This window comes from Schistocerca piceifrons, chromosome 1 (genome assembly GCF_021461385.2).
Source record: "Schistocerca piceifrons isolate TAMUIC-IGC-003096 chromosome 1, iqSchPice1.1, whole genome shotgun sequence".
In the NCBI taxonomy this organism is placed as follows: Eukaryota; Metazoa; Arthropoda; class Insecta; order Orthoptera; family Acrididae; genus Schistocerca; species Schistocerca piceifrons.
Genome location: NC_060138.1, coordinates 193,025,792 through 193,314,149, shown reverse-complemented (window position 1 = coordinate 193,314,149; position 288,358 = coordinate 193,025,792). Strand labels below are relative to the sequence as shown.

Here is a 288,358-nt window from a genome sequence, read left to right as displayed (position 1 = left end):
TTGTGATGATATTAAGGTAAATACATTGTTTGCTCTCTATTAATATCTTTCATTTGCTAACTACCCCTATCAGTAGTTAGTGCCTTCAGTAGTTTGAATCTTTTATTTAGCTGGCAGTAGTGGCGCTCGCTGTATTGCAGTAGCTTGAGCAGCGAAGATTTTTGTGAGGTAAGTGATTTGTGAAAGGTATAGTTTAATGTTTGTCAGGGCCATTCTTTAGTAGGGAATTTTGAAAGTCAGATTGCGTTGCGCTAAAAACATTGTGTGTCAGGTTAAGCACAGTCGTGTATAATTGTTCTAAGGGGAAGTCCTGTATAATTGTTCAAAGGGGACGTTTAATATGTCGACCCTTAGCCTAGGATACCTCACTGGAATCTTCTGATTTTTTCTTGTAGTTTGTGTATTTAGTGTAGTGTAGCTTTTGTTTATTGCTAGCGCGTAATTGTAGAGAGAATTTCCTTTGTAGTTGCAGTCTTTCATTGTTGTATAGTAAAACAGTTGTGGCATGCATGTAGATTTGCACCAAGTATTTCGCAGCTGCGCTTGCAATTAACTAGATATTATTTTAGTGCTATGTTAATGTGTTCTCTTATTTTTGATCTTCAAATTGTGTTTTTCTGTGTTGTCGTGTGAAATACTGTGACAATAATGGCGTGTGAAAAACGTAACACTAGGCTCCAAACTAAACTGAGAAATAATAGTGATGACGAGCGTAGCTTATCAGCGCCGCCGAGTAATGAATTTACTAATGTTCAAAGTAGTAATTTGGTAACTGTGCACAGGGAAATGGAGCGGGCGTCAAACAATGGCGTGGACAGTGAAACAATTAGTGAAGAGGGAAGCATTATCGATCGACCGGTCGGCAATAGCTCGCCTCAGGAAGCCGAAATGACACGACACGATCTCGCAAATACTGTAGATTCAGGTTTTGGATCCTCACCGTTTTCTCAAATAAGTCAAGACACATTTTCAGCTTGTCAAAATGTGAATGTTGCCGGTGCAAATGCACTGCCGAAAAGAGTAGAGGAACAGATTCCAGACACTAATGCATTGTTATTACAATTAATACAACAAATGGGACAGACACAGCAAAAGCTTCAAAAGTTAGACACAGTGGAACAAAATCTTAAAAAGTTAGACACAATGGAACAACACCAGAGACAAACACAGCAACAGTTAGACACAGTGGAACAAAATCTCAAAAAGTTAGACTCATTGGAACAAACTCTCGAACAAACACGTGAGGATTTAACTGCTGAGTTACATAACATTGAATCGAAATGTCAAAAAGTGTGTAATGACGTAAAAACTCAAATTTGTGAGCATTTTCAACCTATTTTTTCGCGTCATGAAAATGCATTACAGAATCACGAAGCAGCCATAAAAGAACTGCAAACTATTGTTCATGAAAATCACAACACCTTGCAAGCTAAAATTGACGCAGTTGCATCTACCGATTCGGTTACGCAACTTGCAAAAAGTCAAGAAAACTTAAAAGACACAGTAGATACGATTTCAACACAAATGGACACTCTGAAACTTGGTTCAGAAAAACACACTGAGGAAATAAGTACACTATCGGATAAAGTAGCCGAACTTTCAGATCAGTTCACTAACTTATCTACAAAGGTAGATGATGATCTGAATGACACAACACCTGTAGCCTTCACTGACACAGAAGAGTATGAACAAATTAGGAAATTCAAACAAAATCAGAATCGAATTAATACACAACACCAAAGAGAAATCCGGGAAGTACAAGATCAGCTGACACAGGTAATACAAGAATTACGTATTTCAGAGAACACTCGCGCTCCAACACGGGAAGAGGGACTTAGAAACACGGAAAAGCTGCAAAATAATAACACAGGGCATTTCGGAAGTAATGAAAGAAATTGGGAATGTGCACCGAATTTTGAGATGGAACGGCCGACACGACCTAACAATGACCGGTATGCGACTCGCCGACATGATGATTTTGACTATAAGCTGTTCATTACTACACGTAAATTCAAAACATTTAAGAATTCTGGCAACGACATTCATCCACAAGCATGGCTCCATCAATTCTCTCATTGTTTTCCTCCCAACTGGTCGTTAGAACACAGATTAGAATTTATGTGTGGCTACTTAGAGAATGAACCAGCTGTAAGAATGCGATCGGTAATTCACGATTGCCACAGTGAAGGAGAGTTTTACCATGCCTTCCTCTCAGCATATTGGTCTCAAGCTACACAAGACCGTGTAAAACATAGTATCATGATGATGAAACACTTTGAACAATCTGAATTTTCCAGTCTTGTCAAATATTTTGAAGACATGTTGCATAAGAATCAATATCTTTCAAACCCATACAGCCCCTCAGAACTCATCCGCATTTGCTTACTCAAATTGCCTGAACATTTACGACATATTATTTTAGCAGGACGTTGCAAAGATGACATTGAAGCATTTCAGGGTCTGTTACAAGAATTGGAAATTGACACTGACAATCGGGGAACGCGGAAACAGGAGCACAACAATTACAGGTCACATCTGTCACAATTCCACGATGAAAGAAATAATAACTGGACACGACAAGGCTATTCTCACAACACATATCGTGACCAAAACAGACACCACCCGTATGACAACCGTTGGCAGAGTAGTAATAATTACAGGGAAAGATCACCTCTCCGTGGTAATGACTATCAGAGAGACAATCAGAGAAACAGACAATATGGGAACCAAAACAATTATTATCAAGGGAGACAGAATAACTTTAGACGCAACGGTCCAGCGCGCAGTTACGATTCAGAGAGAAATTCTCCACCACTTAACCGACAAGAAAGAAACCACAGGAGCTATCGACATGACGACAGACGATGTGATCGTAACGACATACCTGAATTGCATCAGAACTGGCGGGATTTAAACAGGGCAGGGCCCTCTCGAGGAGGTGAATTTGTAGAAGTTAGGTCTCCAAATCCCTATAACGACGCGCGCCAACAAAGAGACAATAGGCAATGACTCACACCGCTGGCAGCCACAAAACATACTTATGAAACTGACGACGCAGCTGCCGTAGCTAGTAATTACGTAAAAATGGAAGACATTAGGGACATCTTACTCCAGGAACACGACATAAAACATAACAACATTGCATATCCTGTGATTCACATTACAGTAAATGACATAAAATTTACGGCAGTACTTGACTCTGGCAGTCCCATTTCAGTAATCAGTGAAACAGCCTTTAGCAAATGCAACAAATCGAACGATTGCCCCACACTTCCGTTACGTAAGATTAAATTACAAGGTGCAATCTTTGGAAAAAGTGTAGATGTACGCCAACAAACCAACTTAGAATTCTTTTGTCAAAGCCACAGCTTCTCTATGAACTTTCTTATTGTTCCATTATTGTCGACGGAAATTATACTGGGAGTAGACTTTTTGAATGAATACAAAGCAATCTTAAACTTTCACGATGCTGAAATAAGTTTAGAAAAAGAAGGTAAGTCAGTAGCTTTGAAATTTGAAGATTGGCTCTCAAACCATGACGAGGAAATTAATCGGCTTTACCTTCTGTTAGACAACAGTTCGGAATTTTCGACGGAACTTGACACTAACAATCACTCTGCAAGTACTGACAGGGATGACATCGACGGCATATTTGAAATTAATGAGTTAATTCAGAATAAAATTCAAGCAATTGAGAATTGTAATGACACTAATAGGCAGGACCTTTTTGAGATTTTACAAGAACATCCCACAGTTTTTACTCATAAAACAGGAACAATCAAGGGATTTCAATACCAATTTCGTGTTCGTGAGCATACTAAATTTTGTGTTAGACCATACGTAATTCCGGCGCATTATAGGGACCGTGTTAGAACAGAAATACAATCTATGCTTGACGAGGGCATTATTGAGCCTGCAGTAAGTTCATACAACAATCCGTTACATGTTGTTGAGAAGAAAAATGGATCGATCAGGCTTGTCTTAGATTCGAGACAAATCAATACTATCATTATTCCTGAAACAGACAGGCCGCAGACGATGGAAGAACTTCTTCAAAATTTTAATGGTGTAAAAGTGTTGTCTTCCATTGATCTCAGATCCAGCTTTTATCAGATCGAACTTCATCCAGAATGCAGAAAATACACAGCTTTCCTTTGTTTCGGCGTTTGTTATCAGTTTCGGAAACTTCCCTTTGGTTTGAACATTTCTTCGGCAGCATTCATTCGTGGGTTAAATTCCATATTACCTGAGTTCTTAAAACGTCACATCACCTTATATGTGGACGATATTCTGATAGCAGAAGCTTCATGGGAACAACATAATCGCATTCTCAACAGTTTGTTACATATTTTTGCAGAATCTGGAATTACAGTTAACTTGGAAAAGTCTGAATTCGGTAGGACAAAAGTGAAGTTTTTGGGACATATTATTTCTTCTGAAGGCATTCAGCCGGATCCTGAAAAGTTAGAAGCAATCAGAGCCATTCCAGTTCCATCTACAAAAAGACAAGTCCGCAGTTTTCTATGTCTCGTAAATTTTTACCGTCGTTTTCTGAATATGCAAATTCTTGTTACACCAAAACTTTGTTCTCTCACTGGAAAAAATACTATTTGGAACTGGGACGAACAAGCACAATTGGAATTCAATTCTTTGAAAGAAGCGTTACTTCACGCGCCAATCTTAGCTCATCCAGATCTGTCACAAGATTTCTGCCTTAGCACGGATTCTTCTAAAGTCGGTCTTGGTGCCCATTTATTTCAAGAAGCCACAGAAAATGACACTACTGTTCAGAAAACCATTGCTTTTGCTAGCCGAGTGCTAACAAAATCTGAAAAAAATTATTCCGTTACTGAATTAGAAGCTTTAGCTATCGTTTGGGCATTTAACAAATTCCGTTTCTTTCTTTCTGGTAAGCACGTAAAAGTATACAGTGATCATCGTGCATTACAATTTCTTATGTCTTCAAAATTAAATCATGACAGGTTAAAACGTTGGGCATTGTTTCTGCAAGAATTCCGCTTCACAATAGTTTACATTCCCGGCAAGGAGAACATTGTTGCGGACGCACTGTCACGCACACCGGCTGGGCTTGAGAAAAGTACCACAGAAGGCAACCTCGAGAAAAATTTCAGTATTCTTTACATTCAGAAAGTCGCCTTTGAAAACTTCATCACCACATCTTTAAAGGACATTGCTCATGAACAAGATAAAGATCCGATTTGGAAAGACATCAAGAGCAAATGGCATGAAAAGACACACACTCAGATTCGGCATTATTACCTGGTTAGAAACAACATACTCTTCAAACGCTGCACTGTTGATGACAAGCTATGGGTACTTTGCATTCCAGACGATTTTGTTAATAAGCTCATTTGGTACATTCATTTCAGCTACGCACATTTTGGCCCACGAAAATGTTATCATATTCTTCGAACGACTTGTTATTTTAACAATATGGAAAAAAGAATTCGAAGAGTCTTATCAATTGGAAACTTTGTCAAAAGGCGAAACCATCTACTGTCTCACATCGTGCTCCGTTGTTTCCTATTATTCCTTCTAAATTAAAAGAATTTGCGGCTGTTGATCTCTTGGGACCGCTTGTCAGAACATCTAATGGATTTTCGTACGTTCTAGTCGCTGTTGAACTTACTTCAAAATTTGTTTCTTTCACACCGTTACGTAAAGCCACTGGACGGTCTGTATCCAACGCCTTTGTTAAAAATTTCTTACGTGAAGTTGGACACGTTAGCAAAGTCATTTCAGATAACGGACCGCAATTTAGATCTGCTGTTTGGTCACGCATGCTTCGCAACCATAAAATCAAACCTGTTTTTATTTCATTGTACTCACCACATTGTAACCCCTCCGAACGGATTATGAAAGAAATCAATAAGCTTTGCAGGCTTTATTGTCACACAAAGCATCAGCATTGGGACAGATATTTACACTTATTTCAAAACGTGCTGAATGAAATGCCTCATGATTCCACTGCTTTACCACCTACTCTTGTACTGAAGAATGAAGAACCACCGAACAGAATCAGAGAGCTTGTACCTTTCCCGAATACACGTAAACTTCGACACAAAGACATAATTGATTTGGCTCTTAAAAATATAAAATCTGCAACAGACAAAAGGAGAAAACTACACGGTAAAGCAAATGCAAAGAAATTGTATATTGGTCAGAAAGTTCTCATTAAAGCTCATTCATTGTCACATAAGAAGAAACACTTGAGTCACAAATTCTTTCTAGTTTACAATGGACCATACAGAATCCGACGTATACCACATGATAATTGCGTTGAAGTTGAAACTCTGCGTATTAGGAAGAGTAAAGGTTTACACCACATTTCACATGTAAAACCATTTATTGAAAGATAATCTGCTTTTTAACTTTGTCTTTGTCATATAACTTTTCACTTCACATTTTTAGTATGCTTTGTCAGACTTAAGAAACTGTTAACATGCAACAATGTTTGAAGTTAAATATCCAGTCTAGAACCTAGGGAACATTTTTAAAACAGAAATTACGAATGCATTGTTATAGTGAACAGACGACACAGTGTTGTATTTGTACATTCTTGCTTGTTAGTTGCACGATTACGTAACGACTATCAGGGTTACATACTTAGGACACATACTGGTACTGCTAATGAGATTTTAATGCAACATTTTGGTTTACTTGAAAATACATTCTGGGTTTAAAGTACTTTCTGTGAGATACCAGACGACACAGTGGTTAGTTTATGTGATAGCTACACGATTTTTATCACGACGCTACTAATGAGTGACAATGTACAATGTTGATTTTGCGGTGTTTCTGTTTTATATCTGCACAGTTTTTCTGTATTATTCTGGAAAGTAAAACATGTTTTAGTAGTAACTTTTATGGTATAGCTACAAGGAGACAGCCTTTTCTGTAGCACAACAATACGTTACAGCACAGTACTTTCTTCATCACGGCAATAAGCGTAATAAGTATGATATCTATACGCAAAGCATTTCACTTTTGTTTATCATGAGGTAAGTACATTGGCTTCTGCAGAACTTAGCTTTCGGAGGACGATAACTACGACACTTCCACACAGATTATGTTGCAACAAGACGCACATTTAGCGCTATAGGACACGCATTTCAGTGATTAATTTTGTACTTAAAACATTTATTTTTAAAGATTTTTGAATTACAAAGAAAGTTTTCCGTGATATATTTCATTCCATTGGTGTAATCTGTAACACCTGAGGGTATAATTACATTAATCCCAGGGGGGTACACGCCTACTTTGTGTACCATGTGTTTGGCAAGCACAAGGAACCCTAGCTAATATGGTATTTGCTTATACAACTTTACACATCGGTACCATATTTCTCTAACACACAAATTACACAGCTATCTGATCATTTAACTGAGAGAGACAAACATTTATTTTACTATATCAGTGACAGATGTTTACGTAATTACACAGTTGGATAACTTCACACTTATGAAACTGTATTTTGTCTGTACTGTGTGAACCGTTCATATTTTTTTTGGAACCATTGTGATACTATGAGAGCTTTGAATGATGTATTTGGTATGGATTCATGATTTTTAAAGTACGTTTGAGGCAGATGACACTTTTGACATGAGCAGAGAATTTTTTTAATTATTGGAGGAAGCTACGACGATTTTGAGATTTGACTGAGGTGTTATGATGTTATTTTTACGACGACGATGTGTATTATGCTGCTGAGGTATGTTTACGATTAATAGGCTGAGGCTACTATATGAGTTATTTGATTATGCTTCATATTTATAATGACGAAATATTGACGAGTGTCGATGGATACGTATATGTGTAATAAGGTAAGGAGTAATGAATAGTGGGTAGGGACTCTTGACTTGTGAAAAAGGATGTTGGAAACCAAGAATCGTACTTTAAGAGTTATGACATGTGTGAATCATGTGTGAATGTATCACAATGCCACTGAACATTTTTTGGACACTGTTATATTCATAGGAATTTGTTTCTACAGATTTGCAACGCTAATTCTTGACCTGTGAAGTATTTTTATGTGAGACTGTCACTTTAGCGAAAATTGCTGTCGTAAATATTTCCGTACGAAAGTTAAGTGACCACCTGCACGTAATGCGTCGCGGGCACCCAGCTGTGTCAGACGCCTGGAGAAAAAGCCATTAGCGCGTGCCTTTCAGAGCACAGGAAAAAAAAGGGAGGCCATTATCCTGGCCATTGTCATTCCTTTAGAGAAAGCATCGCAAATCCGACACGCTGATTACTTGGAAACATATCGTACTTTCTGATATTTACTGAAATGCCTAATGAAATGACAAGAAATAGTTTGTCTACACACCTGACTATGACTACTGTCTTTCTAGATGAGAGATTTTTTTTACTACTTATGAAATGCCACATGACTATTGAACGATGTTCTTATGCTTTGCTTTGTACATAGTTGCTTATTTCATTTGATATCTAGTTTCTAGCTGCACTGCAGCATTGGTTAAAATAAAATTTTATAGATGTACTAATATAAATATTTTCTGTCTACAGATCGAGTAAATAATAATTTTTTTTAAAAAATGAGGGAGCACAAAATGACATTTACCTTCACAGGAACTTCATTCATAATTTTCTTTTCAAGTAATTGGTAACTTTTTGGTAGAATAACTTCTTGTGGTGCACCACTTTAATTACTTAGACATTAAGATGTGATTATACATTTCCCTTATCTGCATTGTTATCTTTAGTGTACTATTTTTTCTGCTTGAGCTATGTCATGTTTAGATATAAGCTGCTGTTTGCCAGGCATAGTGCTACTGAACTTTAATTTGTGTTACTCTGCTAAGCCAGATTTATTTTTTGTTGCTGCACATTGGCTCATATTAGTTGTAATGTTGCATTGCTTGGTAATTTAGATTTACTGTAGCTTGCTTTGCAATTTTCCAATTTTTTGGTCATTGCTGTTTGTGTTACTTATTTTGTGCTGCTGCATTGCCTCGTCCCTTAGTTTAGCATCTGAGCTCAGTAGATTTAAGTTAGCTTAAGAGGGGGTAGCCTCTAAGAGAATGAGTTGCGATGAATTGGAAGAAATGCATTGAGAAAACAGGTTTAGGTAGGATTTTCTTGGAAATAAATGATGAGGTAAGATAATGGAAAATAAAAATGAGGTACGAAATGTGTGAACATATAAACACAGAAAGCATGCTTAGTTAGAATTTTTTTTGTGGAAACAAAGGATGAAATAAGAGGAAAGATATATGAAGTTTTGGGTTGGACTGCAGTACCAAATGTTACACTGAAAACGAACCCTGTCCTTTCCTATTGGTGTTATCCCACTATGTGTTTGTGTACCCTTGAGTATTTGTTTTCTTCCTGTCTCTGTGTACTGTTTCATAGAACTTTTTTCTCTTTTAATATTAAGCTACATTCACTATGATGAGGAATACTGTTATCCTCGAATATAATTGGCATTAATAATATGTTATTTACTTTGTAAAGATGTTTAGACATTATTTCTTCTGTTTTGTGTTAATGCTCATGTGTGAAGTTGGTGTTTCGAAAGTTATTCTGATCTTTTATGTATGTACTCATGTCATAATTCCTGGAACACTGACGTATATGTTATTTCGATTCTTTTGTAAAGCCTGTACTACAAACGTTATCTGTATTATTATGTTTTTAATGATGTGTTTTGTACCTTTGTTATTGTGTTCTTATGTTATAAAACTGTAATTGTCACCAGTTCATGATATTATTAACTTGTTAGTTACATTTCACTGCACACGTTTCTGTTGGTCATAGCATATGGACAATATGTAAGAAGTAGGGACTGATAGCGTTTGCACGTGTGTTAATGATTCAGCAAGGGACTGGATAACAGCATTGCTGGTTCTAAGGACAATTTCAAAAACTTTGTGAGTGCACAAGTGGTGGTTTATGGACTTGCTATATTGTCCGCAAGACTCTTCAGTGGTGATTGTGCACCTGCACAGTCACAACAGATGGCTGCTGGCCATCTCTTCAAGGACTACAGTGGGTCTACATCTTTGATGATCCTACAGTAGCATTATTTCTACAAGGACTGCAGTGAGTCTGCACCTCTGGTGGCCCACCAATACCACAATCTCTACCAGGACTACAGTGGGTCCGCTCTGTGATGACTTACCTACCAATACTCTTCAAAACTTCGAATGACCCTGCTGTGGGTTTGCTCCATTGTGGCCCATTACCTGTCAGCATGTCAAGAGCCAGCACTGTCTTTCCGTTGGAAGGACAACACTACTTCTTCAAGACTGCATGGAAATCCACTACTTCTGTGTGCAATTTCTTTTACTAATGAGACTTTGTGAAAAAAAAACCTGTGATTACCGTAATGAATGATCAGGACTGTCTTTATAAACTGTGAGAAAATTTTAGTTTTTGACCAACATTGTATCAATAAGTGTGTGCATTTGATTTCTTTGTTATTGTAATTATGAAAAATTTTATCAAATCATTATTGGCCACTGCCCAAAAAAAATTTTGTAAAATTTTTTGTGAGGAGCATGGGGGCTATGTAAGTAGGCTGTTTATGTTTTCTTATTGGCAACGTTACGTAGCGCTCAATATGAAAATCACTGGCTGTGCTGTGTGCAGTCTGTAGCTAGTTTGCATTGTTGTCTGCCATTGTAGTGTTGGGCAGCGGCAGCTGGCTGTGAACAGCGCGTAGCGTTGAGCAGTTGGAGGTGAGCCGCCAGCAGTGGTGGATGTGGGGAGAGAGATGGCGGAGTTTAGAAATTTGTCATGAACTGATATATATATTATGACTTGTGATGATATTAAGGTAAATACATTGTTTGCTCTCTATTAATATCTTTCATTTGCTAACTACCCCTATCAGTAGTTAGTGCCTTCAGTAGTTTGAATCTTTTATTTAGCTGGCAGTAGTGGCGCTCGCTGTATTGCAGTAGCTTGAGCAGCGAAGATTTTTGTGAGGTAAGTGATTTGTGAAAGGTATAGTTTAATGTTTGTCAGGGCCATTCTTTAGTAGGGAATTTTGAAAGTCAGATTGCGTTGCGCTAAAAACATTGTGTGTCAGGTTAAGCACAGTCGTGTATAATTGTTCTAAGGGGAAGTCCTGTATAATTGTTCAAAGGGGACGTTTAAAGCTCTTGTAGAATGTGAACAAAGCTGACGGTTCAATATGGTCCACAGCGATATCTTGTCCTGCGCCAGCATCTTCGTCTCAGGGTAGCACTTGCACCCAGTGTCTTCGATTATTTGTTCAATGTGTTTCAATCTCTGTCTTTCCCTACAGCTTCTGCCCCATGTGGTTTCTTCAACTATCATGAAAACTATTCTTTGATGTCTTAATACATGTCCTTTCACCCTGTCCTTTAGAAACAAATTTAAAAACTTATATCACACAAAGACGCATATTAAAACTACTATGATCCAAAGCACGTCCACAAGCAGTGATAGGGAGGAGTAACAGGACTTATGACACAGGTTATAATTCATAATAACTTGCACAGCTCATTGGTCAACACTACTACGTAGTAGGCACAACAGGTAAGAACAATGCCGGCCGAAGTGGCCGTGCGGTTCTAGGCGCTACAGTCTGGAGCCGCGTGACCGCTACGGCCGCAGGTTCTAATCCTGCCTCGGGCATGGATGTGCGTGATGTCCTTAGGTTGTTAGGTTTAAGTAGTTCTAAACTCTATGGGACTGATGACCATAGCAGTTAAGTCCCATAGTGCTCAGAGCCAGATAAGAACATTACTATGCAAATGAAGTCAGTAACAGTAGATATCTCGCCTGAACAAAGAAATGTCACATAGAAGATTAACACTCACCATAGACTGTTCTGAAAACTTAAAAGACGAGATATATATGGTAACATAACGTGTTAATTACCATGTGTAACCGAATGAAACTGCGAGAGTATGTTACCGGAGGTCTCCTAGCCGTGCACAGTAATCTGGACGTCATATGGCGTGAGATCAACGCGACTGTCTACATCTACATCTACATCCATACTCCGCAAGCCACCTGACGGTGCGTGGTGGAGGGTAGCTTGAGTGGAAAGAAGGATTGTCGGTATGCTTCTATGTGGACTCTAATCTCTCTGATTTTATCCTCATGGTTTCGAGAGATATACGTAGGAGGGAGCAATATACTGCTTGACCGTTCGGTGAACGTATGTTCTCGAAACTTCAACAAAAGCCCGTACCGAGCGACTGAGCGTCTCTCCTGCAGAGTCTATCTATCATCTCCGTAACGCTTTCGCGATTACTAAATGATCCTGTAACGTAGCGCGCTGCTCTCCGTTGGATCTTCTCTATCTCTTCTATCAACCCTATCTGGTACGGATCCCACTGCTGAGCAGTATTCAAGCAGTGGGCGAACAAGCGTACTGTAACCTACCTCCTTTGTTTTCGGATTGCATTTCCTTAGGATTCTTCCAATGAATCTCAGTCTGGCATCTGCTTAACCGACGATCATTCCATTTTAAATCACTCCTAATGCGTACTCCCAGATAATTTATGGAATTAACTGCTTCCAGTTGCTGATCTGCTATATTGTAGCTAAATGATGAGGGATCTTTCTTTCTATGTATTCGCAGCACATTACACTTGTCTACATTGAGATTCAATTGTCATTCCCTGCACCATGCGTCATTTCGCTGTAGATCCTCCCGCATTTCAGTACAATTTTCGATTGTTACAACCTCTCGATATACCACAGCATCATCCGCAAAAAGCCTCAGTGAACTTCCGATGTCATCCACAAGGTCATTTATGTATATCGTGAATAGCAACGGTCCTACGACGCTCCCCTGCGGCACACCTGAAATCACTCTTTCTTAGGAAGACTTCTCTCCATTGAGAATGGCATGCTGCATTCGGTTATCTAGGAACTCTTCAATCCAATCAGACAATTGATCTGATAGTCCAGATGCTCTTACTTTGTTCATTAAACGACTGTGGGGGACTGTATCGAACGCCTTGCGGAAGTCAAGAAACACGGCGTCTACCTGTGAACCCGTGTCTATGGCCCTATGAGTCTCGTGGACGAATAGCGCGAGCTGGGTTTCACACGACCGTCTTTTTCGAAACCCATGCTGATTCCTACAGAGTAGATTTCTAGTCTCCAGAAAAGTCATTATACTCGAACATAATACGTGTTCCAAAATTCTACAACTGATCGACGTTATAGTTATAGGTCTATAGTTTGCACATCTGTTCGACGTTCCTTCTTGAAAACGGGTATGATATGTGCCCTTTTCCAATCCTTTGGAACGCTACGCTCTTCTAGAGACCTACACTACACAGCTGCGAGAAGGGGGCCAAGTTCCTTAGCGTACTCTGTGTAAAATCGAACTGGTATCCCATCAGGTCCAGCGGCCTTTCCTCTTTTGAGCGATTTTCTCTATCCCTCTGTCGTCTATTTCGATATCAACCATTTTGTCATCTGTGCGACAATCTAGAGAAGGAACTACAGTGGAGTCTTCCTCTGTGAAACAGCTTTGGATGAAGACATTTAGTATTTCAGCCTTTAGTCTGTCATCCTCTGTTTCAGTACCATTTTGGTTACAGAGTGTCTGGACATTTTGTTTTGATCCACCTACGGCTTTGACATAAGACCAAAATTTCTTAGTATTTTCTAACAAGTCAGTACACAGAACTTTACTTTCGAATTCATTGAACTCCTCTCGCATAGCCCTCCTCACACTACATTTCGCTTCGCTCAATTCTTGTTCGTCTGCAAGGCTTTGGCTATGTTTATGTTTGCTGTGAAGTTCCCTTTGCTTCCGCAGCAGTTTTCTAACTCGGTTGTTGTACCACGGTGGGTCTTTTCCATCTCTTACGATCTTGCTTGGCACATACTCATCTAACGCATATTGTACAATGGTTTTGAACTTTATCCACTGATCCTCAACACTATCTGTACTTGAGACAAAACTTTTGTGTTGAGCCGTCAGGTACTCTGAAATCTGCTTTTCGTCCCTTTTGATAAACAGAAAAATCTTCCTACCTTTTTTAATATTTCTATTTACGGCTGAAATCATCTATGTAGTAACCGCTTTATGATCGCTGATTCCCTGTTCCGCGTTATCTGTTTGAAATAGTTCGGGTCTGTTTGTCACTAGAAGGTCTAATATGTTATCGCCACGAGTCGGTTGTCTGTTTAACTGCTCAAGGTAGTTTTCAGATAAAGCACTTAAAAAAATTTCACTGGATTCTTTGTCCCTGTAGCGCCAGATGCGGCTGGCTCCACACGAGGCAGCTGAAGGAACGGGAAAAGACAGCTTGTACCGATCAGCGAGTAGTTACAGTGCGCTCTGGTGGTTTTATTCATTAGAAAATTGTCCGGGTACAACATCTGGATGGAGAAGTTGGACAGTGTAGCCCAAGAGTTACGTGTTGTTCAAAGTGCTGTTTCAAGTACACGAGGAGCGTTCTGAACCACAGGCACTCCCGCACGAAAGAGAAGATGTGGTCTACCACACTCACCTACAGCAGAAGATGACAGCTACATTGTGCAACAGAAGTGACCCACGTCAAACAGCGTGCGTAATTGCAGCCACATGTAACAAGACTGTAAGGCGCTTAACCTCACGCTCCATAGGACCACGGCGACTGCACGGTGATGGTCTCTTTGCCCGACGACCAGTAGACCAGTACGTTGTTTTTCGTTGACACCCGCATGTCGGCAGCTCTGCTTGTGATGGTACCAAACGCACAGAGTCTGGACCAACGAGAAGTGGTGTTGTATGCTCTTCTCAAATGAAAGCAGATATAGTCCGAGTGGTGATTCTAAGCGTACCCTGATACGGCAAGAGGTGGGAACACGTACTGAGCCCAGGATCACTGTCGAAGATGATCGTTTTGGGGGTCCAAATGCCATGGTGTGGGGACGCATAATTTTGCATGCGCGAACTGACCTCTAAACCTTTGAACACGGCGCGCTCACCAGTCAACGTTACAGTGACACAGCATTCCTTCCCCACGTGCATCTTTTCAGGGATGCTCTCGGTCCTGACTTCATTTCTAAGGATAACAAAGCGTGATCACGTCGAACAGACACAGGAGAAGGGGCTCTTCGAAAGATAATGTATTTGACAAATGGATTGGTCTGTCCGCTCCTCAGACTTAAATCCCATCAACCGAGTATACGGTGGCGAGACGTATTCCAGCTCTTCCGCGTGCACCATCGACCATCCAGTAGTTGTCAACCACGCTGGGGGAGGATTGGAAAGACCTAAAGCAAGAACTTACCAACCTTATGGTTAGCAAGGAAACGCGTTGCAGTCCTGACTATCAAACACCCTATTCAGAACTATGCCCTGCCTTTTAAATGTCCAGGGCACCACCACAAATTGATGTGACTTCAGCGCACCCTACCCCTCTCAATGAGTCCAGGAAAGGGGATAATATGCAGGTAGGCCGTTAGATTTATTTGTCCTCGCACTTATAGGGGTTCTGTCTAGGCCATTTTCGATTTTCTCAACCATATAACCCCCGTCCAGAAATCCACTTCCCATTACTAACAGCTGTTCCTACCTCCAATCTTGCTTAGTGAATCCGCTGACTTCCACATGTATATTTATCTCGCCTTCTCCCTCCTTTACCATTCCAATAGCCATGAATCACATATACACCCCTGCGTAAAAAAAAGTAGGAGTAAGTCTTTGTACATTTTTGTAGGGAAGTACACGCCAAAAACCAATCAACAATATGAATAAGGTCTGTGTATTACACTTTCTTTATGCCTGTATCATGTATAATACGTCTTAGCGAATTATACATCCGAAAGTACACATCAATCAAATACCAGACAACAGTTCGAAGCCGGTCGAAGTGGCCGTACGGTTAAAGGCGCTGCAGTCTGGAACCGCAGGACCACTACGGTCGCAGGTTCGAATCCTGCCTCGGGCATGGATGTTTGTGATGTCCTTAGGTTAGTTAGGTTTAACTAGTTCTAAGTTCTAGGGGACTAATGACCTCAGCATTTGAGTCCCATAGTGCTCAGAGCCATTTGAACCATTTTTGAACAGTTCGAAAAAATAGGTAAAGATAAACATAACGTCATATATCCATCGAGTTAATGAACAGGTTAACTCAGGAACGGGAAGTTGAATATAGGCACCCAGTACGAGACATAATGCTAAAAGTTGTTGTGGACAAACCCACCTTCCCAGCCTTGTGTTAAGCGGTTATGTTTATCTAGCCTTACTTTTGGATTCTGTTATCTGCTACACGATTAGATCTGATGTTTGCTTTTGGATCTACACTTGGCTAAGACATAGTGTACGTAGCAAAGGTACAAAGGCGGCTTGATATATAGGCATTATTCATATTTTTGATTGGTTTTTGACTAAGTGTACTTCACTACAAAATGAATAAGGAAATTGGAAGTTTGTGCTAAGGTCTTATGGAACCAAACTGCAGAGGTCATCGGTCCCTGAGCTTACGCATTAATTAAGTTAAACTAACTTACGCTAAGGACAAGACACACACCCATGCCCGAGGGAGGACTTGAACCTCCGACGGGGGCAGCCGTGCGGGCCGGGACAAGGCGCCTAAGACCGCGTGGCTACACCGCGCGGCAATGAAGACGAACTTACGGCAGTTTTTTCATTCAGGTGTCTGTATGTAACTATTTTATGGCTTTAGATGGAAGTCTTGTTCTATTTATTACGCCGCTGACGCTTTTGAATGTAACATCTGTGTTACTTCAGTGTGTCTGGACCTCTGATATTGTCGTTGCCTGTGTACATGGAAAAAAAAAGAAATAATCTCTATGTATCTAAAATTCTTGTTTTCATCACAATTTTTCACTGTTTCATACTTCTTAAGTTACAACATTCCGATGCATCTTACTCCGTACGCGTATTGCTTTGGTTGTATGACAATTTGCTTTACTTTGTGACCTCTTCAATCGTACTTGTAGGGTGGACTGCTGGTATTTCACTTGTAAACTGGCCCATTGCTTTAGTATTGAACACCTGCGTAAAAAGTTTCTTGGATTTTTTCAGTAGACCATTTTAAGCAAATATATCTAAGAAATGACTGCAATGTGCTGTTGCCACAGTAAAATGTTTTTTTTTTTTTAGTATTTGAAGTTTTCGATCGGGTTTTTCTTTAGATATTGCATTTCGTTTTGATGTTCATGGTTTTCTCGTTTGGTGCGTTCGTTTGCGCAACACTATGAAGATGGTCCACTACCGAAACCTACTGTGAATAACCAGTTGACAAGACAGCGTTTTTTCAAGTAAATAGGTGCTGTTAATAGTTGCCTCAAAAATGTTCGAAAAACAACATTAATACTATTGTGTCTGTCGAGTAACGAGATGGACGAACACTCTAGAATACATCAGACACCATAGACTAACTAAGACGTACAAGTATTTATTTAAAACATTCAGTAAGAAAACACACATAACTTCGTATCTAGTAGTCTCTCTCCAGGTTCTCTCTCTCTCTTCTTTCTATTCCAATAGTACTGGTTATCATGATTCTTTAATGTCGCGCTACGCAAAGTCTGACTGCCTTCGTGCTACGTTGGTACTATCTCACTTCACTGTCGTCCGTACGCTCGACGTCATCTGAGAGTACTTGGAACATTATCTGAAGTTATTCTAAGGAGGCACGTATCACAATTGCAGGCGGTGGACGGACGCAAATTCGGCGTCATCTGGTGACATCTGTAGGGCGACATGTCGATATCTGGTTAGCCCTCTCTAGTAGCAGCTCGTGAGGGCTATTTTTTGCCACAGTGAATTCCGAAGCCCGCATCTCGTGGTCGTGCAGTAGCGTTCTCGCTTCCCACGCCCGGGTTCCCGGGTTCGATTCCCGGCGGGGTCAGGGATTTTCTCTGCCTCGTGATGGCTGGGTGTTGTGTGCTGTCCTTAGGTTAGTTAGGTTTAAGTAGTTCTAAGTTCTAGGGGACTGATGACCATAGATGTTAAGTCCCATAGTGCTCAGAGCCATTTGAGCCATTTTTTGAATTCCGAAGAAGATAAATTTATGCAGCCTGCACTATTTAAGGGCTTTGAGAAATGAGGAGGGCCTGATAGGAAAGGAATGTTATTTAATTTTAAAAAAGCGAAAGGTGTGTAAACAGACATGGAAACACGGTCAGTAAATGAATAAGAACGATAATAGTTAGAAAAATAAAATATATTCGAATCTCCAACAGAGTCAAATAATAAGATATCTGTAACTTTCAGGCAGCTCGCAATGTTTTGTCTCAATAGAACTAAAGGTGTACGGTAATGGAGAAATCACGTAGTGTGTATCTGATGCAACACAATATTTACTACGGATATTAGGATTAAACAAATTTTAAAAAAATAATGATGGCTTATCAAAGTTTTATGTACGCTTAGAGGAGTCCACAGAATACGGAAAGGAAGCAAAGAGGGGCGTCCCTTATCACGAACAAAGAGGGCGACGGTCGAATCTGTTGCTCCGGGATCAGGCAGCGGTCTGGAAGTAACGGTTATCGAAAACGGATAGCCCGTCCAACGTAAGCTCCGGATAGCAGCTACACTTGCCACGACTTCTCTTCCTCTGCAACTTCGGTCCCCTTCCAAAAGTAACTGAGGCGCGGCGACCCAGTGTGGTACGAAAATAATCCACTATAAAAACAGGTGGATTTTGAAACTCGTTGGTATTATGCAAGGAATTGACGTTTATAATTAGGTTCGGCTTAAATAACGCTCATTTTAAATAAAGGATGACACAGCAATCACCAAGTGTTCGCAAAGAATTATAAAACACACTTATTAGAGAAATGTTTCAGATTTTTGATATTCAGGTAATTCCATACAGACATACACACATACATTTCATACACAAACGCGTACAGACTCCTGCATTTCAATGTTATTTTATCTGTGTTGGATCTTGTGAGCGCCGGCCGCGGTGGCCATGCGAATCTAGGCGCTGTAGTCCGGAACCGCGCGAGTGCTACGGTCGCAGGTTCGAATCCTGCCTCGGGCATGGATGTGTGTGATGTCCTTAGGTTAGTTAGGTTTAAGTAGTTCTAAGTTCTAGGGGACTGATGACCTCAGATGTTATGTCCCATAGTGGTCAGAGCCATTTGAACCATTTGATCTTGTGATCTCCATGGCCGTTGGTGGATGACGCAACCGGCCACAAGCACATCATAAATATTTTATTTTAGTGCCATAACCGGATTCGAGTTACGATGTCCGTCTTCAGGTGGCTAATGTTTTCGTTACAGAGATGTTCTGATAAACAGCATGTCCTCTGCTTCACACTGCACAAGAATATTTGAGTATTTAGTGACACGTTACGAGTCGTTTCATTAATAAAGATACTCTAACGTTCTTTGTTTTATTTATATGTTGTTGTCGTGGTCTTCAGTCCAGAGACTGGTTTGATGTAGCTCTCCATGCTACTCTATCCTGTGCAAGCCCGTTCATCTCCCAGTACCTACTGCAACCTACGTCCTTCTGAATCTGTTTAGTGTATTCATCTCTTGGTCTCCCTCTACGATTTTTACTCTCCACGCTGCCCTCCAATGCCAAATTGATGATCCATTGATGCCTCAGAATATGCCCTACAAACTGATCACTTCTTCTAGTCAAGTTGTGCCACAAATTTCTCTTCCCTCCAATTCTATTCAGTACCTCCCTATTGTTATGTGATATACGCAACTAATCTTCAGCATTCTTTTGTAGCACCACATTTCGGAAGCTTCTATTCTCTTCTTGTCTAAACTACACAGCTGGAAATTGAAATAAGAACACCGTGAATTCGTTGTCCCAGGAAGGGGAAACTTTATTGACACATTCCTGGGGTCAGATACATCACATGATCACACTGACAGAACCATAGGCACATAGACACAGGCAACAGAGCATGCACAATGTCGGCACTAGTACAGTGTATATCCACCTTTCGCAGCAATGCAGGCTGCTATTCTCCCATGGAGACGATCGTAGAGATGCTGGATGTAGTCCTGTGGAACGGCTTGCCATGCCATTTCCACCTGGCGCCTCAGTTGGACCAGCGTTCGTGCTGGACGTGCAGACCGCGTGAGACGACGCTTCATCCAGTCCCAAACATGCTCAATGGGGGACAGATCCGGAGATCTTGCTGGCCAGGGTAGTTGACTCACACCTTCTAGAGCACGTTGGGTGGCACGGGATACATGCGGACGTGAATTGTCCTGTTGGAACAGCAAGTTCCCTTGCCGGTCTAGGAATGGTAGAACGATGGGTTCGATGACGGTTTGGATGTACCGTGCACTATTCAGTGTCCCCTCGACGATCACCAGTGGTGTACGGCCAGTGTAGGAGATCGCTCCCCACACCATGATGCCGGGTGTTGGCCCTGTGTGCCTCGGTCGTATGCAGTCCTGATTGTGGCGCTCACCTGCACGGCGCCAAACACGCATACGACCATCATTGGCACCAAGGCAGAAGCGACTCTCATCGCTGAAGACGACACGTCTCCATTCGTCCCTCCATTCACGCCTGTCGCGACACCACTGGAGGCGGGCTGCACGATGTTGGGGCGTGAGCGGAAGACGGCCTAACGGTGTGCGGGACCGTAGCCCAGCTTCATGGAGACGGTTGCGAATGGTCCTCGCCGATACCCCAGGAGCAACAGTGTCCCTAATTTGCTGGGAAGTGGCGGTGCGGTCCCCTACGGCACTGCGTAGGATCCTACGGTCTTGGCGTGCATCCGTGCGTCGCTGCGGTCCGGTCCGAGGTCGACGGGCACGTGCACCTTCCGCCAACCACTGGCGACAACATCGATGTACTGTGGAGACCTCACGCCCCATGTGTTGAGCAATTCGGCGGTACGTCCACCCGGCCTCCCGCATGCCCACTATACGCCCTCGCTCAAAGTCCGTCAACTGCACATACGGTTCACGTCCACGCTGTCGCGGCATGCTACCAGTGTTAAAGACTGCGATGGAGCTCCGTATGCCACGGCAAACTGGCTGACACTGACGGCGGCGGTGCACAAATGCTACGCAGCTAACGCCATTCGACGGCCAACACCGCGGTTCCTGGTGTGTCCGCTGTGCCGTGCGTCTGATCATTGCTTGTACAGCCCTCTCGCAGTGTCCGGAGCAAGTATGGTGGGTCTGACACACCGGTGTCAATGTGTTCTTTTTTCCATTTCCAGGAGTGTATTTATTGTCCACGTTTCACTTCCACACATGGCTACACTCCATACAAATACTTTCAGAAACGACTTCCTGACACTTAAATCTATACTGGATGTTAACAAATTTCTCTTCTTCAGAAACGCTTCCCTTGCCATTGCCAGTCTACATTTTATATCCTCTCTACTTCGAACATGATCATTAATTTGGTCCCCAAATACCAAAACTAATATGTATAAGATGCAAAATGGTTGCGTGCACGTTACATTCATGACGATTTCTTTTGTTGTGGTCACGTGGCTGGCTAGATCTATGTGCATGTTCTTGAATTCCACCACAACACACATATTGTAAATAAGTTACTGTGACACAATTCATAATATGCTTAAAATTCGTGTTGAGCAGCGCCATGTGTTGTATACTTAATGTTTTTCTTTACAATGCAAAGTCTATCATTAAACAAAGATAAAAAATATCAGTCATTAAATATTGACCAGGGATGTAAACAGAGCCAAGATGATGTGTGGGATGTGTAAAATATGACATGTAATAACGGGAAAATGTTTGCACCTTAAGGGTAAACCTATTATTGAAATAATGTTGGATAAACTGTTTTCAGTAGCATTTTTCTATCTATACGTACAGATAACTGCACATGTACGTCTGCTTTATAATATGCAGTCGGTTGGCTTTGAAATATTTCGTCAGTAATTTCCACTGACTTAAAAAAAGTCCTACAGAAATAATCTATCCTATTGTCTTGTTAATAGTCATTGAGTTTCTTTTGGCGGAAAACCAGAGCGTCGCAGATACTCACAGACCCTTATTGAATGTCTACGGAGACCAGGAAGGGATCAAAAGCACGGTGAGTCGTTGGGCGAGGCGTATGCCTTCGTTGCAACAAAGCCGCCATAACCTGTCCTATCTCCCCTCGTGTCGACCGGCCGCACGTCTGTGACTCCAGCAATGTTGGAACGTGCGGACACTCTCGTTAGAGGTGATCCGCGGATCACAGTCAAACAAACCGAAGCTCAATTGGACGTCTCTGTTGGTCGTGCAGACACACTCTTCCACCAGTTGGAGTATACTAAGATCTGTGGCTGCTGTGTTCCTCGCCGCCAAACAGAAGACCATAAAGAGCAACAAGGGACTGTCTGAGCGTTAAAATGCTGATAGTGGCAATTTTTTGACGATCATCATGAGAGACGATGAAACATGGGTTCATCAGATAGAACCGGAAGAAAACGTCAAACCATGGGGTGGTGTCTGACCATCCCTCCTCCAGAGAAACAGTTCAAAGTCGCACCCTCAGCTGGTAAAGTCATGTCGACGGTCTTCTGGGACCGTAAAGGAGTCGTTACGTCTGATGTCCTCCATCATGGTGCACCGACCAACTCAGAAATGTATTTTTATACTCTCTACATGACTACACAGGTATTCATACAGGACGACGCACCAGAGAGAAGCTCACAATACTATATTGGACAGCTCTTCCCCATCCACCCTACAACCCGGATCTCGCACCTTCCACCTGTTTGGCCCTATGAAAAATCCATTACGCGGGAAGCAGTACGTGGATAATCTGGAGCTTATTGACGCAGCAAGACGCTGGGTCGGACATCGACTAGTAGGGAGGTACCCAGCGGACGTAGAGGCCCTTCCAGTAAGGTGGCATAAGGCAGACTCACTGAACGGAGTTATATCGAAAAATAGGAGCTTGTATCAAAACAAGTGGGGATTAATAAAACCAACTTCCTTCGAGAAAAAAGCTGTTACATTACGTATTGAACGCCCCTCGTTGGTTCTTATCAGTCGCGTGCTGAGCAACAAATCTCACTTTCCAACTACAATTCCTCCGCTTTCACTATGAGTACATGGAACTATGCATCAATAAAAATGTCCTGAATAGCTATGAAGAACACCAAATGATTTGTACCGCTGTCCGACTGTGATTTAAAAGAATAGGATCAAACGGAAGGATTGTTACAGCTTACTTTAAGATACGGCAAAGATAATGAGCACAAATGAATTCTGTTAACATATTCACTTGTAACACTTCCAGACACTTATTCCAAGAATGTGTTCACAACTCAACCTGTAGGTGAGTTATATGTTATGAGCATGCGTAGCTCCGCCTTGTAGCCTAATGTTTTCTACTTAGTAATTTCAAAGCTAAGAATTCACAATCGTCACGTTGTACATAATATGATGTACATCGAGCTCTCTCGGATTCTATGCATGGTGACTTACTATGTGACCTCTGGCACGCAAATAAATGACAGCATTGTTTTGCTGACTGAAATTTTGAGAAATTTGTATACTGGCTGTAATAGTGGCTCGGTGTGACTAGTATTCCTGCTGAAGGTAGAAAAGGCATAAGAACGGTCTGTCCTGTAGTTAGAGGCGAGTTTCATCCTGCACGCAATTGCACGAAATGAATGAAATTCTTAATTGCGAATTTATCACTAACATGGAATTATAAGTAAACTTTCTAAGTTTTGATTCAGTTGATAACAGTTTCATCTAAAACATAATCATTGCTACAATAATGCCTACACTCATCAGTATGTGAAACAAATGTCATAATGAATAACCACAAAAGAAATAATTTGACAACAGAATTTCAAACGTACTGGAAAATTCAGGGAATACGAGTATTCTACTAGACTAGAGTGTGATGAACAAACCTATTATTTGGATGTACTAATGGAACTCCGATTCTGTACTATCCATCTCGAGAACTAACCACCCCACAGAACGACGAATGTTCAGTCTGAACAAAGGCAAATGCACATAATGATCTGCAAATGTTGCAGATATAATTATGTCAACCAGCGCGATGCCAGCCGGAGTCTCACTATATTTTTTTAACGCTTAATCTGAGAATGGTCAGCAGAATGCAGCTTTATGCATTATTCTTCCATAGTAGAGTCGCAGAAACGGAAAAATGCCGTCAGGTTGACTCAGACTAGTCTAGACTGCTTTCTCGCCGTCGAAAGGTCCTGCATACAATGAAACATGCGGTAGCCCCTCTCATTGGTTAGCCCTGCCACGCGCAAACTGTTTCACTTCAGATACCACTCCTAAGCTCGTCAGATACTGTGATACCTTCAGTAATCGAGTCCTCGGTACAGAAGCATTTTTGCAGTACCTTTCTGTCTTAGAATACATGGAAGAAAGAATAGTTCTGAAAGTTGTCATTGGCTAAGACACTTTCAACTCTTTTAAAACTGCCAGTTTTGGTCAAGTAACAGAGGTATCAAAGCATGACATCGCCTTGCGCCTTTCCCTGCCAACAAAGTGCCTACTGTATAAATTGGTTATTTTATTCCATTGTATAATCTGGGTGCAGTTAGCGTATAATGTTGCACTACATACAAATAAACATGACTGGACTCATGGCCTCTAATTGCGAGTTTTTGTTACATGTGGATGGTCTGTTCATTGGGCGAAACTGTTAGTTCTAATAAAGGAACATACAGTTGTTGTGACAAATCGATTTTTCAAAAAATTGTTGATGTCCTTTATCCAAGGCATAGTTGATTTCATTTTGCAAAGGTATTAAAAATGTTTGTTCATCGGTCGTCACTCATTCTATTGTGATTTCTGAATACGTTCAACCTCCGGTATTCCCATTTTATTCTACAATTCCTTTATAATTGTATACATTTCGTTTCTGTTTCTGATTTTTAATTTGCTTTGAAAGTAATCTTTATTGACTGACAACCTATAACATATAATAAGACAGGCAGTTAATGTCACTGCACAAACGTTTTCGATGTCCTATAAAAGCCCTCAGCTGTTACTAGGGAAAGATGTCAGTGACTAGGGAAAGATGTCGCTGGCGAGTGCTAATGATAATCCATAGGGCAGTAAAAAATGTCAAAACTAATTTTCGATGTGTTACTGGGAACAGATCATCCAAGCATAAGGAAAATATTTCATGACAAATAGTGCTTGTAAGAGTTTGTGACCTTCAAGTAACATGTCCTAAAGAAACAATGAAGTGCTCCTTAGGACCCAGCCACCAAACATAAAGCAGAGGTTCGTTGTCTGCCGCATTGTCAAGGCACCCGCAACTCGATTGCAACTCATCCTGCCTGAAATCGCCACTACGGTATCTGGGGAATTGTTGTTTCCGTCACTACATGGGCCAGGGAGCGACTCGCCTGTCAGTCCGCGAGTACGCGAGTTCTGATTCCAGTTTGCGAGTTACACATGAACGTTCACAACGTGCCCTTTGCCAGAGTGTGACACATGCCAGTCGGAGCCAAAACAGTGATAGTTCAGCAGATACGGACTTTGCCTAATGCAGTGTTTCCTTACTTCGACAGACTGTGTGCTCTACTTTACTTTCAAGAACTGTTGTTGAACAATCCGGTTTCTTATCAGATCAGGACGATCTTTCAGCTGCATTCACTTCTATTACTATTCACAACCTAACATTGGGGTGTATTCTCTATGTCAGCAATAAAGTTCTGTTGTTCCTGGTTACCTAGGCACTCCTCTCTTCGTGTTGTGTTCCTTACCCACATTATGGGATACAAAAGCGGCCGTGAGTTAAATAAATAAATAAATAAATAAATAAAACAGAAGCACATCTTTTGTACAAAATTAAGTACCTTTGCTCTTTTCTTCATGGTGTCTTCAAGGATGTGCTCCACATTCAGACCTTCGGTGCTGTTTCACGTTCAAGCCGCCTCCAGTCATTGTTGGCAGTTCACATTTTGTTTCTTTAATGCTTTTCAGATCTTTGTTTCTGCAATTTTCTGTGTATTGTACTACTTACTGTGTCTGATGGGCCCTGTCAGTACCAGCTCATTGGTCTGATTTGTTCCTTTTTCTTGGCGACTTCCTCACCAGAACTATAGCCCTGGAAACTGTCCACTTATAGCATCAGCAGCTCAACCAGCTCACCCAGTGCATCGCCCACTTGATTCAGCATTGTATGGCGACACGGCCACCACATTAAATCGACAGGACAGCGCAGCTCATGCCCAACACATGCTGTGCACCACTGAGCTACTTAGATTGTGCCTTACCAGTTCCAACACTCTCCCAACCCAGGAGATTTTTCTCCTGACTACAGCTGACCCAGTGGTCTCTGGTCCCTTTGTCTGTAGCACACTCACTTCCAGTGATGCCTCATCTGAGCCCTGCTGGGACCTACCAGTTCTGGTACCACCTGCTCTGGCAACTCCTACTTAACCAGCCCCTGCTTCAGCACATCCTCCTTTGGAACCTCCTGCTCCAAAACCTCCTGCTCCAGCACCTCCTGCTCTAGAACCTACCAGTCTAATGCCTCCCAGTCTGGATCAAACAAATCCAGCACTTCCTGATCCAATACCTCCAAAGTCTCCTCACCTCATATGGCAACTGTCGATCTGGAGCTTCCCACCGCACTGCCTTCAGCTGCGATGCCTCCCAATGTGATGCCACCATCTCCTGCACCACCTACTCCTACACTACTACCATCCCAAGAATCTCTTCATGTTCCGCTGCTGTTGGTGCCCTAACCATAGTCAGGCACCTCCTTTGATTCTAATATTGCCAGCGCTCTTGCAGCACTCTCAGAGCTATGCTGCCCTAATTTCCTCTATCATTTGCAAAGAATTGTCTTCATGGTCTGCCTAACTTTACTGCTCTGGACCACTTCCTTCACGTTTCTGCATCCCCTGCTGCCACTGGCCTCAATGCTGCCACAGCCCTCACTTCTGTCCCTGGTTCCTCTAACAGTTCCAGCACAACTGGCGTCTCCACTGCTGGTTCAGGTACTATCACTATCAGGACACTCCTCACCACTATTCTGCATGCATACCACTGGTCTCCACACTGCCAAACCTTTCACTGCTGACCAACTTGACTCTCTCCTTCGTAGGCCACACCCTTGTGCTTCACGTCCTTACTTTTTCAATCTGAGGAAGACGTCACAAAGTCCTGTGGTCACCACTGACAATACCTTGTTTCCTTCCAGACACATTCCTCTTTCTCTGTCATCATTTCTGTCTGTTCTCAATGTTTGGGCCCCATCTTGGAGTCCCATTGGAGTACAGGTCGTGGTAATTTCATGCATTTTGTTTCTCCTCCATCAGGCACCTTCGTAGTGTGTGACACACCAACTCTGGACCTCTGTGTCTCTCCCTGTGGTCGTTGGCCTGGGACATTTCTGGTTGTGTGCATCTGCTGCATTTTCCATGGCCCTCTAGTCTTGCATCTTCTCCTAAGGACACTCTCTGTGACTCTTCAGTTGGGCTACATCCCATCACTCCAGTCCACTGGGCTTGGAATTTCATTGCATACCTAGCCTCCCCTGGTCATGCCACTTTCGGTAGCCTAGCCATCCCTCTAAAAACGACGACTCTCCTCTGCATGTTTCTTATTTTCCAGGTCTCTCGTCCACTGTTATCCATTGGATATGTCTCTCTCTTTGTAGACGCCTTCGTGCCACTATCCTTGGGTCCTACTTGCAGTTCAGAACTCTGCTACGGCACGTACCTTTTCCTGAATCTGCTGTTTCATGTTGGTACATCTTCTTGTTCCAGGAAGTGCTCTTCTTCACTATGGTTTCACCATCTCTTCCTTGGGGAAGCAAGGACGCTACATCCATAGCTGTCATCTACGTCACAGCCGCCGACTCCAGCGAGATGGCTCCGCCATCTTCTCTATTGGGAAAGCGAAGCTGCATCTTCGGTTGTATGTCACAATGAAATAGCTTCACTGTTTCGTCCACAAGAATGAGGGATGTCGTAGCCACGGCTGACACCTTACGAACCAGCCACCAGCCACACAGCAGACCGCTCAAGGTTGCCCCACTTGAAGGCACCTGCAACTGAACTGCACCTCATTCTGTGCGCGGTAGCTTGCTGCAGTAGCTGGGGGCACCATAGTGCAAATTTTGTCAGTTCTAGCTCTCTTCTGCTGTTCACGTGATACATGTTCGACTGTCTGGCTAGACAGCTTTATGAATGGTGAGCGTGCGAGTTCCAACTCTAGCTCGCGAGGTTCGGCACTGACGTTCACTGAATGCCCTTCGTCAGAGCATGCAAGTCAGAACAAAGACATTGATAGCCTAGCAGATATAGACCTCGCCTATTTCAGTATTTCCTTACAGTGACAGACGGTAGTCAACTGTACCTTCAAGTTCTGTTATCATCTATTCTTGAAAAATAAACGGCAAACAGCTGTTGTAGGATTTTTTAATAGTACTACCGGTTTCACAAAGTTAGAGCTACAGCTCCAGTTACATCCAAGAAGAACAGCAAATAATGAGTCTAGAAATTCCAAATATTTTTATAGATAGTAAGAATCTGAAATGTAACGTGATATATGATACATACCGTACAAAACTAAATTAAAATAAATCAGTCAACGTACTTACACTCCTGGAAATTGAAATAAGAACACCGTGAATTCATTGTCCCAGGAAGGGGAAACTTTATTGACACATTCCTGGGGTCAGATACATCACATGATCACACCGACAGAACCACAGGCACATAGACACAGGCAACAGAGCATGCACAATGTCGGCACTAGTACAGTGTATATCCACCTTTCGCAGCAATGCAGGCTGCTATTCTCCCATGGAGACGATCGTAGAGATGCTGGATGTAGTCCTGTGGAACGGCTTGCCATGCCATTTCCACCTGGCGCCTCAGTTGGACCAGCGTTCGTGCTGGACGTGCAGACCGCGTGAGACGACGCTTCATCCAGTCCCAAACATGCTCAATGGGGGACAGATCCGGAGATCTTGCTGGCCAGGGTAGTTGACTTACACCTTCTAGAGCACGTTGGGTGGCACGGGATACATGCGGACGTGCATTGTCCTGTTGGAACAGCAAGTTCCCTTGCCGGTCTAGGAATGGTAGAACGATGGGTTTGATGACGGTTTGGATGTACCGTGCACTATTCAGTGTCCCCTCGACGATCACCAGTGGCGTACGGCCAGTGTAGGAGATCGCTCCCCACACCATGATGCCGGGTGTTGGCCCTGTGTGCCTCGGTCGTATGCAGTCCTGATTGTGGCGCTCACCTGCACGGCGCCAAACACGCATACGACCATCATTGGCACCAAGGCAGAAGCGACTCTCATCGCTGAAGACGACACGTCTCCATTCGTCCCTCCATTCACGCCTGTCGCGACACCACTGGAGGCGGGCTGCACGATGTTGGGGCGTGAGCGGAAGACGGCCTAACGGTGTGCGGGACCGTAGCCCAGCTTCATGGAGACGGTTGCGAATGGTCCTCGCCGATACCCCAGGAGCAACAGTGTCCCTAATTTGCTGGGAAGTGGCGGTGTGGTGCCCTACGGCACTGCGTAGGATCCTACGGTCTTGGCGTGCATCCGTGCGTCGCTGCGGTCCGGTCCCAGGTCGACGGGCACGTGCAACTTCCGCCGACCACTGGCGACAACATCGATGTACTGTGGAGACCTCATGCCCCACGTGTTGAGCAATTCGGCGGTACGTCCACCCGGCCTCCCGCATGCCCACTATACGCCCTCGCTCAAAGTCCGTCAACTGCACATACGGTTCACGTCCACGCTGTCGCGGCATGCTACCAGTGTTAAAGACTGCGATGGAGCTCCGTATGCCACGGCAAACTGGCTGACACTGACGGCGGCGGTGCACAAATGCTGCGCAGCTAGCGCCATTCGACGGCCAACACCGCGGCTCCTGGTGTGTCCGCTGTGCCGTGCGTGTGATCATTGCTTGTACAGCCCTCTCGCAGTGTCCGGAGCAAGTATGGTGGGTCTGACACACCGGTGTCAATGTGTTCTTTTTTCCATTTCCAGGAGTGTATTTTCAGTTCATTTACTGAAGAAGTTCAGTGGATTGGATGTCCCGTCTTTCCAGTCAGTTTCATCGAAGCAGTGGCGAAAGTGAAAATTTAAAACTGTTGGATTCAAGACGAGGGCCATTTAAGCAGGTCAGCTCTGAAAGGATAATAAAGTTGTAAAACCAGGAAAAGAAAGAGAACAGCGATATTAAAGAGCAATTGCGGTCAAAAGACAAGACATAGTGAAAAGCGGCAAAGAAGACGGGCCACAGAACAAAATTAGAATGGATAAAAGAACGGAAAAGGGACGGAAAACAAATTGAACAAGTGTTATTGGATCGCTAATAACCGTGTCGGGCAGCTGCCAGCAGAACACTGAATAAGTGCTTCAGTGGCAACTAAAAGGTTGGCGCGGCCTTGTCCGGAAGAGACAGATGGTGCGAAAAATTGAAAATAGTCTAAATATGTGTTTTAGGAGACGACCTTGCAATAAATACATAATGCTAAAGAATACAGTAGTGATATATAATAAGGTTGTAATAGTTACGCTTTAGACATTCAGAATTGGAGAACATGTTGTAATGCTTCAACTCCGTTTGGCTACCGACTATACATTCTGTGTGATAGTTTCTACACTCCTGGAAATTGAAATAAGAACACCGTGAATTCATTGTCCCAGGAAGGGGAAACTTTATTGACACATTCCTGGGGTCAGATACATCACATGATCACACTGACAGAACCACAGGCACATAGACACAGGCAACAGAGCATGCACAATGTCAGCACTTGTACAGTGTATATCACCCTTTCGCAGCAATCCAGGTTGCTATTCTCCCATGGAGACGATCGTAGAGATGCTGGATGTAGTCCTGTGGAACGGCTTGCCATGCCATTTCCACCTGGCGCCTCAGTTGGACCAGCGTTCGTGCTGGACGTGCAGACCGCGTGAGACGACGCTTCATCCAGTCCCAAACATGGTCAATGGGGGACAGATCCGGAGATCTTGCTGGCCAGGGTAGTTGACTTACACCTTCTAGAGCACGTTGGGTGGCACGGGATACATGCGGATGTGCATTGTCCTGTTGGAACAGCAAGTTCCCTTGCCGGTCTAGGAATAGTAGAACGATGGGTTCGATGACGGTTTGGATGTACCGTGCACTATTCAGTGTCTCCTCGACGATCACCAGTGGTGTACGGCCAGTGTAGGAGATCGCTCCCCACACCATGATGCCGGGTGTTGGCCCTGTGTGCCTCGGTCGTATGCAGTCCTGATTGTGGCGCTCACCTGCACGGCGCCAAACACGCATACGACCATCATTGGCACCAAGACAGAAGCGACTCTCATCGCTGAAGACGACACGTCTCCATTCGTCCCTCCATTCACGCCTGTCGCGACACCACTGGAGGCGGGCTGCACAATGTTGGGGCGTGAGCGGAAGACGGCCTAACGGTGTGCGGGACCGTAGCCCAGCTTCATGGAGACGGTTGCGAATGGTCCTCGCCGATACCCCAGGAGCAACAGTGTCCCTAATTTGCTGGGAAGTGGCGGTGCGGTCCCCTACGGCACTGCGTAGGATCCTACGGTCTTGGCGTGCATCCGTGCGTCGCTGCGGTCCGGTCCCAGGTCGACGGGCACGTGCACCTTCCGCCGACCACTGGCGACAACATCGATGTACTGTGGAGACCTCACGCCCCACGTGTTGAGCAATTCGGCGGTACGTCCACCCGGCCTCCCGCATGCCCACTATACGCCCTCGCTCAAAGTCCGTCAACTGCACATACGGTTCACGTCCACGCTGTCGCGGCATGCTACCAGTGATAAAGACTGCGATGGAGCTCCGTATGCCACGGCAAACTGGCTGACACTGACGGCGGCGGTGCACAAATGCTGCGCAGCTAGCGCCATTCGACGGCCAATACCGCGGTTCCTGGTGTGTCCGCTGTGCCGTGCGTGTGATCATTGCTTGTACAGCCCTCTCGCAGTGTCCGGAGCAAGTATGGTGGGTCTGACACACCGGTGTCAATGTGTTCTTTTTTCCATTTCCAGGAGTGTATGTCGAAAAATCTCAGTCCCATCCAAATACCCAATTACTAGAACAAAATCATACCCTCACTAATTTGTCAAATAATTTTAAAGCCTTAGAGAGCCAGATTAAACCCCACTCTTTAAATGTACTGGAAGGTACTGTCATTAACAAAGAATTCTGAAAAGATCATGAGGAAGAAATTTCTCACCAAACTGAAGTACTGTTTAAGCTGAAATCTCAGTAGCGGAAAATGTGCAAGATCTTTGGCAGTAGAATTATCCGCAATCTAGTGACAAAATATTAAAGGGTTATACTGCGGAAAGGCAACTAACTTTGTGGCAGACAGCCTTAAAGATGAAAAGCGGACAGTGACATGCAATAAGAAGAGCCAAAAAAACGTGGCATGCCTAATATCGTGCAGGGCTCCAGCGAGAACGCAGAAGTGCCGCAACACGACGTGACATGCACTCAATTAGTGTCTGAAATAGTGCTGGAGGGAAGTGACCCCATGAATCCTGCAGGGATTTCCATAACTCCGTAAGAGAACGAGGGGGTGGAGATCCATTCTGAACAGCAACTTGTAAGGCATCACAGATAAGCTCAATAATATTCATGTATGGGGAGTTTTGTGACCAACGGAAGAGTTTAAACTCAGAAGAGTGTTACTGGAGCCCCTCTGTAGCAATTCTGGAGGTGTGGAGTGTTGCATTGTCCTGCCGAAATTGTCCGAGTCCGTCGGAATGCATAGTAGACATGAATCAATGCATGTGATCAGACAAGATTGCTTACGTATGTGGCCGGCCGGAGTAGCCGTGCGGTTCTGGGCGCTACAGTCTGAAACCGAGCGACCGCTACGGTCGCAGGTTCGAATCCTGCCTCGGGCATGGATGTGTGTGATGTCCTTAGGTTAGTTAGGTTTAATTAGTTCTAAGTTCTAGGGGACTGATGACCTCAGAAGTTATCTCGCATAGTGCTCAGAGCCATTTGAACCATTTTTTGAGCTTACGTATGTGTCACCTGTCAGAGTCGTATCTAGTCGTATCAGGGGTCCCATACCACTCCAACTGCACATGCCCCGCACCATTACAGAGCCTTCACCAGCTTGAACAGTCTCCTGCTGACATGCAGGGTCCTTGGATTCATGAGGTTGTACACGTCCATCCCCTCGATACAATTTGAAACGAGACTCGTCCTACCAGGTATCATGTTTCCAGGTGTCAGTGTCGGTGGTGACGGGCCCAAGTGAGCCGTAAAGATTTGTGTCGTGCAGTCATCAAGGGTACATGAGTGGGCCTTCGGCTCCGAAAGCCCATAATGATGTTTCTTTGAATGGTTCGCACGCTGACACTGTTGATGCCCCAGCATTGAAATCTCCAGCAAGGAGCGGAAGGGTTGCCCTTCTGTCACGTTGAACGATTGTCTTCAGTCGTCGTCGGACACTTTCTTGCAGGGTCTTTTTTCGGTCACAGCGATGTCAGAGATTTGATGTTTTACCAGATTGCTGATATTCACGGTACACTTCTGAAACGGTCGTACGGGAATATCCCTATTTCATCGATACGTCGGAGATACTGTGTCCCATTGCTACTGCGTCGAGTATAACACCACGTTCAGACTCACTTAAATCTTGAGAACCCGTCATTGTAGCAGCAGTAACAGATCTAACAATTGCGCCAGACACTTGTCTTAGATAGGCTTTGCCGACTGCAGCTCCATATTCTGCCTTTTACATATATCTGTATTTGATTACGCATGTCTATACGAGTTTCTTTGGTGATTCAGTGTCTTGTGCAGTAGACTTAATGTTAACCTGCAGTTTTTGCTAAAATGACATATTGTTTATGTAAGTCAGAGGTGATACGACTTAACGGCTATAAAGTGGTGATTATCTCTGGAGCACTGAACGTACAACAAGTTTTTGCGAAGAAGTTTAAATGCTATAAGAATGTCGTGCTGCCGTTATATAGTAATCGAGATGAGTACACACGTTTGAAATGTCGTATGATAGTAAGTTGTAGCGGGTGTATAACAGAAAACGACAATTTAATTACCTTCTAAAGACTGCCGAATGAATATCATTGCTTCTCAGAGACAGCAACTGTCAACGAAGGATCAGGCTATAACATCTCTGGAGAAGTGAAATTACGCTGGTTGGTAAGCTTGTCAGTTACATGATTGTAATGGACACGAATCATTTAATTTCGGCAAAGCTATGAACGAAACAGACTATTTAAAAATATTTACTATACAAATTAAACGTGGACTGGTGACATATTAAAAGAGTTGAGTAGAGATTGCTGATGGGTGGCATTGCAACACGAAGCTACTTACAACAATGAATACTGGAGCCGGCCGGGGTGGCCGAGCGGTTCTAGGCGCTTCAGTCTGGAACCGCGCGACCGCTACGGTCGCAGGTTCGATTCCTGCTTCGGGCATGGACGTGTGTGATGTCCTTAGGTTAGTTAGGTTTAAGTAGTTCTAAGTTCTAGGGGACTGATGACCTCAGAATTTAAGTCCCATAGTGCTCAGAGCTATCTGAACCATTTGTGATAGCTTTTAAGATGTAAGAGTTATCTGTCCTGAAATTGAATTTGTTTCAGATCTGAACAGGCAGACCACAATCTGCTAATATATAAAAAATTTTCGGATACACCACGAGAACGACATCACGTAAATGTAACTTACAAACAACACTAAAAACAAGCATGACAGATGAGCTACGAGCTACCAACAAGCTAACGCGATTACGCTACGTGATGTAAGGTGTCCAAGCGATGGTTTTCGGCCCACAAGGATGCCACACCACTCTGCACAGGATACAGACACAAACGCTACTTCTTTGCACAATCTTTTCACTCGCATTGTTCGTCACGCATTACCAGACTGACAACGAGGTGATTGTCATTGTGGAACGTTTAGTAAACATTCAAAATACAGATTTCTACCTCCAAGTATAACATCCATGATATATATATTCTTTTGGTTATAATGTGACGAGTGGAATATGAACGTTTGAAAAATTACGTAACTCAATAATATTCATTCAATTATGTAATTATTTCTTAAAAATATGATAATTATGTAAAACAGAGACAATATTTGTCCTGCGCAGCTGGTCCCAGCTGAGGTTCGAGTCCTTCCTCGGGCATGGGTGTATGTGTTTGTCCTTAGGATAATTTAGGTTAAGTAGTGTGTAAGCTTAGGGACTGATGACCTTAGCAGTTAAGTCCCATAAGATTTCACACACATTTTTTTTGAACAATATTTGTCTCACATTCTTTGTTAATCTATATCATTCTTTTCTTTTGTTTTGTACCCTTTTCTCCTCTTCTTCTGATGTGCGTCGCCCACGCAGGACGCGAATCGATTTGAGGTCTGTTGAATAAAAAACATTTAACGTAAAATTATTGTAGTTTTATGTTCATTTGCTGATAGAAAACAAATAGAGCCAAATGCGTTAAAACTTTTTATGATTAATTATTGAAAAATCACTTCCTCTATTAATTTTAAATTTGTATTAATTGTTTTATCATAACTGCAAGAAGCCCAGCCAATGTTAGTTGAGATTATGTATCAACTTCGTCTGTACTTCTGGTCGAAATATCAAGGGTTTGTGTTAAACTAATTTGCAAAACAGTAGTAATATTTTTTTTGGTGGCATCAATTTAAATGATTAATTATTTATTGAGCAAAGGATAATCTTAATTAGAAAAGGAAATCCTCTACCTTTTGTTGGCCGCCATCTTAACTTTTATCTCAGCGGCAAATTTAAATTACTTGAAACTGCAAACAATATTCCGATGTGTAAGAAATAAATGTGCACCGGTGGTACTGAACTCTATTTATAAAAAAAATTAATCGAATCAGACTGCATCTTCTAAGAGCAGTGCTGATGGTATTTATTGCAGAACAAGATTTCATTGTTAATGTATGAGGCCAAAATTAAACTACGCACGAATCACGGAGGAAAATATTTCTGGTAGCATACGTCAGTGTTGTGTGCGGGTGGTATTCTGTGGTTCCTTTTCATGATCAATTTGTTAAGAATAATTAAATCCATTGAAGACAAAAATTATAAAAGCTCTGATGTACGATCTGTAATTTTAGTGATATGAACACAACTTACAGTCAACATTATTACACTAAGTCAAGTGGAATTCTTGTGCAATTTGAACAAAATAATGATCCGGGAGTAGTTGTAGTATGAATATTGCATTATACGTGTGTATAATATTGTCAGTTATCATTTACAAAATCAAATCAATGCAAGTGCTAAATATCAGAGTCAATTCAAACCGCAGAATACCATAGAGTATCATATCATCCATATTCACTGCATTTGTCCATGTTGATGATACGCAAAACCGCCACACAAGGTCTGTCAGGTCATCCGTCATTGGAACAAATGTGTTGCACTGAGTATGTTCTTGGTGAAGGCACCATTTTTTCAACGTGATAATGTAAAAATTTTGCTCACTCTTGTACGTGGAGTAATCGCATCTGGAAACAGTATACTGTCTTGGCGAGTGCGTGAGGGAGCATGCAGGTAACCTTGAGCTGAAGGCTGGCACGCTGCGGGTTGCAGGCAGCAGACACACGCGACGGCGCAGGTCAAATGGGGCGGGGTGGAGCCGGAACGGGGCCGGCGCGCCGGAAGCTCCGCCATTGTTCATCTCCCGCGCCGGAAGCGACGAGAGCGCCCGCGCACGGCCGCTGGCAGCGCCCCACAGTGCACCGTGCAGCGCCCGACATTTTCGCTGTCGGCTTTTTGACCGCCGACCCATTGAGCTTCGACTGCGCGTCGAAGCCTGCCTGCAGTTTCCCTCTTCGCTTAATTAAGCTTATGACGCTCTCTAAAACCGACCAGCAGCCCTCATATACACACTCCGTAAATGAACGCAGCACAGTGGGATCCGAAAGTTCCGCAGACAGGGTCTTTCAAATTTTGCTGTGGGGTCTTCTACTTCATTTATTTTCGCATGTGGGCACTTTTTAGTGGCTTATAAACAACTTGTAAAGAAATATATCTAATTTTAAAATGTTATTTGTGTCTACATCTGTACTCTACAAAGCCATAGTACAGAGTCTGGTGGCTAGTACATAGCACACCAGTACTGTTTTCACACTGAGCTATTGGATTTGAGTCCGCAGCTCGTGGTCGTGCGGTAGCGTCCTCGCTTCCCGCGCCCGGGTTCCCGGGTTCGATTCCCGGCGGGGTCAGGGATTTTCTCTGCCTCGTAATGACTGGGGGTTGTGTGCCGTCCTTAGGTTAGTTAGGTTTAATTAGTTCTAAGTTCTAGGGGACTGATGACCATAGCTGTTAAGTCCCATAGTGCTGAGAGCCATTTGAACCAAGCCATATTGGATTTGAATTGTGTCATTATGTGAGATGTAAGTTGGAGGAAATATAAATCTTATATTAAATGTTTTCTGCCATTTTGTAACGTTAGTTCTCTACGAAAATCCGAGCTTCTAGCACTAATAACCGTTGCCTTCAAAAAAAAAGACAACTGACTGTAGAAGAAGTTACGGAACCACACAGATGGAACAGATGTAGACTAGCAGTGCTCACTGTCCTCACAATAGGAATATCTATGGAGTGAGCTTACAAGAGGACCGTACGAACTGGTTCCTTACCGATTTTATTCCTTTAATAGGGTGTGTATATCAAGGATAAAGCTTCAATACAATTAAAAAAAAAGGGGGTGGGAGGGCGCATGTCTCAACCGTTTTTGAGAGAATCTACTTCGAAAGTTTCAGGCATGCATATATACTTATGTGTGACCGCTGGTGACCAACGAGTTCATAGCCGACCTAGTACGCGGTTGATTTCAGAAGATGGAGGACGCTGGGTAGAATCTCGCTCCTGCTACTTTTCTTTCCTTCGTTCCCACGTAATTATATTAACAGATTTTTTGTGACTGTGTAAATTATTAGTATCTAATGATTTATTTGTTCTTATCATAATCTTCACCTTGAATAATCGAGTTTTTATCTAACATTTTGTAAGTAGTTTATCATTACAAACCTATTCCAGCAGCCCAATATGAGCCCTTTTTCCCGGTATAGTTACAGGCAGGATACGAGTCACTATATGAACCTATTTCCCCCGGTAATCCTGCAGTTAGTATTGACCCACAGTTGCATGTGGGCAAACAATTTTATGTTGGTGGGTGGAGAAAGGAAACTGCGTTTACAAACGTGCAGAATACTTCGTTCATATGTCAGCCTCCGACATAGTTACATGTCAACGCTCCAAGATATATGATTTTAGGAGTAAACGTGTTGCTATGCCTGGTACTTCTACAGCAAGAGAACGTAAACCTCACTGTAAAGTCGAATCGCTTTAAAAGAAGTTTCTAGAGTATGATTAAAAACAGCATTTGTGTACAGTGAACAGCACCTTTCCAAACCAACCTGATCGCTTCGAAAACTTCTGCATTAGTAATATAAGAACACATGCAATTTGGAGAAGAAATATTTCGCAGAATTTTCGAAATACTAGCGAAGAAAACCATTCGCTGTACAAGACGAATTAATTGCCCACCAGGACATCGATGGAGAGGGTGTGTTGAGGAAACTGAAGAAGTCGTTTCATATTCATGACACGATTATGAGTCTGAAGAGAAGCACTCCAAAACGGACAGCGAATACTTTCCGCAGCATTACAAGATTAGGGTCGGCATTCTAGCGAGAGTGCATCTAGGGTACAGTTTGCATGCTTTTCGTAGAACAGGAGCTTCACGCCTTAAAGGCATGAAAAGGTTTGAAAAGATGGGAAGAACTTATAAAACAAGGTGAAACAAAGCATGAGCAACTTAAAAAACTAATTTTTGGACCTATGATCATTCCATAGAAGCTCGAGAATGTAGCCAGCAGGTTACGATAAGAAACCTTTAGCAATGGGCTCCTGCTGTTGCTAGCCAATCCCCTGATCGAAATTTTCAAGCTTCTGACCCGTGGGTCGTGCCCTTCAAACGAAGACGTCGGACTCGTCAAAGAAAAATCTCAAGACTTGTATCCGAAAGAGAGTGGAAGTCGTTGATGCAGCAGCAAATTTCTCAATGCAGTTTCGAGTCCTCATACCAAAACGTGCAACGAAAGGATATGCACAAGATGACATATTCATACATTGCAAAATATGGTATCACCTTCCAGAACGAGATTTTTCACTCTGCAGCGGAGTGTGCGCTGATATGAAACTTCCTGGCAGATTAAAACTGTGTGCCCGACCGAGACTCAAACTCGGGACCTTTGCCTTTCGCGGGCAAGCGCTCTGCCATCTGAGCTACCGAACGACGACTCACGCCCGGTCTCACAGCTTTACTTCTGCCAGTACCTCGTCTCCTACCTTCCAAACTTTACAGCTCTCCTGCGAACCTTGCAGAACTAGCACTCGTGAAAGAAAGGATACTGCGGAGACATGGCTTAGCCACAGCCTGGGGGATGTTTCCAGAATGAGATTTTCACTCTGCAGCGGAGTGTGCGCTGATATGAAACTTCCTGGCCGATTAAAACTGTGTGCCCGACCGAGACTCGAACTCGGGACCTTTGCCTTTCGCGGGCAAGTGCTCTACCGTCTGAGCTACCGAAACACGACTCACGCCCGGTCTCACAGCTTTACTTCTGCCAGTACCTCGTCTCCTACCTTCCAAACTTTACAGCTCTCCTGCGAACCTTGCAGAACTAGCACTCGTGAAAGAAAGGATACTGCGGAGACATGGCTTAGCCACAGCCTGGGGGATGTTTCCAGAATGAGATTTTCACTCTGCAGCGGAGTGTGCGCTGATATGAAACTTCCTGGCCGATTAAAACTGTGTGCCCGACCGAGACTCGAACTCGGGACCTTTGCCTTTCGCGGGCAAGTGCTCTACCGTCTGAGCTACCGAAACACGACTCACGCCCGGTCTCACAGCTTTACTTCTGCCAGTACCTCGTCTCCTACCTTCCAAACTTTACAGCTCTCCTGCGAACCTTGCAGAACTAGCACTCGTGAAAGAAAGGATACTGCGGAGACATGGCTTAGCCACAGCCTGGGGGATGTTTCCAGAATGAGATTTTCACTCTGCAGCGGAGTGTGCGCTGATATGAAACTTCCTGGCCGATTAAAACTGTGTGCCCGACCGAGACTCGAACTCGGGACCTTTGCCTTTCGCGGGCAAGTGCTCTACCGTCTGAGCTACCGAAACACAACTCACGCCCGGTCTCACAGCTTTACTTCTGCCAGTACCTCGTCTCCTACCTTCCAAACTTTACAGCTCTCCTGCGAACCTTGCAGAACTAGCACTCGTGAAAGAAAGGATACTGCGGAGACATGGCTTAGCCACAGCCTGGGGGATGATTCCAGAATGAGATTTTCACTCTGCAGCGGAGTGTGCGCTGATATGAAACTTCCTGGCCGATTAAAACTGTGTGCCCGACCGAGACTCGAACTCGGGACCTTTGCCTTTCGCGGGCTAGTGCTCTACCGTCTGAGCTACCGAAACACGACTCACGCCCGGTCTCACAGCTTTACTTCTGCCAGTACCTCGTCTCCTACCTTCCAAACTTTACAGCTCTCCTGCGAACCTTGCAGAACTAGCACTCGTGAAAGAAAGGATACTGCGGAGACATGGCTTAGCCACAGCCTGGGGGATGATTCCAGAATGAGATTTTCACTCTGCAGCGGAGTGTGCGCTGATATGAAACTTCCTGACAGATTAAAACTGTGTGCTAGTTCTGCAAGGTTCGCAGGAGAGCTTCTGTAAAGTTTGGAAGGTAGGAGACGAGATACTGGCAGAGGTAAAGCTGTGAGTACCGGGCGTGAGTCGTGCTTCGGTAGCTCAGATGGTAGAGCACTTGCCCGCGAAAGGCAAAGTTCTCGAGTTCGAGTCTCGGTCGGGCACACAGTTTTAATCTGCCAGGAAGTTTCATATCAGCACACACTCCGCTGCAGAGTGAAAATCTCATTCTGGAAACATCCCCCAGGCTGTGGCTAAGGCATGTCTCCGCAGTATCCTTTCTTTCAGGAGTGCTAGTTCTGCAAGGTTCGCAGGAGAGCTTCTGTAAAGTTTGGAAGGTAAGAGACGAGATACTGGCAGAGGTAAAGCTGTGAGTACCGGGCGTGAGTCGTGCTTCGGTAGCTCAGATGGTAGAGCAATTGCCCGCGAAAGGCAAAGTTCCCGAGTTCGAGTCTCGGTCGGGCACACAGTTTGAAAGGTGGCTACACTGTGCCACTGCGCCAGAGATAGCGCCAAAGAGTACTATTAAGCCGCCTCCACAGTGCGTGTTAAGAGCTCATGGCAGTCAGTGCTTGTTATGAGATTGTAGAAGTCAGTGGTTGTTGAGAGTTCGTGGCAGTCAGTGCTAGTAGAGAGCACAGTGTGTGTTAAGAGCTCGTAATTGTCGTGAAGTCGGAGTGAGATGTGGTAGTAAAGAGTGTTGCTCCTTGTTTTATGCAGTTATTTGATGGGAGAGATAGCAGATGTTATTGTAATGAGTGCATTTCGTCAATATATATGAAGGTAAAATTTATAATGTTTTTTTTTTATTAATTGTCTATCTGAAATAATGTGTCACTACAGGTTCAGTCAACAAAGCATCTGGCTTGTGTTCTTGGATTAGAGTGGAATTCTGGTTTTCTTGCGTAATTATAGTTTTCTAATTTTCTTTTGTCACGTCTGTATAGTTGGTATTTAAAAATTCTTGTCTTGTTGGAAAAGAACCGTGCCAGATGCATACGTTGAGTCACACTCCCACATACAGAACAGTTACATTTGTGCTTGGATTTTGTAGGTTTTTTAGTTGCTGGGGACTTAATTAATTAACTGTGTTTACGAAAATTTTCTTACATTGTTTGTTGCAGTCAGATAGCGTAATAATACTAGTCAGGGCCAGCCGATTACGAGACTTACGTAATCGGACATACAGCTACTAAAAATATTTTCAATCAATTAAATTTAATTAAGCCCCCATGCACGTGGCGACCGCTGCTTCGGATCGTCCCTTGGATTCTTCTGATTGTGAAAATTGTAGACCGTAGTATTGTTGTAGTAATTTGTAGTTTATTAATTGTAGTCTATTTTGCATGTGTAGATTTGGTAATTGGCATTCTTCTAATGGTATTTTTCAAAATTTAATTTTTATTGCCTTGTATACGCGTTTGACAAATTAGTGCAATTATTTCAATTGTTCGATTGATCGTGTCTGAGGGAGACATTTCATGTGAATAGTATTGTTGGAGATAAAGAGTCATTGTGTGTAATTTTCGTACAGTGACGAATCTTTCGTATATTTTGTAAATGATTACGCGATCAATGAAAAAGGCGAAAATGATGAATAGTGAGAATAACGAAATTGTTGACATGGCGAACTCGCCAACAGAGGAAAACAGTATGGTGGATAATGGAGTTGAAAACAATGTAATAAGTCGGGAAAATAGTCCGGAACCATTTCAAAATTTTTCTCAATCAGAAAATTCACAGAATACGAGATTAACGATGGAAGATTGTGGAATAGTATCGAACACAGATAGCTTTACAGCTATGACGAAGGAAACTGGTTTTGCGGGAAATGTTAGGGGCGAAAAGAATTTGGAACAAGTTAGTACGGAGCAGTTGATGAGTGCAATATTAAATTTGGGATCACGGTTAGACTCACAAATAGGAACAATTAAAACTGAGATGGGAACAATTAAAACTGAGATGGGAACAATTAAAACTGAGATGGGAACAATTAAAACACAGATGGGAACAATGGAAACACGGATGGGAACAATGGAAACTCGGTTAGGATCTGAATTTAAAACAGAGATGGGAACTTTGGAAACACGGATAGATTCACGAATAGGGACATGTTTCAAAAATATGAAAGATGAATTAAAGAAAGAAATCAGGGAAGAAGTACAACCGATTCTGAATTCTCACAATAATAGATTAATTGCAGTAGAAATCAGACAAAGGGAACAGGATAGAGAACAGGAAGAAAGAGATCGCGTGATAGTACAAAAATTTTCAGAGTTAAATTTACAACGTGCAAACGATAAGGAAGAAATATTTGAGAGAATCGAAGGATCCGTACCAAATGACAGATTAAATAACCTAACACAACAATATGAACAGCTAGCTACCAAATGTGACAACACTGAAACCCGAGTCGCGACACTTACGGAAGACGTAAATAAACAGAAAGAACAATTTGGTGACTTATCGGAAAGAGTGGAGGAAATTTCAGATAAACTGACAAATCTTAGTTTACATGGGGACAGAGATTCGGATGATACAGCTCCATTACCATTTGCAGAAACCGAAGAGTATCAGAACATAAATAAGCATGTTGAGAATCAGGGAAAATTTAATGAACGCGTGAAAAGGGAATTTGAGGCATTACGAAAGCAAGTCAAGCAGATCGAAGGGGAAATTGTAGGAAAAGATAGCAGAAGAAATTTGGAATCACAGGTAGCAGAGGGGTTTGAAGAAAATAATTTGTTTCATTTACGGGATGCAACAAGAGAGCGCCAGGCGCGCGAACTTTACAATAATCGACATTCGGACCGGGACAGACGCGGTAGGTCTTTGTCGCCACGAGGCGAAAACTTTGATTATAAACACTTTTTGACTGTCCGGAAATTTAAGATCTTCCGCAATTCTAAGAATGACATACATCCATGTGCATGGTTAGATCAATTTATGTACGCACTTCCACCAAATTGGCCACTAAGTCACAAACTGGAATTTATGTGTGGATATTTAGAAAACGAACCAGCGACGCGGATGCGCGCACTCATTAGAGATTGTAATAATCTAAATGATTTTTATCATGCATTTCTATCGGCATATTGGTCCGAAAACACGCAAGACAGAGTCAAACACAGTCTTATTATGCAGCGTAATTTCAAACAGTCTGAGTTCCGCACGCCGGCAGAGTACTTTGAAGATATGATTCGAAAGAATCAGTTCCTGTCCAACCCTTATAGCCCGACTGAATTAATTCGCATTTGCTTAACTAAGTTGCCGCAATCCATAAGACAAATTGCTTTAGCTGGAAGATGTAAAGACGACATTGAGACATTTAAGACTTTGTTGCAAGAACTTGAGTATGACAACGATGACGGGACCTCTTGTAACTTTTTCAGTAACAGTAATTACAATAGATTTTCAGAGAAAAGTGATAGTGGTCGGAACGGACGTTATAGCGGTAATTTTGAGAATGACAGACGTAACAGACAGGACAACAGATACCAGCCTTATGACAATAACAGACGTTCTAACAGAAATTACACAGACAACTATAACAACGGTAATTCGTACCGGAATGATCAATCATACGGAAACAGTAATCGGTATTATCAAGACAGAAATTATTCAAACAGTAATAGAAATTCTTACTACAGAAATAACCAGGGTAGTAGGTACAACAATAATTTCAGAAGTGACAGTCGAAATTATACAAGAAGTAGTTATGCAGACAGACAGGAAAATAGAAATTTTAATAACAGACACAACCCAGAATTTGCATCTAACAGACAGGAGGGACCTAATTGGCATCCTCCACGTGACAGAACTTCTGAGAGACAAGTGCAAATCGTTGAAATTGATCCGCGAAATGACGCGAATAATCAAAGACGTGACGCAAACAATCGACAATGACTTGTAGCTTCGGCTTCTGGCAGCAATATAGACGGTTTAGAAAGTAATGACACTACGGCTTTACACTACGTACGCCTGGAAGACATGAGAGACATTTTGTTAGATGAAAAGGAAAATAATGTAGACGCATTTTTACATCCTGTTATTGAAGTATGTGTGGGTAGGAATAAGTTCACTGCAGTTTTAGATTCTGGGAGCCCATTGAATGTCATTAGTGAATCAGTTTTTCGTATATGTGAAAGAACTATTGCCTGTCCTGTGTTACCTATTTCTAAAACTACAATTCGAGGTGCGATTTCTGGAAAAAGTGTGGAGGTCAAACAACAGACCAATTTAAATTTCATTTGTCAAGGATACGAATTTTCTGCTAATTTTATTATTGTTCCATTACTCAGTACACAAATTATATTAGGTATGGAGTTTCTTAACGCACATAAGGCAATTTTGAACTTTAAAGAAGGAAGTGTAAATTTGACTGTTGCTGGAATGCCGAAATGTTTAAAATTTTTCGAGTGTTTAACAAGATCTGAGTCAGATACAAAATGTTTAAGGTTTCTTACTTCTGATGTTTTCGTTGAGCATTATGACGACAATGTGTTTATTCATGACAATGACAATAGATACAGGGACGCGATGGATGATATAATTAATAGCGAAGAATTAATTAATGAAAAGATTAAGAAAGCTGTAGTGCCAGATGACGTTGCAAGAGAAGAGCTGCACCACATTTTAACTTCACATGCTACAGTGTTTAGTCACCACACAGGAACTATACAAGGCTTACAATATTTATTTAAAGTGAAAGAACACACACCATTTCGCGGGAAAACGTACGCTATTCCTTGGGCTTACAGAGACAAGGTTAAGAATGAACTTCAGTACATGTTAGATCAGGGCATTATTGAGCCTGCAGTCAGTCCTTATACTAGCCCATTACACGTTGTTCTTAAAAAGGATGGATCAATTCGTCTGGTTCTGGATTCCAGACAGATAAATAACATCATCATTCCTGAAACTGACCGCCCACAAAATTTAGATGAACTTCTTCAACATTTCCATGGAATTAAAGTTTTATCCACGATTGATATGCGCGCAAGTTTTTGGCAAATAGAACTCCACCCCGACTGTAGAAAATACACCGCCTTTTTAGCCTTTGGTAACTGTTACCAATTTCGGAAATTACCGTTTGGACTTACTGTATCTTCAGCAGCATTCATTCGTAGTTTAAATGAAATTTTACCTGTTTATCTTCGTGACAACATTACTTCTTATGTTGACGACATTCTTATTGCTAAACGTTCTTGGAGTGAGCACAACAAAATTTTGGACTCATTATTACGTATCTTTGCAAAAGTTGGCATGACAGTGAACTTGGAAAAATCTGAATTTGGTCGTTCACAGGTGAAATTTCTCGGTCACATTATTTCTACAGAAGGTATTCTCCCTGATCCAGAGAAATTAGATGCTATTCGTAATTATGCTGTTCCTACTACAAAACGTGATGTTCGTAGTTTCCTTGGTGTCTGTAATTTTCTTAGACGCTTTGTTAAATTGGACGATTTGGCCACACCACGTTTATGTGAACTATCTGGAAAGAAATCTAATTGGTGTTGGGATGAGGAAGCTCAGTCAGAATTTGAACAACTTCGTGATGCTTTAGTTGCTGCTCCACTTCTTTCACATCCAGATTTATCTAAAGAATTTTGTTTGGCGACGGACTCATCATACAAGGGCCTAGGGGCACACTTATTTCAAGAGATAGAAGAAAACGGCGTTGTAGTACAGAAGACTATTGCATTTGGAAGTCGTGTTCTCTCTAAATCAGAAAAGAATTATTCGATTACGGAATTTGAAGCTTTGGCTGTTGTATGGGCTTTCACAAAATTTCGCACATTTTTGTTTGGCAGACATACTAAGGTTTACACCGATCATCGAGCTCTGGAATTTCTTATGTCAACAAAATTAACTCACGGCAGATTGTCACGATGGGCGTTGTACCTACAGGAGTTTGATTTCAGTATTGTTTACATACAGGGTTCTTCAAATATTGTTGCTGATGCTTTATCACGTGCACCTATGGGTTTGAAACAAAGTGCTGAAGAGGACTGCAAGGAAAACAATTATTGTTTGATGTATATTCAAGGTGTTGCGTTTGAGAACTTTATTTCGTCTTCGCTCCAGGATATCGCTAAGGAGCAAAATAAGGATCCAATCTGGAAGGACATTAAGGAGAAGTGGAGGAGAAAGGAAAGCGTAGCGATTAGACAGCATTATCTAGTTCGCAATGACATTCTTTTTAAACGAAAATCGGTCGACAACTCCGTTTGGTTACTTTGTATTCCTGATGAGTGGGTCAATAAATTGATTTGGTATACGCATCTCAGTTATGCACACTTTGGTCCCCGAAAATGCTTTCATAAATTACGAGAAAATTGTTACTTCAGTAATATGGAAAAACGTATTCGATCTGTTCTTGCCAAATGCAAATTATGTCAAATGGCTAAGCCTCCAACGATTTCTCACAGAGCACCGTTGTTTCCCGTCATTCCAGCGAAATTAAAGGAGATGGCTGCAGTCGATTTGTTTGGTCCAGTGGTTCGTTCTACTAATGGTTTTGTGTACATTTTCGTAGCAGTGGAGTTGACATCAAAATATGTATGTTTTACACCTTTACGCAAAGCAACAGCTCGTTCAGTATCTAACGCTTTCATCAAACATTTTCTTAAAGAAGTTGGTCATGTTGATAAGGTTATATCAGATAATGGATCACAGTTTCGCTCTAAAATTTGGGTTCGTACTCTACAGCGTCGTAAAATTAAACCAATCTTCATCTCACTTTTTCACCCTCAATCTAATGCTTCAGAGAGATGGATGAAGGAAATCAATAAATTGTGTCGTCTTTATTGTCATCAGAATCACAGAACGTGGGATCAGTATCTTCATATTTTTCAAAACATACTGAATGAACTTCCTAATGATTCAACTTCTTTACCGCCTCTATTGATATTAAAAAACAAAGCACCGACAAATCGCATATCTGAAATCGTTCCTTTTCCGCCTTCACGGAAACTACGGCATTCTGAAGTTGTGAACATGGCTCTACGAAATATTGCATCTGCGGCTGCTAGAAGAAAGAAATCGGCGAAGCGTCCTGGTCGTTTAAAAAATTTGTCGGTTGGTCAGAAGGTATTAATTAAGTCCCATCGTTTGTCTCACAAAGGAAAAGGCTTGTGTCGCAAATTTTTTCTGCTTTATAACGGTCCATATAGAATTCGCAAAATTATACATGATAACACTGTCGAAGTAGAAACTCTTAAATCACGACGCTCTAAGGGAATACATCACATATCGAACGTTAAAATTTTTGTGGAATGACATACTTGTAAAAAACTAGCAGCTAGATGTAAACACGCAGAGAGTACAAGGATACCGCGCTGTGTTTTGGCGGCGGCACATACTCAAAGCAACAGTCAAGTCTGCGCGCCGCACAAGGCAGTCGTTGACCGCAAACAATTGCTTCCTACGTCACGCGTCCACAGCTGATCGAGCGCTCAGTGCGAATGCACTGACAGCCGTAAACAAGCACACAGTTTAATTTCTCCGACTAAATTCAGTATAAAGCTATAGTGACTTGATGAATTCTGTTATTAACATTCAGTATTTTGCAGGATACGGTTCTATAAAATATTTAAGAACTTCAGGTAAACTCTGTGTGTCTCCGACGTTAAGACGACCTGCTATCGAGAAATTTTCAGGAAGAATGTAATTTCCAAGAAGAAACTAATTAACTAAAAAAGGGTAACTATTAATTGAGTTTATTTTTCAGGTAACATATTTCCACATAGGTACGTATTTTAGACGTAATTTGCTGCTCGCGATTACGTGATTCATACTTTGTGCTAATTTCAGGTTCTATGAATTTACTTGTGAAGCGACGTGCTTGCGTACGTTAACTGATTTTGACAATGATTATTAATGAACTGGGTTGTAACTTGTGTATATTATGCATCGCTTGGCTGCGCTGCTTTTTCACTGATGTCCTATCTTTTTAATTATGTGCCTGCTGTGCTTAGTTATTTAAATTATAATTGTCACCTGATTTATTGTGCTGATATGTATGTAAGTTATACTTTGTGATTTATCTGCTTGCGCCTTCATGTTTACTTATTAAGATGACATATGAACATTTATTTGCTTATGCTGATATGATGCTAATGACATGTTTGCTGCTTTTTGTATGGATTGCATATTTACACATTTCTGTTTTGTTGCCATAACTGCTCTTTAATTTGGTGTATAGAAATGCTGATATACTGTGTACAAACTTAGAGTTTAGGTCACACTACTGTATTAATTATAGATTGTTCGCTTGGCAGAGCCTCGTTGTAGGAATTGTGCTGCATCCACTTGTTGACATTCTGTTCTTTACTGGTCTATTTACTCGCTATTGCTTGTTTTGCTTACGCTCAGTGCCTTATATTTTTAAGATAAGAAAATTCACTGCTATAATTCGACGAACGACATTAGTACAAGAAAGTCATTGAAGTCACATGAGCTGAGGTTTTATGGAAGCTGTATAAATTTATGCAAATAGGAAGGAGGCTAACGACATGACAGACCGAAACTAGGTTTAGACCATTAACAATTATTAGACTGCATTTTCGTAAGCAATTGTAATAGGAAGTGACACTTGACACAAAAAATACTCCACATGTTTGCTTCTGCTATGATTCTTGAAGTGGTGTACACACTGTGAAATATTATGATTATTCACACTCCGTAATCGTACTTAATTACTGAGAGTTATTCGAACTAAGTCTGTTAGAGGTCAGGTATGCATTTCTTTTATTTAATAATGGACAAGGAACCAAAATGTATCTTATAATTTATAATGAGTAGAAAATTTGGGTCAGATGGATTACACAGAGGTTGTGTGTTGGCAATGTGTCTTCGGATTGTATGGGATGCTGAATTGAAGTTGCATTAGGATTTTATCTGTACTTGTTCGAGGAGACTGACGAGAGGAAAGAGTTGTTATGGAAGTGAAATGATATTGGTGCTGAGGTTTATATTTATCGATGTATTATTATAGGTATTGAGAGTATATGAAGTTGTTTGTGGACAAGAGGTAAGGTGATATTGGTGCTGAGGTTTACATTTATCGACGTATTATTGAGATTATGTGATGCTGATAATTATTGGAGTTTGGGTGGATAAGAGGTAAAGTAAGTGAGGAGCATATTTTTTTTTGTTGGTCTTATGGAACAAGAGGATGAAGAGAGCAGACTAAAACACTAAAATAGAAGGAAGATAGTCTATACACACACTTTGTTAAATCACTAAGCAATATATACTTTTTTTTTTTGGAGAAAGGAAGTAATTGCATATCTTGGCTCACTGACAGTTGTTCAACAACAGTACATTTTGATCTGGCTTGGCAAACATTGGTCTTGACATGATGACTATGACGTTGACTTAACTATTATTGACTGTTATACATTGCTGCCAGTACTACTTGATACACATGATGAACATCAGATTTTGACAGAATTACATTTACACAATTAACACTATTTAATTACACAGTAGTATTTAATGTGAATGAAAGATGAGTGAGTGTGTTTTGTGTGTTTTCCTTTACTAATCCTAACCACCTATCTCAAAATATTATTTTATTTGTTTGTAGTGGCTTGCACTGACACCCATAAATATTATAGGTTTACTGGTATTTGTGTATTGTAATAGTTAATAGGACAATTATCTGATATCATTTGTGTGTTTGTTATGATTTGTATGTTACTGTAAAAGCATTTGTATGTGCATTCAAACTATTGTTCATGCCTGAACTGTCTGATTAGGGAAGATAAATATTCTGAACTGTTACCTGCACTTTTCAACATGATGTGTGACATTTGGTCGTGTTTAATTTCTACTGATAAACAGTGTGATCAGTGCTAGTGAATTTTTTGGAACTGCTTCGGCTGAGAGATGTGACTTTTTGCTGTTTGCACCTGCTCTCAACATTGCTGGGTGCAACTGATGGACTGCTTCTACTGAAATGGTGTCACTTGTTGGTGTCTGCACCTACTCAACATTGCTGGGTGCCTCTGATGGACTGCTTCTACTGAAATGATGTCACTTGTTGGTGTCTGCACCTGCTTAACATTGCTGGGTGCGTCTAATGAACTGTTTCCACTGAAATGAAGTCACTTGTTGCTGTCTGCACCTACTCAACATTGCTGGGTACCTCTGATGGATTGCCTCTACTGAACTAATGTGACTTGTGCTGGGTGTACCTGCTAAACCTTACTGAGTGCAACTGATGGACTGCTTCTACTGAAATGATGGTCACTTGTTGGTGTCTGCACCTGCTCAACATTGCTGGGTGCCTCTGATGAACTGCTTCTACTGAACTAATGTGACTTGTTGCTGTGTGTACCTCTTGAACTTTACTGGGTGCCACAGATGGAACTGCTTCTACTGAAATAATGTCACTTGTTGCTGGGTGTACCTGCTAAACATTGCTGGGTGCAACTGATGAACTGTTTTTACTGAAATGAAGTCACTTGTTGCTGTCTGCACCTGCTCAATATTGCTGGGTGCCACTGATGGACTGCTTCTACTGAAAAGATGTCACCTGTTAGTATCTTTTTTTTGTATAAACTAATCATTGAAAGCATTTTATGTGAACATTTGTATAAACTGATTTTTTGTATATTGTGTAAACTATTATGTAAAGCCACATGCATGAAAAGAAGTTGTATTGCTTACTATATTTCATATGTTAGGTTAGTAAAAGGTCAGTGCAAAGCCAAAATTTTAACTAATTATGTGATATTTAGGTATTAATATTATCTTTTATTTTTGTCTCTATTTTTTTTTTTTTTTGGACGAATTTGGTGGTATTTTCACCACCAATGCTGGCAAAAATACCATCAAATTCTGGCCTGTGGAGGAGGGGCATATGAAAGGTGGCTACACTGTGCCACTGCGCCAGAGATAGCGCCAAAGAGTACTATTAAGCCGCCTCCACAGTGCGTGTTAAGAGCTCATGGCAGTCAGTGCTTGTTATGAGATTGTAGAAGTCAGTGGTTGTTGAGAGTTCGTGGCAGTCAGTGCTAGTAGAGAGCACAGTGTGTGTTAAGAGCTCGTGATTGTCGTGAAGTCGGAGTGAGATGTGGTAGTAAAGAGTGTTGCTCCTTGTTTTATGCAGTTATTTGATGGGAGAGATAGCAGATGTTATTGTAATGAGTGCATTTCGTCAATATATATGAAGGTAAAATTTATAATGTTTTTTTTATTAATTGTCTATCTGAAATAATGTGTCACTACAGGTTCAGTCAACAAAGCATCTGGCTTGTGTTCTTGGATTAGAGTGGAATTCTGGTTTTCTTGCGTAATTATAGTTTTCTAATTTTCTTTTGTCACGTCTGTATAGTTGGTATTTAAAAATTCTTGTCTTGTTGGAAAAGAACCGTGCCAGATGCATACGTTGAGTCACACTCCCACATACAGAACAGTTACATTTGTGCTTGGATTTTGTAGGTTTTTTAGTTGCTGGGGACTTAATTAATTAACTGTGTTTACGAAAATTTTCTTACATTGTTTGTTGCAGTCAGATAGCGTAATAATACTAGTCAGGGCCAGCCGATTACGAGACTTACGTAATCGGACATACAGCTACTAAAAATATTTTCAATCAATTAAATTTAATTAAGCCCCCATGCAAGTTTTAATCTGCCAGGAAGTTTCATGGTATCACCTTATCTGGAAAATTGCTATCAACGGTCTCTTGAAAGTAAACGAAGAGCTTTGGTAGTAATTTTCCAGATAAGGTGATACCATATTTTGCAGTGTGTGAATATGTCATGTTGTACAAAAAGCAGCTGGTTAGTACGCACACATGTACAAAAACGTTATGATAACATCTTTAAGTTTCGGCAGAGGGGAGTGATCCACAGCATTATAAAGTTCACGCGGGATGGAATAGTGAAATTCGTAAGTTCTCCGAAAGCCCCGCGCTTTGGCAGCACAACAGAGTGTCAAAGCTGCCTGAGCGATTCTGCCAGCTGCGTCCACCAGTTAAGGAAGGAACAGTACATCACAGTGGACCGGAGAGCACGCTCCCACACGGCTCGCATCACGTCATTGAGAGAGGGATCAGCTAGGTGAGCAACGTTTAACAGCCACGGAGTACAAAATAATGTGACCGGTTGCCGTATAAGATTGAGAGGTGCAGTCAAAACGCAGTGATCCGTAAAGGAAGCAGGGGTACTTCAGCATGAAGAATACTACCGCGCAGGCAGTCTGATACGTAAAACCTATCTAATCTGCTACTATAAGTTGCGATAAAGTGTGTAAATTTGACTAACGTCGCGTATTTATATACCCAGACGTCTTTCAGGACTAACGAGCGGTTTAGTTCATGTAATTCACAACAGAAAATTTGGAGATTGATCTGCAAGACGCAATAAACATTTAAAATTACCACCCAGCAGAATACCCAAAGGACTCTTACGCAACAGATAAATAATTTCCTCTACAAAAACGAGAACGATCCACTGTGCGACAAGTGCCAGAGGGTTGCATATAAAAGAACGACGGTAAGATTAAAAAGTTTACAACGAATGCCCCTGCCAGAATCCAATATTTCCATCTCAGCAATAGAAAAAACCTTCGCGAGAAAATAAGGCGGTCCCCGTAGAATATTCGGGTACTATAATAAATGCCATACAAGAACCAGACAAGGAGAAATGCCTAAATAAAACCTTTAAGAATTCTATGTCCGCACATGAATCATAAATTAACTGCCACAACGAAGCCAATCGCAGTTCTGATTCCACACGATTAACATTTAAGGAAAGGAACGTGTAGGCTTGGGTCATTAACACAGTTATACAGGGATGTACGGAACGTACCGAGCAGAATTATGTAGACATCTGAGTGCCGAGGTGTACTGCGGAGTACACAGATGAATCAGATGTTGAAGCCCCGTTTCGGGATCCTTTCTCTAAGTAAGATTTTTGTCGTACGATCTCACGGTCATTTTCTATACACTGTTTCTGTCGGCTACGTGGCATGGTGGCCTCTGGAGCTGGAGGTGTAGAAGGGCTTATGGACACAGCTTCCTGCCTCTCCGAAAAAGGGACTTATAATGTAGGTCCAGTCAGTAAGGTGAAAGCATTTTATGGAACCACCGATGCAACAGGTGATACTTTGTCGCTATTTTGTTCTCTTCTGGAATAACTGTATGCGGCAAATTCTGGAAACCGTCGGCAGCTGAAGATGAAGGAGGGAGAGGACATTGCAACGTCTCAGACTGTAACGGGGTACAGAAAGACGAAGAGAGGTATCCTCATCCCTTTCCAGAAGAAGGCAGCTCGGAAGGAGTCACTTCGCGAGCAGGTTGGGTCCGGAAGGTAACTTCTTCGCCACTCACCGTACCACAGACGGGAGGTATCGTATCAAAGAGAGGAGCAGTGAACAAAATCGATGAGGAGGTGGTTAGGGCAGAAAATAGAACAGCTGAGTTCTCGCGAGTGCGCCGTCCCTAGCTTTCGCTGTTGCAGGAACTATCCTGGGGGCAATAGGATTCTGATCCTGCCGCGGAGGTAAAGGCGGAAATTCGTTTACACGATTATCATAAATCTCTTTTCGGTCATTATGATCCGAAGCAGTAGTAGGTCCTCTGTGGCCGAGCGGTTCTAGGCGCTTCAGTCCGGGACCGCGCTGCTGCTACGGTCGCAGGTTCGAATTCTGCCACGGGCATGGATGTGTGTGATGTTCTTAGGTTAGTTAGGTTTAAGTAGTTCTATGTCTATGGGACTGATGACCTCAGACGTTAAGTCTCATAGTGCTTAGCACCATTTGTAGGTTTGACATCGGGAGTGGAAAGAACAATTACGATGCTCGACTAACGACAGCTATCATACAAACACCCTCTGCGTGCTGTTAGGTAGAACATGTCCACTTCCATTACATAGGAAGCAGGTTCCCTCTTGACCAGAATACATGACAAGATCGCGGTAACCAAACATTTGTAAATGTGATGGAATACTGGGTTTGATGTGCGTTTCCACAGAATGAATTCTACTATAACACTGCATATAACTTGTGCTGATTAGACCAACGTTTACCAAGAACGTTTTTCACTCAACCAAGAGGAGTCAATATGTCCTTTAGAAAGTTTCATCTACCTCCGGCGTGCGATTGAGCACTCGAACATTTGTATAGTCAATTTCATCATCTACGAGTGGCACCATAGAATCGGAATTACTGCGATGCTTGAACTGGATTTGAGAACTATCTTTCAACGAGGAGGGGGATCAGAAATTTCATGCAAAACAGTATTCGTCTACGTAAAAATAAGCGGTGTGGAACTAATCAGAGTTCACATGAATTTTAGCGACAAGCCAGTCGTGGATCTCCAGAGACCCGGGCTGCACGTGTCGCGTAGTATTATCGAGAGCAAAGCTCACAGCACGTTTTCGTGAAATACACGTGGAAATCATGGTAGCCATAGTGGAGCGGCCGACGCCGCTGCAAGTAGACGAACAAAAACAAACTGTAAGGCGCAGTGGAGGGACTACGATTCACTCGCAGACAGAACAACACTAACGAACAAAACTCCATACAAGCACCACTGTGGCAAGTGAGATAAACAAGAACCTTCCTGCTCGGCGCTCGAAGCGGAACTGTTTCCCTTGGCTACATACTCCTTGTCTGTTAACAACCACATAATAGTATACAGGGTGGTCCATTGATCGTGACAGGGCCAAATATCTCAAAAAATAAGCGTCAAACGAAAAAACTACAAAGAATGAAACTTGTCTAGCTTGAAGGGGGAAACCAGATGGCGCTATGGTTGGCCCGCTAGATGGCGCTGCCATAGGTCAAACGGATATCAACTTCGTTTTTTAAAATAGGAACACCCATTTCTTATTTCATATTCGTGTAGAAATGTGAATGTTTTAGTTAACCCACTTTTTTCGCTTTGTGATAGATGGTGCTGTAACAGTCACAAACATTCGGCTCACAATTTCAGACGAACGGTTGGTAACATGTAGGTTTTTTAAATTAAAATACAGAACGTAGGTACGTTTGATCATTTTATTTCGGTTGTTCGAATGTGATACATGTACCTTTGCGAACTTTAATGCAATAAATGCGCAAAATGATGTACGTCACCCTCAATGCATTTAGCAATACGTGTAACGACATTCCTATCAACAGCAAGTAGTTCGCCTTCCTTAATGTTCGCGCATGCATTGACAATGCGCTGACGCATGTTGTCAGGCGTTGTCGGTGGATCACGATAGCAAATATCCTTCAACTTTCCCCACAGAAAGAAATCCGGGTACGTCAGATCCAGTGAACGTGCGGGCCATGGTATGGTGCTTCGACGTCCAATCCACCTGTCATGAAATACGCTATTCAGTACCGCATCAACCGCACGCAAGCTATGTGCCGGACATCCATTATGTTGGAAGTACATGGCCATTCTGTCATGCAGTGAAACATCTTGTAGTAATATCGGTAGAACATTACGTAGAAAATCAGCATATTTTGCACCATTTAGATTGCCATCGATAAAATGGGGGCCAATTATCCTTCCTCCCGTAATGCTGCACCATACACTAGCCCGCCAAGGTCACTGATGTTCCACTTGTCGCAGCCATCGTGGGTTTCCCGTTGCCCAATAGTGCATATTATGCCGGTTTACGATACCGCTGTTGGTGAATGACGCTTCGTCGCTAAATAGAATGCGTGCAAAAAATCTGTCATCGTCCCGTAATTTCCCTTGTTCCCAGTGGCAGAACTGTACACGGCGTTCAAAGTCGTCGCCATGCAATTCCTGGTGCATAGAAATATGCTACGGGTGCAATCGATGTTGATGTAGCATTCTCAACACCGACGTTTTTGAGATTCCCGATTCCCGCGCAATTTGTCTGCTACTGGTGTGCGAATTAGCCGCAACAGCAGCTAAAACACCTACTTGGGCATCATCATTTGTTGTAGGTCGTGGTTGACGTTTCACATGTGGCTGAACACTTCCTGTTTCCTTAAATAACGTAACTATCCGGCGAACGGTCCGGCACTTGGATGATGTCGTCCAAGTTACCGATCAGCATACATAGCACACGCCCGTTGGGCATTTTGATCACAATAGCCATACATCAACACGATATCGACCTTTTCCGCAATTGATAAACGGTCCATTTTAACACGGGTAATGTATCACGAAGCAAATACCGTCTGCACGGCGGAATGTTACGTGATACCTCGTACTTATACGTTTGTGACTATTTCAGCGCCATCTATCACAAAGCAAAAAAGTGGTACAACTAAAAATTCATATTTCTTGACGCACTACACGAATATGTAATAAAAAATGGGGGTTCCTATTTTTAAAAAAAACGCAGTTGATATCCGTTTGACCTATGGCAGCGCCAACTAGCGGGCCAACCACAGCGCCATTTGGTTCCCCCCTTCAAGCTAGACGAGTTTCGTTGTTTTCTAGTTCTTTCGTTTGATGCATATTTCGTGAGATGTTTGGCCCTGTCACTATCAATGGACCACCCTGTAAATTCGCATGCATAAAACTTTCAAATTTGAAATTCTCGAACACGGTTCTGAGCTGTGCCTTCTTCTTTCATTAAGCTAAAGTCCTTGCAATGCTCTACACGCACTCTCAACGTGAATCAAATCTGTTCCCCTTCTTCACGTACTGTTCACGTAACTAAAATCAGACGCTTAATTTCATGGGACTCTTGGTAACATACCGTTGTTTACATTCTTAACAGAAGAGCGAATCTTTAATGTTACACATACTTGTACAGTTGATACACATTGATACATTAATAACTTCAATAGTCATTCATTGTTCCTGTTGCAGATGTGAACTGAAGCTCATGAAAGGAGTAACAGTTACTTTTCATACGTAAGTGCCAAAAAGTCATATAATTACCTTCATTAAAAGAATTCTGTTGTGCGTATCAAAATGTAGTGCTTCCGTAGAGTTTTCACCCATTCCTGTTCGACTCGCGGGAAGGAAGAGTGTCTGTTTGCCTGTGTATGAGCCTCTAATAATATACCCAGAGATGGCAGTGGATCCGTCATTATATATAGTATGGGACTTACCGCGACTGCAAAATCTGAAAAGATCCAAAAAAAGTAAGACGTCAAATAGATGAATCATGGATTAATTGAAAGAATCATAGGTTGTTGCGAGATGCAGAGAAAGCACTAAGCAACGATCGGCTGACACAGGGAAAAGAAATGCGAGATAAGAAGAATGGGCAGGTTTGAGAGGTGAAATAGAGAAGACAGCAGAGGATCAACTACGTAAAAAAACAGGATACATTAGAAAATTTCGAATAACGTTGGATGTGTGGAATTTAATTGACAAAAGGACTATTATATAAATGCAACAAGGGAACAGAGAAAAACTGAACGCAGATGTCTATAAAATGAGATCGACAGGAAGTGGAAAATGGACCGCAGAAACGGGCAGAAAAAATGGTTCAAATGGCTCTGAGCAATATGGGACTTAACTTGTGAGGTCATCAGTCCCCTAGAACTTAGAACTACTTAAACCTAACTAATCTAAGGACATCACACACATCCATGCCCGAGGCAGGATTCGAACCTGCGACCGTAGGGGTCACGCGGTTCCAGACTGTAGCGCCTAGAACTGCTCGGCCACTCCGGCCGGCAAACGGGCAGACGAGAATGCAAAGCTCTAGAAGCATACATTGCTATCGGATGCATCACGATGCCTATATGGAAAATAAAGCGACCATCTGCATCTATATCTACGTCTGTCTGCATGATTACTCTGCTTGGCAGTAGGTTAATCGAACCACCTTCAAGCTATTTTTCTCTTCCAACGGCGAGCGGGAAGAACGAGTCCTTACATCTATCTGTGGGAGCTCAGATTTCTCTTATTTTATAATGACGATCGTTTGTCCCTATGTAGGTTGGCGACAACAGAATATTTTCGCAATCGGAGATGGTGATTGAGGTTTCACGAGATCATGCCGCAGCGAGAAACAACTTTGTTTTAAGAGTTGTCACTCCAATTCACGTATCATTTTAATGGCAGTCTTCCCCCTACTTCGCAATAGTACAAAACGACCTGCCATTCTTTGAACGTTTTCGATGTCCTCTGCCAGTTCCATTAGATGCGGAGCCCACATCACACAGCATCATTCCAGAAGACAGCGGACAAGCGTGGTGCTCGCAGTCTCTTCAGTAAACCTGTTGCCTTTTCAAGTGTGCTGCCAATAAATCAATGTCTTTGGTTTGCCTTGCTCATAGCCTTATGTATGTATTCCAGTTTAAGTTATTCGTCATAGTAATCACTAAGTACTTAGTTAATTACATCCTTCAGATTTGTGTGATTTATAGCGTAACGGAAATTCAGTCGGTGTCTTTTACTGCTCATGCGGATGACTTCCATTATTTGGAGTCAGTTGCCACTTTTCGCACCATACAGATAGCTTGTCTAAGTCATTTTGCAATTGGTTTTGATCATCTGACGACTTTAAAAGACGGTAAATGGTAACATCGTCTCTGCAAATAATCCTAGGGAGGTGCTGATGTAATGTGCTGGTTCATATAGATCAGGGACAGCTGAAGACCCATTATACTTTCCTCGGAAAAGTCAGATTTTACTTCTGTTTTACTCAATGACTTTCTGTTAATTACTACCAACTGTGACATTTCTGACACGAAATCACAAATCCACTCGCACAGCACAGCAATTTGATTAGAAGTCGCTCATGAGCAACAGTGTCAAAAGCCTTCTGAAAATCTGGAAATATGGAATCACTTTGATGTCCAATGTCGAGAACAGTCATTACTTTGTGAGAGTGATGACCTAGTTGCGTTTCACAAGAACGATATTTTCTGGCCGGCCGAAGTGGCCGAGCGGGTCTAGGCGTTACATCCTAGAACCGGGCGACCGCTACGGTCGCAGGTTCGAATCCTGCCTCGGGCATGGATGTGTGTGATGTCCTTAGGTTACTTAGGTTTAAGTATTTCTAAGTTCTAGGGGACTGATGACCTTAGCAGTTAAGTCCCATAGTGCTCAGAGCCATTTGATATTTTCTGAATGCGTGATGGCTATTTGTCAACAAATGATTTTCTTCGAGGTGATTCATAGTGTTCGAACACAATAAATTTTCCAAAATCCTACTTCAAATCGACATTAGTGATACGGGTATGTTATTCAGCGGATCACGCCTATCTTCATTCTTGAGCATTGATGTAACATGTGCAACTTTCCAGTCTTTTGAGAAAACAGAAGCAGCTGTTCGAATTTTAAGAGCTCAGATGGGAGACCAGTTTTGAAGCAAAGAAGGAAACCCTGAAAGGTGACAGTGAGTATGTAAATGATGCATACGAGCGAAAAGAACTCCAACGCAATATTATAGGAAGGGAAAAGGAAGAAGAGGATGGTAGGATGGTGTATATGATACTAGAGAAAAGTCTGACAGATTTTAAATGCATAAGTCGAAACAAGGCCCGTGGGATACTCGATAGCCCCAAAGGATTATTCAGAGTCTTGGCACAGCCAGCCATCACAAAACTGTTCTGTCAGGTATGCAATATCTGTTAGCGAGAGGAAAATTTCCCAGACTTCAAGAAGAATGCGAAAACAGAATCTCCAAAGAAGATGCATACGAATATGACAGAATTACGAGGGTGTGCTGGAAAGAAATTACTCAAAAATTTTTGTTAGAAAACTCTTAAGCCTTTTTACATAAAACAAACTTTATTAACATTCGTAACATTCTACCTCTTTATTCTTCATGTCTGTATATTTGTTTCTTAATGTAGTCAACCTGGCAATGAAAACGTTTCTCCTGAGGGGTGACAAGTTTGTTGGTATCGTCACTGTAGAATGCTTGACTTCGTTGGCGAAGCCACAATCTTACCTCTTGTTAGCACCGCTCCATCACTATCAAAGGGAAGTTCTAGAAGATGTTGTTTAAGTTTTATAAACAGATAAAAATCGGACGAGATCAAGTCAGGACCGTATGGAGGACGATCGACGACAGTGATCTCAAGGCTTCGGTTTGTTGCAGATGTCGCTGCCCTCGTGTGTCGCCCCATCTGTTGCTGAGTGTAGCCCGGCCGTATGACACGCCCCGCAGTCCAGGAGAGCTGCCACACTTGAATCCCCTGTGTTGGCCTTAGAGGGTCGAACCAGTGACCCTCCGTGAACTGGGACGCTGGTGCCCCATCTGCTGCCGTGTGTCAGCGGTAGTGTGACACGCCCCGCCGTCCAGGAGAGCTGCCGCACTTTAATTAATCTCGTTAGAAAACCATCTTTTTATGCTCGGCTGCGCGTCTCTGTTTCGCTAACGCATCGCTCCGAGTCATGTATGCCCCACACCCCGGTTGCAGCAGTGGGCTCCTTCTTCCTGTTACTTGGGACATGCAAACCGCTGCGTTTACGCTTTTCAGTGGTTCAATGGCCCCTGTGGCCTCCATTCCACTTCGCAACGGCTGATCACCGTAACTTACTGCAATCTTCCCTGTCTTAAACTGTGGTGCCGCTACACCACCTTGTTTACACCACCTTTCTTGAAGACGACAGTCAAGAAACGTCTGATGAGGTTCTTGTAACCCACAAACTAAGTAAAGCAGTCCTATAGAACTTATGCAGTACTCCGTTTTCCATTTCAATTCTGTTGTTCTAACACGAAGCGACGGAAAAATCAGGAAATGTGATAAACTACATACCTACCTTTTTATGTATTTAACTCTGCGACTACAGTTTGTGTGCTATGTACTTGTTATTTTATTATGTTTAATGACTTTAAGAAATTTTGGTCTTATGGCAAAGCGGTAGGTGAATCAAAACAAAATGTCCAGAGACTCTGTTACCAAAATGGTACTGAAACAGAGGATGACAGACTAAGTGCCGAAATACTAAATGTCTTTTTCCAAGGATGTTTCACAGAGGAAGACTGCACTGTGGTTCCTTCTCTAGATTGTCGCACAGATGACAAAATAGTAGACATCGAAACAGACGACAGAGGGATAGAGAAACAATTAAAATCGCTCAAAAGAGGAAAGGCCGCTGGACCTGATAGAATACCAGTTCGATTTTACACAGAGTACGCGAAGGAACTTGCCCCCTCCCCCTCCCCCCCCCCTTCTTGCAGCGGTGTACCGTAGGTCTCTAGAAGAGCGTAGCGTTCCAAAGGATTGGAAAAGGGCACAGGTCATCCCCATTTTCAAGAAGGGACGTCGAACAGATGTGCAGAACTATAGACTTCTCTAACGTCCATCAGTTGTAGAATTTTGGAACACGTATTATGTTCGAGTATAATGACTTTTCTGGAGACTAGAAATCTACTCTGTAGGAATCAGCATGGGTTTCGAAAAAGACGGTCGTGTGAAACCCAGTTCGCGCTATTCATCCACGAGACTCAGAGGGCCATAGACACGGGTTCCCAGGTAGATGCCATGTCTCTTGACTTCCGCAAGGCGTTCGATACAGTTCCCCACAGTCGTTTAATGAACAAAGTAAGAGCATATGGACTATCAGACCAATTGTATGATTGGATTGATGAGTTCCTAGAAAACAGAACGCAGCATATCATTCTCAATAGAGAGAAGTCTTCCGAAGTAAGAGTGATTTCAGGTGTGCCGCAGGGGAGTGTCGTAGGACCGTTGCTATTCACAATATACATAAACGACCCTGTGGATGACATCGGAAGTTCACTGAGGCCTATTGCGGATGATGCTGTGGTATATCGAGCGGTTGTAACAATGGAAAATTGTACTGACACGCAGGAGGATCTGCAGCGAATTGACACATGGTGCAGGGAGTGGCAATTGAATCGCAATGTAGACAAGTGTAATGTGCTGCGAATACATAGAAAGAAAGATCCTTTATCATTTAGCTACAAAATAGCATGTCAGCAACTGGAAGCAGTTAATTACACAAATTATCTGGGAGTACGCATTAGGAGTGATTTAAAATGGAATGATCATATAAAGTTGATCGTCGGTAAAGCAGATGCCAGACTGAGATTCATTGGAAGAATCCTAAGGAAGTGCAATCCGAAAACAAAGGAAGCAGGTTACAGTGCGCTTGTTCGCCCACTGCTTGAATACTATTCAGCCGTGTGGGATCCGTACCAGATAGGGTTGATAGAAGAGATAGAGAAGATCCAATGGAGAGCAACGCGCTTCATTACAGGATCATTTAGTAATCGCGAAAGAGTTACGGAGATGAGAGATAAACTCCAGTGGAAGACTCTGCAGGAGAGACGCTCAGTAGCTCGGTACGAGCTTTTGTTGAAGTTTCGAGAACATACCTTCACCGAGGAGTCAAGCAGTATATTGCTCCCTCCTACGTACATCTCGCGAAGAGACCATGAGGAGAAAATCAGAGAGATTAGAGCCCACACAGAGGCATACCGACAGTCCTCCTTTCCACGAACAATACGAGACTAGAATGGAAGGGAGAACCGATAGAGGTACTCAAGGTACCCTCCGCCACCCACCGTCAGGTGGCTTGCGGAGTATGGATGTAGATGTAGATGTAGCGTTAAGATACATGTAATTCTTTGTATATTCACTCTTTGTTGACACTGTACAGCAACATGAGAAGAAACATAGCAAACTGAGGGTGCAACGACACTGTTAAGTTTTTGTATCCCAGAGAAATCAGGTGATTTTAGATGCAAGGAAAAAATTGCGACTTGGGAAAACAGTTCTGAGATATCACAACAAATCTATCTTGACGCAGTTTAAGTTTGTCAGCTGGCCTATCCACCATACGTTCTTAAAACTGTTATACTGAATTGATAGATCAGCCTGTGTGGCAAGAAAGGATACAAGTTCCATTAAAAAAAATAAAGAAAAATATTCTAGGTGTGAGAGGGAATAGTTACGTGCCCTTCCTTGCACATCGTTGGGTGAACTATTGCCTGTGAGTAACGAACACAATTTATTATTGGAGCACATACTAACATTTGCTCTTAATGCAGTTGCCATCCCACGAGACAAGTTTAATAGCTGTAGAGCACTGACGAATAGTAATTAAATATAAATTTCTGCTTCCAACGACAACACATGTCTTATGATCGGTAATGTAACCTCGAGGACGTTATTGTGGCAGCTTGTTGACATTAATAAAGCAGAATTGCAACACCAGATACATAGCGTTCTACACTCGTAAAGTCCGTATTGAAGCCACAGTAAAAACTAGACGACGGCTATCAAAGCCGGAAAAAGTTTGCCTCCGCCTCTCCTGTTTGCATATATCTACGTGGGCAACTCCATCACCACGACTGCTCTCGTTTCGCGTATTTCTATTTTCGCAAGAAGTCTGGAAGTTGGACGGCTTCTAGCATGAAATTCCAGTAGATAAGCGATGCGGCCCGTGTAATGAAATTCAACGAAAATATAATTTTCGGTACGGCTGAAAATGGAGACAGTAGATTGCATGTCAACGGATGCAGTCTCTGTCGGAAGCCATTTTTTAATTTAAATGTCGCTTGCTTCATTGTAATATCATATTACCTACATGAATGTTTGCAGCCAGCACACGAGAATGTCTCTCTAAGAATAAATCTTTTCTGCAAATTTCGTATCAAAAACTAATTTCCTCTTCGTAGAAGCTTTACTGCACCTTACCGGTTTCAACAAGCTTCAGTTCGCTCACTTACTGTTTTGTCCTTTACAAATTCACTGTAAACTCAGACTCACGGAAAATCTGGCGGCCGAAATTTTGAAAATAAATATCCTTGTGAGTTTTTCTTTATTCGATGTACAGCTGTGTATGTTTTCAAAATGGAGCAACTATAATATCAAAATCGGAATGGTGACGTTAATCACTGCACATTACACTGTTGATTAAATGCGCACATAGTACAATTAATACATTTGTTGGAATATAAGTTGAATTATAGCTTGCCAACTGTTACAGTAATCTTTCCAACATTCAACCATAGAAAATAGTTACAGCTGACCGACTTCCTTTACCCCAGGAACATTTTTCAGTAAATATTACACTTTTAAGGGCCGGAGTGTTCATGTTGCTTCTTTTTTCGCAGTTCAGATATTAAGTCCCATAGTGTTCAGAGCCATTTGAACCATTTCTGAACTTGAAATCAAAAAGAACTGAAGAAAAGCTCAAATATTATGTCAAAATATTTGTCTAAATGTAAAAAAGGAAACAGATCAGAGAAGTATTTGACGTGCCTTTGAATGAAGATTGAAATCATGTACAGTAAATGTCGTGCCGATTGAGAATTTGAACTTTTACGCCTCGCGGGATTAGCCGAACGGTCTCAGGCATGCCGCCACGGTAGTTCAGCGTGTTCGGTCAGAGGGCTGGTTGGCCTCTGTAATAAAAAAAGCTGAGTCAATGAACCAACAAACGAACTTCAACGGATGTCATGTGACGTCCGCTACCACTAAATACAACGAACAGTAAAGAAAAAAAGAAAAAAAAAGGCCCTGCAGTCACGGACTGTGCCGCTGGTGAAGGCGGAGGTTCGAGTCCTCCCTCGGGCATGGGTGTGTGTGTTTTTCCTTAGGATGATTTAAGTTAAGTAGTGTGTAAGCTTAGGGACTGATGACCTTAGCAGTTAAGTCCCATAAGATTTCACACACATTTGAACATTTTTTTAAAAATTCTGTGTTTAATTTGTAAGTGGAATTTTGAGAGATTGGTGGAGAGTATTTGTCTGGTGGAGCTTCACTCAATATTTCGTTGTATCACTAACATTTTTAGAAAACTCATTTCACAACACGCTAAACCATGTTTTTACAAAAAAATGTGTATAAGAAGCATAAATTGCATAACAAACATTTCTTTATTAAAACACAACGTACAGTGTAAAAATTTGGAACGAATGTATTGTGCGCCTTATATAAGCCTTAGCTCCTTTGTTTATGTAATGTAATGAAATGATGCAATGCAAATGTAACTTTTTAAAGGCCAGAGTCAGTCACGAGGTGGCTATGATCCACACAGGAAACCTGACAGTTTAAGTGGGCATGGTGCGGATGCGTCAGGGTCACGCAAGTAACGTAATTTTGTTCGCGTTTGCACGGCAACATGTCACTGTAGCTGCAGTTGTGGGTGACTCTTGCTTTGCATGAGAACCGCCATTGAGAGCTAGCAACATCGCTGTCAGCTGTCGAAGCTCTTCTGTCGCCCTACGGAGTGTAGCGTGTCGGACAGGGACAAACTTGGACACATACACAATTACAATAGAAACACGAGCCCCCTCCATGAGGAAAACTGGCGCGGTGAGCCATCCTCACCTGAGTATTCTATGACCAACATTATGCGCCAGCGCGTAGACACATTCGCGCAACAGTGCAGTCCCTACCCGGCATGACTAGTCCTTTGTGATCTCCGGGAAACCTGATAACATGTAGCTAGAGCTCAAATGCTCACAAATGGTTTGCAAGCAACGTACATACTTGCATGCTACAGTCTGTTGGTAAACGGAAGAGCAAACAGCGTTTGTGGTGGGGGAGAGTTGCCTTTCTCCGAACCTTACAACAACCGTACAGGATAATTAAAGACGTGTACTCGCCTAGCGGCAGAGTCACAAAACATAAGTCACAGTCGTTTCTGGGCTGTTCCGCAATATTTTTATCGTCTTGCTTCAAATGGCTCTAAGAACTATGGGACTTAACAGCTGAGGTCATCACTCCCCTAGACTTCGAACTACTTAAACCTAACCAACCTAAGGACATCCCATACATCCATGTCCGCGGCTGGATTCGAACCTGCTACCGCAGCAGCAGCGCGGTTCCGGACTGAAGCTCCTAGAACCACTCGGTCACAGCAACCGGCTTTCTCGTCTTCCGTGACTGATGCAGAAGTCATAAGTCTCGCGATCCCCATGACAACAAGGAACATAAAACAATGTTGCGCGACATACAGTGCTCAGTACGTTTCCCGAGTCAGCTTCTATTTGCCTGCCATGGAGACAACAATGGGAATAAAGACTATGAGAGACTATGAGATTCTCCCATACCTTTGGGATCCGACATCACAAGACTACAAGAACGGTAGTGAAGGAGGAATGCTATTGAGCATTCACCCAAAAACTACAAATTCTCACAACAAAGGAAAGAACACACAAATTCAGAATCGCAATTAAGGAGAGAATACAAGAAGCTATGCAGTTCAAATGTGCACTGTAAGACACCACTTGAAGTAATACACGGTCCAGTCATATTGTGACCAGCGCGTATGACGTCAACGTGCACTCACAGACGGCAGGTGGAGGCACTGGCAGTGGAGTCTATGTAAGGCGTGTAGGGTGGACTCGGAAAGCAATGCAGTCCTAGTCGTGATTGGGAAATGGAGAAATTTAATTGACGTCCAAAAAGATAAGATCACTGGGTTTCGGGCCAAGTGTGACAGCATTTCCGAAGCAGCTAAGTTTCTAAACTGTTCGCTTGCCGCCATGGCGCTATCAAAACCCGCCGTCGACGCAACTGTGATGCACCATGGGCCCTATATGACTAGGGTGAACAACGGCTGCCGAGACGTGAACGAACGAAAAGACGTGCCACTGCTGAGCAACTGACGTCCCAGATGAAGCTAAAGGTTACGAAGAGCTTCTCCTCAACGACTGTTCATCGAACTTTCGTGTGTACAGGCCTCCTTAGCAAGCGCCTAATTCATGCAATCATGCTGACTGCTGTTCATCTGCGACGAAGACTGTCATTTGTACGCCGATACTGCAACTATCTGTCTACTGAGTGGCGACTATGGCCTTTTCAGATGAATTGCGATTTGTGGACTGTCGGACAGAAAGTCTGAAAGCAAGCACCCTACTTCAACCGTCGGAAAGGTCCAAGTCTGAGGGGAAAGCATTATGGTCTCGGGAGTTTTCGTGGCATTTCCTGGTGATCTCGTCGTTCTGGAAGGCACAATGGAACAACACAAGTATGCATTTATTCCTGAGGACCACGTCCACCGTACAGGCGGATCTTTTTTCCTCGGCACGATGGCATCTACCAGGAGGGCAATGCAACATGTCTCGCAGAGTACGTGCGTGGTTTGAAGAGCACCACTAAGAGTTTGCCGTACTTCACTGGCCACCAAGCTCCCAATATTTAAACCCAGTCGCAAACCTGTGGGACCACCTCTATTGGGCTGTACGCACCGTGGATGATCAACCGAGAAACATAGCGCAACTGACCACGACACTGTAGTCGGCATGACACCACATCCCTGTCGGTTCTTTCCAGAGCCGTATTGACTTTCTTCCTGCACGTCCCGCACCGGTCTGCGCTGCAGAAAATGGTTATTCAGGCTTCTGACGTGGTCACATTAATGTGACTGATCGGTGCAACATCTGCAACCCATTCCTCGCCATAAACATCCTAAACTGGAAATAGCAATCACTCATTCTCTTCTGTCCCTATTTTTGTTAAGTTCCAACAAACTGCTGAGGGGATCGGTCCCTAGGCTTACACACTACTTAATCTAACTTAAACTAACTTAGGCTAAGAACAGCACACGCACGCATGCCCGAGGGAGGACTCGAACCTCCGACGGGAGGAGCCGTGCAAACCGTATCACGGCACCTTAGCCCACACGGCTACCCCGCGCGACAACGTTATGAATTTCCCGTCCAAACTTCAGAGACCACCCATAATTATACTATTTAAGGTATTTTTCAGCGAATTTCAGTAAAAAAATATGTTTCTCTTTAAATTTGTTCATCAATACTTGCACAATTCCAAACATAAGAGTACACCAGAAAGAGATTTTTACTCTGCAGCGGAGTGTGCGCTGATATGAAATGTCCCGGCAGATTAAAACTATGTGCCACACCGAGACTCGCACTCTGGACCTTTGCTATTCGCGGGCAAGCGCTCTACCATCTGAGCTACCCAAGCAAGGCTCACGACGCCTCCTTACAGCTTCCTAGCAGTACCTCGTCTCCTACTTTCCGCCAGGAATTTTCATATCAGCGCATACTCCGCTGCAGAGTGAAAGTCTCATTCTGTGGAGAGGCTGTGGAGTGGATAAGCCATGTCTCCGTAGTATCCAGGGGTGCTAGCTCTGCAAGGTTCGAAGAAGAGCTTCTGTGAAGTTTGGAAGGTAGGAGACGAGGTACTGGCAGAATTGAAGCTGTGAGGACGGGTCGTGAGTCGTGCTTGGGTAGCTCAGAAGGTAGAGCACTTACCCGCGAACGGAAAAGGTCCCGAGTTCGAGTCTCGGTCCAGCACACAGTTTTAATCTGCCAGGAGGTTTCATATAAGATTATACCGCTTCCGTATCCATTGGTTGGGGTCGCTTCCCTTGATGTGGAAGGTCGAGGATTCGATTCCCAGGAACGTCGTTGAAATATTTTTGAGGTGGGCTCGTGCAGATAACGGTCCTCTTAGCCTTGTGAGGCCAAATGAGGAGTAGCGACGTCACCGGGATTCAACTACTAGCAACAACGTATGGAGGAATTGGCGATATGCTGATCCAATGATGCCATTTAGGCAGAAGTCTGCCAGTCAGAACAGGACTAAGGTCTAATCCGAGAGAAGTGCTTACGAATTACGTAGATATAACTGATAAAGTTGTATTCCTTAAAAAGTCGTTATTAGATAAGGTATTCTGTCAATAAATATAGTCGTATTTCTTTTCTTCACAAAACCTTTCAGCGAAGTAATTATGCCTTCAGAGGTATATAGAGCAATCAGAGCGTTTATTTTTATAAAATGTACATAAACTGTAACATCCCTTTAGAAAAATTAGTGAATTACTGTGTTGATAAACCTCTTACGTTATTTGACTTTCAAACAACTGAGCAGAACTGAACGTACTAAGACATTTCTCTCTTTACTTATTCTGATCATCACTAAACTGTCACACAATTTTAGCGCAACGCAATTTGACCTTCAATAATCCCTACAAAAGAATGGCCCTGACTAACAATAGCCTATACCTTTCATGAATCACTTACCTCACAAAAATCTTCGTTACTCGAACTATTGCAATACAGCGAGCGTCAATAGTGCCAGCTAAATAAAAGATCGTACGAATTAGTTGTGTACGTGCCTTGAATCACTTTGTCGTCTAGCAGTGCTGCGAAACATTCGGTGCTTTACGTACACTTTTTTTAAATGTAGTATTGTGACACTAGTTTTGTCAGTTACTGATTTCTGCATCTCGTGTATAATCAACACATTAAGTGGGAAAAAGCACTCCCAGGTGTGTGTGAAGGGTAGGTTACCACCACACTCAAAAATTTGCGAAGTGGAAAGACCTGTATAACACTATGAAAGCGTCTGTAGTTGCTCCTTGTTAACAGAGCAGGTTCGAGTACATTTTTCCACACAAGCGGCACATCGTTTGACATCTCCCCAATTCCATACCACCCTCATTCATACGTTAGTCGCCGTTCCTTGGATTCTTGATAATACCTTTAAAAGTAAATAATTGCAAGCGAGGAAATAGTTTGGTTTCGCTACTAATCGGTTCAATTGGCTCTGAGCACTATGGGACTTAACTTCTGAGGTCATCAGTCCCCTCGAACTTAGAACTACTTAAACTTAACTAACCTAAGGACAGCACACAACACCCAGCCATCACGAGGCAGAGAAAATCCCTGACCCCGCTGGGAATCGAACCCGGGAACCCGGGTAGAACTTAGAACTGCTTAAACCTAAGTAAGGAAATCACACACATCCATGCCCGAGGTAGGATTCTAACCTGCGACCGTAGCGGTCGCGCGGTTCGAGACTGTAGCGCGTAGAACCGCTCGGCCACCACGGCCGGCCGCTACTAATTACGACGTACTCTGTGTAAGAATTTTGTACAAACACGCCTCTTGTACCTCTCTCATTTGTGACATGGAAGCAGTCCTAGTGCCTTGTACCGGCCTTCGTTTTGACACAGTCGGGTACAATAAGTGGGGAGTCGCCTGCTCGTTCTTCAGTTTACCGACATACCAGCGTATATGTTCTCGCTATGAGTTCATAAGCCGCTCTAGGGGTAGGATTGTCCACACTCCTAAGAGAGTGGCGCCTGTAACAACAGCGAACACTGCCGAAAAAATCTTAAACTCTTTGAGGTATCGTTACGCTTTAAATTCTTAAGACAAGTCGTGAGTGGTCCTTACGGAATGTAAGCATCGTTAATGGTATCTCTCATGTCCGTTATCATCGTTATAGAGCGTAGAAATATCTTTGGTGTGAGCATGGCGTAATGTCCACGTCGCCTGCAGCAAAACTTCTAAATATTCTCCATCCCTAGGCGCTCAGTCCGGAACCGCGGGACTGCTACGGTGATGTCCTTAGGTTAGTTAGGTTTAAGTAGTTCTAAGTTCTAGGGGACTGATGACCACAGATGTTAAGTCCCATAGTGCTCAGAGCCATTCTCCATTCGCTAGCTCTGAGCGGGCGACGGGTCAAGCGTAAGCTACGTTCACAGATTACACAGTGATGTGACATTATGTTTTTCTCACCTAAAGAGGAACCCCGAAAACAAGAATCTCCATAGCCGGAAGTGGATGCGAACTGCCGAGGCTCAGATGTGTTTCACTGCGTCACCTCGTTCCGTGTGTTCAGTCGCTGAAGATAAAGGTTTGTCACCTCCTTCCCCCTACGTATATGATATTTGATACAGTTGAGACTGAATCTCCAGCTCAGAGGCATAACCCCAAAGTTCCCCGAACATGATGTTGGTTAGTGGGACGCTCAGCTGCACGGACATCAGCGCCCGTACAAAGTCCCAATTTTTACACAGTCCAATTTTCTTTCCACAGTCACATCGAGCCACTGTCACGAATGATGATGATGATGGTGAAATGATGAGGATAACACAAACACCCAGTCCTGGACAAAGAAAATCCCCAACCCGGCCGAGAATCGAGCCCGGGACCCCGTGATTCAGAGGCGCAACGCTAGCCACTAGATCACGAACTGCGGACTTCTCCGAACATGGGCAGCTGTCACATCAGAGCCACAGTAATAGCGGCAGGGGGAGTTTTACTCAGCTCTTCTCATCCACCTGAAGAACTTGTGGCATTCTTTGCTGTATGATGTCTTGAACGAAGCTCTAATGCATAGAATGAAGGCTTCAAGATCGGATATCTTAGCTGCTGGGTAGTCTTGTAGTTTGTATTGTTGTCGTCCCTGAAACTTTTCGGCTCCAAAAGTTTCATTCAACCTACGCCAAACCTCTTCAGAGGTGATCCACATTCCGTTATGTCTCGCAGCAGTCGAGATGACTCATTGGAATCAGGACTACCTGCGGAAAAGTCCAGCGCAGGCCTGGATGAAACGTTAGGAACGGAAAAGTCTTATGGTACACAAAGGGGAAGTCCCACCAGCAGCTGAACTTCTAATTGTTTGTAGGAAATCGGCAGCTGCAGAATCTGTAACGTCTAATTGCACCATTGTCAGCAGACTACAAAGTTAAACATTAATCATTTCATTTCAGTCGGTGGAAATATGCCTGTATCCAACTCAGGCTAGCCTGCAGTCGAATGGTGGAATAAGGCTTACTAATTTTTTCTACTGTGTAAGTTATCATTCATCCTGAATCGCAGGTTAATGCGGTCAGATTTTCCAATTGTTGGTAAGCTTATTGGAGGGCCTGTTGGATGACTATCAGCTCTGCTGTTACAGTACTTTGCTTTTTGGCAATAGGCTCTCAGTAATCGCCTCCATACCCTTTTTCGGTTGGAGGACGTCTATATCTGCCTACACATTCCGCATGCCACTATACTGTGCATGGAAGGGGGTGCCTTGTACCGTTACCAGTCATCTCCTTTCTGCATCTACATCTACATCTATATCTTTAATAGGTTCCACAACGAAACATTGTCTCGAAATTTGGTAGAAAATGCGAAGAAATTCTGGTCGTATGTAAAGTACACAAGCGGCAAGACGCAGTCAATACCTTCGCTGCGCAATGCCGATGGTACTGTTACCGACGCCTGTGCCGCTAAAGCGGAGTTATTGAACGCAGTTTTCCGAAATTCCTTCACCAGGGAAGACGTATGGAATATTCCAGAATTTGAAACACGAACAGCTGCTAGCATGAGTTTCTTAGAAGTAGATACCTTAGGGGTTGATACGGGCAAGTCTTCAGGTCCAGATTGTATACCGATTAGGTTGCTTTCAGATTTCGCTGATACAATAGTTCCCCACTTAGCAATCATATACAACCGCTCGCTCACAGATAGATCTGTACCTACAGATTGGAAAATTGCGCAGGTCACACCAGTGTTTAAGAAGGGTAGTAGGAGTAATCCATCGAACTACAGATCTATATCATTGACGTCGGTTTGCAGTAGGGTTTTGGAGCATATACTGTATCCAAACATTATGAATCACCTCGAAGGGAACGATCTATTGATACGTAATCAGCATGGTTTCAGAAAACATCGTTCTTGTGCAACGCAGCTAGCTCTTTATTCGCACGAAGTAATGGCCGGTATCTACAGGGGATCTCAAGTTGATTCCGTATTTCTAGATTTCCGGAAAGCTTTTGACACCGTTCCTCACAAGCGACTTCTAATCAAGCTGCGTCCGCAGCTCGTGGTCGTGCGGTAGCGTTCTCGCTTCCCACGCCCGGGTTCCCGGGTTCGATCCCCGGCGGGGTCAGGGATTTTCTCTGCCTCGTGATGACTGGGTGTTGTGTGCTGTCCTTAGGTTAGTCAGGTTTAAGTAGTTCTAAGTTCTAGGGGACTGATGACCTTAGATGTTAAGTCCCATAGTGCTCAGAGCCATTTTAATCAAGCTGCGGGCCTATGGGGTATCGTTTCAGTTGTGCGCCTGGATTCGTGATTTCCTGTCAGGAAGGTCGCAGTTCGTAGTAATAGACGGTAAATCGCCGAGTAAAACTGAAGTGATATCAGGTGCCCCCCAGGGAAGCGTCCTGGGACCTCTGCTGTTCCTGATCTATATAAATGACCTGGGTGACGATCTGAGCAGTTCTCTTAGATTTTCGCAGATGATGCTGTAATTTACCGTCTAGTAAGGTCATCCGAAGACCAGTATCAGTTGCAAAGCAATTTAGAAATGATTGCTGTATGGTGTGGCAGGTGGCAGTTGACGCTATATAACGAAAAGTGTGAGGTGATCCACATGAGTTTCTAGAGAAATCCGTTGGAATTCGATTACTCGATAAATAGTACAATTCTCAAGGCTGTCAATTCAACTAAGTACCTGGGTGTTAAAATTACGAACAACTTCAGTTGGAAAGGAGCCAAGGTTGCGTTTCATTGGCAGGACACTTAGAAGATGCAGCAAGTCCGCTAAAGAGAGAGCTCACACTACGCTCGTTCATCCTCTGTTAGAATATTGCTGCGCGGTGTGGGATCCTTACCAGGTGTGATTGGCGGAGGACATCGAAAGGGTGCAAAAAAGGGCAGCTCGTTTTGTATTATCACGTAATAGGGGAGAGAGTGTGGCAGATATGATACGCGAGTTGGGATGGAAGTCATTAAAGCAAAGACGTTTTTCGTCGCGGCGAGATCTATTTACGAAATTTCAGTCACCAACTTTCTCTTCCGAATGCGAAAATATTTTGTTGTGCCCAACCTACATGGGTAGGAATGATCATCAAAATAAAATAAGAGAAATCAGAGCTCGAACAGAAAGGCTTAGGTGTTCGTTTTACCCGCGCGCTGTTCGGGAGTGGAATGGTAGAGAGATAGCATGATTGTGGCTCGATGAACCCTCTGCCAAGCACTTAAATGTGAATTGTAGAGTAATCATGTAGATGTTGATGTACATATATATTCCGCAAGCCACCAATAAGCGGAGTGTGGGAGAGGGAACAATTCACCCCAAACTCATATCCCCCCCCCCCCCCCCCCCTCACTCTTCCACTCGCGGATCGCGTGATGGAAAAACGACTGTCTGAACGCCTCAGTTCGAGCTCTAATTTCCTATATCTTTGAATGGTGATCATTGCGCGATTTGAAAGTTGGCGGTAATAATATACGCTCTACATCCTCGGTGAAGGTCGGATTTCGGAATTCAGTGAGCAGCCCCTTCCGTTTAGCGCGTCGACTATTTGCAAGTGTGTCCCACTTCAGACTTTCTATGAGATTTGTAAAGCTCTCGCGATGGCTAAATGTACCAGTCACAAATATTGCCGCTCTTTTTTTGGACCCTCTCAATCTCTTGAATCAGACCCAACTGGTAAGGGTCCCATACAGAAGAACAGTACTCCAAGATTGGACGAACTAACGTACTGTAAGCTATTTCCTTTGTTGAAGGATTGCACCGTTTCAGCATTCTACCAATAAACCGCAATCTAGAATTCGCCTTGCCTGTTACTTGTGTAATCTGATCATTCCATTTGAGATCATTTCGAACAGTCACAGACAGATATTCGACGGATGTTACCACTTCCAAAAACTGGGCATTTATTTTGTACTCTTACATTAATGGCGATTTTCGTCTTGTTATACACAGTAGGTTACACTTACTAATATTGAGAGATAACTGCCAGTCATTACACCACGAATTTATTTTCTGCAAATCGTCATTGATTTGTTCACAACTTTCGTATGGTACTACTTTGCTGTAGACTACAGCATCATCGACAAACAGTCTAACGCAGCTGTCAATACCATCAACCATATCGATTATTTCAATCGTAAAAAGCAGCGGACCAATTACGCTGCCCTGGGGCACACCTGAAGTTACATTTATTTCTGTTGAAGTCAAACCATTCAGGACGACATACTGCTCACTGTCTGTTAGAAAACTTTCTATCCAACCGCACATGTCATCGGATAGACCGTAAGCGCGCACTTTTTGGAGCAAGAGACAGTGTGGAACTGAGTCGAACGTCTTTCGAAAGTCGAGAAATACGGCATCAACCTGGCAGCCGGTAACTAGAGTATGTTGTATATCATGCACAAAGAGGGCCAGCTGTGTCTCACATGACCCCTGTTTCCTAAAACCGTGTTCGTTCCTGCAAAGTCTGAGAGTCGAGAAAGGTCACCATGTCTGAACACAAAATATGTTCCACGATTCTACAAGAAGTCGATGTCCTTTCATGCTACACTCGTAAATGAACCAAGGGAAAAACGACTATCTATATGCCACCGTATGAGGCGGTTCTTGCGCGAAATGTAGTATAGTGAAAGTAGTATCATTCTGCAGGCACCTGCAAATACCCGTTCTCCACAATTTCACAATAGTGTTTCACGAAAAGGAACTCATCTTCCCTCCAGAGATTCCCATTTCTAATCAAGAAGTATCTCTGTAACACTCTAATCTGATGTTGTGTGTGTTGTATCGGCTATTGTGGCATTTAGCACCGACGCAAACAAGGAAGGAGAGAAGTAGCGATGTTGTCTGACTGGTGCCTCCCGTCGGGTAGACTGTTCGCCGTGTGCAAGTCTTTCGATTTGACGCCACTTCGGCGATTTGTGCGTCGTTGGGGATGAAATGATGATGATCTTCGGCCTGACATGGCTGCTTGTCCTGTTCCAGAGGTTGTCCCTCAGTCTGCAAGATCCGGGCAGTCGCAGAGGGTGAGCTTACTGGTAGTTGGGAGCTCCAACGTCAGGCGCGTAATGGGGCCCCTTAGGGAAATGGCAGAGATTAATTTTATATGATCATTCCACTTCAAATCGTTCCGCACGCATACTCCCAGATATTTTACAGAAGTAACTGCTACCAGTGTTTGTTCCGCTATCATATAATCATACAATAAAGGATCCTTCTTTCTATGTATTCGCAATTCATTACATTTGTCTATGTTAAGGGTCAGTTGCCACTCCCTGCACCAAGTGCCTATCCGCTGCAGATCTTCCTGCATTTCGCTACAATTTTCTAATGCTGAAACTTCTCTGTTTACTACAGCATCATCCGCGAAAAGCCGCATGGAACTTCGAAGATTTGAAGTGGAATGATCACATAAAATTAATTGTTGGTAAGGCGCGTACCAGGTTGAGATTCATTGGGAGGGTGCTTAGAAAATGTTGTCCATCAACAAAGGAGGTGGCTTACAAAACACTCGTTCGACCTATACTTGAGTATTGCTCATCAGTGTGGGATCCGTACCAGATCGGTTTGACGGAGGAGATAGAGAAGATCCAAAGAAGAGCGGCGCGTTTCGTCACAGGGTTATTTGGTAACCGTGATAGCGTTACGGAGATCTTTAATAAACTCAAGTGGCAGACTCTGCAAGAGAGGCGCTCTGCATCGCGGTGTAGCTTGCTCGCCAGGTTTCGAGAGGGTGCGTTTCTGGATGAGGTATCGAATATATTGCTTCCCCCTACTTATACCTCCCGAGGAGATCACGAATGTAAAATTAGAGAGATTAGAGCGCGCACGGAGGCTTTCAGACAGTCGTTCTTCCCGCGAACCATACGCGACTGGAACAGGAAAGGGAGGTAATGACAGTGGCACGTAAAGTGCCCTCCGCCACACACCGTTGGGTGGCTTGCGGAGTATAAATGTAAATGTAGATGTAGATTAGGACAATACAACACCCAGTCCCTGAGCGGAGAAAATCTCCCTAGCTGGGAATCGAACCCGGGCCCTTAGGATTGACATTCTGTCGCGCTGACCACTCAGCTACCAGGGGCGGACGAAGTAGCGATGATCTGTACATACACTTTCAAATTAACAGAACTCTTTAATTCAAAAAACGAAAGAAACATAATTTAGCTTCTCGTTATGAGGTGCCTTGAGTTGGTCCTTGTGCCTCCTGTGTCCAGTTGCGTTTATACAATATTCATGTGTTCAATTACGTTTATACACTATTACTACTCTAAGAATGAAAGCTAAATATCGTCTTCCTATTAGCCAGCACTGATGCTTTCGACCTCTGCGACCGAACTGGGCCCGAACAGCGATGGGCGGCTCGTTAAGTCAGTGTTTCCAGGAGACGCTGAAATCTGTCTTCCTGGGGGTTTGGCGTTGCCCGCTCTTTCCATTGGCGCGCGGGTGTGCGCCTTCTGGATGCCGTTTTGTGGCGCTGCGCTGATCGGTGTGCAGTCGATGCTTTAGGATTGCACAGTGGGAATTCCAAAAACCCGGTCAGTACACAAGAATGGATCGCACTAGTGTTCCATATATAGTCTCCTTTAAAAGTGAGCTACACTTCCTTCAAAGTCTCCCAATAAACCAAAGTAGATATTTCGTCGTCCCCACTACCATTCTCGTTCCATTTCAGTTTGCTTTGCAACGTTGTTGTGGTCTTCAGTCCAGAGACTGGTTTCATGCTGCTCTCCATGCTACTCTATCCTGTGCAAGATTCTTCATCTCCCTGTACCTAGTGCAACCTACATCCTTCTGAATCTGTTTAGTCCATTCATCTCGTGGTCTCCCTCTATGATTTTTACCCTCCACGCTGTCCTCAAATAATAAATTGGTGATCCCTTGATGCCTTAGAACATGTCCTGTCAACCGATCCCTTCTTCTAGTCAACTTGTGCCACAAATTTCTCTTCTCCCCAATTCTATTTAATACCCCCTCATTAGTTATGTGGTCTACCCAGCTAATCTTCAGCATTCTTCTGTAGCACCACATTTCAAAAGCTTATATTCTCCTCTTGTCTAATCGTCCATTTTTCACTTCCATACGTGGCTACACTCCACACAAAAGCTTTCAGAAACGATTTCCTGGCATTTACATCTATACTCGATATCAATAAATCTCTCTTATTCAGAAACGCGTTCCTTGCCATTGCTAGTCTACATTTTATATCTTCTCTACTTCGACCATCATGAGTTATTTTGCTCCCCAAATAGCGAAACTCATTTAGTACTTTGTCTCATTCCCTAATCTAATGCCCTCAGCATCGCCCGGTTTAATTCGACTACATTCCAATATCCTGGTTTTGCTTTTGTTGATGTTCATCTTATATCCTCCTTTCAAGATACTGTCCATTCCATTCAACTGCTCTTCCAGGTCCTTCGCAACGTTAGGCCTAGATATTTAAGTGGCGATACTGTATCAAGGCCACATGGCTAATACCATATTCGAATACTACTGGATTGTCTTTCCTATTACTTGCATTGCCTTTCATTTTTCTACATTCATCTCATCAAACAGAATTTCCTTTCTAGGTCATCCTGACGATTCAATTCGTTATATCAGTTACGTGTACAGAGAACTTACCTGGGGCACATCTAACGACATCCTTGCCTCTGATGAACACTCGTCCTCGAGGACAGCATAATTGCTTCTATTACTTCGAGTCACTCACATACCTCGGAATTTAATGCTTGTCCTCGATCCTTTGTTAACAGTCTGCAGTGGGGCACAATGTCAAAAGTTTTCAGGAAATCTGCGAAGTTTGAATCTGCCTGTTCACTACACAGTAGCGATACTATCACTGGAAGCTGTAGTATCGATTATATATAGGGTGTTTCTGTAAAAGCGTGCAAAAATTTAATAGGTCATAGCGGATGTTTCACTGAATAATTTGAGGTAGGGATCCTGGGGTCGGAGAATAATAGGAATAAAATGACATTATTGTGTACTTATTTACATTAGTTAATTACGAATACCATCACTGACACAATGAACATACCATTTGTACTGTATCTTACAAAATATGCTGAAACTGATGGCCATCAACCTCAATGCGAGCATGAAATCGGCGAACAAGATTCTGACCCACCCTGGAAAATATCCTTTGTGTGTTTCGAATCACATCACAGGCAGCTACAATTCTGGCAACTAATTCCAATTCCATATCAACTTCGGCCTCATAAAAAAGTGAATTTAGATATCTCCGTAGGAAAGAATCAAGCGATTCTGGTCAGGTGACCTCGCAAGCAATGGAATAAGACCTCCCGTTCCAATCCAGCGAACTGTTGCGTCCTATTGTACTGTACGTCTCTGAATAGCATTGAGTAATGAAAGGGCCTGCCGTTGATTTATAGCACGTTCTGTCGTGGGACAATGTAAGTACGACACAACAGAGGCATCTTAAGGAAACGCAAAGTAAACAAAACTTGAATCATGATTTCCTAGTAATCAGACTCATCCTCCTAGTTGCCTTGCAGAAATATACATACAAATAGCACAGTATGTGTAATCGTGTACGCATGCTAGTTGTAAAAGAGCTGGAAAACAGTAATGCTAGACTTTCATATCTCTTTAAGCTGGCTTCTCCGACCCAGGTTCCCTACCTCAAATTATTCGGTGGAGCATTCTCTATAGCCTGTTACATTTCTGTACGCTCTTACGGAAACACCTGTGTATGTATACTGTGGTGAACAGTACTGTGGTCGCTCCATGTGTAGTCCGCTGACTACATACTTAAGAGAAAGTGTCCCCTATGTTTGCGCTGTATGAGTAGCGAGATCTATCAGCAAACATCGGTCATATCACTGTTAGCATGGTAAATGAGCCAATGTTGGTAGTCGGCCCCACATCACGTGCCTACATGTAGCTGCGGCGTTCACGTGGCACTTGTATAGTCATCTCAACGGTCACATTACAAACCCTGTTTCGTGAAACAAATGATGTATATCATAGGTGCTGTGAACTTTACATTGCAGTTACATTTAATAGCGCCTCCTTTTCTCAGAGAACTACACTTATACTTCGCAAGCCATATTATGGTGTGTCGCGAAGGGTGTCACTGTCTTTTCTGCCCTTTAGACACCAGTCACGAGAACTACCTGGAAGAACGATTATGGAAAAGATTATGTGTGCGCTCGAGTGTCTCTCTAATTTTACCTTCATGGTCTTACCATGACAGTCACGTAAGAGGAAGCAATATATCGCTTGAATCTTCTAGAATCGAGCCCTCTCTGAATTGTGACGCAAAATGACTCTCTTGTAGCGTCTGCCACTGAAGTTATATGATGAACTACATGACGCTTTTGAGCTTTGTGTATGAAGTTGTGACGAAACAGGGAGCTCTTCTTAGGAACTTCTCTATTTTCTCTATCCATCCGCTCTGGTAAGGACTCCCATACTAACGAGCAGTATTCACGTATCGGTCAAACGAGGATGTAGGAACCAATCTCTTCTTCGAGGTACCGTAGTACACTTCGGGATTATTCTTGCAATGAATTCCAATCAGATCATAGCATAAATTGAACATCTCTCCGTTCTCTTGATCCGTTTACTCTCAACAATAAAACAAGACCAATTGACATTTAAAAATATTGCATTTCATGCTTTCTGAACAAAAAAATATGGTTCAAATGGCTCTGAGCACTATGGGACTTAACATCTGAGGTCATCAGACCCCTAGAGCTTAGAACTACTTAAACCTAGCTAACCTAAAGACATCACACACATCCATCCCCGAGGCAGGATTCGAACCTGCGACCGTAGCAGTCACGCGTTTCCAGACTGAAGCGCGTAGAACCGCTCGGCCAAAACGGCCGGCTTCAATCCGGTATCTGTTTTACTATTTATGTTATGTGTTCATTCCATTTCAGATCGTTCCATGCACATACTCACAGATATGAAATGGATGCTACTGCATCTTCGGTAGCTGTGTAGTCATACGATAACTGTTCTTTCCGCCTATTTATGAACAATACTTCACATTTCTTAATGCTGATGGTCGTCAACAACCGACTGCAAATCTACATCCATGGGTGAAAGTGCATTTAATGTCGCACAACTGTTGCCGACAGAATAGGAAGCATCCACTCAGGCATGTGCAGTTCACTTCTTCTGCTTTGTGCTAACAAAGTTATTTAGATGATATAGAGAACAGAATATGACAGTTTATTGCAAACAGTGTGAGTGTGTTTTCATTCATCACTATGAATAGAGAGAAGGGCTACCTTTTCTTATTTCAGATGTAAATACACTACTGGCCATTAAAACTGCTACACCAATAAGAAATGCAGATGATAAACGAGTATTCATTGGACAAATATATTGTACTAGAACTGACATGTGATTACATTTTCAAGCAAATTGCGTGCATAGATCCTCAGAAATCAGTACCCAGAACAACCACCTCTAGCCGTAATAACGGCCTTGATAGCTTAGATGGCGTGTGCAGGTACAGCTGCCCACGCAGCTTCAACATGAGTAGTGACTAGCGTATTGTGACGAGCCAGTTGCTCAGCCACCATTGACCACACGTTTTCAGTTGGTGAGAGATCTGGAGAATGTGCTGGCCAGGGCAGCAGTCGAACATTTTCTGTATCCAGAAAGGGCGTACAGGACCTGCAACATGCTGTCGTGCATTATCCTGCTGAAATGTAGGGTTTCGCAGGGATCGTATGAAGGGTAGAGCCAGGGGTCGTAACACATCTGAAATCTAACGTCCACTGTTCAAAGTGCCGTCAATGCGAACAAGAGGTGACCGAGACGGGTAACCATCATACCATCACGCCGCGTGATACGCCAGTATGGCGATGACAAATACACGCTCCCAATGTGCGTTTACCGCGATGTCGCCAAACACGGATGCGACCATCATGATGCTGTAAACAGAGCTTGGATTCATCCGAAAAAATGACGTTTTGACATTCGTGCACCCAGGTTCGTCGTTGAGTACACCATCGCAGGCGATCCTGTCTGTGATGCACCATCAAGGGTAACCGCAGCCATGGTCTCCGAGCTGATAGTCCATGCTGCTGCAAACGTCGTCCAACTATTCGTGCAGATGTTTGTTGTCTCGCAAACGTCCCCATCTGTTGACTCAGGGATCGAGACTTGGCTGCTCGATCCGTCACAGCCATGCGGATAAGATGGCTTTCATCTCGGCTGCTAGCGATACGAGACTGTAAGGATCCAGCATGGCGTTCCGTAATACCCTCCTGAACCCATCGATTCCATATTCTGCTAACAGTCATTGGATCTCGACCAACGCGAGCAGCAATGTCGCGACACGATAAACCACAATCGCGATAGGCTACAATCCGACCTTTATCAAAGTCGGAAACGTGATGGTACGCATTTCTCCTCGTTACACGAGGCATCACAACGTTTCACCAGGCAACGCCGGTCAACTGCTGTTTGTGTATGAGAAATCGGTTGTAAACATTCCTAATGTCAGCACGTTGTAGGTGTCGCCACCGGCGCCAGCCTTGTGTGAATGCTCTGGAAAGCTAATCATTTGCATATCACAGCATCTTCTTCCTGTCGATTAAATTTCGCGTCTGTAGCACGTCATGTTCGTGGTGTAGCAATTTTAATGGCCAGTAGTGTATTATCACAATAGGGGCAAGAACGTTTCACACGTAATAATATCGGGAAAGACACACCTTAAGGAGAAGTGGTGCAAGCAGTGAGGTCGTTTACGTATCGAATGTATGCTTCTTGACGGATTTCCTTTTCTGGATAGTTGTTAGATGCAAAGGAGCAGTGTGTATAACACATAATATTGGATTTCTGAAAGAATAAATCGATTATTTACAGTGGAAAACGACTATTTACTTTCATTTCACGATACTTGATGTTTTTACTGTAGCAGGTTAATGATACGACTGGCGCGATAATTCCTGGCATAGTTAATAGTGCGGATGACATGTGTCATGCATAGCATACACAGTATATTTTGGCAAGTTGAATGGTGTATATAAGTAACTTTACTCTACCATAATGATTGTATTCCTTCGTGTTCTTGACTGCCACAGCACGTATTGTGGCAGCCGTAGAGAAAACATTAATTTTCAGATCTCCTTTCAGCACTCACCGATATGAGACCATGCTCTCTGAGCACGCAGTACCGATGAGCGATTCGTAGCAGGTCTAAACACGCTGGACATTTCCCGCTCCTCTCAGTGCGCGCTTTGTTGTGCGCTCGAAGTAAGTTTAAAATAATGGGCACTTAGGCGAGAGTGCGGAGCTGTATCGAACGCCATCTGCAGCTTTACCTTGTACCAACGCCTGTTCGTGGAGACACAATCGGCAGAGTAGGTCAGCGATAGCGGACTGCTCTGGAGGGAGCAGGTAGTGAACAGGCGGACTGCCGTTGTCTGCGGGGGAGGCAAGGCGGCAGGATAAAGACCTCCTCCCTCACATTATTGGCAATTACTGACGGCATAACGAGGGGTTGGGTGGTTACTGGGGGAATGGGTGTGGGGCGAGCAACCCCTCGTCGCAGGGGAACCGCAGGCGGGAATCCCTCCACGGGAGCCCCGTCACGGGTCCCATTAGTCTTTCTTTCAAAGACTCGGCCCTCAATTAAGGCGCAGACTCAATTAACAAACGCTTCTTTATTTACTTCTTGCAATGGCAAACTAGGTTACCAACACGAGCTGCCGACGCACAAGGGGAGCAGATTTTCCAATGATTTCTCTGCCCCGCCTATTTGCTTTATCATTTCAGTTGTCTCTGGGCAACGATTACACGTTTTTCTTCATTTGCTCAAATCTCCTTTCGCAAGGATTTCTTAAATTCATGACTTATTTTGCTTCTCCTTTCCAGATAGAAATACTACATACATCAAAAAAAGCTTTGCGTCGTCTCGGTTCCGAGAGTTCCGCAACCTGTACAGTTAGAGATCAACATAAACATAACTTCCGCCCTTTTTATTGCCCATGAAATCCACACATTGCATGTTGTACCACCACACAGCATAACTTTCATGGCATTAATGGCTCTGAGCACTATGGGACTTAACAGCTATGGTCATCAGTCCCGTAGAACTTAGAACTACTTAAACCTAACTAACCTAAGGACATCACACAACACCCGGCCATCACGAGGCAGAGAAAATCCCTGACCCCACCGGGAATCGAACCCGGGAACCCGGGCGTGGGAAGCGACATAACTTTCAGAGGTGGTGGTCTAGATTTCTGTACACATCGGTACCTCTAATACCCAGTAGCACGTCCTCTTGCATTGATGCGTACCTGTTTCGTCGTGGCATTCTATCCACAACTTCATCAAGGCACTGTTTGTCCAGATTGTCCTACTCCTCAACGGCGATTCGGCGTAGATCCCTCAGAGTGGTTGATGTCCATAATCAGCCCTTTTCAATCTATCTCAGGCATGTGCGATAGGGTTCATGCCTGGAGAACATGCTAGCCACTGTAGTCAAGCGATGTCGTCATCCTGAAGGAAGTCATTCACAAGATATTTACGATGGGGGAGCGAACTGCCGTCCATGAAGACGAATGCTTCGGAAATATAATGCCGATATGGTTGCACAGTCGATCGGAGGATGGCATTCAGGTATCGTACAGCCGTTACGGCGTCTTCCATGACCACCAGCGGCATACGCCAGCCCCACACAATGCCACCCCATAAGAGCAGGGAACGTCCACCTTGCTGCATTCGCTGGACAGTGAGTCTAAGGCGTTCAGCCTGACCGGGTTACCACCAAACACTTCTCAGACGATTGTCTGATAGAAAGCATATGCGACACTCATCAGTGAAGGGAATGTGATGCCAATCCTGAGCTGTCCATTCGGCATGTCGTTGGGCCCATCTGTATCGCGCTGCATGGTGTCGTTGTTGCAAAATGGACCTCGCCATGGACGTCGGGAGTGAAGTTGCGCATCATGCAGCCTGTTGCGCACAGTTTGAGTCGTAACACGACGTCCTGTGGCTGCACGAAAAGCGTTATTTAATACGGTGGCTTTGCTGTCAGGGTTCCTGCGAGCCATAATCCGTTGGTAGCGGTCATCCACTGCAGTAATAGCCCTTAGTCGGCCTGAGAGAGGTATGTCATTGACAGTTTCTGTCTCTCTGTATCTCCTCCATGTCCGAACAACATGGCTTTGGTTCACGCCGAGACGCCTGGACACTTCCCTTGTTAAGAGCCCTTCCTGGTACAAAGTAACAATGCGGACGCGATCGAACCGCGGTATTGACCGTCTATTCATAGTTGAACTACATACAACACGAGCCTGGTACCTCCTTCCTGGTGGAATGACTGGAATTAATCGGCTGTCGGACCTCCTCCGTCTATTAGGTGCTACTCATACATGGTTGTTTATATCTTTGGACGGATTTAGTGACATCTCTGAACTTTCAAAGGGACTGTGTCTGTGACACAATACCTACAGTCTGCGTTTATCTTCAGGATTTCTGTGAACCGGGCTGATGCAAAACTTTTTTTGATGTGTGTATTTTGTTTCCCATTCCGATGTTTGTTAGAACACTACCACCTGTTCTATTCTTCTGACTACAGCTGTATCATATTTTAATGGTATTAATATGCTCATGAGAACAGCTACGTCTTTTCCAGTTAACATTAAAGGACATTGCGAATTATTTCGCCCTTCACGCAGTTAGAGCCGTCGAAAAAGCTTTCACAGCTTCAAACTAACTGCACAAAATCTCTGGAGCTAAGATTCGACGAATAAAATCACCATAGCTTCAAACCAAACCCAAAAAATCACTGCCGCCGGCGACCAACGATACGAGACCAGAGACAATATTAGCTCAATTTCAGAAAACGTCGTATTTTTAAAAAAATATATTGAGATGCTACAAAGCCCCTTAATGTGGAATAACTTCTAAACTTGTCTCTCACCGTTCTAGCGTTACTCGTTTCTCGTCATTATTAGTTTCAAATTTTTCCTTCTGAGGTTTGAAGACTTTGATGGCATAGTTAAGAATAAAGTAAGAGATATTACTAGATATACAGGAACAGAAGGTGTATATTGTTGCTGTGTTAAGGCACAATTCAGTTAGGTCCAGTACAGAAGAGATAGCACTTAAGCTGAATAAAGGTAATTAACTACGAGGAATGCATTTAATTTGAAAGAATGTTTACACAATGCAGACAGGTATTTTCAAGTACCGTGTAAAGAATACCATTTAATCGTGTGGAAAGAAATGACTCAATAATACTGTATATGTCACATATTAGAGCAATTTTCTTATATTTGATGAGAATTTGGTGAGTGGCGTCAGACTGAATTAAGCTTACCTGAGATATCATTTTGCCTGTCATTCAGACGTTATCTATGGAAAACCAGGGTAAAACCATAGACATGGGCTTTAAACTCATGCTACAAATTACTCACATGTGATTTCAACAGAGTTTTCATACAGTGATGATATTATTTTATATATAAAAGTACTTCTTTTCAGGACTGCAAGAAAGAAACTGTACTTAGAACAATGTTAATAGTACGAATCATGAACAGGATTCCTTGACATAAATTTTGCAGGAGGATAGAATTCTTATGCACCGACATAGCATGGGAGAAGTCTTACAGTCCGAAATAGCTTGAGGGTAGGGATGTGTCAGCAGAGGCTAGCTGCAAGGTATAAACGTTTCGACATAGTTAGTCGGTCACCAAGAGTGCAACATCGACACCTCTGTATGAGAGTGTGAGCGAGGTCAGTGGAAAAATGTAAGACAAGCACACACTAAATGGCCTTCGTTGCCCTTAAAACATTATGGAAGATGCACTAGATAGTACACAACAGCGTCTATCAGGGACCTGACAGAGAAGTTACGCTACTGAAATAAACCTGCTAAACAAATGTAGCAGAAAGAGGGACTGCAGACCACTCGTAATTATCTTGACCAATTTGGTCATCATGTATGTCACCACACAGCAAAGCCTCTCCTCAGTTCTACATTACTGGCCATTATGATTGCTACACCAAGAACAAATGCAGATGATAAACGTGTATTCATTGGACAAATATATTACACTAGAACTGACATGTGATTACATTTTCACGGAATTTGGGTGCGTAGATCCTGAGAAATCAGTACCCAGAACAACCACCTCTAGCCGTAACAACGGCATTGATACTCCTGGGCATTGAGTCAGAGCTTGTACAGGTACAGCTGCCCATGCAGCTTCAACACAATACCACAGTTTATCAAGAATAGTGACTCGAGTATTGTGACGAGCCAGTTGCTCTGCCACCATTCAAATGGTTCAAATGGCTCTGAGCACTATGGGACTTAACATCTTTACCGAGCGAGGTGGCGCAGTGGATAGCACACTGGACTCGCATTCGGGAGGACGACGGTTCAATCCCGTCTCCAGCCATCCTGATTTAGGTTTTCCGTGATTTCCCTAAATCGTTTCAGGCAAATGCCGGGATGGTTCCTTCCCTAACCCGAGCTTGCGCTCCGTCTCTAATGACCTCGTTGTCGACGGGACGTTAAACAACACTAACCTAACCTAACTTAACATCTTAGGTCATCAGTCCCCTAGAACTTAGAACTACTTAAACCTAACTAACCTAAGGACATCACACACATCCATGCCCGAGGCAGGATTCGAACCTGCGAGCGTAGCAGTCGCGCGGCTCCGGACTGAGCGCCTAGAACCGCGAGACCACCGCGGCCGGCTCGGCCACCATTGACCAGACGTTTGCAGTTGGTAAGAGATCTGGAAAATGTGCTGGCCAGGGCAGCAGTCGAACATTTTCTGTATCCAGAAAGGCCCGTACAGGATCTGCAACATGCAGTCGTGCGTTATCCTGCTGAAATGTAGGGTTTCGCAGGGATCAAATGAAGGTTAGAGCCACGGGTCGTAACACATCTGAAATGCAACGTCCACTGTTCAAAATGCCGTCAATGCGAACACGAGGTGACAGAGATGTGTAACTAATGGCACCCCATACCATCACGCCGGGTGATACACCAGTATGGCGATGACGAATACACGCTTCCAATGTGCGTTTACCGCGATGTCGCCAAACACGGATGCGACCATCATGATGCTGTAAACATAACCTGCATTCATCCGAAAAAAATGACGTTTTGCCATTCGTGCACCCAGGTTCGTCGTTGAGTACACCATTGCAGGCGCTCCTGTCTGTGATGCAGCGTCAAGGGTAACCGCAGCCATGGTGTCCGAGCTGATAGTCCATGGTGCTGCAAAGTCATCGAACTGTTCGTGCAGATGGTTGTTGTCTTGCAAACGTCCCTATCTGTTGACTCAGGGGTCAAGAGTGGGTGCAAGATCCGTTACAGCCATGCGGATAAGATGCCTCTCATCTCGATTGCTAGTGATACGAGGCCGTTGGGATCCAGCACGGTGTTCTATATTACCCTCCTAAACCCACCGATTCCACATTTTGCTAACAGTCATTGGAACTCGACCAACGCGAGCAGCGATAGGCTACAATCCGACCTTTATCAAAGTCGGAAACGTGATGGTACGCATTTCTCTTCGTTACACGAGGCATCACAACAACGTTTCACCAGGCAACGCCGGTCAACTGCTGTTTGTGTATGAGAAATCGGTTGGAAACTTCCCTCATGTCAGCACGTCGTAGGTGTCGCCACCGGCGCCAACCTTGTGTGAATGCTCTGAAAAGCTAATCATTTGCATATTACAGTATATTCTTCCTGTCGGTTAAATTTCGCGTCTGTAGCACGTCATCTTCGTGTTGTAGCAATTTTAATGGCCAGTAGTGTATATAAATACCCGGACCAGTTAGCTTAGAGGCAGTAGATCATCAGGATCGATGGCACCCATGCCGTTCATGCTCGATTCTCTCATTATTATATTATCGCATTGTGCCAGTCACGCTCTAGTTGCTTGGCATAATGACAGCAATTCTGCAACCACAGATAATTGATGCTGGAGTCCAAGATGGAATCTGCCACTGATGAATAGACCATGGTTCCAACAACACCATTCCAGTTCAGTTGCTGTGATACTTCGGCACTGTATGGGCCAGAGGGCTTATCTAATTGGTCGGCCACATCCAGAGTACATTACAACATCAGAGTCCACGGCACCTGACACTTCGGTCAGTGACCAGAAAGGGACAGAGCACTTTTAGGGTGGCATGCCACTCAGTCACACACACACACCGCAGTCACGCCTCCTTCACAGTGGATCTGCTGCACGGGAAGCGCCTACAGATCGGCGTGTGGGCAACCCACCAGAGTAGTGGTTGCTGGCCTATGCTTCAGCAGACATAGCGACCTCTGGCAGCCTTGACTCTGCTACTGAGGACAGCAGATTCTACAGCCTATATAGCAGCCGGCCATCCCTGCGGCCATAGTTCCAATATTCGTACTGAACAAGGTATTGAGTAACAACTAATCTTATTTTATTGGCTTCAAACAACACCCCACAAGTTCTCAGGCCACATACCCTGACAACACACAACAACGTTTCATCAGGCAACGCCGGTCAACTCCAGTTTGTGTATGAGAAATCGGTTGGAAACTTCCCTCATGTCAGCACGTCGTAGGTGTGACTCCTAAAAAATGGATATCAGAAGTGTTTGAGCGTAGCACCAATATAAGTTGAATGGCAAGCAGTGCTGGATGGCCTAAGAAGGACATCAACCCCAGAAGTGATTCTGTCCTGATGGACTAATGGAGGCGGGCTACATAGAAGTATTGTTACTTGTTGACAAAAATTCTTTTTTCCATTCCCAGAATAGGACTTAAAGACCGTAAAGTACTTCTAGAAGCCAAGTTACTAGTGGATTTGTCTCATTTTGAGGGAAACACTCGTGAAGAGTATCCTGTTCCAACATGTTGTAAAATTGTAAAATTTGTAATTTAACTGGCCACAGTGCACCTTGCAAAAAATTCATACCTACGACAGGCACTAAATGCAGGTAGTACGGTCATGCAGCAGGTGATTTCACAGAATGTCGCAGGATGATGATTAGGTGTAAGAATGAAATAAAATTTCTTTTGTGCGACTGTAGTTACTGAGTGTTGTGTTTTGAGAGTGTAAGAAATTGAAAAGTAAATCGCACAAATATGGCACAGACATGGTCTGCTAGTACTAACGACACGATAGCCGCTCTCATCGAGCAGTTTGTTAGACGACATGAAGCAGCAGAAAGTTTATAACGAACAGTAAAGTCAGCAATTACACATGTTTTGCAGGACGGCTTTTGGTGATATTAAAACTTTAGTAAGTGTTCCTTTCTCGACAGTGGAACCTGCAACTGCGAATCTCATAGTCCCATTCTCCGGGGAAACATCTGAGGAAATAATTGTATTTATAATGTATTAGCCATTGTCGAGTCAAGTAACCAAGCAAGTGAAAAATGTTTGCAGATGGCCTAATTACGCATCATGATCATGGCTGAGACCTATGTCACGTATCATGAATTTCTCCGAAATGCATCTCCATTTAAAGAAATGACAGAAGTGTTACGATTAAGATACTGAAAGCAAGACAGTACATTGATTTTTAAAGCAAAACTCAATGGCTTAATGAGGAAGTGAATTAAATGCTGGACTTGCTTTCGGATAGGATTTTCCCATGCTCAAGAAATTCGTTGAGCATCAGATGTCGAATATTGGAGAAGATGATTAGCATCACCTTACCTGCTGATATACAGCTTTGTATGTTTTTGGGGAGGTGAAGACCCATACTTTCCTTGCCTAGACGTCTCACTATATTATTCCAAAGCAGCATATGAAAATTACAACCAGTTTGGTACTTACGAGATTTTGTACCTTTTTGTTTCAAAACTGTTTCGTGTTCCTCAGACCACTGAATATAAGAATTTTCTCCTACACTTCAGTGATCTGATAAATATGAAACATTCCACTGTGTGTGTGTGTGTGTGTGTGTGTGTGTGTGTGTGTGTGTGTCTCCTCGTTCTTGAAACAAGTAGTCACAGTGAACAATTAAGCAGCATGAATTCATATCCATAGAGATACTAAAATCAAAATTTGTTCTCCTGCTTTTTAGCTCGAGAATAATATTTCTCATTGAGACAACGTAACTATTTCATAGATTTAAAGTTGAAAATAGACAGACAGGTGACCAGCTGAAAGCAGCTGGCTACTCATCAAAATGAAAATACATATATTATCAGTATTTTCAACGAACTACAAAAGTTGATTCCTACACTCTGCTTAGGGATGGGAACAAGAAGTAGGTATACTATTTGCTGTGAACTTTCTTTTTTGTATTTATCAGATAATTTAGATGTAGAAAGAAAATGGTTTGGTAAGTTTAAGTCCCAGCTGCCATAAGTAAAAGCACTCTGGGTTACACGATCCCCCTGAAATTCCAGACTTTTTAAAAAGTTTATTTCTCCTACAGGTAGATGTCATTAGTGGTATGTTCTGAGAAACACTTATATTTCTCCTGTTATGTTAAAATTTGCTTCTTTTCCAAAACCAGAGCAGAGTGTGCACACCTTAATTTCACCAACATGTTAATGTATTTGCAACTGCGATGGAATCTTAAATCATAGTCCGTTATGAAAAAAGGATCTCTGAGCAGACAGATCAATTGTTTATGAAATAGTTCATTGTTGGTGTAATCTCTTCACATATGCTGCTCTTGCAGGCAGTCAATATTTGCCCCACTGAAAAAGCAGTAATTATATGAGCTTTAGTTTCACATATTAACGACGTGCCCAAATACTCTCCTCATTGTGTGCTGTCATTAGCCAAATACTCACTTTTGTATCTTGAACAGTTTGTTACATATGATGGATTTCATTAGTGACACACTTTTGCTTATTGTAGGGAAGATCTGTAGGCATTACATAAAACCCACGTTCTCGTGACTGGAGACAGACGTAGATTTCTTCCTAAGCCTAAATAAAGGTTCAGTGTGTTAGCTACATTTCATACATAGCAGTGTATGACCAAATCTGCACCAAATGTAAACTCATAGCTACCCCTGATTTTCATTGCAGAGTATTTGATTTCCGTGTAGAGGTTTTGTTAATTTCGAAATATCATAATACCTAATACCTTTAATGGAAAGATAGGTTGTTTACAATCACGCTGATATATGAGGCTATAAGTAACCAGAATCGAATCTTTCCGCCGAAAATATTCTATAAATTTTTTTCAGAATGATAGCAGGGTAGCCAACATGCGTAAGGCTCCACTATGCCAGTTAAGTGAGTCGGTCCTTGGCTACGTCGCAGTGGATAAAGAATATTTTGTCCACTCAGGTTAGGCATGTAGCATGTGTGCTCTGTGGTCGGTGCTGCCATCTAGCTTCCAGTGTGTGCTGCCCCTCACGCTGACCTCCGCTACACAGGTAGCCTGCGTTCTTTGTGTGTGTACACCTAGCCTGCCACAGTGACGCGCTTTGTGTTGTGTCTCCACTTACGGGACACACTCTGATCACATGTACACCATCAGAGGGTTCATAGTAGCGAATCATGCGTTTCTCACATGAAAACATGACAACCTGACTCTTCTGATTCGTTCCGTCTTCCACACTACTTTTATTCTCAAGCGTCCCCAGGTGTCATACACGATGCAGTCGGTCGATATTTTTTCTCACAAGCGTAAACAATATTTTGAGATGGCAGCCGTGTGCATCATGCACTATACAGTCTGTGCCTTACCCTCGTCTTTTTTCAAGTTTCTAGCAGTCACAGGAAGGTGGCAGAACTTACCGACAGCACAGTATTTATGGGATAACGACTATGCCACATGAAAGAAGAGGTAAGAAACAGAAATACACTATGTGATCAAAAGGATCCGGACGCCTGGCTGAAAATGACTTACAAGTTCGTGGCGCTCTCCGTCGGTAATGCTGGAATTGAGTATGGTGTTGGCCCACCGTTAGCCCTGATGACAACGTCCACTCTCGCAGACATACGTTCAATCGGGTTCTGGAAGGTTTCTTGGGGAGTGGCAGCCCATTCTTCACGGAGTGCTGCACTGAGGAGAGATAGCAATGTCGGTCGGTGAGGCCTGGCACGAAGTCGGCGTTCCAAAACACCAAGCCTATCCATTACAGGGATGTTATTGTCGTGTAACCACTCCGTCACAGGCCGTGCATTATGAACAGATGCTAGATCGTGCTGAAAGATGCAGTCGCAATCTCCGTATTGCTCTTTTACAGTGGTAAGCAAGAAGGTGCTTAAAACTGCAGGCCTGTGCTGCGATAGTGCCACACAAAACAAGGGGGTGCAAGCCCCCTCCATGAAAAACACGACCACACCATAACTCCACCGTCTTCGAATTTTACTGTTGGCATTACACAAGCTGTCTGATGACGTTCGTTGGGCATTCGCCATCCCACACTCTTCCATCGGGTCGCCACATTTTGTACCGTGATTCGTCTTCCACACAACGGTTTTCCACTGTTCAACCGTCCATTGTTTACCCTCCTTACACCAAGCGAGGTGTCGTTTGGCATTTAACGGCGTGATGTGTGGCTTATGAGTTGCCGCTCGACCATGAAATCCAAGTTTTCTCACCTCCCGCCTAACTGTCATAGTACTTGCAGTGGATCCTGATGCAGTTTGGAATTTCTATGTGATGGTCTGGATAGATGTCTGCCTGTTACACGTTACGACCCTCTTCAACTATCGGCGGTCTCTGTCAGTCAACAGACGAGGTCGACCTGTACGCTTTTGTGCTGTACGTGCCCCTTCACGTTTCCACTTCACTTTCACGTTAGTCGACCTAGGAATGTTTAGGAGTGGGAAAGTCTCTGGTGGAGACGTATGACGCAAGTGACACCTTACCACGTTTGAAGTCAGTGAGTTCTGCGGAGCGCCCCATTCTGCTCTCTCACGATGTATTATGACTACTGAGGTCGCTGATATGTAGTACGTGGCAGTAGATGGCAGCACAATGCACATAATATCGAAAACGTATGGTTTTTGGGGTGCCCAGGTAGTGTAGTATTACTTACGAGGAATAATCACGATAACTATAAGCAAATAAGTCCAAATACTTAGCTTATGTCACGTTCTAAGTTTGTGCACTTGTTTACAAGTCTCAGGACACTTCTAAATGTACCGTATCAAATTTGATACTATCAGACTGTATGACTACATTTTGTACATTTTCAGGCTAGTTATGATTATATATGTGTGAATGATATCAAACGAATGTAGTTTGTCTACTGTATCTTATTTGCTATAAATGAGAAAATAAATTACAACAGAGGTAGTAACAATGGACTAAACCAAAGAGCCATTGAGTCCAGAGACGAATTCTGATAGTAATTTACATATTAAAATTTCATAAATATATACGCGAATAAAAATGTGAGGTAGCATCTGTGCTGTCCACAGATATGGTCGCCTTACTGTGTGTTAACACTAATTTAACGAAAGAGTTAGTACAGGGGACTTTAATAATTTTCAGTACATGTACTGTCCAGGCTGAATGGGAAAAATATGATTTCTCTTTCTTATAGCGACATTAAAACAAAGGAAACTGTGAGACTTCATATCTTTCGTTGACGTCATCAATGTTATCAATTCAGCTGCAATGTAAATGATGAAATAAATACTGACAGAGTCGTAGAATTATTGTCAGTTGCCAGCAGGAGTGGCCGAGTGGTTTTAGGCGCTACAGTCTGGAACAGCTCGACCGCTACGGTCGCAGATTCGAATCCTGCCTCTGACATGGATGTGTGTGATGTCCTTAGGTTAATTAGGTTTAAGTAGTTCTAAGATCTTGGGGACTGATGACCTCAGAAGTTAAGTCCCATAGTGCTCAGAGCCATTTGGACCATTTTTTTATTGTCAGTTATATTATTGAGTACTATCTATTCATGACAGTTAGTGTTTATTTATGGTATCTTTCAGTCAGGCACCCACCGACTTCATTTTATGAAAAAGTGGTAAAGATTGCCGCTACTGTTTGTGATCCATGCATCAAACATCTTTCACTTGAATGAATCGCTCTCTCTCTTCGTTTCATCGTCTTCTGCTACTGTTAATAATCTTAATTATTCTGTTCAGGTGGTAAATAATTCCTGGGATCCACTTTTCCAGGAAATCGTTGTCTCAACTGATTCTGCGGACAGCATTGGGTTTGGAAATGTTGAATCAGCACACATATATTCTTCTCAGTGTTCGGCCAGTCTCTGCCTGTATACATCTTCATCCTCTGGCATTTTTTTCTGGGAGTCACAGCTGAGAAGAAGTTCTTCGCCATAGCGAGTCTTATAGCAATGAAAATTCGGATATCGTTTATATTTTTGTTTTTGTCTTTGAGGTGATTCCAACAGTTTCTGTGAGACTAACGTAACCATCTGCTGTGTCATCCGTTAGTTCTTTCCAAATCATGTAAGCAACAAAGTACGTGTGATACAAACCTCCTAACCAGGCAGTCACTGGTATGATATGCCAGACAGCTTATGTGGATGGAGGATGAACTTATCACTGTTTAAGATTCAAATTTCCACAGTTATAAAGCAATCGTGCTACTTACACAGGTGTTCGCATGACTGTTCAACAGTGTTGCAAAGCCTCTGTCAATTCCTGGAGTTGAATTTTCGAACTGAACGTCATTTATCAGAGTCCCTATCGCATATTTCGATAATATTTGATAAATTACAACAACAGAATAATCAAATTAGCTCCCTCCCACAGAGTACGGAAAGTGTGCTTTTTCACGGGTTTCGACAGAGAGAAGGCTATATGAGACCATAAAACTGACCCCAATGAAAATGACTGATTTCACTGAAGAAAACGCAAATGATCTTAAAAATGTGATTCACATTCTTTATGACAAAAATGCTGCTGACTATGATATTGGAAAGGGCTTTTTCAGGTGACCTCTGATCACAGCTGGGTGGAGAGCATTTTACAATGTGTCTTCTAGCTGTACTTTTGGCGCTTCAGATTGTGCCTACTAGAGGTAAGGGTAGGAAATGTCTCATTAATAGACATGAGTACAAATCGTTCGTGATGATATACTCGTATCACGGCATGTGGGGGTCACTTCGTTACGCCGTTCAATAACATCTGATTAGATGTCGTTTGCGTAGTTCACAAGCAAATATTTCGATAAGATTCGGTATTAAAGTGATGGTCTTACAGCAGACGACACAGAGTGCCGAACAACGTAGGTCTCGGCACTTAGATTTAAGTAAAAGGTACTGGTTGTATTAGTTATCAATTATTAAAACAGCTGATTGAAACAGTATTAACTGATGTACATTCATCAAACAAAATTAAACACTCAAAAGTCATTTAAAATCTCAGGCTAGAGAATGATTTTCATCAACTTCATCAACATAGCGTTTTGTCACTTTAAGTATTATGGAAGAAAGTGACATTTTTATTTGTCTACATCACCAATAGTAAATTCTTCTAGAAATAGAATTTCAATCAAGTTGCTAAAAACATTGATTTCTTCCTTTGGGAACTGCCATTCTGTGAGACATGCTGCAGTTTTCAGGACCCTGACTAAAAAATTAAAGCAAGCAGAAAGAGAGGAGAAAACAAAATGAGACTTTATGTGTTATGTGTTTCCATGTATGGAAGTGAAACATGGACGAAACCAGTTTGGACAAGAAGAGAATAGAAGCTTTCGAAATGTGGTGCTACAGAAGAATGCTGAAGATAAGGTGGGCAGATCACGTAACTAATGAGGAGGTATTGAATAGGATTGGGGAGAAGAGAAGTTTGTGGCACAACTTGCCTAGAAGAAGGGATCGGTTGGTAGGACATGTTTTGAGGCATCAAGGGATCACAAATTTAGCATTGGAGGGCAGCGTGGAGGGTAAAAATCGTAGAGGGAGACCAAGAGATGAATACACTAAACAGATTCAGAAGGATGTAGGTTGCAGTAGGTACTGGGAGATGAAGAAGCTTGCACAGGATAGAGTAGCATGGAGAGCTGCATCAAACCATCTCAGGACTGAAGACCACAACAACAACAACAATATGTTAAAATGGTATGTTATGAAACTTCCTGGCAGATTAAAACTGTGTGCCGGACCGAGGCTCGAATTCGGGATCTTTACCTTTTGCGGGCAGGTGCTCTACCACCTGAGCTACCCAAGCACGACTCACGACTCGTCCTCACAGTTTCAGTTCTGGCAGGACCTCGTTTCCCATCTTCTAAACTTCACAGAAGCTCTCCTGCGAACCTTGCTGAGCTTCTGGAAGAAAGGATATTGCGGAGACATTGCTTAGCCACAGCCTGGAGGATGTTTCCAGAATGAGATTTTCACTCTGCAGCGGAGTGTTCAAATGATTCAGATGGCTCTGAGCACTATGGGACTTAACATCTGAGGTTATCAGTCCCCTAGAACTTAGAACTACTTGAACCTAACTAACCTAAGGACATCACACACATCCATGTCAGAGACAGGATTCGAACCTGCGACCGTAGCGGTCGCGCGGTTGCAGACTGTAGCGCCTAGAACCGCTTGCATCGGAGTGTCCGCTGATATGAAACTTCCTAGCAAATTAAAACCGTGTGCCGGACCGAGACTCGAACTCGGCACCTTTTCCTTTCGTCTTTCGATAGAGCACTTGCCCGCTGCAGAGTGAAAATCTCATTCTGGAAGGGTATGTGATGTTATACCACTTTACCAATTTACAAATAACTGAGCAGTATGAATCCACTGATCAATACGACATTGCACTCACTCTGGCCTGCATGCACACACTTATTCGGTTGGGAAGAGTATAATGAAGCCATTGTACCCTCTTCTAATACAAGCTGTACTAGAATTGCCGTAACTGGTCGTTGGTATCGTAGTGGATGAGTTGTCGCCCGAGCTGTTCCCGCACATGTTCTATTGGGGGCAGATCTGGGGACCTCGCTGGCCACAGGAGTATCATCACTCAGAGAGTAGACTGAGTTACGTACCACGTGTGGATGAGCATTGTCCTGTTGAAAAATCGCGTCAAGATACGTTCTCATGAATGGTAAACCGTGAGGACACACGATGTCGGTGACGTATTGTTGTAACGTCAGCGTTCCATACATCACTGCCACCTGAAGCTATATCTGATGGACCCCACACCATAATGCCATTGTAACAATGTCTTCATAACATTGGAACAAAGGAACGTCCCCCAAGGAGGCGGCCCTGCTCGCTGACGATGATCATTCGTGGTAGTGTAGAACCACGATTCATCGCTGAATACAGTGCGACGTAATTCTTCAGCAGATCATGCTCGCCAATAACAGCTCCACTGCAAACGTGCCCGATTGCGTCGTGGGGTTAACGGCAGCCTACGCATTGGGCAGCATATCACTACACTGGCTGCTATATTCTCCTACCAATAGTGACATAGAATGTTGCATGGAGTCCATTACTTGTTCTCAGGTGGAACGTGCAGGTCTGAAGTGGCCACTGAGTGTTCGACGCACAGTACTTCGATCGTTCCTTCTGGGTGTAACACATGGTCGACTGAAACCTTGGTAACGAGTATGCCCCTCTCAAGTTCCCATGCAGCCCAACATAGAGCCACTGTCACATACGGATGTCTCACGAATCTGGATATTATTCGACCAGAGGGGAAAATGGGACCCAGAGTGAGTACCGTTTCAAACTGCACTACTGGCCATTAAAATTGCTACACTACGAAGATGACGGGCTACAGAGCCGAAATTTAACCGACAGGAAGAAGATGCCGTGATATGCAAATGATTAGCTTTTCAGAGCATACACACAAGGTTGGCGCCGCTGGCATGAGAAAAGTTTCCAACCGATTTCTCGTACACAAACAGGAGTTGACCGGCGTTGCCTGGTGAAACGTTGATGTGATGCCTCGTGTGAGGAGGAGAAATGCGTACCATCACGTTTCCGACTTTAATAAAGGACGGATTGTAGTCTATCGCGATTGCGGTTTATCGTATCGCGACACTTCGGATTGTAGTCTATCGCGATTGCGGTTTATCGTATCGCGACATTTCTGCTCGCGTTGGTCGAGATCCAGTGAATGTTAGCAGAATATGGAATCGGTGGGTTCAGGAGGGTAATACGGAACGCCGTGCTGGGTCCCAACGGCCTCGTATCACTAGCAGTCGAGATGACGGCCATCTTATCCGCATGGCTGTAACGGATCGTGCAGCCACTACTCGATGCCTGAGTCAACAGATGGGGACGTTTGCAAGACAACAACCATCTGCACGAACAGTTCGACGACTTTTCCAGCAGCATGGACTATCAGCTCGGAGGCCATGGCTGCGGTTACCCTTGACGCTGCATCACACGGAGGAGCGCCTGCGTTGGTGTAATCAACGACGAACCAGGGTGAACGAATGTCAAAACGTCATTTTTTCGGATGAATCCAGGTCCTGTTTACAGCATCATGATGGTCGCATACGTGTTTGGCGACATCGCGGTGAACGCACATTGGAAGCGTGTATTCGTCATCGCCATATTGGCATATCACCCGGCGTGATGGTATGATGGTTACACGTCTCGGTCACCTCTTGTTCGCATTGACGGCACTTTGAACAGTGGGCGCTACATTTCAGATGTGTTACGACCCGTGGCTCTACGCTTCATTCGATCCCTGCGAAACCCTACATTTCAGCAGGATAATGCACGATCGCATGTAGCACGTCCTGTACGGAATACAGAAAATGTTCGACTGGTGTCCTGGTCAGCACATTCTCCAGATCTCTCACCAACTGAAAACGTCTGGTCAATGGTGGCCGAGCAACTGGTTCGTCACAATACGTCAGCCACTACTCTTGGTGAACTGTGGTATCGTGTTGAAGCTGCATGGGCAGCTGTACCTGTACACTCCATCCAAGCTCTGTTCAATACCCAGGTGCATCAAGGCCGTTATTACGGCCGGAGGTGGTTGTTCTGGGTACTGATTTCTCAGGATTCATGCACCCAAATTTCGTGAAAATGTAATCACATGTCAGTTCTAGTATATTTGTCCAATGAATACCCGTTTATCATCTGCATTTCTTCTTGGTGTAGCAATTTTAATGGCCAGTAGTGTATGTCGGGTACTGATAACGCTGTCTCTCAGAAATACACAGAATCTCAGTGTCATTCCAAGTGATTACTCAACACGTGAGGCTGTTCACGATATCTGCATACACCTAAACACAACAACACTATCGTACACTGGTGGTCGCAGCAGCTGTCACACAGAATTGCAACTCTAGTCATTTATATACCTGCCAATGGTGTGTACGTGTACTAAGCTATATTCTCATTTTATAATGTCCACTGGGTGCTACACTTTTCAGGGAGCTTGTTTATTAACGTACACACTAGGGCTTCAGGCTACAATAACAAAACTTGTAATTGAAATTTTACGTTGCCGACATGATCATCAGCAATATTGGTTCAAGTGTGAAGAAACGTGTAGTGATGTGTCTTCTTTGTCTTTGAAAAATAAAGTCCTAAGCAACTTCTTGTAATTGGTACGTCGCCCCTAATCTACTTAACCAGAAGCTTCTACATAAACTGTGGATTACTACCACGGATCAAGGAAGCGAAAACAACAAATATAAGTATGGAATATATGGCGCAAATGAATTTTTTTGTCAGAGAAAATGTCGAAGTTCGGCTGTGGTTGCTCGCCCTACAAAGCAAATAAACATTCCTTCACTTACGGTAATCATCAGCTTTAACCCGGAAAGTGCTTAAGACACCTCGTAATGGCTCACAATGCTATGTCTTGTACACGGTCTTCCCCTTACGCTAGTGCGCTTTGTTTTTTGTGGACCATCTATTCTTACGACTCATATTCGACCTTTTGTTCTACGTTAAGAAGTAGATCGTCCATGCGTGCGAATGTATTCCACTCCAAATGTCAAACGAATACACTCAACTGCTATCAGTACGAACTATCATCACTACAAACAGCTCTTTCAGTTCTACGGATACTTGTATGTAGGTGCTTCAAGTTTAGATCTTATTTTATGGACATCATTGAATGCTACGCGTATTTGCATGTAACACGTTCAAGTTTAGGTAACTTTCATTCGTACTAAAAGGTCAACTTTTACAACGGAGACAAGCTCCAGTGAAGCCACAAACACAAACCTGTAAGAAAATAAGAACAGAGCACCGTAAGAGCTACTGCTCGTCGAATAAGAGGTGATCCATATTTCTTACACGGGTGTCTCCATACAAACTCGTACGATGCTTTGGATGAAAACAGATATCTGACGCAAGTGTTGTTTTACTGATACACAATGTTTATAATTCTTAAAGACTATGAAGCACATTGAAATATTACAGTGTTTTGTATCATTACTTCAGAAGCTACTCCTAAAATGTTATTATGGTTCGTGCTTTACTATGTTTACTTATATAAAAACATTATAAACACACAATGAATAAGTATCTCTCCGTTTATGGCTGTAGGCATCCCTTGTCACGCACCTACTCCATCACATCTCTGTATATACGCCCTTTTAAACGTTACATTAAACAGCATGCGTGTAAGATTCATTTGGCTTCTTACACGCAACATTCGTATTTCCATCTGTTTCTTCTATTAAGCACTTGGAAGATCAGTTGAACCGAATCTGTCTTTAAAAGACGTCATAACGTGTATATTAATAAAAGTACACTGAAGCACCAAAGAAATTGGTATAGGCATGCGTATCCAAATACGGAGAAATGTAAACAAGCAGAATAAGGAGCTGCGGTTTGCAACGCATATATAAAACAACAAGTGTGTGGCGCAGTTGTTATATGGCTTACTGCTGCTACAATGACAGGCTATCAAGATGCAAGTGAATTTGAACGTGGCATTATAGTCTGCGTACGAGCGGTGGGAGACAGCATCTCCTAGGTAGCGATGAAGTGCGGATCTTCCCTGACGACCATTACACGAGTGTACCGTGAATATCAGCATTCCGGTAAAACATCAAATCTCCGACATCGCTGCGGCCGGAAAAAGATCCTGCTAGAATGGGACCAACGACGACTGAAGGGAATCGTTCAGTGTGACAGAAGCGCAAACCCTTCCGGAAATTTCTCCAGCATTCAATGCTGGGTCATCAACAAGTGTCATCGTGCGAACCATTCAAGGAAACATCATTGATGTGGGCTTTCGCGACCAGGCCCACTCGTGTACCCATGATGACTGCGCGACACAAAGCTTTACGCCTCGCCGGGGCCCGACAACACCGACATTGGACTGTTGATGACTGGAAACATGTTATCTGGTAAGAAGAGTCTCGTTTCAAGTTGTATCTAGCGGATCAACATGTACGAGTATGGAGACAACCTCATGCATGGCAGCAGGGGACTGTTCAAGTTGGTGGAGGCTCTGTAATAGTGTGGGGTGTGTGCAGTGCGAATGGTGTGGGACTACCTATAGCTGTAGATACGACTCTGACAGGTGACAAACGTACCTAAGCATCCTGTCCGATCACCTGCATCCATTCACGTCTATTGTGTATTCCGACGGACTTGGGCAATTCCAGCAGGACAATAGGATACCCCACACGTCCAGAATTACTACATAGTGGCTCCAGGAACACTCTTCTGAGAGTTTAAACACTTCCGCTCGCCATCAAACTCATCAGACATGAACAGTATTGAGCAGATCTGGGATGCCTTGGAAAGTACAGTTTATAGGAGATCTCTACCCCCTCGTACTCATGTGGATTTATGCACAGCCCTTCAAGAGTCATGGTATCAATTCCCTTCGGCACTACTTCACACATTAGTCGAGTCCATGCCACGTCGTGCTGCGACACTTGAGCGTGCTCGGCAGGCCCTACACGATAATAGGCAGGTATTCCAGTTTCCTTGGCTCTTCAGTATAAAACAAAGGCAATTGAATGTAGTCGAATTAAATAGGTGACGTTGAAGGAAATGAAACAGTAGAAACGCAGATGAGGTTTCCTATTTAGGGAATGATAGTTCGAGCTAGACGCATCGGGCATTCCATTTCGTAAATCGTTAGAGAATTCAGTAATCGGCGATTCACATTGTCAAAACACGGACTGGTAATAGCAAGAAATGTATTATTAAAAAGACAAATTTGCTTACATCCAATATAAATATGAATGTTAGATAGTCTTTCCTGGAGATATTTGCAAGGAGTGTAGCCGTCTACAAAACTGAAATGCAAACAGTAAAAAGTTCAGACAAGAAGAGTACAGAATCTTTTTAAATGTGGCGGTACAGAATAATCCTGAAGATAACATGAGTAGATAAGTAATGAAGAGCTATTCAGTCGAATTGGGGTGAAAAATATTCATGGAACATCTTGACCCGAAGAAAATAGCTGGATGATAGGACTCATTTTGAAACAGCGGAATCTTTAATTTGGTAATGGAGGTAAGTGTGAGCGGTTAAAAACTGTAAACGGGAATCAAAATCTGTCGTCAAACCAAGCTTTGCACTGAACACTGAATTAACAACAACAATAATGTTACTGAAAAATTTTTAAGCCTGAAGGTATCTATACACTGTATCTCACTCTGCAGATTTGTGTCAAACCAAGCTTTGGACTAAACACCGCAATAACAACAACCACAATGTTACTGCATTTTTTCTTTGTTTTTTAGCCTGAAGTTAGTTATATACTGTATCCTAGACCGCACATCTGCGTCAAACCAGGCTTTACACCGAACACAATAAGAACAACCACAATTCAACTGCAAATTTTTTTTTTTTTAAGTCTGAAGGAAGCTATACACTGCGGTGACAAAAATCGTTGGGCAGCGATATGCACATATACAGATGGTAGTAGAACCCTGTACATAATTTATAACAGGGCAGTGCATTGGCCGACCTGTCACTTCTATTCGGGTGATTCATGTGAAATGGTTTCCGACGTGAATGTGGTCGCAGACTTTGAACACGCAATGCTAGTTCGAGCTAGAAGCATGGGACATTCCATTTCGGAAATCGTTAGGGAATTCAGTATTCGGCGTGCCGAGAATCCCAAATTCAGACATTACCTCCCAGTAGGGACAACGCAGTGTCCGACGGCGCTCACTTATCGATCGAGAGCAGCAGAGTTCTTGTAAAATTGTCGGTGCTAAAAGACAAGCAACACCACGTGAAATAACCGCAGATACCAATGCGGGTCCTACGATGAACGTAACCATTAGGACAGTGCGGCGAAATCTGGTGTTAACTGGTTATGGCAGCAGACCACCGACGCCAGAGCTTTTGCTAACAGTAACGGCACGTTCCGCAGCGCCTCTTCTGGGCTAGTGACCGTATCAATTGGAGCTTACACGACTGGAAAACCGTGACGTGGTCACATTAGTCCCGGTTTCAGTTGGTAAGAGCTGATGGTGGGTTTCGAGTGTCGCGCAGATCCCATGAAGCCATGGACCCACGTCGTGAACAAGGCACTGTGCAGGCTGGTGGTAGCTCTATAACGGTGTGGGAAGTGTTTTTATGGAATGAACTGCGTTCTCTGGACGTTCAGCTAGTTGGAGACCTTTTGCAGCCACACATGGACGTCATGTGCCCAAACAAAATGGAATTTTTGTAGACGACAATATGCCACATTGGTGGGCCGGAACTGTCTGCGATTAGTCTGAAGAACATTTTTGACAATTGGAACCTATGAATTGACCATGCAGATCGCCCGACGTGAATCCCATCGAACATTTATGGGACACAAACGAGAGGTCAGCTGATGCACAAAATCTTGTACCGGCAACACTTGTGCAATTACTGACGGCTATACAGGCTGCATGGCTCAGTACTGCTGCAAGAGACTTCCAACGGCTTTTTGAGTCACTGCCGCGTAGAGCTGCTGCAATATGCCTGTCAAAAAGGAGGTTCGAAGCCATCGATGGAGGTAGCCGATGACTTTTGTCACCTCAGTGCAGATCACAGCTGAAATCGGTCACAGTATAGATAAAACCAGCCGGCCGCAGCCGCCGAGCGGTCCTAGGCGCTTCAGTCTGAAACCGTGCGACCGCTACGGTCGCAGGTTCGAATCCTGCCTCGAGCATGGATGTGTGTGATGTCCTTAGGTTAGTTAGGTTTAAGTAGTTCTAAGTTCTAGGGGACTGATGACCTCAGCTGTTAAGTCCCATAGTGCTCAGAGCCATTTGAACAGACAACCCAGCAACTGACTTCAGATTCAATAAATGAAAAAAAAGACACAAAATTATGCGATATGTAGTACCCTCTCTGTTTTGCTTATCACATTCAGTAATTAGTACGTTGTATACCAGCTCTCTTTTTTCTTCCTCCTAACTGCTGTCACTGATCGACATACATATTCAGTACAAGGTTAGGAAAGATTAAACTGGTTTTAACACAGACTTGTTGAACTCGTTACGCTCATCTGAGGCAGAAAATATTGAACGGGTGACAAAAAGCCCGAATTTCCTAAAAGCAGGTGATTTTGCAGAAAGAAGGAGGTGAAAAAATGGATTTCCCTTCTAACGTACTTGAAATATCTCTGGTGACATATCTGCTACCTTTTATCAAACGTCAGCGCAGTAGAAATATATATTGAAGCTTATGCTGACGTATGTGGTGGTGTCCAGGCGGAGGTTTAATTAAAGTCTGCTTTGATGTGTCAGCACTACCTCGTTACTCGTATCCGATAACAGCGATTATTGGCATTCACGGCCCGTGGAGCCGATGTAGCTCCATTTAGACGAAATATCCAGCCAGTGGACTCTTAGGCGTCTACACACGAATCGATGAAAGACGCTATTGGTTTTTTATTGTAACATGTGATTTCAGTACTGATCTTTTGTACGAGTGGATGACATATTCAAGAAAAGCGATACGTCTCCACTAAAATGAAATTATTCACGATCATTTCAATTGAAAAAAGTTCCCTTCAAAAAATATTTCATATTTAAATGACTTACCACATATTACAATATTTAAACGTCGATATAAAGCCAAGCGGGACTTACTGTGAATTGCCCAAAACGGTTTACTTTCCCTTTCACAAGTGTGGTTCATAGAAGTTTTTTAATGGTTTAGCATTTGTTAAGATTATAGAATCCGCAAAATTAGTTTTTGCGTGGTCCCTAATTTTGATGTACGTTTATTTCAAAATTCGTTTCTGCTTCTTCTCGTTTTTTTTTTTTTTCGGTCGATCTCAGTCCGCACTCTATGGTTACTAGCATGTTTGTTTCATTCGATGAGTCTCGTAATTGTTCCACACATTCAATGCAGATATCAGAGTCATAAGTAAATTTTATCATTAATATACTTATGTTTTAGTCCTATAGTGAACCTTTCTTTTATTTCCGTTATTTCTTCTACAATAGTTTTAAATATCCGTTCACAAAATATTTTAATGTGATACTGAACATTCTTTTTCCAATATTTCTTCTACAATGTATAGGCTCAACAGAAGAAACTAAAGACTGTGTCTCTGTATTATATTACATTTAATTCTATTACTTCTTACTTCATCTTTCATTGTAACTCTTTCCTTTCTGTATATTACCCATAGTTCCCTGAAGTGTATACCCGTTTTTCTGAGAAATATCTTGTGTCATTTTACTTCATATAACGAGTTTTCTAGGTCGATAAATCATATGAAAGTGTCTTGATTTTTCGTAAGTATTGCCTCTATTAGCAAGTGCAACATCAGAACTGCATCTCTTATGGGTTTGACTTTACTGAAGCCAAAATAATAGACTTCCAACAGATGCTCAGTATTCTTGTGCTGCCCAGTATTCTTGTTCACTCTTCATATTCCTTCGGATCAACTACCTGGATACATGAGATTGTACGACAGTTATCACATTTGTCTACCTTTCATATCTTCATGGCTGTGTGGATGATATTTTTTCGAACGTCCGATGGTATGTCTCTCATCTCGTGTACTCTACGCACTGGTCTGAATAATCGTTTGGCTAAAATTTTCTCAATGATTTTAGGTATTCAGAAATAATTTTATCTTTCAGCTCTTTTCCGATTTCTTCACATTTTTTGATTTCTCCATTTCGGTGTGATTTTTCAGCATTTAGTATTGATTTCATACCTGCGGGGGGGAGGGGGGGGGCTTTCAATAAGAAATGTGAAACAAAGCTAAGTAACGCTCTGCTATCTGGCCCAGGAGGGACAATCGGGAACGACTGACCGTCGTGTCATGCTCTACCATCAGCATCATTGTGATATGGAGGAGCATGGAGTCACTCCACCGCAATTACGTCCTTTGCCGATTTTTCTGACTTCGGAGCCGCTACTTCTCACTGAAGTAGCTTGTCAGTTGGCATCGCTAGGCTGAGTGCACTCCGTTCCGGTTCTCATACGAAGGAAAAATCTCTGGCAATACCAGGGGTCGAACCCGGGTCCTCTACATAGTAATCAGTGACTACTGAGATAAGGAGGCGGGCACAAAAACTAATACAACACATGTTTTGGCTCGGTTACTCTTGCTTCAAAACAATTACATCGTTAAATATTACAGCGCCAACTCAAATGTTTACAATAACGGCCTTTAGATGACAGCGTCTGCAACTGCGGCTCGTTCAAAGTAAGAGCAATTACTGAATTTCTCCTGACGGAAAGCCAGACCATCAGAAATGACATAGGTGTTTTCAGAATGCCTACGGAGGCCGAGTAGTGGATAAAAGCATCATAAGTTGTTTGTTAAAGCACCGGTCGTCATCTTGTCAATAGAACGAGGAGAAGGAAATGTGGCTGATCACTCACAGAACCGTGACGCCTGTAACGTTGCATCCTGCGGACACACTTACACGAGGTGATCGGCGAATAACAATCAAGCAGCTCAGCGTTCTATTGGCTATACTGGGCAGCAAAATGCCAATAAATAAATAAAAAGTAAATTAAAAATCTCAGCTCTTAACTTGATGTCCTCATTGGTAGCACAGACGCTCTTGTTCACTAGTTACTCTATTCAAGGATTTATATCCATTGGGTTCCTCGAAAAATAACTAAAGAGCGTAAAGAAGAAATAAGCAACATCTGTGCCAAATCGCTTCAACGTTATGATGTTTGTGGTGACGATTTCTCTTCAAATATTGTCACAGAACTCGTCACATTGAGCCTTAAAGAAAATTTCAATCCATCGTTATTTAAATAATGAATAAACCATCGTTCATTTGAAGAAAAATATTTTGCCCTATTTATTGAACAGTTCTCGTAAGTAATTAATATTTCTGTTTCCCTTTCTTTTCCTGGATAAATTTGTAATTCCCTTTCGTTGATCAATTGAAGTATTTCGTCACTCATCAAACGTTTTATCGCAATTATCTTCCTAGTAGCCATATTTGTGTGTCCAAAGTCTGTGACTGACATTTTTAGGGTAGTCAGTTCTCGTCAGCTGAAATGCCGATTGCGGTATTCATTACCCCAATATCTACAGCCTCAGGGGACTACAATCACACATCATCTTTCCTCCACAGTCTGAATGACTATTATTTAAGCTTCACACTGCCCTTCATCGCTAATCATGGTCTAAATCTGTTCCTCAGTACTGTAAGACTACCACATGTGCCTGAGTAGGATGTGCACAGATAAATTAATGCCCTGAATTTATCTTCATAAGATTCATGGCAGATGTAATTATACCTGTCTATAATACATATATATCGGATTGATCATCTAGCCATCTCGTATCCTCTACAGCAGGAAGTTCATGACATACAAGTCCGTAGAGGTGCAAACATAGATTCAGACCACTATCTAACACGGATAAAAATGAAATTTACCCCAAAGAGTATCCACCGCAAGAAAGTGCACCAGTAGAAATTACGCACTAGAAGAATCAAAGAAACTGAAATTGGAGAAGAACAGCAGAATGTCCAGGCAGATATTTGGGAAAAATTTCACAGTTAAATAATTTAGAAGGCTAAAGACTTAGTTCCCCTGAAGAAAATCACAAACATCCATCATGGGATACAGAGTGTGATAAAGCTTTGGAAAAACGAAAAAAGGCTATTCTTAACAACAGAAAGAAAACACCGGAAACTCTTCAATACTTTTATGAAAATAGGAAACAAGTGGCGAAAATCATTAGGCAGACCAAAAGAAAATACGTGAAAAAATAAATTTCCGCAGCTACAATACACAAGATTTTTACAAAACTTTCCAATACAAATTCGCGGATAGAGCCCAAAAAATTTATGTTTCATGAAATCTGACAAAGTTTGCACTCACTAACCAGGAAAACTCTAAGAAACTGGTACATTATTTTTCAACACTCCTTAATTAACAGGAACCGCCTTCGAGATTACCTAAAGAAAGACCTACTTACATGCACTCTAAATCATCCCCATCAACACAAGAAGAAATTCACAAACACATTATTAAATTAAAAAAAAACATCTGGTGAATATGGGATTGTTGCTGAGTTACTGACAACTTTAGGACTAAATTCTCTCAGAGAGTTAACCCAAATCATCGCAAATATTTGGGAGACATAAAAATGACACCATTAATTGAAATTTGCGCTTATTCATCCATTACACAAAAAAGGAGACAAATCTGATGTAAATAATTATGGAGGCATATCCCTACTTCAGGTTGCCTACAATTTTCCATCAGCCTGTCTTCTTCAAAGAGCGCAAGAGCAACTGGAAAACGAAATTGGTGAAGGTGGCTTTCGCCCCAGTAGATCCTGCACAGAACAAATTTTCCGTCTAAAGACCGTGCTAAAATACAAATCAGTCCGAAACAGCACAATAATTGATGAACAAGGATTAGATCCAAAACCCCTTAACCTCACCAAAGAAATATTAATCGACATGGGTGAAATATCTGAGCCCTATCTGATAAAAACTGGCGTCCGACAAGGTGATGGTCTGTCCTCTCCTATTCCACCTTGTGCTGGACAGGGTCATCTGCGAATGGGAAAAGGAATTGGAGAATAAAAACAGCTGGAAACCCATGCAAATGGATGGAGTCAAGGATGACATAAGAATTTCATGTTTAGCTTTTGCTGACGACTTAGCCTTTTCAGCGGATGACGAGATAACAGCAGTCTAAAGGTTGAAACCCTTAAAGAATGTGTACAGAAAGTTGTTCTACAAATATCTTTCCTAAAGTGTGACTTCACGGCCAAAAAAACTGACACCCAAAACTTGACTACAAAATACGGTCATATCAATAATGTCCCATATTTTAAATACGTAGATGAGGTCCTTGAATCTACGGGGCGAGAGAAAATAGCACATACAATGTGACCTAGAAAACTTATTAAAGGTAGAGCATAAAAAAAAATCATAAAGAAACTAGGGCCAAAGAGAACAGAAGAGGGCTATAGACTACAATCTCGTCAAACAACTGAGAAGTTGTCCAACATTGCAGAAGACATTGGGTACGTCTCTAGGTTTCCGAAAACAAGACTTAATCACAACACTCGTAAATGCATAGAAGAAATTAAAACTATACCCTTGATACAAGAGGTGAAACAGGAAGCTCAGATAAATTATTCTGACACTTTCGACAGAACTGCATTTAAGCAGAAAGTTGGCAGATGGGAAGTTAAGACAGAAAACGAAGCTCCGAAGAAAGTAGGAACAAAATGGATAGATGGAAGGAAGAGAGGCCATGCAGAAAAAATGAGAGCAGTATGGAAAAAGAAAGAATCAAGAAGTTTTGCGTGATTTATATATATACTAGCGCCCCAAAATGTGCACATGAATATCAGTCATAGCTGCCCTGATACGTGTACGTCTGTCCTTACAAAAATATTCACTTTCCTTAAACTTCTACACCCACTCGTAAATGTCCTGCAGCTGTGGACTCGCAGTTGTAGAATTCCAGCTTTCAAATTACTTACTTTTTAGGCCTGGCAGCCATGTTGCCAGAGCTCCCTATACCAGAAGAAAAAATTCTTGAAGTGGTGATACCTATTATCATGTAATACCTTACATCAATATCAATATTATTTGAAATCAGTTCGCAAGGTGTCAAACAAATAACACACCTTACATAGAATTCCTGAAACAATTCCGGTTAAATCGATATGTCACACGACATAGTTAGAAGTTGAAAGTGTCTACATCATTTTGAATTACCTTTATTTGGTGTAAATAGAAGTATCACTTCTTCGGAACTTGTAATAGCATCTCAACGAGACGCATAAGCTTTGTAAATCGACTGAAATGTGCCGACAATCTTTTTCTGTAACAGTACAAAAACATGGAGCCGTGCGGCATCCACCTCAGGCTCAGCGACATTCCAATGAACAAGGTGTCGGCACTTGCAAGGAAAGAAATAAAAAAGATATTACAGATCAGAATTTCACGTAAGGTGTATGGTGGGTTAATGATGTCACATTGGCACTAAATTTCGCCAAGATTTTGCCCAGTTCCATACTGGAAGCGTCAACGGTGGCCTGATCGACACACTCCCTCTTACCCACATATCGCCCCTTTTTTGACGCCTCGGTGATGGAGGTCAGAACCCCGAGATTCAGAATTGCAATCATGCAGTTTTCTTATGGTTTCCTGAGGAAAACGTTACAGACACACCGCCGCTCAGAATCGACAAGAGGTGGCATGAAGGGTGTCAGTGAAGCCATCCGTGCACTTGGAGCGTTGATTCCCACTGATTGCGTGGTCAAAACCACGGTTTTCAATTGGATGACTAACGGGACGACGCTGGTGAGTACGTTCGGCACTGCTGACAACCCTCGAGCGACGCAGCCGTACGGAAAGGACATCGTGGGGCTGCAAACCCATTGAACGTGATCTGACCACTTTGTAGTGTAGCCCGACCGCAATTTTCACTCTGGGATACAGCATGGGACAACTAGGAACCATTCAATGAAACTTGAACTTGATCCGGTGCAGTAAAGTGTGCTGACATAAGCCGTCACCAGCAAACCAGTTGGCAAAGAGGTTGCCTGAAGATCGGTAATGGGCGGTGGATAAAACGCGCCTATCACGAGAGAGGCCGAAGACAAATTCGCGAGCAACGTGATGGCAACGCCTTCTCGACCGCCAGTATTTAGATCGCCGCTGTGTGCGGACTGGAAGGCCCAGTCAGTCAGTCATTCAGTCTCTAGCTCAGTCAGCGAGTCACCCAGTCACAGTCTATCACAGTCATTCAGTCGTCATAGTAAACAGCAGTGAGGCTAATATGGACTATTCTGGCACACCATATGGACTAAAAGATAAGTAACTGTCCATTCTGATAAGTAAAGAACCCTGTTAATGCCTGTGTGCAGTTCTGTTGTAGAAAGGGGATACTGGCCATCAAACAACATCCTCTACAGTGGTAACGAGGACACTAAACAGAGGGTAATTGTGCTTTGTCAGCCCACCTGCTTCGCGCCCACCCGTGGCTTGATCATGAACGGGTGCAACATCGACGTCTGCTTGAATAGAACAGCAAAAGATGCCTCTAAGGATCACCAATCCGGAAACAGCCTGAGAGCAACCAATTCTCCCCAGTTGAGTACGTTAAAAATGTCCCAGAGACTTCGACAAGCGTCCAGGTGAGTAGGGCCTCGCAGCTGCTCTAGCGTCTTAGGAGAGGCAAGCCTTTCGACAGCTCTTAGGTGGCATCGCCTTCTCACAGGCGCTGGAGCAGCTGAGGGGCATCACTAAGCTGAATAGGTGTGGAGTGCTCTGAGATATACATTTTTGATGTGCTCAGAAAGGTGCATGGGTAGCACTGAGGGTGATGCCACACTGGATGGCCGAAAGAGACCCTTCCCGTTATGTTAACACATGTATCAATGTTGCTCTCCTCTGTGAGTATGCCACTGGAGGGCGCGAAGCAGGAGGCGTGAAAAGGCATTAACATCATTTGCTGCTTTGGATCATATTCAAATTTTTAATGGGCCATAGGGGTTCCACCTTCTATAGCACAGTAAAAATTTGCAGTCATACTGCACTCCAAAGAACCAGAGCAAGTTCAGCAGGACTGCAGCTCCACGATGTCCTTGGAATACATTGAACCGTCTGTGGGTTGTTAGCGGTGTCCAAGGTTCTCAAGGACTTCGTCCTGTTGCTCATCACACTCCGAACTTCACATTAGATCCAAAAGTGTATGGGAGTCAACACCCCAAAGGAAATGGTGGTTTCACTGACACTCTTAACGACCTCCTTGTCGATTCCGAGTGGCTGCATGTCTAAAAATCTTTCCTCGTCCGCACATGAGAAAACCGTGTGAGTTCCAGGCTCGGTGTTACCGTTCCGAGCTTCATCGCAGAGGCATCAAAAGAATGGGAGAAATTTGCATAAAAAGGGGATGTGACGTTCGCCCTATCGTGTACCGCGTTCATGGTCGCGTTTTGGTGAATTGTGGTGAAATTTGAGGTCAATGTGACATCATTAACCAACCTTACACAAAACGGGAATTTCTGAGCTGTGGCCTTTTTTCCGCAAGTGCCGATACCCTGCGGCCTGTCGCCGAGCCTGATGGAGACGTCGCAGGTGCCACGCTTTTCCAGAATTACGTAGGGACTCTGTAGGTACCGTTGAGCTAAATTTGAAACTTTTACATGTCACTGGAGGACGGTTACCCTGTTTCGTAAAAATGATACTTTTTTGTGCACCGCGTGTGTGTGCATGTTCGGAACTGCTCACGTTCGTTGCATCTTAATTTTTAATCTTATATAACGATTCAGTCATATTTGGCTGTTTAGTTTATCACTGAAGATTTTATGGATGAAAAGAATAATTTCTGAAGTTATTTCAATCTGATTTGGCTAGTTACTAATTTTTCCTTTTGGATAATTTCTTTTGTATATAAACTCGTATCGTAATATCCCTCCTGATAATAATATCCGAGTAATTCTAACATGTGTCATGATCATATGTTAAATGTAGCTAAATACTGCTAGATTTTGCGTATTAAAAATAAAAATATTGAATCTGTATGATTTGAGATTACTGTGCTTAAATAAATATTCAAATTCAAGTGAATAACATGCTATTTTCAATGTCAATAGTAATTTCCAATTAGTGTCATCAAATTTTCACGTGCGGCTTAGTACATTGTGGGCAGATTTTGGTATTTTTAGATCTGTTCGAAAAATAAAGTATTTTTATCAATTATCGTTTATTGAATATATAGTCTGTTTCTCATCCTGGAAACAAAGCGTATCGCTTACATTTTCAACCAATACTTTTTCTAGAATAGGTGCATACTTTCGCATGTTTTTCGTACGCTACATAAAACTTATAAAAAATATTCAAAATTGTTAATTTTTCATTTTAGAACTAAATTCACCTACAGCTCAACGGATTTCATTTGTCAATTCACTGGTACATCATGTACATCCAAATATGCCGAACAAATAACCATACTGCATATGTAGCGTCTGTTTTCGAAGTTGCCAATGTCGGTATCAAATAGATATATTAATGCCCTTAATTTATATTCATAACGTTGATGACAGATATAGTTATGCTTGTCTATAATGAGAAAATTGTAAGAAATTTAAGCCCCTATATACTACTTTTGGACTAGCGCACCCAAGAGTAGTTAGCGCTGGGGAAAGAGGAGAAATTGAAAACTGCAGAAACACATAAATAAGATTACACATAAAGCAGATTATTTGTTTATAATTTGGCAGTGGTAGGTCACTTGAGGGTGAGATCAATAACAATGAGAAATAAATTAATTTTAATTTTTCTTATGAACGCTTTCTCCAGTTCGCCGCTACAGTTCTTGTCTCCGTGACATTCGCCACTACAGTTCTTGTCACCGTGTCAAACTTCGTTTAGTTCAAGAATTAAACTAAGCTTCTCTCTTGATGCTCATATATTAAATGACAGTAACTCACCAGCTGAAACTTAAACGCAAATTTTTAAAACAAGGTAAATTATATATACGAAGGTTGTCCAGAAAGTAAGTTCCGATCGGTCGATAAATGGAAACCACAGTGAAAATCAGAAACATTTTATTTGCAAGAGTTAGCTACAATTTCCTGATACTTCTCTACATAGTCGCCGCTCCGACTTAGATATTTGTCAGAGCGTTATACCAAATTTGCAACACCATCGTCATAGAAGACAGCCGCCTGTGCTTTCTGATAATTCTCTACCCTGGTCTGTAGCGCGTAGCCTGCGCCCAAGTGTTGTCTTCGTATCCAGCGTTTCATGTGAACAGAGATGATACTCAGGACGAGCCAATTAGGGCTGCGTTGTGGGTGATCGAACACTTACCACCGAAAAGGTTGCAGCAGCGTCTTCACTGCCCCTGCAGAATGCGGGTGAGAATTGCCATGAAGAAGGAAGTGCGTGGCAGTTGTGTTAGGTGGGCTGCATTCATTAAGGCGAAGCCTCTCAGCGAGCCCTCCTACTTGGCGGGAGACATCGTTGTTCCAGGCACCTTTACTCGCTCACAGTGCGCTCACAACTGAAAAGAGCATCTTGATGTGATCGACAGTCGTACTAGAGACACTACCCAACACATATGTGCAAAGCTTCATCGGGTTTTCACTGTGATGTCCATTTCGTGACCGATCGAAAATTACTTCCTGGACAACACTCGTGTATACATCGACATGTGGATGTTGTCGACCATGTTTGTCAAGAAGGACTCACGTCTGTCGATTCCCAAACGGAGTAGCGGTCAAATGAGCTATCAAAAGAAACAGGAAACTTTCCCTCTTACATTTGCTTCAGTCTGTGCAAAGCAATACACTGTCTGGTGGGCTTGCTCGCTCTGAACCAGCGACTCTCAGATCTCTTGGGACGGCGTTCCGGTGACTGCATCCAATTCACTCACAGATTCGTTTCGAGTTTAGTTCTAGCAGTGCAGACTTGGAAAGGGGGGAGGGGGTGGAGGGGGAGCAGTTTGTCTACTCGTAATTGCAGGCACATCCGCGACTCCGTTCTCCTCGCACAGCAGCTGTCTTTCATCAAACGCGAAAAGTACTTCTGGAATCTCGTTAATTCTTCATTTAGAACACTTTCATAATTACAAATATTCAGACCTCTTTCTCGACACACAGCCCGAACCATTCCGACTGAATTTCTCCACCAGAAGCTGCCTTCCTGCAAACTATACTTGAAGACCATATAGAAAGGTTGATAAAACGAAATTACTTTGCGTAAATTTAGCCAGTTTACTACGACTTTCTTTCCACATAAGCAACTGAAGAACTGCGTGATCAATATGTGTTTCTGAAGAAATATTTTCCACAGTTAATCAGCATACAGAACCTCTAATTTATATTATCACCCTTTAATAGTTACGAAATTTTTCTCACCCATGTGCAGACTATGTTACAGAAGCCCATATGTACATTAACACCACACAAAAAAGAGTTATGATGTTTTTGCATCATTTCCCGTAAAGTACTTTAAGAGCTCATGGTAGAATCTATCGTGTATACAGTTACCACATCTGTTACATATGAAAATATAGCAAATACGCAGCAGAAAACAGGAACTAGAAGATACTTTCGATTGTTACGTTGTCGAAATGCTTGTCATTTATCAAAATTTGTCACTTAGCTGAGATTTGGTATCTACAGATTAATTAAGAAAGGAAACAAATGTGCTAGTGACTAAGATCTGATACAAAATTTTCAGTTATTTCACATAAATGAAACCCACCATGAATTCTAGTAGAACACAAACATAGAACTGAACTGAAGCGACAAAGAAACTGGTAGAGGCATGCATATTCAAACACAGAGATATGCAAACAGCAGAATACGGTGCTGCGGTCGGTAAGTCTATACAGGGTGTTACAAAAAGGTACGACCAAACTTTCAGGAAACATTCCTCACACACAAAGAAAGAAAATATGTTATGTGGACATGTTTCTGGAAACGCTTACTTTCCATGTTAGTGCTCATTTTATTACTTCTCTTCAAATCACATTAATCATAGAACGGAAACACACAGCAACAGAATGTACCACCGTGACTTCAAACACTTTGTTACAGGAAATGTTCAAACTGTCCTCCGTTAGCGAGGATACATGCATCCACCCTCTGTCGCATGGAATCCCCGATGCGCTGATGCAGCCCTGGAGAATGGCGTATTGTATCACAGCCATCCACAAGACGAGCACGAAGAGTCTCTACATTTGGTACCGGGGTTGCGTAGACAAGAGCTTTCAAATGCCCCCATAAATGAAGGTCAAGAGGGTTGAGGTCAGGAGAGCGTGGAGGCCATGGAATTGGTCCACCTCTACCAATCCATCGGTCACCGAATCTGTTGTTGAGAAGCATACGAACACTTCGACTGAAACGTGCAGGAGCTCCATCGTGCATGAACCACATGTTGTGTCGTACTTGTAAAGGCACATGTTCTAGCAGCACAGGTAGAGTATCCCGTATGAAATCATGATAACGTGCTCCATTGAGTGTAGGTGGAAGAACGAAACTAAAATGAGCTCTAACATGGAAAGTAAGCGTTTCCAGAAACATGTCCACATAACATGTTTCCGGACACATGACTGCATAACATCCTTTCTTTATTTGTGTGTGAGGAATGTTTCCTGAAAGTTAGGCCATACCTTTTTGTAACAGCCTGTATAACAGAACTAGGGTCCGCCGTAGTTTTATATTTAAGTGAGTTTGAACGTGGTGTTATAGTTGGCGCACGAGCGATGGGACACAGCATCTCTGAGGTAGCGATGAAGTGCAGATTTTCCTGTATGACCAGTTCACGAGTGTACCGTGAATACCAAGAAACCAATAAAACCTCAAATCTCCGACATCGATACAGTCTCAGCGAAACATAATCGATATGGGCTTTCGGAGCCGAAGGCCCACTCCTGTGTTCTTGATGATTGCACTGCAGAAAGCTTTACTCCTCGCCTGGCCCCATCGACATCGACATTGGACTGTAAATGATGGAAAACATGTTGCATGGTCAGACGAGTCTCGTTTCAGATTGCATCAAGCGGAGGTATGTGTAGAGCCATGGAGACAACCTCATGAATCCATAGACGCTGCATGTAATCAGAGGACTGTTCAAGTTGGTTTAAGTTCTGTAATGCTGTATTTATATTCCTTCTTTGAGAGAGGGGGGAGGAGATATCTCCTAAGAAAAGTCATTGACGTATGACAGAAATTCTCCTCTACCCTAATAGCCGTGCCCTGCGTGTAGTGCACGCCTCACCTATTGGGAGGGTCTTAGAATTTTCCAACAGAACGTGAAGTTCGAAAGATCCCAGGTGTCATCTGTGCCGTCATGGGCCATGTTCTGGAGACTAGTTGTGTTCATTTCCACAAAAATTCAAACCTCCTTCTCCATAAGAGCGTAAACCCTCGCACAAGTCCGTGCATCTGAGAGGAGCCCAGAAAAGTTCATTGTACTGTTCTTCATTATTCACCCTACAGCCCGGATCTGTCTGGCATAATGGATGATTCACTTCATGGGAAGCAGTACGTGGATGATGGGAAATGATGCAGTAGATGATGGCTCCACAGTTGTCAAGTAGAATGCTACCATCTGGGCATACAAGCCTTCCCAGTAAGGCAGTGTTGAGGTATCAGATGCCAACTGTGGCGTATTGACACCAAATGTAGTGGATGGGTGTCAGGAGGTGCCGTATTAAAACTTGGCGATAACTTCCAAATAATTTATTTGGTTCCACTACAGTGTTCCATTCAGCTCGGTCTGTGTCACGTGGCCCCACACTGCTGAGGGAGCACCCCAGCGGCCTGTGCAACCCAACACTGTCTCCTGCCGGCCTTGTACGCCAGCTGCAGAGTTCCGATTATGTCAGGAGGGCTGCGGCAGCAGCCGACTCAGCAGCCACTGTCCTCGTTGTCCCCGTGCTGCTCTGCCGAGTGCTGTAGGCTGGCCCCACAGCAGCTCCTTCGTCGCTGTCGTAGCTGAGAATGTGGGGACCAAAAGTGCACTCTATCCGGCGTCCGTATCTGCGGCCATCGCCTCAGAAGTCTGTGGGGTGTGTCGGGAGCGGAGACGACAGCCCACAGTAGTGCGCCAAGGAGTGGCCCACCCTGGCTGACTACAGACCCCACGTCGGCCTCAGAAGATCGAACCAATGACCCGCCATGGACTGGGATGCTGGCGTCCCATCTGTTGCTGCGTGTAGCCCAGCAATGTGATATGCCCCACTGTCCAGGAGAGCTGCCACACACGAATGAATCTTGTTCGAAAACAGTACCTATTTATACTCGACTGTGCGATTCTGTTTTGCCGAGCTCCCCAGTTCGCATCAGATACACAGAACACTTAGGTTGGCCAGTGGCCCCCTTCTGCCTTTGACTTGCGCCTTGGAAACTGCTGTGTGCGCCCTCTCCGGCAGTTGTACGGCCCTGTAGCCTCTATTTACCTTCGCAACTGCTGGTACGTCTAACTTACTGCAATCCAGCCTGCACCTGGCTGTAATTAGTGCTCCGAATATCGCACAAAACTAGCTTTCCCTATCCTAAATGGTGGTGCCGCTGCAGCAGCATAGGATCGTCGCAGTGGACGGAAAGCATTTGACTCGGTGCCCCACTGCAGAGCATATGGGATTGGTTCCCAAGTATGTGAGTGGCTCGAAGACTTCTTAAGTAATAGAACCCAGTACGTTTTCCTCGATGGTAAGTGTTCATCGGAGGTGAGGGTATCATCTGGAGTGCCCCAGGGAAGTGTGGTAGGTCTGCTGTTTTCTATCTACATAAATGATCTTTTGGATAGGGTGGATAGCAATGTGCGGCTGTTTCCCGATGATGCTGTGGTGTACGGGAAGGTGTCGTCATTGAGTGACTGTAGGAGGATACAAGATGACATGGACAGGATTTGTGATTGGTGTAAAGAATGGCAGCTGACTCTAAATATAGATAAATGTAAATTAATGCAGATGAATAGGAAAAAGAATCCTGTAATGTTTGAATACTCCATTAGTAGTGTAGCGCTTGACACAGTAACGTCGATTAAATATTTGGGCGTAACATTGCAGAGCGATATGAAGTGGGACAAGCATGTAGTGGCAGTTGGGAGGGCGGCTAGTTGTCTTCTGTTCATTGGTAGAATTTTGGGAAGATGTGGTTCATCTGTAAAGGAGACCGCTTATAAAACACTAATACGACCTATTCTTGAGTGCTGCTCGAGCGTTTGGGATCCCTATCAGGTCGGATTGAGGGAGGACATAGAAGCAATTCAGAGGCGGGCTGCTAGATTTGTTACTGGTAGGTTAGATCATCACGTGAGTGTTACGGAAATGCTTCAGGAACTCGGGTGGGAGTCTCTAGAGGAAAGGAGGCATTCTTTTCGTGAATCGCTACTGAGGAAATTTAGAGAACCAGCATTTGAGGCTAACTGCAGTACTATTTTACTGCCGTCAACTTACATTTCGTGGAAAGACCACAAAGATAAGATAAGGGAGATTAGGGCTCATACAGAGGCATATAAGCAGTCATTTTTCCCTCGTTCTGTTTGGGAGTGGAACAGGGAGAGAAGATGCTAGCTGTTGTACGAGATACCCTCCGACACGCACCTTATGGTGGATTGCGGAGTATATATGTAGATGTAGACGTAGATGTAGATTATGTTGAAACCTAGGGTTTTGTAGCCGAAACAGTGGGGAATAATATGGTGTATTGGAAGCATGAATAAAACCAACGTACTATCAAATATACATGGTGTCTCATATAACTCTGAAACTCAAATATCTCTGGAACAACATTAGATATTCAAAAAAGGTTTTTACCAACATGAACGTACCGCAGGGGATTAGGAAACCAAATACTATGCAATATGGCAAAAAGTAAACAAATACTATTTTCAACACAAATTTGTGTATTTTAAACGGATACCTATTATTTCGTATGCAATCAGTAGCATGAAAAATCACAAAAATAATGGCGTTGGTTGCATCGAAATACGTCAATTACATCCCGAGAAATTGCGTAGCGAAGTTGACGCTTGAAATAAATGAAGTGCACAGCTAGCGCACGTATGACAGTGTGGGCCCTCCAGTGGTTATGTCAAGCACCCTGACTGCAAATTTGTACCTCAGTATGGTGATTCGACCTGTTTTGCTGCATTTCAGGGGGCTATTTCCGAACGCTCGTCTTCATACCGCCGTTGTAACCCAACATGCTCTGCGGGGTGTCGGCATGTTGCCTTGTCCTGCGCGATCACACGATCTGTCTCCAGTCAAGCACATACGGGACATCATTGGACCACAACTCCAGCTCATGCACAAACAACATTAACCGTCTGTGTATTGACCGACCAAGTGCAACAGACATGGAACTCCATTCCATAAACTGACGTCTGCACCAGTATGTGACAATGCATGCACATTTGCATTCTATATTCTGGAGGTTGCACCGCTTATTAACTTACCACCATTGCACGTTTTGAATGGTTTATCTCAAAAATGGTTCAAATGTCTCTGAACACTATGGGACTTAACATTTGAGGTCATCAGTCCCCTAGACTTGGAACTACTTAAACCTAAGGACATCACACACATCCATGCCCCAGGCAGGATTCGAACCTGTGGCCATAGCAACAGCGCGGTTGCGGACGAAAGCGCCTAGAACCGCTCGGCCACTTCGGCCGGCGGCTTATCTCGCTCTTGCCGTGGACTCTGCGCTAAATTTTTAGGCTGGAGGTTTTAGTGTATTGTAAAGTGACTGGCTGTTGCGTTCATAGTTCCATGTAGTCAGAGCGTACACAACTTTCCCACTAGAGCGCGCCCCGCTAAGCACAACAGCGCAGGCTCAGCGCTCGTCCATCTCCGCACTACGAGATGGCGCTGTCTTAGAGACGGACCAAATTCTGCTTCCGCCAATCAGCGTATTAATATGTAACGCAGTCAATGAGATTGCTGCTAACGTAGAACCTTTTCTCCTCGCGGATCACACTCGCGCAGTGATACCTGAACGCTCGAGGTATTATAACGAGTGTACAGACCTCCGATTAATGAGTCTGCATTAGTCTGCAGTCAAGTTTCAGTCTGCGCATAATAAGAGTATCATATTCCTGTACATAGCCATGAAGATAAATGTATAGACACTTTGCCAAGTATCAGAGGTATGTGAGAATAAGATTAACATACCAAGACCAAAGGAACTTCAGATTGTCAATTGTAAATAAACTCCTGGAAATGGAAAAAAGAACACATTGACACCGGTGTGTCAGACCCACCATACTTGCTCCGGACACTGCGAGAGGGCTGTACAAGCAATGATCACACGCACGGCACAGCGGACACACCAGGAACTGCGGTGTTGGCCGTCGAATGGCGCTAGCTGCGCAGCATTTGTGCACCGCCGTCGTCAGTGTCAGCCAGTTTGCCGTGGCATACGGAGCTCCATCGCAGTCTTTAACACTGGTAGCATGCCGCGACAGCGTGGACGTGAACCGTATGTGCAGTTGACGGGAGGCCGGGTGGACGTACCGCCGAATTGCTCAACACGTGGGGCGTGAGGTCTCCACAGTACATCGATGTTGTCGCCAGTGGTCGGCGGAAGGTGCACGTGCCCGTTGACCTGGGACCGGACCGCAGCGACGCACAGATGCACGCCAAGACCGTAGGATCCTACGCAGTGCCGTAGGGGACCGCACCGCCACTTCCCAGCAAATTAGGGACACTGTTGCTCCTGGGGTATCGGCGAGGACCATTCGCAACCGTCACCATGAAGCTGGGCTACGGTCCCGCACACCGTTAGGCCGTCTTCCGCTCACGCCCCAACATCGTGCAGCCCGCCTCCAGTGGTGTCGCGACAGGCGTGAATGGAGAGACGAATGGAGACGTGTCGTCCTCAGCGATGAGAGTCGCTTCTGCCTTGGTGCCAATGATGGTCGTATGCGTGTTTGGCGCCGTGCAGATGAGCGCCACAATCAGGACTGCATGCGACCGAGGCACACAGGGCCAACACCCGGCATCATGGTGTGGGGAGCGATCTCCTACACTGGCCGTACACCACTGGTGATTGTCGAGGGGACACTGAATAGTGCACGGTACATCCAAACCGTCATCGAACCCATCGTTCTACCATTCATAGACCGGCAAGGGAACTTGCTGTTCCAACAGGACAATGCACGTCCGCATGTATCCCGTGCCACCCAACGTGCTCTAGAAGGTGTAAGTCAACTACCCTGGCCAGCAAGATCTCCGGATCTGTCCCCCATTGAGCATGTTTGGGACTGGATGAAGCGTCGTCTCACGCGGTCTGTACGTCCAGCACGAACGCTGGTCCAACTGAGGCGCCAGGTGGAAATGGCATGGCAAGCCGTTCCACAGGACTACATCCAACATCTCTACGATCGTCTCCATGGGAGAATAGCAGCCTGCATTGCTGCGAAAGGTGGATATACACTGTACTAGTGCCGACATTGTGCATGCTCTGTTGCCTGTGTCTATGTGCCTGTGGTTCTGTCAGTGTGATCATGTGATGTATCTGACCCCAGGAATGTGTCAATAAAGTTTCCCCTTCCTGGGACAATGAATTCACGGTGTTCTTATTTCAATTTCCAGGAGTGTAGCATCCAGAATCAAGTTAAGTAAGATCTACGCTTTTTATTACTTTAATAAATTTGTGTGAAAATTAATCAAGTTCTGTTTAAAGTTGGTCACCGTCGATCTGCTACTCTAAGCGTGCAAGTGGCATTTCTATCATCTGACCTAACGGCAGAAGATAAACACGCCACGATAAGACCACGAGACATATTGCTGACACTCGCCTACTTCGCTAGAGCGATAAGTCAAATAATCTGATGGTGTGTGTACCGAAGGTCTTACAGTACGCACACCACACTGGCTCCTTCCTTTTTCCTTGCGGTCAGCCAGCCACTACCATCTGCTATATTGTTTTAGCTCTCTCTACCACTTTCTTCCTGGGTTGTCCATGTTTTACTGCTGACGGCATGCTTCGTCCCACGCTTCGGTGTGGGTAGGCACATATTTTCCCAAGCTAGTTTCCAGTATCTTACGTTCTGTTTTATCTTATTGTTTTGAGTCTTTTCTTGACACCCATCTCAATCTGTTACTGAGCGGGCGCTGAAGACCTTGCCGTCGTGCGCCCTTAAAACCGTCTCCATCCATCCACACATCCATCACGTAACCTGTGATCTTGGAATGTTAATCATTTAAATATGTCACTTATAAAAATGTATTCCCGAAGTTTCATTACCCTATTAATTATTTTTTGGTGTTGCAATTTTTTCCGCCAGTGTATGGCTATGGCTCTGAAAACTATGCGACCTAACTTCTGAGGTCATCAGTCGCCTAGAACTTAGAACTAATTAAACCTAACTAACCTAAGGACACCACACACATTCATGCCCGAGGCAGGATTCGAACCTGCGACCGTAGCGGTCGCTCGGCTCCAGACTGTAGCGCCCAGAACCGCACGGCCACTCCGGCCGGCCGGTCAGTGTATAATCACATCTCCATCTTACGATAGTATGTCGCTCTGTAAGAATAATTTTGTTATTTGCAACCCGTACGGGAGTCGAAGTTTTAATGGCCAGCTCTATATGTCGTATTCTGCAGTTGATTTCTCTTGAGTGTGTGTTAACGATTCTTCCCACCTCACGAGAAAGAAGGCCAGAAATTCTTCCAGGCTTACTCGAGTTACTAAAAACCTCATTAGACGCTGCACGCGAAATGAGCAACTTCTGCCTGGGCATTTCGTGCCGTATAAATATCAGGCGGGCGTCTGAATGAACCCACTTTTAAGGCTACGTTTAATTATTGTGTGTTTAGTGGCGGGGGAAACGCAGAACGAGAGAGGTTGCTTGGCCCCGTGCTGTCGTGATTAGACTGAAATGAGATCCTTTTTCTTTTTTCCCCCTCCACATTCCCTTTCCAGTTAGCAGAGCCGCATGACGTCCGTCGTGATATCGGAACCTTCGCTCCGCTCTTCTTCCGCGCACCGTTCGCTGGGTTTCCTACCTGGAGCCGACTGCCGCTGACCGACAGTGGAAGAGGCTGACTGCGGCCGCATGCTGCCTCTTTCGGCGAACCACCAACTTCGCTCGTTGTTCGGTGGCGGTGAGAGTTAGATTGTTCGCGGAATGCCGCCGCGGAATCTGAGGGGCGAATATTTTTCCAGCCGAGCTTAAACTTCCGGACGATACTTTTTGTTTGGTTCCCTCGTGGCTGTATCTGTACACAGAAGTATGGTGGTTGTCGAGAATCCCTCCAATTATACTGGAACACCCAGCAGAAGTAAAGCTGCGCCGGCTTTCCCAATAAGTCCAACGAGCCCACACCGGAGGCACCCTGTAAATTACCTCCAGCTTTTGTTTCCTACATTCACATTTCCGAGGCTGATTTGCTTCTTGCTTGGAACACATGCCATGATTCGTTGCGATGAAGTTAGCAAACAGCAAAATTGCTCTGCGCTTTCAACAATAATTTGATCCTGACATGTTCATACATATTTTAAGGACTACGCGTAATTAAGCTGACGTCTACATGATCTGTCTGTCCTAATAAGGCACTGCCCGTCGTAAAAAACAATCCTGTGGTTCTATGTACTCCAATAGGTACAGTTGAGTCTGTAGTTATCCATGGGTGTGTTGTGTGTTTGTCCTTAGGATAATTTAGGGGGCTAAGTAATGTGTAAGCTTAGAGACTGATGACCTCAGCCGGCCGATGTGGCCGAGCGGTTCTAGACGCTTCAGTCTGGAACCACGCGACCGCTACGGTCGCAGGTTCGAATTCTGCCTCGGGTATGGATGTGTGTGATGTCCTTAGGTTAGTTATGTTTAAGTAGTTCTAAGTTCTAGGGAACTGATGACCTCAGATGTTAAGTCCCATAGTGCTCAGAACCATTTTTTTATTTTTTTTATGACCTCAGCAGTTAAGTCCCATAAGATTTCACACACATCTGAACTTTTTTTTTTGTTTCTATCTTATAAAAAAATCATTATCACCTTATTACAATTCATTTGAAATTGTCTCGCAAAACTGAACCGGTCGATGAGAATATCCTTCCAACGACCCATGTACGAGGCGAAATAAGTAAAGTTTTAATTTGACCTTATATAAAATGTTTTGTATGTCCATCCTTGTTGTCCATCCTTGTGATTGGATGTCTGGGGGACTACGCCCGTTCACTTATGTAAGAAAATGAAACACCTACATCAGCCCTTATGACGTCTTTTACTGTATGGCTACCAGTTTCGGTGCTGAAGTGTACCATCTTCAAGCTTTACTGATGCTGCAGGGGTTAACACCATCCATATACATGATGCATCAGTGTCTAACATAACTGGTTCACGCAGACTACCTGTAACTGTGATTTTGTCTCTCCAACCATCAGCTGTCAGTTGTCACGTCTTACCCCCTCAGCATCAGCTAGCATCTGAAGATGGTGCACTGAAGCACCGAAACTTGTAGCCATACAGTAAAAGATGTCATAAGGACGGATGTAGGTGTTTCATTTTCCTACGTTATGTAAAATTCTCCGCACAGAAGGTCTAGAAATATTCCTTTGGAGAGCTAGCATACGACAGGCATAATATGGCACTGGATAACCGCCTGCAAAATTTTATGCTTATGTTCGACACTTACTGATAGCCTACCTGACCTACAGATTTGCTGCAGATCCACTTTTCTCGAAACGTTTCCGTACATTGTAGACAGCCTTCCTTGTAGGTGGATGTTGAAATTATTATTCCACTAATTTAAAATTAAATTATAACCACCTTCGTATCACATTTTTAAAGCAAAAGCTTTCTCTTCATTAGAAAACATCTTCACAATGGCTTATAATCAACAGTGAACAAAAGCAGAGATTTTTCGTTTGTGGCAAGTCTTCCGGAATGTGTGGACGTCGTCGAAGAAGATCTTTCCTCACGTTTCGTCTACAGCTGAGCTGGGCACGCTGAGTCATGTCGACTTACGACTCTGATGCCGGAGAGCTACATAGATATTATGTAAAGTGGTTGTGGTCAAATTTACACGTGACTGGCACAGACAATGTTTTTAGATTTAAAAGTTAACTATCGATTGTCCCCTGTCAAGGATAAAAACTTATCTATCGATTACGCAAAGCCAGTGTCCATGTATCACTGTGTTTCATCGTTTCTACTTTCCGTTAAAACTGTCCTTATGCTTAAGTGTGAATATATCATGAATACGAAGTGGCCGTGCGGTTAAAGGCGCTGCAGTCTGGAACCGCAAGACCGCTACGGTCGCAGGTTCGAATCCTGCGTCGGGCATGGATGTTTGTGATGTCCTTAGGTTAGTTAGGTTTAACTAGTTCTAAGTTCTAGGGGACTAATGACCTCAGCAGTTGAGTCCCATAGTGCTCAGAGCCATTTGAACCATATCATGAATAACGAGGATTATAGAAGCAAAATTTAGGATCTTTTAACTTCACGAATAACCCACAGTCAGCGCACTGAAGAAAACAAATACTCTGATAGAGTCATCTAGTTCCGTTCAAAAAGAGGATAAAAGTCCTTATTAAAGACTCAACGAATGTGTCCCAGACTCGATGGCCTACCCAAGATTGCTAAAACTGATCTTCCTCTGCGACTGATTCCTAGTGATATCGCCGGCCGCGGTGGTCTTGCGGTTCTAGGCGCTGCAGTCCGGAACCGCGGGACTGCTACGGTCGCAGGTTCGAATCCTGCCTCGGGCATGGATGTGTGTGATGTCCTTAGGTTAGTTAGGTTTAAGTAGTTCTAACTTCTAGGGGACTGATGACCTAAGATGTTAAGTCCCATAGTGCTCAGAGCCATTTGAACCTAGTGATATCACTTCCCAAAATATCAAATAATAACAAGTCTGGCAACTTGTTTACAGCGATATAGTGGTAAAACTGACTCTTACACAAAAGACCCACGTTGTTTTAAAGAGAAACTTGAATTACCAAATTTTCTCCTCATAATATTCTTGTAAGTTTCCACATTCTGTATTTATTCACTATAATTCTAGTTAATGAAGCTATGATTTACATAAAGGATGTTTTCCCAGGGGATTTGACTGCTCCTTTTAGACACTGCCTGACTTCTAGTCGCTGTCAATGGAACGAGAAATTTTATGAGCAAGTTGATGGTGTCCAAATGGGTAACCCATTAGGTCCAGCAATCGCTAATAGTTACATAGAAAAATCTGAACAGTCAGATACAGAAGAAAAACAAATAAGAAATGATGTCGATGGTATCGATTTGTGTATGATACGTTTGTGGTTTACTCACGTGGTAGAAAACCTTTAGAAGAATTCTTTGCACAGTAAGTGTACTAGTGCACATTAATGGGACATGGACAACGATATATGGATTTGATCTGGCCGTGAATCGTGCGCAGGTAGCGAAAGGAGACCTCTTATGACGGGAAATCTACGTTCGAGTTCCGGTTCGTCACAAATTTTCAATGTTGTCATTCCATTCTACAGTTGGAGGTTGCCCGTATTCACAACCGCGAATACATCTCTGTATTTCGTAATGGCTGTGGTTGCTGTAGTGCTTGATCCGTCGTTAATAACATCCGTATCTGAAGGGACATTCATGGTGCCTCTTACAAACACAGCCGCGCGGGGTAGCCGCGCGGTCTTGGGCGTCTTGTACGGTCCGCGCGACTGCCCCCGTCGGAGGTTCAAGTCCTACTTCGGGCACGGGTGTGTGTGTTACCCGTAGCCTAAGTTAGTTTAAGTTAGAGTAAGTAGTGTGTAAGCTTAGGGACCGATGACCTAAGCAGTTTGGCCCCATACGATTATACCACATACAATACAATTACAAACACATGCAGTCCAGTATGGTATTTATATGCCGATATGAGGTCAGCGACTTTCGATTAAATGTCTCCCATGCACAGGTATTACACTAAGTGTATGACTACTAGTTTAGTGACACATGGACGACAACATATGGAACTTTGATTTTGGCCTCAAGCATGCATGGATACCTGAAACTGTTTTCGACTTTCCTGCACCAGCGCTGTAGACAATATTATGCTAATTTTTGGTCAGTGTTTTCTTCCACCCTCCCTACATCTGAGGAGAGTCGTCCAAAAGCAGGTAACTTCATAGTGAGTGTCTAATTCTCAGCCCAGGAACAGGGACAGTGACATAAGACAACGGGCCCGGACGTCGCGTGCAAGACGAGGGTGTCAATTTACAACTACTGGAACACAGAGACTAGTGTGGGGCCCTTTTGTTTGATACGCAAGGAGAGTGGTACATATTTTTTCAAACCACAAGAGACCCACTGTGCAAAATAACATCTTGTTGCATCCTTGTTCACCCGTAAAAAAAAAGTTTTGTATGCAGCTGCAGGTGTGCGACAATTTTTTTTTTAAGTGGCTAAGACGATAGCTTGCGACAAGGATGAAAAGAAAAAAATCCAGGTTCAAGTCCTGGTCCAACACATTTTCAATGTCGTTATTCATTATACAATTGGCGGTTTCATACATTCGCAAGTCGAATACATTTCTGTATTTCATATCTGTAGTCACTGCAGTGAGATTTCCGTTGCACATGCGTACATGTCCGTAGGAATATTTCATGATAATTTTTACAAACGCAGGCAATGCAATATTGTACCAAACATTTCGGCTACTTGGTTGTATTGTATTGTATTGTATGTCAACCGGGGACCTAGAAACGACGGAGAGGCTCCGTCCCCGCCGCAGCCGCAGTGGTCCACATCCCTACGACGACTACCGCAGTCCACTTCACCCCTCCGCCGCCTGTGCAGTTCGGCCCCCGGTGGCCCCCCAGGGCACGTCTCACACCAGACGAGTTAACCCCAATGTTTGCGTGGTAGAGTAATGGTGGTGTACGCGTACGTGCTGAACTTGTTTGCGCAGCAATCGCCGACATAGTGTAGCGGAGGAGGAATAAGGGGAACCAGCCCACATTCGCCGAGGCAGATGGAAAACCGCCTAAAAACCATTCACAGACAGGCCGGTTCACCGGACCTCGACACAAATCCGCCGGGTGGATTCGTGCCGGGGACCAGGCGCTCCTTCCCGCCCGGAAAGGCTACTTGGTTACGGAAGCGCCGACATAGGAATAGCAACACTTTCCCACGTTCTAGTTCATTTAGCTCCGGCACAGCGCACTCACAACTACCATGACCACTGTTGTGACCACAACTGAGGGGGGAGGGGGGGGGAGGTCGCTTTGTTTGGGGGAAGAGACAAAGTAGCGAGGTCATCGGTCTCACCGGATTAGGGAAGGATGGGCAAGGAAGTCGGCCGTGCCCTTTCAAAGGAACCATCTCGGCATTTGCCCGGAGCGACTTAGGGAAATCACGGAAAACCTAAACCAGGATGGCCGGACGCGGGATTGAACCGTCGTCGACCCGAATGCGAGTCCATTGTCTAACCGCTGGGCCACCTCACTCGGTACCACAACTGACACTCGCAACGTATTGAAGACATTGCACAGGGTCTGTTCGTGGTCAATTATAACAGTGCAGCCTGCAGGCTTGCCTAGCATCTGCATTTTTCAAGCACGCATTTCCCGTGCTTATATATTTTTGTTCAACTTCTGTGAAAGATATACGAAAACAGAAGCAACAGACAGCTTTCCACGTCTGACGTAATATTGTGTGGGACTTTGCAGAAAGAGACGAACTATTACAAAGGAACAGGCTCTTTGGTTTAGACCCGTATGTCAATGAGAATGCTTAAAGTACACTACTGGCCATTAAAATTGCTACACCACGAAGATGACGTGCTACATGAGCGAAATTTAACAGACAGGAAGAAGATGCTGTGATAAGCAAATGAGTAGCTTTCCAGAGCATTCACACAAGGTTGGCGTCGGTAACTACAATGTGCCGACAGGAGGAAAGTTTCCAACCGATTTCTCATACACAAACAGCAGCTGACCGGCGTTGCCTGGTGAACCGTCGTTGTGGTACTTCGTGTAAGGAGGAGAAATGCGTACCTTCACGTTTACGACTTTGACAAAGGTGGGATTGCAGCCTATCGCGATTGCGATTTATCGTATCGCGACGTTGCTACACGCGTTGGTCGAGATCAAATGATTGTTAGCAGAATATGGAATCGGTGGGTTCAGGAGGGTAATACGGAACGCCATGCTGGATTCCAACGGTCTTGTATCACTAGCAGTCGAGATGACAGACATCTTATCCGCATGACTGTAATGGATCGTACAGACACGTCTCGATCCCTGAGTCAATAGATGGGGACGTTTGCAAGACAACAACCATCTGCACGTACAGCTCGACGACGTTTGCAGCAACATGGACTATCAGCTCGGAGACCATGGCTGCGGTTACCATTGACGCTGCATCGCAGACAGGAGAACCTGCGATGGTGTACTCAACGACGAACCTGGGTGCACGAATAGCAGAACGTCATTTTTTTCGAATGAATCCCGGTTCTGTTTACAGAATCATGATGGTCGCGTCCGTGTTTGGCGACATCGAGGTGAACGCACATTGGAAGCGTGTATTCGTCATCGCCATACTGGCGTATCACCCGGCGTGATGGTCTGGGGTCATCTCTTGTTCGCATTGACAGCACTTTGAACAGTGGACGTTACATTTCAGATGTGTTACGACCCGTGGCTCTACCCTTCATTCTATCCCCGCGAAACCCTACATTTCAGCAGGATAGTGCACGACCGCATGTTGCAGGTCATGTACGAGCCTTTTTGGATACAGGAAATGTTCGACTGCTGCCCTGACCAGCACATTCTCCAGATCTCTCACCAACTGAAAACGTCTGGTCAATGGTGACCGAGCAACTGGCTCGTCACAATACGCCAGTCACTACTCTTGATGAACTGTGGTATCGTGTTGAAGCTGCATGGGCAGCTGTACCTGTACACGCCATCCAAGCTCTGTTTGACTCAATGCCTAGGCGTATCAAGGCCGTTATTACGGCCAGAGTAGGTTGTGCTGGGTACTCATTTCTCATTAGGTTTGCACTCAAATTGCGTGAAAATGTAATCACATGTCTGTTCTAGTACAATATATTTGTCCAATGAATCCCCTTTTATCATCTGCATTTTTTCTTGGTGTAGCAATTTCAATGGCCAGTGGTGTAATACATGGCCCACTCGAGTGGGCGGCTTGGTACCGCTGCGTCTTCCCCGCGCTCTCCAGTGCGGACTACACGCGCACAGCAGCGCGCGCTGGGTACGATGACGGATGGGAGACAGCCACGCCCTCGGCCGCCCGCTCGCGAATTAGTCGTGAGGCTGGGCTGATATACTGCGCGGCCGTCCGAGTCTCTCTCCCCCTGGCCTCCCACAGCAGGCAGCGCCACCGGCACCGTATTACATCGCAGCACCCAGCCCACACGCTGGGCTCCCAGATATACACTGGCCGCTCATTTCAGACAGCTTACCAGCTACACTCGGTGAAAATCACGCCGCAGCGCAAGCTGCTCTGCCTCCGGATCTCCGTTTATGTTCTGCCTGCACTGGCTCGTGCATCGTAAAGTTTTGTAGGCAGCGGCCATATTTAACGACGAGACTCGGCCAGAAAGGGCTTCAGAAGCCGTGACGCAATGCAGAGTTGTCTTATTAAAATTCTACCTAAAGCGAGAACATAGGAATGTACACTACTGACCATTAAAATCGCTACACAAAGAAGAAATGCAGATGATAAACGGGTATTCATTGGACAAATATGTTATTCTAGAACTGACATGTGATTACATTTTCACGCAATTTGGGTGCATAGATCCTGAGAAATCAGTACCCAGAATAACCACCTCTAGCCGTAATAACGGCCTTGATACGCCTGGGCATTGAGTCAAACAGAACTTGGATGGCGTGTTACAGGTACAGCTGCCCATGCAGCTTCAACACGATATCGCTGTTCATCAAGAGTAGTGACTGGCGTATTGTGACGAGCCAGTTGCTCGGCCGCCACTGACCAGACGATTTCAATTGGTGAGAGATCTGGAGAATGTGCTGGCCAGGGCAGCAGACGAACATTTTCTGTATCCAGAAAGGCCCGTACAGGACCTGCAACATGTGGTCGGACATTATCCTGCTGAAATGTAGGATTTCGCAGGGATCGAATGAAGCGTAGAGCCACGGGTCGTAACACATCTGAAATGTAGCGTCCACTGTTCAAAGCGCCGTCAATGCGAAGAAGATGTGACGGAGACGTGTAACCAATGGCACCCCATACCATCACGCCGGGTGAGACGCCAGTATGGCGATGACGAATACACGCTTCCAACGTGCGTTCACCGCGATGTCGCCAAACACGAATGCGAATGCTGTAAGCAGAACCTGGATTCATCAGAAATTATGACGTTTCGCCATTCGAGCACCCAGGTTTGTCGTTGAGTACACCATCGCAGGCGCTGCTGTTCGTGATGCAGCGTCGAGGGTAACCGCAGCTATGGCCTCCGAGCTGATAGCCCATGCTGCTGCTAACGTCGTCGAACTGTTCGTGGAGATGGTTGCCGTCTTGCAAACGTCCCCATCTGTTGACTCAGGGATCGAGACGTGGCTGCACGATCCGTTACAGTCATGCGGATAAGATGCCTGTCATTTCGACTGCTAGTGATACGAGGCCGTTGGGATCCAGCAGGGAGTTCCGTATTACCCTCCTGAACCCACCGATCCCATATTCTGCTAACAGTCATTGGAGCTCGACCAACGCGAGCAGTAATGTCGCGATCCGATAAACCGCAATCGCGATAGGCTACTATCTGACCTTTATAAAAGTCGGAAACGTGATGGTACGTATTTCTCCTCCTTACACGAGGCATTGCACTAAGGTTTCACCAGGCAACGCAGGTCAACTGCTGTTTGTGTATGAGAAATCGGTTGGAAACTTTCCTCATGTTAGCACGTTGTAGGTGTCGCCACCGGCACCAAACATGTGTGAAGGCTCTGAAAAGCTAATCATTTGCATATCACAGCATCTTCTTCCTGTTGGTTAAATTTCGCGTCTGTAGCGCGTCATCTTCGTGGTGTAGTAATTTTAATGGCCAGTAGTGTAGTTATTTTGCAACGATAATCCTGTGTACATGCTCTCTACTAGTTTCCAGCACTGAGTTCGAAGCATTGTCATCGTCAGCAAGCGACCCTTCTAAAGAAAACTGTGGTACATGATTATTCTGAAATTCACAATTAAGTGCCTGGCAGAGGGTTCCTCGATCCGCCTTCGAGCCACTTCTCTACTATTCCCCATTCCAACCTTGAACTGCGCGTGGGAAGGTAGACTCTTAAATCTTTTCGTGCGACCTCTGATTTCTGTTGTTTTATTATGACTATCACTCTTCCCCTTGTAGGAGGTCGCCAACAAAATATTTTCACATTGTAAGGAGAAAGTTGGTAACTGAAATTTCGTGAGAAGTTCCTGTCCAAACGAAAAACGTCTCTTTTGATGACTGCCACCCGAATTCATGTATCATATCCGTGACACTCTCTCCCCTATTTCGCTATAGTACAAAACGGCTGCTCTTCTTTGGACGTTTTCGATGTCGTCAGTCGATCCTATCTGATGCGGATCCTACACTACACAGCAATACACCAGAAGAATGCGGACAAGTGTGGGCGTAAGCAGTCTCTTTAGAAGTCCTATTGCATTTTCTAAACATTCTGCCAGTAAAGTGCTGTCTCTGGTTTGCTTTACCCACAACATTTTCTGTGTGATCGTTCCAATTACAGTTTTTTGCAATTAGAATCCCTAACTATTTGGTTGAATTTACAACCATTAAATGTACGTGATTTACCGTGTCACCGATATTCAGTATACTTCTTTTAATACTCACGTGGATGACTTCACACTTTTCATTATATGAGTGTCGATGGTCACTTTTCGTACTATACAGATATCTTGTCTAAATTCTTTTGCAATTTGTTTTGATCATCTGACGACATTATAAGACGGCAAATGACAGCATCATCTGCAAACAGTTTATGAGGGCTACTGAGATTGTCTCTTAAATCCTTTATGTAGGTCATTCGTTACTTCAGTTTTACTCGACGACTTTCCGTAAATTACTATGAAGTGTGAACTTTCTGATGGTTTTCTGTCATTTTAACGGATGCTTCGCTGGTGATTTTAATGCTTTCCCATACCATTAGGATGAACAGTGTACAAATCGTAAATGGTTGTAACCAGAAGACTCGGATATACGGAACTAATAACCGGAAATATATCTTTAATTTTTTATTGGCATGAATATTTCAGGAACTTTTTGTCGATAATACTTCATTATACAAAGGCCGATAAAAAATTTTCCGTCTGAGGGCGTTCCTGCAGCGTATATGCAACGTAGCATGACTCCAACGTGCGCGTATAAGCACCGACACATAGGCAAGACATCAGCGTAGCATTTGTGTCTTTCCGACGTCCGTACGGTAAATGAGGAAACATGAACCGTGGAGACACTATTACCAAATGTATCCAAACAGAACCAAATGCCCTTATTATATTATTTAAATTCTTCATTTGTGTGGCCATATTGTCGGTAGCTGCTTTACGGTTCCTGCGGGTACTTTGTTTCCGTCGTTACCATACAGGAAAATGCGTGTTTTTCTCACAAGAAGCGTTTCACTTTAGAGATAAAGTTTCATCAGTGGTCTGTAATTAGAGATATTTACAATATTATTTGCTTTTAAGATCGAAAAACAGTTCGTTAACAATTTGTTGGCTTTTACTTACGGGGATTTCTGCTTGGCTTATCGTCTGCATCAGGAGAAGTTGTCTGTTAGCACGGCTTTTCTTTGGTATCACTGACACTTGTTGTCTAACTTATCTTTCGTCTGCAGAACCATGCATCCCTTATGTTTTACACAATACACTTTTCATACACCCCATTTTACTATTTATTTTTATACTTCTATGCGCGTATTACGGACGTGTCACGTAGCATGCCACAATGTTTAACGAAACGGTTACCTTCAATATGATGCTACAGTGAGATGATTTGCTCGAAGCTCATGGCGATTTTGCTTTATTGCCATACCTATTTACACTGTGCAGCGTTCGAACAAAAACATTTTGATCGTCCCTATCCTTTGTCAAAATTTGAGATTCTTATTAATATTGTCTCCAAGGTTCAAATGGCTCCAATCACTGTGGGAATTAACAACTGAGATCATCAGTCCCCTAGACTTAGAACTACTTAAACCTAACTAACCTAAGGACATCACACACATCCATTCCCGAGGCAGGATTCGAACCTGCGAACTTAAAGCAGCAGCCCGGTTCCGGACTGAAGCGCCCAGAACCGCTCGGCCAAAGCGGCCGGCTGTCTCCAAGGTCATTAACGTGCAACATGAACAGCAATAATTCCAACACACTTCCGTGGGGAATATCCGAAGTTACTTCTACATGGCTCTCAATTTAAGGTAATATTCCACGTCCGTTGCTTGCGACCCTATAGGATCGTATTTTTCGATAATGGGTGTAAGTGTAGTACTGAGTCAAATGCTTTTCGAAAACTGAGAAATACTGCGCCTACCTGACGGTCATGGTCTAAGGCTTTCAGAATGTCTTGTGAGAAATGTGCGAGTTAGGTTTCACGTTATCGATGTCTTTAGAATCTATGCTGGTTGGAACGAGATCGTCCGATACAAGATACTCATTACGTTTCAGTTTTTAATCTGTTTTCAGACTCAAAAACAAAATTGTGTTAAGGATATTCCATGCTAGTTTTATAGATTATTTCTGCTATTATTCTTGTAGACGTGTAAAACCTGTGCCTTTTATCTTTTACTGGGCATGGTTATTTTTGTTCGAAGCATCTACGGTAGATTATGGTTAAACGAGGGGCTGACACATCCGCAAACTCGGAATAGAAGCCGAAAGCCGAATATGGCATTGGGTCTTTATTCAATTTCAGCCATATCAGCTGTTTCTCAACAACACTGACATTAAGATGCATGTATTTCAGAAGGAGCATTGCAGAGAACTTTACAGATATTGCACTAACGTATTTCATGCCAAACGCAACGCAACCTTACGAGAAAACTAAATAAGCCTCTCTCTGTGCGGGAATCACGTAACTGCGAGTACTATGGGTAGCAGACACTGGAACATATGAAAGTTTGGGTCTGTCCATGAAATAGATTAGGCGACCGCTCGCATATAGCAGGAAGTCCAGTTTCTAATCACGGTCGGGTGAACATTTTCACTTGTTTCCAATAAATTGTGTACATGTATTAGTACCGTATTCGCAGTTTGCGAATATATTTCATGAACTACTATCCATATCATCTTCTTTGTGGTACGAGAGTTATACTGTTTAGTTGTAAGAGAACATTTGAAAGCTGACTTCACTCTTTCTGCTTTTGCTTTGCTACCCTCAGTTTCAGCTCCTGTCTCGTCCGTGACTGTCTCGACACTAAGTTTGGTATCAGTAACATCCATCACGCAACACGAAGAGTTCTTTGGGTTTTGTGAGAGATCCTTCGATAATATTCGGCTATAGCTGTCATCGACGGTGTCATTCATTGCGCTCTTAACATCCAAACACATTTCATTCAGCTTCTCTTTATCCATAGCCCCAAGTTTTGTTTTGCAGCTATTACGCACTACACTCTGTGTTTAAGTTTCTTTACTGCAAGTGTACACCTTGGTGTGTCCCCGTCACCATGAACACTACTAATAGGTGCCTATCTCCCAGATGTATGATCAACTAGTCTTCTAAACCTTCTTCTACACACTGCTCTCGAGAACTAAATGTTCCGTATTCCTTCTTGGAGCAATTACTGCCTCTTTACTAGTTTCCAGAACATGTAAATCGCTATACTTGGTATATGCCCTTTGTACTTTGGTAATCACTGATACCAGTTTGTGAGTGAACATCCTGAAAGACATAGTCTTTTTGTTCCTATCAGATCCTAGTGTACTTCCATCATGAGTGTGCTTCTGAAATACCTGTTCTATGTGATTCTCAGAGAACACATAAAAATGTTTCACAAGACGTCTTATTACGTACACCATTTACAAAACTTTTTTTCAATCGATTGGTGCATGATTAACGTCACCTTCAATGATAATAGTATAATTAGGGAACCTACGTTTACTCTAAAGCTTTCGATTACATCTGGAGGTGAGTCTTTCGGTCGATAGAAGGATTCGACTGTATGGTTACGACCACCCCTGATTCTAAGCCTTGCCCAGACAGTCTTAGATGTAATTGCAGTTTCTGTCTCAATGGATTTGAATTTCTTGTCTACGGGAACACATGCAGCTCCTCCATTTGCCATTAGCTTTTCCTTACAATATAAGCTTAAATTTTCCCACAAAATATCACTACCAACAATTTCGTGTTTAGCCAGATTTCTGAACCTAGTATAACTTGAGTTCCACTGTGTTCTTTTAGGCGCTCTTCAAACTCTGGCACCTTTTTGCGAATGCTACGACAGTTAATCATTACTATTTTGATAGCGTCGCCTATAAACAGTATTTCTTTGAATCCTAAACTGACACTTGTTAGTCCCCTACAACTATTGTTACCTGGATTGGATGGAGAGTCGCCTAATCTAAAAAGTCCTTGTGTACATATCACACACACTTAGCTACCAGGGTAGCAACCTCTTTATGTAATACATACTCAAGCCCAGGATGTCACAGCCTCTGGTCCGAGCTTCCTACTCGACTACGAACCATAAGTCACGATCCGTTCTTGGGACAATGTTACAATTTGTGAGATTCGTTGAATCTTTGTGATCGAGGTTGGTCTTCTCTGTCAGTCGCAGTCCAAGTACGACCTCGGAGCTCAAACGATAGGCATCGTTTGTTCTAACATGAGCCTAAATATGGAGTTTTTGCACTCAGATATTGACTCAATAGGCTCTTCAACGTTGAATTAGGCCCTTGTTGAATGGGGACCCTAGACATACAAACTGGGTGTACTTGGTGTTCCTTCCCATCCCTTGGTGCCATTTCCCGGAGTGGTATCATTATTCGCTCTACTTTTGAATTGCCGACGATTAAGATCTTATTTGCCTCCTTTTGGCACAGAATACTGCCGCTTTCTAACGGGTGAAGTGAGTCTCGGTGGCACACTTTTGATTTCAGTGGGAGACAGAATCTTGAACGTGTTGTATAAAACCCTTAGTTCACTATTATCCGTATCTTCCCTGTACATGGCACCTGTCTTTACCACTGATACGCTACTCAAAGTCGAATGGACGAGTAATAATCAATCCCGCACTTGTGGTACCTTTGATACTGCCGTAATGGGTTGGGATTTTAGTGTGGCTTCCACGTTACATTGTTTGGTGGGTAAGTTCTTGCACATCTACATCTCCGTTGCTCCAATTAGGTAACGTAAAAGCCCTCGCCCACATGGACAGGAACCTGAATACAAGCAGTAAATATATTCATGAGACAGAAGGATAGCGGAACGGCTGTAAGTCAGCTGCTCCTCGGGCATCTATCATCGTGTTCTGGAGTCACTGGTCAGTACCTCTGCAAGGTTTCGACTGAGTTGTCAAATGTAACAGATGGGATGACATGATGTGTTTGGACTTGAGTGTGATTTCGACGTGACAGTACCTCTGATGCACCACTCTTGGGAGTTTCCCCTACTCACACCCAACCGTTTAGTTGTAGTCACAGCGATTTCCAGCTGCTTAAACTAAATCAGCTCATGTTAGAGAACAGCTTTCACAGGGGACTGCATTGAGGCTAGAGCAATATTTTGCAGAACAATAAAGAAATAAATTGTAAATAGACGTGCTGATTAGCTTTTAATTTCTGGATCTGTTGAACGAAAAATATTACTAATTTCCTTCAATAATTGAAGCGAATTGTATGCAAAACGGCATGGAGAAATGGATAAAAGTTAATAAATTCCTGACACTCATTTCGAGGCTACAGCATTCATTAAAGACAAATGGAAACGATATACACTCCTATTGAAAGAGATAAGTAACTGTGTCACAGTATGTTAATTATTTGGTGTTACTACAACTACATCGAAAACGTCTGTCTACAACGAAATATGCTATTCTCACCACACGGAACTGCCGAAGATTCTCAAAAATGTACGTTTACTCTCTTTGATAGGTATTCAAATGCTGGGCGAACGATTTTTTGAAGGAAATGCTACTGCTAAAATTGTATAAAGCACAAACTGTTGATTACAGTGATGCTATGGCAAAATCGTGGCATAGAACGTCCGTTAATACACAACGTATCTGGACACCCACCCACAGCCGCACCCATTCACCCTCACACACACGCACACACGCTCATACACGCACACATGATTTGGTACAAATTACATGAGAAACAAGATTGATCTAGGTCTTTTGCAATGAATGTATATGACACAGGTAATTTTTACTCAGACACAAACTAAATACCGGAAGTCGATTTATATACTTAAATATAAGTAATCAAACACGTAAATTGCACGGATTTTGCTCTTAGCGGGTTTCGAGTCATCTTTTACACTAGCATGCCACAGATGAATACTGGACTACAATGTATCTCACTTAAACGACGTGAAATGTGGAGAACAACAAAACATGTCTTCCGCTTGAAGTGGCTTTGAAGTACCTGAACAATGTCAAAGTCTAGTTAACAAACAAAAGCTGAACGAAGCCAAAATGAGCGTAAGGAGGACAACGCGAAAAGTGGTCAATGAATTTGAAATTACTATTTTTCAAACAAAAACTACAGAAAATTCTGAAACGTTATGGTTTTATGAAAAGGCAGTCAGCGGATAGAAAACATCTATTCAATAGCGTAGTGGCCATAATGTCACCGAGAAGGCCTAAGCACTAAATTCAGTACTACGAAATTGATCCACTGCGTGAGAGCGTAACACAGATCATTATTTCAACTATCGAAAGAACCCAGAAGTGGGAGATACTGAGATAAACAATCATGGAATAGCAAATCATTCAGTAGCGGAGAGGCATCTGGACCAGATACTCGTATATCTGTGAAGTTATGCAGAGCTTACATGAAAGAATGTGATGTAGTGAGAGTTTATTCAGCGTCGCTGAAACAACAGAGGTGTCAAGCGATTGGAAAAAACCACAGGCGATTCTCATTTTCTAGAAGAGTCGTCGTACTGAATTACATAATATTAGACGCATATCGCTGACGCGAGACTGCTGGGCAATTATGGAACATGTTCTGTACTCACACATTATGACGTTTGTGCCTAACGAAAACCTGATCCATAAAAATCAACATGGATTCACTAAGTAAAGGCCTTGCAAAACACAGCTCGTTCTGTTCTCTCTTCGTATCGAACGCCATAGAAAAAGCAGAGGTTAATGCCGTTTTCATTGATCGTAGATGGCAATCTGTTTACTTCCGCATTTTCGTTCAGTGAAGAAAACAAGAGTTCACCAAATATGAGACGATATTTGTGACTCGATTTAGAATTTTCTGGCAAATAGAACTTCGTACGTTGTTCTTAATAGGATGAAATCAACATACACAGGGTAATTCATCTGCCCGTACCGATTCATTTTATGAAATCCACACTACGTAGGTGTCAGGAACGGTATGGAGACAGACGATAGCCACGTAGTAGATGTAAGTGCCCTTGCAGAGCTTTGGGGGACTATTACCAAACGTAATCAAATGTAAAAAATGCAAGTGACGACTGGCCATGAGTTACACGGCATTTCTGGACCTAAATATACCTAACTTCTGCCATTATCATCCAAGTTCCTCCAGTCTTTCTTTGTGTAATAACTAATGTAGCCATACAGATTTATTCCGCATTTAGTACTTAATTTCTAGTAATTGGTGCAGAAATGTTGCCTTAGAAAGTGTGTTTCAGAATAGGAAACACAAAAATTAACAGATGATATCAAAATGGGAACAGTGGAAGTATCAGATATCCGGTATATAACGTCTAAGCCAATTACGAAAGATTAAGAACTACAAACTTACAGACACATCCAAAATCTGTAAGGATACACCACTAATTACACAAGGGAACACTGGACAAGTTTGGCAGAAGTAAGGTATATCTGGTTCCAAAATACTGTGTAACTCATAGCCAATCTTTGGTTCAAATGGCTCTGAGCACTATGGGACTTAACATCTGAGGTCATCAGTCCCCTAGAACTTCGAACTACTTAAACCTAACTAACCTAAGGACATCATATACATCCATGCCCGAGGCAGGATTCGAACCTGCGAACGTAGCGGTCGCGCGGTTCCGGACTGAAGCGCCTAGAACCGCTCGGCCACCGTGGCCGGCGGCACCTAAACAGGCACAGACGTAGACCACTGGTCGAGTAGACTATTACCGAGATATTATTGAAAACGTTAGCTATCTTTAAATACCTATGAATAATTGACTAATTTTAGGAAAAGCAGGTGTTGGTTGAAACTCTTTGGAAGAAGCTCAAGAAAAAGTAATTAATTGGAAATGAAGTAGCTTACAAAAGACTTGTAAACCATAAATATTGCTAGCCTGTCTAGACCCCACACTGCTTTGCATTAGTGGAAGGGGTAGAAAAGATCCAAATAAGAGCTGCACTTCCTGTCACTGGTGAGCGATAGAGCCTTACGGGGATGCTAAGCAAACTGCAGTGGCAGATTCAATGTGAGTGCCAGAGTGCACCAGAGAAACGTTTGCTATTGAATTCCCTAGAGCGTACATTTAATAGAAACTGTCACACATTCCTAAGGGCCGGCCGGAGTGGCCGAGCGGTTCTAGGCGCTACAGTCTGGAAACGCAAGACCACTACGGTCGCAGGTTCGAATCCTGCCTCGGGCATGGATGTGTGTGACGTCCTTAGGTTAGTTAGGTTTACTTAGTTCTAAGTTCTAGGGGACTGATGATCTCAGAAGTTAAGTCTCGTAGTGCTCAGAGCCATTTGAACCATGTTCCTAAGGGGGGTAATGTTTACCAAAACTAGAAATAAATTCTCTATAATGATAGAAGCACAAACTATAATCTCTGGTGATAGTGATCATTTTGTCATCTCACTCCTGTCTGGTAAATTGAAGCAGCCACTGTAAGTAATGGTGCATGTGGTTAAAATGCATCCTGACTCATCTTTCAGCCCTTGTTTGCAGTGAATCACGCTCTCTTTTACATAAACTTGGTCCCATACTGGCTGCGTCGCGTGCGTTGGTCGTGTGCTCCTGCAACGTATGGACATTGTCATTGTGTTCGGCATACACCAATACATGTAAATGTCCACTTAATCACAAATAAAATGGATTGAGGTCCGGTGAACGGGGACGCGACCAATCCATCTGCATGAACGGTTACCATAAGGTACTGTCACACTATCTGTAGAAAATTGGCCGGTGCCTCATCTTGCATGAACTATAGCGTTGTCTTCCTGCAAGGGTAGTATTTCGCAATAGTGCTCGCAATTAATTTGCAATGGACAGCACATGTTACTCTGTATGATATAGGATAAGGCCCTGTGAGTCTGTTACGGCCAACTACTGCCCATACATTCATGCTCAAGCGATTCTCGTGTCTCATCTCCTACCTCCAGGGTTTGCATCTGCCCACACCTGTGTTCTGTGGTAATATTACCTGCCGCCTCATGAGAATAGTGCCGTATCTACTGCGTCTCTCTCTTATGAGTTGCTACGGGCATTTTCTCTGGTGTTTCAGCAGATATTTGCAGTTTCGTTTTTTCAAAGCGTAGCTGGAGACTGCCCAAAGAAATGTTGCTCATTAAGTCTCTCATGCGATGCCTATTTTCGGCGGAAAGTGTAGTTTTGTTTTTCCGTTAAGAATTAAATTATTTTTATATCGGAATTTTACGCCCCCATTCGACAGTACAATCCCAAATTAGTCTAGTGCGATATTCGTTTTATCAACATGTATTAACAGGGATAGCCAAACAAGAAAAGTAACATGGAGTTCCAGGACTGACTCAGTAGCGCTGGTTGCTTGGGGGTAGCAGTAAGCACGTGCCATGGTAGTGTTGTCACTGGTGGAGTACTGGTTATTCTTCCGTTTTTGTATAACTGTTACTTATTTATCGTGTCAAAAGCACAGAAATGTATATAAAAATATAAGTGTTGACATAATTTATTATAGTCAACACTGGTCCTAAGAAGGACTGTTGATTCGATGTCTCTGATACTTCTGGTGTGAAAGGATCAGCCACCAAGTCATTTATCCCTGTTAATACAGGTCAATAAAACGAGTATCCCACTAGACTAATTTGGTACCGATCTGTTGATCGGGAAAGTAAAATTTTGGTTTAAAAGTCGCTTTCTTTGTAACATGAACCAAACTGTAGCCTCCCATTGACGCTGGGTGTCGCATGAAAGACATGACGAGCAGTATGTGTTTGGACGGTCGCTTGCTACACTACGAAATAACGAAACTGCAAATATCTGCAGAAACATCTAGAGAAAATACGGCTGACGACTCTTAAGCGAGACATCCTCTACAAACAAAATTCAGTTGCGGGCTGCGGATCTTCAACGGCCCATATCCCAAAACTACTGGTCCCGGACATATAATCGTAGGAAGTTTTCTTATACACTACTGGACATTAAAATTGCTACACCACGAAGATGACGTGATACAGACGAGAAATTTAACCGACAGGAAGAAGATGCTGTTATATGCAAATGATTAGCTTTTCAGAGCATTCACACAAGGTTGGCGCCGGTGGCCACACCTACAACGTGCTGACACGAAGAAAGTTTCCAACCGATTTCTCATACACAAACAGCAGTTGACCTGCGTTGCCTGGTGAAACGTCGTTGTGGTACCTCGTGTAAGGAGGAGAAATGCGTACCATCACGTTTCCGACTTTGATAAAGGTCGGATTGTAGCCTATCGCGATTGCGGTTTATCGTATCGCGACATTGCTGCTCGCGTTGGTCGAGATCCAATGACTGTTAGCAGAATATGGAATCGGTGGGTCAGGAGGGTAATACGTAACGCCGTGATGGATCCCTACGGCTTCGTATCACTAGCAGTCGAGATGACAGGCATCTTATCCGCATGGCTGTAACGGATCGTGCAGCCACGTCTCGATCCCAGTCAACAGATGGGGACGTTTGCAAGACAACAACCATATGCACGAACAGTTCGACGACGTTTGCAGCAGCATGGACTGTTAGCTTGGAGACCACGGCTGCTGTTACCATTACCGCTGCATCACAGACAGGAGAACCCGCGATGGTGTACTCAACGACGAACCTGGGTGCACGAATAGCAGAACGTCATTTTTTAGAATGAATCCAGGTTCTGTTTACAGCATCATGATGGTCGCATCCGTGTTTGGCGACATCGCGGTGAACGGACATTGAAAGCGTGTGTTCGTCATCTCTATACTGGCGTACCACCCGACCTGATGGTATGGGGTGCCATTGGTTATACGTCTCGGTCACCTCTTGTTCGCATTGGCGGCACTTTGAACAGTGGACGTTACATTTCAGATGTGTTACGACCCGTGGCTCGACCCTTCATTCGATCCCTGCGAAATCCTACATTTCAGCAGGATAATGCCCGACCACATGTTGCAGGTCCTGTACGGGCCTTTCTGGATACAGAAAATGTTCGACTGCTACCCTGGCCAGCACATTCTCCAGATCTCTCACCAATTGAAATCGTCTGGTCAGTGGCGGCCGAGCAACTGGCTCGTCACAATACGCCAGTCACTACTCTTGATGAACTGTGGTATCGTGTTGAAGCAGCATGGGCAGCTGTACCTGCACACGCCATCCAAGCTCTGTTTGACTGAATGCCCAGGCGCATGAAGGCCGTTATTACGGCCAGAGGTGGTTGTTCCGGGTACTGATTTCTCAGGATTCATGCACCCAAATTGCGTGAAAATATAATCACACGTCAGTTCTAGAATAATATATTTGTCCAATGAATACCCGTTTATCATCTGCATTTCTTGTTGGTGTAGCAATTTTAATGGCCAGGACCAATACTACGTACCTCCTCTGGGAGTGTGTACGTTCATGTAACAACGCCGTATTGCTCCTATACACGTACGTCTTGCGAAATGACAACAACAAGCAAATCGAGCTGAAACGAGGACTCCCGGACAACCATTCTTCCCATGACACGCGCCATTCGCGAACGGAACACGAATTATGGGAAATGGTAGTGCTGCCGGAAGTACCCTCAGCCTCACACCCTAAGCCTTCTTGCAGATTATAGCTGCAGACGTGGATGCTGAAGCAACTTCAAAAAGTTGTGGCTCGAGGGCGTCCTTGCGAAGACCTGCAGAGTGTGAGAGAGAAGGATGGGCGATTACGTTAGGCAGAGAGCAACAGAGGCCAACTTGTGGGCCGGCGCGCCAGTTGGACGCGTGAAATAGTTAGCAGGGACGGCGTGAAACATGCATCGCGCCCGCCGACGATGGGTCAGGCGCGGGAACGTCGCGCCGTGAATAAGTCACGCCAGCTGACGCCGGCAGAGGCACTCTCCCTGCAACTGTTCGGTCTGCCTCCACACCGGGCGCTCGAGTGTTGTTGCCAAATGACTACACACACCACGAAAGTGGACCAGCAACACACACAACGTACACTGAAGTGCCAAAGAAGCTGGTATAGGCATAAGTGTTCAAATACAGAGATATGCAAACAGTCAGGATACGGCGCTGCAGTCGGCAACGTCTAAAAAAATGGTTCAAATGGCTCTGAGCACTATGGGACTTAACATCTATGGTCATCAGTCCCCTAGAACTTAGAACTACTTAAACCTAACTAACCTAAGGACAGCACACAACACCCAGCCATCACGAGGCAGAGAAAATCCCTGACCCCGCCGGGAATCGAACCCGGGAACCGGGGCGTGGGAAACGAGAACGCTACCGCACGACCACGAGATGCGGGCGGCAACGTCTACATGAGGCAAGTGTCTGGCGTATAGTTAGATCGGTTACTGCTGCTACAATGGCGGGTTATCAAGATTTAAATGAGTTTTAACGTGATGTTATAGTCGGCGCACGAGCGACGGGACACACCATCACCTGGGCCCTTCATCTTTGCCACTGGACTGTTGATGACTGGACACAGCCGGCCGCGGTGGTCTCGCGGTTAAGGCGCTCAGTCCGGAACCGCGCGACTGCTACGGTCGCAGGTTCGAATCCTGCCTCGGGCATGGATGTGTGTGATGTCCTTAGGTTAGTTAGGTTTAAGTAGTTCTAAGTTCTAGGGGACTGATGACCACAGAAGTTAAGTCCCATAGTGCTCAGAGCCATTTGAACCATTTTTGACTGGACACATGTCTCCTGGTCGGACGAGTCTCATTTCAAATTGCATCGAGCGGATGGGACTGTATTGGTATGGAGACAACGACATGAATCCATGGAACCTGCATGTCAGCAGGGGACTGTTCAAGCTGGTGGAGGCTCTGTAATAGTGTGGGGCGTGTGCAGCTGGAGTGATATGGGACCCCTGAAACGTCTAGGTACAACTCTGATAGGTAACACGTACGTAAGCATACTATTGACCACCTGCATCTATTCATGTCCATTGTGCATTCCGGCGCAATTCCAACAGGACAATAGGACATCTCACACGTCCATAATTGCTACATAGTGGCTCCAGAAACACTCTTATGAGTTTAAACACTTCCCCTGGACCCCAAGCTCCGCAGACCTGAAGATTATTGAGCATATCTGGGATGCCTTGCAAAGTGGTGTTCAGAAGAGACCTCAACCCCCTCGTACTCTTATGGATTTATGGACAGCCCTGGTGGATTCATGGTGTCGGCTCCCTCCGTCATTACTTCAGACATTAGTCGAGATCATACCACGTCGTGCTGCGGTACTTCTAAGTGCTCGCGGGGGCCCTACACGATATTAGTTTTGTGTAGCAATTTCTTTGGCTCCTCGGTTTATTTCCGACATCAGTATTCTCGTATCAACTACACAAGGTGGCCCAGGAGGAATGATCACTGTTCAAGTATATGACAGGAATGATCATTTGAAGGAAAGAAGCTTCATTGATCTATCAGTGACGAGGCGTGAGGTATTCGTAGCCGCAATCACTTTCAAAAAATTGTGAAAAGTAACAGTATCGCTGTTCAAATTATTTTCATTGTAGTAAATTTCTATTTTGGAACTTAATTACCGGCTGAATGCGCCATACAATCTCATGCCTTAATGGCAAGACCACTTTAATTTAAAATCGGCTGAAATCCAATAACTTAAGACTCAAACCAAAATCAGAAATATAAACGGCAGAAGGCCTTATCTTAAATCAGTTCTTTCAATTAGGCTGAAGGCCCAAATAATCTCACATCTTAAGAGAAAAACAACTTTCATTAAAAAAAAAAAAAAGTCAGCTGAAGGCACATCTCTTAAGACTCAAACCAAAATTAAATTTTTAAAGGACAAAAGGACTTATTATAAAACAGTTCTTTAATTAGGCTGAAGACCCAAACAATCCGACATCTTAAGGGCGAAACAACTTTAATTTAAAAATCGGCTGAAGGCCCATCACTTAAGATTCAAACCAAAGTAAATTTTTAAAAGGCCAAAGGCCTTATCTTAAAAAAGTTCTTTAAATTAGGCTGAACCTCCAAACAGTCTTACGCCTAAGGGGCAAAATAACCTTAATTTAAAAATCAGCTAGAAACCATACAAATACAAACATCAAGAACAAATAAGAAAAGGCAGTAACCCAACGGCGTTCAGAAGTTTCCGAGGGTCGGCCTCCAATTCAAATACTAACGCTCGCTTAGGTGAGATAGGCAGTCGGCCCAACCGTACTCGACATGACGACAACCCAACTGACATACAGTCAACAGACCCGACGACAATGTAACTTCCGCTCCACCCGATCAGCACACAACAGGGAGTTCAATGAAACAACATAGAAGGTACTGGCGCCCGCAACCAATTATACATTGAGCTGTGAGACAACACACCGTGCTGGACAGTGACAACACGATGAGGAAAATATACTGCCAGAAGATTCCGCTGGTGAGCGTCAATTCAAAATAACCAAGTACAGTTAAACTCCACCGGAGGGTGGCGAAGATTTGCCAACTTGTCGTGACTTGCTGGTAGATTAAGTCAACTTTAGTGTCCAGGATCGGTGAGCCACGGACCTCGTAGCAATGGGAACAGCATCACACACTCCGAGCGCACGTGGACGCCGCCGGCGGCATCGGCCAAACTACGCTCAGCGGAGACTTCCTCGCTGCTCTACGCCAACCGACCAACTGCTCGCACACACCACAGCCGGAACTATCAGCGCCAGGCCAAAGATAGTACAAGGTGCGAATATCGATACACACCGCTGCTGCCACTCGCGGAGAGAAAGGATAACAGGATAATCGCGATAACCGCAGGAGACTAAACACAGAATCCAACGCATAAAATGTGCCAGCCACGGATCAGTAATTATTATTATTGTACTTCTATTTTCATTATTATTACTATTATTATTATTATTATTATTATTATTATTATTATTATTATGTTCTCGTTCCCGATTGAGTAGCATCATGCCCTAGTGTTGCACTGAATAATGTCGAGTGCCGTCTATTAAAATAACAAGGCCCAATGATTAGACCTGCTGAGTGATAACGGATATTCGGTGAAGACCTGTTACCGTATCTACTTGAATACGCATGATAGTAGAGGTCCCGGGCATCACTGTTTTATTTATATTTAAGGTCGATTCTGCGATTCGTTCTGTCAAAAACTTCACCGGCCGGAGTGGCCGTGCGGTTCTAGGCGCTACAGTCTGGAACCGCGAGACCGCTGCGGTCGCAGGTTAGAATCCTGCCTCGGACATGGATGTGTGTGATGTCCTTAGGTTAGTTAGGTTTAAGTAGTTCTAAGTTCTAGGGGACTGATGACCTCAGAAGTTGAGTCCCATAGTGCGCAGAGCCATTTGAACCATTTTTTTGCACCCCAAAAACTTCGATCACGGAGTCGGAGAATAAAATTTGTTGTTTCACGGATTTGGGTAGTTGATTTTTTTGTGTTAGCAGAAGAGCCAACACCGTGTTGCGAGTGGAGGCCGAAATGCACGCGTTTTAGCTCACGCAGGCTGGCGTGAGAAGGGAGAACTATACTGACGTGGGGTCTGGAACACGACAAGGAATGAGAATTCAGAAAGCGGACATAATTAGTTTGATACTTAACTTTAATCCATTAATTATGAACGACGCTCTTGGCGGTACATGATTCACAATATTATCTGTTCAGAATACATTCTTGAAGATAGTAACTGAATATGGCGCCTTGCTAGGTCGTAGCAAATGACCTAGCTGAAGGCTATGCTAAACTGTCGTCTCTGCAAATGAGAGCGTATGTAGACAGAGAACCATCGCTAGCGGTTGCTAGGGAGTCTCTCTCGACTAGACCTGCCGTGTGGCGGCGCTCGGTCTGCAATCACTGATTGTTACGACACGCGGGTCCGACGTATATTAACGGACCGCGGGCGATTTAAAGGCTACCACCTAGCAAGTGTGGCGGTGACACCACATTCCTCCCCCGCAAGTCGGCGTACGAGTGTGATATAAGGATTCCGCCCGCCATGGGGAGGACCCCATGTTGACGTATGCGACGAGGTGGGGAGCCTAGCAACAGGCGAGGCTGTGCCACCCGCACTCTGCCATTCGGACCGCGTGGAGCTACGGCCTGAAAACCTACTCCAGGGTGCACGCCAACATCGGTGTATGCGCTCATAGAGAGACAGGAGGGGTCGAAGATTTAAAGTGGAGAATAGAGATGAATTTTGATATTCGCGAACGTTGAAAGTGATCTTGTTGTCGAAGTGCTGGTTGCAAGAATGGTTAAAATTAATTTGATTTGTTTTGACGCTTCAGGTTCTGCTTCAATGAGATCGCAGAAGAGGAGATACTGACTTTGTCTAAATATAAAAGACATGGCCAATAGTACAATCAGTACATTTTTTGTGTCTTTACAGCCACATAACCATTTCTAAGAGAAGTACCAGGATTCTTGAAAATGACAGACAGAATTTTTAGTAACTGTATTTAAGTGTGGAAGATTTGGTATAGGCCATCTCTGTCCGATCGCTTCACTTCTCCCCTCAGAACTAAGTCCTCCAAATTCCACATACTTTCCAGCATGTCACAAGGCCAGGTGTGTGATAAAGTGGTTCGTGGAACACAGTGGCGAGTTTCAATTGATGCGCTGGCCCTCCAACTTGCTATACCTGAACCCGATCGAACATATCTGGGATATGACTGAAAGTGGTGTCAGTTCTCATTCCCTCCCCCCCCCCCCCCCCAATTCCTCGAGGAATTTACGGAAATTATGTGACTTGTGTGTGAAGATGTGGTGCTAACTCCCTCCAACTACATATCAAGCCCTCACTGCTTCCATGACACGAAGCGTCGCCGTTGTTATCCGTGCCAAACATGGTACCGGTTATCAGCTAGTTGTCATAATGTTCTACATCTACATCTAGTGATTACTATGCTATTCACAATAAAGTGCCTCTCAGAGGTTTTAATGAACCATCTTCAAGCTGTCACAGTTCCACTCTCGAACGGATAGCGGGAAAAACGAGCACTTAAGTTTTTCTGAGCGAGCCTTGATTTCTCTTATTTTATGGTGATGGTCATTTCTCCCTATGTAGATTAGTGCCAACACACTGTTTTCGCAATCCGTGCAGAAAACCGGTGATTGAAATTTCATGAGAGGACCCCATCGCAACGAAAAACGCCTTTGTTTTAATATTTGCCACTCCAATTCACGTATCGTGTCTCTGGCACTATCTTCCTTATTTCGCGATAATACAAAACGAGCTACCCTTATTTGAACTTTTTCGATGTCATCCGTCAGTCCCACCTGATGCGGATCCCGCACCACACAGCAGTACTTCAGAATACGGCGGACAACCGTGGTGTAAGCAGTCTCTTTAGCAGTCCTCTTGCGCCTTTTAAGTGCTCTGTCAATGAACCGCCGTCTTTGGGTTGTTCTGCCCACATTATCTACGTGATATTTCCAATTTAGGTTATTTGTAATTGTCATCCCTAAGTATTCAGTTGGATTTACAGCCTTCAGGTTTATATGACTTCTCCCGTAACCGAAATATAGCGGATTTCTGTAGTACCCATGTGAATAACTTAACACATTTCTTTATTCAGGGTCGATTGCCACTTTTTGCACCATACAGATATCTTATCTAAATCATTTTTCAATTCATTTTGGTCATCGGATGTCTTTACAAAACGGTAAATGACAGCATCATCTGCAAAAAATCTAAGAGAGCTACTCAAATTGTCTCCGATGTAGTTAATATACTTATAGATCAGGAACAAAAGAGGGCCATAACACTTCCTTGGGGAACGCTGGACAGTAATTTTCCTTCACTCGATGACTTTACGTCTGTTATTGCCAACTGTGACCTTTCTGACAGGAAATCACGAATTCAGTCGCACAACAGAGGCGATATTCCATAGGCATGCAGTTTGCTTAGAGGACGCTTGTGAGGAACGGTGTCGAAAGCCTTCTGGAAATATAAAAATATGGAATCAGTTTGACATCCCCTGTCGATGCAGTCATTATTTCACGAGTATAAAGGGCTAGTTGTGTTTCATAAGAACGATATTTTCTGAATCCGTGCTGATTATGTGACAAGAAATCGATTTCTTCGGGGTAATTTATAATGTTGGAATACAGTACATTGGTCCACAACCCTACTGCAAATCGACGTTAGTGATATGGGCCTGTAATTCAGCGGATTACTCCTACTTCCCTTTTTGGGTATTGGTGTGACTTGAGCAATTTTCCAGTCTTTAGGTATGGATCTTTCTGTGAGCAAGCGGTTGCATACAATTGCTAAATATGTAGCTGTTGTATCACCATACTCTGAAAGGAACCTGGCTGGTATACAATCTGAACAAGAGGCCTTGCGTTTATTAACTGATGTAAGCTGCTTTGCTACGCCGAGGATATTTACTTCTATGTTTCTCATCTTGGAAATTGTTCTGGATTGGAATTCAAGAATATTTACTTCGTATTCTTTGGTGAAGGTGTTTCGGAAAACCGTGCTTAATAACTCTGCTTTAGTAGCACTGTCATCAGTGACTTCACCACTGTTATCGCGCAGTGAAGATATTGATTGTGTCTTGCTACTGGTGTGCTTCATGTATGACCAAAATCTCTTTGGATCTACTGCCAGATTCAGAGACAGGGTTTCGTTGTGGAAATTATTATAAGCAGCTCGCTTTCCTACTTCTGCAAAACTTTTCTAATCTTGGGGATTTTGCGTTCTTTTAAATTTGGCATGCTTTTTCCGTTGCTTCTGTGACAGCGATCTGAGCCGTTTTGTGTGCCATTGGAGATCCGTACCATCACTTATTAATTTATGTGGTATATGTCTCTCAATTGCAGTCGATACGATCTCTTTGAAATCGTTCCACATCTTTTCTACGCTTACATGATCAGAACGGAAGGAGTGGAGACTGTTTCTTAAAAAGGCGTTAACAGCATTTTTATCAGCTTTTTTGAATAGGTATGTTTTGCGTTTCTTTTTGATGTTTGTAGGTGTTATGGTATTCAGCCCAGTATCAGCTGCCTTGCGGTCGCTAATCCCTGTATCTGTCATTTGTCCAGGATCATTTGTTGCTAAGAGGTCAAGTATGCTTTCTGAACCATTTACGCTTCGAGTAGGCTCATGAACTAATTGTTCAAAATAATTTTCTGAGAAAGCATACAGTTCAATTTCGGATGAAGTTTTATGCCTGCCGCCGGCTTTAAACGTATAATTTTTCCAGCATATCGAGGGTAGATTGAAGTCACAGCCGACTGCAATTGTGTGATTGGGGTACCTATTTGAAATGAGACGCAAGTTTTCTTTGAACTCTTCAGCAACTATATTTTCAAAGTCGGGGGTTCGGTAAAACGATCCAATTAACAACTTAGTCCGATTGTCAAGTATAATCTCTACCCATACTATTTCGCAGGAACTATTTACTTCAATTTCATTACAAGGTAAACTACTTCTGACAGCAGTAAATACTCCACCACCAACTGTATTTAATCTATCCTTTCTGAACACTGTTAGGTAGTTTGAAAATAATTTCGGCTGAACTTATTTCCGACTTTAGCCAGACTGCCGTACCTATAACTATTTGAGCTTCAGTGCTTTCTACTAGGGCTTGGAGCTCTGGATCTTTCCCAAAACAGCAATGTCAGTTTACAACGACAACCGTTCGTGCGTATAAACTACCTTATTGTGTTTTACCTGCTCCCTTTTAGACGGCTGATCAGGGTGTATATGAAGAGTACATGGGAATAATAATGAAAGTACAAATGGTTCAAATGGCTCTGAGCACAACGGGACTTCACTTCTGAGGTCATCAGTCCCCTAGAACTTAGAACTACTTAAACGTAACTAACCTAAGGACATCACACACATCCATGCCCGAGGCAGGACTCGAACCTGCGACCGTAGCAGTCGTGCGGTTCCAGACTGAAGCGGCTAGAACCACTTGGCCACACCGGCCGGCCAATGAAAGTACATTGGAAATTTGAAATGTAGTTCATAATATCATGTTATAGAGGAATGGATGTTCTATAATGTGGCAAGGTTTGTTTTTTGCAAAAACGATCAAAGCGCTCGAAAATTTGTGCCGAAGTTTTGATGTACTTGAGAATAACGATCAAGTGGCGCTCGGTGCTGAGGAAGCATAACTAAGATCAATTTTCTAGTTAAGAGTCTTTTATTCTCCTTTTGTGTTTCATCTTATAACGATGTACTTTCATATTACAGGCTTCCCGCCAATACTTGTGAGTCACCTTGTAAACGGAGGTCGAATTGTTACACTGTTTTGCAATAAAGCAAAGAGTGATATAAAGCTGCGGCAGTTTGTGCATCGAACGTAGTTTGGAAAAAAAGTCCTTCTCGGTAAGTTGAGTAGAAATGCTCATGTTTACTGCTACTGAAATGTGCACCAAATTACTTCTTAAGTGAAATGAAGGCATCAGAAATGTCGGGGAATGAAAATTAAAATCCTATGCATGTACGGAATACAAGAATAAGAAAAATAAAAGTGTTTGGATGTATTTATGAGTCTCCAGAAAGATTATGGCCACGGATCACGTTACAGATGACGATTGTAAATGATTACAACTGAGATGTTTTTCAGAACTTTTCCATTTGAAAAAAGTAATAGATTAATGAAGGAATTGAATCAGATGGCTTCCTATGATGCACAGAACTCACGTGACTGAAGTTAACAGTTGCAAAATCCTGTGGTACGAAGAAGACTAAAGGAAAGTCCAAGTGGTGCTGCATGTCACGATTTTTTTGTATGTGTATAAGGTGCTTATCAACAGAGACTGACAAATACAAGACGTTCAGGCATTCTACTAGCCATACTGGCATTGTGTGACATCACAAACAGACGTATTATTACTCTTAAAAAGGCATTGACTGTCACAGGGAAAGCACATGTGTAGACCAGAGGAAAATGTAACATTGACCAAACGAACTCAAAGGAAATACTGCATTTGAAGCGCATCAACGTATACAGTCGCTAGAAATCAGAAATCACCTTATACCAATCACGATAGCATGCGGTTATATTTACCAAAAGAACTTAATATTCGAAAGTTGCACCTGTTGTATTGAGAGAGAAATCCTCCAAACCTTGTGTCATACGAACAATATCGACTGATTTTTGTGACTAACTACAACATAAGTTTTGGGAACCTCAGAACTGACGCATGTTCACTGTGTGATAAATTTAGAGCCGCCTGTTGTAATCTTGATTTACAGGTAAAAAACGAAAAGGATGGAAGCCAGATAGAAACTCTGAATAAACGTAAACAACATCCAAAGTCTTAGAATAAACTGCGTAAGAGGAAAGCAGACGAGTCTTACATGAATAAACGTTCCGAATGTTTGAAGTCCAGAAAATTTGTGATTAAGAAAACTATCTGTATGGATTACAAGAAGAATCTTCACCTTCCTAACGTTTCAACCAATAAGGCATATAAGCGAACGCAGCTATCATTTTATTCGTTCAATAATGATTTTTTTTCTTCTGAGAACTCTGTATAAAAACAAAATATCGCTTGAACGAGTCCACTTAAGAATGAAATGTAATTCCTGTACAATTTAGATTACAATAAGAACTAGTAGTACACACCTAAATAATGAAATCTGACATTTTTTATCAAACAGCTTTCACGTTTCGAAACAAACTACTTGCAGGCAATGTTTCGGGGCAACTAAGATGGCGGAAGTCGGCTTCAAGTTTTTGACGTCATGACAGCTCTGCTTATTTTTATCTAAGTGGGTATAATGCTGCCGTTAACGTATGCTCGGATTGGGTCTTGCTAGTCATAGCCTTTGCCGTGCCCAACGTTTGTCACAAGCGCTACATTCAGAAATGAGACTAGTGGCCAGCACATGGCTGCACATCTAGAAATGCTTACCTTTTAGAAAAACGAGGAAGTGACAAGCTGCGTACTTGTGAAATTAATCGACATGTTTCAAAGTGAAACATTGGCCTTTCTGTTCTTTAGCATGCTAACATAGGCTGAAACGATGCCTTGCCCAAATTATTTGCTACCGATTTTGTTGGAACCGAGTCAGTCATTCTTCGATACAGTCACCGGGCAAGTGGCACAGTGATAACACACTGTATCCTTATCCGGGAGGACGGCGGCTCAAATTCACATCAGCTTTCTGATTTAGGTTTCTCGAAATCACTTAAAATAAATACCGTAATGCGTCCCTTGAACGAACATACCCGATTATCTTTCCCATCTTCCCCAGTCAGAGACCCTGCTCCACTTTTTGTGACCCCGACGGCGATGCGACGCTAAACACTGACCTTCCTTTTCCATGCTCTGTATTTGACGCCCCGAATCAAGACTTATCCAGCCAAATGATTTTCTTTCATTGCGTCATACTCCAGGTTTTATGATTTGGCTCCACGTTTTCCCGTTATTGTCGTTTGCATAACAGATAATGGATTTGGAATCCCAGTACGCCCTGCAATTCCCAATACCCTTCATGTTGTTTTAGTGTTTACAGCTTTCACGAGTGTCATATTCAGTTCTACAGTGACTTTGGCTGCTATCGTACTCTTATTTTTCGTTACAGTCCTCTTCAATGGCGTCTGTGAGAATTACTCAACGCACACTTTCGTCCACATTGCGACTTAGTGGATGGAGTTTTCCCGCATACCATCTAGCGGTGTAAATCTTCGATACGGTGCGCCTTGAAACACGAAACGCTTCGGCTCGTTGGCTAGGAAGCACCAACTAGACAAGCACTAACACTTTTCCCGCGTTCTATGTCTCATAATTCCGATATACACTGAAGAGCGGAAGAAATTGGTACATCTGCCTAATATCGTGCAGGGCCCCCACGTGCACGCGACTGATGTCTGAAGTAGTTCTGGAGACAACTGAGACCATGAATGCATCAGAATTGTCCATAAATCCGTAGGAGTGCGAGGGGGTGGAGATCTCTTCTGAACAGCACGTTGCAAGGTATCCAGATATGCTCAACAATGTGCGTAAGTGTTTAATTCAGAAGATTGTGACCGTGTGGTTCCACGCGCTTCGGTCAGGCACCGTGATACTGCTGCGGTCGCAGGTTCGAATCCTGCCTCGGGCATGGATGTGTGTGATGTCATTAGGTTAGTTAGGTTTAAGTAGTTCTAAGTTCTAGGGGACTGATGACCTCAGATGTTAAGTCCCATGGTGCTCAGAGCCATTTGAAGCATCAGAAGAGTGTTCCCGGAGGCTATCTGTAGCAATTCTGGACGTGTGGGGAGTCCTATTGTCCTCCTGGAATTGCGCAAGTCGTCGGAGTGCACAATAGACATGAATAGATGCAGGTGACAGACAGGATGCTTACGTACGTGTCACCTGTCAGATTTGTATCTAGACTATGAGGGGTCCCACATCACTCCAACTGCACACGCCGCACACCATTACAAAGCCACCACCAGCTTGAACAGTCCCCTCCTGATAACGAGGGGAATTCTGACATTGCCCTCACAGTATACATTTTCTTTAATGTCGTTTGTTGTTAGCAATATTAACTTATTCTCAAGAGTTAACAGCTTTCACTCAGTTAATACTAGGCAGAAATCAAATCTGCATGTGGAATGCACTTCTTTGACTCTTGTGCAGAAAGGAATGCTGTATTCTGCTGCATCCATTTTCAATAAGCTACCACAAGAACTCAAAAATCTTAGCAGTAGCCCAAACACTTTTAAGTCTAAACTGAAGAGTTTTCTCATGGCTCACTCCTTCTATTCTGTCGAGGAGCTCCTGGAAGAGATGAAAAATTAAGCAAATTCCAGTGTTACATTGTTGATTTTCTTTATTTAAACTTACGAATTGTCGCCTGAATATGTTTCTTATATTTCATTTCATCTGTTTCCACTATCGTGTTATAATTTCATGTATTGACTCGTTCCATGACCATGGAGACTTCTCCTTAATGTGGTCCCACGGAACAATAAATAAATAAATGGATTCATGAGGTTGTCTCCATACCCGTACACGTTCATCCGCTCGACACAATTTGAAACGACACTCGTCCGACTAGGCAACATGTTTCCAGTCGTCAACGGTCCAGTGTCGGTGTTGACGGGCCCAGGCGAGGCGTAAAGCTTTGTGTCGTGCAGTCATCAAGTATACAAGAGTGGGCCTTTGGCTCTGAAAGCTCATGTCAATTATGTTTCGTTGAATGGTTCACATGCTGACACTTGTTGATGGCCCAGCATTCAAATCTGCAGCAATTTTCGGAAGAGTTGCACTTCTGTTACGTTGAACGATTCTCTGCAGTCGTCGTTGGTCCCGTTCTTGCAGGATCTTTTTCCGCCCACATCGAGATCGGAAACTCCCTACTTCATCGATACCTCGGAGATACTGTGTCTCACCTCTCGTTCGCCGACTATAACACCACCTTCAAACTCACTTAAATCTTGATAGTCTACCATTGTAGCAGCAGTAAACGATTTAACAACTGCACCAGACCCTTGTTGTTTTATATAGGCTCAAATGCTTCAAATGGCTCTGAGCACTATGGGACTTAACTTATGAGGTCATCAGTCCCCCAGAACTTGGAACTATTTTAACCTAACTAACCTAAGGACATCACACACATCCATGCCTGGCGCAGGATTCGAACCTGGACCGTGGCGGTCGCGTGGCTCCAGACTGTATCACCTAGAACCGCTCGGCCACTCCGAACGATTGCCTTACATAGGCCTTGCCGACCGCCCAGTGCCGTATTCTGCCTATTTACATATCTCTGCATTTGAATACGCATGCCTGTACCGGTTTCTTTGGCGCTTCAGTGTTGTCATGACTTCGGGTATCTCAACTTACTGAGGACACCGCGCAGGTACCATTCGTGGTCAACAACAACAGTGCAACTTGCAGGCTTGGACATCATCTGCAATAATATTTAAGCAGGCATTCCATAATTTCGTGCAACCCCTGTACCTACTTTACTGTACAAAGGTGCGTGTGCCGTTATGGAAGTCTTTGATTAATTAACGCAATTTACTAGATTACGTCTGTCAATTCAGTTACAGTGTTGTATTTCTAAACGCAGTTTTGAAATTAATCACAGTCTGCTCTCACGAAGTATTCAAAAGTAAGCAGTTTTAAAACTCTAAGAATATCAGTGTCCACATAATTAACATCGATAGAAAACATTACCACATTTATGTGAAGCTTGCGTTTGAGAATCACCTCATAAACATTAATTAATTGCAATTGGTAGATGAAGCCTCTATAATAAAGGGACCTTTACATGAGTAATTCACTGGGGACTGGTTGTCACAAGATTAGTAACAAATACATATTTTGTTGCTGAGTGATTATGAAAGAACCTAGTTTCCTCCTTCACCCATAGGTTCCTCTGTTAAAGGGACACTGAAACTCATTGTCTATTAAGGTACCGTCTATTAGCTTAAATCAATCCAGATTGTACTCCAAGACACGATAAAAAAGAAATAGATCTACGTTGTTAGAGTAATACCTAGAATTTTGTGGACTTCAATGCTTTCCCTTTTATCAAGAAAGTAATCGTAGTTTCCATGCCCTCTTAGCTATCTTTAATAGTGCTGCCAGTAACTTCGAAGTAACTGAGGAGTTTGTCTCTGATTCTCTGTTTTGTACACTCTCTAGACTGAGAAGGTGCGATACATCATCCAGCCAAGGTCAGCAATAACCGATGGCTCTCAAATGGCTCAGAGCACTATGGGACTTAACATCTGTGGTCATCAGTCCCCTAGAACTTAGAACTACTTAAACCTAACTAACCTAAGGACATCACACACATCCATGCCCGAGGCAGGATTCGAACCTGCGACCGGAGCGGTCGCGCGGTTCCAGACTGAAGCGCCTTTAACCGCGTGGCCACACTGGCCGGCCTCAGCAATAAGCGTAACTTAGGAACCTATCTGGACAACACTAAGACATGTAGGGAGAGAGACTCTGAGTGGTCAAGGCGGATCTGTCCGTTTACTGGTTGCCGGAGAATCTACACGCGCAGCCATCCTGCTCGTGTAGCTATTAATCATCTGAGGACCCGTTAGAAGCTACTGTGTCTTCTATGGGCATCACAGGGAGAATTGTTGAAGTGATTAACAGGTATCTCTTCCCTCTCATGTGACGGATAACGTGTTTTGCTCGCAGTTCCTAACCAGACTGCTCATTTCATAGCTCAATTGTCTGCTGCTTTCCTACCGTGGTGAACTACGTGGGTTCTAGATCTATCAGAAGCGCCACAGGTGGAATGAGGGCCTTCACAACCTTTCCTTTTTCGTTTAAAAGCTGCCGGTTCAATGTGTTTGTCATTTTGTTTTAGACTGACAAATTAATTGTTTGAGTTGATTTGTGTTTGTGTGTGTGTGTGTGTGTGTGTGTGTGTGTGTGTGTGTGTGTTCGTGATAAACCACATGTGTTTGAAAACGGTAAGGAGTTAACTTTGATTGAAGAAAGATTTCCGTACTATCTCTTCCTCCTCTCTGAATGCCACAGAAGGGATAGCGTCTGTCATTCTAGTATAATTGATCAGTTTTGAAGTGCTTGCTTTTTTAGAAAGTTCACATGGATTGTACCACGTAGGAGTCCGAGGATAGTGCCATTATCTTAAATAAATTTAAATTCGAACTCATCAATTGGCCGTCTTGGCCATATTGAATCAGCACAGCTTTTGTGTGTGCAGTAATGTTTTTCAAAGTTTTCCTGATCTTGTATTTCTATAACAATTCAATTTCTCCCATCAGGGTCCCATAATAAAGAACCTAACCAGAGTACTTACCCAAACTTCCCTTGCACGTGTGGAGCATTTATTTGGTGTCTCTCAGTGATTAAGAACCGTAAAGTAAGACCCTTAAAATGTGTATTTTGTTATTTGTATTCGTTTCTGGTTTCATTTAACCGCTGAAGATGCATGAGATGATATACTACTGGCCATTAAAATTGCTACACCATGAAGATGACGTGCTACAGACGCGAAATTTAACCGACAGGAAGAAGATGCTGTGATATGCAAATGATTAGCTTTTCAGAGCATTCACCAAGGTTGGCGCCGGTGGCGACACCTACAACGTGCTGAAAAAAATGGTTCAAATGGCTCTGAGCACTATGGGACTCAACTGCTGAGGTCATTAGTCCCCTAGAACTTAGAAGTAGTTAAACCTAACTAACCTAAGGACATCACAAACATCCTTTAACCGCACGGCCACTTCGGCCGGCACAACGTGCTGACATGAGGAACGTTTCCGACCGATTTCTCATACACAAACAGCATTTTACCGCCGTTGCCTGGTGAAACGTTGTTGTGATGCCTTGTCTAAGGAGGAGAAATGCGTACCATCACGTTTCCGTCTCTGATAAAGGTCGGATTGTAGCCTATAGCGATTGCGGTTTATCGTATGGCGACACTGCTGCTCGCGTTCGTCGAGATCCAATGACTGTTAGCAGAATATAGAATCAGTGAGTTCAGGAGGGTAATACGGAACGCCGTGCTGGATCCCAACGGCCTCGTATCACTAGCAGTCGAGATGGCAGGCATCTTATCTGCATGGCTGTAACGGATTGTGCAGCAACGTCTCGATCCCTGAGTCAACAGACGGGGACGTTTGCAAGACAACAACCATCTGCACGAACAGTTCGACGATGTTTGCAGCAGCATGGACTATCAGCTCGGAGATAATGGCTGCGGTTACCCTTAACGCTGCATCACAGACAGGAGCGCCTGCGATGGTATACTCAACGACGAACCTGGGTGCACGAATGGCAAAACGCAATTTTTTCGGATGAATCCAGGTTCTGTTTACAGCATCATGATGGTCGCGTCCGTGTTTGGTGGCATCGCGGTGAAATCACATTGGAAGCGTGTATTCGTCATCGCCATACTGGCGTATCACCAGGAGTGATGGTATGGGGTGCCATTGGTTACACGTCTCTGTGACCTCTTGTTCGCATTGACGGCACTTTGAACAGTGGACGTTACATTTCGGATGTGTTAAGACCCGTGGCTCCACCCTTCATTCGATCCCTGCGAAACGCTACATTTCAGCAGGATAATGCACGACCGCATGTTGCAGGTCCTGTACGGGCCTTTCTAAATACAGAAAATGTTCGACTGCTGCCCTGGCCAGCACATTCTCCAGATCTCTCACCAATTGAAAACGTATGGTCAGTGGTGGCCGAGCAACTGGCTCGTCACAATACACCAGTCACTACTCTTGATGAACTGTGGTATCGTGTTGAAGCTGCATGGGCAGCTGTACCTGTACACGCCATCCAAGCTCTGTTTGACTCAATGCCCAAACGTATCAAGGCCGTTATTACGGCCAAAGGTGGTTGTTCTGGGTACTTATTTCTCAGGAATTATGCACCCAAATTGGGTGAAAATGTAATCACATGTCAGTTCTAGTACAATATATTTGTCCAATTAATACCCGTTTATCATCTGCATTCCTTCTTGGTGTTGCAATTTTAATGACCAGTAGTGTAGATTTCCGTAGAATAGGTGCCATGACAGCTTCTAATTATTAACTAGTTACACCATCCCTCTCTAATTTTCCTGTAGGCAGTATCTATCTTACCTGACAGGAATGGGGGAAAGAAATACAGTAGAAGAAGAATGGGTAGCTTTGAGGGATGAAGTAGCGAAGGCAGCAGAGGATCAAGTAGGTAAAAAGACGAGGGCTAGTAGAAATCCTTGGGTAACAGAAGAAATATTGAATTTAATTGATGAAAGGAGAAAATATAAAAATGCAGTAAATGAAGCAGGCAAAAAGGAATACAAACGTCTCAAAAATGAGATCGACAGGAAGTGCAAAATGGCTAAGCAGGGATGGCTAAAGGACAAATGTAAGGATGTAGAGGCCTATCTCACTAGGGGTAAGTCAGATACTGCCTACAGGAAAATTAGAGAGACCTTTGTAGATAAGAGAGCGACTTGTATGAATATAAAGAGCTCAGATGGAAACCCAGTTCTAAGCAAAGAAGGGAAAGCAGAAAGGTGGGAGGAGTATATAGAGGGTCTATACAAGGGCGATGTACTTGAGGACAATATTGTGGAAATGGAAGAGGATGTAGATGAAGATGAATTGGGAGATATGATACTGCGTGAAGAGTTTGACAGAGCACTGAAAGACCTGAGTCGAAACAAGGCCCCGGAGTAGACAACATTCCACTGGAACTACTGACGGTCTTTGGAGAGCCAGTCCTGACAAAACTCTACCATCTGGTGAGCAAGCTGTATGAAACAGGCGAAATACCCTCAGACTTCAAGAAGAATATAATAATTCCAATCCTAAAGAAAGCAGGTGTTGACAGATGTGAAAATTACCGAACTATCAGTCTAATAAGTCACAGCTGCAAAATACTAACATGAATTCTTTACAGACGAATGGAAAAACTAGTAGAAGCCGACCTCGGGGAAGATCAGTTTGGATTCCGTAGAAACACTGGAACACGTGAGGCAATACTCACCTTACGACTTATCTTAGAAGAAAGATTAAGGAAAGGCAAACCTACGTTTCTAGCATTTGTAGACTTAGAGAAAGCTTTTGACAATGTTGACTGGAATACTCTCTTTCAAATTCTAAAGGTGGCAGGGGTAAAATACAGGGAGCGAAGGGCTATTTACAATTTGTACAGAAGCCAGATGGCAGTTATAAGAGTCGAGGGGCATGAAAGGGAAGCAGTGGTTGGGAAGGGAGTAAGACAGGGTTGTAGCCTCTCCCCGATGTTGTTCAATCTGTATATTGAGCAAGCAGTAAAGGAAACAAAAGAAAAATTTGGAGTAGGTATTAAAATTCATGGAGAAGAAATAAAAACTTTGAGGTTCGCCGATGACATTGTAATTCTGTCAGAGACAGCAAAGGACTTGGAAGAGCAGTTGAACGGAATGGACAGTGTCTTGAAAGGAGGATATAAGATGAACATCATCATCATCATCTTGGACAGTTTCCAGCCACTGGCTGGGTCTGTCGGGAACACAAGCCTCTCCATCGTGTTCTGTCTTTCCACCATTCCCCCTCTTCCACCTTCGTCCAGTTCTCTCCTCTTCTCATCACACATTCCTTCACTCCCTTCACCCATCTATCTCTTGGCCTTCCTCTGGGCCTTTTCCCCTCCAGTTGCAGATCAAACATCCTCTTTGGAATTCTTCCCTCATCCATTCTCTTCATGTGTCCATACCACTGCAGTCTTGATTTTTCTATCCTGTCCTGTACTGGTTCCTCCTTTAGTCTTTCCCTCACATACACATTTCGCAATCTGTCTCGTCTTGTTACACCCAACCTGCTCCTCTGGAACTTCATTTCACTAGCCTGTATTCTACTTTTGTCGCTTTTGTGCATTACCCATGTCTCACTTCCGTATGCCAATATGGGGACAAAGTAGGTTCGGTATATAATTCCCTTGGATTTCTGTGGCACCTCCTTGCTCCAAATAAGCCCCCTAATGCATTTGTAGAACTGCCCTCCTTTTCTGCACCTTTCATTTATTTCCATTGCGTTTCCCCCCTTACTTTCAATCACGCTTCCCAGGTACTTGAAGTTCTCTACCACAAGTTATATCCACATTTGGCCTATTCTTCTTCCATGTTGTGACGATTATTTCACTTTTCTTTACAGAGAAATGCATTCCATATTGTGCTGCCGTTGCCTCCCATGCATCTAACTGCTCTTGCACCTCCTTCTCGCAATTTCCCCATAACATCAGGTCATCGGCAAAAAGCACTGCTTTCATTTTATGATCTCCAATTGCATCTGATACTTGCTGTAGGATTTCATCCATAACAATAATAAACAATAAAGGCGAAAGAGCACTTCCCTGTCGCAGCCCATTTTGCAGCTTGAACCATGCAGTACGTTCCCTCCCCACTTTCACACAACTCTCACTTCCCTCATACATTTTTCTGACTTTTCGTGTTATCTCTTCATCTATCCCTTTTGCGTTCAGCACATCCCAGAGCTTGTCCCTACAGATACTGTCATACGCCTTCTCAATATCCAAAAAGGCCATGATTAAGTCCTTCCCGTACTCATAGTGCCTTTCCTGCAGTTGCCTTACCGCAAATATGAGGTCCGTTGTTGATCTTCCCGGTCTGAAACCGTACTGCTCCTCATGCAGTCTACTTTCAATACTGCTTCTTATTCTCTTCTCCAGGATCTTTTCATAGATTTTTCCGCAGTGGCATAGCAGGGTGATTCCTCTGTAGTTCTCACATCTCCTTTTATCCCCTTTCTTGAAGATCTGGACTATAATTCCTTTCTTCCAATCCTCAGGAATTCTGTTCTCCTTCCACACCACCCTCAGCACTCTGTATAGCCACTGGGTTCCTACTTCTCCTGCTGCTCGTATCATATCCACTGTTACTTCGTCCCAACCGGGTGCCTTGCGCCCTTTCATCCTCTTTATGGCTTCTTCCACTTCATTCCAAGTTAGATCATCAATTTCCCCACTATTATAATCGTCTGCTGCCTTAGGCTCTCCATCGCTGTTAGTTACCCGCTTGGCGGCATTCAACAGATCTTCAAAGTACTCCTTCCAAATCTTTTTGAGCTCATGCATTTCCTCCACAACTCTTCCATTATTATCCATGATCCTCAGGCACTCGCTTCTGTCGTCCCTCTTATTTCTTACCATGGTGTAGAGTACTTTTTTGTTCCCTTCACTGTCCTCTTCTAACATTCTTGTCCATTTTTCCATCCACTTCTTCTTCTCCGCCCTTACTATGGTCCGTGCCGCTTTCTTGCTTTCCTTATATTTTACCCTAGCTTCCTCTGTTCGGGTCTGGAACCATTCTCTGAAGGCTTTGTTCTTTCGAAGTACTGCCTCTTTACATATGTTGTTCCACCATGGGGTTTCCCTACTTCTCCTCTTTGAGCTAGTTCTTCCGCACACAGTCTCAGCTGCCTCAACTAGAGCCCTCTTAAAATCTCCCCATTCTTCTTCCACTGTTCTCTGATCTTCCTTTGGCAGCTTCTTCCTGATCAGTGTCTGGTACTGGGTCCTCCGTTCATCCTCTTTCAGCATCCATGTCTTCAACCTTTTCTCCTGTATATCTGTTGCCCTCCTATCTTTTTTTCTCTCTCAGGGTGGCTGCCAACAGCCGATGGTCACTGTCTAAGGCCTCAGATGGAATGACCTTAACATCTGTGAGGCTGCTCATCATCTGCCTATCCACTAGTACATAGTCTACTACTGAAGTTTGGGACCAGCCCCCACTGTACCAAGTTATTTTGTGACTACTTCTCTTCTAGTACCAGGAATTTGCGATCGCCAGCCCATTCCTCTTGCAGAATTCCAGCAACAATTTACCTTCTCTATTACGGTTCCCCCAGCCCTCTGGTCCCATTATCTCCTCGAATCCTTTCCTGTCTGTGCCAACATGTGCATTGAGGTCCCCTATTATAATCTGATTTCCTCCATTTAGCTGCTTTTGCATGTCATCTTCAAATTCCTCCTTCTCCTTTTTTGTACACCCCACCTGTGGGGCATATGCTTGGATGATTTCAATGCTTTTTCCTTTCACCCGTACTCTGGCTTTTATCATTCGATCATTGATACCTTCCACCTCCTCCTGCAGACCCTCTCTGACCACTATTGCCACTCCATTTCTTCCCCTCTCATTCCCTATCCATTACAGTTTACATCCTTTACTTAGTGGTTTTTCACCAACTCCTCTCCACCTAGTCTCAGCAAGTCCCAAGACGTCCAATTTCCTCCTTTCCATCATTTCTACAATTTCTTCTAACTTCCCAGTTAGAGTCCTTACGTTTAAGGTGCCCAGTCGTAAACCATCTCGTAATCCTTTTCCATTGCTTGGTCGGTTTCCTTTAAATCCGTTCCGTGATCCGAGGCATGTTCCCTTTTTAAAAGCTGTTGATTTATCCACTACTGGCTTGCTAGGCCTATCGCAGCTTCACCAGAGCCCCGTTAGCCGTCACGTTTCAGGGTTCCCATAGGGCCTTCTCAGCTACCGTAGCGGTCCTGGGGCACACGAAGTCCCCGCTGTACATCGCCCCTATAGGCAGTCCCCTACTTTGTGCCGTTGCCCATCTCCCACGACTTGGACGAGGGGTTGGACTTATGGGAGATAAGATGAACATCAACAAAAGCAAAACAAGGATAATGGAATGTAATCTAATTAAGTCGGGTGATGCTGAGGGAATTAGATTAGGAAATGAGACACTTAAAGTAGTAAAGGAGTTTTGCTATTTGGGGAGCAAAATAACTGATGATGGTCGAAGTAGAGAGGATATAACATGTAGACTGGCAATGGCAAGGAAAGCGTTTCTGAAGAAGAGAAATTTGTTAACATCGAGTATAGATTTAAGTGTCAGGAAGTCATTTCTGAAAGTATTTGTATGGAGTGTAGCCATGTATGGAAGTGAAACATGGACAATAAATAGTTTGGACAAGAAGAGAATAGAAGCTTTCGAAATGTGGTGCTACAGAAGAATGCTGAAGATTAGATGGGTAGATCACATAACTAATGAGGAAATATAGAATAGGATTGGGGAGAAGAGAAGTTTGTGGCACAACTTGACCAGAAGAAGGGATCGGTTGGTAGGACATGTTCTGAGGCATCAAGGGATCACCAATTTAGAATTTGAGGGCAGCGTGGAGGGTAAAAATCGTAGAGGGAGACCAAGAGATGAATACACTAAGCAGATTCAGAAGGATGTAGGTTGCAGTAGGTACTGGGAGATGAAAAAGCTTGCACAGGATAGAGTAGCATGGAGAGCTGCATCAAACCAGTCTCAGGACTGAAGACCACAACAACAAAACACCATTCTGAAAGTGAATGCCCATTATTGTTTATGTCAGGCTCAAGTTCCGTTCATGAACAAGTCAGAACGTGCAAGTTCCGTTCATGAACAAGTCAGAATGTGCTGTGCTGTATTTGTATGCTGTTATCTCTAAATAACATTCCTTTAACCCAAAATTTCCGTAATGATTACCTTTGTCTAATTTTTATTTTATTGATTTGCTGAGTAGTTTGTGCATCATCTCTGACTGCCAGGCTTTCTTCTTTCCTTTTGTGTATAATAGAACGCAGTCTACTTCCAAAGCGAGCTTACATTTTTCATTGATAGTTAAGGAATTCATTACGTAAGTAATGTATTAAAGAACTTGATGTTACCACAAAAATGAAACTTATGGGCGCCATAGTTGAAGGGATGAGGAAGAATCATCCATAGTGTCCATTATTTTTAAGCGGCGCGACTTTGAACTTGAGAAAACTGCGACAAATTAACGGTGGACAATTTTACAGCTTCTTTCTACTCTAATCATTTTCGAGGAGAACGTGGAAGCACAAACAACCGTGGAAGAACAGGAGGACCGAAAATATCTATAAATGAGGCCAGAAGGACATGTAAAACTTGCGACAGGTTCTCGTGAATCAGATAATCAGCTTACATGTAATGAACTTCCTGATACCACAGCGATTATACAAACGTAAGTTCTGCGAAACCTGATTAGTGATTTAAACGAGAGATAAAATTTCTGCGCCACTGATATTCTACTTTTGCATGCTGATGTGAAGCAGAACAGGCGACGGCAGAGCAGGGGTTAAAGAGAGATTGTACCTTGAAGGTCGTTCAGTTTTGTATCGAATAGTCTCTTATGAGCAAACTTAGGTTAGACACTTTCGGTTGAAATGAACAAGGCAAGCAGTGTAGTATTTCAGTTCCCAAAAAGCAAAAATCAGTTTTGTATGTTTCTTTGAAGGTCGAGCAAGAGATAACCATTTCCTATGATTACCGAGAAGTAATGTAAGTGGGAGTGTAAAAAGCACATAGTCGATTGCGTTGGTTGATTGGTAAAAAAATATACTAATTACTACCTAAACTTGCGTAACTTAGTGGTACTAAATGGAATCTGTACTGCTCAGATAAGTGCTTATAACTGCAAGTATTACGAATTTCCCGATAAATACTTCTACGAACAACTTCAGTGGCTGCAAACACGCTACATTTATTTTCAGTCGCCTGGGAGACGGGAAGTAGAATTTTTTATTTTTCATAATATTTATCATGTTTCTATATTTTACGGTCACGATACTGTTTGCGTCGACAACAGTAACTTATTGAGGTATTAATGCACAATACGTACGTTACTACGCTCTATAAACAAGAGAACTGTGAAAGGTTTATGTGAAGTGTTACAGTGGCAAAGGTCGAAGTTTTTGTACATTTTTCCCTTTTAGACACTTTATGCAGTTTGTTCGTTTCACGAACGCATTAATAACTCATCGACGAATATAGTTTCGATCGCAAGTCGATGACCAGACACAAGGAAATTGACCACCAACACCTGCAGTTCGAGTCTCATGTATCTAGGCCTTCTCAGAACTTGATATAAATCAATAAATAACAAAAGAATTTCCATTAAATTATTCTATTGCCACATAACCCTCAGTAACAAAACTACACTCACAAACTCACCATATTTATTGAAATAAACGGTAAGTACGCACAAGCTATTTAAAATCTAATTCCAAGATGAATACGCTTACGGAACAAATTTTCCTCATACATTCTTCTACTTTAGTTTATCTGCCATCTGACAGATTTCATCTGGAGGCTTACCGACGTGTCCTGTTCTGAGTGTCTTTCTGTACCTGTTTTTATGATCGTCCTTGTTATCCATCATTCCAATTCTCTCCTTACCCCTTCCTTTCAGTTTTTCCTCTATAAATGTTTGTTACAGAGAATTCCTCGTACATTACTCACCAAGACATCGTAATTTGTGTGTAGAATCGATTAGGGCTGTTTATAGTCTACAAAATACGAATTAATGTTTCGAGGGAATGAGTACTTCTGATTACCTGCGTTTCTTATAAATGAGGTTTTTTGCACGGAATGTGCTAGTAAAGCAGTGTTCACAAATTATGTGAGAGGTTCACTAACAAGAAAAGACCAGCATTTCAGTTGCTGTTTACAAAACAAAAATAGTTTCCTTTGTGCGCCATTGTAATACTGCAACCGGGTTGGAACGAAGTGTAAAATCAGGATATAACTGCCAGCATTTGTTTTATAAAGCTTTGTATCGCACATCAGCAAATTTATTTATCTTTACATTACGTAAGATGTTTGAAACCATACAGTAAAACATTTTACTGATAATTCTTTGCTTGGAATTGTAAGAATTTTGTAATGTTGCACGACTAATAATCATAAAAGAAATGGACGAACACCTACGTTATTTCTATGTACGTGACTGAAGTTAGTTGATGAATGCAGACGAAGGTGAAACTAAACGCTGTCATTTACGATGTTTATTCGACGGTGCCTTGGAAAAATTTCATCTGGTATCATAATGGTACGAAATTATTTGCATTTTGCTGTTATGCAGCAAACTATACAAAATATTCGAGGAGGAGAAATATTCAAAACCGCAGAAGGAGAAATATTCAAAATTGCAAACTGCCCCATCCAGACTGTTTAGTGAATGCAATTGCCTTACGCGTTTCGATTGTACACCGAATTGTTTGCTCTTGTCTGTTGCTCATAGCAGATATCTAGCTACTATGTTCCGATATGTTCAGTGTATGGTGTTTTAATATGAAGGCCTTTATATGTCCCTTTGAAACTTATGTATAATCGAAATGAATCAGTCAGTCTCAATCAATAAATAATGTGGCTAAGGCAATTTGAAACCTCGAGAACAGCATGGCTGCTACGTCTCATACTGTATTTTGCAGATCATTAATAGGAAGAGATATAGTGAAAGAATAGGTCCGTTCAACGAAGTAGTTTACACGCTATCGCAGCAGGAATGCTGTGAGGATAATTATATTGTCAAATAGAAGATTTCGACTACTGCAAGACGTGTTGTTATGGTTGGTAGCTCCTAATTATTAGAAATGAATAAAACATAGGCCCTAGTTATATGAATATCGTGCAATAGAGGTCTCCAGTTTTTTAACGGAATAGATTTTGTACAAATATTCTGTGAAGAGAAATCACATAGTGAACGTTACACTAAATAGTGAAGAGCCAAAACATTACGACCACTGCCTACAGAGAGATTATGCGGGAGCGCATATAAGTGGAACAGAGACGCATAGGGCAAACAGATAGATCCACTGCAATAGCCGCTTTGACAAAGACCAGATTGTCATGGCCTGCTGCCTGCGAGCGCGCATCACAGAAACGGGAAAGCTGGCCGGCTGGGCACGAGCTACTGTCGTGAACGTCTTTGGAAAGTTGTTGAAGAACGGTGAAACCACGAGTAGGTGACAATGTACTGGACTTCACAGAGGGTGGAGGTCGAGCGCTTGCCCGCTTTGTAAAAGGATAAAAAGCGATCTATGACAGATCTGAGACAGAGTACAGTGCTGATGCAGGTAGAAATGTTTCGGAGCGCACCGTTCAGCGTGGGACTCAGCAGCGTGCGCAGTGCTCCCATGCTGAAGCAACTACGTCGTTATTTAAGACTGTTGTGCGCACAGGATTATCGATGTTGGAGCATGGATCAGTGGAAACGTGTCGCCGCTTGGACTAGTGACATTTCTTGGTGCACCAGATCGTTGGTAAATATGCCGTCATCCTACGAGCCTCTGTTCGAAACATGACCCGCGTCACGCATGCAGGCCTGCGGTGCCAGTAATGTGCTGTGGTGGACATTCACCTGGGCTTGTATGGGACCAATGGCAGAAGCAGCAGACAACGCGACTGCCGCTGGCTACTTAAACACTACTGCAGACCGTATGCATCCCTTCACGTTTCATGTGTTCCCTGGCAGCAATGGCTTCTACCAGCAGGATAACTACCTGTGGCACGAGCCCGGAGAGTGACGTCCAAGATTACAGTTGCTACGTTGCTGCCTCTCAACTGCATCACAAGAATGTCGGCGCCAGACACAGCAACGAATGAGAACGTCAGCGAAGACGCAACCTCAAGATTTTCCATATAGCGCTGCTGCCGGCAGCTTGATTACGTCAGAACGCAGCGCCGCTCACCCAACTCTGTATTCATTGCCTACTCCGAGAGCATCGCCTTCAATCATCAGGCCAGGTTGCGACCTTCCAGGATCATGTCGGAACTGTGTATCAAAGTCCATAGTCAATTGTACATTTTGATGATTCTATTATGCCGTATTGTATCAAGTAATAGTGTTCATCCACAGTAACAAATGCATAGCGATTTTCTTGTGCACGCGGATTGTTTCCAGGTTCAATATTTTATATTGTTCAAACTTTAATAAAGTGATCCAATATTTTCTGTGTGCTGCAGTATCCGCTGGACCCCTTCCAGAACTAAATCTAGACTTGCTATGATACAATGCACTGGGGTGTCACCAGGTCAGAACTTTGTCACTCTGATTTGAGTAGAGTTATAATGAACTCGCGTTGATGTATTGGTCGCCAAATTTCCTCGATATGCAACAGGTGGAACACATGTCGGACACTATAGGACGCTAGCTGGCTCTGCTAACCCACCGATGTGATCTGTGTGACCTATGTGAGAACAAGGACTAGTCGAATCCATACCACGCAGAATCACTGCCGTATTGCTTCATCGCAGTGGACTGCTACGCCATTAAGAAGGAGGTCACAATAGCTTGGTCCTTAAGAGTACTAGTGATTTGATGGCGCAGTTTAATGTCTCTTGCAGCGGTCTCTCCACGATATTTTCAGAAATTTTAGAAATTATATAACTCAGTACATATCTCGAAATATCTCTTCTTATCTTACCGATTATCAATGCAAAGTAGTTTCAAGCCCAATTATTCCTTGGAGCGTCCATTTACTCCATGGAATAGCTTCTCTGCTATCTATGTTTTCTCTTATGAAAAGAATAGGAACTTCTTGCCGATTAGTCGTAAATGAAGGAGGTATATATGTATGTATTGTTGAGCGAGTCGCCATCTTGATGAGATTCTGTATGGGAAGGAGTTTAATACATGAACTAAACTAAAGTAAGTGTGTTCGCGTATTATTTAACGGATTATTATTATTGACAGTGTCTGCTTACTACGCTGTGTTGCACGGGATGAGTGGGGAACGTCTGATTTACACTGGACGAACCTGCCGTTTTGAATGCTCAAGACATCCAGCTAACACGGTCTTCCCCATGTGATCACCGAAAAATAATAATTATTACAAATGTTTCCAGGAGATCGACTCACAATTTTCGTCGCACCGAGACTTCGAAATTGCTTCACTGCCTTATGGAATTTAAGTTAAGCTTAATTTAATCAGGGCAGAACAGTATTGAACTGTGTGAATGTGATAAGCCTGCTTTGTCAATGAAAATTCCCTTAATATACGCATGTTTTTACTATCCTGATCAGTGAAGCTAAATCAGGCCGGTGTGAGAGAGGTTCTTTAAATTTAAGAAATATTAAACAGGGAAAGGCAGATGTTGGAGCACGAGTCCATCTTTGTGAAGAGCTAGATCTGAATCGAGTTCGTTGTTGTGGTACGGAGGTTCAAATGGTTCAAATAGCACTGAGCACTATGGGACTTAACTTCTAAGGTCATCAGTCCCGTAGAACGTAGAACTACTTAAACCTAACTAACCTAAGAACATCACACACATCCATGCCCGAGGCAGGATTCGAACCTGCGAGCGTAGCGGTCACGCGGTTCCAGACTGTAGCACCTAGAACCGCTCGGCCACCAAGGCCGCAGGTACGTAGGTACGATGTGTCGTAGTAATAATGAATTTATATATTTAAGTTCATCTCGTTAGGGTCATCAGTCCTTCTCTTACATATGAACAGGGTTTCACACATATAGTACCTTTTTACATTATAGTTACCTAAGTAATAACAATTTTGATATGATAATGGTATTACGAGTAATATGATGTTAGTGTCTATAGTGACAACGTGAGTAAATAGTAATATGAACTAATAAAGTTACCGGCCGGAGTGGCCGAGCGGTTAAAGGCGCTACAGTCTGGAACCGCGCGACCGCTACGGTCGCAGGTTCGAATCTTGCCTCGGGCATGGATGTTTGTGATGTCCTTAGGTTAGTTAGGTTTAAGTAGTTCTGAGTTCTAGGGGACTTATGACCACAGCAGTTGAGTCCCGTAGTGCTCAGAGCCATTTGAGCCAATAAAGTTAGTACGGGCAGTATTTCTATTACTGTTGCTGCAAAGTGATAATAACAATAATAATAATAATAAAAATAATAATGACAAGAATAACAATAACGATAGTGACAGACATAATTTATGGTTGTTGGATAGCAATGAACAGCATCAGATGCGTACACGAGTGAGCTTCTACAGCGCAACTACTTCACTATTCTATGTTTTTGAACAGCTTGGTATTAGCGGATCACAACAACGAAGTGTGATTAATTTATGAACGAATGAAAGCATGATCTCGGATGCATACGCTGCAGGTAAGGTAAAAACAAAATGTTGTTCGTTGTGCTTCAACCTTGGATACAGTAAAGAGACAGTTAGTCAACGGCCAGTGGTAACAAATTTCACATGCTAAAGGAATTCCGTTGCACATAAGTGTGTGTTTGGGTAGCGAACTACACCTGAGAACAGTCGCATTGTGTAATATTACTTTCACTGTGATTTACTAATTTTGTAAATATACACTTTACTATGGAATTTAGTGACTATTGAATGTAGCAGCATAAATACACGTGCAAGAAGTTTCCAGACGCCATACACTATGTATATGTCACATGTATTTCATCGAATCTTCCAACGCGTGACATGATCGGCAAATATGAAGAGGTGGGTTCTACCAAACCGATCGCACTATACACGCACTCTGGTGCTTATGAGTTCGTTTCTAGGCAGGCATACAATTTCGGTCTAATTTCTGGAAAATACTGAGTAACAACAATAATCTATTGGTAGAAAATACCCAAGCATGACAGGCCAGTCGTATTACTTCAAATAGCAGAGGGAGAGACAAATGTTGGTGTCAGACAAGGTATGTACAAAATAGTGTTATTCAAAATATCCTCCGCGTACGCGAAGTATCATCTTGAATGCTGTCACTGTCACGTATACACTGAGTTGCCAAAAGCCTTGTGATACCTCCTAATATAGAGTCGGACCTCCCTTTGTTCGGCATAGGGGCAACTCAACGTGTCGTGGACTGAACAAGTCGTTGGAAGCCCCCTGAGGAAACATTGAACCATGTTGCTTCTATATTGGCCTGTAACTGTGAAAGTGGTGCAGGATGTTGAGCGTTAACTTGAAAGTCCATGAACGGCTGCAGATGGTCCCAAGTAGCCGAACATCACCATTTCTTCTCAATGAATGATTCAGTTGGACCAGACGACCTAGTCCATTCCATGTCAAAAGCCTACACCATTATGGAGCCACTACGAACTTGCACAGTGCTTTGTTGATTACAAGGGTCCATGGCTTCGTGGGATCTGCGCCACACTCGAACCCTACCATCAACTGAAATCGGGACTCATCTGACCAGGCCATGGTTTTACAGTTGTCTAGGGTCCAACCAATATGGTCGCTAGCCCAGAAGAAGAGGTGCTCGCTATGTAGTGCTGTCAGCAAAGGCATGCGCGTTGCTTGTTTACTTCCATAGCCCATCAACGCCAAATTTCGATGCACTGTCCTAACGGATACATTCATCGTAAGTCCCACATTCATTTCTGCGATTATTTCACCTCAGTTAACACTCACAACTGTACTTCCATGAAGGGAAGAAGACATTTCAAAGAACGCTATTGAGAAAATTTAGAGAACTGCCATTTGAAGCTGACTTTAGAACGATTCTGCTGCCGCAAACGTACATTTCGCTTAGGGTCCACCTAAGATACGAGAAATTAAAACAAACGCGGTTGCCGATAGACAGTCGTTTTTCACTCGCTTTATCTGCGAGTACAACGGAACTGGAATGGAAACGACAAGTTGTGGTACAAGGTACCCACTGCAAAACACGGTGCTGTGGTTTGCAGAGTATGTATGTAGGTAGCTACATGTAGGTAGGTACCTGTAGGTAGGTCTACGCAAAGACCGCCGCTGTCAGTCGTCAAGTGAAGGTTATCGGCCAATGCGTTGTCCGTGGTGATAGGAATGTCTGAAATCTGGAATTCTCAGTACATTCTTGACACTACGGATCTCGGAATATTGAATTCCCTAACGGTTTGTGAAATGGAATGTCCCATGCATCTACACTCCTGGAAATTGAAATAAGAACACCGTGAATTCATTGTCCCAGGAAGGGGAAACTTTATTGACACATTCCTGGGGTCAGATACATCACATGATCACACTGACAGAACCACAGGCACATAGACACAGGCAACAGAGCATGCACAATGTCGGCACTAGTACAGTGTATATCCACCTTTCGCAGCAATGCAGGCTGCTATTCTCCCATGGAGATGATCGTAGAGATGCTGGATGTAGTCCTGTGGAACGGCTTGCCATACCATTTCCACCTGGCGCCTCAGTTGGACCAGCGTTCGTGCTGGACGTGCAGACCGCGTGAGACGACGCTTCATCCAGTCCCAAACATGCTCAATGGGGGACAGATCCGGAGATCTTGCTGGCCAGGGCAGTTGACTTACACCTTCTAGAGCACGTTGGGTGGCACGGGATACATGCGGACGTGCATTGTCCTGTTGGAACAGCAAGTTCCCTTGCCGGTCTAGGAATGGTAGAACGATGGGTTCGATGACGGTTTGGATGTACCGTGCACTATTCAGTGTCCCCTCGACGATCACCAGTGGTGTACGGCCAGTGTAGGAGATCGCTCCCCACACCATGATGCCGGGTGTTGGCCCTGTGTGCCTCGGTCGTATGCAGTCCTGATTGTGGCGCTCACCTGCACGGCGCCAAACACGCATACGACCATCATTGGCACCAAGGCAGAAGCGACTCTCATCGCTGAAGACGACACGTCTCCATTCGTCCCTCCATTCACGCCTGTCGCGACACCACTGGAGGCGGGCTGCACGATGTTGGGGCGTGAGCGGAAGACGGCCTAACGGTGTGCGGGACCGTAGCCCAGCTTCATGGAGACGGTTGCGAATGGTCCTCGCCGATACCCCAGGAGCAACAGTGTCCCTAATTTGCTGGGAAGTGGCGGTGCGGTCCCCTACGGTACTGCGTAGTATCCTACGGTCTTGGCGTGCATCCGTGCGTCGCTGCGGTCCGGTCCCAGGTCGACGGGCACGTGCACCTTCCGCCGACCACTGGCGACAACATCGATGTACTGTGGAGACCTCACGCCCCACGTGTTGAGCAATTCGGCGGTACGTCCACCCGGCCTCCCGCATGCCCACTATACGCCCTCGCTCAAAGTCCGTCAACTGCACATACGGTTCACGTCCACGCTGTCGCGGCATGCTACCAGTGTTAAAGACTGCGATGGAGCTCCGTATGCCACGGCAAACTGGCTGACACTGACGGCGGCGGTGCACAAATGCTGCGCAGCTAGCACCATTCGACGGCCAACACCGCGGTTCCTGGTGTGTCCGCTGTGCCGTGCGTGTGATCATTGCTTGTACAGCCCTCTCGCAGTGTCCGGAGCAAGTATGGTGGGTCTGACACACCGGTGTCAATGTGTTCTTTTTTCCATTTCCAGGAGTGTAGTTCCAACCACGTATAACAATTCCAGTTGTGGGGTCATGATCACATTGGAAACTTTGTCACAGGAATCACTTGCGTACAAATGACTACTCTGCCAAAGCACTGCCCTCTTATACCTGTATAAGGAAGGTACAGCCAACTTGCCAGTGGCCGCCATTTTGGGCCCACTGCGCCGCTGGTGATACATTGACTTCTGCAGCATATTTAGCTGTGTATATGAAAGAAGTGCACTCATCCGTCTAATGCTCTGCTAAAACTGATCAGTGGCTTCAAACGGAACATGTCGGATATTTAGCAACAAGAAATCTCAACAAATGAGTCGAAAAACATTTGTTGTGGCATACATGAAAAACAGTTTTTCCCTGCTATCCTTTATTAATAGCGAAATAAGATTTCGCAGTTCTTGTTGCGGTATCGAGTTTGAACTCCTGTTTTCGTAATTAGCGTTAAAATGGTCCTGTCCAGTAGTTAGCAGGACAAAAGGAAACCAATCTTAGTTCGCAAGCGCAAGGAAAAATACATCGCTAATTTAAGGCTCTATATCGACTTACTTCTCGTTCCTGCTACTCGGTGCTACGAAGATTCGTCCAATGTCTCTTTTGTTATACCAAATAAACCATTCAATTCAAATATATATACGTGGTTCAAAATGGTTCAAATGGCTCTGAGCACTATGGGACTTAACATCTGAGGTCATCAGTCCCCTAGAACTTAGAACTACTTAAACCTAACTAACCTAAGGACATCACACACATCCTTGCCCGAGGCAGGATTCGAACATACGACCATAGCGGTCGTGCGGTTCCGGACTGAAGCGCTTAGAACCACTCGACCACCGCGGTCGGCTATATGCGCGGTACTTTAGTAAATATAATTGATGAAAGTGCCTATACAATTACGCGTGCTTTATATTTTTGTCAGATCTATTCCATAAAATTTTGTCTGCAGATTGTTTCGTGAAATTAGGAGAAAGATTACGAAAGTACAAGAGAATACAATATTTTAAAAATAGGTTCGAATAAAACTAGGCCTACGATCAAAAGTAGGCTGTAGGAAACAGTAACGACTGTATTCGTATTAATATAATGTAGATTAACAGCCACGTTTCGACAGTAATAATAGTCTCCTGGTAACTTTTTTTAAATTACATTGTGTGGAACTAGTACAGTTTATTATTATGAGCATCGTAGATATAAGTTTAAACCATACCGTAGTCAATCAGGACAAATTTTTTACCAGTCATTATAACTTTATATGGTACCACTCACTATTTTTCGTTTTATGTGCTATCAATGGTAGTTTTATCTCTTAATATTTCTGTTTTGTAAACAAATAACCAATAAACCATTCTAGTAGTGCTTCTAACTTTTTTTTGCTGGATTGGAAACTAAGTGACAGATATGTAAAAAGGAGACAGAGATAAAAGGCCAGAAATTAATAAAATTAAGTGAATGATTAAGTCGAGCTCCTGCAACCGTTCCCATTGCAACCAATATTCTAAATATTGTTGCATCTCTCCCATCGGAGGGAATTCTGTGCAGTTTTCCTCACTTTTCGCCCGAAATGAACAGCCAAAGGCACATCACATGTGCCCGCATCTCGTGGTCGTGCGGTAGCGTTCTCGCTTCCCACGCCCGGGTTCCCGGGTTCGATTCCCGGCGGGGTCAGGGATTTTCTCTGCCTCGTGATGGCTGGGTGTTGTGTGCTGTCTTTAGGTTAGTTAGGTTTAAGTAGTTCCAAGTTCTAGGGGACTTATGACCACAGCAGTTGAGTCCCATAGTGCTCAGAGCCATTTGAACCATTTTGAGCACATCACATGCGTTATTGTACTTAAAACTTCTAAAATACGTCTACATCTACATACATACTCCGCAATCCACCATACGGTGCGTGGCGGAGGGTACCTCGTACCACAACTAGCATCTTCTCTCCACTCCCAAACAGAGCGAGGGAAAAATGATTACCTATATGCCTCTGTACGAGCCCTAATCTCTCTTATCTTATCTTTGTGGTCTTTCCGCGAAATGTAAGTTGACCGCAGTAAAATTGTACTGCAGTCAGCCTGAAATGCTGGTTTTCTAAATTTCCTCAGTAGCGGTTCACGAAAAGAACGCCTTCTATTCTCCAGAGACTCCCACCCGAGTTCCTGAAGCATTTCCGTAACACTCGCGTGTTGATCAAACCTACCAGTAACATATCTAGCAGCCCGCCTCTGAATTGCTTGTATGCCCCCCCACCCCTAGTCCGACCTGATAGGGATCCCAAATTCTCGAGCAGTACTCAAGAATAGGTCGTATTAGTGTTTTATAAGTGGTCGCCGTGACACATGAACCACATCTTCCCAAAATTCTACCAATGAACCGAAGACGACTATCCGCCTTCCCCACAACTGCCATTACATGCTTGTCCCACTTCGTATCGCTCTGCAATGTTACGCCCAAATATTTAATCGATGTGACTGTGTCAAGCGCTACACTACTAATGGAGTATTCAAACATTACAGGATTCTTTTTCCTATTCATCTGCATTAATTTACATCTATCTATATTTAGAGTTAGCTGCCATTCCTTGCACCAATCACAAATTCTGTCCAAGTCATCTTGTATCCTCCTACAGTCACTCAACGACGACACCTTCCCGTACACCACAGCATCATCAGGATACAGCCGCACATTGCTATCCACCCTATCCAAAAGATCATTTATGTAGATAGAAAACAACAGCGGACCTACCATACTGCCCTGGGGCACTCCAGATGATACCCTCACCTCCGATGAACACTCACCATCGAGGACAACGTACTGGGTTCTATTACTTAAGAAGTCAAACTTACACTTACTACGCTTCACACGTAACGCTTGGGCCCACACTGGCCGCTGATGTCACGTGACGCGGTTTCAGTCAATCCTGAACTGCGGACGGTGGCAAATGCAGGGGAAATGGATGGCCACACTTACCTTATACAGAGGTTTGTGGCATTAGCCATAGCACCGCTATCTCTATATGCGCATATCGCTGTCCCATGGTTTTTGTCACCTCAGCGTGTTTTTTTTTTTTCTTATAATCTGTGTACATGGACTACTAAGGTTATTAATTTTACATTTTACTTGCAGTTGAGTAAAAACATTAAAAATTAAAACATAATATGGGTGAACTGAAAGCAGCGAGAGCTCATACAATGTTACAAAGAACTCTCTAGAGCAAATCGACCCCAGACGGACCGCTCGCTGCAATATAAAAGATGTCACAATTTTATACCAGGAGTGCCTCTACGATATTCTGCTTCCCTGCCCTCATAAATGCAACAAGTGAGACATCCTCCAACCCCACCCCCTAACCCGGGTCGAGAAGCAGCAGAATGAGATGTTGCGCCCAGGGACAAGCGCTCGTTCCGTCCGCCCGTTCACAGTCTTTATTCCGATCTCCTTTTTCCGCCCCGGCTTTCGTCCTTCCAAGTCTCCGCCTGACACCACCAGAAGCTTCCGCTGTGCCACACACACAGAGACATACACACACACGAGCGCTCGCAAAACTTGCAGCTCACAAGCATACGTGCACGTCCGCGTGAGCGGAGCAAGGCAGCGGCTCGCACAGAAAGCGACGGCTTCCTTGGTGAGTGACGTCCAAACAGCCTTCCCCACTAGCCGGCCTGAATAATTGACGCGGCAATTTCTGTCGATTGAGCGGCCGGCAGCGGAATGGACGGCGCACTTTATCGACCGCCGGGGGGGGGAAAGCTCCGTGCGACCGAGGCCGCCGCTGGGACTGGACACCTGGGCCCATTTTGGGCTTATTTTCCTCCGTTTGTAAGGCGTTTGTTACGCCCGTCTTCGGATTCTGGCCTTATCCAGTCTACATCTACATACATACTCCACAAGCTATCGTGTGGTGCGTTCCAGGTGGTACACTGCACAACTAATAGTCACTTCCTTTCCTGTTCCACTCGCAGATAAAGCGAGTGAAAAGCGACTGTCTATGCGCCTCGCGTGAGCCCTAATTTCAAGTATCTTATCTTCGTTGCCCCTAAGCGAAATGTATGTTGGGGGCAGTAGAATCGCCGACCAGGTTGGCCGAGCGGTTCTAGGCGCTACAGTCTGGAACCGCGCGACCTCTACGGTCGCAGGTTCGAATCCTGCCTCGGGCATGGATGTGTGTGTTGTCCTTAGGTTAGTTAGGTTTTAATAGATCTAAGTTCTAGGGGACTGATGAGCTTAGAAGTTAAATCCCATAGTGCTCACAAGGGAACCTCCCCATCGCACGCCCCTCTGATTTAGTTATAAGTTGGCACAGTGGATAGGCCTTGAAAAACTGAACACAGATCAATCGAGGAAACAGGAAGAAGTTCTGTGGAACTATGAAAAAATAAGCAAAATTTACAAACTGAGTAGTCCATGCGCAAGATAGGCAATTATGAAGGATAGTCTGAGCTCAGGAGCGCCGTGGTCCCGTGTTAGCGTGAGCAGCTGCGGAACGAGAGGTCCTTGGTTCAAGTCTTCCCTGCAGTGAAAAGGTATGATCTGTCCGTTCGTTCATTGACGTCTTTGTTCACTGCAATAAGTTTAGTGTCTGTGTTTTGCGAGCGCACCGCAAAACCGTGCGATTAGTAGACGAAAGGACGTGCGTCTCCAATGGGAACCGAAATCATTTGATCGCAAGGTCATAGGTCAACCGATTCCTCCACAGGAAAACACGTTTGATATATTCTATACGACACTGGTGACGGCATGTGCGTCACATGAAAGGAATATGTTGTTGACCCACCTAACTTGTACACTTGGCGAATGGGTAAAAAGATTCTTCTGCCTTGCCCGATTTAGGTTTTCTTGTGGATGTGATAATCACTTCCAAAAAAGTGATGAAAACATAAGTGTTTGGCACATAATCTGCAACAAATGAATGCAACAGTTTCACAGTCGCACAGTTTTCCCTGTCCTCTGTCAAAACATATGTTTTTAACGTTTTCAAATTTTTCCGTGTGTAGACCGTCAAATCCTGCATATGTCCAAGCAAATCTGAATATGTCCTGGAGTTTTGGAGAGTGAAGTTGATTATATAAAAAATTAAACTTTTCTCTCAAAGCAAGACTAGAACCAAGGGTCTCTCGTTCTGCAGCTGCTCACGCTAACCACGGGACCACGGCGCTCCTGAGCTCAGACTATCCTTGATGTTGCCTATTTTGCCCATGGACTACACAGTTTGTATATTTTGCTTATTTTTTTTCATAGTTCCACACAACGTCTTCCTGTTTTCTCGATTGATCTGTGTTCAGTTTTTCAAGGCCTATCCACTGTGCCAACTTATAACTAAATCTGAGGGGGGTGCGATGGGGAGGTTCCCTTGTCAGAGCCATTTTTGGCAGTAGAGCTGATTTTGTTGGTGAAATTGACAACTTGCTATTTCAGCACCACAGCTGCATTTTTCCATGGCCCTCTCTATTTTCAGCTCAATGACTTCGCGGCTCCGGCCGCCAACCAACGGAAGGAGGTCATCAGCGTAGGCTATCACCTCTAGCACCACTTCACTCGGTTGCAGGTTGTCCAGAAGTGGCTCCATATTGATGTCCCAGAATAGGGGACCTAAAACGGAATCCTGGGGACATCCCTTCGTTAAGGTTTTTCCAACTTTACCGCTAGGGTATGACAGCCAGACCTCCTGATCCTCACAATAGCTCCTCAGGCAACCATATAGAGGCCCTGGACACTCTTTCTCCCGCAAGCAGGAAAAGAGCGAAGGGCACCACGGGTTGTCGAAGGCGCCACTGATGTCGGACATGATGCCAACAACGTACTTGTACGGGCTGAGCCGCAGACCTCAGCCGCCTTTTATTAAGTCTCTCTTTACCTTTCTCTTTTTGTTTACTAAACGACATCACTCATTGCGCTAATTGCTTGTAGTTTTTGCGATTTGTTTGATGGTGAAGTTTGTACATTTAAAAATGTTCCTCCTCCCCCTCCCATTTATAGAAGTATCGCGTGTGGCGAATTGTCTGCCCAAGTCTGTTTGGAAGAATATTTGTGGAATGCACCGCCCTGATGTCGGTCGGAAATTTTTCCCGTCAGAATGGCACCACAGCTGGCTGAAAGGCTGGCTATGCATGCCACAGGCACATACTGCAACATCGATACCTTGCAATAAGGTGATCATACCTGCTGGGAACAACAAACCAACACAGTTCATGATGCACAGAACTATGACACATGTCAACTTGTTCAGGGTACTGAGAACGGGAACAACATGTACATGCTAGCCCATATGATGTCGAGGATTGAAATACGGCGCAATCCAGTGGATAAAGTCAGTGAACCACGTCTTTTGTATGACGTGCGCTGCGGTGATGAAAGTCACGGGATAGTGATAAGCACGTATACATGGGATGGTAGCATCACATTTACAAGGTACACGGGTCAAATGGCTCTGAGCACTATGGGACTCATCTGCTGAGGTCATAAGTCCCCTAGAACTTAGAACTACTTAAACCTAACCAACCCAAGGACATCACACACATCCATGCCAGAGGCAGGATTCGAACCTGCGACCGTAGCAATCGCGCGGTTCCAGACTGTAGCGCCTAGAACCGCTCGGCCATTCCGGTCGGCTACAAGGGTCACTCCAAAAGAAATGCACACTATTTTTGTAAAAATACAGTTTTCATTCTGCATGTGTGAAAGTTTTACAGTGTGGAGATACATCCTTCCCGCTTGTTTTCAAACTTAGTTCAACATGTTCCCGTGAGTGGCGCCATCACAGCATGTCTTCAAGGTGGCTGCTACACTTGACGTTCGTCAGAAGCAACGTGCTGTCATAGAATTCCTGTGATGTGAAAACGAGACAGTAGGGAACATCCACAAGAGGTTGAAAAAGGTGTATGGAGATGCTCCTGTCGATCCCCGTACAGTTAGGCGGTGGGCAAGCAGGTTACGTGATGAAAGCGGGCACGGCAATATTGAGGATTGTCCTCGTACTGCACACACTCCAGACAATGTGCTGACAGACGCATCACAGTGAACGAATTGCCACGCTATGTTGGGATAGGGGAAGGAAGTTTCTGCAGAATACTGAAAGTGTTGACGTTAAAAATGATTTGTGCCAGCTGGGTTCCCAGGATGTTGACAGTGGATCACAAAGAAACAAGAAAAACGGTATGCAGCGAACTTTTGGAACAGTGCGAGAATGGTGGAGATGAATTTCTTGGAATGGCCACATGTCAGTCAACAAACCATGGAAGCGATCACAAAACTCGGATGGACAACACTGAAACACCCGCCATAAAGTCCTGAGCTGGCTCCGTGTGACTATCATCTCCTCGGGAAACTGAAAGCCTCTCTTCGTGGTACAAGGTTTGAAGATGATGATTCCATTGTGCAAGCTGCCAAGCAGTGGCTCCAACAGGTTGGTCCAGAAGTCTACCGTTCGGGTATACAGGCGCTGGTTCCCAGATGGCGTAAGGCAGTTGAGAGGGATGGAAATTATGTGGAGAAATGAAAATAGTGTTCCTAAAGGATGTATCTACACACTGTAGAACTTTAAAACATTTAGAATGAAAGATGGATTAAAAAGAAAGTGCATTTCTTTTGGAGTGACCCTCGTATAAAAGGGCAGTCCATTGGTAGAGCTGTCTTTTCTAGTCAGGCTATTCATGTCAAAAGCTTTCCTACGTGATTATGGCAGCACGACGAGAGTTAACAGGCTTTCAGATCGGAATTGTAGCTGGAGCTAGACGCTTGGGAGGTTCCATTCCGGAAATTGTAAGGGACTTCAGTATTCCGAGATCCGAAGTGTCAAGAGGCCACCGATAATACAAAATCTCAGGCATTACCTCGCACCATGAACAATCCAGCAGCCGAAAGCCTTTCCGTAACGACCGAGAGCAGCTGCGGTTGCGTAGAAATTTCAGTGCTAACAAACAAGCAACACTGCTTGAAACAACCGCTGGAACCAATGTGGGACGTACGACGAACGTATCCGTTAGGACAGTGCGGTCAAATTTGGCGTTAATGGGTTATGGCAACAGACGACTAATGTGAGTGCCTTTGATAACATAACGCATCGAATGCAGCCCTCTCCTTTGCTCTTGACCACGTCGGTTGGACCCTAGATGATTGGAAAACCGTGGTCTGGTCAGGTGGGTCACGATTTCAGTTGGTGAGAGCTGATGGTAGGGTTCAAATGTGGCGCAGACTCCACGAAGCCATGGACCCAGGTTGTCAACAAGGCACTGCACAAGCTGATGGTGGCTCCATAAGGGTGTGTGCTGTGTTTATATGGAATGGACTGGGGTCATCTGGTACAACTGAGCTGATCACTGACTGCAGATGGTTGTGTTCGGCTACTTGGAGAACTTTTTCAGCTATTCATCGACTTCGTGTCCCCAAAGAATGGCGGAATTTTTATGAATGACAATGGTCTCATGTCACTGGGCAACATTCGTTCGCGACTGGTTTGAAGAATATTCTGGACGGTTCAGGCGAATGATTTGGCCATCCAGATCGTCCGACATGTATCCCATTGAACATTTATGGGACATATAATTCTGCACCGGTAACACATTCAGTGTTATGGGCGGCTACAGAGGCGGCATGGGGGACTTCCAACGACTTGTTGAGTGCCACGTCGAGCTGCTGGACTATGCCGGGGAAAAGGAGGTCCGACACGGTATTAGGTGGTATCCCATGACTTTTGTTACCTCAGTGTAAATGTACCTGCAGCTGATCTAAGCAGTGGTGGTAATATCAGCGATGCTCAGGTCAGAATGTCCGCCCATGGTAGCTGAGTGGTCAGCGCGACAGAATGTCATACCTAACAGCCGGTGTGCGATTCCCAGCTGGGTCGGAGATTTTCTCCGCTGAGGGAATGGGTGTTGTCCTTATCATCATCATTTCATCGCCATCGACACTCAAGTCGCCGAAGTGGCGAACGGTCTTCCCGACGGGAGGCCCTAGCCACACGGCATTTACATTTAGCGTCAGCATGCGATGCAGCGTCAGGAGAAATGTGCCGCCAGCTATTGGAACGCTCAGCTAGAGCCAGGGCTGAGTCGTCGCAGTAGTTAATACCACGGAAGTAATTGGTACAGCACTGTGACGGCATCACACTGCCTTCACTATATGGGGAGACACATTAAGGACTTGGCACTCAGGCTAAGCAGCCTGTTAGCGGTATCTACACTTCGACGGTATTGCAACTGTTTCTAGATAATCATAGATGTAACAGCAGTGGCGATAGAATTAGATTATCGTCTTACACTAGAATACCACCGAAGCGAAGACACCATCTCGAGTTTTATTGAGACAAAATGGTTCAAATGCTCTGAGCACTGTGGGACTTAACATCTGAGATCATCAGTCCCCTAGAACTTAGAACTACTTAAACCTAACTAACCTAAGGACATCGCACACATCCATGCCCGAGGCAGGATTCGAACCTGCGGCCGTAGCAGTCGCGCGGTTCCAGACTGAAGCACCTAGAACCTCTCGGCCACAACGGCCGACATCGCTGTCGGATCAGTTAATTTTACAATGTACTAGAATACAGCTGTAGGACTTTCGTCATCCCAGTGGAACTGCAAGACTCGAGCTCATTCGAAGACATTCACAAACCAGAGGGTGTGACTAGTCTCCACATATAAAAGCGGCCTAACTGACTCATTGTCGCTTAACCCAAACCGCTAACTCTAGAAACTTGAAATTTAGAGATGATGTCGATTTTACATTGTAGGCACCGTTTAAGAAGGTGCTTTTCGAAATTCCACCCCTAAGCGTGTGAAATAGTGGATGTTATTTGAAAATATATCTCTATTAAGACAATTTTGCAGCTACAACTTCAAAAATAGGTATTTCAGAAATAAAGAAATAGATGTTTCAGTTCTGTTTCTTGGATTTTCAGCCATGGTGTGGGTGAATCCAAATCCATATCTAGTGAGGTGGTACAGTGATTAGCACAATTTCTAAATCTATGGAAATTTGTATTTGCGTTCTCGGCTATACATAAAAATATACCTGTTTCAGTGCTTTTGGAAATTCAGCCTCTAGGGAGGTGAAATAAGGCAAGAAAATTTTTATGAGAATATTTCGTTACATTAAAATATATTTTAAGCTAAATCTATGAAAAATGATATTTGACTCCTCGGTTAGAAATAAAGAAATACGCGGTTCAGGATGAAAGTTGCTATGGAAATATCACCACAAGAACTCAAAAGCCAGGGATAAAAACCTTCGACTACAAACACCGGAACAGCTTTCTATGGCCTTAATTAGAATGAAATGTTTAGATAATGTTGCAGTTTGTTAACTGTATCAAAGCTGCTTAACAATCACTACGACAAATAGGCTTTGACAAACTTGCATACAAAAGAAAGCGCTCTTTAAAACATTAATTTTTCAACAGACCTAATATGTTTCTATAAAATTGTTTTACTTTTAATTACTACGTGAACGTGGGCGGATCAGCGTGCACTAAGCTGCTTTTATACTACGGTTTTAGTAATAAGTACGTAGCTTTGGTTTTTCAGCGTGCAGTTGTCCTGACTCATTTCTATTCTTCACAAGCGTTATGATCTTAAAATTTATTATTTCACTTATTTCATTTTATGTTCAGTTTTATATTAACACTACGTGTATGCTTTAAACATTGTATGAGTTAACATTATTTACTTCCCAATGTGTACAAAAATTAATAGAAAACAAATACGAAATAGCTGTCTGTCCCGCTATAGAATTTCGAACAGGCAGATTTACGTTTTTGTAGAAAACTAAATAAATATTACTTCTCAGGCATAACTGAAAAATCACGAAATGTTTAGTAAGGAAAGGGAACATGGGAAAGACCGTCCACCGATAAAAAAAGTAAGAATAATTTTGCCTTTCCCGAACATGGGCAGAAACGCACTGAAAGAATCAGCACACCAATCTTTCACACATGTGCACAGCCATTCTCTGCAGATGTCTGTTCACACTGGTAGTGCCGAGTGAAATTCTGATAACGGCGGGTGCGCACTTTGATTTCTAATCGAGTAAGTTACGGAGATATCAACATAGTGATAATTATATGCTATCATAGTATTTAAATGAAGTGTATAACGCTAGTACTTTTTAAGTTGTCGGACACATGAAGGCGTCGTCGGGAGGAACTTTTAACTCAAGAGAGCGTAGCTTTGACTCGTTGCGTTGCGTTCTTTGGTTAAGTCCGTAAACCGTAAAATACAGTGGACTTATAGTAACTTTTTCTGAGAATTGTTACACTACGTTTTAAGTTACGTAATCTTCGACATGGGTAAAAATTTTGTTAATAATTATTAAAAAATAGCTTATTTGTAACATTGGCAACGGCCTTGCCGCAGTGGCTACACCGGTTCCCGTGAGATCACCGAAGTTAAGCGCTGTCGGGCGTGGTCGGCACTTGGATGGGTGACCATCCAGGCCACCATGAGCTGTTGCCAGTTTTCGGGGTGCACTCAGCCTCGTGATGCCAATTGAGGAGCTACTCGACCGAACAGTAGCGGCTTCGGTCAAGAATACCGTCATAACGACCGGGAGGGCGGTGTGCTGATCCTACGCCCCACCTATCTGCATCCGCCACCGAGGATGGCACGGCGGTCCGATGGTCCCGGTAGGCCACTCGTGGCCTGAAGGCGGAGTGCTTTTATTTGGAACATTGTCCCTACTAATGTGAGTTAGCACTATCTCCATTAAAAAGTATCTGCATAAGATTTGAGACCAAATTTGAAACTTTTTCTATCCTACATCGGAGACTTGTATACTAGGGACGCTAAACATAAGAAAGAAAAAAACTATAATCTTCAGAAAGTAACAATGTCAGGTTCCCATTAATGACAATTGCCACAGCAAATGTTTCTCAAGATAGTGTTCCATTTAGTGTTCATTTTCTGTTGTGTCACAAAAGACAAGACCAGAGAATCAAAACTTCGCTCGTAAAATGAATTAGATTCAGTATGTATAAACCACTCAGGAAGAAACTCAGTACTTTAATTAAGTGTATTCACTAAACTAATAAAGCAATTTTTCTTCACTATGTACTTGAAGACGTTAAAAACAGTAATTATTTATAAGAGATATGTATTAGTACCCAGTGGCCAGGATGGCCGAGCGGTTCTAGGCGCTACAGTCTGGAAGTCCCATAGTGCTCAGAGCCATTTGAACCAGCCATTTTATTAGTAACCATTTTCCTATGGTTCCGCCTCTCAGTCGTTAAAAACGGAAGCCATAAATGGTCGCTTTGTTGTTCATATATCTAACTGTCTACCTGTGTGTCTGTTAAGACCATTCTTCTCAGGAAGGCTAGAGATATCGAGTTGAAATTTATGTCACGTACTAAAGAGTACGGTTCTTGGCAATGTGAGAAATTTTAGCTTCTAAATCATTGAACTCAAAATGTACGGCCATTTACGTCACATATTGCGATACTCGCAAACTTACTGATCAAAACCTATTGATGAACTATTGATGCATGTCCGAAGGCACAGGCACTGCGGCGACTACAGCCGTCATAAAATACATGAAATGTATTCACAGCTGCGAAAGTGGAAATCATATTTCTGAACATCAAAGGTACTACAATATCGTATTTATCCGCCGAAGCCAGGTGAGCGACTTTCGATTACAGTATCCACGATGGGTGTACTACTGCATGTTATAGACGCGTTGTTCAAGACGTGTTGAAGTTTGCGTCTGATCGTGAAGTGTGCTCGGATAGCCTAATTGTCAGTCGTCTTTCGGCCGTGGTCGCGTGCGGATAGGCTCCGCGTGGCGGACAGCTCACCGCAGTTGTTTACTTCCGCGTTGCGGTATTTCGTGCTGTGTAGCGTACATTACTACTGGACCTCATGGTGCACTGGTGCCGCCGATCGACAGTTACTGTAATATTCCAAGCCGAACATGCGCGACCATGCGCTTATGAAATTAAGCAATTCATTCCGGAGAGAAGGTATTCGCTTCTCTATCACTGGCAGTATCGTTTACATTAATATGACGACGGAGGAAGCATGTGCTGAGGTAGTTCGACAACACGCACACAGGCTCAAGTTCAAGCATTCTGACGGGCATTTTGGAGAGGTAACGGTAGATCAATCTGGATTCGGTCTTCGAACAATTCGGGTCTTTGAGCTCTCCTTCGAAGTGCCACAAGACGTGGTCGTCGAAACTTTCCGACCCTATGGCAACGTTGTGGGGCACATTGCAGAAAAATGGCACACGTTCACGACATAACAAGATTTGAATGGTGTCTGCCAAATCAAATTCGAACTCTCCAAACATCTTCCACCCCATCTGCTGATAGGCGGCGTGCGAGCCATCGTTATGTACACTACTGGCCATTAAAGTTGCTACACCAAGAGGAAAAGCAGATGATAAACGGGTATTCATTAGACAAATATATTATACTTGAACTGACATGTGATTACATTTTCACTCAATTTGGGTGCATAGACCCTGAGAAATCAGTACCCAGAACAACCACCTATGGCCGTAATAACGGTCTTGATACGCTTGGCCATTGAGTCAAACAAAGCTGGGATGGCGTGTAAAGGTACAGCTGCCCATGCAGCTTCAACTCGATACCACAGTTCATCAAGAGTAGTGACTGGCGTATTGTGACTAGCCAGTTGCCCGGCCACCATTGACCAGACGTTTTCAGTTGGTGTCGAACATTTTCTGTATCCAGAAAGGCCCGTAAAGGACCTGCAACATGCGGTCGTGCATTATCCTTCTGAAATGTAGGGTTTCGCAAGGATAGAATGAAGGGTAGAGCCACGGGTCGTAACACATCTGGAATGTAACGTCCACTGTTCAAAGCTCCGTCAATGCAAACAAGAGGTGACCGAGACATGTAACCATCACGCCGGGTGATACGCTAGTATGGCGATGACGAATACACGTTTCCAATGTGCGTTCACTGCGATGTCGCCAAACGCGGATGCGACCATCGTGATGCTGTAAACAGAACCTGGATTCATCCGAAAAAATGACGTTTTGCCATTCGTGCACCCAGGTTCGTCGTTGAGTACACCATCGCACGGCGTTCCTGTCTGTGATGCAGCGTCAAGGGTAACCCAAGCCATGGGCTCCGAGCTGACAGTCCATGCTGGTGCAAACGTCGTCGAACTGTTCGTGCAGATGGTTGTTGTCTTGCACACGTCCCCATCTGTTAACGCAGGGATGGAGACGTGGCTGCGCGATCCGTTACAGCCATGTGGATAGGATGCCTGTCATCTCGACTGCTAGTTGTACGAGGCCGTTGGGATGCAGCACGGCGTTCCGTATTACCCTCCTGAACCCACCGATTCCGTATTGTGCTAACAGTCATTAGATCTCGACCAACGCGAGCAGCAATGTCGCGATACGATAAACCGCAATCGCGATAGGCTACAATCCGACCTTTATCAAAGTTGGAAACGTAATGGTACGCATTTCTCCTTCTTAAACGAGGCATCACAACAACGTTTCACCAGGCAACGCCGGTCAACTGCTGTTTGTGTATGAGGAATCGGTTGGAAACTTTCCTCATGTCAGCACGTTGTAGGTGTCACCACTGGCGCCAACCTTGTGTAAATGGTCTGAACAGCTAATCATTTGCATATCACAGTATCTTCTTCCTATCGGTTACATTTCACGTCTGTAGCACGTCATCTTCGTGGCGTAGCAATTTTAATGGCCAGTAGTGTATGATGGCCAGCTGTGGACGCGTGCTGATTCCGGTCAGACTGCCTCCGCCGTCGTTTGCTCCAGGTCCCGACCGGTGACGCAGTTCCCAAAGCGACGGTCACTTCTTTACCAGACAGCTACGCCAAGGCCGTACTCAGTCCCGATGCGTCACTTCAGGAAGCGCCTGTTCTCCCCCGAGCACTCCCCAATGAAAATGGCGGTGCTACCACGGCCTCACCGGCACCATCTCTGACGGCTACTACATCACCAACTCTCCATAGCTAGATGACTGGCCAGTCCGCTGCAATGGACATCGATGAGAGTGCGGTGCCTACCTCTGCTTTTCTTCAGATGGGCGCGACCTCGGACACTGAACGTCCACATTCTGATACAGAACAGCACCTACGAAAGCAGCGGTCGTCCCGAAAACGGAAGAGGAGAAGTCAAACGCCATCCAACGACACACTTCTTCATGTGGTATCGTAGGCAGTGGAGGACAGACAAGGCAGTGACCCCCTTCTAGCGCCCTGCGGACTGGAGTGGCCGCTCCTGATGTCCCATCTGAGGAACGATCCCATCTGACAACGATCGATTCCATGGAGGGAGAGTCCCTGGATCCTACAGCAGCGTCACCACAACACTCCCTCGATGAGTGCGACAGTAGCTTGCCACCTGTTCCAGTCTCCTGGGCTGATGATGTCGACGATGGAACAGATCTAGAAAGGTGGCCCTCCCGTCAGGCAGCGCTCCTTGGAGGTACCTGACCCACCTTGGGACTACAGTGATTGCGGCCACAGTGACTGCGTCGGAAGTTACACGCCGGCCGGACATCTCAGCCACAACATCTGTGCCACAACACTACCGCATTACGACATTGAATCTGGCCACCATTCGGGCTTCCCACAAATTGGCAATGTTCCGAGAGAACATTTATGCTGCTGATGTCGACATTGCCCTCCTCCAAAAAGTGACAGACACTGATTCCTACGCCCCCACTGGCTACACAGCACACATCTCCCATGCTTCTGACAACAGTAGTGGAGTCGCCATACTCCTCCTTTCTGGACTCCCTGCTGGAGATGTAGTGTACCTTCCTAATGCTAGAGGCATGGCTCACGCTGTTGATGTAGTGACCGGCACACCTTCCTTGCTGATGAGGTAAGGCCGCTTTTTGAGGGTCCCCCTGGATGAAATGGTCCTCGGTGGCGATTTCAACTACACACAAGTGCCTGCTGACCAACTTGCGCGTCATTCCCCATGTATGGACCTCTCCACCATCATCATAAACTTCACCTTGTTAACACATGGACGAAGGCTCATGGCCTGTGCAGTTTTCACGTACTATACGGCGCATTCGTCCAGTCGCCTCGACCATACATACCTCACATATTCCCTTGCTGCCAACACTTGTCATGCCAAAGTACGGCCCCCGGCTTTCTCTACGTCTGTATCTGCGATGTCGTCCTCGTCCGCCAACAGGTGGGGCACAGCCGCGGCCTGTGGAAATTAAACGTTTCCCAACTGACTGTCCCTGATTGCCGACGGATCGTTGAGGATGCGTGGGCCGTCTGTCGTCAACGTCGCCTCACATACACATCCCCCTTATCCTGGTGGCTATCCTGCGTGAAACCAGCTCTGGGCAGGGTACTGATGGGATATGGTGAAGACTTAAAAGCTTGGCGAGCGAGCACCATGGACTTTTATTAAGCGGTGCTTCGTGCCTGCACTTCGATAACATTCTCTCCTGTCCGTCAGGCGATAGTGAATCGTGCTAAAGCGCATATCACTTCAACATGCGACAACTCTTGGAAGGGACCCTTGCCAGATCCTGCACCCGTGACCATATGCCTCACGAAACGCCATCGATGCCACACCATCTCCTCACAGAACGCCGACGTCGTCGTCGAGCTCTCATCTGCGACCTCACAGATGCAGAAGGACGACGATACACTACACAATACACCATTGGTCACGCTTTCTGTTCTCATATCTGCCGGCTGTACGCTGCCGTCCCACATCCCTCGACCTTAATTGAGGAGAGAGCAGTACTGACTGTCAACATCATGCCAGAACGTAAGGAACAAGTGATCTCCGATGAAGTCCTAGATGCTACCATGGTGGGAGCTGCCAACAAGTCCTCTGAACCTGAAGGCCTCCCCCTCAAATTTAACGTGTTTAGCTATCTGTTGGTACCTACTTGGACGTCCATTTGTCGTGAACCGATGTCACCCACGACGACGACTCCAGCCACCTTCCTTGATGGAGTCATCATCCTGGTCCCTAAGCCACGTGGACGATCACAGATCTGTGATTACCGGCCCATGATTCTACTCAACAGTGACATGAAAATTTTTACCCGTTTGTTGGCCTCACGACTCAAGAAGGCACCAAGGTACTTCGCTGGGCGGTGACAACAAAATCCATACGGCCCTTTGCAGTTACAGTGATATTATCGTGCTCAAGCTGGCGCATTAGCATCGCTTGACTTCAGTCAGGCATTCGACCGTGTCGAACATACGTTTCTGAAATCGGTCCTCCTACACATGGGTTTTCCGGCTCGTATAGTAACAGTGGTAATGCGGCTCTTGAGCGGGGCAACTTGAAGAATACTTTGTAATGGTTGCCTCACTGCGTTTCTATCGATCGAGCGCTCTGTCCGACAGGATTGCCCACTTTCCACGAGACCTGTATTCTTTGGCATTGGAGCCCCTACTCCAAGGGCTTTGCCAATGCCTGCTGGGCATGACATTGCAGGGGCACTGCTTCAGTTGTTCACCTTATGCTGACGATCTGGTCCTCTACCTCAGCAATGAAGACGATGTTCGCATGGCACTGAGTTGGGTGGCAACATATGGGGAGGCATCGGGCAGTTCTCTTAACATTTCCAAATCGAAGGTTCTGCTCATGTGTGAGGGTGTACCTGAGAGATATGTCGCTCCTCTAAGTGTAACCACCAGTGTCCGCTGTTTGAGCATTGATTTTATGAGTGTCCCCCGTCGTTCAGCGAATACCAACAGTAAAGGTCTCCTCCAAATGATCAGGACCTTGTAGACCACCGGCTCAGATCCCTCGACATTTCACAGCGTGCGCAATACGTGAATGTTTACCACGCCTCAGGCATTCCCCATGTGGCACAAGTGTTCCCAGTTCCGATCACCCTCGCTCGTTGTATGATGATGGCGATGGGATCCTTTGTCTGTACCGGGATGTTATTTAAAGTTCAGTATTCTTCCCTTGTCCTCCCACGGGAGCGTAGTGGAGTGGGCTTATTCCATGTGCCAGACAGAATTACAGAACTTCTGTTAGTTCCCAACTGGAAGTCTCGCGTCGCTGCCCGACGAAACTGACCGGACTGCTTTTAAATGAATACGCGCCGGTCTCCATGTCAGCTCCAGCCATATTATCAGACATTCTACCCCCTCCCCTTTTATCACTGTCGGCACTTCTTTCTTGAATTAAGTTACATCCGGCACTCCTGACACCTTCGACGTATACCCCAGAAAATGGCTGTACATGACACATTGCAAATGTGTCGAACCCCCAAGACCATCGAACACAAGTTTCCTCAGATCATATGGCGTCGTGTGTGACAGCGGTGCGTGCAGGTTATCTCGACACCAGCGTTCACGCCACCTGGCATATGACCGTCAATGGCAAACAGGTCAACCAGTTTCGTTTGCACCGCATCCGCCTCGCTGGCACACCCCTCTGTGTTCTCTGTGGTGTGGAGGACACAGACGCCGATCGATTCTCATGTGGTCCGTCGTCTGACGTCTGGAGTCTCGCGCAGCCTATCTTGGCTTTCCTTACCCGACAGACACCTGCTCAGATCACTTTTCTTACGCTTTTATTCCCGAATGTAATTCATTACTCCGCAGCAAAAACTAAAGCTGTGAATTGGATACGAAGTCATACGGTCCGCTACCTTTTTGGCCCCGATGAGAAATCAGAACTAGGTTATTAACCATCGACACTGTGCACTTGTTCGCAACCCCAGATACAAGCAGTTCTTTTCAAATTTTTACGGAGTGCCTTTCATGACCCGCCCTCCAGATGGAACGTCTAAAAAATGAGGTGCTGATGCTTTTTTGCTGACGTGCTGTTCTGAACGCTCTACAAACGGAATCTCCATTAAAATTTCGAGAAGACACGTTTGGATGTTCCGCCAAGCGGAAGGCGCTAGCGACTACTGGAATTCTGGTACATAGCCTACAATATTGAAAAAAAATAATATATGAAACGAATAAAAAAATTATTAAATAAAAAGAATAAAAAATTAAAAATAACGTACAAGAAAGAAAATAAAATATACATACACAAAATGCAATAAAATAAACATAAAAACAAAAGCTCGTACACAACTGTTTCATTTTCATCGCAAATGTTCTTGCCACCTGGTTTCTTCCTTTGGCTCTGAGCACTATGGGACTTAGCTGCTGAGGTCATCAGTCCCCTAGAACTTAGAACTACTTAAACCTAACTAACCTAAGGGCATCACACACATCCATGCCCGACGCAGGATTCGAACCTGCGACCGTAGCGGTCGCGCGGTTCCAGACTGTAGCGCCTAGAACCGCTCGGTCACTCCGGCCGGCTTTCTTCCTTTCCTACACCCTTCTAGTAATAAGTTAGTTGTTTTGCGATAGGCGTACATAGGCGCCAACGCCTGAAGAGGTGCATTTTTATTTTTTTGTTAGTACACAAGTGGTGGACACAAGTAGAAATTTTTTTTTGTAGTTTCCCTTTTCTGTCCACGGGCAAAAGAAAAAGTGGCAGAGCAGGAAAAATATTGTTTTATGTCTCAAGCACGTTCCATTAGATTACCACATAGTTTCATTCAGCAACTATTTTACAAATTTGTTTCGTAGTAAGACTAACCACATAGGAGCATTACGTAATCTCATCAAAGAAACCATTTCACTTAATACTCCATTTGTCAAAAAACGATCGGTATTTTACAGTTTGTTTCGTAGTAAGACTAACCACATAGGAGTATTACGTAATCTCATCAAAGAAATCATTTCACTTAATACTCCGTTTGTCAACAAACGATCGGTATAGCCTTCTATCTTAAATGACATAAATAGTGTCTCTTTATTTGTCGCGTGAAGCCCGCGATATTTGATGTTGTTCTGGCGCAATCGGGGCTGATGGCCGCTAACCAACAATGCTTTAACTGCAGAATTTTGCAAATAATGGAACATTCTTATAATTCAATTCCATATCATAAGGGGGACGTGAAGGTAAAGGGTCAAATGGTTTAAATGGCTCTAAGCATTGTGGGACTTAACATCTGAGGTCAACAGTCCCCTAGACTTAGAACTACTTAAACCTAACTAACCTAAGGACATCACACACATCTATGCCCGAGGTAGGCTTCGAACCTGCCACCGGTACCGGACTGAAGCGCCTAGAACCGCTCGGCCACAGAGGCCGGCTGAAGGTAAAGGAAAACATGGCAACTTGAAATTAACATCTCTCTCTCCCTGTCGAGCGCAGCAGCCGAATCAGAATAAAAGTCTACACCAAAAGAGAAGGTTTATAATAATCTCTGACATTACTTTCGACGATCTGTTATACTTCCGTCATTGTCAGACGCCTTTCTTTAGCACAACACTTTACACTTTATTTCATTCAGTATTGTCGAATTAGCAGGGGACGGCACAACGTGAATGAAGTAGCATACTGTGGGAAAAGAGTAAAAGAATAGAAACGAAATATAAGTGATATGCAGTTACAGAGGGTGCTGAAAATTTAATGATAAGAAATGAGGAGGTTCTCCAAGACATCAATGAGGAAACGAATGTGTGAAAAACACTAAAAATAGTAAGGTTCAGACTGACAGTACATATCTGAAATCAGGGAATAGCTTTCATGGTATTGGAAGTAGCGCCTTCGGCAAAAATCGCAGGGGAAGACAGAGATTGGGCTATACACAACAAGTAGTCGACAACCTTGGCTGTAAGTTCTACTCTGAGTTGAAGACCTCATTTCAGGAAATGAAGACGCTGTGAGTGCATGAAACCAATCGTAGGACTAATAACTCCCCCCCCCCCCTCCTGAAAGCAAAAACAAAAAGAACTGGAAATACGAGCCTGTGAAGCGAACAAGCTGCTCCATATACGAATGGAATCGGACAAAAAATCGGTTCATTGGCATGAGGCACACTATACCATAGTTTGACTAGTATTTTACTGTAGATGTAGACATTTAGGTTTGCGCAGCTTTAGATGTCGATGTAGACTTAAATTTGGATGCAGACTTAGCTGTTTCCACATGTAACAGGTGCAGCAGTGAAACTGGCTATTTTGAAACCTCCACCAGCGATACAAATTTATTCACAGTGATATAAAGGAAATACAACATGAATTTCCAATGCTTGCAGTTTAAACTGCCAATAACTCGCAAATTCGATCACGTAAGAAGTCCCCATTTTCCGTCACACATCCTTCAGGTCCTTAAGGAGCGAAATGTACCCGTAGGTGACATGTTCCACAGCGCCTTAACTGAATGCCTCGATGCACGTGGTCCGGTCTTGTTGGAAGAATGGCTTTCCCGTTACAGGAAAATCAGGGCTGGAAAATGATTCGAAATGTGAGCATAACGTTCTATATCCATAGTAACAGCATTTCCGCGATCGTTCCCCGCCCCCCCCCCCCCACCCTCCCAAAGAAAAAGAACGCGTTTCAGCATTTTCACGAGATCTGGCCTCAAGATCAGATTGCCACACAGACCTGGGTTGTCGTTCATGAAGACGAACAATTTCCGGCCAAAATGTAATCTCTTTGGTGGTCGGCTGCATTCAGTTTTTGCACTCTCTGAATTTTGTGTATGTGGTATTGTTGTTCCTTGTGCAGTATTCACCGTACTCTGCAATTCGATATCTCAAGTTACACCAAAGCTCGCGTGCAGAACACGTGGAAGGCTTCTGCCACTCTTGCAACGTTCTCTGGTATAAATACGCGTTTCGCTCTTCCGCCCCTCTTTTGCACTGTATCACCTTTTCCCTCAGAATTCTGTACCCACACTTTGAAATCATGTGCTGTCGGTACTGGGACATGACGTGCGAGAGTGTAGTAAGTATTAAATACACGTTGGACGGCCTCGTAGATGTCGCTGTAAACCGCCTTCGCCGCAACAGTGCGTTGTTCATCGGTTCACGACGCCATCTCGACTAAATATCGATATCAGGGTGAATGGCAAATGTTTGTTGACTAGATGGCACAAACCTGTTCTCTGATTTCTACATTAACGTGCTACTTGTATTTCCAGGGTTACCAGATCACCCACTTCATGCCACACCTGTTATGGCTGGTTCAAATGGCTCTGAGCACTATGGGACTTAACATCTATGGTCATCAGTCCCCTAGAACTTAGAACTACTCGCTGTTCATCGGTTCACGACGCCATCTCGACTAAATATCGATATCAGGGTGAATGGCAAATGTTTGTTGACTAGATGGCACAAACCTGTTCTCTGATTTCTACATTAACGTGCTACTTGTATTTCCAGGGTTACCAGATCACCCACTTCATGCCACACCTGTTATGGCTGGTTCAAATGGCTCTGAGCACTATGGGACTTAACATCTATGGTCATCAGTCCCCTAGAACTTAGAACTACTTAAACCTAACTAACCTAAGGACATCACACAACACCCAGCCATCACGAGGCAGAGAAAATCCCTGACCCCGCCGGGAATCGAACCCGGGAACCCGGGCGTGGGAAGCGAGAACGCTACCGCACGACCACGAGATGCGGGCCACACCTGTTACATGTAGATTTAAATGTGGGTGTTAACATGGGTATCTGGAAACAGATTTGGGTGTATACAAATGTAGATTTACTTATTATGTACATGTTGATACAGACAGAGATATAGATTGCTCAGCTCTGTACAGACAAAATATCTGCTAGGAAAGCTCGCTGTGACAATCCGTCCTGACGGCCTCCATCAACCTCGTCAAGATGGTTTAAATGGTTCAAATGGCTCTGAGCACTAACTAACCTAACTAACCTAAAGACATCACACACATCCATGCCCGAGGCACGATTCGAACCTGCGACCGTAGTCGTCACGCTGGTCCGGACTGAAGCGCCTAGAACCTCTCGGCCACCGCGGCCGGCCCTCGTCAAGACATTTAGGTAGTATATCGTGATGGTTTGCCCTTATGAACATAATCTGTTACCTCCACACTTTGGCAGTCCCAAAAACGCTTAGTATCATCTTGCTGGACGACGCTTCGCCTCTTCAGAGTTGGTGAATCCACATGTTTCAACTGCTTGCTTTTGTTCCTTTGTCTCGGGGTCATATACACACTCCAGTCACATTAATCAGACCACAGCCTAAGTTCGACTTCAATGTGCGGTAACCACTCACAGACGGCAGAAGGCAGCAGCAGCAGAGGAGGGTACATAAAGTGTGTTGGGGGGACTGGGGAAACAGTGCCATCGTTGTCGTAATGAGGAAACGGGGCATTTATTTGACGTCCAAAAGGGCATGATCACTGTCTTTCGGGTCAAGGATGGAAGTATTTCTTAAAAGGCTAAGTCTGTTCTCAGTTTGCGTGCCGCTGAAGGTTAAGTCTACAGCTGAATAGACGTGTAACTGACCGCCCAGATATTCCAAGGGGTTAAGAACAGCGTCTCCTCAACGTCTGTTCAGCGAACGTTGCTGCATAAGTGCGTCCACAGCACTCGCCTGGTTCAAGTACCCATGCTGATTGCTGTCCATCGCCGACGAGGGCTGGAATTTTGCAAACCAACAACGCAGCTGGACGTCCACTGATTGGTGACAGGTGGCCTTTCCAGACGAATTACATGCTCCACCGGACAGATGACAGTTGGCATGAACGACTTGAAGCGTCTGATAGCAAACACCCTGCAAGAATCTTCGGAAGGGTCCATGGTGGAGGAGGAAGCGATATGGCGCAGGGAATGTTTTTGTGGCATTCCCTGGGTGATCTCGTCATTCTGGAAGGGATAATAAACCAATAAAAAATGGCTCTGAGCCCTATGGGACTTAACATCTATGGTCATCAGTCCCCTAGAACTTAGAACTACTTAAACCTAACTAACCTAAGGACATCACACAACACCCGGTCATCACGAGGCAGAGAAAATCCCTGACCCCGCCGGGAATCGAACCCGGGCGCGGAAAGCGAGAAAGCTATCGCACGACCACGATCTGCGAACAATAAACCAATAGAAGTATGTTTATATTCTTGTGGATCACGGCCACCTCTACAGCAGTTTGTTATTCCTCGACATGGGTCGTGGCACTGTTGCTTTAATTCAAATGAAGAAAATGGACTGCGACACGATACTACTCTGTATGAATGTGCTGCTCAGTTCGGTTGTGGCCCGTCCAGCAGCGTGAGACGGCACTATGTGTCAGGACTGCAGACAGCACCACGAAATACACTCAAGCTCATAAATTAAGGATAGTTGCAGAATGTGGTACCACACAACGTGGCACTACACAAAACTGGCGCTAACAGCATAGGCACATAGTGGACGCACACAGATCTGTAAGTCCCGGTATTGGTGATCAGTTGAGAAAACCGTCCCGAAACACATCTGCTACAAAACACCATTGTTTCCTACCCGACATCAATATGGGATATGATCACCATGCACACGTACACAGGCCGCACAACGGGTTGGTATACAATGGATCAGGTGGTATAGAAGCTGCTGGGGTATAGCCTCCCATTCTTTCACCAGTGCCTGTCGGAGTTCCTGAAGTGTCCTAGGGGTTTGAAGACGTGCAGCGATACATCGACCGAGAGCATCCCAGACGTGTTCGATGAAGTTTAGGTGTGGAAAACAGGTAGGGCACTTCATTCGCCTGATATCTTCTGTTTCCAGGTACTCCTCCTCGATGGCAGCTCGGTGAGGCCGTGCGTTATCAGCCATTACGAGGAAGGTGGGACCCACTGCACCCCTGAAAAGGCGGACGTACTGACCTGCTACAGTTCCTTTGTCAAAGACATGCAGGGATGTACGTGCACCGATCATAATCCCACCTCCCACCATCAAACCACGACCTCCATACAGGTCCCTCTCAAGGAAGTTAAGAGGTTGGTATCTGGTTCCTGGTTCACGGCAGATGAAAACCCGGCGAGTATAAGTGTTGAGACTATAACTGGACTCGTCAGTGAGCATAATCTCTGACCACTGTTCAAATGACCATCTACTGTGTTCTTGACACCAGGCTTTACGCGATCTCCTGTGACTAGTGGGTCTCCGGGCGTATAAACCACGTCTGTTCAGTCGTCTGTAGACTGTGTGTCTGGAGACAACTGCTCCAGTGGCTGCGGTAAGGTCCCGAGCAAGGCTAGCTGCAGTACTCCGTGGCCGTCTGCGGGCACTGATGATATCGGTCTTCTTATGGTGTCGTACACTATGCACGTCCCGTAATGTAGCGCCTGCACACGTCTCCTGTCTGCTGGAATCGTTGCCGTAATCTTGAGATCACACATTGTGGCACGCGGAGGGCCCGTGCTACGACCTGTTGTGTTTGACCAGCCTCCAGCCGCCCTAGTATTCTACCCCTCATAACGTCATCAATATGTGTTCTTTGGACGATTTTCAACACATAGTCACCATGAGTACGTCTGAAAACGTCTGCACACTTATTCGCTGCACCGTACTCTGACATGCACCAACACACCTCCGCGTATGTAGACTGCTGCCAGCGCCACCGTGCAACGACCGCCGGTCAAATCCACCGCATGGTCATACCATGAGGTGATTTAAACCCGCAAACCGCTCATCAGAGCGTTGTTTCACCATGTATCAGCATTATCCTTAATTTATGAGTATGAGTGAAAAAGGTCAATTAGGCTACGTTATTAATTGGTCAAAATACAGTACAAGTAATCAAAAATACAAGTAGTTTTCCTCTAAGTGCACAGAAGGTCCTTTTGCTGTAGTTTGCTGCCTGCTGGTCGAAGAAGGCAGGGCGACGACGCAGCTCCCAGCAGCCACTGCCCAGAACACTGCCACTGCTGCCTGTGTCTGTGGGCTGCTGGCCGTGTTGCGGCGGAGTGGCGCAGTCCGTCTTGCAGATACTATCTGCGCCAGATTTGTCGGACGCTAATTCCACTGCGCCAAAGTCGTACTCGGCCACGGACCGTTCGCCGTCTGCCTGAAACACGTTACCCCGCTGGTCGGCGCTTCTACCGACATGTGTTCCACTTTGTTCTTCTTGCTTCTAGTGATGGAAATGGTCGCAACCCGCAGTTAAACTCCAAATCCCAGCGTAATGAACGATGGGTAATCTGTGCTCTACATTGAGAGCCAGCTCAGAGAGACAGCCCCTTGTTTTCGCTAAGTTACACCGAACAGCCACAACATTATGACCACCGACCTTTTCTATGTAAACCTGCACAGGCGATAGCACCCGCACCTGTCGATAATGACTGCTAGTCAGACGCACGCACAATGCACGTAGTATCATTGAGCGCGCTATACACGTGTAGAATGGGGAGGGCGTGCAATCTATCTTACGAAGGTCACTCCAAAAGAAATGCACACTATTTTTGTAAAAATACGGTTTTCATTCTGCATGTGTGAAGGTTTTACAGTGTGTAGATACATCCTTCCCGCTTGTTTTCAAACTTAGTTCAACCTGTTCCCGTGAGTGGCGCCGTCACAGCATGTCTTCAAGATGGCTGCTACATTTGACGTTCGTCAGAAGCAACGTGCTGTCATAGAATTCCTGTGCTGTGAAAACGAGACAGTGGAAAACATCCACAAGAGGTTGAAAAAGGTGTATGTTGACGCTGCTGTCGATCGCAGTACACTTAGTCGGTGGGCAAGTAGGTTACGTGATGAAAGCGGGCACGGCAATATTGAGGATTGTCCTCGCAGCGGCAGACCTCGTACTGCACACACTCCAGTCAATGTGCAGAGAGTTAACGAACTGGTGACTGCTGACAGACGCATTACAGTGTACGAATTGTCACGCTACGTTGGGATAGGGGAAGGAAATGTTTGCAGGATACTGAAAGTGTTGGCGTTAAAAAAGGTTTGTGGCGAGTGGGTTCCCAGGATATAGGCAGTGGCTCACAAAGAAACAAGGAAAACGGTATGCAGCGTTTGGAACAGTACGAGAATGCTGGAGATGAATTTCTTGGAAGAATTGTGAAAGGTGATGAAACATGGCTCTCTTCGTGGAACAAGGTTTGAAGATGATGATTCCATTGCACAGTGGCTCCAACAGGAATATGGAATATGGCTCTGAGCACTATGGGACTCAACATCTTAGGTCATAAGTCCCCTAGAACTTAGAACTACTTAAACCTAACTAACCTAAGGACATCACACACACCCATGCCCGAGGCAGGATTCGAACCTGCGACCGTAGCAGTCCCGCGGTTCCGGACTGCAGCGCCAGAACCGCACGGCCACCGCGGCCGGCGCTCCAACAGGTTTGTCCACAATTTTACCGTGCGGGTGTACAGGCGCTGGTTCCAAGATGGCGTAAGGCACTTGAGGGGGATGGAAATTATGTGGAGAAATGAAAATATTGTTCCTAAAGTATGTATCTACACACTGTAAAACTTTAAAACATGTAGAATAAAAGATGGACTTCAAAAGAAATAGTTTGCATATCTTTTGGAGTGACCCTCGTAAATTGACAGAGGGCAGATAGTGATGGCCCGGAGCCTTGTAACGAGCATTTCAGGAACTGTACGACCTGTGGGTGTTCGAGGAATGCCGTGGATAGTGTCTTAAACACGTGGCGAAATCAAGCTGAACACGTCCAGACCTCGTGACGTTGGGCGGCCACCATTCATTGATGGACTTCGTAGGCTAGGCAGACTGGTAAAACAGGACAGACAAAAAACTGTGGCGGAACTAGTATCAGACTTTAATGCCGGGAAGAGTAAAAGTGTGTCTGAACAGGCAGTGTACCGAACACTCCTAACACTGGGCTTCCGTGGCCGGTGACCCATGCATGTGCCAATGTTCACACCACGACATCGGCAACTTCGTCTGTAATGGGCACATGAGCATCGGCACTGGACGTTTGGGCAGTGATATGATGAGTCCCGATACCTTCATCATCATGCATATGGTAGGCTGCGAATACCTCTTCTTCCAGGGGGACAGCTCTTTGAAACCTGCACTGACGAGCTGGCGGAGGCTCCAGTATGCTCTGAGGAAATTCATGTGTACATCCATGGGTTCAGTGGAGCTCGTGCAAGTCACCATGACGGCCACCCATATACAATCGCGTTTCCCGACGGCAGTGGCATTTTTCAAAAAGATAATGCGCCACGTCGGACAGCCAGGAGTGTGGTGGAATGGTTTGAGGAACACAGTGGCGAGTTCTAATTGATGTGCTGGCCCCGCAACTCACCAGATCTGAACCTGATCGAACACATCTGGGGTGTGATTGAACGTGGCGTCACCGTCCCTCTCCCCGGAATTTCCGGGAATTGGATATTTCCAGAATGAGATTTTCTCTCTGCAGCGGAGTGTTGGCTGGTATGAAACTTCCTGGCAGATCAAAACTGTGTATCGGACCGGGACTCGAACTCGGGACCTTCGACTTTCACGGGCAAGTGTCTACCAACTGAGCTATCCAAGCACAACTCACGCCCCGCCCTCACACTTTACTTCTGCCAGTACCTCGTCTCCTACCTTCGCAAGAGAGCTTCTGTAAAGTTTGGGAGGTAGGAGACGAGGTAACGGCAGAAGTAAAGCTGTGAGGAGGGAGTGTGAGTCGTGCTTGGGTAGCTCAGTTGGTAGAGCACTTACTCGCGAAAGGCAAGGGTCCCGAGTTCGAGTCTCGGTCCGACACACAGTTTTAATCTGCCGGGAAGTTTCGGGAATTGGATGAGTTGCGTGTGCAGATGGTGGTGCCACCAACTCCCTCCACCGACCCACCAAGGCCTCACTGCTTGCATGCCATGACGCGCCACCGCTGTTATCCTGCCAAAGGTGGATATACTGGCTATTACGTAGGTGCTCATAATGTTTTGGCTGATCAGTGTGTACAGAACAACGTGGTGAATTTCTAACCTATGCAAATAACCTTTTACTTTTATAGTTGCTAATTTATCAGATCGACTTCACTTTTGTTCAAAATGGCTCTGAGCACTATGGGACTTAACATCTATGGGCATCAGTCCCCTAGAACTTAGAACTACGTAAACCTAACTAACCGAATGACATCACACAACACCCAGTCATCACGAGCAGAGAAAATCCCTGACCCCGCCGGGAATCGAACCCGGAAACCCGGCGACTTCACTTTGTCTCTCGGTTTTAATGAAACTTGTAACACCAATACTTTGATGTATGATGTAACAATGGCAACACATCAGATCGCAAACTTAAGGACGGAAGTTATTTTCGCATGATTTTCACTGCCAAATAACATAGCTCACTGAAAATTTGAGCATACATAGAAAAAACTATTACGGTATTGCACAGAAGATAATTGAAACGAATACGCAATGAGACGAACAGAAACGATACTTTTGTTCACAGTCAATAATTACACTGCAGTCACAGCTATTCAAGGTGGTCCCCTGCACATTAGAGAAGGCGGGGTATGGTTTTTAATAGGGTGTATCATCACGCTGACGGCAACGCATGCTCTGCAGTGTGCTGTCATGGTGGCCACAATGTTGGTTGGTAAGCAGTTCTTGCAATGCGGCGTTCGCGTTCTCCACCAGCACTGGGGATGGCGTCTGTAAATGTACGTATACACGGGGTGATTCCGTGATGATGTTACAGACTTTCTAGGATGATGGAGGACGATAAATGTATTAATTTGAAGTCAGGATCCCTGTACCGGAAACGAACGAGTCGAAAGTTATAAACGAAAACTGTTCTGAAACTTCTGACAGTCGAAAACATGTACCGGTTCTTGTGTTGCGAAGAGTGTAGACCCAAGCTTATAGGACATTTTTCTCTCGCTTTTGTCCACACTACCACCACTGAAAGTTACCAATCCTACACTCTTCGCAACACAAGAACCAGTACATGTATTCAACTGTCAGCGGTGTCAGAACGGTTTTCGTTTATAGCTTTCGACTCGTTCGTTGCCGGTACAGGAATCCTTGCTTCAAATTAACCCTCTAACGGTAAGGTTGGGGTTGGATCCGACCCCAGCGAGTCTGTTTTGTTTATAACTCCCCACCCCCTTTTCTGAGAGCGCTGTAGTTCCAGCTACCCTACCAGCCAGTCGTCCCGAGAACGCCGAGGAGGCCACGTCAGTCTGGTGAGTGACTTGCTGCTACCTTCTCTATCCGAAACCTACATTACCCGCGCTCGGGCTGGATCCGACCCCACCTTACTGTTTACGTCACACTTATTAGTGTCTTTTGTGGTGAGGATTCAACACCACATTGATGTTTATATTATATCTAAGTTTTGTTTTCTCTTCTAGAATCTTACTAAAATGGCGCATCAACTCCTTAGAACTCCTGAGGAGATATACAACGAGTTTCTCCGACAGGAGGCTGAGTCAGAGGATGGCGACAATATCGATACAGAAAACTGTCCAGAAACCACCTATTACATTATGTGTACAAAGACATTTATTATTGAGAACTTTATATTTCGAAACTGCTGACACTACAATTATTTTCTACAGGTAGTAAGAGATGTTTCTCATTTAGTTCCTATCTTTAGAATTTCTAAAGCACTCAAGTTCCTAGTTGATGACCGAATGTATTGATTTCTACTATGTTTTCAATAATTTTATAAAGAATATTTCTATTAAGGTATTTTTTGCAATCAAGTTCCTATTTTTTTCCAAAGTATTTTATATTCTTACTTATTGACTATAAAAATAAAAAAACGTGTTATAACGAATATTATATGTGTTTAATTGATAATAAAACTTTTTCCATTATTCATTTTTTATTTTATCCCGAAAAATCGTTATTTGGAGGGTGGGGTCTGATCCAGCCCCACCTTACCGTTTAAGTCAGGAAACTTCACCTTACCGTTAGAGGGTTAATACATTTATCGTTCTCCATCATCCTAGAAAGTCTGTAACATCATCACGGAATCACCCCGTGTATACGTACATTTACAGACGCCCGCACCTATAACTTTGACGCTCTGTAGTCTCGTTGGGTGACGTTTCCGGACATGGGTTCCTATTCAAAATACGATGTACTCACTACGCTCTACAAGCCCTGGAAGACTGTAACGGGAATTTCCGACCACCCTGTATGTTACCCGTAGTTATGGGTGTTTCTACAGTCCAGCATTTTTACTCTAGTTTTTAATGCTTAGCGTTTTTGCACTTTCTGTCAACCTCATTTTTATACAACTACAGCCCCTTCCACCTGTTTCATTTGCTACAATTTTATATTTTCTCCGTGCTTGAGATAAATACTGTATCTCCTGGGTTATCTACGAAATTCAGCTAACCTTTGTCCTTTTACCTACGTGATACTCTACTGTCTTCTCAATTTCAAGTCTCAAAACTACCCATTATTCTTCTATTGTTTCCGTTTCGGCCGTTTCAGCCAATCATCTGAATCTCCCAACAAGCTCTGCTTCTTTCAGTTTATCCAGGATTCATCTATTTTATTTCCTACCATTTCCCACATCTTATTAATATGATAAGTGTACTATTGGGGTATTTATCAATTAAAAGTGCTTTAGCCTCTTTGTCGTATCTCAATTTGCATCCACACCAACAACAGTTCCTCAGCGTTGCTTATACTAACAATTAACTCCGTAAAACACAGTAAAGTTTCTGCGTTACCGAAAAATGCAAATGTTGTACAACAAGCGGCAGGTACACAGCATTCCTAGAGAGGACGTCACTACACTGTCACCTCTCGGTTCAGGGCAGCAGCCCCCAGATGGCGCTCAAATACCGGACTTCCGTGACATGTCAAAATTCAAATGGCTCTGAGCACTATGGGACTCAACTGCTGTGGTCATAAGTCCCATAGAACTTAGAACTACTTAAACCTAACTAACCTAAGGACATCACACACATCCATGCCCGAGGCAGGATTCGAACCGCGACCGCAGCGGTCGTGCGGTTCCAGACTGTAGCGCCTTTAACCGCTCGGCCACTCCGGCCGGCCCGTGACATGTCATTCAGTGCATCATACACATCTGCCGATACGGTGGACAGCCGGCAAAGAGAGCGCTGTCGACCGTAAACCACATTGCTTCTGCCTTTTACTGGCAGACATGAAAATTCTTCCGCCGACAGGAACAAAACACGAGGCGCCGAGAACACGCACACAGTTCCGAATCAACAGACAATTCAGTTTTATTGCACCAAGTGTCAGCACTCCAGGAGCTCATGATGCTGCGCTATGTCCGATTTGAAGAGAACAACGGCGAAAGCCAAAATCAGCTCCTGAAATTTAAGACGTTGGCACCACCTTTTCCGGCGTTCGATAGGGTTCAAATGGCTCTGAGCACTATGGGACTTAACATCTGAGGTCATCAGTCCACTAGACATAGAACTACTTAAACCTAACTAACCTAAGGACATCACACACATCCATGCCCGAGGCAGGATTCGAAGCTGCGACCGTACCGGTCGCGCGGTTCCAGACTGAAGCGCCTAGAACCGCTCGGCCACACCAGCCGGCCGTTCGATAGGAAAGTTGAGACCTGGAAAGCTACTTCAGACATCTGGAACAGGACTATCATGTGATGTGAAAGGAAAATAATTTTTATTAACATATCAGGTCCCACTGTATTTAAACTGCTAGAGAAATTGTCACGTTCTTGTAAACCTGTGACTCTCTCTTATTCTGACATTAAATAAATGCCTCCGAAATATTTTGCCTCGCTACGTTACGTTGCTGTTCCTAGACAAAGACTTTGTCTGTATTTCAGGATGTCAAACCAAACCTAAGAATTGTTGTTTTATCAGTCTCAGAGCCTGGCTCATTGTGAAAATGTTCCGTTTGGAATGTTACACAGACTAACTTATTTGGAACATACTTATCACGCTGTCTCTTGGCAGTAAATTAAAGAAGGACCTGCCTAGTCCAACAAGCGCGAATTTACAAGACTGCCGCTTATTTGGGCATGTGAACAAACACATTTATCTGCAGAATCAATACAGTACAGCCCCTGACGTACTCATTACACGTCAACGGTCAGCATCGCCAAGCTACCTTCACGGCACGACCCGAAAATTAGAAATTCTAAATTAATCGATTGGAAATAACAGCCAACTAGTTTAAAAAAAAAGTTTATTAAACCTTGACAGCGGTTACGACAGTTTTAAAACTTACTTATTTTTGCATGTGAACAGTAGGATCGGTAGTGACCTTAACGATGTTTTTCTAAAAAGAGCCTTACACTTTTATCTATCTCATCGTTAACCTGCAAAAACAAATACAGCAATGTTTAGCTAATACTGACAGCTTGTTAGAAAAGTTTCAACTGACTTAAAAACAAAATAAGAACAATAAAATTTACACCGGAAACTAGGTTGGTCTCATTTTGACTTAGTACCTACTGATTTGACAATTAACATAACCTCCAAATCGTGAGCTAAGCCCTTAATTTTTATTGAGCCATACTGCAACTTGCATTGGTGCTGTTTGTAGGTTTCTGTCCTTTGTTGGAGGCCAGACTGAAACGTTTAGTTGATATGGTTGCGGTTATTTGTCTTCTTCTCGTGATGACTGGCGCCACTTGGTTTCGCAAGCGTTGCCTGTCCACTAGTGGCAGCAACGGCGGTTATCGATATGTAGTAATTGTGGCCCTATCTTTGGGGCGACGTCGTGCTTCTTCCGGGTCGTGTCAGTGTGCAGTTCGGTTGGGGACTCAGGTGAAGCCAGGTCCGCGCAGTGCGAGAGTACGCTGGGACCGCTGGCGGCACGCATGGACTGCCGGATCGAAGGCCTGTGGTCACGAGGGTGCATGACCTTCTCGTAAACCAGATCCTGCAAGTTTTAAATTGACTGCATTTGGATTCAAGTAGAGAAACTTTCACCATTGTGAGTTCTTGCGATTCTCCAGTGACTTGGGTTCGTGTTGCTGCTTGTAGTGTTCACATGGTTCAAATGGCTCTAAGCACTATGGGGCTTAACATCTGACGTAATCAGTCCCCTAGACTTACAACTATTTAAACCTAACTAACCTAACGGCATCACACACATCCATGCCCGAGGCAGGATTCGAACCTGCGACCGTAGCAGCAGCGCGGTTCCCGACTGAAGCGCCTAGAACCGCTTGGCCACAGCGGCAGGCGCTCGTAGTGTTGCCGAGGCGAAGAGCATCGTGTGGAGTGCTTGGGTAAGGTGGATCTGATTAGCCTTACTGGGCTTCTAATTATTATTTATTGTATTCAGTTTTTTACTATTTCTCAACTTCAACCAGAGGTATTTTTCCTACCTCGTGGCTGCTAACGCCCCAGTTACCTGCCCTGGGGGTTAGTGTATGTAACGGCCGTGTACGTTTCCTCGCCTCCGGTGAGGCGTGTAGTTTTGACAGCTTTCTTGATTGTAAGTTGATTTGCGATTCTTCTACTCTGGTGGTAGTGACTCCTGTCTCGTTCCGGGCGCTCTAAGCACAGTATTCTGCGGGTGGAGTCCAGACCGCCGGTTCCGGCTTTGGCGTATTTTTACATCTTTGAATTTGGTTTATTGGACGTCAGGTTAGCTCAGAAAGATTATCATTAGTCATTCGTTAGACTGCCACTTGTCTGAGTTACCATTTTTTGAAGTGAATGCAATTCTTGGCTGCCTATCTCATCGCTCACGAAAGTGTTTTTTTCCTTTTTTTTGCTGTACCTACTCAGAGGTCGATTCCTGGTGCACCATTTGTGACTGGCCATTGTGTTTTATTATTGTATTTGCTGTTTTTTTTATAATTGCCATTCTTGGCGTTACAGCAGGTTTAAATGATTGTGCAACCATGTTTACCATCATTTTGTCTCACCTGTTTGGTGATCAGTTGCTTTTCCTTTTAAATTAACCTACGCTGTTGTAGTTGCTGTTTTGCTGTATGTCTTCTTTTTAATTTGTATATAACTGCCATTCTTGGCGTTACAGCAGGTTTAAATGGTTGTGCTACCAAGATTACCCTCATTTGCTTCACCCGTTTGGTGATCAGTCGCCTGTCTTCTTAACTTAACCTTGCTACTACATTGCTGTTTTACAGTATGCTTGTTAAATTGTTTATAATTGCCGTTCTTGGCGTTAAAGGTCTTCAGTTGTGACTGTGGTTACTTGCCTTAAAAGTCTAACTGGGATCACATCGGCTCGTTTTTAAAATATTATTTGCTGTGTCTGGATTTTTTTGCTCATTTGGTAAATTGTAACGCACTGAAAGCACTATTAATTACACAGTTGTTTATTCCTTCATTAATAATGTGTGATACCTTTATTTATGACTAAGTCTGCAATTATTGTATTAAAATAAAATGTGTGTAATTGTAAAAGGGAACCAACACTAACTGATTACGGTCCCGTCCACAATCTTAACCGAATCCTGCCTTTCTTGACTACCAGGTTTCATTTATATATGAATAAGTGAATTTACTGAAGGCACTTTTATTGTCTATGCCTATGGTCACTTTCACAGCTCAAATTGGTAATCAAGTTATTTAATTTAATTAAGATTGTTAAAATGGAAATAGTTCATAGTTAAGGGAGTATGAAAGAGAACAGTGGCGTATTTAAGTTTACAAAATAATGACAAGTTTAAGTAATCCTTTTTGTAACTACAACTGTTTGACAAATCTTACACAAAAATCACAAACACAAATCAGAAAAGGAATGTTGTTTGACTGACAAAGCATACAGTGGGGTGGAAGCAATACAAATTTTCCCCTGAATTAATCCTTTTTTCAAAATAATCTGACTTGTTTACATGACTCCACTGTGAGGCCCAACTCTATTCAAATGGAATCAGCTACGACTAAGTATACCACAAACTATGTTTCACTTAGAACAGGGAGCTGCGAGTATCATTTAACAACCATAAGCCAGTACAGCTGTATTGTACGCTTTCACCTTTATTCAGGGAGCAGCAAACAACGCCACGCGGCGAGGAGGAACGGTGTGGTGTAATGTTGTGAGGCTTCACGAAAATATGAAAACTACATGGTCTGACGTTCTGATTATTAGAAGAACGCGGCAAACTTCCCTATCAGAGCCCTTAAATCTACATCTACATCTACATCCATACTCCACAAGCCTGCTGACGGTGTGTGGCGGAGGGTACTTTGAGTATCTCTATCGGTTCTCCCTTCTATTCCAGTCTCGTATTGTTCGAGGAAAGAAAGTTTGTCGGTATGCTTCTGTGTGGGCTCTAATCTCTCTGATTTTATCCTCATGGTCTCTTCGCGAGATATACGTACGAGGGAGCAATATACTGCTTGACTCTTCGGTGAAGGAACGTTCTCGAAACTTTAACAAAAGCCCGTACCGAGCTACTGAGCGTCTCTCTTGCAGAGTCTTCTACTGGAGTTTATCTGTCATCTCTGTAACGCTTTCGCGATTACTAAATGATCCTGTAACGAAGCACGCTGCGCTCCGTTGGGTCTTCTCTATTTCTTCTATCAATCCTATCTGGTACAGATCCCATACTGGTGAGCAATATTCAAGCAGTGGGCGAACAAGTGTACAATAACCTACTTCCTTTGGTTTCGTTCCGCATTTCTATATGATTCTTCCAATGAATCTGTCTGGTATCTGCTTTACCGACGATTAATTTTATATGGTCATTCCATTTTAAATCACTCCTAGTGCCTACTCCCAGGTAATTTATGGAATTAACTGCTTCCAGTTGCCGACCTGCTATATTGTAGCAAAATGATAAAGGATTTTTCTTTATATGTATTCGCAGCACATTACTCTTGTCTGCATTGAGACTGAATTGCCATTCCCGGCACCATGCGTCAATTCGCTGCAGATCCTCCTGCATTTCAGTACAATTTTCCATTGTTACAACCTCTCGATATACCACAGCATCATCCGCAAAACGCCTCAGTGAACTTCCGATGTCATCCACAGGGTCATTTATGTATATTGTGAATAGCAACGGTCCTACGACACTCCCCTGCGGCACACCTAAAATCACTATTACTTCGGACGACTTCTCTCCATTGAAAATGACATGCTGTGTTTTGTTATCTAGGAACTCTTCAATCCAATCACACAATTGGTCTGATAGTCCATATGCTCTTACTTTGTTCATTAAACGACTGTGGAAAACTGTATCAAATGCCTTGCGGAAGTGAAGGAACACATCATCTACCTGGGAACCCGTGTCTATGGCCCTCTGAGTCTCGTGGACGGATAGCGCGAGCTGGGTTTCACACGATCGTCTCTTTCGAAACCCATGCTGATTCCTACAGAGTACATTTCTAGTCTCCAGAGAAGTCATTATGCTCGAACATAATACTTGTTCCAAAATTCTACAACTAATCGACGTTAAAGATATAGGTCTATAGTTCTGCACATCTCTTCGACGTCCTTCTTGAAAACGGGAATGACCAGTGCCCTTTTACAATATTTTGGAACGTTACGCTCTTCTAGACACCTACGGTACTTCGCTGCAAGTAGGGGAGCAGATTTCAGTGTGAGGTACACCCGTTCGCTGGCCTGGCCAACCCAGTTGACTCACAGATACGACGGTGTGTGCTGGAGTTGTCGAACGTCAGACGGCCGACAAAGGACGAATAAGTTCACCGCCGTCACATACTATGTCCGAGATGACACGCAATTCGACTGTCGGCACAGTTGAAAACTGCTATTGGCTCTTAACCACTAGATGCAGGCCAAAGTCTCACCACTAGCGAAGGAGGTGAAGTTCTCCATCAAGAGAGGACCAGAAGACGAAGTAGGCAAAGAGTCGTCACACCAAGCTTCGTTTCAGGGGCCGAATTAGCAACAACGAAACCGCCCTCACATTGCTTAAAGCAATCGAACTTTCTGCTCATTTAATCTCCCCTCTTGAGTGTTCTGTGGGCCTGATAGCCAATCCAGTCACAGCACTGGTGATCCCACGCTGGGGGGAAAAGTCTCCCTGAGGGGAGCCAGTCAGAGACTTCAAACCTGTCTAAAAATACAGTATTTTACACTAGGGAGGCGCCGTTCTCACAGTACGCATGCCTATGTTTTGGCAAAAAACATCTACTTAGATGGGTTCACGGTCCCTCATTTACGGAGAGGTCTAATTTTTCCTGGTCGACCATTTCTTGTTTCTGAGTGTGTAAATTTGTTTGAATTCCTAAGGGACTAAACTGCTTAGGTCATCGGTCCCTAGACTTACACACTACTCAAACTAACCTATGGAAAGAACAACACACACACCCATCCCCAAGGGAGGACTCGAACCTCCGGCGGGAGGTGCCGCGCAGTCCGTGACATGACGCCTCAAACCGCGCCGCCACTCCGAGCGACCCTGTTTCTGAAAGAAGGCTGTTAAGTTTCTCAGAAAGTCGTGCCCCTAGGCGCTCAGTCGGGAACCGCGCGACTGCTACGGTCGCAGGTTCGAATCCTGCCTCGGGCATGGATGTGAGTGATGTCATTAGGTTAGTTAGGTTTAAGTAGTTCTAAGTTCTAGGGGACTGATGACCACAGATGTTAAGTCCCATAGTGCTCAGAGCCATTTGAACCATTTGAACCAAAGTCGTGCCCATGAAATATATTTTTAACGCTCGCTAAAAAAAGTTGGCGACTTCCTGGTGGATTGGGGGATTGCATTCTCTCCTCCACTAAAAACGTGCACCAGCCGCTCTGTCTGTATTGTCCCAGCTTATAACATGCACGGAGTCTTCTGATCTTCTCACCGTTTGCACAAAGGCTCAGTTTACAGTACTCTCTTTTAAATGGCTTCCTCCAGCAACTTCCTGCCAATTGGCCGCCTTCGCGATGGACTGTCGCCTGGCCCAGGTAAAATGTTTTGCGAACCGGCGCCCTTCTCTCTGATCTTAAGCAGAAGGAGGAGAGTGTTTTGGCCAGAAGTCCCTCTGTAGGTACGATCCACTGAGCGCTTCTTCCTAGAATCACTCTCACAGCCATGTCATTTCACTCAGGATTTATGGCCCCCAGTTCATCTCTCTTCCTTTCCTCCATCGCCACCATGTAGCACCTTGGATACAAGTTCTCTACAGGTTATTCATGTAGTTATAAGAAATTTCTGCCCACAATTTCCTGAATTAAGAAAGACATAAACAACACATACCAAATGTAGTACTGGAGAACACCGAGATCATGACCTCAAATATGAACGTTAATCTGGTCGGTAATGTTGTTAAAGTGAACATTGTCAAGAAGAATTTACTGTAGTAAGGTCTACAAAAAATTAACTGAAGCACAATTTCCCGAGCTTATTAATTTGTTACAGATGGCAGCTAAATATAATTATTTGACATTTAATGGTAAATTTTATGTACAATCATATGGCCCAGTGATGGCTAGCACTTTGCTGGAATCCTAGCTGAGCGTTAATTCTATGCGATGTGATTTCTTCAGTTTTAACTCAGAATTACAAAGAAAAATACTCTTTTATGCTCTTTATGTAGACGACATAATAATTACTTTTGATGCCAATGGCCGTAAATTAGAACTGTGGTTCAGCCATTCAATAATTTTCACAAGAAAATAGCTTTCCAGAAGAAATCCAGAACGAAAACGTGTAGCTTATCTGCCTTGATCTTAAAATATCTGTAGCAGATAACAGCAGCAGGTTTAATGTCTTCCTTAAGGCATCTTACTCGGGTAGTATTATCCCAGCTGATTCTTCTCATCGACATGCATACGAATTAGTATTCTTTCATCCTCTTATGAATCATCCCATTACAACACCATTTTCTCCTAGCGCCCTACAAACTGAAATTAATGCAAGAAATGCCATTGCTACTAACAATGGATATAAACAAGATTTAGTACACATGATGACCAACTCCCTCTTCCACACCCCAACCTCTTCTCTGTGCCCAATTTGCATTTGTCTTATAATATTTGCTGTTTCCTCGTCAAGGAATGAGCCTCTTATAAATTGATAATATTTCCTTGAACTGTTTTTGTTTTGACACTATTGCTTGTTACAGCCGTGTATTTAAGCGCAAGAGCTTCTCAACCGTTTTTACACATATTGCGAAAAATTTGCTCTGTTTACCTCTTTATAAGCCACATCACTTTAATAGAGGTCTCTTCTCACTGTTGTCAACAACGTTGCCAATATGACTCATGCAGAACTCCCCTGGAACTGTTAGAGAATTGGGAATGTATACAGACGGCAAATTTGAAGTGCAAGGAACACAAGTGCATCTTCTTTGGGTCACGTACACTGAAGAGCCGAAGAAACTGGAACACCTGCCTTATATCGTGTAGGGCCCCGCGAGCACGCTGAAGTGCCGCAACACGACGTGGCTTGGACTCGACCCACGCCTGAAGTAGTGCTGGAGGGAACTGACACCATGAATCCTGCAGGGCTGTCCATAAATCCGTAAGAGTACGAGGGGGTGGAGATCTCTTCAGAACAACACGTTGCAAGGAATTCCGGATATGCTCCATAATGTTCATGTCTGGGGAGTTTGATGGCTAGAGGAAGTGTTTAAACTCGAAAGAGTGTTCCCTTGAGCCACTCTGTAGCAATTCTGGAAGTGTGAGGTATCGCATTGTCCTGTTGCAATTGCCCAAGTCCATCGGAACCCACGAGGGACTTGAATGGATGCAGGTGATCAGACAGGATGCTTTCGTACGTGTCACCTGCCAGAGCTGTATTTAGACGTATCAGGGGTTCCACATCACTCCAGCTGCACTCGCCCCATACCATCACAGAGCCTTCACCAGCTTGAGCAGCCCCTTGCTGATATGCGGGTCCCATGGATTCTTGAGGTTGTCTCCATACCCGTATACGTCCATTCGCTCGACACAATTTGAAAAGAGACTCGTCCGACCAGGCAACATGTTTCTAGACATCAACACTCTAATGTCGGTGTTGGAGTGCCCAGCAGAGGCGTAAACCTCTGTGTCATCAAGGCTATACGAGTAGGCCTTCAGCTCCGAAAGCCCATGTCAGTGATGTTTCGTTGAATTGTTCGCACGCTGAGACTTGTTGATGACCGATCATTGAAATCTACTGCAATTTGTGGAAGGATTGCACTTCTGTCACGTTGAATTGTCGTCGTTGCTTCTTTTCTTCCAGAATCTTTTTCCAGCCGAGGCTATGCCGGAGATTTAATGTTTTACCGGAGTCCTGATATTCACGGTACACTCGTGAAATGGTCGTACGGGGAATTCCCCACTTCATCGCTACCTTGGAGATGCTGTGTCCCATCGCTCGTGCACCGTCTATAACACCAAGTTCAAACTCACTTAAATCTTGATAACCTGCTATTGTAGCAGCAGTAACCGATCTAACAACTGCGCCCGACATGTGTCTTATATAGGCGTTGCTGACCGCAGCACCTTATTCTGCCCGTTTAAATATCCCTGTCTTTGAATACTAACGCCTATAACAGTTCCTTTGGCGCTTCAGTGTATGTCTCCACACGGAATCAAGCCGACGCTGCATCATAATGACACCATTCATAAAGTCTCCGCCACTCAAGGACGTCAAGGAAATATGTTCGGTGTTGGAATGGATAAATTATTATGGGAAGTTCCTCGCACAAGTTGTTACGTAAAGGTGTAAAATGTAAATGGGCCAAAGAACGCCAAAGCTCACTTAAAAAATTACAATAATATTTGCATGACGGAAAACATCTTACCATATGTGATCCGAGCAAAACGTTCACATTTGGTGCTGCTGCTTCAGGTTGTGTGTTAGGAGCTGTTTTGTTGCGTCGACACCATTGTCCCGAACGTCCATTAGCGTTCGCTTCGAAGATAATAACAGTGGCACAGAGAAATTAATGTCAGATCGATAGAGGACCGCGCGATTGTATCTGCAGTGGATTTTCGTGACTACATTTATGGACGTAAACTGACCCTTCTCACAGACCATAAACCTTCAGTCGCTACCTTTGAATCGAACAATACCTTTCCTACATAGCGCAGCGCTGGCCACTACTTTTGTGGAATTACGACTGTGAAATTACGTCCACGTCCACAGCACAGCACGCAAACGCAGACTTGCTTTCACATCTACCAGTACCATGTTTTCTTTCTCAGCAGATATCGGTAATCAAGACACTGTGGAGTAAATTGCCAAGCTTGTGCCTGAAGATCCTGTTTTGTCTCAGTATATCCAAACAGAGTGACCTAATGCGAAGAAATACCTTAATAAGTCAGACACTAAATACTATTGGAATACGAGACACGCAGTTAATGTGTTGAAAGGCGTCATTCTGATATATTCGGAATCATCTGAGAAATGGTTATGCCTGTCATGCGTAAACCTGAGGTACTACAGAAGCTACATCACTGCCATTGCGACATAGGTCACACCAAATACATTGCCAGGGATCATTGCTGCTGGAAAAATATTGAAAAACGCATTGAAATCAGGTCGCCTTACGTCAATAATTGGAGTCAATAGTTTCCGTGGCCACGTCACGTCTGCTTACTGAATTTGCAGTCGTTTCAAAAATAGTTCAAATGGCTCTGAGTACTATGGGAATTAACATCTGAGGTCATCAGTCCCCTAGACTCAGAACTGCTTAAACCTAACTAACCTAAGGACATCACACACATCCATGCCCGAGGCAGGACTCGAACCTGCGACCGTAGCGGTCACGCGGTTTGAGACTGAAGCGCCTAGAACTGCAAGCCCTCACCGGCCGGCTGCAGTCGTTTCCCAGAAGCTACTGATTCGTCCTCGTATATGCTTTCTTCAAAATTCCACTTGCGATACAGATGTCACCAACGGCCTTGCCTCAGTGGTAACACCAATTCCCGTCAGATCACCGAAGTTAAGGTCTGTCGGGCTTGAATAGCACTTGAATGGGCCATAATCCGGGTCTGCCTATTGCTATTAGTAAGCGGAATACACTCAGCCCTTGTGAGGCCAGTTGAGAATCTACTTGATTGAGAGGTAGCGGCACCGGTCACTAAAACTGACAACGACCGGAGAGCGGTGTGCTGACCACATGCCCCTCCGCATCCACCTAAAATCTGAGGATGACATGGCGGCCGGCCGGTATCGTTGGGCCTTCAATGCCTGTTCGGACAGAGATTGTCTGTTTTTGATACAGACTGCATTGGCAACTTCAACAAAATATAGTCTGACCTTGTCAAGGGACTTTTATATTGAAGGAATGCCGAAATCTGCTCTCATTGATAATGACACACAGTTTCTTTATCGGGAATTTAAACTACGTCTTCATCAAGGATCTGTCTTCCTAAAGATCTTTTGGCTCTTTGGCTTTATATTGTTTTATGACTTTAACGATTCTTGCATCTGGCATACGGTCTATACGTTCTTTACATCTCAACTAGTATCGTGTTATCATGTCAGTTGTGTTTTGCATATTTAGCTCACCTCGGATGTCATCATTTCTCTTTTTATCTATCAAGTTATATCCATCCACGTATCTAAGGAAATTCATTTCACATGCGTCTGATTTCTTCTCATCTTAAAAGCCCAGTTTTCGCAAATGTTTCAGATGGCTCTAAGCACTATGGGACTTGACATCTGAGGTCATCAGTCCCCTTAGAAGTACTGAAACCTAATTAACCTAAGGACATCATGCACATCCATGCCCGAGGCAGGATTCGAACCTGCGAGCGTAGCAGCAGCGCGGTTCCGGACTGAAGCGCTTAGAACCGCTCGGTCATAGTGGCCGGCCAAGTTTTAGTATCCATAGAGCATTGCTGGTATAGCCATGACCTTAAAGAACTTTAGTAATCTCTGAGTACTTTCTTTCCCAGATTTCTGTATATAGTTCCACAGAAACAGTTACCCTCTACGTAACACCACACCCTAAATATTTAAATGTATTAGCTTTCTCTGTGACCTGCTCGTCAGTTTCAATCTTAACTCGCATGGGCTGGTGTTTTAAAAATTCCATCGATCTTCCCTTTGTGAAAGAGACATTCAGACTGTATCCTCTGGCTATTTTACTTAAATTAAAGACAGCTTCTTCTAAGTCATTTTCATTCTGGTCGTCATCAAAAAATATTGTTCCAACATTTTCACCGTTAATTTTAAATGTTTCATTCTCTATAACCAAGTTCTGGTTACGTCATTCGTGGTGAAGATACAGTCCGAACATGATCTGCGTTTTCGTAAACCATGATGAGCATCAGATTGTACATTTTCGCAGATTAGCGATAGTCGTTTTGTTAAATTTCCAGCACACAATTTATAACATGAATTCCGAAGGCTAATACCTCTGTAGTTCTGACATTCATGTCTGTTATCTTTCTTATAAATTGGGCATATCTGGGCTGTATTCCCCTCTTCAGGTATATAACCATTTTGCCAGCACATATTCATAAAATTGAGTATTCTTATTTTTGCAATATTTGGTGCATATCTATCCGCTCTGTACTGATTTTGCCAAATCCTGAAGTCTTCTTGTTCTCGTCAGACGTTACTGTCTCCTGCAGCTCCTCCAGCGGTATGTAGTCTACATTCATATCTGGTTCAGACCGAACCACCTCTGTAACTTGCACATCCGTCCAGAGTGTTTTATACTATTGTAACCAATTAGATTCAGGTTGTGTGTTTATTTGCAGACTGTCCTTATTTTATTTGTTTAAATGTTTCATCATTTTCTATTCTTTGCCTTTTCCTCTTACATCATTTTCAATATCTGTAGTACATTTTCCCAACTAAGGTTTTTAACTTGTTTGACTAGAACTGATTTCCTTCTATAATCTAATCTTGATCGTTTGGGGGATTCAACACTTTTAAGTAGGCATGTTTCTTATCTTCAGTTAGGCTACATATTTCATCATTCTATTATCTCAGGCCCCCTTTGAAAAAATTTTTCTTTCTTGTGCCAAATGCCTCTGTTGCAACTTCAATTAGTGCTTCCTTTATATTATTCCATTCCTTTTTGATATTATGTGCTTTGATACTTAAACCGGATACTCTCTTCTTTAAATGTTGGCTTTTAAGTAATGAAATGATCTGAAGCGACATCTGGATCTCTGAAGAGCCTTCTGACATGTACTAAAGACCAAGCCTTCTTATTTGCAATTACGTGATCTATAATATAATTGTGGCAGAGCCTCCAGCTGACCAGGTATATATGTGTGGATCTCTTTACGCCTGCAGAATGTATTTGTTACTCTTAGCTCATTGATTAATGAGGACGCCTTCAATGTGTATCTATTATTATTCATAACAATAATATTCTCCACGGGGGTGTCACACACTCTTGCATTTAAATCTTCTGCCATTACCAGATAATCATTTTTTGCTTACGTTATATATATATATATACACTCCTGGAAATTGAAATAAGAACACCGTGAATTCATTGTCCCAGGAAGGGGAAACTTTATTGACACATTCCTGGGGTCAGATACATCACATGATCACACTGACAGAACCACAGGCACATAGACACAGGCAACAGAGCATGCACAATGTCGGCACTAGTACAGTGTATATCCACCTTTCGCAGTAATGCAGGCTGCTATTCTTCCATGGACACGATCGTAGAGATGCTGGATGTAGTCCTGTGGAACGGCTTGCCATGCTATTTCCACCTGGCGCCTCAGTTGGACCAGCGTTCGTGCTGGACGTGCAGACCGCGCGAGACGACGCTTCATCCAGTCCCAAACATGCTCAATGGGGGACAGATCCGGAGATCTTGCTGGCCAGGGTAGTTGACTTACACCTTCTAGAGCACGTTGGGTGGCACGGGATACATGCGGACGTGCATTGTCCTGTTGGAACAGCAAGTTCCCTTGCCGGTCTAGGAATGGTAGAACGATGGTTTTGATGACGGTTTGGATGTACCGTGCACTATTCAGTGTCCCCTCGACGATCACCAGTGGTGTACGGCCAGTGTAGGAGATCGCTCCCCACACCATAATGCCGGGTGTTGGCCCTGTGTGCCTCGGTCGTATGCAGTCCTGATTGTGGCGCTCACCTGCACGGCGCCAAACACGCATACGACCATCATTGGCACCAAGGCAGAAGCGACTCTCATCGCTGAAGACGACACGTCTCCATTCGTCCCTCCATTCACGCCTGTCGCGACACCACTGGAGGCGGGCTGCACGATGTTGGGGCGTGAGCGGAAGACGGCCTAACGGTGTGCGGGACCGTAGCCCAGCTTCATGGAGACGGTTGCGAATGGTCCTCGCCGATACCCCAGGAGCAACAGTGTCCCTAATTTGCTGGGAAGTGGCGGTGCGGTCCCCTACGGCACTGCGTAGGATCCTACGGTCTTGGCGTGCATCCGTGCGTCGCTGCGGTCCGGTCCCAGGTCGACGGGCACGTGCACCTTCCGCCGACCACTGGCGACAACATCGATGTACTGTGGAGACCTCACGCCCCACGTGTTGAGCAATTCGGCGGTACGTCCACCCGGCATCACGCATGCCCACTATACGCCCTCGCTCAAAGTCCGTCAACTGCACATACGGTTCACGTCCACGCTGTCGCGGCATGCTACCAGTGTTAAAGACTGCGATGGAGCTCCGTATGCCACGGCAAACTGGCTGACACTGACGGCGGCGGTGCACAAATGCTGCGCAGCTAGCGCCATTCGACGGCCAACACCGCGGTTCGTGGTGTGTCCGCTGTGCCGTGCGTGTGATCATTGCTTGTACAGCCCTCTCGCAGTGTCCGGAGCAAGTATGGTGGGTCTGACACACCGGTGTCAATGTGTTCTTTTTTCCATTTCCAGGAGTATATATATATATATATATATATATATATATATATATATATATATATATATATATATATATATATATATATACGGTTCTTTGCGAGGAGGTACCATAGAAGTCAAGTCGTCATACCGTAGCCGGCCGAAGTGGCCGTGCGGTTAAAGGCGCTGCAGTCTGGAACCGCAAGACCGCTACGGTCGCAGGTTCGAATCCTGCCTCGGGCATTGATCTTTGTGATGTCCTTAGGTTAGTTAGGTTTAAGTAGTTCTAAGTTCTAGGGGACTAATGACCTCAGCAGTTGAGTCCCATAGTGCTCAGAGCCGTTTGAACCATCCTCATACCGTCCCTCTTCTGGGGCATATACTCCTATTACTGATAGATAACCTCTTGGTGTCAGAGCGCGGGGTAGCCTCGTGTCCTTAGGCGTCATGTCACGGTCTACGTGGTTATCCCCGTCGGAGGTTCGAGTCCTCCCTCTGGCATGGCTATGTGTATTTTCCATAGTGTAAGTTAGTTTAAGTTAGATTAAGTAGTGTGAAAGCTTAGTGACCGATGACATAAACAGTTTGTTCCCATTAGATCTTACCACAAATTTACAAATTTATTTTCTTGGTGTCTTTACTCTGACCACAATTAGCTGTTTATTGATGAAGGTGTGAGAGTGTATTTCGTCTGTCAAAGCGCTCTTCCACAGAACAGTAATTCTACTACAGGCTATTTCCTTTTGAGGGGCTCAGCTGTAGAGCATTTCATACCTGTTTACTGTTGTTGAACCTCTGGATTCGGTTTTCGTTTTCATTGTGATGTCCACGTCAATATTTTGTGTATTTGGTTTATTTTCTAGCTCTCCTGTTTTATCTTTTCGAGCAGGGACAAAGACATTCCAAGTAGGCAAATTGTAATTTGAATACACTGTCTATTCCACGTAGGCTCTCTTCCTGTTCTGTGCCACGGCTACCTTAAATTTATCCGGCTTTGGGGGTTATAACTAATGCTATAACGTTACAGGATTCTGGCCTGTGGCCAAGGTAGCTAGATGGTGGGGCTGCCACCTTCTGCTATCCCAGCACATTTGTTTCCCTTTTGGTGTTGTCTCCCTGAGATGGTTGCTTTCACTACAGCTGTGGACCCATCTCCCCAGGTTTTGTAGAGTGCCCTTGCCTGTTTGTCATCGAGGTTTTCTCCTCTGGGAGAGTTGGCTTCTTGGCTTGCCTATGCCGCGGAGCCTCCCCTGCCGCCCCTACATTATGGACTGCTGCCTGAGAGACCTATCTGGTGTGGGTGGCCATGACAGGAGCATAATCTCCCGCCAGCATAGCAGAGCGCACAACCCTCGTCGCCAACGGTAAGGGGGCAGTCCCCAAGGAGGTGGAAGTCCACTGGCTTCAGGATGGAACGATGCGGTGCTGAAGCGTAAGATTGCCAGTGGTGTCACAAAATAGGGAATTTACATTATTTTATGAAACTGAGGTGTAAAAGGCCATCGGTTTCACAAAATTTGGCCTACTTTGTGAAACCCATGACTGTTTACGCTTCAGTACTGCTTCGTTCCATCCTGAGGCCAATGGACTCGCTGAAAGATTCTTACTAACTTACCAATCAGATATGATGAAGCTGGCTCAACAGTACAATGAACACAATTCTTTATTGATCTTTCTCTCTTAGCACAGAGACACTTTGCATCTTCAGTACAGAAACTCTATGCAAGACCAAACCGAATAGTGTTGTCAGTCTTAAAGTCACTCCTATATCCACATGCTGAATTTCGACAACAATCGAATCTACATTTTTTTAAACTGAATAACCCTGTACCCCCTTAGTTTACAAATAAAGAAAAGACATAAGTACCAAGCATAATCATAGAGCAGCTTAGTAATGTTTTGTTTAAAATAAAACTTTCGAGTGAAGTAGCAACGTATCATAAAATCAGGTAGGACCGTACTAACATGCATATATATTCAGAACGTCTGAGCTGGTCTCTTCTACGGAATCAGAAGACCTATGACAAATAGCTGTCTGATGGACCTTCCAATGCAGCCAGCAGCCCCTCTCTTTCAGTGCCTTCAGCAGTGATAACCAGCTGCATCCAGCCAGTGACCTACTGAAGGAAATGGACTCGTGCCTCACACCTCAGACCAGCTTACGGAAGTCGTCGAAATGGCAAACATTTGAGTGGCCGCCCCCTCGTCGTGGTTTTGCGTGAGATTTGCATGGTGCTTCAGGCGAATGCCAGGTGGAGCATCTGGCGTGCATCCATCAAATATGCATTCTAGATAGCAAGGTACAACAAGTACCATGAGAGACTGTCACTTCATACCACAACCACTCGCCTGGCACCTCTCAGTTACCGAGCGAAGTGGCGCAGTGGTTAAACACTGGACTCGCATTCGGGAGGACGACGGTTCAATCCCACGTCCGGTCATCCTGATTTAGGTTTTCCGTGATTTCCCTAAATCGCTCCAGGCAAATGCCGGGATGGTTCCTTTGAAAGGGCACGGCCGACTTCCTTCCCCGTCCTTCCCTAATCCGATGAGACCGATGACCTCGCTGTCTGGTCTCCTTCCCCAAAACAATCCAATCCAACCTCTCAGTTCCGTGCAACAGCCTCTAGGTGGCGCTCACTTGCACAGGTCCGCCGACAGCGTACACTGCCGCCAAAGAGAGCGCTGCTGAGCTTTCACTACATCGTTTCGGCCTTGTGTTGGCAGATACGGAAAGTTTTCAGCCAACAGGCACAAAACATGAGGCACTTCAAAACACATAGTTCTGAGCCAGTTGTTGGATAGTTCAGTTCAGTGCCTGCAGCCAGCTCAATGTAATTTCTGCAAGACACATTCTGAGTTAGTAGTCACTATTTACGGAGTAATAGGTCATCCAGGAGCGTCTGCGTCACTACTGTCAGTTATGGCAACAATAACACAGACTGCCAAAAGATAGAAAATGTATTTCGATTTCATTGTATTAGGTATCGGACGTCAGGTACCACACACCAAACTACACCAAAGCTAAATATGAGTACCATATTGTGTCATGACTCTTAATCAATATAATTAGTCATTTCTCATTGTATTGCCACATCTAGTGCTGTCCTGCCAAACAAGTGTTTAATTAATAAGTGTTCTATAGCCACCTTTAAAGAACAATGCCAGTAAACCAGTTTCCTGATACCACTGACCTTTAGGCTGTATTAATAGTATCATATTATTCAGTTTCAGCATCCACAACAGTAAAGAAACGGCATTATATGGAAGCCATGGAACATGCCTGTTCTGTATTGGTGGTGTTTGCACTAAACTTTTCTTACTCCATATACGTGTGTATTGGCATAGCTGCAGATATTGTGACAGTTGATATCTAAATATGTACCAGCTCAGTGTGTTAAGTTCCTTCCCTCTACGTCTAACAATCTTCCCTATACTGCAAAGTGAACTATGCCTATCAGTATAGACTAATCTTTTGCCTCCACGCATCCTCTCTTCAATACCAGACACGCTGTCCAGGGTTCAAAAAACTCTTTAATGGCTTGCATTTGCCACATATACTTTGAGGTACTAACGAACCTAAAACATACTGCTAGTAATAGCAGTAATTATTTGTCTGCAAATGAAATAAATGATGATATAATTTTATTATAGCAGTAATTATTTGTCTGCAAATAAAGTAGATGCTGATATACTTTTATTCAATAACAGTCCTCACTCATCACTTATACTCCTGACAGCCTATGTATTTATATCATTGTGTCCACTCACAGACTTAGCAGACATATTGCACACGTTGACAACATTAAACTAAAATTATCAGGTGACGTAATTGTTAAACTGTTGTTTACATTTTGCTCTAAGACCGAAGCTTTAATGTCACAGACTTTTGCACTATTTTCACACATTTATTTATTAGTGATATCAATGGCACTGAATTGTGCAATCTATGGATGAAAATTTGTCAGAGTTGGAAAATTTCGTTTTCATAGCTAAGTACCGGAAAACAGATTTTCGTGGTACATACCTACGAAACGTGCTGAGCTAGTGAGGGGCGCTGATTTGCTATTATCGATACATAGGGGTAACAACGTGGGGCTGTTTTATGTGGCTGTACGACCATTATTTTCGTGACAAGTGCTACACAAATTTGGTAAGGTGGAAGTCTGCAGTAGTTAATTCGTCAGTTATATGCACATTTAGAGCAATTTCTACACGCACATAAGAATTATATGACAGTCATTACCTTCATATTATGTAGATACCTAAACCATTCTGATTATTTTAAGCTAGTCACAACAGGGAAGAATACCACCAGTAACTACGATGTGGAGAATGAGTATTCATGATTAATATTTTAAGTATAAACGAAGGTTAAATAAAAGGCACCAGAAAGTAAATACTGCAGAACTTCAAGCCTAAAAACCTTTCAGTGTGCGATAAATCGCTAATTTGTTAATTTTTTAATAGTCTTTAATAAAAAATGTAAAATTACGATTTGCTGATAAGCAGTTCCAGTTAATTAATAACCATCCTCAAATCATGCTTAGTAAAGAATCAGTCTCTAACTACGATGTTTGCCACAACATCGTTGTTACTGGGTGCAAGACACCAGTAGTAATAAGTTGTTCAAAGCGTATCCGTTGATGTTCGGAACCATAAGAACTAGTTAGTGTTCTAACATTTTACACTTAATAACGACGTATTTTGGTACAGATTTCATAGTAAGCATGATTCTGAGTTACATTTAGTAACAATGGTGTTGAGCCCAACATTATAGAGATATGTTGATTCGTTTCGATGTCTGATCTCACGATGAGTATTAGGCAACTAAAACAGATAATCAGCAAACAATGATTTTATACACTACTGGCCATTAAAATTGCTATACCACGAAGAAGACATGCTACAGACGCGAAATTTAACCGACAGGAAGTTGATACAGTGATATGCAAATTATTAGCTTTTCAGAACATTCACACATGATTGGCGCCGGTGGCGACACCTACAACGTGCTGACATGAGGAAAGTTTCCAACCGATTTCTCATACACAAACAGCAGTTGACCGGCGTTGCCTGGTGAAACGTTGTTGTGATGCCTCGTATAACGAGGAGAAATGCATAGCATCACGTTTCCGACTTTGATAAAGTTCGGATTGTAGCCTATAGCGATTGCGGTTTATCGTTCACGACATTGCTGCTAGCGTTGGTCGAGATCCGATGACTGTTAGCAGAATATGGAATCGGTGGGTTCAGAACGGTAATACGGAACGCCGTGCTGGTTCCCAACGGCCTCGTATCACTAGCAGTCGAGATGACAGGCATCTTATCCACGTGGCTGTAACGGATCGTGCAACCACGTCTCGATCCCTGAGTCAACAGATGGGGACGTTTGCATGACAACAACCATCTGCACGAACAGTTCGACGACGTTTGCAGCAGCATGGACTATCAGCTCGGAGACCATGGCTGCGGTTACCCCTGACGGTGCATCACAAACAGGAGCGCCTGCGATTGTGTATTTAACGACGAATCTGGGTGCACGAATGGCAAAACGTCACTTTTTCGGATGAATCCAAGTTCTGTTTACAACATTATGACGGTCGCATCCGTGTTTGGCGATATCGCGGTGAACGCACATTGGAAGTGTCATCGCCATACTGGAGTGTCACTTGGCGTGATGGTATGGGGTGTCATTGGTTACACATCTCGGTCACCTCTTATTCGCATTGATGGCACTTTGAACAGTGGACGTTACATTTCAGATGTACTACGACCCGTGGCTCTGCCCTTCATTCGATCCCTGCGAAACCCTACATTTCAGCTGGATAATGCACGACCGCATGTTGCAGGTCCTGTACGAGCCTTTCTGGATACAGGAAATGCTAGACTCCTGCCCTGGCCAGCACATTTTCCAGATCTCTCACCAATAGAAAACGTCTGGTCACTGGTGGCCGCGCAACTGGCTCGTCACAATACGCCAGTCACTACTCTGGATGAACTGTGGTATCGCGTTGAAGCTGCATGCGCAGCTGTATCTGTACGCGCCATCCAAGCTCTGTTTGACTCAATGCCCAGGTGTATCAAGGCCGTTATTACTGCCAGAGATGGTTGTTCTGGGTAGTGATTTCTCAGGATCTATGCACCCAAATTGCGTGAAAATGTAATCACATGTCAGTTCTAGTATAATATATTTGTCCAATGAATACCCGTTTATCATCTGCATTTCTTCTTGGTGTAGCAATTTTAATGGCCAGTAGTGTATACACAGAGGTGACAAAAGTCATCGTATATCTCCTACAGTCACGTCGGACCTCCGTTTGCCCAGCGTAGTGCAGAAATTCGACGGGGCATGGACTGAACGAGCAGCTGAAAGTTGCCTGCATAAAAATATGAGCCATGCTCTCATGGAAAGTCGAATAGTGAAAGTGTTGCAAGTGGAAGATTTTGTGCACAAACTGACTTCTGGGCTATGTCCCATAAATGGTCGATGGAATTCATGTCGTGAGATGTGGGTGGTCAAACCATTCTCTCGAATTGTCCAGAATATTCTTGAACTATGGCTTGGTGACATGCCGCATTGTCATCTATAAAACTTCCGTCGTTGTTCTGGAACATGACGTCCATGACTTGCTGGAATTGGTCTCCAAGCAGCCGAACATCGATGAGGACACAGTATATTCCACGTAATCACAGTCCATACTATTATGAAGCCACCACCATCTTGCACAGTGGCTTCTTGACAACCTCGTTTGCTGGCTTAGTGGGGTCTGTGCCACACTCGAACCCCACCATCAGCTTTTATCCACCGAAATCGGATTTATTCAGACCAGGCCACCGTTTCCTAGTCGTCTAGGGTCCAACCGATATCGTAAAGAGCCCAGCAGAGGCGCTGTAGGCGACGTCTTGCTGGTAGCAGACAGTCGCGTCAGTCGTCTCCCACGACACTCCATTAACGGCGCGTTTCGCGGCAGTATGCTAACGGATAAATTCGTCGTTACGTCCCACATCGATTTCTGCGGTTAATTCTGGCAGAGTTACTTGTCTGTTAGCACTGAAAATATTACGCAAATGCCATGGCTCTCAGTCGTTAAGCGAAGGCCTTCGGGCACTGGGTTGTCCGTGGTGAAAGGTAATGCCTGAAACTGGTTATTCTCGTCACTCTCTTGACCCTGTGGATCACCGAATATTGAATTTCCCAAAGACTTCCGTAATGAAATGCCCCAAGCGTCCAGGTCCAACTACCATTCCACATTCAAATTCTGTTAATTCCTGTCGTGTCCATAATCACGTCAAAAGCCGCTTCACCTGAATCACCTCAGTACTTAAAGTCAGCTGCACGAATTCACTGCCCTTTTATACCTTGCGTACCCGATATTAGCGCTATCTGTATATGTGTCTATAGCTATACCTTGAGTTTTGACACCTCAATGTAAAATACGAGTTGCTGCACGTTCTGTACCCGACGATGTCAGGTCTTACAATCGCTTATTTACTGCACGTCATAGCTCCTAATTCTATATTATCTGGTGCGCTTTCACTTTAACGTACTAGGAAGTCATTTCACAAAGCTACCATGGAGTAATTTATTAAAACAGAGACTCGAGAATATGATCACACTCAATACTAAACCTATAAATAGCGGTGGACATGTTTTCATAACCTTACCCAGTATGACTTCCGACCCTCCTTCTCCGCCGATGACCAACTCCTTAACTTCGTCCACATTCTCTCCCTCCAACTTAACTCCCGTCGCTCCGCCATTTTTCTTTCCTTCGACCTCCAAAACGCCTACGATCACGTATGACATCCCGGTCTCCTCTTTAAAGTCCAAATCTATGCCCTGCCTATCAGTTTTGTCCATCTGGTCGCTTCCTTCCTCTCACGCCGTCCTTCCTACGTCACCCTCCATGACACCAACTCCTGTATCTTTTTTCCCACTGCTGGCCCCATCCTCTCCCCTCTACCTCCTGTACACTGCAGATATGCCCAAGCCACCCTCACCTTTACACCTCCTCCAATACGCTGCGGACACCATCTTCCTGGTTCTTTATCCTACCCTTCAATGGTCCAACGTACCCTCCAAACCCACCTTCATCAGTTCATCACTTGGTGTAACCAGTGGTTCCTTCGTATCAAACCCTCCAAAACCCAGACGATCATCATAAACTGCACCACCCACCCCTTCTGTTTCCATGATTTCTACCTAACCATTTATGGTTATCCCATCCAGCTCACTCCCACCCCCCCCCTCCCCCTGAGATACCTTGGTCTCACACTTGACCATCAATTCACCTGATCCCCTCATCTCATGACCATCCAGCAGAAAGCTCATACCCACCTCCACCTCCTGAAACTCCCGTCTGGCCAGACATGGGGATTGCATCCTTCCACCATCCTCCACACCTTCAAATCCCTCATCCAGCCTATCCTCTGTTATGCCAGCGTTGCCTGGATCTCTGACCCCCTCGCCCCCGACCTTCTTTTATAAGGCTCTCCAAATCCTAGAACCCTAGAACGCCATGTGCTCCACGTTGCTTTCCATATCTGCCTTCCTTCTCGAACATGCTCCTGTATGACCTCATCCCCTTTCCCCACCTTCTCCTTTTCCTCCAACATCTATGCATCCTCTACACTGTCCGCAAGCTTGATTTTCCCCCCCCCACCCCTTGGTTTCCTCCTTCCTCTCCACCCCCTACCCAGTGCTGCGCCTCTATCGCTGCATCCCTCCCTCTCTCCACCTCCACACCCTCCATCTCCTTCATCAGGGCACTTTCCAGCGTCTCCCGGATGTTGAACTTCACCTTGACACCTACCCTTCCTACCAGGACTTTCCTCCTTCCCCCCCCCCCCCCCCCTCTTCAGCTGTTTTCCTCTCCCATGCTTCACTCCTCGGCCCCTTTCGGCGCGTTCCCCACCTCGTCCCCCTTTCTCTCCCTTCCTTCTCGCCTCCTTTTCCTTTCTCCCTTGTCCCCCCCCCCTGGCAGCTCCTCCCAGTTTTCTATTCATCATCAAGTGTGCTGGACTTGTGTTGTGTTCGGTGCCACTATACAGTGTCATTAAGTGAGGTGGTTTTAATTGTGTGGTCGACCTGTATATAGTTGCTGTCCTTAATCGTTTCGTGCTACACCATCCATCATGTGGCTGTTTTAATCGTTCTGCGCTTTTCTGAGCTCTGGCCGTACTTTTCCTGGTGCCTTTTAATCCTTACAGTGTGTGTTTTCTTGTGTAATCCACTTTTCTAGATTTTTACCTCAGTTTTTCAGTTACCGCTTTTTGTATGCTTTCTTCACTTACGTTCCGCCTTTTTTTTCCTATGTTCCGCCATGTTTTCTTCTTTATATTGTTTTAAATATCTTTGTTCCTACTTGTCATGTCTCTTGGCTGAAGAGCAGCGCCTATGCTGCTGCCAGCTCGCCCCGGATGGGGAACTGCAAATGCAAATAAGGAAAAAAACACTTTCTTATTCCACAAGAAATAACGATATAAGAACTGTGACACTCATCGCAAACAAGTGAACTGTGCTTGCAATTATATCTTCAAACCATTAAGCCCATTCATTCCTGATATCGACTGTGAATTGTTAAGATATCTTACCTTGTGCCTCTACAAAATGTGTGATACTTTTGGAAGGGATCTGTCAATAATGCGACGTAATGATATTCAAAATCTGCAGAGAGCTCAGGGACAAGTCCTTCAAGTTCTGCGAGGCTGAATGTTCACTCCATAGATGTTCCATTACTACTGTAGGAACATTCTAAACTGCTTTTACTTATCTTCGGATCACATGATCGTATTCATTTCATACACCGAAAACACTATTGTGGGTCTCAGGGTAATCTTGATGGGATATTTTAAGTCACTGGTTGGCTTCTGTTTATGTTTTTACTGAAATGGAACAGACGAGACGAAGTCCCTGCACCCACTGAGAGAAATCGCAGTACGCGATGCACAGGGAGATATTGTAGAAGCGCTCGCGCCGCTGGTGCTGCCGCCTAGGGCGTCCGCGACCCGTGACCCGCTGGACATAAATATGGCGCAGCGGGCCGCATTAATAACGGATATGGCCCCCTAACGGCTCCCCTTGTGTGTCTTCTTTCAGCGAACAAAAAACGCGAACCGCAGATTCCGGCGCTCTATATTTCTTATTAATTATTGTTATTTAAATTTCTCTATATAATTCATACTCCGTTATTCCTCACCCTGCCGGAATTTGCCTCTTAATTGCTATTGTGGCTAAAATACGGTGGCGGCAGTTTTAACTACTGCCTCAGCCTCATTCCACTCTTCCTGATTTCTTTGTTTCCAAGTAAATCGAGAATATGTGCATGCTTCTACTATTGAAACGGGAAATTATGTCCATAAAAGGAAAGAATTAATCTACTTGCAATGATACAGCTTAATAAGACAGAGAAAGAGACATCGCTTGTAAATGTAAGGGAAAGTCGGGAAAGAGTACGTACTTAGCATTTAGCAGCTCAATTCTAGTAGATGACAAGGTTAAAACAAACTTTACTTTTAAAAAATCACTGTTGGTTTGTTCAGGAACAAAATACATCATTAATAGCTCCTAACGTTTAGCGCGAACACTAAATGTCAAAATATATGAGACATTGCTCGTTCGTAGTCTTAGTCACATTGTCTGGTAAAAGTACACGGCATGTAGTCAAGGAGTACACACTAACATAAATCTAAAGAAAATTCACCATGTCCTTCATAAACTGTTCATTCTTCACGCCACCAATCGAAGCAATTATCACAATTCAGTCTTCCTTGATAAGCTCCCTGTACGCTTCACCACACCACTGGCAATTCAAAACATCGTACCTCTCCTTGAATTAGGACCTGGTTGTTCCTGTAGATCATAGATCGGTTAAGTCCACATCAGCCCTAGAGAGTCTGCGTTTTTCGTTACTGTTATTTTGTGTCTTCTTGGTTTTGTCTGGATTAGCTTGTTTTTCTAACTATGCATTTCTTAACTGGGCACCAGACCAAATCTCGAATTTTCTTACCGTTTTCTTATTTGTTGTGGACCGATCACATTTTGGTAGCGGATAAGTAATAGTTAGGCCTACACCTGTTCGTGCGTCAGCACTCTGAGCTTTATTTGTGTCTCTTGCTGGGTTCTTCCTGGTGACTGTACAGACAAATCATTTGTCACTGAGGAGCACCATTTGTTCGTTGGCTCCTGTTGAATTCCATTCCCTTTTTCAGTTGGAATTTCAGCTCTCAGTGATTTCTGGTGGAGTTAAGTCTTCTGCCGTGAAGACATCTAGATTGAACGGGAATATTCTCGTTGACTAGAAGGATTTCTGAGCGGTTTCGATAGCGGCTACTGTAGAATCGCACCTGTCTGTCTAACGGGTCTTCCGGTATTAGTAACCGTTAGAAACATAGGCGTCGGGGGGGATACGCGCACGGTCTTCCAGCTATCTTACAGCGTTCTGTTAACCGATAAGCCAGACACTTAAAAATATCACGCAAATGGCAATAACTGCTTGCTCCCGCTATTTGTCGTGCCGTAGTTTGTTGCTCACAGAACGGTGGTTCTTTTGGCAAATATTTTTTTTTACCTACTATAACCAATAAATGTGGCGGATCTCTTCAAGATTAAAGGTGATGATGTCGCTGTAGGAGCAATAATTGAACGTTGTAGTTTTTCTTTGTCGATCAGTGTTGCCATTGTAGAACAAATACCAGAGTGAACTCTAACCTGACGCCTACTGTTACCCGACGTTACGTTAAAAGAGGAAGAGAAGCAACAATAACTAATTTGGCACAGTTCGCAGAAATACGAGGAGGGGTAGACGAACAAACAGATTACAGGCTAACAACGCCCACAGTTCTTCTGTAGATTCTCTATTTTAACGGCTTGAACTGGATTGGGATATTTTATAGCAACCACATGGATATATAATGTACAGCCAAACAATCTGGGCGTTCCAGCACGTCTGACTAAACCAGAGTTTCTAAAACATAACCCGCGAGATCAAATCGGTAATAGAAGACCAGTTGTAAACATACATCGTCCCGTAGAAAACAAAGTGCCTCATTAACTGCTAGAAACGTCACGAACACCTTGTCCGAACGCTACAAATCCGAAACTCCAGATTTCCTTATGTGTTGATAAAAATTTCATCCTCCGTTAGCCAATTTTCAGTAGGGAAGAAAGCCATTCCTACACATGAAGAGTGGTGACTGTACATGGCGGATATTGGGCCTCATGATTATGTTCATTGTAGGGACAGCGACACTGGTTTTTATCACAAGTTGGTCGCACCTTGTCATTGTAAACCAGGCTTAGATGAGCAGGGGTCATTGAAAGCAGGTTCCCTCACATCTTCACTTGTTCTGTACGGTTTCTCGTTAATAATCATTTGGGGTTCCACTACTCGTTGATACCAATATTGATGATTAATGAGGACAACGACAACTGTGTTCAAACACAGTATGTCACGACTGGTTTCGTTTGTCAGAACATCATCATGTTGTTTACAATTAAATAAAACCAGAAATTAGCCTAAAAGCAATAGTATATTAACGAATAAAATAGGTTGCTGAAACTCTCAATGCCCTTATAATAAAGCCTCACCGAATGGAAATGAAGATCGAACAAACACTCCGCCCAGGGCCTGCTAGAAGCATGAGTGCATGCGAAGCAGCGCACTGTGTGCACTGGACTGTCCAGACGGGGGGCTTCACGAGAGAGGTAAACACGTGAACATACTACTTGGCCTCTGTCGAGTATTATACGCTGTTAAACCTAAACATTACGATCACTGCTCACCGTGCCATTGGATATCGCCTGCAGGCGTTGCGGGCACGTGACGCGGTAACAAAAGTGTGTAAGCAAAGCAGACACGAATATATGGGCTGCAAATGGGGAAATCCGTTGAGATAAGCGACTTTGACAAATGGCAGATTACTATTAAGCACCGCCGGCCGCTGTAGTCGAGCGGTTCTAGGCGCTTCAGTCCGGAACCACGCGGCTGCAACGGTCGCAGTTTCAAATCCTGCCTCGGGCATGGATGTGTGTGATGTCCTTAGGTTAGTTATGTTTAATTAGTTCTAAATCTAGGGTCCTGATGACTTCATATATTAAGTCCCATAGTTCTTAGTGCCATTTGAACCATTTTTATTACGCACCTCGTAAACGGTCAAGATGGTCAAATGTTCACACGCTACTGCAGTGAGCCTCTACGAAGAGAGGTAGAAGGACAGTGAAACTATCATTAGGCGCTAAATGGTTGGATGTCCACGACTCTTCACAGAACATGGGGTTCGGAGGCTTGATTGCTCTGTAAAGAAGGATACATGGTGATCTGTGGCATCTCTACTGAAAGAGCATAATTCTGGTGCACGCACAAGTGTTTCGGAGCTCACCGTTCATCGTACATTGCTGCACATGGAGCTCAGCATCAGACCACCCCTGCATGTTCAGATGTTGACCCAACAACATAGTGAATTACGTTTGTAGTGGGCACGGTACCAGCCGGATTCCGCCGAGGAGCAATGCAAACGTGTTAGGTCTTCGGGTGACTCACATTTTTGCTGCATTGGATCGATTGTCGTCTCCACAAACGCCATCATCGAGAAGAACGGCGAATCGACACGTGCAGCGGGCCATGGACGCAGGCTGATGGGAGCAGTCCTATGCTATCTCCTGCGCTTACATGGGTCTTGGGGTAAAAATCGAAGACACGCTCACAGCTGCGAACCACCTGCATCCCTTCATGTTTGATATCTTCCCCGATAGCGATATCATCTTTAAGCAGTGTAATTGTCCGTGTCTCGGAGCCAGAACCGTGATACAATGGTTTAATGCACATTATAAAGAACTCACTTTGACGTCTTGGAGACCTAATTCGTCTGATGTAAATCCCATGGAACCCATTTGAGTCTCTATCGGGCGCCATCATCAAATACGCGAATCAGTGGCTCATTATTTAGTCGAATTACGTGACCTGTGCGTAGACATCTAATAACACATAGCTCCACAAATTTATCAGCGAACTATCGGGTTTCTGATACGCGGAATCAGTGACGTATTTCCTACCAAAGACGGACAAACAAACTATTAAGCAGATCGTCATAATGTTTTGGCTCATCAGTGTACAACGATTGTGAGAGCACAGTCGTTAGAAGTAAAGACTAATCTTAAATACAAAATAAAAATTGAAGCGTAAAAAAAATCAAAACAGTTTCAAAATGTACATACAAACAAAGCAGAATTAAGCAATTATGCACATTAACAAAAGAACAGATGACAGTGGTTTTACAAAGTTGCACTTTAATTTGACAGATATAACAGTAAGTGATTGATAATCATAATTTAATCTGTTAGCGACGCACAACTGGAACCACCCACTTCAATCGTTTTTAGTTATTTTACCGTTTAAACGACAATACTTTTTCTTAACCATGTTTATTCATTGGTCATGATCACAATTATTCTTTCTGTTGTACAGTGTATAATTATTTCACCGTCATGTGTAATCACTCACTTACTCTTATATCTGCCTAATGACAACACAGCTTTGTGAAGGCACTGACACCTGCTGCTGTGGCCGAGCGGTTCTAGGCGCTTCAGTCCGGAACCGCGCGACTGCTACGGTCGCAGGTTCGAATCCTGCCTCGGGCATGGATGTGCGTGATGTCCCTAGGTTAGTTAGGTTTAAGTCGTTCTAAGCTCTAGGGGACTGATGACATCAGATATTAAGTCCCATAGTGATCAGAACCATTTGAACCATTTGAAGGCACTGGCATTTTTTCTCTTCTATTGGGCATAATTGCAGCAAGTATTGACACTGCGCGATTTTAACGTAGCTAATAACATACGACGGAAATCACCCACTTTAGTTATTTTGATTCTTTTACACGTTCAGTGCCAATAAGTCTTTTTCAACCTCTTTATTCACGAGCTATGCTAATTCTGTGAGATCACATTTACTCTTACCGTCGTATTCTACTTAATTTCTTTACAACCGTTTTGTGTGATTAGTCACTTACTGTCAGAAATAAACAAGAACAACAACTTCTTTAATACAGATTACCAGTTTCAATTTCTGGAAGGCGCCGCAAAGTGCAGTTTTTCAGTTAAAGTCTAAAATGAACGTCATGTATTAATTCTCTGTTGACTACAGGTTTCAATCATCTGATCATCTTGTGGTGTCACAGTTTATTAATTAGTACACTGTCATAATCAGCTTCTATTCTCCATCCTTTTATGCAGAGTGTACGCTGCAGATTTGCATCGATAAGCGACCTGTATCCCAGGTACAATGATTCAGTTGTCTAGAACGTGACCGAATGTATGCAGTCATTTATGCAATGGAAATGGCAAAAATATTGACTAAAATACCGAATATGTGCATCATAATATGAGAAATATCCAGTGAAAATGCATCAACCGTGCACTTGAAAGGAAGGAACCGAAAAAAGGAGGATCTTCTCACGTGCTAAAATACATTATTATCATCTATTTCTATGCATTCAAATTTCACCTTGCTGGCGACAGTTTGTCGTATCCGTCAGCTGCTGACTGGACTGCGTCATCGGCTCTTCAGCGAAATTTCAAAACTTACAGTTTAGATGACACTGGAAATGTACCATTTCTATTGGTTGCTCAGATATCTCACTGTTTTATCCTATTTTCAAGTGGCCACAGTAGTACAAACAATCCCGTTAGGTGACGGGGCCGTTGACAACAATCAAAATGATGTCTTCGGAAGGCACTCATTACAAGCAGCATGCTATAGTTAAAATCTTGGTTGCGGTAAAAGAAAATGTTGCGAATATTCGTAGACGTTTGTGTGCAAGTTGTGACGCACTCGCTACGAGTGCTGTTGGGCAATGATTTAACAGTATAAAAGCATCAAGAAGTGCAGAAACTGAGCTCAATGACAGACCGCGTTTTAAGATATACGGTCACAGCTACTTCTTGCACAATGGTGAATTGTGACAGTGCTGTTAGTCGTGCGATAGCAAGAGTAAACGACAGCCATTTCATCTAAACTGCCGGAGCATTATGAGGCCAATGGAAAAAGCTTTTCTGTCATGGGTAGATACAAGCGACGAAACGCGAATGCATCACATTGAATAGGATAGAAAAAAGGCAGTCACTATAATGGCACAACGAGCAATCACCAAGAAAGAAGACATGAAGACATTCAAGGCAGCTGCTTTAGCGGGCAAAGTCTTAGTGACAGTTTTCTGAGATACTGATGGTGTCATTCTCGAGGGTATAGCATCGAAAATATCAACCATTAATTCAGAGCATATGTGGAGGCTCTTAAAGAAATGAAGATCCATGTGCGATGTGTTCGTTCAGATAATAATCCAAAAGGAACCTTGCTCCAAAACGACAATGCACACCCACACACAATCCAGGAATAGATTACCGAACAGATATTTAAATGTGTGTGAAGTCCTATGGGACCAAACTGGAGAGGTCACCGCCCCTAGACTTACACACTACTTAAACTAACTTACGCTAAAGACAACACACACACACACACACACACACACACACACACACACACACACACGCCCGAGGGATGACTCGAACCTACCACGGGAGGGACCACGCAGTTCGTGGCATGGCGACTCTAAATGCGCGGGCACGACGCGCGGCTAGATTACCGAACAGGACTGGACATCACTACCTCTTCAACCCTATAGCCTTCCATCTGTCTGCATCACTTGAGGTTTCTGTACGTAGGACACACTTTCAAAATCCTGAGAGCGCAATTCATGCAGTGGGAATATGACTGCGAGCACGGGACAAGAAGTTTTATCAGTGGGGAATACACGCTCTCACACAACGCTGGCAAGGGGACCTAGAATGCAAAGGAGAACATGTAGCAAAATCGTCATATAAATGAAATGTTGGCTGATACTGTCACGAAATTATAAATCTTACTAATAAGCACGACCTCAGAAAAAAATTTTAGTCCATTATTTATTTTGCGAACCTCGAAACTTGCGATATTGTCGCGCGAAAGAATTATATGTAGCGTCGGTCCTGTGCCGGTGACCGTGGAGGTATCTGTAATTGGGAAATGTCCTAATCGTGGACGTTTGGCAGTGGTATCGTCTGCCACAAGTCTAATACGTAAAACACGACCTGTGGATGGAGGGCGAGAGGAGAATGGAGCGGTGTTTCACATTGTAGTAATGGAGGGCGCTCCGTCATCCTGTTTGTTTCCATTCTTCTCCCCGTTCGTTATGTGACCTCGCTCCAAGTTAGGCGTATTTAGCGATGGAATCAGCATTCTTGTTGCGAAGATATGTTGCAAGTTTACGTACCGCTGTCTCTGCTACAGTTAATCCCCGTCTACGGGTTCAACAGTTTTCATGATATTTCATACTGATTTTCTACATTTTCAGGTACAAAAACACTCCACAAACCACAGTATGGGAGATGGAGGACGCCCGCATCTCGTGGTCGTGCGGTAGCGTTCTCGCTTCCCACGCCCGGGTTCCCGGGTTCGATTCCCGGTGGGGTCAGGGATTTTCTCTGCCTCGTGATGGCTGGGTGTTGTGTGATGTCCTTAGGTTAGTTAGCTTTAAGTAGTTCTAAGTTCTAGGGGACTGATGACCATAGATGTTAAGTCCCATAGTGCTCAGAGCCATTTGAACCATTTTGAACATGCAGGACGATACGCCGTACCAGTACTAGGTATTTCCTTTTCCGTTCCACTCGCAAGTAGAGCAAGGGAAAAACGACTTTCCTCTGTACCAGCCCATGGTTCTTAAGCGAAATATATGTTGGCGGCAGTAGAATCTTACTGCATCGGCCTCAAATGCTGGTTCTCTAAATCTCCGGAATAATGTCTTGCGAAAAGGGCGTAGTGTTCCCTCGAGGAACTCCCATTTGAGTTCACGAAGCATCTTCGTAATACTCGTTTGCTAATCGAATCTACCCGTAACAAATCTAATATCACACCTCTGTCTCTCATCCGACCTGGTGGGGATCCAAGACGCTCTAACTGTACTCAAGAATAGGCCGCACTAGTATGCTGCATGCTGTCTCCTATATTGATGAGCAACACTTTCTCAAAATTCTCCCAATAAAGCGAAACCGGTCATTCACCTTGCCTTGTACCAACCTGTCGTGCTCATTCCATTTCATACGGCTTTGCAACGTTACCCTACATATCTAATCGATGTGACTGTGTCAAGCACATTCCTACTGATGCTGCGTTCGACGTTACAGGATTGTTTTTCTTACTCATCAGCATTAACTTATATTTTTCTAAAGTTGAAGTAAGCTGCTAATAATCACATCAACAAAAAATTCCAAGACATATATAGTCCTACAGTTACCCAAAGGCGACACCTTCCCGTTCACCACAGCGTCATCAAAAAACAACCGCAAATTGCTGGTCAACCCGTTATTTTAACTTTTTGTCGGGACACTCTTCCTCTCACACAATCGTCAGTTTACTTGAGAGAGCGGAGTATTGTGCTCCGATTGTATATGAATCGTGTAACTTTGTTCCATGTGTTGTCGCAGTTTAAATGTTGGAGTATCGTATTTTCTGAAGTAGGGTTTAGGAACCAGTCTAGCATTTGTCTAAACGGAAGTGGAAAACCACCTAAAGACCATACTAATGCAGACAGATGCACCAGACCAACGATCGTTTGTCTACCTAGCCTACCTCGCGGACTCGATAGGGGCCTGACTCAACTCCTCATGTTTCACTCACTAGCTACCAGTCTGCACGTTAACCCATACTAGCAACTGTAGAGTTATTATAACAGAAAAGTTAATACTGTCCATTATAATTATCCGGGCTGTTATGCCGTGGTCGGTTGATGAATTCTGAGGTGATTCCCAATGTTTCGTCTCCGACTGCGGGAGACATCTTCAAGGGGGTCCGTAGCTTGATGGAAGGTCCAACACACACACTGGCTCGCTACTGACTGCCGCTAAATTCCGTGTCCGCGCGCCCCTGCGCCAAACGGCAGGAAAACCTTAGATTTTGCAGTAGCCTGTACGTCAGTATGATTTCTGCGTGGCTGCCTCAACGCACGTTTTATTTCGGCGGGCGAATGTCCGTTCTTCGTTAGTGCATTGTGGAGATGTTCCATCTCAGCGTCGAGCAACTCAGGTTCACAAATATTTCTAGCTCTGTCCGCTAACGTCTTGATAACACCCCGCTTCTGTTGTGGGTGGTGGTTCGAATCCCGGTGCAAATAACGGTCCGTGTGCGTGGGTTTGCGGTACACTGAGTGGCCCAAACTACCATTTTCGTATCTAAACACAAGCACATCGAGGAACTGTAGTTTGCCGTCTACCTCCTCCTCCATAGTAAACTGAATTCTTGAGTTTATACCGTTCAGATGTTCGTGGAACCGGCTTAATTCCTCCCTACCATGTCTCCACAACACAAACGTGTCATCCACGTATCGGAACCATACATTTGGTTTCTTGCTGGCAGTACCTAAGGCCTGTTCTTCGAATTTCTCCATAAAGAAGTTTGCAATTACGGGACTTAGGGGGCTTCCCATAGCCACGCCATCCGTTTGCTCATAAAACTGTTCATTCCACTTGAAGTATGTGGTCGTCAAACAACACTTAAACAGGTGTAAAATATCGGCAGGAAAAATGTAACGGAAAGAAAAGGGAGGACCTTGACGAAGCGGAATATTACCGTAATTTACAAGCCCACCAGGAAGATACAGGAATACCTTAGGCCCGCCAAGGACGCTCGCAAACCATTGGAAAAATCTGGAGTGTATAGGATCCCATGCAGCTGTGGTGATGTTTATGTGGGTACCACCAAAAGAACTGTTTCTAAACGTTTGGAAGAGCACAAGGGAAATTGTAGAAGAGGAGAAACGGAACGATCAGCTGTTGCGGAGCATGCTTTCCAGCCAGGGAACCACAATATTCGTTTCGAGGAGACGCAAGTACTAGCGGCCACGAGCGGATACTACGAAAGGCTCTACAGGGAGGCAATCGAAATCGCTAAACACCCAAATAATTTCAACCGAAAGGAGGAGGGCGTCAAATTAAACGGTATATGGATGCCGGTGTTAAAGAAGATGTGTACCACTCGTCCACTACTGAGTGATGGCAACGGCGATCGACGGCGACGGACAGCGGCCAATTGCACTGACGTTTTCAAAACACGTGACGTCACGCCGCGGCGCGGGGGCGCGCGGACACGGAATTTAGCGGCAGTCAGTAGCGAGCCAGTGTGTGTGTTGGACATTCCATCAAGCTACGGACCCCCTTGAAGATGTCTCCCACAGTCGGAGACGAAACGTTGGGAATCACCTCAGAATTCATCAACCGACCACGGCATAACAGTCCGGATAATTATAATGGACATGATATTTCCGGCCGTGAATGTTTACATTAAAGTTAATACTGTCGACAGCTCATTGTAGGCCGAATTCAGCACAGGGATACGTAGTAACGATCAGTTGTGAACTGCAGTCATAGACCTGATTTTGGAGACGCATTCACTGAACCGCCATACTAGGATGAAAAAGAGCGCTTCTAACGGCGAATCCAACAGTACTCGCTGTGACAGGACAGTGCGGCACCGGCTTTCATGAATAACTGTCCCCAGTGGAACTAATTTCAGTCGGATGTGGTGGCTTTTTTTACTCTGACAGAAGACGACACAGAACGTGCGAGAAACGACCGAAACTGGGTGTAGAAATTCTTCATTAGTTCCTTGTTCGCGATAAACCGCCGGTATGGAAGAGGCGCCGAGGGAATTTCCCTATGGCGGCTTTGCGATTGCTAAGCGGCTTAGGCCGAACCAAGTGCGCTGATGTTTCGCTAATGACGCTACGGTCGTAAAAATCGATAGCCGATGCGGTGGCGGCGGCGAGCCGAGCTGAGACGGCCCTTGTTAGTCGCCCTCAAAGGGGAGCCACTGCCGCTGCCGCTGCCGCTGCGCTGATTGCTGCCAGCTGACGGAGGCCCGATCCGCCAGCCACCAGGGGCCGCGGCGACTCGCGTCGTTAAGGGCTCGGCCTTCACACGACACGGGAAAGGAGCGGTCGCGCCTCCCACCCTGGAGACACGCCCCCCCCCCCCCCTCCCAACGTGTCCCCATTCCCAATTCACCAGCAAAGTCACTCTTAGGTGTATATCCAAGGTTCGGTGGAGGAGGGGCGGGGGAGGGAGGGAGAGTGTTGGGAGGTCACAGTCTGCTACTCTCTCTCCCGTCCCCACCTGCCCCTCTTGGCCAATATAACGTACTGTCACCTCCACTTATAATGTGTCACAGGTCAAAGTAAATAATAATTACTGTGAACTAATAAACAACCTGTATAAAAAGAAATCTACTTCCAGCAATCCATACTCCGGCACTACAACACTTCCGTTGGACCAGAATGCCATTATGCTTTACATTGTTATTTTTATTGTATTTTATGCTTTTACAGGCCAGATTAGCTAGTAATCTTGGTTTTTAAATAGTATAAAGAAATTAAACTCGCATTCTGCGTGTTTTGTCATGAGTAATTTGCTGGTAAAGAGCTGTCGCAGATTTCTTGTTGTTTGCTCTTGCGTCCGTTGAAAGTCGTCATGTTTATTTGCAGGTTCATAATGGTTCAAATGGCTCTGAGCACTATGGGACTCAACAGGTTATCAGTCGCCTAGAACTTAGAACTAATAAAATCTAACTAACCTAATGACATCACACACATCCATGCCCGAGGCATGATTCGAACCTGCGACCGTAGCGGTCCCTCAGCTCCAGACTGTAGCGCCTAGAGCCGCACGGCCACTCCGGCCGGCTTATTTGCAGGTTCGTTCTCCAATCTCCCCAGCGTCTCTCCAACTCCAAGTCGACACAGTGTAACTGAAACTTTCAGTAGTAGTGATAATGACTAGAAAGAGTAATATTTACGTTCGAGTGTCACCTAATTATTTATCAGAGATGAGCACTCGTTTATTGTACAACTTCTATTCTTACTATCGAATTGTAATACATAATATTCACAATTATAAGTTCCCTTTGTCTTTATTAGAACATGGTCAAAATTACATTCAATAACAGAAACAGTAAAAATCAGACATAATGCAATGATAATGTTCGCTTTTCTTATGTGAGGAACAATCTTTTTGATTCCTGTACACAGCACTATATCTGCCACAGTTATTTCTGTGGTAACATTTGATATTACAGCTTCAGAATGACTTTCGTTAAATACAGCTAAACAATTAGGTGAAATTGCAACGAAGGAAACAAAATATCAAGGGAAGTCTTGGAAGCAAATTATAAGAATGGGTAAAGTAAATTGACAAATTATAAAGAAATTTATGAAAAAACTGGAACCAATATCAGTCACGACGAGAAAGAGAAGTGTGGTGTCACCGTCAGACACCACACGTGCTAGATGGTAGCCTTTAAATCGGCCACGGTCCGTTAGTATACGTCGGACCCGCGTGTCGCCACTATCAGTGAATTGCAGACCGAGCGCCGCCACACGGCAGGTCTAGTCTAGAGAGACACCCTAGCACTCGCCCCAGTTGTACAGCCGACTTTGCTAGCGATGGTTCACTGTCTACATATGCTCTCATTTGCAGAGACGACAGTTTAGCTTAGCCTTCAGCTATGTCATTTGCTACGATCTAGCAAGGCGCCATATTCAGATAATATTGTTAATCATGTACCTCCAAGAGCGACGTTCATCATTAATGGATTAAAGTTAAATATCAAACTAATTACGTCCGCTTTCTGAATTCTATTTTCTTGTCATGTTCCAGACCTCACATCAGTATAGTTCTTCCATCCTCACGCCAGCCTGTGTGAGCTAAAACGCGAGCATTTCGGCCTCCATTCGTAACACGGTGTTGGCTCTTCTGCCAACACAACATTGGCGACGAGTTTAAAACCGGTGTCCTTATCTATACTGCCCTGATTTAATTCTGTAATGGCTTCCCCACGATTTCCAAATGTACTGTCCGAATTTTATCGCTTACAGAATCAGCAGACGCAGGCGTTACTGGATGCCCTCGGACAGCTTATCCAGGGTCAACGTAGAATGCAAAACGATGCGGCAGCCAGCGCTCCACCACTAACGCAGCCACAACACGCAGTTGCACCGCCCTTCAGACCTTTTGATGCTGCACTGGAAAGCTGGACGGAGTGGTCACGCCAATTTGGATTCCATCTCGCCGCCTACAGAAATCAAGGTAACAAGCGGCAGCCTTTTCTTTTGTCGTCCGTCGGTGTGCAAACCTACCATGTGATAGTCATATTATTTCCCCGACGCGACGTAGCAACTCTGCATTAGATGCATATTTCAAACAATCAATCAATGTAGTTGCGAAACGGTATACCTTCTTTCGTAAAAAATTTACGACAGGTCAGACTAATCGGGAGTGGGTTGCAACCTTGCAAGGCCTTACTAGGGATTGTGCTTTCGAGTGTCAATGTGGACTCTCTTATTCAGATACTATGGTAAGTGATGCAATTGCACAGAACGTTTTTGATGTTCGTATAAGGGAACAGATTTTGAAACTAGTCAATCCCTCCCTTCAACAAGTGATGGACATATTGAATCGGCAGGACACACTTGACTTTGCTCAGGAATCATTTGAAACTTCGCCCCCGCCAGGCCGCGCCGCTGCCGCCAGGCTCTCAGCCACATGTGCCGCGCCAGATAGCAAATGCAGTGCTCAAATCATGGCCCCGGTGCGCTACTAAACATTCGCGTGAGAATTGCCCGTCACGCCAAGCTATTTGCTTTTACTGTAATAAAACAGGACATGTTCAGAGTGTTTGCCAGAAAAAGCTCAGCTCGGAAACTCAAACCCATTCCCGGCCTTTTGCTTCGCGCCGGAATCGGAATCGAACCGTCGATACTCAGGCTCGTGAAACTTTGCCCATGGAAGTTCATGTCGTTCATTCCACTCCGCCCAGTGTCTCTTTTTCTAACAGTGACTGTGTTCGTCCCACAAATAGTGTGCGTCGACATCGCCGGAACTCCCGTCAAGTCGCAAGTGATTATGTACCAGTGTCAGTTCACGTTGCACGAGACAGTCGCTCTTGTCGTCAGCAGGACAATAAACTTTTTGTAGACTTGGACACTTACAAACAGCTGGTCACACATCCACTGCGTGCCGCAAATGTTACGTTCACTAGCTATTCAGGTCAAGAGATCCCTGTGTTAGGACAGTGCAGCCTTCTTGCAACATACAAAGGACAAACAAAACTTGTGTCATTTTAAGTCCTTCGTTCTTCTTCTGCAGTGAACTTGATTGGTTTCGATTCCTTTCAGTTACTCAACTTGTCTATAGTAAATTAGGTCCTATCATTGAACCAGACTGTGCCTTTGGACAGTGTTTCTCGTCTATGTGAAGAATTTGCAGACATTTTTGCACCGGGCCTCGGTTGCGCTAAGAACTATAAAGCACATTTGGAACTGAAAGTAAACGCGCCGCCGAAATTTTTCAGAGCGCGCAATGTTCCCCACGCACTGCGTGATGAGGTCGCAAAAACATTACACGATTTGGAATCCCAAGGTGTAACTGAACGTGTGTAGGCTTCTCTCTGGGCATCACCCTTAGACATTTTGCACAAACCTTCGGGAAAATTGAGACTTTGTGTGGACTTCAAGACAACAGTGAATCCACAACTAGTGATTGCAACGTTTCCTTTACCCCGCCCAGAAGATCTTTTTGACAAACTGTGCCAGGGCAAATTTTTTTCGAAGTTGGACCTAGCAGATGCGTACTTGCAAATACCGGTGGACGAAGAATCCCAGCGCGTTTTGGTGGTTAAAACGCATCTTGGTTTGCATCAATTCAAACGACTGCCCTTCGGGTGTGCATCCGCCCCTGTATTGTTTCAGCAATATCTACAAACTGTTTGTGCGTCGGTCCCTACTGCAGCAAACTATCTAGACGAGATTGTGATCCCCGGAAAGACGGAAGAAGAACATTTAGCCAATCTCAGAACATTATTTCAGGTCTAGCGACGTAATGGTCTTCGCTTACGGAAGGACAAATGTGTGTCTTTTGCTAGTGACGTGTCATACTTGGGATATGTACTCAATGCCCAAGGCATACATCCCAGTTCCACGCTCCTCTGTGCCATACAAGACTTGCCTTTGCCGCAGAATTTGAAGCAGCTACAGAGTGTGCTGGGAAAAATCAACTATTATCACAGATATGTGACGCATGCCTCTTCCATTTCAGCTCCGCTTCATCACTTACGCCGTAAAGGTGTTCCGTTCGTCTGGACCACGGAATGCGAACGCGCCTTTCGCCGGTTGAAATCGGCGTTGCTTTCCAATACTTGCCTTACGCCATTCGATCCCCGGAAGCCCCTTTTGTTGATGGTGGATGCATCGGATTTCGGGATCGGTGCTGTGCTTGCGCACAAAGATGGCTCACACGATCGCCCTATTGCCTTTGCGTCAAAATTGCTCTCGTGTGCGCAAAGAAATTATTCACAGATCTAGAAAGAACCATTGGCTCTCGTATATGGTGTTAAAAAGTTTCATGACTTCTTGTATGATCGTCACTTTACCATAATCACAGACCACAAAACTTTGACATCGCTTTTTCATCCGAACAAGCCTGTACCTCCACGTACAGCACAGAAATTCATTCGCTGGTCTATTTTCCTCACGCAGTACCGCTACGATATCATGTATCGGTCCACTGCTAAGCACGGAAACGCCGATGCGTTGTCCCGTTTGCCTGTTGCTGAGGGTAGGGCATTCGATTCCTCCGAACTTGCTGTAATGTTCATTGATTCGGAAACCGATGACGTGGTCGAATCGTTTCCGATTGATTTTCGTCGTGTAGCTACAGCCACAACTGCCGACCCTGTCCTTGCTACCGTTCTGTGTTTTGTTGCTACGCAGTGGCCCTTATCAAAGTCACGGACCGGGGACCCATTGGTTCGCCGATTTTTTGCTGAGAAGGGGAGACTTTTTGTTCGGCGTGTTTTTTGCTGTTGCATTCTGATAATGATCAGTCCAAGGTCGTGGTAACACGTTCGTTACAGTCCTCTCTTAACATTTTAATGTCCGGATGAGAAGTTGCCGTCTCTTTAATCTAGGGATTGACGATCAATGCAGCTAGCCGCTATCTCTGTGTAATGTCTTGTCTGTATAGACGTATATCTGTTGTCTTTAAGATCCCTTCATCATCACACATAAGTCTATACAGTAAAGTAAGGCGCTCCCAGTTCTTGGCTGATCCGTGATAAGACAGGCGAAAAATTAGACTAATGGAGGATTATTAGTACTATCTCTATTTTCATTCGCTCTCTCTCTTTCTCTCCTTTATCTATGTATAGTTTTTAATATAAGATTTCATTACTTGATGTAGTGATAAAAAGAATCAGCCAAATAGAATCTTTGGTGGAGTACTTCGTCCTAGTAATCAGCGGCTGGCTTGCTGTAAGAGATCTTTACATTTATTATTACTGTTAAACACTGCAGTCAGTCGGGAGAATCAATCGTTTGGACAATTTGTTCCTATTACGAAAGACTGCGAATTCCATATGTGTACGAAGCCTTTTTGGACGATTTAACACAGACGCAGTGATTGCAGGTTCTCTTCGACACAGCTGAAACTTCCCCACTAATTACAGGGCCAATGTGATCAACAAATAATTCAGAAAAAACTGATTCGTTCATTCACTCCAGAACAAAAAAGTCACAAACCTTATTTATGGAGGAAATCGTGTATTAAGTCCATCTCCATTAAATGTCCAGATATCCGGTGATTCCACGCCTTAATTATTTTTCCTTTTACAATCTCTTTCTCTTCAAAACAAACCGATAGCGGCACAAATGTTAACTGGCTCGCTTTAGCGATAAGAAAAGCAGAATATGTATCTCCCAGAAACACGTCAATCCCTCAACAGATACTCCAGAAGCTGTCCTAGTTACCCCTCTAACAACCATGGAGAATGCATATATGCATCTCTGTTATTTCAAAGAATAAATGCACTAGAAAATACTTTGGCGTCGACGAGCTGTCGCGGCATATATTATGAGAAAATCAGATCAGATAACTTTTCCAAAGTGAATGAATGTGGATAGTTTGATTGAAAATTATTAATTATTGCGTGGTAAAGGGTATTTGCTGTGAGGACGCTACACTCTGTCTTAAAGCTTCTCCGCCAAGGACGTTGGGGTATAGTCAGACCGAAACAACTTGCTCGTCAGCACTGTACTTGGTTCGCAATCGATGCCGCTATTACGAATATGTGCTCTTCTTGCATGATGTGTGCCGAACAACTATCAGCACCACCGCAGAAATTCTTTGCATGGCCAAAAGCCACTATCCCTTGGCAACGATTACACATCGATCTTGCTGGTCCATTCTGGAATGCTCGATGGTTGGTTGTGATAGATTGATTCAGTAATTTTCCTTTTGTTGTCCGGATGACTTCCACGACATCATCTGCCACCATCCAAGCGTTATCTGCTATCTTTTGCATTGAAGGTCTTCCACAGACAATTGTTTCCGATAATGGCCTACAATTCATGTCCGCCGAATTTCAGTCATTCTGCAAGGCCAATGGTATTCAACATCGCGCCGTTTTCGCCACAGTCAAACGGTGCCGCTGAACGATTGGTCCGGACTTTCAAGTCACAGATGTTGAAGTTGAAAGAGTCGCACTCTCGGGAGGACGCGTTATTGCTCTTTTTGTCCTCGTATCGCTCTCAGCCCCGAGATGGTCGCTCGCCGGCTGAGTTTCTCCACGGTCGCCATCATCGAACCTCGATGTCTTTGCTACATCCGCCGCATCAGGTTCCTGTGCAGCGGCAGACAGCTGCTTTTGCCCCAGGCGACGTTGTCTACTACCGCCACTATCGAGGTTCACGGCGTTGGCTCGAAGGGCGCACTCTTCGCTGCCTCGGCCGCGCTATGTATCTGGTTTTGGGGGCCTCTGGTGAGGTGCGCCGGCATCTCAATCAGCTGCCCCTCTGTCGTCGCACGGGATCTGCCGCTCGCCGTCTGCTTTCAGCGACGGTGCCGTCCCGTCAGCGCCCCGGGGACCCATCTACTGGCTCGCCTCTGCCCCAGGTGTTACCGACGCTGCCTTCCATTTTGCCCCACGGCGACGCGCCGCCGCTGCCGGCGCCGCCGCAGCCTGTTCTCCCGACGGCAACGTCCGCAGTGGACGCGTCGCTGCAGCCGCCGGGCGCCCCCCCTGGGTCACGCGCCGCCGATCGCTTCCCGTGACCAGTTGTCCTCCGGCATGGAACTCTTGCCCGCTCCGGACCACATGTCGTCTTCACCCGTCGAGTGCCCCGGCCCGATGGAGGTCGACCCTTCGGCCCCTCCTGCCTCTTTACGGGCGCATGCACCGCATGTTGGCGTGCACCCTGGAGTAAGTTTTCAGGCGTTCCCTAGCTCCCCGCGGTCCGAATGGCAGGGTGCGGGTGGCACAGCCTTGCCTGTTGTCAGGGTCCCCACCTCGTCGCATACGTCAACATGTGGTCCTCCCCACGGCGGACGGAGGCCTTATACCACAACCGTACGCCGATTTGCGGGGGAGGAATGTGGTGTCACCGCCAGACACCACACTTGCTAGGTGGTAGCCTTTAAATCGGCCGCGGTCCGTTAGTATACGTCGGACCCGCGTGTCGCCACTATCAGTGAATTGCAGACCGAGCGCCGCCACACGGCAGGTCTAGTCTAGAGAGACTCCCTAGCACTCGCCCCAGTTGTACAGCCGACTTTGCTAGCGATGGTTCACTGTCTACATACGCTCTCATTTGCAGAGACGACAGTTTAGCACAGCCTTCAGCTATGTCATTTGCTACGACCTAGCAAGGCGCCATATTCAGATAATATTGTGAATCATGTGCCGTCAAGAGCGACGTTCATCATTAATGGATTAAAATTAAGTGTCAAACTAATTACGTCCGCTTTGTGAATTCTTATTCCTTGTCATGTTGCAGACCTCACGTCAGTATAGTTCTTCCCTCCTCACGACAGCCTGCGTGACCTAAAACGCGTGCATTTCGGCCTCTATTCGTAACACGGTGTTGGCTCTTCTGCCAATACAACAAGAAGAGTAGTATTTCATGGACACCTAAAGAGGGTAGATGAAAAAGAGAATAACAAAAACAATTTTTAACTTTCTTGACACAAACCCAAAAACATCATTGACATGGTTCACAGAGGTTTAAAAAGACCTGAGAAAAATGGAAATAGCGGAGGATGGGGTAGGAGGAGGAGAAAAGTTGAAATCAAAAGTGAAAGTTTCAAGGATTTCAAGGACAAACAAAGAAAAATTCAGGCGCAGTATGCACACAAGAAGGAAGAGAAAAAATAGGGAAAGAATTAAAAACTAATGGGAGGAAAGAAAGGGGAAAATAAAGAAGTTATTTCATGTGGGGTCCTTAGTAGGCCAACATATATATATATATATATATATATATATATATATATATATATATATATATATATATATATACTAAAACCTATTAAATGACTTCTTTAATATAACTTTCAAGAATTTGTATTTCAGAGAAATACATCATTTCAAAGTCATTCGTTCCAAAATTTGAAAAATAGTTGTGTGATACAATTAATTTAAGAACTATAATCGCAGTAAACTGAACTTCGTCAGTTTCATCATCCGAACAACATAAAATAGTTGTGTGTGTTGTCGTATTACATATAATTCCAGAAGAGTTACCTGTAACCTTACACTTACCTTTCGGATACTGATACTTGCGAACAGTGGAACGAGCCCAAAGCCTTTGAGATCCATGTCTGACATATCTATCGGGAAAATCAGCTTCCAGGTTATTATGGACAAATGAGACAGAATGGGATGGTTCCCCATCCTGCTGGAAAACTGCTGAGTCCTTAATCCTGTCTTGTATTAAGTTTGGCTCCAGAAAGGTTAGCAACCTATTGAAGAAAGCGTCTCCAGTAATGGTTTTCCCTGAGAACTGAAAGAGTCTATAGATCAGTTCTTATCCATGACGACACATTCACTTTGGGAGTGTCCTGCGTATAGTCCTTTATTCGCCAAAATTCTGCAACTCTCTCTCTTCATGTGCTCAGAAGGCTAGAGTGTTGCTTCATCGCTGAACAAAGATGTGCTAGGAGATTCGCATTTTTCACAGTCTGTAAGAGATGATAGCACATAGCCTCTTAGGCTGTACTAACATTACCTTCAAGCATTTGTAGAATCTGGGCGTGGTGCGCACGTTTCCTGAATGTATGTTGCAGGTCGTTACAACCTGTTGACTATAGAATACGTAACTCCCTACTTAGTCTCCTGGTAGATGCAGAAGTGCTTCATGTGAACGCATCTTCTATGAGTCCCACCATTTCTTGAGTTCAGACGGCCACCAGAACGTTTCTTCTCGTGTATGATTTAATTTGTGAGCCAAATTCTTGGTTTCCTATCTTGTGGAACTTGGTTTTCTAAATTTACGGAATACCTAGCACGATAGTCCGTCTGTTGGTAAATGCAGAGGTGCTTCATGACAAGGTATCCTCTATGATTTCCACCATTTCTTGAGTTATAGACGGCCACCAGAACGTTCGTCGTCCCGTACGATGTAATTTGTGAGTCAAATACTTGTCTGCCAGCCTTGTGGAGATTGGCTTTCTCAGTTTATGGGCGACGTTCTTATGCACTTGTTGTACGTCATTCCACACATTCAGGCACGAATAGCGGTTCGTTCTAACTTTCTGATATCTTGTCTGACGACCTGTAATTACCAAATTTTTCTTCCTACATTCGGGATTACCAGCCGATGTTCTCCAATGCTAGACAGTTACACTGACAACGCATGAACATTTATTCGTCAGATGCCGCCCATAACATCTGAAGACGCCTTTGAAGACGGAAACCGATTATGATTGTCTCATAAAAAGTAACTGAGTAAAAAATAAAAAAGAATTAGTACCTCACAATGAGATAGACATTGTCTCTGCAAACGGAATGCCGTTTTATCGAAAGCTAAGTTCCTGTTGATGGTTTTTTTTTCATAATAAATGAAAAGCACCAGTTCGCTTTTGTTCTACAACATTACTTTTATTGTTAACCGGTTTTCGGCTTACAAGACCATCTTCAGATATTTACTGAGTATTATCACCAAAGAAGTTAAATGTTAGCAGACATCATTGGAAGAGAAGTAACACACACAGTTTCTATTAATAAACAAAACTAATAAAATGAAATTAAAATTAGTACTAGACAAGGCTGCATCAGGAGGTATGAAACATGGAGAGTGATACACAACCAATTAAAAGAAGAGACAGTTATCAATGTAAATACAGAATGCATAAGGAACTTAAGCAAGATCAATAAGATAAACAGAAATAAATAAATGCAGGAAAATGGAGGTGTTTGAGGGAACCTACAGTTTGAGAGTGTGGTGGTACTGCATTTTAACATTAACATTATAATCAAAGCAGTGGCTGTGTACTAGTTTTCATTAAATAAATGAGCAAAGTAACATATGAACAGTATTTGATGAGACAACTACAATGGGTGTTAAACATGGACAGTAATACAAGTACCATTTAAAAGAAAGCCTTAACTATTGAAACAGCAGTCATTGTGGAATACAAAGACAACTTCAACAAAACAAAACAACTTAATGAATACTGGAAAATGGGAATATGTAGGAAGAGAGAGTGTGGGAAGTAATGAACAACAAAGATGATTATATGTTTAGGAGAGGGGAAGTGTTGAGCTGAGTCTGGTCATTTAGGATGAGATCTGGACTGTGAGCAAGATGTTTGTTAATTTCCAGGGCTTCGAGCAGGTTGAGTTTATGGCATTTGTTTGCTATGTGAAGTACATGGGACACTGGCTGGTAGTTGTGACCCTCACTCAGTACATGCTCAGCAAATGCAGAGTCTGAATCCTGCAACCTCCAGCTGTGTTCATGTTCAGCCAGCCTAGTTGATATGTCTGTGCCTGACTGACCAATGTAAAATTTGTCACAATCAGAACAGGTGATTTTGTATACCCCACTGTTGCCTAATAACTGGACCTTGTCTTTGCTATTAAAAACACACTATGTTGTCGTGTTCCTGACATAGTAGGAAAGCCTATAGTTGGAGGATTTCAGTGCTTTGGCTTCAATATGTGATACCTGACCTAGGAATGGTAGTGTACACCATTTCTTGAAGACAGTGGATGGGGAAGCAGGTGGGGCATAGAGGAGGGGTAAAATTTTTCGATTTTGTTTCCTGTGCAAGATGTGGTCAATAAGAACTGGATTAGTAACCACTGGCTGTGGCAATAAATTTTATTGTATCTAACTCTGCGTTAAAATCGACATGGGGATGGATATGAGATGATGTACCATTGAGTGGAAAGCTGCGTGATTGTGAGCTATGGGGTGTTGTGAGCAAGAAGGTATTACTGCGTCTGTAGTTGTTGTTTTTCTGTAAATTTTGAAACAATGAGTGTGTGTACTGATGTCATTGGTGAGATCCAAGAAGTTTATGGATTTGTTACCAATCTGTATTCACATTGATAACTGTGTCTTCTTTTAATTGGTTGTGTATCACTCTCCATGTTTCATACTTCCTGATGCAGCTTTGTCTAGCACTAATTTTAATTTTATTTTATTTTATGTTATTTTATTAGTTTTGTTTATTAATAGAAACTGTTATGTAGGCATGCTATTTCTATTTTTTGCTAAAGGTTTTCCTGTCTACTCCATTGTTATTTATGTACTGTTCAATTTTCACTTTTCATTGCAAAGATGTTACTTACTGTATGTTTCTACTTCAGTCTAGATGTGTTACGTCTCTTCCAATGTTGTCTGTTAACATTTAACTTCTTTGGTGATAATACTCAATAAATGTCTGAAGATGGCCTTGTAAGCCGAAAACCGGTTAGCAATAAAAGTAACATAGTAGAACAAAAGCAAACTGGTGCTTTTCATTTATTATAATGTTGTTCTACCAAGAACAAGATTCTGTTAGTATGATTTTTTTCATCATAAGCGTTTGGATTGGAAATATTGGAGAGTCATGGTGCAGGTTTGTTGATCACCGAGTTGTCGTCCAATATCTTAGACAAAATTTCAATCCTAACTGCACGCTGTTGGCAGTGATACTGGTGATCCATCCTTCGGATGGTGGGTTATTTGTGACGGTTGCGTCATCGATTTCCACCCTCTCCCTTCTATTAATTATCATAACCCTGCATAACAAGTTCTTGGATTTCGTCCAGTTACAAGACATAAAGAAAATAAACTTTTTATCAGTAACAAAAAATAGTCGTATGGCATTGATGGGTGGGAAACGCCGAGAGGTGCGTTCAGCTTCGTTATCTTGCGGAGTATGAGAGCTATGGATTTGGTCAGTGCATGTGAATGTAAGATCTCTCTCTCTCTCTCTCTCTCTCTCTCTCTCTCTCTCTCTCTGTGTGTGTGTGTGTGTGTGTGTGTGTGTGTGTGTGTGTGTGTGTGTGTGTGTGTGTGTAGTGTGGTGTTCTGTTCTGTTCTGTTGTATTGTATTTTTCGTATCGTGCTTCCATATTTTACAAAAAAACACGCATGTAAATATCTTCAACATCTGCTCCACCTACTGGATTGATTTTAATGACTTGGTACCCATATCAGTTGGTATCAGGAAGAAGTACTGTGTGGGTAAAAACCACCTACCTCTCAAAAGCATGGTGATGTGGGTGAAAAACGAGCGTAACGCATCGCGCTGGAATACTCCGGCTACATTCATCCATTATTTCAGAATGGTAGCATCTAGTGACTTCAACAAACTTTACACGTGATTTCAAACGCTTATGAATTTTTCCTCGCTGACAGCTCCCACAAAATGATGGAAGGAAAATAGGTAGTCGCTTACCACATTTTCGCTTTTAATGCTGTAAAACTGCATGACATTTAACTTATTGCTTCTTTAGTACGAGCTCTGTTCGCAATATATTTCGCAGTCAGTATCTTCATATACCACTGAATGTACCTGCAAAATTATATAATTGTACGACATTCCGTTCGGAAGATATGACGTGATAAACACTGATATACCTGAAAAACTAGCTGAGATGAACGAAAACCACATTGATTCTTCCCCTTTCCCTCGCTAAACTGTTGTAGTTCAGTTACTTAATTTGTACTAGAACCTCCGTCATTAAATATTGTTGAAATTAATGAACTGTACGTGATCCTTTGTCTTGCAGTACAGCATCAGTATTGCGTTGCGAGAAAATCTCTTCTCAACCTGTAATCTATTTCGCCTATAGTCGGTACTGTGTGGTGAATAAGTGCATTTTTACCAGTAATCCTCTAATCTCTTTTGCAGTACTCCAGCGTGTCGTAATCGTCACTTAATCCCGTTGTTGTATATTGTGAGCTCTTGATGTGTTTGGAAAATACTACTAATTTTTTTGTAGTTGTAGATTTTTTGCTCCATGGTAGGTGAGGGTGTTGTACCTAGATTATAGTTTACCTGGAAATATACGACGGTTTCTGGTCGGTACTGCGGCCTAATAATGAAGAAATGTGCACCAGAGATAGCCATAAAGAGTTTCCGTCATTTTCGACAGCTTTTCTTGTTGGTCGACATGGGGTTTTGTTTCGTGCAACATTTTTTTTTTTAATATTATGCATTCTACGCATTTAAGTGATGTATAATAAACTAAATCTATTTGGAATATCTTGTTGATTCTTCAGCTACAGAGATTTGTGGAGAATAAAATGTTATGTATTTTTAGAACTATTGACGTCACATATTGACAGATAACCGTATTTCATCAGTCGTGAACCATACCGTACTTTGAAAAAAATGTTTTACCATACAACATGTGATGCTTTAAAATTAACCTGGTTTCTTTAATATCTTGAAAATGAAAATTTGTGTTAAATTCCAATATCTTATATTTAAAAATGTATTTAAATTGTTACGAGTTTTTGATAGTACTACCGCTTAATTTGATTTCACTTACTGATTTTAGTGTGTTGTAGAGTAACAGTGTAACAGATAGACTATTAAATACGATATTAACAAGATTTTCTCGAATGAAATGCTTTTAAATTTCTGTGAAAAATTTTACCCTAGGTAGATGACCATGTTGTACCTAGCAGACTGTTTCCACATCTGGAAAAACCTTAATGTTCCGAAGTATTTTTATAACTCCAGAAGAAGAGTATAGCACATAAATAGTGAACACGACAATATACTAAACTTCCACTGCAGAGCTGCCTAGAGACGAATGTGTGAAAGTGTCCTGAGCTACATGACTCTCACCTACACCAGAAGATGTGAATACCACGTATGAAACGTTAACACTACAAAATGAGGCTGTAACTGTAAATTTAGGTCGACTGATATAAAATAAAATATGTGAAATATAGGGAAAACAGATGTTTTCACATGCAACTATTTACAATGTTTTCCCCAAAACCAGCAATCAAGTTGGTTGCTTGTTATGCGTACTTCCACTAACACTAATCTTCAGATAGTCCTGAACTGATACGTTTCAGCTCACGTAGACTCGTCTCTTGTTCTGTAGGCCGTCGTCACGGTTTAGATAATTTATGTTATCTCACACCAGTATCGATAACACACATATACAGGTGTGCGGGTGTGGCGATAATAAGAACAAACCTTTAAAGGTCTAGCTCCATATGCATTATAGTTTTCTAGCACTAATATAGTTTCACTACATAACAATTAGCTTTTTATGCATGTGTTTGTGTGAGACATGTTTCCAATGAGATCAACGCCATCGGAATAGGAAACCAGAGAGTAAAACACGAAAATGTGCCACTGTACTTTACGTTCTTTTTCCGCCGTTTTATATCTCTCCAAGATCCGGTGCTAAAACGTGTAACATGACATTTATGATCGCAGGTCGTATTTTACTTGAGACTGTATAGAAATTACAACTGCGGAAAGCTTAATGCAGAGTCTGCAACAGCAGTCGGCGCCATCTGTGCTGCCACGGGTAGGGGTGTTGCCTTTAGAGTGACGCCACAGTAAATGTGACAACCTACTTCCCCTCTTCCTCACCCTTTAATTTACTGTTTGTCTCTCCAGCAATACTAATTTCCAGTAACTACTGTACTAGTACTATTAGTCGTAATGCATTTTAACGGTCAGTTTTGATTACAGTCAGCCATTAGATAAATGCAGCACTCTGGTAATTTGGTATTTTGGCACTAGGTGATGAGTATATGACAGGTTGCACGGGAATTGTGAACTGATAGACAGCACAAAAAATAAAATAAAATAAAGGATGACAAATATATCTGCAATGAGAGGAGACTATTTCATCATTTTCATCCGTCCACTTTGAAAAGATATGTACAGGTTATATTTAAAACGACTTACATAAACAAATGGTAAATCACTCATCAATCCTAAGGTTAGCTGGAAAACTACATTTCTGTACAAGGTCTGGTGCTATTGGAGATGGTATGGGCTTGCCTTTCTCCGATTGTTGAACTGACTTACTCGTCCTGTTATAGAGTTATCTATAGCTTAAGGTGAATTCCGAAACGCCGATTCATATCATCAAATAGTGAAGCATAAAAATCCTAGGTCTGGCCAGATGTCGTACCCCAGACCTTTGGACAGATAGCTTGGCACATGGGCATAACAGCACCGATCCCACAAAGAAATAAATTAATAATTTAAGCACTAGCAGGATCAACTGCTTGTGAACACCATTATATTATATAATACATTTATATCAATGGAACACTACAATCACGAAACCTCATTTACTAAGGAAAAATGATTCTGCTATGAGATGTACGCTGCTCAGCCAGAACATTACAACCACCGACCTACTATCGATATAAAGCAGTCTAGGTGATAGCAGCGTCATGTGGCGAGAAATGATTGTCTGGTCAGACGCAGCCGGCCGCTGTGGTCGAGCGATTCTAGGAGCTTCAATCCGGAATCACGCGGCAGCTACGGTCGCAGATTCGAATCATGCCTCGGGCATGGATGTGTGTGATGTCTTAGGTTGGTTAGGTTTAAGTAGTTCTAAATCTAGGGGACTGATGACCTCAGAAGTTGTCCCATAGTGCTTGGAGTGATTTGAACCATTTGGTCAGAGACATGCATGGTGCTCTACGTGCGTAGAATGGGGAAGGCGTACGATCTGATTTTGACCGAGGGCGGATTCTGATGGCGCGGAGGCTCGGTACGAACATTCCAGAAACTCCACAACTCGTCGGGTGTTCGAGTGGCGATGTGGCGAGTCTCTTCAACACATGGCGAGTCCATGGGAGCTCGTGCAAGGCATCATGACGGCCAAGGAGTATCGTACGCTGGATTCGGACGACGTGCTCCCATTCATGACGATTAGTTTTTCCGACGGCAGTGATATTTTTCAGCATGATAATGCGCCATGTAACGAGGTCAGAAGAGCGATGGAGTAGTTCGATGAACAGACTTCGTTAGTTTAAGCGGCCACCCCTCATTGCAGATGTCGCACGTCGTAGGCTGGACAGACTGGTAAAACAGGACAGGCAGTGAGCTGTGGCGGAACTAAGATCAGATTAACTCTGGGCAGAGTACAAGTGTGTCTGAATACATGGTGCACCGAACACTTCTAACGATGGGTCTCCGCATCCGACGACCCATGCATGTAAGAATGTTTCCACGACATCGGCAACTACGACTGAAATGGGCACCTGACCATCGCCAATGCACGTAGGGCAGTGGCAGAGCGTTGCGTGGTCTGATGAATCCCGATACCTTCTTCATCATGCCGGTGGGAGGGCGTGAATCCGCCGTCTGCCAGGGAAACAGTTTCCTGACACCTGTACTGCAAGACAGAGACAATCTGGCGGTGGCTCCATTATGTTCTGGGGAGCACACATCTGGGATCCATGGATCTAGTGGAGCTCGTGCAAGACACCAAGACGGTCAAGGAGTATCGTACACTGGTTGCAGACCACGTACACCCCTTCATGACGATCATGTTTCCCTATGGCAGTTGAATTTTTCAATAAGGTAATGCGCCATGTCACATGGCCAAGAGTGTGATGGTGTGGTTTGAGGAACATAGTGGCGAGCTCCAATTGAACTGCGGTCCCCCAACTCGCCAGATCGGTACCCAGTCGAACATATTCGGAATGTGATTGAACGTGGCGTCAGAACTCATTGCTCGCCCACTCCCCCTCCCCCGCTCCCACCCCCCGGAATTTACGAGAATTAAGTGACTTGTATGTGCAGAATCAGTACCAAGAATCTCCAGTAACCTACCAAGATCTCATTGCTTCCATGCCAGGACACGTCGCCGCTGTTATCCGTCCCAAAGGTGAACGTACCGGCTATTGGATAGGTGGTCATAATGTTCTGGCTATCAGTGTAACTGAACTCCTGTCAGCAAAGAAATCGGTAGACGCAGGTCTACTCTCCGCATTACCATGATTGTTAATTACTTTTTTATATGAATCGCCAGTGTCATACTAATCAGCGAGACAAGCTTAAACGGTCACAACTGCAAACCTGTAATGTACAATGTATAATTTTTAGCGGAAAACGGTCTCCATTCTGTTGCTTTTAGAAGAATTTCGTTGAATTTACAAAAACGCAATCCATTTTCAGTTGTTATTCAGATGGTCTAAACACACACATCAAAAAACGTTTTGCATCACCCCGGTTCTCAGAACCCCTGAAGATACAGGTTGACTGTGGATATTGTATCACAGTCCCTTTGACTGTCCAGACATGTCATTAAACCCGCCCGAAGACGTAAACAACCATGCATGGGCAGCGCCTATTAGACGGAGGGGGTCCGACAGCCGATCAGTTCCAGTCATTCCACCAGGGAGGAGGTACACGGCTCGTGTTGTCTGTAGTTCAACCATGCCTAGACGGTCAATACCGTGGTTCAATCGCGTCCTCACTGTTACTTTGTGCCAAGAAGGGCTCTCAACAAGCGAAGTGTCCAGGCGCCTCGTAGTGAACCAAAGCTATGTTTTTCGGACATGGAGGAGATACAGAGAGACAGAAAATGTCGATGACATGCCTCGCTCAGGCAGCTCAAGAGCTACTACTGCAGTAGATGACCACCACCTACGGATTATGGCTCGGAGGAACCCTGACAGCAACGCCACCATGTAGAATAATGCTTTTTGTGCAGCCACAGGTCGTCGCAACACGACTCAATTTGTGCGCAATAGGCTGTATGATGCGGAAACAAATGGTTCAAATGGCTCTGAGCACTATGGGACTTAACATCTGAGGTCATCAGTCCCCTATAACTTAGAACTACTTAAACCTAACTAACCTAAGGACACCACACACATCCACGCTCCAGGCAGGATTCGAACCTGCAACCGTAGCGGTCACGCGGTTCCAGACTGAAGCGCCTAGAACCACACGGCCACACTGGCCGGCTATGATGCGCAACTTCACTCCCGACATCCATGGCGAGGTCCATCTTTGCAACCACGACATCAAACAGCGCAGTACAGATGGGCACAGCAACATGCAGAATGGACCACTTAGGATTAGCATCATGTTCTCTTCACCGATGAGTGTCACATATGCCTTCAACTAGACAATCGTCGGAGACGTGTTTCAAGGCAACCCGGTGAGGCTGAACGCCTTAGACACACTATCCAACGAGTGCAGCAAGGTGGAGGTTCCCTGACGTTTTGGAGTGGCATTATGTGAGGCGGACGTACTCCACTAGTGGTCATGGAAAGCGTTGTAACGGCTGTACGATACGTGAATGCCATCCTACGACCGATAGTGCAACCATATCGGCAGCATATTGGCGAGGCATTCGTCTTCATGAACGACAATTCGCGCCCCCATTGTGCACATCTTGTGAATGACTTCCTTCAATACAACAACATCGCTCGACTAGAGTGCTCAGCATGTTCTTCAGACATGAACCCTATCGAACATGCCTGGAATTGATGAAAAAGTATGTTTATGGACTACGTGAGCCACCATCCACTCTAAGGGATCTACGCCAAATCGTCGTTGAGGAATGGGACAATATGGACCAACAGTACCTTGATGAACTTGTGGATAGTATGCCACGACGAATACAGGCATGCATCACTGCAAGAGGATGTGCTACAGGGTACTAGAAGTACCGGTGTGTCCAGCAATCTGGACCACCACCTCTGAAGGTGTCGCTGTATGGTGGAACAACAGACAATGTGTGATTTTCATGAACAACAAAAAGGGCGGGAATGATGTTTATGTGGATCTCTATTCCAATTTTCTGTACAGGTTCCGGAACTCTCGGGACCGAGGTGATGCAAAACTTTTTTGATGTATGCATAATCCTGAATGAGTTGCTGAATAATAAGCAATTAAAATGAAATTCTTCGGACATATTACAGCTGTAAACAGCCTCTTACACAGTTGTTTTGTTTGTCTTTCAGTAGCTCGACCAATTACAGTAGCGGTAAGTGCTGAATTCCGTACCCCAGGACCAGAGCTTTCGCCGCTGACAGCAGACCCGACTGGCAGTTCAGCAGCTCAGCAGAAGTCGCCACTGCTGTGTCATGAGACTTCGGCCTGCCAACGGCAGGGGAGTGGCACAGCCTTCAGAACGGTTCAACAGTTTGATCTACTGTTTCATGATATCAGCTGCAAAAGGGCTTTTGATAAAATACCGATACATCGACATTTATTCCACAAAATATTGAAATTTATTTTTCCCGATATATCAATATCAAAACTGCAATATCTAGCCCAGATATTTTTATTTTATATTTTCTTCGTAATTTTCGGAAAATATCTGAAGTTCTTCTTCTGCAATTGTATCAGGACATAATTTTGCTTTCGCTGTGTGAAGGCGTCTTACTACTTTTTGAGCTATTATCAAGTCCAATCTTTCTCTCTGACAGTGTGAAGCGAGTACATGTGGCATAAAAGCAGAACTCCAATGTAAAGTAACAGCACAAGAGTTCCGTTAAAAAACAATTTTTAACGCAACCAGTGTGCTACTACTTCACATCGACATTCTTCAAAAACAGCTGCTGAAAACGATGAACAAAAATCTGCTTGACAAGATTGAGCGTTACGGATGTCAGAGACGTATGAGGAGAAATGCTGACGTAATCGGCTCTCGCCGCTACCAACAGAATATGCATCGTTTAACTTCACCACGCAATTTTGACCCTACAACTGCTAGGTCGCTGGCGTTGACAGAAATGAAACAACAAGGAAGTCGACATGAAGTGTTCAAGAGAAATCCGATATGTGACGAAACCGAATGCTGGACCCGTCGGGCATCTTTTACCCTAATATTTACATGCCCTTACCACTGTTAGCAAAGCCGTTATTGCCAACCGTAAACGTGCATCATTTTCCTTTTGGTTCTTGCAGGCTGCAAGCGTTTTGATTTGCAGAATATCTAAAAATAAGTCGATACTTAAATATACAGCTCTGAAACTGGCAGCACACTCAACAATGTGCGGCCGAGTATACTTCTTCCGACAATATATCGATGTATCGACACTTTTTTTATATATTTGAGAGCCGATAATGATACTTTTTTTAAAATGGCGGTGTATCGGATTCCCGATATTTTTAAAAATATCTAAGTTTTGCTGAGAAGGCCAGAATTAGGATTGAGGCGCCTGGTTAACCCTTTTCTGTCAGAGTCTTTTAAATAGTAGCCTATTCGCCTTTTTTTGTGCTCCGACAGAAGAAATTTTCAGCTTGTCTATAAATACCTCTCATTTTTATGCCAGTAGGGTGGTGATTGTGTTATATAACGTGGCTTCCGGATTGGACGTATGTATTTGTACTTTTCAGTGCTTTATGACTTCATAGTATCTGATTCTAAGATTTATGTTTGTCATTCACATGTACATTTTATGACAGTCATTGAAGGTTAATTGACATATGCCTGTTTTACTGGATTTATCTGAAGCTACTCGGAGATTGCTTATTCTTGCTTTTGAATATCTCCAAGAATCACCTTGCGTATGTAACAGAACGTTTCTCTCTTCAGTTTTACAAAACTTGTTTGGTTATCCCAGTTCCTGAGAAAACAGCATACAAAACTTATCTTTTTCTTTTCGAGGCAGGTATTTCTCATTCACATGCACTGAGCGTGTTTTAAATAGCTTAATCCGCAGTGCAGCAGTCATCTACAAGTACAGCGGCGTCTTAACACCCATCCCACCCACTAAGATCTAAATACACTCCTGGAAATTGAAATAAGAACACCGTGAATTCATTGTCCCAGGAAGGGGAAACTTTATTGACACATTCCTGGGGTCAGATACATCACATGATCACACTGACAGAACCACAGGCACATCGACACAGGCAACAGAGCATGCACAATGTCGGCACTAGTACAGTGTATATCCACCTTTCGCAGCAATGCAGGCTGCTATTCTCCCATGGAGACGATCGTAGAGATGCTGGATGTAGTCCTGTGGAACGGCTTGCCATGCCATTTCCACCTGGCGCCTCAGTTGGACCAGCGTTCGTGCTGGACGTGCAGACCGCGTGAGACGACGCTTCATCCAGTCCCAAACATGCTCAATGGGGGACAGATCCGGAGATCTTGCTGGCCAGGGTAGTTGACTTACACCTTCTAGAGCACGTTGGGTGGCACGGGATACATGCGGACGTGCATTGTCCTGTTGGAACAGCAAGTTCCCTTGCCGGTCTAGGAATGGTAGAACGATGGGTTCGATGACGGTTTGGATGTACCGTGCACTATTCAGTGTCCCCTCGACGATCACCAGTGGTGTACGGCCAGTGTAGGAGATCGCTCCCCACACCATGATGCCGGGTGTTGGTCCTGTGTGCCTCGGTCGTATGCAGTCCTGATTGTGGCGCTCACCTGCACGGCGCCAAACACGCATACGACCATCATTGGCACCAAGGCAGAAGCGACTCTCATCGCTGAAGACGACACGTCTCCATTCGTCCCTCCATTCACGCCTGTCGCGACACCACTGGAGGCGGGCTGCACGATGTTGGGGCGTGAGCGGTAGACGGCCTAACGGTGTGCGGGACCGTAGCCCAGCTTCATGGAGACGGTTGCGAATGGTCCTCGCCGATACCCCAGGAGCAACAGTGTCCCTAATTTGCTGGGAAGTGGCGGTGCGGTCCCCTACGGCACTGCGTAGGATCCTACGGTCTTGGCGTGCATCCGTGCGTCGCTGCGGTCCGGTCCCAGGTCGACGGGCACGTGCACCTTCCGCCGACCACTGGCGACAACATCGATGTACTGTGGAGACCTCACGCCCCACGTGTTGAGCAATTCGGTGGTACGTCCACCCGGCCTCCCGCATGCCCACTATACGCCCTCGCTCAAAGTCCGTCAACTGCACATACGGTTCACGTCCACGCTGTCGCGGCATGCTACCAGTGTTAAAGACTGCGATGGAGCTCCGTATGCCACGGCAAACTGGCTGACACTGACGGCGGCGGTGCACAAATGCTGCGCAGCTAGCGCCTTTCGACGGCCAACACCGCGGTTCCTGGTGTGTCCGCTGTGCCGTGCGTGTGATCATTGCTTGTACAGCCCTCTCGCAGTGTCCGGAGCAAGCATGGTGGGTCTGACACACCGGTGTCAATGTGTTCTTTTTTCCATTTCCAGGAGTGTATATTGTAACCTCCTTGATAGAATAGATTGTAACCTAGCCTAACCTCCTTGGTCCCGCCAAAAACGGACAGAAGGAGATCGGATGCACCTCGACAAAGCTGTTAGCCAATGTTATCGAGCAATCTGTGGTGACGACGTCTGGAGATCGTTTTCGGTACAACTGCGAACGAAGCCTTAGACGGGATTTGTCTTCGTTTTAACACAGGCACGTGTAATTTTTTGCCTGGCGACGGTGTACAATAGTATCAAAGCCGTTACTGAATTTCTAACACATTTTTTTGCCAGGTTTTAGCTAATAATGTTCGATTAACATACTCGTAGAATGAGATTTTCACTCTGCAGCGGAGTGTGAGCTGATATGAAACTTCCTGGAAGATTGAAATTGTGTGACGGACCGAGACTCGAACTCGGAAACTTTGCCTTTCGCGGGCAAGTGCTCTACCATCTGAACCCCGTCCTCACAGCTTCAGTTCTGCCAGTACCTCGTCTCCTACTTTCCAAACTTCACAGGAGCTCTTCTGCGAACGTGCAGAGTAAAAGTCTCATTCTGGTAACATTCGCCAGGCTGTCGCTAAGCCATGTCTCTGCAATATCCTTCCTTCCAGGAGTGCTAGTTCCGTAAGGTGTCTTTCCTGGGTAGCTCAGATGCTGGAGCACTTGCCCGCGAACGGCAAAGGTCCTGAGTTCGAGTCTCGGTCCGGCACACAGTTTCTGTGTTAAGCTCAATTAAATGCTTGAGGTGTGCTTGCCTTGTTGGTTTCGAAGACTATTCTCCATCAGTTCAATGTTAATTGTGTTGCATAATATTAACTGCTTCATGCAGAAGTCCCAGGAGTCAATATGAAATGCCGATGATATTCATTAATTTGCACGAACACACAGTTTGCATTTTGTGTTAACATGCATATTGTTCCAGAACATTTGTACAATGCACAGCTAAAAAAAGGACTTTACAGATGATTTACTCAAACTAAATGTAAACCACTGCCACTCCATTGTCACTCCCAAGCTCTTAGGCTCACTGCCTATATAGTTCCTTAACAACACATGTTCATTGGAATTACTGTTCAATAAAGTCACATTAATGGAGTACAATTAAAGTCGATAGTTTCATAAGTAATTAGAGTTACAACTCGGAAGACAATAAATGACTAATTATAACAAACTTTATTTCTGAAATTGCTTTTCAAATTTAACGTCGAAATTCTGCTTGAGAAATATGACTAACGATACTTGATACAAAGTAATATCTCGTTAATTACAACAGGATCATTGAAGCTAACATATTTTTGGGTACTTTACATAATACGGAAATATGTTTTGAGGTTGTAATTGTACGTAATAATCTTGTTTTGAACAAATTATCGAAATAATAGTTTGTTTATGACAGAAAGTTCTAGAACTCGTAATACAGAATTAATTACAATAAATCTGATTTGATTTTTATAGAAACATAAACTCTTGAGAGTGGACATAGCTTTCAGTGTATCAGTTAGCCAGAAATCTACACAAAACATTAGTTTTCACGTTTTATTAAATAATCGAGTTTTGACAGTTATTTTTCCATTTCATGATTGAACTGATTTTAACACTAACATTTCTATGTGATTACTGTCTGATAGTTACACAAATGAAATAATTAGTTTTTCTGTAAATTTCGTAAAATTGGTGATTAGCATAAGATGCATTTCCACTAATTAAAGATTCCTGTTAATTTTATTTAAATGAGCTGCAGTTGACTAAATGGGTGTGTTTCATTTTATAAGTCTCGTGTAAAATCCTACTTGATACAATAAAGAGAACCAACAGTTGTATTTTAACATTTGCTGTACTATGAAATGTCTACCGTATAATACGTAAAAATGTGCTACCGAATACTTCGTATATGGGTCCCCATAGTGAGTCGTATCACGACGTCAAGAAATAAGGTATCAACATGCGCCGGCTATTGCTGCCTTCCGAATCTAGTGAACGAACAGAGCAAGCTGGGTTTCAAGCGATCAATACTTCAGTGAACCATATTGATTCCTACACAGGAGCTACTCGGTCTCCACAAAAGATAACAACCACGAGCGTAGTGGATGTTCCATAACGGTGAAGTTCTACAATTAGAAGTATCTGATCAAAAGTGTCTGGGCACTCCTATACAATGAGCAGCTGACCGGTAGATCTCACTAGAGGCGGACACGACAGTGTAGGAGGTCAGCCCTACTGGTGTTTCAGCACTAACATCAAGATTGGTGGGCCAGGAGGTCTCAGTGACTTTGTATGCGAACTTCTCATTGGATGACATCTGAGTAACAGATCCAGCAGGGACATTTCAACCCCTCGCAAGCTGCCGAACTCATCTGTTGGTGACAAGATTGTGAAGTGGAAATGCGAAGCAACAACCAAAGCTAAACCAAACTCAGGCTGACCTCACGTAGTGACGGACAGGGACCATCGGTGAATGCAGATAGCCGGCCAGAGTGGCCGTGTTGTTCTAGGCGCTACAGTCTGGAACCGAGCGACCGCTATGGTCGCAGGTTCGAATCCTGCCTCGGGCATGGATGTGTGTGACGTCCTTAGGTTAGTTAGGTTTAATTAGTTCTAAGTTCTAGGCGACTGATGACCTCAGAAGTTAAGTCGCATAGTGCTCGGAGCCATTTTGAATGCAGATATGGTTGTAAATAATCAAATGAAATCGTTGTTAAGCTCCAAAATGCTACCAGCAGTCCAACTAGCACACAGCCTGGGTTTAAGGAGTTCGAAAGTTTATCGAGCGGCTCTCCATAAGCCACACATTTCTGTAGCCAACAGTAGGCGACTCTAGAATTGATCTAGAGAGTGACGCTACTAGACAGTGGATGACTGGAAACGAGTCATTTTCAGTGGTGAATCACACTATTCGCCATTGAAATTTGATGGAAAGGTTTGGCTTCCGCAAATGGCTGAAGATTGTTACTTGCCATCGTGTGCAGTGTCAACAGTGAAGTACAGAGGAAGTAGTTTCAGGATATTTCTCATGGGTATCGTGCTGTCCTCTTACTGCGTTCAAGAAACTGCTAAATGCTGAAAGATATTAACATATTGTACTTACAGCATTTTGTATTGCGTGGAGTAGCAAAACAACAGAAAAACCATAGAAAAAGGGACTATCCTCCTCAGAGTCCCAATCTGAACCAAATGGTTCAAATGGCTCTGAGCACTATGGGACTTAACATCTGAGGTCATCAGTCCCCTAGAACTTAGAACTACTTAAACCTAACTAACTTAAGGATGTCACACACATTCATTCCCGAGGCAGGATTCGAACCTGCGACAGTAGGTGTCGCGTGGTGAGGCGAAGCGCCGTATGACGATCCTGCCTTGGCGGCGGTTAAGTAGGAGATGTGTCTGAGAGCTGGATAGTGACAGATGGTGATGCGAGACTGGACGCGCACGTAGTTTATGTATCAGCCGATAGAGGACAATATTGGATAGAGGGACTGTGATTGTAGTTTCGATTGTGCCCACTAGAGTGCACTAAAGTAATAGAATGTTTTTCATAAACTCTTCTAGTATTTTCACAAAGTGTTATTGTGTCTTTCTGCGTATGTAAAATATTATAAATGTGTCTTAGCAGTATGAATGATGCGTGAGTGTGGTTTAAGGTTAATATGAAGATAATTGTTTAACGAGATATGTAGTGGGATTTAGTGTGGGAACATTTCGAAGAAGTAAAGATGTGGACACAGGGGATTTTTGTAGAATAGATTTGTAAAGTAAGTTTATAGTAAAGGGAAAGTTAGGTATAAATATCAATAGTAAATAACTTTAGGCATATGCAAAACTTCAGCATATAAGATAATTACGTCGGTAAAAAGTGCAGTCGTTAGGTTTACTATTTTGCGATTGGTTATTGATGAAAAGCGCGGACTGATGCGGGAGAATGTTGTTTTGCTATTGGCTGTTGAGTAAACTGACCAATGGTAAAGCAACATTCTTCGCGCACCTTCTCTGCTGGTAGAGAAGAAAATGGTTCAAATGCCTCTGCGCACTATGGGATTTAACTTCTGAGGTCATCAGTCCCCTAGAACTTAGAACTACTTAAACCTAACTAACCTAAGGACATCACACACATCCATGCCCGAGGCAGGATTCGAACCTGCGACCGTCGCGGTAGCGCGATTCCAGACTGTAACGCCTAGAACCGCTCGGCCACTCCGGCAGGCGGTAGAGAAGACTTAGAGTATTCTAGAGAAGAGTCGGAGCCTAGCCATGAAACAGTTCGGACGTGTGTAGTAGTAGTTCCTATGGAAATGATAAGTTGCCGAATCTAGCAGTGTTTCATACATCAAAAGTGTGGTAAAGTGACGGCATAATTATTCCGATGGGTGTGTAGAAATTTCGGAATTTTTAAGTGAATTTTGTGACGAGAAAAGACATATTCCGCGTGGCGTATTGAGCAGCTCGGTGGCTAAAAACTGTGACTGCATTTGGTACCGACAGATGTAATATTTGGCGAGCATTCTCAATCAAAAACAATCAATATTTTTGTAGCTATTACGTTTTCGGGAAATGCAACACCATAAACTTGCTAACGTGAGTGAAAGGGATTGTGTGTGACTAGCAAGGGCTTGGCAGTGATACTTGTTCACCTAAGTTTTAGAATATATTAACTGAGGACAAAATTTCCATCCTTTCATTTCGTGTGAAAACTTTCTCCCGAAACGTAGATTAGTGACTTTAATTGCAGTCTGGTTCACGTCAAAGTACAGTAGGTCTCGCTCGGCTTCCCTACTGATGATATGCTGAGACAATGTTCACAGGTAGTTACAGGTACGTCGTAAAGGGACGGAAACCGCGCCGCCGCAGTGGTTCCAGACTAAAGCGCCTCGAACCGCTCGGCCACACCGGCCGCCTGAACCTAATGGAACAACATTAGGGTGACTTACAACGTGGCAACGCTCCACACACAAACGTCTTACAAAATTACTTTTTCTGCCTGTGGCTTTTCAGGAACAATTCCTCGTCAGATATTCAGACATCTCATTGAAAGTGTTCCCAGCAGTGTTCGAGCCGGCATAAATGCGAAGACTGGACACATCCGCATTGTTTTTATCGGACAATGCATGTACTGGTTTAGGACAGCAACCAGCCACAAATTTACTTTTAGTTCCTTTACTCAAAGGGTACCGTTACCGGTTTCGAATCGTTGTGATTCATCCTCAGACGGTTTACACGCTTTCTTTATGACATATATATATATATATATATATATATATATATATATATATATATATAATTTAATAATATCAACTCAAAAATTCAATATCTCTGTGCTAGTGTAAAAGGCATTACAGTTACGTTAGTGAATATATGATCCTTTCCAAACACAGGAAATCATCGTCAAATGTTACGATATATAATAGCATCTGTGATACTCATATGTTTGTAAGCTCTTTGTATGTATCAAAACATGTGGTGCGTAGTAGAAATCTTCTCAGTGACAAATCTAAAGTGTTTAGTGAGAACAATTTACATGTCCAACAATAAGAATACAGTGGGAACGTATTTACATCTGTTGGACGAATGTTACGAAAACATACACTCCAAACCGACGTTTCACGTAAGTCACATGCAACGAAAATCTGTAACGCAACCATCTGTGTGTGGCGTGTTTATAATTGTATGTTATTTATATTTTAGGACAATTAATCTGTAAGAAACACACCATATGTCATAAAGAAAGCGTGTAAACCGTCTGAGGACGAAACACAACGATTCCAAGCCGGTAAAGGTACCCTTTGAATAAAGGAACTAAAAGTAAATTTGTGGCTGGTCGCTGTCCTAACACCATCAACATCTGTCTTCAAACAACAGCCACGGTCTCCATCGTGTCATCATATGACAAAATTGCAATAATGTATGTACTGTTTATCGTTTTGCACTTCTACCGTATCGAATGGAAGTTTCACCGCAGAAGGCGGTGGTTTGTACCGTCAGTCGATCAGTAATACGTCAGCAGTTGTTGCGGTGAAGTACCTTTGAGCCAGTGGTAGTGTGTCTTGCCCCTCTATCAGGGCTCCCGCCTAAACCAGCTCTCCGCTAACGAAGTCCACAGCTGTAGTTGGTGGTGGCGGTGGGGGAAGGGGGGGGGGGTAGGGAGTGTATGGGCGAGGGGTGAGGGTGGGTGAAGGAAGGGGTGTGCGGAAGGGGGTACGAAGGCTGGCAACGAAGTTGTAGCGAGCGGCCGACAGGGAGCAGGGAGCAGGTGTTGCTGCGAGGCTCTTACAAATGGCCGCTACAATTACCCCCCTCCACCAACCCAACCTCTCCTTGCTTGTCGAGATGCCGTCTGCCCGTCTGTCCAGCTGGGCGCGCGACAGTGTGGCGGCAAAAATGGCAAACTTCGGACAGATACAATATTAGTATATATGTAGTTAAGGCTCACCGGCCACTTGACCATCTTCTTCTTCTGTGCGAATGTACAAACAGTGCCCGAACTCTTACGGGAATCGGCAACGCGTCAGCGAGTAATGAGTATAATGGGCGGGGGCACCACGAATGTAGTGTGGGACAATATGTTGAGAATGTGGGTTTCGCGGGAGGCGTGCCAGAGATAAATCCCTACAGTCTCGTTATTCTATGTGTCCTCGGTGGCTCAGATGGAGACAGATTTGTCTGTGGAAATGCGGATAATATATGGTCGTCAATCAGAAAAAATTAGCAACTATGCAGAGAAAACCGCCGTATTTGATAACGCCAGCGTGCCTTTTATACCCGGAAGACGTGCTATACCCCACCTGGAAGAAAAATGCCGTCAACTGGTTGAAGGGACATGCGGTATTTTACCTGCTGTCCAGTGAAGAAAGGAGCGAAGGAGATTTTTGGACGTACATTTCCGACCAGCATCACAAGCTACTACGCATGAATAATTATTATGATACGTACGCCAACTTCCTCAGAAGAACAATCATGTGAGCGCCATTTTCGATGATAAGATTCAGAAGATGAAGAAACGAGAGACAATTTGATATTTGAAAAACAAATACGATCAAGTGACGAACATCACTAACTGGTTTAGACTTGGATTTTTTCTAAAATGTCAAGGAACCTGTAATTAATTTTAGTTTGTTTTATTACTTTTAAATGTCAGTTGAAAATTATGTACTTCTGTGTAATGTTATGATTAATAAATTGGGAAAAAAAAGATGCATAGAGCGTCTGCTATGTAAGCAGGAGATCCCGGGTTCGAGTCCCGGTCGGGCACACATTTTCATCTGTCCCCGTTGACGTATGTCAACGCCTGTAAGCAGCTAAGGGTGTTCATTTCATTGTAATTTCAAACTCAAATCTACATTTTTTTTTCCGACAACAACTGAGATTAAAATTGCAACACCGTTATGGCAGCATGCAACAAAAGTCAGAATAACATCACATGTACTGTATACTTAAGTATGGAAATGGTTAGCAATTCAGCGCAGTTACACAAAGTAGGCGCGAGCAACGCCCTGTACATATAGTACGTAAGTCAGGATTAAGCAGATGACTTTTCATCCATAAATCGTTATTGGAGATTATCTGCCTCTGATAATATATGTCCAATTGAAGAAACGTCCAACAGCACGTGTTATAACCGTACAGCGGTAGGATCGCAGTACCTAATCCTCTTTTCAGATGAGTACTTTTGTGAATACAGCATCACGATGGATGCTCGAGGAGACCAGACTTTGTCACAATAACGCGGGCTCAAAGTCTGGCGTAATGTTATTGGGAGCTATTGGGTACACAGAACTATCACCCGCAGGACCGCTAATTTTGACAAAAATGTTGTGTGTGAAATCTTATGGGACCTAACTGCTAAGGTCATCAGTCCCTAAGCTTACACACTACTTAACCTAAATTATCCTAAGGACAAACACACACACCCATGCCCGGGGGAGGACTCGAACCTCCGCCGGGACCAGCCGCACAGTCCAAGACTGCAGTGCCTTGCACCGCTCGGGTAATCCCACGCGGCTAATTTTGACAGCAGGCGTTACAGTACTAACGACGTAATGACGGAGGCCATGTCCTTTCTTCGACATCTCCGTGACGTTATCGTTAAACAAGATAACACGACGCCGTATGTTTCCGTTGTATTCTGACCTTCCTCGATGCAGAGTGTGTTGGACTGTTATTCCTGATCACCCCGTTCACCCATTAGAATCATCTGGCCATGGGACAGGGCCATTCATTGTTGCTGCCAGAGGTGACAGCTCAGGGTATGAAATGTCGCACACTGTATATCTACCAACCTCCAAAAATTTAACAAATGTTTTCCCCCTATAAAATTAATTGTTGGTAAGGCCTGTGCCAGGTTGCGATTCATTGGGAGAGTCCTTAGAAAATGTAGTCCATCAACAAAGGAGATGGCTTACAAAACACTCGTTAGACCTATACTTGAGTATTGCTCATCAGTGTGGGATCCGTACCAGGTCGGGTTGACGGTAAGAGAAGATCCAAAGAAGAGCGGCGCCTTTCGTCACAGGGTTATTTGGTAGGCGCGATAGCGTTAAGCAAATTCAAGTGGCAGACTCTGCAAGAGAGGCGCTCTGCATCGCGGTGTAGCTTTCTGTCCAGGTTTCGAGAGGGTGCGTTTCTGGATGAGGTATCGAATATAATGCTTCCGCCTACTTATACCTCCCGAGGAGATCACGAATGTAAAATTAGAGAGATTCGAGCGCGCACGGAGGCTTTCCGGCAGTCGTTCTTCCCGCGAACTATACGCGACTGGAACAGGAAAGGGAGGAAATGACAATGGCATGTAAAGTGCCCTCCGCCACACACCGTTGGGTGGCTTGCAGAGTATAAATGTAGATGAAGATGTAGATGTACCACTCAGTACATCCCCGGTAACTACTCGCAACATTCCATTGTTTGCTATTCGTCCTGTTGTTGGAATTTTAATAGCCAGCAGTGTATCTCTGGAGGAGCAACAAACTTTTCCACCGTGGTAATACAAGAAAAAGAAGTTGTACATAAGCTCAGCTGAGAATTCAGCACGCTATGAAGCTCTCCGGGTAGCAGTCAGAGCCTTCAGAACGTCGTGGTACTAAATGAAAGACCTCTTGTGTTTGTTACTGTGCCAGTCCACAGATGACTTGGTGACTACTACTATCACAGATTGGTTTATTTTTCGTCTACGACAACAGCTATCGGCATCACAGTCTATAAGTTACTTGCGCTTTAGTGGCAGACCCCTTTGTCGACATTACCGCAGATTCAGCATACAATCAACAACAGTGTGGGTTGTGTTTGTAATGGGCCAGTCTACTTTGAAGTCCGTCCACAAAAACTGTGGTGCTTCACCATGGGAGGCACTAGGCATGAGACCAGCGGCACGCGCATCCGCAGTTCGCAGAGCTACTGCAAGAACTTCCGACGCCGAACAACCACCAAGATGTACACGACGTTGTTCATACAGATGGATGATCTGGACGACACCTCACCACAGCCATTACGACCAGCCATACATCGGCCAGGAAACTTTGCCTCCTCTGACATGACCTGCCGTGGACTCAGTACTCCACCACTGGTATTTCTGTGTGGTGCTCTGAGTGTTAACTGTGTTCAGTATTCACCATCAGTGTGCAAATTAACGGACTTTGACTTTTTCTTTAAGCGCCAGAGCGAACTGAACTTAGCATTTACTATTCCGATAGTAACTACACTCCTGGAAATTGAAATAAGAACACCGTGAATTCATTGTCCCAGGAAGGGGAAACTTTATTGACACATTCCTGAGGTCAGATACATCACATGATTACACTGACAGAACCACAGGCACATAGACACAGGCAACAGAGCATGCACAATGTCGGCACTAGTACAGTGTATATCCACCTTTCGCAGCAATGCAGGCTGCTATTCTCCCATGGAGACGATCGTAGAGATGCTGGATGTAGTCCTGTGGAACGGCTTGCCATGCCATTTCCACCTGGCGCCTCAGTTGGACCAGCGTTCGTGCTGGACGTGCAGACCGCGTGAGACGACGCTTCATCCAGTCCCAAACATGCTCAATGGGGGACAGATCCGGAGATCTTGCTGGCCAGGGTAGTTGACTTACACCTTCTAGAGCACGTTGGGTGGCACGGGATACATGCGGACGTGCATTGTCCTGTTGGAACAGCAAGTTCCCTTGCCGGTCTAGGAATGGTAGAACGATGGGTTCGATGACGGTTTGGATGTACCGTGCACTATTCAGTGTCCCCTCGACGATCACCAGTGGTGTACGGCCAGTGTAGGAGATCACTCCCCACACCATGATGCCGGGTGTTGGCCCTGTGTGCCTCGGTCGTATGCAGTCCTGATTGTGGCGCTCACCTGCACGGCGCCAAACACGCATACGACCATCATTGGCACCAAGGCAGAAGCGACTCTCATCGCTGAAGACGACACGTCTCCATTCGTCCCTCCATTCACGCCTGTCGCGACACCACTGGAGGCGGGCTGCACGATGTTGGGGCGTGAGCGGAAGACGGCCTAACGGTGTGCGGGACCGTAGCCCAGCTTCATGGAGACGGTTGCGAATGGTCCTCGCCGATACCCCAGGAGCAATAGTGTCCCTAATTTGCTGGGAAGTGGCGGTGCGGTCCCCTACGGCACTGCGTAGGATCCTACGGTCTTGGCGTGCATCCGTGCGTCGCTGCGGTCCGGTCCCAGGTCGATGGGCACGTGCACCTTCCGCCGACCACTGGCGACAACATCGATGTACTGTGGAGACCTCACGCCCCACGTGTTGAGCAATTCGGCGGCACGTCCACCCGGCCTCCCGCATGCCCACTATACGCCCTCGCTCAAAGTCCGTCAACTGGACATATGGTTCACGTCCACGCTGTCGCGGCATGCTACCAGTGTTAAAGACTGCGATGGAGCTCCGTATGCCACGGCAAACTGGCTGACACTGACGGCGGCGGTGCACAAATGCTGCGCAGCTAGCGCCATTCGACGGCCAACACCGCGGTTCCTGGTGTGTCCGCTGTGCCGTGCGTGTGATCATTGCTTGTACAGCCCTCTCGCAGTGTCCGGAGCAAGTATGGTGGGTCTGACACACCGGTGTCAATGTGTTCTTTTTTCCATTTCCAGGAGTGTAGTTCAGTGATTCCAATCTTTGATATTACATTGGTGGAACCTATTATCTTTCATGTGTTTGTATATAAACACAAAATAATCTTACAGTTTAGTAATTATTAATCTCTCATAGCGGTAACTTGTAGTAAATTTACATAGGTCATCAAGAAGGAATATTTAGTTGTTTTCTGCACATTTGTGGTGAAGTGAAATAAGACCTGGGACAATCCTTTATTGACGTTTCTTACGATCAGTTGACGATGGGGTGCTTGTTTTTCACGCATGTGATACGTTCATGGAACACGTTCCAAGTTCGAAGTTTTGAATGAACCGAATTTCATTTTCGCTTCCAGTTTGTCGAACACTGGCTCAACGGCACAAATTTACTTCACGAAGAGAATTTTCTAACATGTGTTGTTCACAACACTTGGTCCTTGTTTATCAGGTCTGGACCTCCAGTATCGTACTACTCCTGTTGACAGTTTTCTCTTGTTTCGACCCTTTGCTGTTGGCGACGAGAATACTAGATTTCCAGTTTCGTTCCACCTGTTGGCAAGGGTAATGTATTTGGTTTCCAGGTTCGTCCCTATTATCTAGGGCGATGACATCATTTGACTTATCATTTGCATTTCCAGCGTTGTCAAGGCGACAAGAGACATTTTGCGGCGTATAGTGCCATTTCGTCGCACATCAACAACTTCAGCGTCAACAGGATGACGACTAAGCTGCCACTTTTTCATTAATTCCTTGCAAAGTTGGAACGATACTTCGAAGCCTCTGCAGCTCAAGGTAACAAACGCCAACGAGATTTCCAGTGCTCAGGACTATAACTGCCTCAGTCCTGGTGTAGATCCTCATATCCACCATATATCCGTCTCAAATCTCAACTTACTGCCTATTATTCTTCAGGGACAAATTTCAATACTCAAGCGCATATTCGCCTTCCCAAGTCGTTTTCCACGGCGCTGTTCTGTGATCCAAAATACAGTCACACTTTCGAGTCGTCTTCCACGATGCAGTGGGTCTCCCTACAGCTATGCCTGTATGGTAAAGCACACGCTCTTCTTCCGTGACACAACTGGACTCCTTACCAGTCCTCGGTGCTCATCCACACAACACCAACTCCTAGGCGTCTCCCACAGTTCACTTGGACTTCGCGCTAATATTTTCACTCTTGGGGCCATCGACCATTTCGATTATCTATTATAAATGCACAGTAAGTCTTCAGCATTTCATCCATCACACGTCCTCTGAGTACATGACTACTGCCATTCATTTCAAGTTGTCTTCGCACTATCGGACACTCTATAAGACTCTACTTCTCCAGCTTATCCTAAAAGGTGTTCTCGCGATATTTCCTTCAAATTCTCGGACTTCGCCCTAGCGCCACTTATCGCTAACAGTCCTTTTCCAGACATATCCTTTCATCCACAGACTGATTCCCTTCCAGTGTCTCCTACGCCCATTTACTCGACGTCTGCCCCCAGTCCAGTCGATGTCGACGTTTCCCCACGATCAGCTGATGCTCCTGACAGCCTGTCAATTTCCGTGTTAAGTGAGGTCGCTACTTAACATTCAAGTAGTGATGCTCCAGGTTCGATCCTAGTTCCTACACCACATCAGTCTTCAATTGGGATGGCGGATCCTTCGAATGTGGTACCCAACCCTTTCACTGTGTTAGCAGCACGTCACTTTCTGCTACTGGACGGGTTACTGGTATTGTGTCTCCCAATAAGCATCGGAGGTGAAGCGCCTTTCATTGGACAACCCTCTGCAGGCTCGAGGTCTAGCTTCCAGTGACAACTCCTTATGCGCAACAATCGAGCTTTTTGGGGCAAGTAATTGCCTCTATGCAGAAACTCGTGAGGTCTCCATCGATACCTTCAAAGGCAAAGGCCAGCCGCCGACCTTCGCTATGTGAAGTCACAAGCAGAATCACCACGCTTGCCTGCCGCTTGGCCTCTGTACTAGGGCCTTGTGTGGCCTTTAGTGATTTTTGCTGTCATGCTTGGTGTCCTTACCTTTTCCTCCTCAATTCACGGGCACGTCTGGATCTCTCGTCTTTTATTCTATGCAGTCGGTCCTTTTTCCCTGACAGTTACCAGTCGCATACTTTCAGACAGAAGATTGAGAAGGCTGCAATCCGTCGGTCTGTGGTCAACATAACTTTGATCCAAATGATATGGATCGTCTGCTGGATGAAACATGGTAACCTCCAGAGTCGCCTTGCTTCCCTTGGGTCAATCACAGCTCTTCCTTGGGTCAACCTAAGCAGAACATCAGCAAGAGTTTCCTGCCTCTATAGCTGCTCCCTCTTATGCTCTCTCTTATAAATCTACAGGAAAAAATTCCGTTCTGAATCAGAGACCTACAATCACCAGGGAGGGTACTGTGCTCGGAAAAGGCACTGTAATCTTTCTGTTTCCAGATCTACCCTGGATGGTTCTAATCCGAGCCAGCTCCAGGTTTCGCAGATTCAGGTTGTCCGTACAAGTATTGAGGTGCTTCTTCATGGACTCAGTTCGCACAGTTTCAGGAACTGGCACTCACTAAGCCTATATGGACACCCCCACCCATGAGCAGTGGCACTCTCTTTGAGGTGCCACATCTGTTTGCCGTCTTCGAGAGGGCACTGCCTTCCCTTCCCTCATGGTGTAGGGGCCTAGGATCTCTATCTGACATCAAAATGGTTTCAAAATGTTTTCCCTGGGGATGGTGAGGTGGGAGGGAGGAGGTGTCTACCCGGACCACAGCTACCTGCGTCATACACATGGTCGACAAGTTGCCTGCACTCCAGCGCTGCAGCGGACACTCCTGTAACAGATCACGATGTCGACAGTACCGCAGGCACGGCATGTAAAACATAGGAAGCTTGATTCTGTTCAGAACACTCCAGTCTGGTTTGAAGTGGAACTCCAGCCAGCACCACGAAGGCAAATAGCGTTAACTTCACGACGAGAAGTACCAACCTCAAGATCAGTGGCGCGATACCGAACAATTGCGCCACAATGGGGAGCACGATTTACCTACGCCAATCAAGTGATATCAGGTATTCGCTATCTTTCTGCCTGACGTGTATGTAGGATGGCAATCAGGCGCTCCCTGTGAGTTCAGTTCACTGAGCCACTGAAAGCGGCCGATGCTGAATAACCTCCAAGATTTGCAGTACGTAGTTCCTGAAGGTATCCGATGTAGAAGACTCCTCACCGCAAGCATTACGAATAACCAGATGTCCGCCAGGGCACTTTGCCACCTCTGACTTGACCTACTGTGTAGCAAATGCTGCATGACTGATGTTCCTGGATGGCACTAAGACTGTTGACAGCGTTCAGCATTCATGGTAAGTTTGTCACCTAACAGACTTTGACTTTTTCATTACGAGCCAGTAAGAAATAAACTTATGATTATTCCGATTATCATCATTCCGAAAAATCATAAATAGTTCATTGACTCCGTTCTTCGAGATTCCTTCAATGGAAATTATTAAAGTTAATGTGTTTCTACATAAACAGAGACTAAACAATTTTATGGCTTATAAGTGGTTATGGTAGTAGTAACATGTAGTGAATTTACGTATTCCAGGAAGAAAGGCAATATAGTTGTACTCTGGACATTTGTGGTGAGGTGAAAGCTAAACGTTGTATGCGTAAGACAAGACACAGTGGGATTATTGGTATTTAGCTGCTATTGGGCACTGGTTTACGTCAAGTTGAAATTTATGCTGAACTGGGATTCGAACCCGCATCTCCTGCTCACTAGGCAGACGTTCAAACCACTAACCCATCCTGACGAAGTGGTCATCGTAACGGCACGAAATTTCCTTGCACGAAAGTAAAGTTAAAATCTTTTGGATTCTTACTTCGCAACTACATCGAAGAGAATACCTGTTGAATAAATTGTGAGTGCCGTCGAAGTTTTGTCTTCCGAAGATGAAGGCCGGAGACGTAAGACAAGATGTGTCGAGAGTTCTACGGAAATCGAAATGTCCCAAAAGCAACATATCGGCGAAGGAAAGGAAATCTCCATGAACTCATGAGAAACGAAAGCATCGTTGTAAGGAAATCGGATAAGGGGAATGCTACTGTTGTTTTGGACGCTGTGGATTATCACAGGAAGATGGAACAATCACTAGCTGATCCTGTGTATCACAAGTTAAAAAGCGATCCCACGAATAGAATCGTTCGGAAAGTGAAAAACCTGATATCATACTCCAGATCGGACAGCTCTATTACAAAGAACTCCAATACCTGTCTCACCCAGAATGGACTACCCAAGATACATAAAGAATCGGTTCCTTTGAGGGCTACCGTGTGATTAACACGCCAACTTATTTTTCAGCACGTCATTTATCTGGTAAACTGAGACATCTAGTTGGTAAAACAAATATTTTTGTCAAAGATTCGAAACATTTTTCAGAAATTATACGCACAGTGAAGGTATCTGCAGGTGACGTTCTTGTTAGGTTCAATGTGACATCGTTCCCTACTAACGTCCCAGTATCAGATGCAATGGAGATTGTAAGGGAGAATGTTACTCCAGAAGTATGTGACTTAATTATGTCTTCATTCGAGCTATTTTAAAAACAAAGGTGAATTCCATGAATAAGCTGACGACCTTGCTATGGGCTCACCGATATCGCCAGTTGCAGCTGACATTTTTCTGGAACATTTTGAGGAACAAGCATTAAGTAGTGCTGCAATGAAGCTTTCTCTTTGGCTCCGTTAAGTGAACTATATACTTGTTGTAAAGCCACACAGAGAAGAACTTAATGCGTTCCACAATTTCGTAAATGGTATTCACCCCAAAACCAAATTTATCATGGAGGTTTGGAGTGAGGTCGCTCTCCCGTTGCTAGATGTATTGGTATACAGAAGATATAATCACTCTCTCGGTCACAGAATGTATATAAAGCCGACCAATAGAAACAAGTATTTAGATGCTACTTCCCACCACTACCAAGCCCAGAAGAAAGCAGTGCTCAGCACTCTGTCTTCACGTGCCTTCCGAATCAGCGATGATAACCTGGAATCAGAATTGAATTTTTCAATGAGGACAAAGAGGGCAAATGGGTATGATAGTTGTTCAGTCGACAGGGATTTTAGGCGGAATATTAATCACGCTAATAAGAATGACGAGGAACCGCCTTCTCAGTCTGTTAGGTTACCGTTCGTTTCTGGGATCACTGACCGCGTGAGCAGAATTCTAAAGGAAAATGGTATCCAGACATCTTTCTTTAGTCAAAACAAAATAAAAGATTTTTTCCATATATGTAGGTGAAACGGGAAGAACTGTTAAAGAACGCATTAAGGAACACGAACGGCACTCGAAGCTAAAACAAAGTGTAAAATGGGGAGTAGAGGAACAAAACGAGAACTGTAGCTCTGACATCGATTTTAATAACGTACTTGTGCTGGCTAAGGAAACCAACATTTATAGAAGATAGGACCGAGAAGCGGTTGAAATTTTCAAGAACGCGTGTAATTTCAACAGAGAGGACGGCTATCGGCTTCCAACATCATCGCTCCCCGCCATCAGGGAAGTGAATATGTGGCCGCGGTGTGCGAGCAGTTCAAACAACGCGCTGCAAATCACCTCGACGGACAATAATATTTTGGGTAACATTCCCCCTATACTACAGCATAAGCGTGGAATAGTACCTTTCTATCCAATGACGATGGGCCACCAATAGTATCCATAAGAGTTTAGCCAATAACGCCCCTTCTTCTGCATCAGCGCAGGAATATTAGCCTACGTCGATGGCCCACCAATGGTAGCCACAAGAATTTTAACCAATACTCCCACTTCTCCAGCACAATCGCGGGAAATCTCCTCTTTATATGAGAACGCGACACTGGTCTCTACCAATAGTGGACACACAAACATCCTGAAGTAGATCCCAGCAGAGGGGTCGAAACGTCGATTATTTTAGGAGGAAATATGGCGCGGCCTAACAACACAGAAGATCTTAACGGATGATAACATGGTTACCAGAGTGACAACGGCCACGAAAGCCTGCACATTTACATACCTTAGCACGCCTTCGGTCATAACTAAATTCTCAACTTATCTACAACTATGGACGTAGTGCCCCAACCCATTACCCTCATTACACGCGGCGTTTCGCCGATTCCTGTAAAAGTTCGAGCCTGGTGTGCTGCGAAACCTGAAGCTGGTTCCAATGAGAACCAGCCAGAATTGATATGAAAATAGAAAGACTACTGCGTCTCCGCCATGGACAAATCACTCGCTGATGATCCTAGCCCCACTCTTCAAAGCGGAAATTTTTCATGTAAATTTCCAAGAGAGAACAACCATGGAGATCTGGCTGGTGGACTGGTGGACTGGAGAACTGGTGAACTGTGTATATTGTGCTGTGGCTGACCTGAGGGAACCAAGATCACTCTGGTGACCATGTTATCATCCGGTGGGTGACGTGAGGGAACCAAGACGACTCTGGTGACCATGTTATCATCCAGTAGGTGGCCCACGTAATACGGATAAAAATGATCCGGACTACAGAACGACGGATTTGCAGTTTTCCCAAATTTCTGTCTGAAAGAAGTGGAACTGCACGAAACTAGTAGCAGTCGGCGAATAGAAGCGACTGTATGCAATAGAAGATGAGTGTCGCAGAAGTACCTGCGAACTAGGAAGGAAGACGGAAGGACATGAGGCATGATACTGACCAACACCACAGACCACACAAGCTGCAGCAAAACTTAGTGACTCTGCTTGTGGCATCACACAGCGGCAATCGCTGCCTGGCATTTGTTATTTAGGACTGACGAGTCTCTGAGTGACGAAATGCATACCGGCCATTACTTGGCCTAGAGATCTCGCTTGTTGCGCATAGAGAGCCGTCGGTGGAAGCCAGACCTGGAGCCTGCAGTGGAACGTCCGCAGAAAGGCGGACCACCCCAGATGGTTATTCGGAGACACAGTGTCCGTGACCCCTCTTGTAGGCAGAAATGGACAAGGCAAGAGAAAGCGTGTGGTCCTGTGCTGCTGCCACAATGAAAGGATCGGATGACACACTCACAGAATCTGACATCCCAGTTGAAGACTGATGGAGTGCAGGAACAAGGACCGGGTCTCGAGCATCAGTACTTGAATGTGGAGCAGCGACCTCACATAACACAGAAATCAGGAGCATCAGCTGATAATGGTGAAGGGTCACCATCGACTGGACTGGTGGCATACATGGTGGAAATGCAAGTAGGAGGCAGTAGAAAGGAATCAATACGCGGATGAAAGGATTTGTCTGGAAAGGGATGGAAAGCAATAAGTGGTGCCAGAGGGGAGTCCCAGAACTTGAAGGAAATATTGCGAGGTCACCTTGTGGCATAAGTTTGAAAAATAGGATCTTATAGAAAAATGCGGTGTCACCAGACGTCTTGAATTGAATGATAATAAACACATTTACAGTAGATTATATACATACAGGGTGTTACAAAAAGGTACGGCCAAACTTTCAGGAAACATTCCTCACACACAAAGAAAGAAAATATGTTATGTGGACAAATGTCCGGAAACGCTTACTTTCCATGTTAGAGCTCATTTTATTACTTCTCTTCAAATCACATTAATCGTGGAATGGAAACACACAGCAACAGAACGTACCAGCGTGACTTCAAACACTTTGTTACAGGAAATGTTCAAAATGTCCTCCGTTAGCGAGGATACATGCATCCACCCTCCGTCGCATGGAAACCCTGATGCGCTTATGCAGCCTTGGAGAATGGCGAATTGTATCACAGCCGTCCACAATACGAGCACGAAGAGTCTCTACATTTGGTACCGGGGTTGCGTAGACAAGAGCTTTCAAATGCCCCCATAAATGAAAGTCAAGAGGGTTGAGGTCAGGAGAGCGTGGAGGCCATGGAATTGGTCCGCCTCTACCAATCCATCGGTCACCGAATCTGTTGTTGAGAAGTGTACGAACACTTCGACTGAAATGTGCAGGAGCTCCATCGTGCATGAACCACATGTTGTGTCGTACTTGTAAAGGCACAGGTAGAGTATCCCGTATGAAATCATGATAACGTGCTCCATTGAGCGTAGGTGGAAGAACATGGGGCCCAATCAAGACATCACCAACAATGCCTGCCCAAACATTCACAGAAAATCTGTGTTGATGACGTGATTGCACAATTGCGTGCGGATTCTCGTCAGCCCACACATGTTGATTGTGAAAATTTACAATTTGATCACGTTGGAGTACATACTGACGAAACTAAAATGAGCTCTAACATGGAAATTAAGCGTTTCCGGACACATGTCCACATAACATCATTTCTTTATTTGTGTGTGAGGAATGTTTCCTGAAAGTTTGGCCGTACCTTTTTGTAACACCCTGTATAAAGACTTGGAACAGTCCTTTATTTATCTATATTACTATGTAAAACCCATTAAGGCTAGTCATGTTGAATGGGTGACATTGAGGCTAACATAGGCTTCGTAAGCAGGTGTTTCTATCGTCAGTAGGAAACTACGATGACTTCATACTACGTCGCAGCTTCGAGTCGAATCTAGAAGTTCTCGATGTCATGGCATATTTTCGCTTTGCCATTTGGTCCCCTTTCTTGTTTAGCTTCATTGCTGCTTATCCTGTTTATGTGTGTGTCGTCATCAACACAACTTTGCAGTTCAATCATTTCCTTTTGTATGACGCAAGTACAAACCTAGGACAACACACACTGAAACTTTCTGAAAACGCGATTCGTTTTACATGCTTTCGTTGCTGACCAATTCAAACCGGTAAGAAACACAACAGCAGATGTAAAATACGGTCTTTACTCCTTCGTTCCGTTGGGCCCACTTGGCACTGTGAGAGCGTTACGACGTAGTACCCAAAAACAAGAAAAAAATGGCTCTGAGCACTATGGGACTCAACATCTTAGGTCATAAGTCCCCTAGAACTTAGAACTACTTAAACCTAACTAACCTAAGGACATCACACACACCCATGCCCGAGGCAGGATTCGAACCTGCGACCGTAGCAGTCCCGCGGTTCCGGACTGCAGCGCCAGAACCGCTAGACCACCGCGGCCGGCCAAAAACAAGAAATAAGGATCTCTGTACCCAATAAATGGAGTTGTTACTCAAAAAGTCCAAGTCTGCACAACATTTCCTGTAATACATCTCCAGCACGTTACCACTTTTGTGGACTCTAACCATCCCTTCCTTATTCTTTTTCGTCTTCTTCTCTCTCTCCGTCTGCTAGTTACTCTTCCTTCACACTCTTATGTCGACCCTACTAAAGAAGGATTGCTGGATATGATATTAATTCGTGGAAAATGATACAAAATCTACATAGAGTAGCTGAACTTAATCCTTGTCAAACAATGCACAGAGACTGTACAGTTCATCTCACCATCAGAGTTTTTTGCGAGACATGGTTTTCCTCAAGGAAATGCGCCTAAAGTCTGCCTATTACTAACTTAGCCGGAGAATCAGTAGTGATGGAAACTTCTTTAGTAAATCATTATGCCAGCTCTTGTCTAATTAAAATTTTTCCTATTTCGCCAACAACGCAATGTAAATGGTTTCACTTCCAACAAAGGTATTTCCTTAACAATATTATCCACTGTGATGAAAAATTCAACAATTTTCCTATCAGAAGCTAGACCTTTTATTGATTGTAAAAGATCAGCTTTATTTGAGTTAAATTCATTTCAGAAACTGTAGTGGTGGCAGTAGCAGTTGTGATGGCGCCAAT

At 44.0% G+C, this 288,358-nt stretch overlaps 1 pseudogene; it reads left to right on the top strand.

Moving 5' to 3' along the window:
• The first annotated feature begins 189,015 nt into the window (after window positions 1-189,015).
• Window positions 189,016-189,133, top strand: LOC124726112 (annotated as a pseudogene).
• Window positions 189,134-288,358: the final 99,225 nt, after the last annotated feature.